The 243,793-nt window shown below is 46.3% G+C and overlaps 2 protein-coding genes, 1 long non-coding RNA gene and 1 other non-coding gene across 7 annotated transcripts; 3 read left to right on the forward strand and 1 right to left on the reverse strand.

The window, feature by feature from the left end:
• The first annotated feature begins 48,410 nt into the window (after positions 1-48,410).
• On the forward strand, positions 48,411-48,472 carry LOC139078399 (U7 small nuclear RNA). The gene has a single exon (XR_011531330.1). It is a non-coding gene; the product is annotated as a U7 small nuclear RNA (small nuclear RNA).
• A 33,066-nt stretch (positions 48,473-81,538) lies between these two features.
• ALDH1A3 (aldehyde dehydrogenase 1 family member A3) lies at positions 81,539-119,113 on the forward strand. 2 transcript variants are annotated; one of them, XM_070620324.1, is made up of 14 exons: positions 81,539-81,835; positions 82,170-82,412; positions 87,442-87,546; positions 89,556-89,696; positions 94,005-94,134; positions 94,448-94,509; positions 97,159-97,287; positions 98,915-99,028; positions 101,403-101,505; positions 103,858-104,042; positions 108,587-108,751; positions 110,158-110,315; positions 111,138-111,212; positions 117,241-119,113. In XM_070620324.1, the coding sequence occupies exons 2-14, from the start codon at positions 82,314-82,316 to the stop codon at positions 117,311-117,313; spliced, it is 1,539 nt and encodes a 512-aa protein (XP_070476425.1). In that variant the 5' UTR covers positions 81,539-81,835; positions 82,170-82,313; the 3' UTR covers positions 117,314-119,113. The 2 variants fall into 2 exon arrangements, with proteins under 2 accessions (XP_070476425.1, XP_070476435.1); XM_070620334.1 differs by lacking the exons at positions 81,539-81,835; positions 82,170-82,412 and adding an exon at positions 82,446-86,079.
• Positions 87,181-121,946, reverse strand: LOC139083482 (uncharacterized). The gene is made up of 3 exons (XR_011540228.1): positions 121,755-121,946; positions 88,722-88,863; positions 87,181-87,311 (listed from the first exon to the last, which is right to left on the reverse strand). It is a non-coding gene; the product is annotated as an uncharacterized lncRNA (long non-coding RNA).
• Positions 121,947-122,006: 60 nt separating this feature from the next.
• On the forward strand, positions 122,007-243,210 carry LRRK1 (leucine rich repeat kinase 1). 3 transcript variants are annotated; one of them, XM_070620299.1, is made up of 34 exons: positions 122,007-122,176; positions 126,756-126,974; positions 162,682-162,845; positions 169,942-170,113; positions 174,075-174,254; positions 174,688-174,836; positions 195,531-195,757; positions 196,829-196,956; positions 197,046-197,209; positions 198,046-198,183; positions 200,710-200,822; positions 202,151-202,227; positions 207,232-207,361; positions 208,014-208,126; positions 208,553-208,767; positions 210,768-210,932; positions 211,521-211,693; positions 212,819-212,939; positions 213,208-213,367; positions 213,783-214,059; positions 217,612-217,783; positions 220,074-220,237; positions 221,265-221,404; positions 223,268-223,517; positions 225,967-226,133; positions 229,064-229,261; positions 230,279-230,556; positions 232,171-232,365; positions 233,092-233,243; positions 234,358-234,475; positions 235,887-236,003; positions 238,622-239,475; positions 239,879-239,980; positions 241,782-243,210. In XM_070620299.1, the coding sequence occupies exons 2-34, from the start codon at positions 126,878-126,880 to the stop codon at positions 241,957-241,959; spliced, it is 6,048 nt and encodes a 2,015-aa protein (XP_070476400.1). In that variant the 5' UTR covers positions 122,007-122,176; positions 126,756-126,877; the 3' UTR covers positions 241,960-243,210. The 3 variants fall into 3 exon arrangements, with proteins under 3 accessions (XP_070476400.1, XP_070476408.1, XP_070476417.1); XM_070620307.1 differs by having other exon boundaries at positions 238,625-239,475; XM_070620316.1 differs by lacking the exons at positions 122,007-122,176; positions 126,756-126,974; positions 162,682-162,845; positions 169,942-170,113 and adding an exon at positions 170,238-170,335.
• The last annotated feature ends 583 nt before the right edge of the window (positions 243,211-243,793 follow it).

Raw genomic sequence — 243,793 nt, forward strand, 5'->3', positions numbered from 1 at the left:
CCTGTTTCCCAGCTTTTGGACTCATTTTCTCCTCCTGGACTTGACTCTGAGAACCACCTCTCAGCTTTCAACATTCACTGTCCTCATAGAGCACAATGCAGCCTGTCCCAGTGGCTACTCAGATGCTGCCCAGCAGCCCAGCTCAGCTCTGGACCCAGTCCTGTAGCAAAGGCGGAGCAGATGACGCTCACAGCTTCACTCAGGCCTGTAAGCGAGCCCCGGTGAGAGGAGTGCCTGGTGGTATAAACTGGACCAGCGCCACAGCACCGAGCTGGCAGCTCAGGACCCAGCTCACCCCAGGCACCTCCTTAGCAGGCAGTGCCTGGGGGTCCCCAGTGGCACCCCCTGCCTTGCTCTGGATTAAGCCTAGAATTGGTAGTGGTGGTTGAGGAGGGTGTGGGACAGAGCCTGTGGGAACTGGCCCCAGTGACCATATGGTTACCTACTGTTTTGTAACAAATGACCCCAAAATTTAGTGGCTTGAGCCACCCGTCCTTTACCTCTCTTATGCCCTTGGGTTCTGGAGGTCTCCTGGCAGTTCTAGCCTGGCTGTGCTCACTCAAGGTGTTTCATGGGGTTGCAGTGAGATGGCAGCTGGGGCTGGGGTCATCTCCAAGGGCTTCTTCATCACACGCCGGGCAGTTGATGCTGGCTGTCAGCTGGGGCCTCTGCTGGGACACGCCAGCTGGCCCCTCAATGTACATGGGCTTCCTCACAGCATGGCGCTTGCTTCCAAGGACAAGTGTCCCAAGAGAGAGTCTGGCTGAAGCCACTTTGCCTTTTATGACCTTGCCTCCCAAGCCATGCTGCATCGTTTCTGCCTCCTTCTCTCGCCAGAAGAGAGTAATCTGCCTGGCCCACCTTCAGGGAGAGGAGAATTAGACTGAGCCTCTCGATAGGAGGAGTGTCAAAGAATTTATGGACAGGTTTCAAAACCTCCTGAGTGACTCCTGCTGAGCTTGACCTGGAAAAATAGGACCTGGAGACTGAGGGTAAATTCTGGGATTTTATCCTGCTTCATTGCCTATGGGAAGCCCTCCAGAATCTTCTGCTCCAAGCTGGCTGTCCTATTGATGATGCCCTTGTCATAACACGATTGCAGGAGCGCAAAAATGTCTGCTCATGGGACTCAGACACCGGGGACTCTTAAATGGCTTTGACTGGCCTTCTCAGTGGGTGCCGGCTCCCCTGGGCTGGGGGTCCCACCCTCAGTACACAGCACAGTGCTCACATGTTGAGGGGAGGGGCCGGTGCCCTCTAAGTTCTTGCCTTTCCAGGAGAGGAAAAACTGTTTCCTCTACCATCTTATGTCTATACCTGGAGACCTGCAAATTAAACTTACAAAGACATATTAACAAGAGAAAAGAACAAATTTAATTACATGCGTATGCACTGGACTTCACAAAGAAATGCCACTGGAGGAAGTGCTTAGCATTTGGAGCTTGTGTGTCAATCTCAAAAAGCTGGAAACAGAAAAGACAAAGGAAAAAGGTTTCGGGCTTCTTGGGACAGTGATTTGTGGAAAGATAAATACATGGGGGGAATTCATAGAAGATAAGGGATATTTCAGTAAGGTTTGTTTGTGCAGATTCAAGCTGGGGCAGTCTCCAGGAATGAGAGTGGTCGCCTCTGCCTGGGATGGGAGAAGGGAGAAGAGCACCCTCCCAAAGGGGAATTCACACCCTGCCTTTAGGCAGTTAGGGAGAGAGGAGAGATTTTTCCATGTCTGCTGTTTCTCAATTGCCTTCAGCTCAAAACAATCCTTATGCCATAGGACACATTTTGGAGTGGCATACTTCTTGTTTGTTTTCCTGAGGAAGATTGGCCCTGAGCAACATCTGTTGCCAATCTTCCTCTGCTTTATATGTGGGTTGCCACCACAGCATGGCTGAAAAGTGGTGTAAGTCCATGCCTGGGATTCGAACCCACAAACCTGGGCAGTTGAAGCAGAGCACGCTGAACTTAACCACATGCCATGGGGCTGGCCCTGAGGGGTGACATATTTTGATCCCCTTCCCCTTCCTGCCACAGTGCCTGTGAATCTCCCGGCCATACTGCCTTCACTCCAGGGGGGCATGCACAATGGTGTTGGGAGACAGCCAGTGGAGGTAAGACCTCTGGCTCTGCCCCTTTCCAGTGGTGCAATCTCAGGCAAGGCTGGCCAGCTTCCAAGCCTGGGTGTCCTCTTTTGTAAAGCAGAGGGACTCACAGGGCCTACCTCCTGGGATGAGAGAGTACTGGGATGTAGCAGGTACTCCGTACACATCAGCTCGATGTATCACAGATGACACGCATTAGAAAGGGGGCAATGATGATAACGGTGGTTTCTGAGCATGCAGCACATCATACAAAATACTGCGAGGGATGTGGTCTCACCGAATCCTTACACTTCTCTCGTTGTGTGGATGAGGACATGACAGCTTAGGCCAGGGCTTGGTCTGGGTCACAGAGCCCGTGGCCGCAGCTAGGAGCTCACGGCCCCTGGTGGGGCGTGTGGGGCCGTGGGCACGTTCTTCTCACGTCTGACCATCCCAAGTGTTGGTGAGGGCTGGACGCAGAGGGATCTCCCTCTGCCCGTGAGAAAAGCGGCACTGTGGCCACTCTGGAAACACGTCTGTGGCAGCTTAAAGTGAAGAAACGCCCCCTGCACCCACAATTCCACTCCCGGGCATATTTCCAACAGACACGGTGCACAAGTGCTCTCAGCGACAGGACGAGGATGTTCATGGGGACAAAGTTCCTCAAAGCCAGACCAGAAACAAGCTCAAGTCCACCAATAACAGAAGAGATGAGGAAACGGTTCACATAGAGAGGGAATTATGTTAAAATGAGGTCGGTAGGGTGGGCCCTATCCAATCTGACTGGTGTCCTTATAAGAGGAGGAAATTAGGACACAGACATGCACAGAGGGAAGACCATGTGAGGACACAGGGAGAAGGCGGCCATGGGCAAGCCAAGGAGCGAGGCCTCAGGAGAAACCAGCCCTGACAACACCTTGATCTCGGACTTCCCGCCTCCAGAACTGTGAGATACAGATTTCTGTTGCCTGTGCCTCATTACGTCCACCTGAGCAGACTGAGATACCAGTGTTCAGTCCTCCAGGCCTGGGGAGCAGGTGGCGCCCCAGCTGCCATGGCAGCCTCACCATCCCACCCTTCAGGAAGGCATCACCTCACTGGGTTTTACCCTGGGGCGGAAACTCACAGCTCATCTGGGCCAGAACTCCCCTCTCTAGACCAGGAGGTGAGTAGCCTGCCTGAGGTCACACAGCTTCTTGCTGGTCTGCTGCCACCACGGAGGCAGATGGTCCCACAGGAAAAGGGGCGGGAGCAGACCCGGGGCAGGTGGCGTGATCCCGTGGGTATGACGCTCAATCTTCAATGCGAATCAGAATCATGAAATTCAAAAACACACCCGGCTGGATCCACCCAGACCAATTAAAGCAAGAGACCAGAAAACGGGGCCTAGATTTGTGTGTGTGTGGGGGGGGGGGGGCCGGGGGGGTTAAATTTCCCCAGAAGGTCCTAATGGGCAGCTAGAGCTGAACAACCCTCCGAAGGGACATCATGGGTACTCGGTGGCAGCCCCTCTGCTCCCCTGTGCCACTTTTTGTGTTACTTGAATGTGCTGTTTGATGCCAGCCCTGTGGGCTTCCCTCCGTCGTGTTGCTAAATCCTTGTTTGGCAATCGATACTGTCAACGTGACTCTTCCATAGAAACACCTCTGTGGTTTGGTTCTTCGTGTAGAAATCGTGTGCCCTTTCCATTGCTGTAACCAATTTCTCCAGGAGGATTGAACACGGGCTTGGGTCCCTCCCAGTGCCACACCTGCTTCGTTCCCCACACACCCAGGTGGCCTGAAGGCAGCTGCTCACTCTGGGTATGCAACAGTGAAGACTGAAAGCAGAGCCCACTAGGCTCAGTTTCCCCCACACAACCTAGCGGAAAGCCAGGCTAGATGGGACCCACACAAAGTCGTGGTGGTGTTGGGGAAACAGGCAGACCAGGGTCTAAATCTTGGCCCTGCCACTTACTAGAGATGTGCTTTGGGTCAAGTGGCCTCACACTGGTGAGCTTCAGTTTACTCCTAAGTAGAGCGAGACCGGAAGCACCAGCTCCAAGGATGAATGAGACGTGGTATGCACCTGGGGCAGCAGCAGGAAGCCCTCACTAAGTGGGAAGACTTAGTTGGTTCTAATTCTTTCTCTCCTGCCTTGCACCCTTTTGGTGTCCAATGATCCCATCCCTGTACTCATCAGAGGAGGTTCCCACATTGCTAAGGAGGATGTCCTCTCAGGGCCCGCCCCTGGCAGTTCCCTGCCAACCTCTGGACTCGCTCTCCCGCTTTCCCTTCTGAGAGCCTGCAGCGTCTGTCTCTGCCAACCCCACAGCACGCTCTGAGGCTGGGATGAAGGGGGCAGGGGGAACTGGGGCAAGTGGGCAGGATGGAGGGCTGTAGCAGCCACCTCTTAGCCACCTGGAGCAGCCCCTGCAGCAGCGCTGGGGTCCCAAGCTGGGGCTGCACACTGTGTGCCTTGCATCTTTACTCCCTCGCAGTCAGGATGTACTGGGGGACAGCAAGCTCATCTGTGCTGGTGAGCTAGACAGCGCCTTTGCGTGGGTCATAGAAGGTGCCCCCTCTGGGCAGCAGCAGTTCACGGCATGGCTTGTCAAGTGTGGTATGGGCTGGATTTCAGGTCCAACTTGCCTTGCAGTTGGACACCTGTGGCACAGTACAACTACACAGCTGAACAGAATGGCCCTGAAGGTAACTGACATTTAATTGTCACATGAGGAAACCATTTCTAGCAAGACCAACCCCAGTTCACTCCAAAGCCTTACTTGAGGTCTGTCTCTTCCCGCTTCCCCAGCCCCATGTCTGGAGTGGGAACACCTTGAGGGAGGTGACGGCCCTACGATTCACTTCTGGGTCCTCTCTCTGCCTCACAGAGAATGGAGGCCTGCAGTATCTATGACTGCTTCTGCTCTGGTACTGTGGATGGTCCTGAGTCGGGATCTCTCAGCAGATGCACAGGATGTGTCCATCCTACAGATAATGACTATAAGCAATGGGGAGAAGAAAACAATGACCTGGAGGCACTGAGTGTGAACAAAATCAAGAAGATTGCAGCGGGGAGATAAACGTGACAGAAGGAGTTTCTCATTTAGTCTAAATCTTCAGTCTTTCTGGTCCAAGTACCAGAGAACAAAATTTGCGGCAACTGCAGCTGTTGGAACTCCAGAAAGGAGAGATCCAGAGACAGGGAGCCCAGATTTGGAGTATAAATTCTACCCAAATCCCAAAGTGACCCCTGAAAGACGCATGCATGTGGCCAGTTCAAAACAGCACAGCTAAAGATGTTTTAAACTGGACTCAAAAATCTAACTTTATGCCTTACGGAACTAGAAAATAAGAACAAACCAGACCCAAAGCTAGCAGAATAAGGAAATAATAATGATCAGAGCAGAGATAAACTAGGCAGGAAATAGAAATATAATAGAGAAAATCAACAAAATCAAATGTTGTTTCTTTGAAATGATCAATGAAATTAGCTAAATTAACTAAGGAAAAAAGAGAGAAGACAGAAATAATTAAAATGAGAAATGAAGGAGGAGACATTAGAACTGATTTTACAGAAATTGAAAAGGATTTTAAGAGAGTACTATGAAAAATTGTACACCAACAAATTAGATAACCTAGATGCAATGGATAATTCCTAAAAATGCACAACCTACCAAGACTAAATCATGAAGAAATGGAAAATCTGAACAGACTTATAACTAGTAAGGTGATTGAATCAGTAATCAGAAGTCTCCCAACAAAGAAAAGCCCAGGACCAAATGGCTTCACTGATGAATTCTACCAAATATTTAAAAAAAAAAAAAAGAATTAACAGCAACCCTCCTCAGAGTTTTACAAAAAATTGAAGAGGAGAGAATACTTCCAAATTCATTCTATGAGGCCAGCATTACCTTGATACCAAAGGCAGAATAAGACACTACAAGAAAAAAAACCTACAGACCAATATCCCTTATGAACATTGATACAAAAATCCTCAACAAAAAGTATTTTTTTTGCAAACAGAATTCAACAGCATATTAAAAATATTATCACCATGACCAAGTGAGCTGTATTCCTAGAATGCAAGAATGGTTCAACATATGAAAATCAATGTTATATACCATAGTAACAGAATAAAGGGGGAAAAAGCCACATGATTATCTCAATTGTTACAAAAAAAATGAATTCACAAAATTCAATACCTTTCATGATTTAAAAAAAAAAACCAACATTCAAAAAACTAGAAATTGAAGGGAACTAACAACATAATAAAGGCCATATATGAAAAGCCCACAGCTGTCATCATACTCAGTGGTCAAAGACTGAAAGCTTTTCTTCTAAGATCAGGAACAAGAGAAGGATGCTCACATTTACCACTTCTATTCAATACAGTACTGGAAGTCTAGCCAGAGCAACTAAACAAGAAAAAGGAACAAAATGCATCCAAATTAGAAAAGTAGAAGTAAAATTATTTCTATTCGTAGATGAGATGAAAACTCTAAAGATTCCACCAAAAAATTGTTAGAATAAACAAATTCAGCAAAGTTTAAGAATATAAAATCAACACATAAAAATCAGTTGTGTCTCTGTATATTAACAATGAACAATTTGAAAAGGGAGTTAAGAAAACACTTCCATTTACATACATCAAAAAGCACCAAATTACAATAGCATCAAAAAGAATAAAATACTCAAGAATAAACTTAACCAACGAGGTGAAAGAATGTACACTGAAAACTACAAAATGCTGAAAGAAATGAAAGAAGACGCAAATCAATAGAAAGACATCCTATGTTCATGGATTGGAAGAAAATATTTTTAATATGTCAATATTATCCAAAGAAATCTACATATTAAATGCAATCTCTATAAAAATCCTAGTGGCATTTTTTTGCAGAAATAGAAAAATTCATATGGAATCTCAAGGGGCCCAGGATAGTCAAAACAATCTTGAAAAAGAAGAATAAAGTTGGAAGTCTCACACTTCCTGATTTCAAAACTTATTACAAAGCTACAGGAACCAAAACAGGGTTCTACTGTCATAAAGACAGACGTATAGACAAATGGAATAGAGAGCCCAGAAATAAACTTTCACATATATGGTTAAATGTTTTTCTATGAGGATGCCAAGACCATTCAATGGGAAAAGGACAGCTTTTTCAACAAATGGTGTTAGGAAAACTGGATAGCCACATGCAAAAGAATAAAAATGGACTCTTACCTTATGCTTTATACAAAAATAACTCAAAATGGATCAAAGACTTAAACATAAGACCTAAAACTATAAAACTCTTAGAAGAAAACATAAGGGAAAAGCTTCATGGCATTGGATTTCGCAATTGTTTCTTGGATATGACACCAAAGGTACAGACAACAAAGGAAAAATAAACAAATCGGACTACATCAATATTTAAAACTTCTGTACATCAAAGGACAGAATCATTAGAATGAAAAGGCAACCTACAGAATGAGAGAAAATATTTGCAAACCATGTATCTGATAAAAGGTTAATATCCAGAATATGTAAAGAACTCCTACGACTCAACAACAGAAACCAAACAACCCAATTAAAAACCGGGCAAAGGACTTGAATAGACATTTCTTCAAAGAAGATATACAAACAGCCAACAAGCACATAAAAAGATGCTCAACATCATTAGTCATTAGGGAAATGTGAATTAAAATCACAATGAGATACCACCTCACATCAATTAGGATGGTTACTGTTAAAAGAAAAAACAAACAGGAAATGATGTGTTGCTGAGGATGTGATAAAATCAGAAACTTCGCACACTGTATTGTGGGAATGTAAAATGATGTCGCTGCTGTGGAAAACATTATGGAGGTTCCTCAAAAAATTAAAAATATAATTACCATGACCCAGCAATTCCACTTCTGGGTATATACACGCATACCTCAGAGATACACTGCCTTCAGTTCCAGACCACCGCAATAAAGAAAATATCACAATACAGTGAATAGCACAATTATTTTGGCTTCCTAGTGCATATAAAAGTCATGTTTACACTATTCTGTAGTCTATTAAGTGTGCAATAGCATTATGTCAAAAAAACCCCACAACATACATACCTTAATTAAAAAATACTTTATTGCTAAAGACTGCTAACCATCATCTGAGCCTTCAGGAAGTCAAAATCTTTTTGCTGGTGAAGGGTCTTGCCACGAAGTTGATGGCTGCTCAGCATGGTGGTTACCAAAGGCTGAGTGGCTGAAGTAATTTCTTTTTATTATTATTATTATTATTTTATCAAGGTCACATTGGTTTATAAGATTGTATGAATTTCAAGTGTACATCATTATATTTTGGCTTCTGTACAGACTGTGTTGTGTTCACCACCAAGTCTAGGTTCCATCTGTCACCATACATATGTGTTCTTTACTCCTCTCACCCTCTCCCCACTCCCTTCCCCTCTGATAACCACCAATCTGTTCTCAGTATCTATTTTGTTTGTTTATCTTCCACATGTGAGTGAAATCACATGGTATTTGTCTTCCCCGTTTGACCTATTTCACTTAGAAAAATAGCCTCAAGATCCATCCATGTTGTCACAAACGACACAATTTCATCTTTTTTATGGCTGAGTAGTATTCCATTGTTTATAAGTACCACATTTTCTTTATCCGTTCATCCATTAATGGGCACTTGAGTTGCTCCCAAGTCTTGGCCATTGTGAATAATGCTGTGGTGAACATAGGGACGCATATATCTTTTCGAATTAGTGTTTTCATGTTCTTTGCATAAATACTCAGAAGTGGAATAGCTGGATCATATGGAATTTCTATTTGTAATTTTTTGAGAAAACTCCATGCCGTTTTCTATAGTGACTGCATTAGTTTATTCACGAAAAGAAGAGTCAATCCATGCAGCAAACTTCATTGTTGTCTTATTTTAGTTTAGACTTAGAAATTGACAGTTTGCCTTGTTAATTCCTTAAAATAACACAACAGTGAAGTTTGCTGCATCAGTTGACTCTTCCTTTCATGAACAATTTCTCTGTAGCAAGTGCTGTTTGCTAGCATTTTACCCAGAGTAGAACTCCTTTAAAAATTGGAGTCAATCCTCTCAAACCCTGCCACTGCTTTACCAACTAAGTTTATGTCATATCCTAAATCCTCTGTTGTCATTTCAACAATCTTCACGGCATCTTTGCCAGGAGCAAATTCCATCTCAAGAAACTTCCTTTGCTCATCCATAAGAAGCAACTCCTCATTTGTTAAAGTTTTATCATGAGATGGCAGCAATTCAGTCACATCTTCAGGCTCCACTTCTAATTCTAGTGTTCTTGTTATTTCCACCACATCTGCAGTTATTTCCTCCACTGAAGTTTTAAACTTCTCAAAGTCATCTATAGGTGTTGGAATCAACTGCTTCCAAACTCCTGTTGATGTTGATATTTTGACCTCTTCCTATGAATCACCGATGTTCTTAATGACATCCAGAAGAGTGAATCCTTTCCAGAAGGTTTTCAATTTACTTTGCCCAGATCCATCAGTGGAATCACTATCTATAGCAGCTATCGACTTAGGAAATGTATTTCCTAAATAATAAGACTTGAAAGTTGAAATGACTCCTTGATCCATGGGCTGTAGTGTGGATGTTGTGTTAGCAGGCACGGAAACAACATTGATCTCATTGTACATCTCCATCAGAGCTCTTGGGTGACCAGGTGCATTGTCAATGAGCAGTAATACTTTGAAAGGAATCTTTTTTTCCGAGAAGTAAGTCTCAACAGTGGGCTTAACATATTCAGTAAAGCATGTTGTCAACAGATGGGCTGTCACCCAAGCTTTGTTGTTCCATTTATAGAGCACAGGCAGAATGGATTTTGCATAATTCTAGGATTTTCAGAATGGTAAATGAGCACTGGCTTCAACTTAAAGGCACTAGCTGCATTAGCCCCTAATAGGAGAGTCAGCCTGTCCTTTGAAGTTTTGAGGCCAGGCATTGACTTCTCTCTAGGCATGAAAGTCTTGGACGGCATCTTCTTCCACTATAAGACTGTTTCGTCTACAATGAAATCTGTTGTTTAGTGTAACCACCTTCATGAATTATCTTCACTAGACCTTCTGGAGAACTTACTGCAGCTTCTACGTCAGCACTTGCCGCTTCACCCGGCACTTTGATGTTCCAGAGATGGCTTCTTTCCTTAAACCTCATGAATCAACCTCTGCTAGCTTCAAAGTTTTCTTCTGCAGCTTCCTCAGCTCTCTCAGCCTTTGTAATTGAAGAAAGTTAGGGCTCTGGATCAGGCTTTAGCTTAAGGGAACATTGTGGCTGATTTGATCTTCTATCCAGACCAGTAAAACTTTCTCCATATCAGCAATAAGGCTGTTTCTCTTTCTTATCATTTGTGTGTTCACTGGAGTAGCACTTTTAATCTCCTTTAAGAACTTCTCCTTTGCATTCACAACGTGGCTAGCTGGCACAAGAGGCCTAGCTTTGGCCTATCTCAGCTTTTGACATGCCTTCCTCACTAAGCCTAATCGTTTCTAGCTTTTGATTTAAAGTGAGAGATGTGCGACCCTTCCTTTCACTTGACACTTAGAGGGCATTGTAGGGTTATTCATTGGCCTAATTTTAATAGTGTTGTGTCTCAGGGAATAGAGATGCCTCAGGAGAGGAAGAGAGATGAGGGAATGGCTGGTCAGTGAAGCAGTTAGACCACACAGAATATTTATCTATTAAGTTCAGTGTCGTATATAGGCATGGCTCGTGGTACCCCAAAACAATGACAATAGTAACATCAAAGATCACTGGGCACAGATCACCACAAAAAATACAATAAAGATCAAAAAGTCTGAAATATTGCGATAATTACCAAAATGTGACACAGAAACGTGAAGTGAGCAAATGCCGTTGGAAAAATGGTGCTGATAGACTTCCTGGATGCAAGGCTGCCACACCTTCTATTTGTTTGAAAAAGCAATATATGCAAAGCACAATAAAGCAAAGTGTAATAAAAAGAGGTATGCCTGTACCCAAAAGAACTGAAAGCAGAGTTTCCAAAAGATATTTGTATACCCATGTTCATTGCAGCATTATTCACAATAGCCATGTGTGGAAACAACCCAAGTGTCCATCAGTGAGTGAATGTATAAACAAGATGCAGTATGTACATACCATGGAATGATACTCAGCCTTCAAAAGGAAGGAGACTCTGACACATGCTACAACATGGATGAAGCTTGAGAACATTAGGCTGAGGGAGATAAGCCAGTCATAAAAAGACAGATCCTGTATGATTCCACTTACACAGATATCTAGAATAGTCAAATTCACAGAAACAAAGTAGAATGGTAGTTTCCAAGGGCTGAGGGGAGGAGGCAATGGGAAGTTATTGTTTAAAGGATATAAAAGAGCTTCAGTTTTGCAAGATGAAAGAGTTCTCTGGACAATAGTGGTGATGGTTACACGACATGACCTTAACACCTAAACTGTACACTTAAAAAGGATTAAGATGGTAAATTTTATGTTCTATATATTTATTCACAATTAAAAATTTTTAATGGTTTCTACAAAAAAAGAAAAGTAGCCCCAAATTCATAAATTTGGTAAAAGACATAAATTTAGAGATTCAAGAAGCTCAGTGGACTCCTAGAAAAACAAGCACAAAGGAAACCAAGCCAAGGTACAACAGAATCAAATTTCTGAAAAACAATTTGTTAAATAGAGAATCTTAAAATAAGCCAGAAAAAAAAAGACACGTACAGGGGAAAAAATATTTGAATTATCACTCATTTCCCATAAGAAACTATGGAGACCAGAGGGTATTTAAAAGTTTTGAAAGAAAAAATGGTTAACTTGGAACTTAATATCTAGTTAAAATATCTTTCAAGAACAAAATAAAAAAAATGACATCTGAAGACAAAGGAAAGTTAGGAGACTGTATTGCCAGCAAAACTGTAGTAGAGGGAATGCTTAAGGAAGCTCTACAGGTTGAAGGGAAATGACACCAGATGGAAACTGAATCTTTAGGAGGCAATGAAGAACATCAGAAATGGTATATTTATGGGTAAATATAAACACTCGGTTTCTCTTAATTTCTTTAAAATACGTAAGACTCTCTAAAGCAAAAATTATAACAATGTTGTGGGGCTGCCCCGGTGGTGTAGCAATTAAGTTTGCATGCTCCGCTTTCGCAACCTGGGGTTTGTGGTTTCGGATCCCAGGCACAGACCTGCACACCACTCATCAAGCCATGCTGTGGCAGCATCCCACATACCAAAAATAGAGGAAGATTTACATGGATGTTAGATCAGGAGCAGTCTTCATCAAGCAAAAAGAGGAAGATTGGCAACAGATGTTAGCTCAAGGGCAATCCTCCTCACCAAAAAAAAAATTATAACAATGTCTTCTGGGATAATGTATGTAGAGGTAACATATCTGACAACCATAAAATAAAAGAGAGAGAAACAAAGAGTGGATCTACATGACTCCAAGCTGTCTACATTTTATGTAAACAGTACAATATTAATAGAAAGTAAACTGTGAAGAGTTAAGAATGTATATTGTAATCCCTAAATAAGCAGGTAAAAATGCAGAGGTATAGCTAAAAGCCAATAGATAAATTGAAAAAAATTGTAAAAAATATTTAAATAACTTTTAAAAACAAGAGAGGAAGAACAGAGGAACAAAAACAGGGGGAACAGGGGTCAGCCTGCCGGGGCAGCGGTTAAGTTCACACACTCTACTTTGGCAGCCTAGGGTACACCAGTTCAGATCCCAGGTGCGGACCTACACACTGCTTGTTGAGCCATGCTGTGGTAGGCGTCCCACATATAAAGTAGAGGAAGATGGGCACAGATGTTAGTTCAGGGCCAGTCTTCCTCAGCAAAAAGAGGAGGATTGGTTGCAGACATTAGCTCAGGGCTAATCTTCTTCAGAAAAAAGAAAAAAAAACAGGAGGAACAAACTCAAAGCAATTAATGGTAGACTCAAATTCAACCATAACAACAAATGTGAATGGAATAATCACTATATTTAAAAGACAGATATTGTCATAATGGATAGAAAAGCAAAACCGTCTATAAGAGATACAATTTAAATAGAAAGACACAGGTATGTTGAAAGTAAATGGATGAAAACAGATATACCATCAAGCAGCAAGCATAGTAAAACTGGAATGGCTGTATTAATAGAACACAAGACAGATAGTATTATCGGCAATAAGGAAGGGCACATCACAACAATTCATTAGGAGAAATAAAATCATATATATGCATAGCCCTAATAATAGAGCTTCAAAATACAGGAAGCAAAAATTGACAGAATTAAAGAGAAAATTAGACAATTTCACAAACAAAGCTTAAAATTTTATCTCTCAGGAGTAGTTAAACAAGACAAAAGAAATCAGTAAAGAGATCAATGACATGAATAACCTATCAGGTACTTTGATCTAAATATTCTTAGAACAATATCCCTAAAACTGCATTCTTGTTAAGTTCAGATAGTTCACTCATTGAGATAGACTATAAGCTGGGTCATAAAACAAATCTAAATAAATTTACAAGGATTTAAATCATATAGAATATATTCTCTGATCACTATGAAACTAAATTAAAAATCAATACAAATAAGATAGCTAGGAAAACTCGAAATATTTGGCAACAAAGAATATACTTCTACATAATCCATGGGTCAAAGAGTAAATCACAATGAAAATTTCAAAATATGTCAAACTGAATGATAAAAAAACCTTACACATTCAAATTTGGGATTCAGCTAAAACAGAATTTAGAGAAAAATTACAGCTTTACAAGCTTATATTAAAAAAGAAAAAAGATCTTAAATCCATGATCTAAGATTTCACCTTAAGAAGCTAGAAAAATAAGAGCAATGTAAGTAAAAAAAGAAATAAACAGCAAAAATGCATGAAATAGAAAATAATAGAGAAAAATTTTAAAGGCAAAAGTTGGTTCTTTGAGAATATCAACAAAATGATAAATGCCGGCTAAATTTGTGGAGGGGAGAGAGAGAGAAAGCAAAAAACAGGTTAACAATATACCAATATCAAGAGTAAAAGAAGAGACATCACTACAAATCCTACAAGCATTCAAGGAATGTAAGAGGAGAATATGACGAGCAGCCAGCATTAGGCCAAAAAATTCAACAACTTAGATGAAATAGACAAATTCGTTGAAAAATGCAACCGAGAAAAACTAACAAGATGAAACAAAAACTCCAAATAACTCTATGTTAAAGAAACTGGATTCTACCCATAAGGAAAACTCTTGGCCCAGATGGTTTCACAGATGAATTCTATCAAAGATTTAAGGAATAAACAATGCTAATCTTATGCTAACTTGTTCAGAAAATAGAGGAGAAAGAAGCACTTCCCATTTTATGAAACCAGCATAACCCTAATACAAATAAGAACCTGACAAAGACATTACAAAAGAAAGAAAGAAGAAGAAAATCACAATCCACTGTTCTTCAAACACCTAACAATATATTACCCAGTAATGCATAAGAAGGATACTGCATAATGACCTAGTAAAGTTTATCCCAGTTATGCAGCGTTAGTGTGGCATTAGAAAATCAATCAGTTTAATTCAACATGTTAACAGATCCACTCTCCCAAAGAAGGAAAAAAATCAATTATCTTAATAGATACAGAATAAACAGTTAACAAAATTTAAAACCTATTCATATCAAAACTCTCAGAATTGAGCAACATAAGAGATCTTCCTTAATCTGATAAAAAGTATCTATGAAAAACCTTCAGCTAACATTAAACTCAATGATGAAAGTCTGAACGCTTTTTCCCTAACATCAGGAAAAGTCAAGGAGGCCTACCATCCCATTTCATTCAGTATTGTGTTGGAGAACCTAGACCTCTAGCAGGAGGCAAGAACAGGAAGTCAAAGACATAAATGCCATGCAGGTGACCCTGTTGTTTACACAGAAAATCCTGAAAGAGCCTAGAAATCAACCACTAAAAATCACAAGCATATTAGCAAATTCACAGAATACAAGGTTAATACACAAAAATCAGTGACAGCAAACAGCTGAAAACTAAAATTTTAAATATAATTTCATTTCAATATCATCAGAAAACATAAACTACTTGGGAATAAATTTAACAAAAGACATGCAAGACCTCCACACTGAAAACTGCAAAACATGGCTGAGAGGAATTAAAAATCTAACCAAATGGAGAAATATTCCAGTTTCACATGTCGGAAGACTCAGCATTGCTAACACATTGATTTTCTCCAAATTGATCTACAGATTCAATGTAATCTCTCTCAAAATTCCAGAAAGCTTTTTTTTTTTTTTTAAAGAAATTGACAAGCTGATTCTAAAATATATTTGGAAATGTCATGTAACTAGAATAGCCAAAGAAATCTTGAGGAAAGAAGAACAAAATTGTATGATTTATAATACCTGATTCCAACACTTCTTTTAAAGGTATGGTAACCAAGACTGTCTCCTACTTGCCTAAGTATCCACAGATAGATTCACGGAACAGAAAAAAGATCAAAATAGACACACTTTTATCCAGTCATTTGATTTCTGACAAAGTTGCCAAAGTAATCCAAAAGGTAAAAAAAATCTTTTCAGAAATGGTGCTGGAATAACTGGATATCTATACACAAAAAAGAAAAATTCTTGATCCTTGTCTTATACCACACATAGAAATTGATTTGAAATGGACTATAAATTTTTCAGAGGAAAAAGTAATAGAATATCTTCATGGCTTGAAGGTAGGCAGAGGTGTCTTAGACAAAACAGAAAGTAATAACAACAAAAGAAGAAACTAATAAATTAGACTTCCTCTTAATTTGTGTCTTCTGCTCATCAAAAGACACCACAAGGAAAATGAATAGGCAAGCCACAAAATGGGAGAAAATATTTACAAAATATATATCTGACAAAAAAACTAGTGCCCAGGACACTTAAAATACTCATAAAACTTAATAATGGAGTAACAAACAAGTTAATTTAAAAATCGGCAAATATGAACAAAAGGAAAGCTAGAATAGAAATATCATCACACAAACTAAAATTTAAAAAGCAAAAGTAAAAGTGTTAAAAGACACAAAGAGTTACAATTAATATTAATAAAATGAACAACACACCTACAGAGAAAAATAAACTCCATAATTATAGTAGATGTTAGCGGAGCCAGCCTGGTGGTGCAGCAGTTAAGTGTGCACGTTCTGCTTCGGCGGCCCGGGGCTCACCAGTTCGGATCCCGGGTGTGGACACGGCACCGCTTGGCACACCACACTGTGGTAGGTGTCCCACATATAAAGTAGAGGAAGATGGGCACGGATCTTAGCTCAGGGCCAGGCTTCCCCAGCAGAAAGAGGAGGATTGGCAGCAATTAGCTCAGGACTAATCTTCGTCAAAAAAATAAAATAAATAAATAAATAAATAAAACAAGATGTTAGCAAACCTCTCAAAAGTTGAAATACCGACTAGACTGAAAAATATGAAAGGCTATAGAATGAATAATATAATTAAAAACTTGATATAACTTTGTATCCAACAAACAAAAAGCACACAGAAAAGTTATGAAAATTGATCACACATTTGACCACAAAATATCTCAACAAATTCCAAATAACCAACATCATGCAGACTACATTCCCTCTTCATGAGGCAATAAAATTAGAAATCAACAGAAAAAGGTTAGCTGAAAATATTCTGCTTGAAAACTAAAAACCATAGTTTTAAATAATTCATGGATTAAAAAAGAATCATAATGGAATTATAATTTTTCAACAGAATGAAAATAAAACTATTACCTATCAAAAAATATGAAATACAGCCAAAATAATACCTAGAGGAAAACTTACAGTTTGAACATATTTAGTAGAAAGTCAGAAAGACTGAAAAAAAAAGAGCTTAGAATAGATAAAGAGGTGGAAATTAATTAAGTAAATGAAAATTGGGGCCAGGGAGCACAGACAATAGAGATGATTCGTAAAACCAAAGGTTCTTTGAAAAGACTAATAAAATTTTTTAAAAATCCTTTATCTGGACTAACCAATTGGAAAAGAAGGTAAAAAAAATCTGGCAATTACAAAAGGAAATAACTACAGATACAGAAGAATTTTTTTCATCAAGAAAGAGATGAACAATGTGTTAAAACTTCTGAAAAGATAAAGAAAATATAGAACATAAATTGCCAAAATTGACAAAAGTAATGGAAAATTTGAATAAATCAATAATAATTAAGAAAAATCAGGTGGCAATCCACAACCTGTCACTGATTTTTTTTAAGGTATTTTTTATCGAATTTTCAGAGAACAGATGATCTCTATTTTTACAAGGTTTCCACATAATAGGAAATAAGTAAATCTGTTAATTCATTTTTGAGGCAAATATAATCTGGATTAAAATAAAAATTAGGTAGTCTCCCTAAGAAAATCTCCACAACCTCACTTAGGAATATAAATGTAAAAATCCCACAGGAAACATTAGCAATTCTAGTCCAGTAGTGTACTAAAATAATAATTTGTTATGACCAAGTCAAGCTTTTATAGTAGGCATGCAAAGATGGTTCTGACATTAGAATAAACGTAGCTATAATTCATCTTATTAATGTGTTAAAGGAGAAAAATCGTAAGGACCTCTGAAAAAACACAGACAAAGCATTTAATGAAATTTAAACCCCAGTCACAAGAAAAACCTATAACACCTAAACATAAAAGGAAAATTCTGGAAAACAACAACTAGTAGTTATCAAAAACTTACTGCAGACAGCAAATCTAATAGTCAAACAACATATTTAATAGTGAAAAAAAAAAGCCTATTATCCACTACTATTTAGTATAGTACTGGAGTTCTTAAATGATGCATTAAGCTGAGAATAGGAATTAGAAAAGTAGACAAAATTACAGATGATATGATCACCTATATAAAAAAATGAGAAAACAATCAATGATAAAATAATAGAATTAGTAAGACAGTGAAGAAAGGCATATAGATACAACATAAAGTTATAAAAATCAATAATGTTGCTTTAAATGTGCAATAAGTAGCTAGAAATGTAACATTTAAAATTTCACAATTGCAAAACATAGGCATATAACTTCCGGAAATAAACCTGACAAAAATGTGCACACTTCATGGAGATTGTTACAAAACACTGAAAGACATAAAAGAGGAAAACAAAGAATTAGATATTCACAGTTTATACATAGGAAGACTCCATATTGTAGAGATCTAGTCAATTTCCCTGCAAATAAACATGTATATTAAGTACAATTTCAGTTAAAATTCTTTGGTTCTTTGATTCATCTTGGAAAACTGATTCTAAAATTCATATGAAACAGTAAAGGAATTTGAACAGCCAAGTTGACTTTGAATACGATCATCAAAGACCTCACCCTATCAGACATTAAGCCATTTGACAAAGCCAGAGTAATTAAAATAGTGGTATTTGTGCAGACACTGGGCAGCAGAGCAATGGGAGACAATGGAGAGCTCAGAAACAGGCGTGGGCATTTGAAGAATGCGGTGTTCGACAGAGGCAGCATCCTGATGCCTGGGGAATAGGTACTCGGACACAAAAAGACAAATTCCAGACGGATGCTGTGAAGGAAAAGAAAGAGGGGCAGTAGCTGGAAGATGTGAGAACAAGGCAGTTTCATTCTGTTGTGTTTTTTTAATGGAGAGAGAGATCTGAGCGCAAAAAAGCCAATGGGAAGGACTCAGGTAAGAAGCAGAATATAAGCCTACTGATGGTCTCTGGAGCAGTAAGTTTCTGGAGAACTTGGGAGGTGATGGGAGATGGTGGGAAGTTTGCATATCTGGCCCAGGAAGAGGAGGGAATCTCTGTCATTTTATTCACCACTGTTTCAAGTAAGTTCCCCCGGTGTACTGTGTCTACCTAGATTTGAGGACAGGGCTGGGTAGAAACTAGGGACTCCATGGGAGCCCTCATGGCTGTGAAGGGCTCTTACCAGGGAACTGGTAAGAAGGGAACTTACCAGATGCTGCTACTCAAGGACAAAGATGTGGGAGGAATCATCGGCTCAAAAATAAGGGAGGAAGTTTGCAAACAGAAATCACTATGGGTCCATCAAATGTCTACCCAGTTAATGGTAAGCCCGCTGTGTGTGCGGTGCAACTCCACTCTCGTGCAGTAAACTGTACATGCATCCAGTGAGGGGTGAGGGGCGTTTGATTTAACATGGGGGAAGACTTGTAAAAGTGTGATTCTGCTGTAAGGTCTTAAGCTAGCCTCACTAGTCTCTTCACTGGTCATTCATTTCATGCACTAAAATCAAAAAATAGAGCAAAAGAGACTGAGGAGAAACTTGGGCTTCATGCCTAAAGGGAGAGCCAACCACATTGGGCGGGGGTCCTGGGGCTGGACTAAACAGATAGGGGATAGGAGAGGGAATTGGGGAGACAGGGAGGAGATACGTGACCCAGTGCAGCCAAGGAGAATGGAGCCAGGGAGTAAGGGAAAGCAAAACCAAGTCCTGGAATAAGCCCTGGGATTCAAAAGTCAGCCTGACCATCGCAGTCATCACATCTAAAGGGTGAGCAGAGAGTGGGGAGGCAGGCGAGCAGGACAGGGACGTGGAGGGAAGCAAGGAGGAGGTTCTGTGCTTCGGTGTGAGCAAGGGGCGTGGGCCTGGGGCTCCCTTCCATCCATCTGGCCAGCGGGCAGCCCTGGGTGGGCCAGGGAGAGAAGCACAACCTAGAGGGGCAGGCAGCGCCAAATGAACTGAGAATTAGAGACACGAATCATTCTGAGGACAAAAATCTGGGGCTTCTGGAGAAAATAAAAAGAAGCCAGTGGCTGTCCGGGGTCCAGGAACAACAGTTATAAAATCCAAGCATCTGTTAGGACTCAGAGTTAATTTGGCAATGTCAACTGTGGCCCCATGGAGGCGGGAGTGGGCATGGCGTTTGAGTGTTGTTGGCATCCTCAGATGACGCCCCCAAACCAGGACTCCTGGGCCTACGGAGGACACAACTGCCACCCACAAGGTTGAGTGTTTTCTGCTTTGTTGGTGCATTTCAGCCATTGTATCTGAGCTCTAATGACTGCTGAAAAGTTCCAGAATAGTCTCACCACACAAAAGATCCCTGGTCTTTGGAGCTGGATTGCTCAGACCTATAGGAGAGGGGTTGGTGCCCCGGAATGAGCTTCATTTTCATTCAAAAGAAACCCAGCTACCCATAGATTGTTTTCATCATTATCTTTGTAATGATCACTATTGGCAGATGTGAAAAGTTTCCTCTAGGCAAGTGGCTTTGTACCTGTGAGGAGCACAGCCTAGACCAGTGTGTGTGTGCATGTCCCCCACCACCCCCTTGTGTGGTGTTGGGTGTCTGTTGGTGCATACCTGTCCACAGCCTGCCTGGGACAAGCAGGGCCCCGTGGCCTGGGGTCTAACAACACGCCTCTCTGCTTTCAGGTGTGTGGGTCTCTCAAGCACCCACTCCAGGGGCACAGGGGATGTAAGCGTTGTTGGGCCATTCAGCCAGAAACCTGGGAGCAGCAATTCTGACAGGGCTCCAGGTGCCCCGGTCACTGCGGACGGAGATTAGACGCTGATCTCCTTCCCCAGGACACACAATCCTGCAGGCTCATTTTCAACCAGACAATCGACCACTGTCCCCACCTGGTGGGCTGCTCGGCTGCCTGCCCGGGCTGAGCGTGAGGACATGGAGCAGGAATCCCAGGAGCCCTTCCCAGCACCGCCATCTCCTGGGCCCCATTAGGGAGGGTCGCCTGGGCCTCCAGAAATGTCGTTGCGTGACTGGCCTGGCTGCCCAGGGCTACCTTCCAACGCACATCAAAGGTGGCCAGGTTAGAACCCACTTCCCCTTAGTCATAAGCACAAGTTAAACAGTCTCAGGTGTCCTTGGATGTCCCCTTCTGCCTGTGTTTGTTTTTGTGTTTATCTTCATAAATAGGTCACAGCGTTTCCCATGAGAAAAGCAGAGCAGGCAATGACATGTATTTAACAATCAAGGCGAAAACAAAACAAAGTAAAGAAAAAAAGAATCTTGTCTTTGAAACCAATGCCATGTATATAGACAGCTCCCAGGGCCACAAGACCACTCCCTGGTCAGTCTGCTTCGAGCTGAAATGAAAGGTATGCTGATAGCCGGTGCAGCCATGCCCACCTCTCCTTTGTGGCATTGTCCTTTAATCATGGCGGGGGCTAGTTGCCGTTGTGACTGAGGTTGTCAACAGCAGATCAAATGCATTTCAGTGGCCCCAGGGGGTTCTCTGACCCTCCCTTGTCTCTGGAAACAGATGACAGGAGCACAGGACAAGATAGTGGAATGGAATTTCAGCTTCAGGGTTAGACACGCCATTCCTAGCATGGCCAGGCTGTGCTAGAGCTGGGCCTGCAGGTGCCATGTAGATGAGGATGGCTCAGGCACCAACGCAAAGCCCCCAGCAGCAAATCCTGGGGGCGGTCTGCTGCGGGGCGCCTGTCAGGTGTGGCTCTCCATCCACAGCAGGGTGGGACGTCCCCTGCCACGCCGGCCAGCACTGAAGCAGGACAGCCCCGAACCTCTCGGGGCCCTGACTGCTCTCTTTTCTCACCACACAAAAGACCTATTGATTTCATTAGGCAGTTCCCATCCTTGGATCTAATTAAGCTCTTTAGGGCCATTTCTCCCAAGCTATTCCTTAAGCAGAGTGTATGGGAATTTGCGGTGGCCTTTGCCTGGCTAGTTACACGTGCACAAAGATCTGTGGGCTTGAAGCTTCCTGTGGGCCTAGAGGCTGGGCCGGGGGACTTGTTTGTCCACCCTGGGTCACAAGTGGCTGAGAGCAGCCAGAGGGAACTAAGAACCCCAGTGCTGAGAGGGCTGCTTCCGCTGCATTGGGTGTTTATTAAGGACGTCGATTCAAGCTCCAGCTATTTGGAGGCAGTGGGTCTTTATGAATCAAGACATTATGCTTATTTATAGGGACGGTGAACCAACCTGGAAAGCATAGTCTGAGTTTCCACCCTCAGGCTCTGGATGAATTTGGGCTATCAGGCCGGAAGGCATTATTTCCTGTCAACGGTTTAAACTCAAATCCAACCAACCAGGAACACTGTGAATAAACACTCGGAGACCTGTTAAACGTGTAGTTGTGGGCGAAAGCGAGTTTATCCCTCCCCAGGCCAGGTATCAGGTATCAGTCCACGCGGGACCTGCTAAGCAGCCACGGGGGAGCCTCCTGCCCTTTTAATTGGAGTGGTTCTTGAGGCAGATGTCCAGTGTGAGGCAGACGTGGATGACAGCTCTGGGGCCTCTGGCCATCGAGGCTGGAAAAACAGAGAAGGCCCAGGAGGTCAGAGCAGGAGAGAATCACTCCAGGGCCAACCTGCTGAGCCTCAAATCTCCCACCCGAAGCAGCACCTTCCTTAGTTTACAACCTTTTGGCAAAATATGAGGAAATTTAAAATGTTATTAAGTGTATTGTTTTCAAGCCAGATTCCAACGATGCTTAGAAAGGCTCTCCTAAAGAAAGATTTGCTCAATCTGTTTTCTAAACTTTCCTTTTCAGAGCCTGACACCAGGGCAGAAAGCTGCTCTTTGCCCGCATTCCCACCTACCCCTGCCGCGGTTGGCACACATTACACTGGCTCACGTTGGGAGACACACATCCCCAAACCTGTTTCAGAATAACTGGCAGTGAGGCTGCAAGTTACAGCAGAGCTTTTGCAGTTTAGTTTGATATTTGATAGTGTTTGGTCTTTCCATGGGAGCTGGAGAAGGGCAGAAATAAGAAATATAAGAGCAGGAATCAGTGCAATATAAATCAGAAAACCAGAAAAGACAAGTACAAGAGAAGAAAACCACAGACCAATAGCCGCACGAATATAGATCCAAAAATCCTCAATAAAATGTTAGCAAATTGAACATGGGAATATTAAAAAGAGTAATATATTATGATCAAGTGAGGTTTATCCTGAGATAAAGATGGCTCAACACTTGAAAAGTAAAGAATGAAATTCACCATATTAACAGACCATATTAGTCAGGATTGTCCAGAGAAACAGAACCAATAGGATACACATACCTGTACACACAAACACATTCATAACAAAATAGGGAGGAAATATTTATGAAAATTACAGTCCTCATTTCTGTAACTGGTCATGTGGCTGCAGCTGGTATTCATAACTATTTCTTCCACTACCCATTCCATATTCCCTTGGCCTTCAGCCTGTTATGACCTCAGGAGGTCATGGTTCTTTACCTGGTAAGGTAACCCAAATCTTAATTTCTGAAGGACCTGGGTCATTAGTTCTCCTGACTGGATTGGGTTGTAATTTTCCATTGACCTTAGTCACAAGGCATTGTAACACTAAGAGGCACTGTAGGAGATCTCCTGTAGCCCAGACATACTATTCCTTGCTTCTGGTATAGAGCAGCAGTCCTATTTCCCCTTAATAATCAGGATCACTCACCCCAGCCAGCCACGTAACTCCCTTCTTTGCCTATTGATTCAGAGACATATGGAGTCCAAAATGGCTGGGTGGCAGTCTTAACTCCAAGTTCAATGGAATCATTATTGTGTCTCCTGGTGAATGCATTCCTTCCTCTGGAACTTAGACCAGCAGAGGATAAGGTCGTGGGGACAGAAAGTAAAAATTTTGCTACTGGATGCTTTAGAATGTAGGGGAGGAAGACATTTCCTCTACCCCCTCTGGGTCCTTCTGGCCGGAGAATGAATTAAATTCACATGAGACAGAATAACAGGAGAAACTTAAACAAAGCTTTATAACATGTATACATGGCAGAGGCTCAGGCAAGCTGAGCAACTTGTCAAAATGGCTGAAACCACCACCTTAAATATCATCTTCAGCTAAAGACAAAGGAGGATGTGGGAGTCGGGGCGGGGAGGGGGGAGTCAGTTACGGGAGATTACCAGACAAGTACAGTAAACAAGAGTAAGATTATTATGCAGACTTAAGTCCTTGCCTTCTGCATTGATAAGAGTTTCTAGAGATAAGGTCATCCTGCCTTATTCCTGGTACAGAGAGGGAGACAACTGTTTTTTTTTTAATTTTTTTTTTTTTGAGGAAGATTAGCCCTGAGCTAACATCTGCTGCCAATCCTCCTCCTTTTGCTGAGGAAGACTGGCCCTGAGCTCACATCTGTGCCCATCTTCCTCTATTTTATATGTGGGATGGCTGCCACAGCATGGCTTGCCAAGCGGTGCCATGTCCATACCCGGGATCCGAACCAGCGAACCCCAGGCCGCCAAAGCGAAATGTTCACACCTAACCGCTACACCACTGGGCTGGCACCGAGACATCTTTATAGATGGAGATTTCCTTTACAAATGTAAATGTCTCTTATCAAAAGGTAAGTAAATTCTACTTTTCAGAGTTTTTTTCCTGTCTGCAGTTTTTTAAAAGTAACCAGCCCAAAATAATCCTCATGTCAAAGAGACATATCTTGGGGTGACCAATTCCAGTCCCCCACAAAAACACATGCAGCCTTCTGAAAAACATTACCCCACCTGGTGCTTGGACATTGTAACTGAGTCTTCAAAAGGCCATTCCACTCTTCTATAAAGCCAGCTGATTTAGTATGGGAGAACATGGAAAGACCAGTGAATTCCGTAAGCATGGGCTTATAGTCACACTTCATTTGCTGTAAAGTGTATCCCTTGATCAGAAGCAAGGCTGTGTGGAATACCATGACAATGAATAAATCATTCTCTAAGTCCACAGATGGCAGTTTTGGCAGAAGCATTGTGTGCAGGAAAGGCAAATCCGTGTCTAAAGTATCTATTCCAGTAAGAACAAAACGCTACCCCTTCCATGATGGAAGCAGTGTGGTGTAATCAACCTGCCACCAAGTAGCTGGCTGACCACCCCAAGGAATGGTGCCATACTGAGGACTCACTGTTGGTTTCTGCTGCTGGCCGACTGGGCACCTGCCATTGTGATGAGAATCAAGGCTGCCCCAGGGAGAGAAGTCCAAGGTGCCCTGCCCTACATAGTGATCTATATCATCTTCCGGAAGCATAGGACATCCTGACCTAATCTGATCTGATTTCTTATCTAAAGTTATAGGACCACCCAATAAACAGACCCCACCCACACTGCTACCATTTTAACAATTTTTTTCATGATCTTTCCTTTGTCTTGTAAAGAAATAACTCACATACCTATGCCTTATAAATTTGGCTCTAACCTCAACACCTTGCAGCTCTTACTGCCCGTGGGTCATGTCCCCATGCCTGCAGCTCTTTACTGCCCATGGGTCCTGTCCCCATGCTATTCTCTGAATAAAGGAGCACTACTGCCAGGCCTTGAGAGTCCAAGAAATCTTTCTTTTGACTCCTTGACTCACCGAGCCCGCATCAAGTGAAAGTCCATGTTGCTGAGCCCACGCATAACCTCCATCCCTACCATCATGGCCACTTTGTTCATGAGCCCATTGGGCAGTGACAAGGGTGGCTGGGGAAAGAGGCTGACTGGTTTCCACAGAACAGGTCATCCAATCCACTTGATTATTAAAACCCTCCCCTGCTGAGGTCACCCTTTGGTGGGCATTGACATGAGACATAAACATCTTCACATTTTTTGTCTGCTCAGAGATGTCTATCCACATAACTCTGACCCAGACTTCCTTATCACCAAATTTACAACTGTGCTCCTTCCGAGTCCCAGACCATCCAGCCAAACCATTAGCCACAGCCCATGAGTCAGTATTAATCTCATGTCTGGTCATCTCTAGTTCCAAGCAAAAGGAACAGCTAGGTGCACTGTTTGAAGTTCTGCCCACTGGGAGGATTTCCCTTCACTATTGTCCTTTAGGATATTCCAGAAAGTGGCTGTAGTGCTGTAGCTGTCCACTTTCAAGTGATGCCTGCATATCATTCAGAACCATCTGTAATCCAGGCCTGTTTCCTCTTCCTCTGTCAACTGGTTGTAGGGAACTCCCCATGAAGCCATAGTGCAGACTGGGAGAGATAAGGTAGTGTAGCAGGGGTGGGGAACATGGACATCTGGGCCACATCTTCATGTAATTTACTTGTGCCTTTAAGGCCTGCTCTGGCTCAATCACATCTATATCATTTCCATTTGATGATAGAGTGCTGCTGTGTACACTGAACTTTGTGGTTTGGTGTGTCATATAACACTGAGTTCATGATGCGCAGCTCAGGTCGTTTGGTAGCATTGAGCCCCATGGTTAAGCATTCATTCTCTTCTAAGGCCCAGTAGCAGGCCAAGAGCTGTCTCTCAAAAGGATAGTAGCTGTCTGCAGAGGATGGCAGGGCTTTGATCCAAGGTTGAGTCTAGTTATAGGTCTAGAAGCAAAGAGGGGTATGTGTGTGTGTGTTGGTATGAGGGAGAGAAATGGGGATCCTGAGGAAAATCAGCATTATCTTGTATGGCCATTGCCTCAGGGAGGCGATTACAGTTTCCTCTGGCAATGCAGGGTTAATCCCTTCAGATGGTGGACAGGCTGTTTCGGCTGACAAAGAAGACTCATCAGAATTTAGGGGCCCAATGTCCCCAGTTTCTTCGGGGTCTTCCCACATACCTCCATTCTAACTTGCACAATTCCGTTCCTTCCCAAAGAAAGGAACAGTAGATACCCTGCAAGACTGGGAATTCAACGCGCCTTGTAAATCAGCCACTCATGGGATGAGATTCTGGGTTTGGCTTTTCAGCAACCTCAGCTCCGGGACTACTGGAGATAAGGGTTTCTTTCAGGGCAGACATAGAAGCTTTCAGGGCATGTATTCAGCCCTTGAGCTGGGAATGTGAATTCCTGAGCTCATCCTTTTGTTTCCCTACTTTGCCCAGTGATGTTAGGAGCAAACGGCCAATCTCATTATACTTATTAGTTTGACAAAAATGCTTCAAAGTATCATATACATGGTCACCCAAATCCTTGCTTCTTATAAATGTTTGATTAGGATTATCCAATGGTGACATTTTGCATATCTCTATCGCCAGATCATGCTATAGACTATTAGTACTCTCTCTGCTACCAGAAATAAAGTCATATAAATATAAGTTTATAAATAGATAAATAGAATATATATAAAGAAATTTATTCTGAGGAATTGGCTCATGATCATGGAGTCTAGGAAGTCCAAAATCTACCATCTGGGCCTGCAGGTGACCCAGGAGAGCAGGTACAGACAAAGGCTGAAGGCAGTCTACTGGAGAATTCCTTCTTGCTCAGGGAAGCCAGGCTTTCAGTTCTGCTCAGGCCTTCAATCAACTGGAGAGGACCACCCACATTGTGGAGGGCAATCTGCTTGACCCAAAGTTCACTGGTTTAAATCTCATCCTAAAACCCTCCAAATTAACACATAAAATTAGCCATCAGACAGAATTAACAAGAAAAGTCACATGATTATATGAATAGATGCAGAAAAAGCATCTTAGCACGATTTTTAAAAAAAATCTAGGCAAACTAAGTATAGAAATGAACTTCTTCAATCTGATAAAGGGCATATACAAAACAACTATAGCTAATATAATTCTTAATAGTTAAAGACTCAATGCTTTCCCTCTAAGACTCAGAACTAGACAAGGATATCTGCTTTTAATACTCCTATTCAACATCATGTTGGAACTCTAGCAAATGTAATAAGGCAAGAAAAAGAAATAAAAGACATTCAGATTTGAAAGAAGAAAGAAAATCATCTTATTCAGAGATGACATTATTATCTATGTAGAAAATTCCAAACAACCTTTTAAAAAAAAGTTCCTGGAACTAACAATTGACTTTATCAAGGTCATACCACACAAGAGAAATATACAAAATCAATTGTATCTCTATATAATAAGGGACAATTGGAAACTGATATTTTTAAAAAATAACAACATTTACAATAGCCTCAAAAAATGAAATACTTAGACATAAATGTAACAAAATATGTGCAGGATTCATATACTAAAAAATACAAAACACCAATGAAAAAGATCAAAGACGACCTAAATAAATAGAGTGACATGCTGTGTTCACAGATTGGAAGACTTACTTAAAATGTTAATCTCCCTAAATTGATTTATTGATTTAATCTTAGCAAGATTCTTTGTACATATAGACAAGTTGATTCTAAAGTATATGGGCAAATGTTAGGGAACTAGAATACCAAAACAATTTTGGAAAAGATGAACAAAATTTGATTTTAAAACATATGATAAAACTCCTGCAATCGATGCAGTGTAGTATTGGCAAAAGAACAGACACACATATCAATGGCACAGAATAGAAAATCCAGGAATAGATCCACACAAACATAGCCAACTGAATTTTGACAAAGTTGCAAAGGCAGTTCAATGGAGAAAGAACAGACTTTTTAGTGAATGGTTTTTGAACAACTGAACATAATGTGCAAAAAAGAAAAAAAAACCTTGATCTACACCTCACACCATAAGAAAAAGTTAACTCAAATAGGATCGTAGACCTAAACACAAAACTATAAAAACTCTTAGGAGAAAAATCTTCAGGACCTAGGTAGTCAAAGCCTTCTTAGATATGACACCAAAACGAAATTTTTTTCCATAAAAGAAAAAAATGATAAATTGGACCTAATCAAACTTAAAACCTTTTGCTCTGTAAAAGATACTTTTAAAATAATAAAAAGACAAGCCGTAGACTGGGAGAAAATATTTGCAAATAATATATCAAAGGACTTGTATCCAAAATATATAAAGAACTCTCAACAATAAGAAAAATAAGAATAATAAAATGAGCAAAACATTTGAACAGACACTTTACCAAAGAAGATACCGGATGGCAAATAAATACATGAACAGATGCTCAATATCATTAACTACTGGGGAAATGCTAATTAAAATCACAATGACAAACCACTGCATACTTATTAGAATGGCAAAAGAATAGAAAACAAAAAAACAAAAACGTGAACATACCAAGTGTTGGAAAGTAACTGGAACTCTCATACATCCATTGTTGCTGAGAATGCAGAATGGTACAGACACTCTGAAAAATTGTTTGACAATTTGTTACAACAAGCTATTGATACACATGACAACTTGGAGGAATCTTGAGGGCCTTACGGTTAGTGGAAGAAGTCACTCTCAAAAAGCACCTATTGGGTGATTCCATTTATGTGACATTCTGGAGAAAGCAAAACTGTAGTGATGGAGAAGAGGTAATTGGTTGCCGTGGCTTAAAGGCAGAAGTTGGAGGCAAAACAAAGAATTATTTTGGGATGTTGAAATCATTCTCTGTCCTGTCTGTGATGGTGGTTATAGAAATCTGTGCATATGTAAAAACTCAGAACTGTTCACGAAGATAAGTTAATTTTATTGTATATAAATTAAAGCATTACAAATATGTATAACTTTCAAGTTATATGTATAACATATATCTATCTAACATATACATGTTTTGAATCTCTAAAGTCATTGTGTAACATGAAACTTACCAATGAGCTAAAACATTTTTTAAATGAGGAAAAAAGAAAAATAATCATTTTAGAATGCTTAATTATACCTAATTTATTGATGAATAGAGTCAGTAAGTTTTATAAAATTTTTTTGTGGGCATCGTATACGTAAAATTACAGTTGTCATATTTCTTGGGTATAATTACATGTGGAATAGGATTTTTATATTGTTTAAAAAGAGGGAGTGGGGTAGAAATGTCAAAGCTTTACTGTCTGGCTTAAATGATAGGTCAAGCTGCACAGAAATCTCTCTGGTTTTGGAAACTAGCATTTCAGCCCAGATTGTCCAATTATCTGGGCCATCAGCCTCAAGTCTGAGCTGTCCACAATGATGCTTTCTAGGCCCAAGGCCAAGGCCGATAGGCCAGGAAAACCTTCACTGACGTCAGGAGGCCGAAACTGGAGAGGAAGAGAGGGAGGGGTCCTCCCGGAATTCGTGGCTGCCTTGAAGGAGATATTTGACCCATGCTGTTCAGGATAAGAATTTTTACCTTTTCAAATTAGTTCACTATGATACAGCACGTGGGAGCTCAGTCAAAAATCCGAGTGCATCCTTTGGAAGGAGCCCAGGATTATGGAGCTGGAATGCTCCTGTCTTGTCCTCTTTCCAACAATATTTCTCTTTCCCAACAGAGCCCACAGTGAACTCCCTCCCAAGCTGTGGAACCCTGAGGCAAAAGGCCCCCATCCACGCCAGCACCTCAGAGGCAAACCCAGTTGTATCCAGAGACAGTGTTCACCTTGGGACTCCAGTTTTTCAAGGAGGCTCCCTTGTTCCTCATGAGTGCATACAAAGCTTATCTTCATAAAGCTTCGCCAACTGGTTGGAGATGACCTGCCAACGTTTTGCTTTGTCACAACTTACTGGGCGTTTTACAACTTGAACACTGTGCCAGCTTCTTGCAGCAGCCCCCATGCACTGATATGAATGGATCTGGAAACCACCTAATCTCTGAAATATCTCCTCCACTGGCCTCCAAAGATGTCCCAAATACCTAAAATACTTACCCTTTGGACCAAAGGATTAAAATGCAAATGTTAACCAGGATGGAGTAATGCACTGAGTCATCACCACTCAAGTGGTTGGCTATTCCATCAAGTAGGAGAGCCCTGGAGAGATGGGACTGAGAAGTTTTGACAACAGGGAAGAAAGCACCTGGGGTCTAGGACTTTGGGGAGGTCCTAGTGAGGAAGCTACATCAACGTTCTGGGGGCCTGAGAGAAGGGGAGCAGCAAGGGGCAAGTAAGGGCATGCCCCACACCTCAATGCTCATCATTCTTTTTGCAAAGATGACCCTCTTCTCCCAAAGCACCTGTCAGGTGTCTGACTGTGTGCCTTCCTTGAGTTGTTTGGACAGAGTGAGTTAAAAAAAACTGGTACAGTTCCCACCTCCTGGCAGCTAACACATCAGCACAGATCACACTGTGCCAGATCAAAATATTAGAAACAGACATCAATTAATAAACTGAGGTTTATGTTTTTACATTAATGAAAAGCAAATGAGTCAGTGTGTTTAGTGGAGCAATGTGTGAGGAAGGAATTGTGGTGGGAAATCAAAACGCCTTATCTAAATATCGGGAGAATTTCTTAGTGGGCACGTATCTCAGGAATGTTTTAAGAACTGGAAAGCAGAGTGCTTCAGTTAGCTGGCGGGGAGGGGGCATTCCAGCACAGACATGGCTTTAGAAAAAGGGTGGAACAGGAACAAAATGTGAAAATGTAAAGGGCTTGAATATATAAGTGCCAGGTGGATGGAGGCAAGATGTGGGGGGGAGGGGAGGAAGGAGAGCAGGGATGGAGGACGAAACTTGGAAAGGATGCAGCTCAGCGTGGAACAGGCTTCTATCTTGTCCGCTTTATTTGGGGTGTGCATCTCAGATCTCCAGTTCCTCAAAGGGGATGGCCTCTTGGGGGGACCCCCTGGCAGACACAGCTTTCCTTGGGCCTGGGGTTCTAGGCATCCTGGACTGAGAAGTAGACAAGCTTAGCAACAAAAGATGGGCAAACTCTGCTGGTTCATGCCCAGAAACACTCAAATCTCATTTATACCTAGTCAGCGTATCAATAGCATCCCTCCCACCTGACCCCACCCAACCCTGTGGAATCTTGGCCTGGCCTCTTTTGCTCCCTTGGGCACATGACTTCTCTTTCCTTTCCAGCGTATCTCTGGGGACCATTAAAAAACATTTTATTATGGAAATTCTCAATATACTGAAAAGTAGAGAGACTAGACAAATGTACCCATATATACCAATCATCAGCTTCAATAAACATTATCATGGATAAGCTTCTTACATCTACACACTGACTTCTCCCACCCCCAACACACACACTGGATTATTTCAAAGCAAAACCCAGATATCATATCATTTTGTCTGTAAACAACAAAGTACACATACCCAAAAAGTTAAAGACTCATTCTGAAAACAATGATAATAAGCACAATGTCATTACCATATGTAAATTTTGTTAAGAGAAAGCCCTTAGTGACATCAAATATCTAAGATTTCTGTTGAATGTGAGCGCTAGAGCAGGGGAGGCAAAAGCTGTGGGTCAGGGCTCAGGCTCTGAGTTCCAGGATGGGGTCATCCTAGAAATCTGACAACCTCGCCAGAACCCACTGTTCTAACCTTCAAGTTCCCTTACTTGGTCCACTCTCCTTGCCTTCCAGCTCTACCTGAAGTTCAGAATCGAAAAAAATCTACTTGTGCTTGGTTAATGCTCCAGTCTCTTACTTATTAGCGATCTAGTCTTGGGTCAAGACTTAAATTGACAGTTTCTTCAATGATTGGGATAATAGCACGACATTGGAGGACAGTGGTGATTGCTGAGGACAATATTTATTAAAAACCTGTTTCAAAGTGGGAGCTCAGAACTGTCCCTCTGACTTTGATTCTGAACTTGATGGCATCTCTGATTTGTTGACTTAGCATCAGACGTTGCTTATCCCCTGTCCACCTAGGAATGCCCAACTTACTGCTTATTATTTTACTTTCAACCTATCCATATCATTAATCCAAAGTAAGTTTCTTATAGACAGCATATAGTTGGCTCATGATGATTAATCTATTCTGCCAATCTCTGGCACATTCAGATCATTTACAATTTAATGTAATTATTGATGTACTGGGGCCTAAGTCTGCCTCTTTCTTGTTTTCTGTTTGTCTCTCTGTTTCTCATTCCTCTGTTTCCTTTTTCTTGCCTTTTTGTGAGTTATTTCAACATTTTCTAGGATTCTATTTTTATTTATCTGAAGTATTTTAAGTATATCTCTTGTGTAGTTTTCTTAACGGTTGCTCTAGGTATTAAAATATGTATACATAACTTATAACAGTATAACATAACTTATAATATTTTACCACTTCAAGTAAAATGTAGAAATCTTACCATTTGAGTCCCTTTAGCACTCCACCCCACTTTATAATTGTCTTAAATATATCCTCTACATACGTTGAGCACCACACTGAATGATGTTAATAATTTTTGCTTCAACCATCAAACTTAAATTTAAAAATTCAAGAGCAGGACAGCCTATTTTATTTAACTCCATTTTTTACCCACTTCATTATTTCTCCCTTTGTGATGTTCCAAGCTTCCTTCTGTTATCATTTTCTTTCTGTTTGAAGAATTTCCTTTAGTCATTCTTCTAGGGTAGGTCTGCTAGTGACAAATTCTCCTGGTTGTCCATTACCTTAGAATGCCTTCATTTTCCCTTCATTACTGAAGGATATTGTTGTTGGATATAGAATTCTGAGTTGACAGTTCTTTTCTTTCAGCACTTGAAAAATGTGCCACATCCTTCTAGATTTGGTGATTTCTGATCACCACTGTCATTCAAATTGTTGTTTCTCTATAGATAATGCACCATTTCTCTCCTGGTGCTTTTCCTACGTCCTTAGTTTTCAAAAGTTTGATTATGATGCGTCTGTGCATAGATTTTTTGGATTTATCCTATTTGGGTTTCACTCAGCTTCTTGAATCTAAGTTTATGCCTCTTTCCAAATTTGGGAAGACTTCAGGTATTCTTTCTTAGGACTATTTTTCCAGCCACATTCTCTCTCCTTTCCTCGTAGGATTCTAATGACATAAATGTTAGATATTTTGCTATTATCCCACAGGTCCTTGAGGCTCTGTTAATTTTTTTTTCAGTTTATTTTTTGTCTTTCTTTCAAATTGAGTAATTTCTATTCATCTATCTTCAAGGTTACAGATTCTTTCCTCTATTTCTCTTTTGCTATCAAGCACATCCAGAATTTTTAAATTTTGGCCATTATATTTTTCAGTTCTACAGTTTCCACTTAGTTCTTTTCATATATTCTAATTTTTTTTTTTTTGCTGAGGTTTTCTATTTTTTACTTTGTTTCAGTAGTGTTCTTAATTGCTTATTAGAGCATCTTTATGATGGCTGCTTTAAAATCCTTGTCAAGAAATTCCAAAATCTGAATTATCTCAGTGTTAGCATCTCTCGATTGTTTTTTCAAGTTATGATTTCCTGGTTCTCGGTATAATGATGATTTTTAAAAATCATATCCTGAACATTTGAGAATTATGTTATGAGACTCTGAGTCCTATTAAAATCTTCCGTTTGAGCAGGCTGTCGTCTGTTTAGACTTAGCATGCAGGTCTAGTCTGCTTCATTTGTGTGCTAATCTGAAAACCTGGGTGGTATTCCCTACTGTAGTTTCAAACCTTTTTTCATGTTAATTCTGGTCAGTTTCATGTGTGGGTCACTTGGGGTCACTTCACATACAGGTTTGAAGGGTCCCTTTCTCCAGCTCACTTTCCTCTGAAATCCTCCCTGATGCTCCAGTTGGGAAAGGAGGCGTACAATCTACCATTTCTGGTGGTGGATGGAAGTCCAGCCTCCCTACTCTGGGCATCAAGGGTCAACTGCAGTGTCCTTGCCGCAGGACTTCTGTCCCCGGAACTCCACAGCTGTGCCACAGAAGTGCCCCACCATTCTGCCTTCAATACCTCGAGACCTCACAAGCCAACAGTGAAGAACACAAATCAGTCCCAGAGCTGCCATTTCCACCCTGTGAGCAGCTGTAACGGAAAACAAATTCCCCAGATCATTAGAGATGCAGGTTCCCCCAGTGTTTCTGTATCTCCACCTCTGTCCCAGAGCAGAAAAGTCACCCCCAGGTAGTTTAGTATACATTTTAAAAAGAAAAGATCATCAGAGACTATAATAATTCTATTTTCTCACAGAGGAAACTATTGCTATAGGTAATCTTTTATTACCTCGCATTTTTTTTAAGTTGTTGGATTTAGAAGTTATTTCCCCAAATGTTCCATATCAGACATCCAAAAATCTGCAGAATTTAAATCCTGTAATTGATAGACCTCAGATGTACTTATCTCTGGGCTGATCTTTCAGGAAACTGCAAGTTTCCACTGAGGAAATGCCTGCAGTTTCCCAGCGGCCCCAGCTTCTGACGACGGGACCCAAGGGGTGGGCTCTCCGGGCTTGCTTCCTCGGCAGCCCACCTCTGGTCTCTGGCCCTGAGGAAAATTCATTTTCTTTTACTCTGTTAATTCCCCAGGGATTCCCAAAAGTAACCATTACCTGAGTGTCAGTAATTACACAGGGGGCCTCTGCTTGTGGCTTAGATTATATGGGACTGCACAGGATCTCGTATCCTCTGTGCCCTTTTTAAGAAAAAGTTAGGTCATTGCAGTAGACAACGGTAGAAAACGTGTCCTTCTTTGATGCAGAATAAAACCAAGATCACAATCCTCTTTAAAACTGCCATTAAAGTCCAAGACAGACCCTAACCAGCCCCCTCAGTTTCTCCTTTGTCTCTGGAATTTTCCTCCTGCATCTGAAAGTAAAGGGGAGGAGACTTTTGAAGGAAAATCCCCTCACTTTGGTGGAAATTTTCCCATTGCTTCTTGATTCTACTCATTAACTTGATCCACTCAGTTGCTTTGCTCCTCTTGAGATAAAGATCAAATTCAAAAGAGGCAAAAAAAAAAAAAAAAGGATTAATAGCAAATCCAATCACTGATGGTGGCGAAGCCATCCCCCTCATCCCTCATTTTGGGGGCATAAGTAGTTCCCAAACTTTTGTTGGTAGGGCAAACCTTTCATAAGCAATCTTGAATTAACGTTATAATTAATGTAAAACTGCAGAGTTTCCATCAACAGAAAAGTGAATTCCAGCACCAGGCTGGTAATATGGATAATTTGCCTTTGTAACGACATAAAGCATGTAATCAGAGGGCCACGGATAAACATGGGCAGCCAGAACCCTGGAAATGTCCAGACTGCCTTTGGGGGTTGTCACCTGGGGCCGTTGAGGCAAGATAGGGAGCCTCCTGACGGCCTGTGACCCGGCACAGTCACAGGGAGGGACCCCCTCATCTGTCTTCGCCAGGACCAGGGCTGAGGAAGCGAGCGCAGGAGGTGGCTGGCAGGGCAATCCCTCCACCAGGCTGATGTCACATGCTGCGGGAAAGCGTGGACACTCCTGTGTGGCCACCAGAGCCCTGGGACCTCAGGCTGAGGCGGCCCCCAGCGCCGAAGGGCCGAGGTTGCGGGGCGGAGCTGATCCTGGATGGTCTTTTCAGCTATCAAGAGGCGCATGCGCGTGCCTGCTCTAAGGGTGACCTCTTGAAAACAGGCGTTTTGCAGAGCCCCGGGAGCTTGCAAGGCGGCGGAAGTGCGAGGCGAGATTCGACAGCCACAATTACATAAAAATAAGAGGTCCACGTTGTGGCTCAAAGTCATTCGAGACCTGTCAGAATCATGCAAATTGCTACATGAACTGTGCAGAGTAAGACCTGTCCCTGGAGACCGGGGGAGGAAGAGCAGGCTTTGCCCCCTGGGGAGGAGGCACTTGCATGTACTGGGAGCACAGCGCAAACAGGTCCCTGCATTTCCTGGGCCCCCTCCTTGGAGTGCACGCAGCGACTCCTCCACCTGGAGCCCTTGGGGAAGGTAAGCTCAAACTTTGGGAACAAGAGCAAGCAGTGCCATGCCCCTGATTATGGGGAGGGGTAAGAGCAAACCCCTCCCCTGGTGCCCTGACCACACGCATTCTTGAGGACAGGTGCCCATTTGTCCACCCCAACGCTTCCCCCGGCACTTGGAAGAGACTGGCCACAGCAGCCATCTCAGTACTCTCACGGCACCTGTGCCACCTTCCCCCTCACCTGTCCTGTTCCTCTGCTAGCCCTGCCCCTGCTCATTGATCCTCACCTTCTGGCCCTGTCCAGTCCTGGCCCCTCTGAAGATCCTCCATCTCCCTGTGGCATGAGTCCTCCTGGGCAGCCCACACCCTCTGGGTCCCATGATTGTCTTCAGCAGTGTCAGCAGAAACAGGGCACGGCCCACAGCTGGGCCCTAACCCTTTGGGAGTGCCTCCAGAGGAGCACAGGAAAGGGAGGGGAAATGTGAGACCTTCTCCTCCTTAGGCAGCACAACCACCCTGGACAAGAGCCCCCAGGCCTTGCCTCCAGAATGACTTGGACACAGCTCCACCCACGGGAATCTGGTCTGAGGCCCAGGGGGGTTTTAGAACAGAGCGTGGAGCAAGGATGATGGATGCAAAGCTAGGAGAGCCCCAGAGGCCAGGAAAAATAGAATCCTGGTGCTGCCGTCCTGGGGTGGATGGAGAAACCCTGAGCATCCACGGGAATGGGACAGCAGGTGGGCTGTCCCACAGCACACACGGAGGATGCTAGATGGTTGATTCGATGGGAAGGGAATAGTGGCAAGTAAAGGATGAGGGCACAGGGAACTGCCAATTTTCAGGTTTCTATAGGCCAGCTCCACCAGCCTCACAGGGTAAGAGCCAAATGCCCTCAAGAATTTCGTCCATCCCTACCTGACTTCTTTTCCAGGAGTGGCACCAACCCCTGGAAGCACAGGAAACCAGTGAGAAGGTCCAATGATGCTGATAATAATCTCCAATGATGCTGATGTTTTAAATGTTTCTTATTGAGCCCTGGTCCTCAGGGTATAACTCAGTAAATGAACAGATCATAGACCCAGATTGGATTGTCTGAAATGTAAAGGATTTTTTTCCACAATTTTTGGAAATCCATAAGAATTCCTTTAGCTTCTTTCAGAACATGTTGGTGTGAGTGGACGTTTTCTTACAGATCTCCATATCAAGCAACGGGTTCTGTTGATGTGTCCTCCACCTTCAGCTCTCTGCTTCTTTTTCCTGTCTCTTGATTTCCCCATCTCTCTCTCTGTATCTCTCTCTTATTTTCACAGATTTCCCAGGATAAAGTTTATTCAAAGATTATTCATAAAAAAAGAATTCTAGAACTTTACAGTGAGAAATCCCTAAACTGTCATTAAGTCACATGCCTTCGTTTTAAGGGAAGAAATCAGGGCATAGATTATAAATACAGGGCAAATAAATAATGCCCTGTCTCAGCCAAACACCTTTTAGAACCGGCACACAAGCCACATGCAAAGTCAAACGTTAGCATTGTCTTTAAAGATGTTATCACACTGACAACAAATTATGGTGTGGTGTGCAGCATTTGAGACAGGGACAGGAAAGGACATGAAGTCCAACAAGCCTCGAATGACTGTTCTTAGGTGATGGAATTTGCAAGGTAAAAATATCAAAGCCAAAGACTTGAAAAGCATAATATTCCAGATGAAAGACTTTAAGCAGCAAAAGAATGTTCATTACTACAACAAAGAGGGTAGAAATAATACAACATAATAGATTCTCAATGTTTGTTGAACAAATGATCAGAAATGCAGGAAAGAGTGAGTGATGGCTTCTAACTAATTATGGTAATGAAGGCTGTACAATGAAATGGTTAACACCTGAGACAAGTGACACTTCATTCAGTATGTGCCCAGATGGTCTGAGAAGAGAAATTCCATTTCCCTTTTCTCAGGGAGCTACTAGAGGACGCGTTCCACAAAGATGAGAGAGTAAGCCAAGAAGGAAGAAGACGTAGGTTCCGGGAAATGAGATCCAACGAAGAAGAAGGGAAAGGGAGTGTGTAGGATAATGATGTAGGGAAATCTGAGGCCAGTGGCTCTGCAGCAGGCCTCAAAGCTGTGGGTGAAAATTGGTGTGGGGTGCGGGACTGTAGGTGGGAGGGCTCTGTCAGTCAGTGGGAGGGCGTGGAAGCCAAGTGTTAAATATTCAGGAATTTTGCATTCCAGTTGTTACCCACAGCCGTTTTGTTAAAAATTAAGTTGTATAAACTAATAATTAAATAAATTATATTAAAAACAAATACTCAAAATTCATCTCTTTCTAGTTATAGTACATTTTACTAATGTTTATGTTCTTGAGGCTGTGTTTTTTGTACTTGGATGGTAGAAGTATGTAATATGTGCTGTTGCACATCTCTTTGCAACCCTATGTGCAGTGAAGTCACGTTGGTAGATTGAAATTGGCCAGAGTAGGAGTATTTACACTGGAAATTGGCAAAAGCCACAAACCAGGCCTTGATTTGTTATTTTGATTGTCTGTACTTAAGAAAATAATGAAGAAATGGTTAATAATGCAGATTAAACTTTGAAGTGTGTCACGTTTGAAGTCATGATATTGTCAATTGCAGGAAAAAAACAAGAAAATATTCATTCTTTGTGCATTTGAAACAAATATGTGATGCAGCAAAGAAGTTGCTCGAGTCATTTATGAACAAAATGAATGAAGTTCCAAAAAAAATTCTTTGTTGTTTCACTTTTGTCTTACTTATTAACATAAATGAAAATATCAACTAACAACCATGTAAGAACTATACTTATCATTATGGACCCAAGAATTTGGCAAAAGCAGTGAAAGCATTTTATGAGGCTAGAATGGCTATGTGGAAGTTACAATAAAGAGTACTGCCTATTTTATTGTTAATTGTAAATAATGTGCTACACATTCTTTATATCACCTCAGATGCACTTTGACCCAGGACAAGCAACCTAACTTCCAGAGCCACCAGGAGAAAGAAACTGGGACAGTAACAAGTTGGACTGCTGGCCCGCCTTCTATGCATTGGTGTTACATGAGTTAGCATGCACATAGACCGTGAGCATGCACATAGGCTGTCAGCGTGCACACAGACTATTAGCGTGCACATAGACCATGAGCATGCACATAGACCGTGAGCGTGCACATAGACCGTGAGCGTGCACACAGACTGTCAGCGTGCACATAGACCGTCAGCGTGCACATAGACTGTCAGCGTGCACACAGACTGTTGACGTGTACGTAGACAGTCAGCGTGCATATAGACCATTAGCGTGCACATAGACCATTAGCATGTACATATACCAGCAGCATGCACATAGACTGTTAACACGCACGTAAACTGTGCCCATGTTTGTAGAATTTTCACAATGGGGCAGGCACTATTGTTAACCCTCATTTACAGACATGGGAATTGAGACTCCCAGTGGTTCGTGTGCCCCACAAAGTCATGCAACACAAGCTTGCCTCACCATGCTGCCCTGCTTTGGGGCCCTGCAGAGCTATTGGCCTCTCTGGTGCAGGGAGGGGAGCTGGAATGGTGGTGAGCACCCCCCTGCCTGCCCAAAAGGCTCTCCGTTCACTTAATGACATTACCTTCTGCTCTGAGTGATTGTGGTAATCTTATCCACCCTGTGCTTTCCCTGACAAAATAAAGCAGGGCCCTCTCCGTTCCCAACCCACTTAATTGTTCTACCTTCACAATCTTTGTCTGAGAAACAGTCCCCACGTCTTAAGACCCTTCAAGCATGTATCTGTCGTTTGGTAAGTTATTTCTGGAATCCAGGCCTTTGAAATTCCACTCAGTTTACAAAACGTGTTTTATATGTTTCATATATCTCACTCATTCAGCCTACACACAGTGGTCTTTCCACTCAGTGAAGAAGCTTCCAGCCAGTCTCACAAGACCGGCCTTTCGCACACACATTGTCAGGGCCCCACGACCTTCATGGCAGATCGGGGAGACTCGCGGTTACAACCAGCAAGGTCAGCTAACAGACAGCAGGGGCCGTGGAGACGGACAGGCTCACAGATATCTGCCCACCCTCAGGATGGGATGGCGCAGGTACACTTCATCTGGCAGAGCTCCAGAGAGTCAGAGCAGAGTCACCTGAAGCCACAAATCAACTCCAGAACCTTCCCTGAACCACATTAAGGCTCTGAATTCGACATCTGACTTTGGCCAGATGAAGCCCACCTCCTGCGCTGTTTGCAGGAAGAATTATAAACTTTGCGCAGAATGCTTTTAATTTTTATCTATGTCAGGGCAATGCTCATCTTACTGAGTCCTAACAGGACACCCTGGCAGTCCTGATCAGAAGCACTCTCCATGAACTAGGGTGGCCCTTTCCCATACTACACGGGTATCAAGAATTGTAGTTTAATACTTTCTGTGTGCCCAGAGGATTGACTACTGGGGATGGCCGTCATCTGCTCAGCCTCTTGGCCCACACCTGAGTCTACCTCGGTGGTATTTGCAGACCTCAGCTAGCCCATAGCTCACGCCTGAACACGGAAACCAGGTCTAATAGTAGGAGACCAAATCCCATGCACCAATTTGTGGAACTGAAGAAGAAACTAAAAAAGCAAGTGGAAAGGTCATTTTAAGAACAATCACCATTTGGGATTTATGCCAGTTTAGCTGAAAAGGCAGGTAGCTGAGGTGCAGTGGAAAGCCAGAGTCAGAGAGACAAAGATTGAAATGAGTGAGTTACATGACCTGGGACCAACCACACTTAGAATAGGGCTTGGCAGGTAGTTAGGGTTCAGTAAATGTTGGCCAATATTTTTGCTTATTTGCTTTTACTATTAATATTTAAATTTACATACAGTAAAATTGACTTTTATTTGGTGTACAATTCTATGAGTTGTCACACGTGTGTAGATTTGTGTAACACCACCACAATTAGGTTACAGAGAGTTCCATCACCCCAAACAACTCTTTCCTGCTGCCCCTTTACAGTCGAACACCCCAAACCCTGGAAACCACTGTGTGTTTTCCATCTCTATAGTTTTGCCTTTTCCAGAATGTCATATAAATGGACTCATACAGTAGATAACCTTTTGAGACTGGCTTCTTTCACTCAGCATAATGCCTCTGAAACTCATCCATGTTGTCATATGTATCAAGAGTTCATTCCTTCTCATTGCTGAGTTGTTCCATTGTATACATTTCCATAGTTTGCAAAGACACTGGGATTATTTCCCTTGGGGGAAATTATGAATATTGTTTCTAGAAGTGTTCATGAACATGTTTTTGTGTGAATATGTTTTCACTTCTCTAGGAGTGAGAGTATTGGGTCATATGGTAAGTTTGTGATTACATTCATAAGATACTGACAAATTGATTCCATTTTGCATTCTCATCAGCCATGTAGTAGAATGCCTGTTGCCACATTCTTGCTGACACTTGGTATTGTCAGCATTTTTTATTTAAACCATTCTAATAGGTGTGGGGTGCTATCTTATGGTGGTTCTAACTTGCATTATCTAGTGGGTAATGATGTTGAACATCTTTTCATGTATCTATTTTCTATCCTTATATCTTCTCTGGTGAAGCGTGTGTTCAAATATCTTGTCCATTTTTTAAATTGGGTTGTTTATTTTCTTATAGTTGAGTTTTGAGAGTTCTTTATATATCCTGGATATAAGTCCTTTATCTAATAAATGATTTGCAAATATTTTCTCTCAGTCTGAGGTTTGTCTTTTCATTTTCTTAATAGTGCCTTTTGCAGAACAAAAGATTTTAATTTTAATAAAATCCAAATTATGAAGTTTTTCTTTTATTGGTCAGTCATGCTGTTGATGTCAGATTTAAGAACATTTTGCCTGACCCAAGGTCATCAAGATGTCCTCCTGTTTTCCCCTCAGAGCTTTATAGTTTTACATGACCTATTTTGAGTTAGTTTTTTATAAGGTATGAATCTTAGGTCAAGGACTTTTTAGTTTTTTAGGGTTTTTTTTTTTTTTGCTTATGGATGTTCAATTGTGCTAACTACTGGCCAATATTGACACGAATTTTTTTACCCCCTCTTTATATCAGTCTTTCTCTCTGTAAACTGAAGATCGTTTTTCTTATCTAAAATGGGAAGATATATGTGAAAGGGCCTAGCCCTGGGCCTGGCATGTGGTTCATGGAAAAATGAATAAATAAATATTGGTTTAAAATACACACACACACACACACACACACACACACTCATAGAAAAAATAACATTGCAAAACAAAGCCAAAGATTAGTATCTATTACCTGAAATTAAATTCTGGAATCACAAGGTAAAGTTTGCAGCCCTAACTCAAAGCCACTTAAGAATGGTGATTACTGGCTCCAAAGTGACCCCTCTGAGAGCCTTCCGGAGAAGAATGTCCCTGCCTTTCTGTAGAACCAAGATAGGTCCCTCCTCTACTCCAGTTAGTGGTCAGACGGGCTCTGTAAAAATGCATTGACCTCCGCTGAAGTTGAAAACTGTCCTCGTAAGTTGTGGAGTGTAGCTTGTGTGCAAGTGTGTGTATGTGTACACATAACGTGGGATGCATACGAAACCCACTCCTTCTGTGCAGACCCACAGGCTTTGCCTGTGCAGTCTCCTCCTGGGAGCCGTACTCAAGCGAATGATTTACCCTGGTGATTTAAGACCACAGAGCCCATCCAACAAAGGAGCTCATTTACTTTCTGACATGGTTAATGTCCTGATTTAATGATCCTCTTATATCACACTCAGCACCCTAAATTATAGGGCAGCCCAGGCAATTACAGTGCAGGATTTCAGAGTGCACCTCTCCGCGAGCGGCAGCACGGTCGTCACACAGCTGCCCTCCAGTGAGCGCGAGAGAGCAGCCAAGGAAGCTTTCATGCCCTCCTGCGAGCTGCAGGCCTTGGCTCTCATCGACGTGATGTTCGCACCTCCTTGTTGGTCCGGATCACTGTCTCCTGAGCTTTGCAGCCATAGGAGATATCATTCTGAACATGGAACTGAACTTGTGAAAGACTAAAAATGTCTTTCTCGTTGTTACTAAAGCAGCAAAGTCTGTTTCTTGATTGCGTGTTAAAGGAAAAAGTCATATCTCCTGGGCATGCTCTGAAATGCGTCTCTTATGAAAGATCATTTTCCGTAATGACCGTTTGGGATGAAAGTAGTCATGGAATGGATTTAACAAACAGGAGTCCCCGAACTTGCCCCAGAACGCTGCCAGCCGCACGCTGCCCGTTGGGTGGCCTTAGCGCCTAACAAACATTCTGTCCGATCGATTTAAGAAATTTTTACGTCCCTGGCATTAATCATAAGGTTAATGTAAGGTAAAAAGGTAAAACCCTGATGCCCAGAGCCCGTATTCCCGGGGCCTACATCCAAGAAAACTGGCGATGATGACTTCCAGGTTGAAGCTTTCTAAGAAGCAGTTCTCAGCTTTGATCTACTATTTATTCAGTGAAGAAAGAATGACCTTCCAGTAAACCAAACATAAATCGTGTGTGAAGTGAGATTTTACTTTGAATAATAACGATGCTCTCTAAAGCTTAGATTCCACTTTATAACTATGGGAAATAAAATAATGTATGGTGTGATGAGACAAAATTAGGAATGACAGGTTATAAAAATTAGCACTCATAACATAACAAGAAAAATAGCCTAAAACCCTATAATTATATCAATTTGATTAGATAAGCAGAGAAATACATAAAGTAAAAAAATAGACCAGGTAGGAAGGTGGGCCCTCTTGCGAGACAGGAATTGAGGTGGGAACTCAGAAGACTGTCCTTTCTGCTCCAAACATTGCTTCCTTCCATTCTGAATCCTCAGACTCTTTACCTGACTCTGGGAAGGAGTATATTGTCACTTCCGGGAGAAAAGACTCTTAGAAACCTAGAGAAAAGCCTTAGTAGCCATGGCTCGGTCTCCTTTACGGTATTCTGACCATCGCGTGTTCTAAGATCTGGGTTTTTATCTCATTCCCAGCTTAAATGAGTTAGTTGCCGAGAGCTCCGTTTACCCGTGTAAAATGGAATAAAAATTCCTATCTTACAGAGTTGTTGTGGGGACTAACCGATGTAAGATATGTCGGGCACTTGATGTGGAGTGAAGACTCCACAAAATTCAGCTGGTGTCCTTATTGTCATGGTTGTTATTTGATGGAGGATACCTTGAAGATGTTCAAATTGGGAAACACTGTATTGTTTCATGAGCTGATGGATGAACTAATCAGTGCTGAACCTAACATAGTTTTGTTTTCTCTCTCTCTCTCTCTCACACACACACAGAACACAAAGAACTGAATTTAATTATAAGCTATTAAGCATTAGAATGCCTGGTTTCTTTTTGGCTCATATTATAAAACAATAGTAGTTAGTATAAAATATCATTACTATACGGCACTGAAGTCAAGCACTGGTGGAATTTACAAGGAACGTGAGCAAGCTCCCCTGAAATCCTCATACAGCTGTGCTTGCTCTAAAGAAAAGAAGCTGTGGAAGGAGAGAAACAAAAGGACATAAAAAGGCAAAATACAAGGGGAGAAATAGGTCATGTACTCTAGGCTCAACTTTGAGCTGACCAACTTGAAGGACCCAGGCCATTCCCTCCAGCTGGCAGTAGGAGGAATGCCTGGCTCACAGGGGCAACTTAGAGGCCAAACACCCCTCAGCCCCATGAAACTACAGCCCACTGTAGTTGATAGCATGTAATACAAAACACATTTGTCATTTTTCCTTATACCTAAATAAATAAATACCCAGGGGGAAGGGGAAGCTCACTACAGTATTTGGATTTGGTGATGTGTCTTGAGAAAGAATGTACACCCCAGGGCTGGCACAGAAGATGTGGACAGCAATCAGCCAAATGAAACAACTAGCAAAGACCCACCACATGGGGACAGGGTGGAAAATGGCAAACGGTGTGGGCAATGGAACCAAATGAATCCTTTGAGAATTATATCATTTTCATCAGATTGAGTCATTGTGAGAAGATTTGGGGGAGCAAGTCAAAATCCATTACTTAAGAAAGTGTTCAGGGCTAAGTCACAGTTTTATAGGTTGTGTGTGAATATTTACAAAGTCCATGTTGAGTTTTATATGCCGTATTTCCTAATGATTTGAAGCAACGCCTTCCCTTAGAGACACGCAGCAGAGGAGGAAGGCATCTCAGATTGAACTATTGAAGAGGCTCTTGACTTCTATGGTGGCACAGGAAGAGATAAGGGATGCAATACGATCACTCTGAAGGCCAAGGGGTGGAGAGAGAACAGTGTCTGTCTGGCGGAGGTGATACTCCACAGCGGGTCAAATTGATCTGTTCTGAGGTTCTTGGCTAGATTCTCAATTTCCCTAGCTGGGAAGTAGGGCTGAAAGTGTTTGCCACACACTTAGTGATATAAGTAATGTCATTCTGCATCGTACCAAAGGGCCTATATTATTTCTGACAGGGACTCCAAGAACATCCTAGCTTAGTGGTGGGGGCTGGAGTCTCTTGGCTTCCTATGATATGAAATTCACAGATTTAAGAGCATATTTCATTGCTCCTTTCTCCCCTTTTTGTCCCATATGTCTCTACCATTGTATTTTTTATTTCTAAATCCTCATTGAACCTAAACTTCTAAACCTATACAATCTCTCAAAATAACATGATCTAACTACGCATTTCCTTTCATTTAACTGAGAGCTCAATCTTACCCCTGGTAAATTGTGAAAGTACAGTTAAATAAGGTGGGAAAAGGAATTTGAACTTCTGAAAGTGTGGGCAGGCATGGCAGAAATGAAGATAAAGAATTTCGTTCTATCTGTTTTTGACATAAATATGCAAGATCAAATAATATTCATAAAGAAAAAATTAACAGTGGTTACTCACTTATAAGGACTTTTTCACAAATAAATATAATCAGTCTAATAAGTATTGTTTTTTAAAGCAACAGATTCCTGAAAACTTAAACACTTTCTCTTATACAAATCTCAGGTACAAAAAGAAATTGAAAATAGTACAGTAGAATATTAGAAAATAAAAATAATAAAAATATATGTACCAGAAACTCTATGATATAGCCAAAGCAGTACTCTGAGGATGTTTCATAGCCTCAAGTACTTAAATTAATAGTATATGCGCTCAAAGAAATGAGGGAGAGAGCCATATAATACATGTGAGGATATCACAGGGAGAGAAATAGTAAAAATAAAAGAAGAAAAGAGAAAAAAATGGTAGAGCCTACAAATAAGTGCAGGAGCTGTTCCCCTTCCAAGGAAAAAGAGTTAAACTAAATAACTATTAAATAATTAAATTGCAATTATTAAATAAAATAAACAATTAGCCAAATTAAGGGAAATCACAAAAAGAAAGAAAAATATGGAAATGGGGAAATTTTAAAATAATAAATGATTGCTCAGTTCTACAAAAATAAATGTGAAAAATTAAATAATTTTCTAAAAAATATAAATTGATAGAAATAGAAACCAGAAAAGATAGAAATAGAAACAAAATGATTTGCATAATAGAAATTTTTAAAGTTATCAAAAAGCGACTCTCCAGAAAACACTGAGTGCAATTGGTGTTAGAGACAAATTCCTTCAAATACCAAAGTGCAGATACCTTCAGTGTTCTTTAAACTGCTATGGATCATAAAGTAAGAAGGAAATCTCACAAATTACTTTTTGTTTCAGAATTTTTACTTTGAAACACTTTTAGATTTATAGAAGAGTTGCAAAGATAGTACGGAGAGTGCCCTTATGGCCTTCTCCCAGCTTCCTCTCATATCAACATCTTATATAAGCAGAGTACATTTGTCAAAACTAAGAAATTAACACTGGCATAAAACTGTTAACTAAACTACACACTTTATCTGGATTTCACCAGTTTTTTCACTAATGGCCTTTTTCTATTCCAGAATCCAATCCAAGATACTGTGTGGCATTTGGCAAATAATTTTTATGAGGCAAGAAATTATATACTGATAACAAAATTTGACAAGGCTTCCCAAAAGCAAGATACAGATAAGTCTCACTCACAAACATAGCTCCAAAAGGTCTAATAATCCAGCCATGCTCTAGAAGAAAAACATCACAGCCAACTGGAGTTCAACCCAAGATGTGAGCCTGTTCCAGCTTAGATCATCTGTTAACATAGCACAGAGTAGGTCAAAGGAGAAAAAGTAAATTAATTTATCCATAGCTTTAGAAAAGGCATTTATCTATTTCAACATAATTTCTAATTTAATATCTTTATACAATAGAAACAGGCACTCACCATGATTTTACACACTCACACACACTCACAGACACACAACAGCGATTTGCTGTGGCAGTGAACCGCGTACAAAATCGAGGAAGATTGGCATGAATGTTAGCTCAGGGCTAATCTTCCTCAGCAAAAAGAAAAAAGAAAAAAATTACATTTCGAATCAGTGGGTAAAATGGTAGATGATTCAAAAGTGGAGTTCGGGCACAAGGGTAGCAATTTGCAAAAAAAAATAATTTGGAGATCTTTATCTCATTCCATTTAACCAAAACTTTCTTGATGGATGAAAAATTTAAACACATACAGAAGATGAAGCTGCCGAGATATTAGAACAAAACTCAGGAACATTTTAAAGAAATACCCTTGGATGAATGGATAAAGAAATATATGTACACCCAATGGAGTATTATCCAGCTTAAAAAAGAAAGAAATTCTCCAATATGTGACAACATGGATGAACCTAGAGGACATTATGCTAAGTGAAAGAAGCCAGACACAGAAAAACAAATATGGTATGATTCCATTTGTATGAGATGTCTAAAACAGTCAAACTCATAGAGACAAAGAGTAGAATGGTGGTTGCCAGGGGCTGGGGAGAAGGGGACGTGAGGAGTTGTTAATGAACGTGTATAAAATTTCAGTTATGCAAGATGAATACGTTCTAGAGATCTGCTCTACCACGTTGTGCCTATGGATAGCAATACTGTGTTGTATACCTAAAAATCTGTTTCGAGGGTAGTCTCATGTTATGTTCTTACACAATAAAAAGAAGAACTCAAGTGTTACAGCTCTTTTAGAATTTGTCTGGCAGTTTTTCCAGTCCTTACCAGAAGATCCTTTCCAAAAATAAAGAAGAACTCAAAAAAAGAAATTGTAGTGTAACATAAAAAGACACAAAGCAATTATTATATACAATAAATAAGCAACAAAAATAAATAAACATAAATATCCTTGAGTGCTTTCTGAAGGCCTTTCTATACAAGACATAATATCCTGACATAGTAAGAGTTTGAATCTGTCCATACAATTCTGTTTAGAAAAAATTATCATGAACAGACGCAAAACATAAATGACAATGGGGGAGAAATATTCGTCACATATAAGAATGAAAAAGGGCTGATTTCCATAATATGCCATAATCTGTTGAGATTCATTAAGAAATGACAACAGAGAGATAAGTAAGGCTGTTTTCACATAAAAAGGAGTACAAATGGCTGCCCAAACTTAATCATAATCAAATAAATTTTATTTAATTTAAAAGTACAAAACTTTTTTTGCTTTTCAAATTGGCAATTATAACAAAGTTTAATTTTGCACACTGTTGTGATGAAGCAGCGTGAGGAAGCACAACTCATTCACCAGCCGGGAAAGGTGCAACTGCGCGGGAGGTAAATTTGGCACTATCTACCCTTTGACTCAGTCTACGTGGGATTTCATCCTTCATGTAATTCACAGAGGTGTGCAAAGATACACGAACAGAGGTTCGTGGCAACAATGTTTTACCCAGCAAACTAAATGACCACTAGTTAGGAGTCTGGCTAAGTAAATTATGGCACATTCAGGCAATGGAATACTACACAGTTGTGTAAATGACTGAGGATATATGACACCATTTTTATAAAGGAAAACAATGAAGGCAAAACTAAATAAGATATTGTTGAGGAATTATTACATACGGAGTAAAACAATTTTTATAAAGCAAGAGAGTATGCGGGAACTTTTACAGATTTAGACAAGATCTGATTCTGAGCTGGGTTGGTGGATTCAAGGGTCTAGGTTTTTTATTACTGTGATTAACATTACATACTTCTTATATAGTCTATTGTATCTATCCAGTATTATCACACAATAGCTGTTTTTAAGGAATGAGTGGCTCTAGCCAACAACATCACGTGTGTAGCGGTCACACACGGGTTCTGGGCTCAGAATCCTGGGTTAGCCCCTTCAGACTGGTGGCCTTGGACAAGTAATGCCTCCGTCCTTGCCTTTGTCTCCACATCTGTAAAATGGGCTTAATAATTGTCCCCACCTCATAAGATTGTTAAAAGGATTAAAAATATATGTACGAGCACTAAGCACGGTGTGCTGTGCATAGTAAGAACACGTAAGAGTTAGCCATCATCACAGTGAAGAAATAACCTACAAAGTACATGGATAAGGGAAAACAGCAGGAGGCAGAAGTGGGTGAGTGGCCAATCTCTTTGGTGTAGAAGGTGGGTGAGGACCACACTTTGTGAACTCCTGGAATGTTTACACCCACATAAATTGGGCAATGACTCCTCTGGAGAGGAAAACTCAATGGGGAATTTAGGACAGAAGGAAACTTGCCTTTCACCATACAGCTTGACTTTTTCCCCCTACGTGTATGAATTCCTTTTTTAATTAAAAAAAATAAATCGAGTATTAAGCCAGTAATAAGCTGAAAGCGTCCCTGCTCTGGCTAGGAGGAATTCCACATTCCCACAGCCTTTCTCTCTGCCCAGTGATGCTTAAGCTATCAATAATCGTAGCGCCTGATGTCATGCCAGTTCTCAGTGGTGTTGACAGACTCCAGCTCAAAAGTCCCTTTATTAGACCTTGTCCCGCAGTAAAGCTTGCAAATTGCTCTGATCTTAGTAGACAAAGCCATCGCTCATTCTCTGAATCTCTGAATCTCTGAGCATCCTACACAATAACGTAAGAATTGGCGAAAATTACCCAAGATAAAGCATCCTTTAGAACATCAAAGTCCCTGATTTCCAGGCTGTAGGCTGCAGGTATGCGACAGGCCTGACAGCCCAGATGGACAGCAGAGATAAAGCAAAAAGTGAAATTCTCCAGCCAGAGCGCCCACGTTGGATGCGATGCTAGGTTTTCTGCGAAGGGGATTAATGTTATCCTTGGAGGCGTGAGCACATTTTTCTTTTACCTTCAAAACCAGGTAATCAGCAGCAGATAACAATCAGAGAAGGAAACCTTTAAAACCTCTGCGAGTCTCAGAGCCTTCCTCATGCCAGGTTGGTTTAATTTTGGACTGAGCCATTTCAAATTGTGTGCACATATTTTCCATGTTTTGGCTAAATTCCTTGTTTCTAACTTTATTTATGATATGAGCATCTTTCCCTCACTACTATCATCATCGTGCTTTCAGAAGCAGCGGCAGCCCTGCCTGCATTTTTGAGGCTGAGCTCAGGCAAATTTACCACTTTGCTCTGTCGACATAAACATCATATATAAATACAGCCAAGATGGAAGCTCGCACACATTCCCCAAAATACATACACACCCTATCTGAAATCAGCAACATGAGTTAAAAGTTTAAACAGCCTCTTAGAGGAAAATGATAGTGTCTTACAACTCATGGAGAAATTGCTTCGCTTGACCACTGAACTCTAGTTGTCTTTCTGGAAAGGAAATATTTTACCACATAACAAAAAGAAATGTGAAACTTTTTATATTTAACAGCTGGACTATTGGCTTTACCCTGACTATTTTAGCATCAAGAGTTCTGTTCATAAAAATAGATTCGAGTCACTGAACCGGAACATGCCTTGTTTCTTTAATGTAGATTATGGGAAATTAACAAGAAAGAGCTTGGTAATATGGACATAGTAACAGAAGGTTCTGGTATAAAGTTAGAAGTAAAAAAATCCTTTTTTTTCGGTTAAATTCAAAGTAATCTTGATGTTAGTATCACTTGTAAATTTCACTGCCCCACCATAGCCCTGGGACAGCATTTTCAAGGAAAGGAGAAAATAATTCAAATAATCCCAGTGCTATGATCTCTGGCTGAGGAAATTCAGTAATTTATAGAACTTACTGTGTAGATAAATGCTTCTTGAACCTGGATGCAAGTAAAATGTGTGTGGGTCAGTCTGTGGGGAAACGCTGTGAAGTCAGATAGACGTCAAGCTGATGGGTGTCTCATTCAGGACACAGCTGTGTTGGAAAAGCAGGAGGCACGGTGAATAAACAGACTAGTTCCCAAAGAGCCAGCCCAAACGTGCAGGTTCAACTGGGCGCTGCCTGTGGAAACCGCCTCTCTGGGAGGCTGGACACCCCCTCCCACGGTAAAGCTTTGGAATATTCTTGGAAGTGCTATCTAACAAATCTCACCAAAAAAGTGGTCTCATTACTTTTCTTAAGATCATAAGATTCTTTAAAATAAAAAATGGTGTTACCTAGTGTGATTGTGTGTGTGTGTGTGTGTTTATTTTTACCAGATCTGAATGATCTTAGAACTGTTCTCAAACATGAAACCCACCCTCAAAGAACAAAGATTTGTCACCCCCTGAGGAAAATCAAAATCATGCCCCACCTGCTCCGGGTCATCTGGTTATGTGTTAGACAGGGCTGGATGGCGAGAATTAAGCGTCGGTGCCTGGAAGGGTCCACTCCCACCAGGACAACATGGGTTGCGTGTGTGAGAGCAGTGTGTTTTCTAAGCATCGGCCTTATGGCCTCAGCTGACACCTGTGCAGCGTGTGGTGCACACCCTGAAGAGCATACTCCCCTGGTGTCAGAGTTCTGGAATCTGATCTAGTGAAGGGCGAAACAGCATTCGAATACGGACAGGATGCTTTGGTAAACCACCTCGCCTCACCTAAGCCACACTTAGCCATTGTCCTGAGGTCATTTAGGGCCATGTTCCAAGGTCGTATGGAGTCACTTAAGAGGATTCCATCTAATGACCAAGATTTGCCCCTGAAGGAGCCCAGGTCACAGGTGCCGCTTCCAGCAGCTCAGGGAGGCCTTTGGCATCACCAAGGGATGCAGAGGAAAGAGGTGTGAGGGGCCAGAAGACAGCTGGGTATGACCTTGTGCTTCACAGCTTTCTCAGGGAGCAGAAGCTCAGACACACTGAAACTCTCCAATTGGGTATTTCAGAAAGAGAGAAGGGAGTCAGGAATCCTAAGACTGCTCTGGTCTTTGGTTCATGGTTACGTTCTGTTCAATAACTTTTCATTTACCTAAGATGTCTCAATCCAATGCATAAACAACAAAACGACATATTTTCAACTTTCTTGAAGTAGTAGCCGCACTCAGAAATAGCTTCTCTCTTTTCATCACTTCCAGAAATTGACATTTCAGAACGCTTTGCAATGTTGTCTGATATGGTTAGGGCATATGCAGATTTGGGATTTTAAACTTGTTTTCAAGATGAGAAGAAAGCAATTCTCCTCAGGCAGGCAGGTGGGATGGGGGAAGCATTGGGCAGAGCAGGTCATGCTTCCTGAGTGGTCCAGCAGGATGCTTCATAGCTAACCGATGTTTCAAACCATCTGGTTGTACATATTAATATATTTTTCCAAAGAAAATAAGGGGGAAAAATAAACATGTTCAGCTGGACCTTGAGGACATTCTGCTAAGTGAAATAAGTCAGATGGAGAAAGACAAATACTGTATGATGTCACTGATATGTGGAATCAAAAAAAAAAGCTTGTCTCATAGATATGGGAAAGAGACTGGTGGTTGCCAGAGGTGGGAGTGACGGGGGTGGGTGAAATGGGTGAAGGGGGTCATAAGATACAAACTTCCATTATAAAATAAACAAGTTCTGGGGACGGAATATACAGCATGGTGACTATAGTTAAAATACTGTACAGTATATTTGAAAGTTGCCTAGAAAGTCAATCTTAAAAGTTCTCATCACAAGAAAAAATTCTGTAACTATGTGTGGTGATGGATGTTACAGAAATCAAAATGAAAAAATAATTTAAAAATAAAAGAGAAACTGCTATTTATTAAGAGTCCACACTCACCAGGCACGTGATCACCAGCCCCACCTCTGCACTGCACAGACAAGTGTCGTCTTCCCATTGCACAGATGTGCAAAATGAGGCTCAGGTCAAACAGACCACCCAGCTGGGAAGGGTCTGAGCTGGGACTCAGGCTCAGCTCTGTCTGACCCAAAGCTGACATGCCAGCCACCCTCTGTATCTGCTTTGAGTGGACCATGTGTTGGAAAAACAGGCTCACTAGTTGACAGTCAGTGACATGGCCCTGACTTTCTTTGTTTTTGTTTTTATCCTCCTTGTTGCTGGGTATTCTACAAAGTAAATAAACTGTCCTCATGCATGCCTTCATTTCACTGCACCTGTAATTTTGATATCTTAGCCTGACTCCCTTCTATTTCTGCATACTCTCCCACATAGACTTACACAATTGTAATCACAATGTGTATATAATTTTATTGTCTTCTCTTTCAAAAAACGTTATATCATGAATATTTTCTCCACTTTGAGCATTTACATAATCTTTAACTGCTGGATATCATACTATAAATTTGGTAGTTTCAGCTTTTCCACTATTTTATATTACGCTATAGTCAACACCATCACATATACAGTATTTTTCTTTGGTTTTCTTAGGATAAATTCCCAGGGAGAATATTAGTCAAATGGTATGGAATATCTTATGCTTCCTGATATATATCACCAAGTTACCTTCTCAAAATTATAGGACCCATTCCTGTGCCACCAGCAGCAACCCCCACAAGCAGCCCTAGGTTTATTACAAACCTTGCCAACCCAAGTGGGCAAACCTTCCGCACAATACCAACAGATTTGCAAGATCATTAGGTATTCAAAATGTCATATTTTTTCTGAAATGCTTACAATGGAAAACAATAAAACATCAAAAGAAATATAAAACAGAATTTAGAGCTGATTCTAGTCATAGAGTTTTAGAGCTCAGAAAGACCTGAGGAGGAGGGGAAAGCAGGAGACACTTTACCCACATCCTTTATTTAGCACAAGAAAAACCTGAGGCTCATTTGCCTGAGTCACAAATCAGGTCAGTAACAGAACAGGATGGACAAACCAGCCGAGACCTGCTGAGGCTTTAATGAGAAATCCAGAGCAAACAGGGACTCCACCTCTTTCTCCTTCTCAGGCAAAAGCCCCAGAATGAGTCTGCCTCTGCCTCTGAAAGGGAAATCCGAACATTTGCCTGTAATTTCTGGTGACTCGAATCAGAGAGCATTTCAAAAGTGGCCACCAATAGTCTCAGTCCCAATGGGAAACGTACCCCAGACCACTACCCACTTAGATCTCACCGTTTCTCCTTCCTCCTCCACTCTCCTGCTTTCTGTTTTTAATTAGGACCTTGGAACTCACTAGGTCAGATCCAAGTCATTCAAAGAATGACTTGCAAGTCATATCTTTTAAGGAAAATGACTCTTGGTCTCCAGTCTCTGTCTGTCATTACACCCTCATGCGTCTCAGGGAAGTTAGCAACCTGACTCTTCCCCCGGCTGTCATTTAAAATAAAAAGCTTTCTTATTTGCCACTCAAGAAAAAGTATAGTAAACCTAGCAGCAGGCGGATAGGGGTAATGCAACATAATTAACCGTATTCAACAGGTTCCCAGTATCATATTCACCTGCATGTTTCTGATGATGTAGCTTGGGGATGAGAGTACCAGCAATGTGGAATTGTGCTGTGCATGCAACATGCATGTGAACATGGAGTTTTATGTGATGGAGAGATCAGTGTGTCCCACAAAGTGACTTCAGCATCCATAGCCTCCCGCAATGTCTTTTTGCTGGGTATACAGAACCGGTGTCTGGTATCCGTTCAACACACAGCCTTCAATGAACCCCACTGTGTGTGTTGGGGTTTCTTCACAGAAGCTGTTTGAAAGGCGCTTACATCTTCTGGTGATTGATGTTCTCTGGCTAAATACATGTTTTTCCAAACCCCACATTAACCCATGCTTACTGTGTGCCGGACCCTGTACTAAGCACTTTCTGGGTATTAATGTAGTGTGTCTCTTAACAAAGCTACAAGAAGATTCTGCTCCTCTCCCCAGATGAGGAAACTGAGGCAAAGAGAGGCGGGTAACCCACCCAAGTCAGGATGGGAGCCACGGTTTGAAGCCAGACAGTCAAGCTCCTGGGGCCACACTCTGCTGGGCCTGTGCCACCTCTCTTTGTGGACAGCAATCTAGCCTCTCAGGCTGCTGTGAGTGCCTTCCAGAGAGGTGCCAGTGCACAGCCTCACTGAGGAGAGATTCCTGCCAATAACACGCGACCCACATCTAAGGCAGCCTTTAGATTGAGCTCTAAGTGCACAAGTGAAAGAACACTCGAGCAAACAGGACATTTACCTAATCTCGAGAAAATACCAATGTCATGGGGGAAGGTGCAAGAGGAGGGATGATGGCTGTTTTAGATGAAAAGAGCCTCAGGAAACACGGTATGTCTCCTAGGGTTCCAGGACAGTATCACAGGGACTGCAGTGATGTGCTATCTGTGTCGTTCATTTTCTTAGCGGTGATGACTGTGTCGTGCCATGCAGAAGAACGTCTTTATTTCTAGGAAATGCACCCTGAGAGCTTTAGGAGTAAAGGCTCATGATGTCCCAACTTAATTTCAAATGGTTTACAAGGACGCACATACACACAGAGATAAAGCAGATATGGCAAATCTTAATAATTGCGGGATCTAGGTGGTGCCACACAGCTATTCAATGTACTGCTCTTTCACCTTTTTGTATGTTTACAATTTTTCATAATTCAAATTATAAAAAAAATAGATCTGGCTATACTTATTTTGGAGTGTGCTGACTAAAAAGAGGCTCACAACCAAAATCTTAGAACAGGAAATTTTAATAATGAGAGGACCCTGTGATAGCCTAGGGCTCAACTCTTCTCATTTTGAAGTTGAAGAAGGTGAGCATACTTAATAGTTAAAAGCTATCTAAAATATAGTGTTCTGAATATTCCCATTACATGCTTATCCTTTTATGGTTTTCCCAATTTCTATATAGCTGGAAAAATTAAAATGTAAAGCACATAAATATTTTACTAATTATTTTTAACTGTTTACCAATTTTAATAAGTTAATAATATTGATAGTCGCATGTATAAATGTAAGTGATTAGTGTATTTGGTCCATGTTACAAATGAAAGTGAAGAATAGAAAGATCTGGAACTTTACTGGAAGGGTAAGTGGGACAGACAGAAGTGAGTTTAGTTCCACACAACTCTAGCGGAGAAAAGGCAAAACATAAAAGCCTAAGGAAAAGGGTGGGGAGAGGGTGGCATGTGATGGTTTTATCGAGTACTTGTACTTAATTTATACCAACCAGGCAACACCTGCTGTAGTAAATAACTCTGGTAAGCTAGGTCCAGCATGAATGGACCAAAGCACCTCTCAGCAGTCATTAGCCGGGTATTTCCAGATGACAACTTGGTGACCCGACGATGTGCTCCGGCCGGACCAGTTGCAGTACATGTCCACATCCAGCATGGAGTATGTCCACCTGGAGGACCAGGGTAGAGGTGTCAGGCCAGAGCATGGATGTGGAAATTATTAATAACTCAAAGCCTCCACATTCACGGTTTCCATCCTCTTCTCAAGCCCCTATGTATTCCACCCCCAATCCCATCCAACCCCCCACCCCTCAAATTGGTGACTGTGGGTCACCAGGAAGGCCCACCACTCATCAGCCCTGGTTCCCCAACAAGTGGACTCAAAAGAGGGATAGACAAACACAGAATCATTAGAACTCAGTTTGCAGCAATACCTGTCACCCAGATATTTTAAAGTTCTCCAGTTGTTGTCCCTGTCCTGCATCTGAGAAACTGGCCATGGGCACCTCCTTGGATGGGGAGAGAGAGTGGATCTGAGGGCTTGTACAGCTGTTCCAAAAAGGGTCTCACTCCTCCAGCATTTCGCTGGCTGGCCCTGGACAGCAAGAACCAACTCTTTAAGAGCACTTAAATAATTGAATCAGCAGATCTGGACACTGAGAAAAGTCTTTACTCACTCTCACATTACACGTGTTTCTTAATGCTCTTGATCTCAGGTAAAATATATTCCAATAAATTAGATTTGAAGTCATTCATACACATCATAAATTGAATATCCAATTATATTAATTTCATTCTTGTTAATTGATGTGAATCTTTATTACTTTCTACCAACTTATAGATTTATTTAATTGATATAGTAGTGCTATAAAGACCAATTCCTGGAAAGATATGAATTAATATTTTATATCCAATGTAATTAATAGGAAAACCTGTAGGTATTGTTTCAAGTCATCTTGGGTACTTTATAAAATTATGTTCTTCAGGTACCAAATAGTAGAGCACCTCCAGCAAACTTGTAGCAATTGACTTTTGACAGACTTAAATGTTGGATTTAGTTCTGGTACATAATGCCATTTGTTCAGGCTTTAGAATTGCACATTAGTAATCTCTAGATAGAGTAAATCAGATGAAATCATGCAGGTCATGGAAACTGTTTGGAGTGTTATACTTAGAATAATGCCAGCAAAACTTCCATGGTGACCTTGATTTCAAAAGGTGGCTGGAGACCTGGCAGCCTATTGTATGAGGTTCTGCTCAGGGGGCTGAACACTGACCCCGCTGAACGCTGCATTAATAAGGTGGGCTCTCCACTCCCCCCAGCTCCCTGCTTTGAGTTTTCCCAGTTACTACATGAATCAAATTACGGGCACCTCTGCTGGGTTCCTGTGAAATAACAGATCTTACTGTAACCAAATATTACCATCTTGGAAAAACTTTATGCAACTAGCGAGGACTCTTCATTCTCAGGCAACAGAGAAAAGCTTCTTTGTTTTGAGATTGAACACCTGGAACACGTTATCCAGGGGGCCATGCCCGGGCCCACAGTGGAGAGGGCGCTCCCAGGACCCAATCACATCCCTGCCTGTGGAGGGCCAGCCCCCGCCCAAAGCTTCCTCCCGGCTCCGTTTGGCCCGGCTTCCTCAGACCTGGCAGTTGGCTATAGCCAAATGGCAGAGGGAGTCCCTCTACATGGAAGGACAACATCGTGAGGACCACCGCACTCTGAGGCAACATCCACCAGAGGAGGAAGCACTGAGGATTCAGAGATGGGAGACTTGGAACCTACTCCCCGGCCCCCAGCCCACTCTCACCCTCCTGAAGCATTCGCCAGATGAGAATGCTGGCAGTGCCTCCGTGAGAGCAGGCAAACTCTTGGCATGGGGTCAATCAGTGTGCCTACTCGTAGATGGCTTCCCTTGGAAACCAACAAAACCCCGTGTTTCCACCTTTGCTTCAAAACGTTTACTTTCCAGAAGAAAATCTTGTGTTGCTTCTTTTAGCTTTATGCCATGGCTGATCCAGCAGTAACAAAGCAACCTAACTGGGGACAATTTGGAGGCCCAAGTCAAGGCTGGTGTTGTAGGGGTCAGGATGTGGAACTGGGACCTCACTCCTTCTTGCTGAGAAGAGAACAGGACCACTCCTCAGTTGGAGAACCAGGGCAATCCCAAGGCAAAGGCCCCTCCAAACACCGGTGTAACTTTTGAAGATAATATCCCATCTTTGCTCACATTTTATAGTCTATCTTAATAAAATATAAGGTCCTTGCTGGAAGGGACCAGCTCTTACTCATCTTTGGGCCCCTCATTTACAATGTCTGGATGGGGTGTTTAGCAGTCATCCAGAATTCTAGGACTAGTCTTCTCAAACCCTCACGCGCACAGCAGTGCTCTGGGACCCAGGGAGGTGCAGATTCAGAGTCAGTAACAGAGTCAGATCTGACATAGCATTTTTCTATCAAGCTCCCAGAAGATGCCAGGGCTGCTGGTTCAGGCCACACTGAGTTAAAAATGGATGCCCTAGTGACAGTTATTTGCCTACAGAACAGGCAATTTCCCACATTGGTGATATTCCCATCTTTGACTCTGAGTATCTAAGGTAGTTGAATGAAGATAGCTTTTCCCCCCCATCAAGTAACAACGAAGTGTAATTCTGTCTGTGTGCTAATTATTGTGTCATTACTTCAATCATTTACACGGGAATATCAAGAAGAAATCTAAGCAACCCATTAGTAATCTAATTCATAGCACTTTAGATGATAATTTGGGAAAACAAAACTGAGAAATGCATACTTTGTTACAGAAAGGTGGGATTCGCACTACCATTGAACTCTTACTATTTTTAATCATTTTAAATAAATTTTAATAGAACGCATTAACTTTTGCTGAACACACAGATGTATTTGAGAGGGACTGAAAACCAGTTAAAGCCACTCTTAAGCCTCTATCCTTTGCACAAAAGTGATTGGGAGTCTACACCTGGTTGACCCTTTAAAAATTATCAGCTGTTGATAAAGGGTTCTAGCAGTTTGCAGAATATTTCCTTAAAATGGTAAGGGTACTATTAATTATTTCCTGCCCAGTGTCCTGTTTCAAGGGACCCGGTGTGTTTTTACTCATCTAAGCTGATCCCTCTAACAAGATGCATTCGGCTGCTTCATTTGGCTTTAAAGGGAGTTTAATTTACTTGATTAAAAGTATGCCTATGTTCAACGCGTCTCCAACAGGCCAGGGAGAGACATTCATGAAGACTTTCCCTTTGAAATAAAATATACAGATTTTGTTTCCCAGAGTTTCCACGTCGATCTTCCTTGCTCTCTTAGTTTTCATGTAGTATCCAATATCACAGAGGTTGGCAGCAGAGCGACATGGAAATGCTTCTGCTGGGGGCCATTCTCTGGGCTTGTAGGCGTAACGTATATTTTACGAGAACAATGAGAAATCAGTTAGAGATCCACTTTGCACCGTCCCCATAAAAGAAATGCTTTCCGCGGTAGAAGTAGGGGTGGTGGGTAGACAGCTGTGTTACAAAGTCCTCGACAGAAGGACAAGCGCCCCCCATTTCTTGGGATTTTTCTGTCACTACACAATCTCTTTCACAAAGTTCCTTTGCTCAGATTGTTCACACAAACCATACAAATTTGTGAAGAAAAAGGAACCCTGTTGACCAGAACTCATTACACAATTTTTTTTAAATTGAGTGTTTTATATTTATTTGTATATTTATATCTTTCAGAGGAAAATATATGACGTATATTGTTTTTACCATGATGTCCAGAAATTCCTTAAGCAAATATGTGATTAGGCATTTTAAAATATAAGATGTATTTATTTATAGCTTACACCCACACATTTATTTTTATTTATCCAAAAGATTGAAACAGCACTTTCTTGGTCCTTCCTTTGGTTTTCTGTTAAAATATATAATTAGGCAGATTTTTAATGTACCTAGCAGCCCTGAGGAGACTAAGCAGTGATCTTTCCGAAACTTTAAAAATGTTGGTAGGAAGCGGTTCTCTTCTTTTCTTTTTTCCCAAGTTCAATAGCTCAGCTATTCGTTTCCTGTTTCCAATAGCCAAGGTAATTAGACCATAATGAGAACTCTTTGCTTGGAAGACGACGTCTGAAAGTTGAAACTATTTGCTGCACAAACCTTGACACAGAGAGGAGGGGGCGGGGCTCACCTCCTCAGAGGGAGAAAGTTCTACAACTAGAATGTCATTTCCCCCAAACTATTTCTTCCTGGAAAGACTCTAAAGTCTAGGAGGTAACGTGACATTTATACTGTTTTTTTATGGAACAATCAACTCTTCATTGTTAAAGAAATATGTCTTAAAGCTCCAGAAAGAGCCAGAACATACAAGAAACCTGTTGACCATTTTCACTATTCTTATTTCTAGGCATAGCACACACACAGTAAAGAGCACACATCTTAAATGTATGTCTTGATGAATTTTTCACCTACGTATAAACCTAGACAAAAAATGAGAACATTTCTGGCCCCTGAAGGCTCTCAACCCTTTCCTGTCAAAACTCCACCCAAGGGAGCCCCCGTCCTGATTTCTATCTCCCAGAATGGTTTTGTCTGTCCCTGGATTTCACATACATGGAGCCGTGAAGTATATACGCTTCCTGTCTGGCCTCTTTCTCGGAAGGTTGTGTGCCAGTTCCATCCACGTTGCCCTGGAGAGCTGGGCTCTTGCATGCTCGTTGCAGCGTGGCTTTCCTTCGCGTGGATGCACTACGCTTTGTCCAGTCTACCTTCACGGACCTTTGGGCGTGTCCCTGACCTTAGGAAGAAAGCTGCTGTGAACATTCTCATCCACGTCTTTGGGTGAACGTAAGTACTTGTTTTCCTCGGGTGGGAATGGGATTCCTGGAGCATCAAGTATGTGCAGCTTTGGGAGATTCTGCCAAACTGCTTTCCAGTGAGGTTGTATCAACCAGCTCTCCCACCAGAAGTCCGTTGAGCTCTTTTCACATGGCAGCACAGGTGCAGTCTCATCAATGAAAGCAAAGCCTGGACTGTTCCCAAAAGGGAGCACACCGAGACCGAGCAATAGGAGAGGAGAGAAGAATATTTTAAAAATGAAAACTACTTCCCAAGGAAAGAGCTGGCCCCAGCTAAGCAGGCTCTGGCCAGGGTCCTAGGGCCTCTCTCGGGGAACTGTTTCCCACCCACGCTGGTTGGGGAGTAAGGGCCAGTGGGGCTGGGGGACAGCTCACACCCTCAGAGTTTTTGGCCACCTGCGCATGGCTAAGGGTCTCCCTGGACAAGCGAGACTTTCTTGGGGTCAAGCTGCCTCTAACACTCACCAGTCGCGTTCACGCCCCAAAGAGCGACACTTGTGTAACTTGCCTACTTGATCCAATAAGTCATCTGAACTCTTCTCACTTGGACCAAATTCCATATGTTCTCTTTTTCCAGGAATTTTTCTAGTTGTTGACCAAAAAGTAAATGGTGGGACTATTTAAGGAAATCTGCCATCCTTGTGGCCAGCAACCCCCCAACCCACAGTGGCCTTGCTGCCCTCTCCATGTCCTTCCCGCCCTCTGGGGAAAACAATAACTATCTACTTACACTCAGACCCTTGGAGGGGCCCAGAAGAAGGCTTTTGGGCTCTGGGCTTTAACTAGGCCAGAATCTCAGGGTGGGTGGGAACCCAAAACACCATCCCCCCACCAGCAATTCTAGAAGTAAAGGAGGTGGAGGCTGGCATGAGACGATCTTCTTTACTTACAACTTTTCTGAACAACCAGCGCAATGTCATTTTTGAAATTTAATATTTTTGCTGCTCCCTCTCCAGATTGAGAGTCTTCCACTGACAGGATCTGTGTGAGCTGTCACAGCTGGGATTTGGAGGCCAGAGCTTTGAGGTCAAGGCCCCTGGCTATCTGTTCACCATCTGCATAACGGGGCATCTCGCTCTGCCTGGGTCACACCTGTCAGTGGCAGAGCAGAGCTGGCTTAAGCTGGAGAAGAGGTTAGGGCGACTCCAAGGGCTTAAGTATTACCCTTCTTTCTCTCCCTCTGTCTCTCTTCACCAGAAGACTGTTTTGAAAGGTGTGTACTCGTCTGTTCACCCTCCTCCCAGTTGGAGAGGGACAGGGACAGATGGGGAGGCCCCAGCTACAACTGAAGAGGCTGGGCTGCCCCAGGGCCAGATGGACTCAGCCCTGCAGATTGGTCCCAGGATCCTGACAGTCAGCTAGGGAGCTCATGGTGAGCTGTTGTGGAGGTGTTAAGGTATGACCCAAGACTCTTTGACACTCCTTCCTTAGAGAGGCAGAGCCTAATTCCCCTCCACTTAAGGATAGGCTAGACTTAATGTCTCTACTCTCACAAATAGGAGAAAGCAGAAGCAGTGGTGTATGGCTTGAAACTAGGTCATAAAAGGCACTGCAGCTTCCTGCTTATTCTCTCTCTCTCTCTCTCTCCGATCACTAGCTTTGGGGAAAAACCATCTGTTGTGTCACAAGTACACTTGGACAGCCCAGTGGAGAGACCCACGTGGTAAGGACCTGAGGCCTCCTGTGAACAGCCATATGAGTGCGCCATCTAGGCAGCAGAACTTTCAGCCCCAGTCAAGCCTTCAGATGAGTGTAACCCCAGCTATCTTGACTGCAACCTCAAGAGAGACCTCCACTCAGAATCACCCAGCTAAGCTGCTCCCACATTGCTAAGAAAATAAGCATTTATCGTTTCAAAACACTAAGTTTTGGAGTAACTTGTTACACAGCAATAGACAAGTAAAACGGGAGATTATTTGTACCATGAACCAAATATTGCTGGCTCTTCCTTCCAGAAACACAGCAGGAGGACATCTCTCCCGTCCTTGGAAGCTAGATGTGTATATGTAACTTTATTTCACTAATAAAATGTGAGCAAGACTGATGTGTGTCACCTTTGTGAATGTGCTTCAAGAGCCACTGCACTGTCACCATCTTTTTCTCCCTCTGCCAAACCAATCACCAGTGTTTCTGATAATGGGACAATGCTTCATCAGCTTAGGGCACAGAGTGGGGTGATGTGGGGCAGAGCTCCTAGCTGACCCACCATGGACAAATAGCAGAGAAGAAATAAACTTTTGCAGGTTTGAATCACCTACATTTTGGGTGTTTGTTACTGCAGTATGACCTGAACTGTACTGACTAATATACACAAGGATCCACAGGATCCTCCATCTCTCCACCTCTGTCTCTTCCTGTTATTTGGGCCAGAGAAAGCCAGCATCTCCATTGAAGTCATGAGGATTGTACCCTTAATGAAGGGTGCCCATCGTCTACACAGGGAACAGCACTCTCTTGCGTCCAAGCCTGGTTCAGGAGTGCTTGGGAGGTTGGGCACTGTCACTGTGGCTCCTGGTGTTTAGAACCCAGCAGATGGGAAACACCTGCGGGGGAGTTAGAGGAGTTTAAGGTGTTAACGGCCCATGCGATCCAGTTCTGAAAGTCACAAAGTCAACACTGATTGATCATTTGCTTTCTTTTCCGGAACCATAGAGAATTTGGGGGAAATTACCGTCTGGCCACCCAGAAAACAAAGACCAGTTAGGATTTGTTTTATTTTCTTTTCTTCCCAGATCACTCCCCAGTTCCCCGAGGATCCGGTGTGGTTTTGAGCTTCCTCTGCGCCTCTTCTGCTCTCCTCCACACACCCCCTGCCCGGCCCCTCCCAGCCCCCTCAACGGTCCTTCTCTCCTTCCCCACAGCCCCCGCCTCTCCCCCAGTCCTCAGGCTCCAGCCTCCTCGTTAGGAAGTGTTAGAAAGTTGCTGGAGTGAGAAATGAGCCTGTGAAAGCTCGTTGTCCTAATTAAACTTCGACAAGGAGAGTGACAAGAGGCGACGGGGAGGAAACGGGTGCCACGGGGTCTCAGCCTTGGCCCAGGCCTGGGAGGCCTTTGTCCTGCAGAACAAAAGCCGCTGTTTGCATGTGTTAAACCTCATCAAACTTCATCAGACCCAGGTGCAAAAACCCACATCCCAAATGCCATCCCGGCTTATGCCACCTTCCCGAGCACTGACGGGGCCCAGCCATCAGCCCTAATCAGGACAGGGCCTCACATCAAAGCTGCACTCCCTCCACAGACAGCTTCTGCTCTAAGATGCATTGTTGCTATGACTTCCTACGCTCAGCCCCTGCTTGACGAATTAGGACACAGAGCCCCCCATGGCATGGCTGGTCCCTGCTGGCGTTGTTAATGAGGTAGGAAGGACGGGTTTTCCTAGCTTGGGACTAACATAATCACATAAAGCTGTTGCTTTGGAACAGACTGGGCTGCCCCAGAGTCAATTTCCCCGAAAGCCACGCAAAGCAGAGCTTCCTGGGAGAAGACACAATGCTGCCTATTGTCTCTGTCACTTCCTCTCCACCCTCCCAGCGTTGAAGCATCTACTCGGGAGCCACAGCCCTCTGCAAAAGCTGTTTGCTGATGCCCAGCCGCGGTTTCCAAAACACCCGTGAGAAGCAGTTTCTCTCCGCAGTCATTGTTTCCAGACTGGCCAAGCCGGCTGGGGAGGAGAAGCCAGGGCCAGGGAGACAGTCTTCCCAGTACTGGGAAGAGGCCCCGCTTGCGACACAGGACCTTGGCGACTCATGGCGGCTCAGGGGGAGTTAGAAGCGCCCCCATATCTGGGCAGAGGCCAAGGCAGTACAAGGCCCAGGAAGAGGCTCCTAGGGGGCCAGGTCCCTGGATGAGGACAGAATGTGGACTATCTGGCAAGTCCTCAGAACATTGCTGGGCCCCTGACGACGAGCTTCCTGCCAAGACTCTGGGCAGCCCTCTGCTTACCCAACCGCTTCTTCCTGATCATTGCCCAGGCCCAAGGGCGCAGGGCCATTTTCCAGAGGTGGCTGAGACTGGCAGGAAGTTCCCTTCACACCCACCAGATGTCCCCGTGTTTATCTTTCCCACCGACTAGACTAGAGGTTCTGAAGAAGAGCCGAGGTGGGGGAAGGTGGGCTTGAGGAGCTCCAAGGTGGGTGGAAGAGGGTTGGGGACAAAAGTGGAGTCAAGACGAAGTGAGAAACGAAGAAAACCTGGATGGGGCATGGGTGCTGCTCTGTCTGAGAGCCACGTGGCCGGCCAGATGTTGTAACAGAAGCTACAGCTCCCCCTCTTCCCAGCTGTGTATTTAGGGGCTTCTGCTGCATACACTGCGTCACCAAAGGACTCTGGAAGGCCATCAAGATTCTAGGATGGTCAAGACACAGCCCCTCTCTTACCAGCTGGGGAGACTGACATGTGAACAACTGAACATAACCCAAGGCAGAATCTCCTGAGGGCTGTTTCAAAGGTTCAAAGGGCTGAATGAGGGGCTAAGGGGGAGGTCTGGCGCAGGAGAAAGGAAGCCTTTCTGAGGGGCCCTCCCCATGTTGGGGCCTCCGGGGGTGAGTAGGATTTTGCAGAGGGGGAAGAGAGCACGCGTGAGATGAAGGCTTTGCTAAAACATGGCTCATAAAAGGGGCAAAAACACTTGGTCTCTTCCACCCCTGGGTCAGCCCGTCTCTCCAGGTCTTTGGCACCCCAGCAGCCAGCCCACCACATCTCCCACCTCCCAGTGTGCAGTCTACTGTGTGTGGTGGGCCCTCAGAGAATACTTGCTGATCCTGACAATGAAGCCATCCTGTGGGGCCCCTGGAAACAAAAAGGGCCCACTTAAGCAGATCACTCTTGGACACTGGCAAGGGTGAAATCACTGGATAGGTATTTTGTCGTGTGTTTCTTTTTAACTATATAAAAAAAGGGTGGATGTGCAAACCCAACCCAAGAATACCTTGGCTGAGGCTCAACTAGATGAAACTTTAAAAAATGATTTAATGTTATGTTAGACTGTTGCATATTAAAGCAATGTAATGCCTTCTAAGAGATGAGAGTCAGATCCTGAGAGCGATGACTTGGGCAAGTTTAAAGAATTATAGCTCACTTTTTAAAGGAGCAACAATAAACGTTTTGACCAATATGCACAGCAGACCAGACCTCTACTGAAAGTAAGTGGATACGTTTCATTCCCACATTACGATGCTACCAGCTTCTACTTCCCTTCCTGAGCCACACGTTTCCAAACAGCACCTATGGGAGGGACAGGAAGTTCATGGGAGAAAGGAAAATTCGAGGCTGCGCTGGCCCATGGAGCAGGATGGTGTGATCACCTAGATACAAAGTCAAGTCGCTTCCCAGTAAACATGAGCGTCCGACGGCTCTCAGGCCAGGGTTGGAGGGGCCAGGCGGTGAGTGAAGGTGTCGGGTCATTACATCTCGAGCTGTGCAGCTGTGTAGGCCTCTCTGTACGGAGGCATCCACGGAAAATTATTGGGCATTCAGCCCACAGCAGATGTGATGGGAACTCCAGCCAGGAGGAGCCAGGATGCAGCAGGACAGCGGACACGGAGGAACGGAGAAGCCTCGCAAGGTAACCACAGGCGGAAACCTGAAAAATGAAGACATTCCCACCAGTTCCAAAAGTGGGGCTAACTTAAAATGCAGTTCCTTTCCTTGAAGTGGGCTTGGCAGGCCCAGTTGTTGAAAGGAAAAAAAAAAACCCACAAAGAAAAGAAAAGAAAAAGAAAAAAATCAACGTGTTTTCCATTTGTCTGGGCTGCATATCTAGCTGAGCTCCCTGCAGACCCCTCACATGCTGAGTTGACGTGCAGAAGCAGAACCAAAGGAATGTAGTGTGGCTATTGCTACAGCGCCCAGAGCTAAGGAGGCTGTAATGTTGAAATGTTGTTTCATGCATTTGTTATACAAAATCAGCAAACAGGTAGCAGCGTGCTGGGTCCTCTTGGAAGTTACTGGAAGTCTCACAGCTGTAGCCTCTCCGGCCACTGCTCAAGAGGGCCACCTGTGACCCTTGCCCTCAGAAGCCACCTCTGCCCAGAGGAGGGAGGCAAGGGTCTGTCTCCCCTAACTGCCAGAGTTCCCCTTCCCTCACCCACGTTCCAGGACATCAGCTCCTTGCCTTCTCTCATCCTACAAGTCTGTTCTTCTGAAACGACTGCAAACTTGCTCCTAGCCAAATGTGAATGGCGACCCCAGCTTTGTCTCAGGATGGATGGGGAGGATCATGTTTTCACAGGTCTTAAGCTAAAATAAGCTCCTGCTAGGCAGTGAGGGATTATATTCAGGGGCAAAAGGTCCATACTGGACTCCTATGAGTTCCTTGAAGGCTCCATGAGATTTCTTACCTCTAGGATTTATGCAACAGTTCTCTGCATCTGTAATGGGTTTTGCCTCATTGACTCATACTTTCTTTCTGCTTACAAATGTCACTTCCCCAGGACAGCCTTCTGTGACTAGCAGGGGTTCCTGTGGTAGAGGCTGCCAGTTGCCTAGCAATACCTATTCCTCTGTCTTCTTGACCTAGAAATCCTTATATCGTTGGGGGCACAATGGGCCCAGCTAAGAAGCTACATTTTCCAGGTTTACAGACATCTGTGGCTAAGAAGATGTAAGTAGAAGACACTGGGGGGCTGGGGAGCTTCAGAGAAAGTTCTCCAAAAGGGGAATAATTAAACATGGAGGCAGGCTTTCTTCTTTGCCTTTCCCCTTAGAATGTAGCCATGATGCTCAGAGCTCCAGCAGCCATCTTGGGACCAACTTGAGGATGGAAGTGACAAGCTAAGACGTCTGAGCAGGAGGAAAGAGAGAAGATGTCAGGCTCTCAAATGAATGACTGTGGAGCTGCCCTGCCAGCCCTTGACTTCCTATCTCTATAATTCTTTTATGTGAAAATAAACCTCTATCTTCTTCAAGTCACCATGGTCTCTAGTCTCTGTCATGAGCAGCTAAACTCAACCTAAGCCCTCCTCCGTCTGCACTTCTCCAGACCACTATTCACACTCGCGATTTCTCATTCCAAGTGTACCTTCTCCCCAGTATGTAAGAGCTATGAGATCAGTGATGTATCTGTTCTTTTTGCCTCTGGAGCCTCAATGCCTGGCTTGGAGGCTGGCACATAATAGAATCCTTATAAATGTTTGTTGAATGAGAGGCCCTGAAATGTGGTTTTGCCTGTAGGTGGGCACACTCGGAGCCACTTTCCAGGGAGTTAATCAAGATTCTAGGATACTAGGAGCCGGGGCCCATGAAAAGTCAGGGTTTAGACAAATTAGGGCTCAGAGGAGGAAAAACCATCTATTTATATTTATTTATAACAATAAAATGGCCTTTTTTGAGCACCTGCTATGTGCCAGGTGCTATATTGGGGCTAAACAGAAAAATATTCCAATTCTCACAGTGGATATTGTATAGGCAGCTGGCACTCCTTATGCTAGGGTATGTCCCAAGTCTTGTGATCTAGTGCTGCACAACAAACTGCCCCCTAACTCAGTGACTTAAGACAATAGGCGTTTTATCATTTCTCATGATTCTAAGTGTTGTCTGGGGCTCAGCTAGAAGGTCCTTCTGCTGGTCTTATTTGGTGTCTCTCATGTAGCTACAGTCAGAGCATGGCTGGGGCTGGATGTCCAAGATGGCTTCACTCATAGGCCTGGAGCCTTAGCACGGGTAGAGGGGAGACCTGGCTCAGTCAGAACATTGGGACAGTTGGGTTTGTCACTCTCTGGGGTCTCAGGATCTCTCCCTAAGTGGCCTCTTCACATGGTCTCTCTGAAGGACATCTGGACTTCTTACATGGTGAGTCAGGCCCCCAAAAGAGCATAGACAGAAGCTTCCAGGCCTTCCAAGGGTCAGGCTCAGAACCAGCCCAGCGTCACTTGGCACATTCTGTAGTTAAGGCAGCGGCAGGGCCAGCCCAGAGTTAGCACAGGAGGGGACTGCACTAGGACATAAACATCAGGAGACACTGTTCATGGGAGCCATCTTTGGGGATCAGCTACTGCTGCCACTCCCCATGAGCAGGTGTGATGACCTGTATTTTATAGATGAGGAGGCCTAGGCTGAAAGAGGGGCTGGCCCTGGTCCCACACCATCAAGAGTCGAATTAGAACCCAGGGCAACCCACTTCCACAGCCTGGCCTCCCCCTTCCCTCCTCTTCCTCACTTGGCCTCTCGCACAAAGGGATGTCCCTGTAGGTGCATTCGAGGTCAGAACTCTTCCCAAAGTGCACGTTGTCGAGGGTGTGCATGAGTGGGGTTGAAGACAGCTCCCTCATTCCTACGTGTAGATCTATCACTTACAGCAGCGATGGGACCCTGGGGAAAATATTGCCAAGATGAAGGGTGACTTGAGGGCGGGGCTGACACACAGAGGGTCAGGGACATCCACACTCCCCTCACCCACAGCCATTGGCTCCTTCTGTCTATTCCATTCCATTCTTTTAAGATTTCTACCTGTGCGTCATTATCACAGATCAAAACATCTTCCCACGTGCACTTTCCTACCTCATCCTCTGTCTCCTTGGCTAGAATCTCCCAATTGAATCTCTGCAGGTGCAGCAGGAACCAGGGGCCTCAGAGGGGTGAGGTGCTCAGGAGGGGAGAGCAGGAAGCATGACTCCAGGGCCCGGAAGGAGCCCCTGAAGTGAGGTCCCTATAGACCTTAAGAGTTTCCTTTGTCCACCCTCCATCTATTTTCCCAAATGTGTTTTTGGACGCACATTTCCCAGGGAAGAGCAAGCCGGGCCCCCTGGCCTCCGAGCTCAGCCCTCAGGGTAGGGCAGAAAGAATGTAATCAGAGTTATGGCTTAATGAAGTGAACCGTGATGACCACAAACAGACAGTTTGGGATTTGGTTTGTTATTTTGTACAAGGCAGTACCTTTCAACAGTGACCGGTGTTAGGGTCAAGCTTAAACATTTTCACGTCACCACAAAGAAACAGTGATGCCATTGTTACACTGTACTTTTCCACCTTAAAAAGGGATTGGTTTTGTGGGTTGGGAACGTTACCAAAAATAAGTTCCTTCAATCACAAAGGTTAGCACAAAGGAAGTTGCTAGATCGTTTGAAAGGTAAGAGAAGACTATAGGTAAGTAAGAACTGTTACAGGCAGGGGGACGCCAGACCACCCACACTCAAGACTTTTTTATATTTAATGCATATAATAGATAATAATTCCAGCACAACTGGAGGAGAAAAAGTGTTTGTCTTTTAATCCCTATATACAGGACAGAGCCAAAATAGCTATTAGTGACAGCTCATAGCTGTGTGCTATGTTTCAAGAAAAGCAATAGCTAAAACACATTCTCCCTCTTGAGAACCAACAACCCGAATACAGTCCACCCAGCGTGGCTGTGCCAAGCAGCCTGATCACACAGCTTCCCGAGCGCCAGTTCAGGATGGAGGTGACAGATCAGGGGTGCAGGCTGCTCTCTCTCCCTCTGCTCTGGAAGAGACTCTGCTATAAGTTGGTGGCCTTTATTTGTGTCCAAAGGCGTAGTCAAGGCACTACCTAGTAACAGCCCAGGTCAAGCCTATTTTTGGCACTTTCAGAGTTTACAGCCATTTGCGGAGGCCCTGAGGAGATGTTCCTTTTTAAAGCACACACTAGAAATGCCTTATGTGGGAGATGCTGGGGGCCAGGCAGCAACGGCAGATCTGAAGGATGACCGAGTGCCTAAGCAATATGTGGGCCAAGGCTTGCCAGCCCCGTGGCCCTGGCGTGATACTTATAGCCTTGCCCAGAGGTGAAGCAGGGCCTCTAGCACCTCTGGTGCAGTTGAACCAATGCTACTGGCTATTATTTTGTCAAAGCAAGGTGACCACAAAGGTCCAAGCGTATGATCTTAAATATTTCTCTCTTCGTAAAATCTTCCCTATACCCAGGATTACCCCCTCTTGCCTCCACCCCTTCCTCTCTAGGATGGCATAATATCTTGAATTGATAATTAATTATTCTCCTGGACATGTTTCCCCAACTAAATGGCAAACTCCTGGAGAACAAAAACCATGTCTCGTTTTTCTGCCATCATCATGCCCAGCTCATAAAATGCTTTAACAAAGCATAAAACTCTTCAGCTCACCAGAAGTCCGCTTTGCTCAGGTTTGACCTTTCTACTTCTTGCAAGATTCAAAACAAGAGGGCACTTTGGCATATGCCTGGGGGTCATGGGTTTCCCTGTGGTGTGGAGGACAACATTCTGCACTGAGAGTCAAGCGGCTGGGCCCTCTGGTCCTGGCTCAGTCACAACTATCTCCACCATCCGAGACAAATGCTGGCCCTCCGAGGCCAGAGTTGACCTGCCTGTGAAATAAAGAAATAGGTTTTGGAGATCTCTATGGTCTCTCCCCGGTCTCCAACACCAGCTAACCATTGATGATGTTATTTCATTACAACATCCCAGGAAAGGGCAGGAAAACAAGCAGAACTTGTTTTTATTACTCCAACCCAAGGCCCCATTTTAATTTGTTCTAGAAAGAGAATTAGCCATGATGCATCCACTGCAGACCTACAATAAACTATCCAACTCACAGTTGATGAACACGCCAAATATATAAACATACAAACGGCTGTTGGCATTTTGAGTATTTTGGAGCACCTTGCAATGCCTGGTACCAAGCTGCCCTGGGTCAATGACGCCGCCTGGTGGCTGGGGTGGGGGGGCCTCTGCAGTTAGGCACTTTGCTTCTAGAAGCAGCATCCAGACAACAAACCGACAACTTGAAAAGGTAGGACAGGTTCTTTAAAGACAATAGAACATCAATGGAACAGGATGCTGTGAGGGAAGGACAGGGACACTCTTTTAGACAGGCTAGTTAGGGGGCCTTTCTGACAAGGCAGCAGTTGAGCTGAGACTCTCACGACAGAAGAGGTCATAAAAGAGCATTCCAGGTAGAGACAAGTGCAGTCACCAAGGCCCTGAGGTGGAGATGAGACGACTGCATTTTCAGAACAGAAAGACGCCCTGTATGGCTGGCGCCTGGCGAGGACACAGTGTGGCATAAATGTGGCACAGGATGGAGGCTGATCATGAGAGGCCTTGCCAGGAAGGAGGAGTTGATTTAGAGTGGGAGGGGGTTAGGAGTCAGAAAGGAGAGTGACATGGTACTGCTATTCCCGCATTTTCTTGTGCAACCTTCAGACTTCAGTCAGCTCCTCTTTAGACAGTATTTCTTCCTATTCCAGCCTTTACTGAGGTATCTCAGAAAAACTTCTCTTCCCTTAATCAACCTTCCATTCCATCCTATTGGGGGCAAAACAGCTCTGACGTTGGCCAATGAATGCACCGTGGCGTTGGAGAACACTTCTTGAGGAGAGGAAGGGTGACCACATACCCGGCCTGACAAGGCACCCTCACCTGGAAAGGCCCATTTCCAGAACAGCCCAGCATCTTAACACCAGGCCATCCCCAGAGCTGTGCCCTGCTAAACTGTCACATTTTATAGACGAGGAAGCTGGAGGTTAGAGACCCATCCCAAGTCACACAGTCAGTCACTGCTGGAGCCAGGATGCCTATAAGCAGTTATTTTACTTCTGTAAGTCCACGACACAATGTGAAAGCAATGCATTGACTCAACATTTAGTGCTTTAAAAAAATTTGTTTTGCATGTCCACTGTATTGCCTACTTGGCTAGGCCCTGTTGGAGAAACTATGTAGTGTTCCTACCCTCCTAGAGTTCAGTCTAGTAAAGAAGACCAACATCAAGCCAGCCCTGACAGCCTAGTGGTTAAAGTTTGGCACGCTCCACTTCAGCAGCCCAGGTTTTGTTCCCGGGCATGGAACCACACCACTTGTCTGTCAGCTGCCATGTGCCATGCTATGGCGGCATCCGACATATATATAGAATATACAACTATGTCCTGGGGCTTTGGGGAGGGGGAGGGAAATAAGACAGGAAGATTGGCAACACTTGTTAGCTCAGGGCGAAACTTTTCCCAGCAAAAAAGAAAAAAAATGAAGTTACCTCTGACCATTTTGGAAAAAAAGAAGACCAATATCAAATCAATGACTACACAAATAGATACACAAGTATAATTTAGTCTATACAAATTCCCATGTGTACGAGGATATAGCTGCCCCATGAGGTGGCAGACGTACGATGCCTAGAGTCAACACTCTTCCAAAGAAGCCTGAGGCTTGGCGCCATCTCCCTGCTCTGACCCCCATTGCCTGCTTTGAATGGAAGCAGGTCTCATGTCCCCAGGTGGGCCTCTTGGCCTAGTAATATCCATCCCAGCTGGTGCAGTGGGCTCAGGGCCTAACCTCCAAAGTGCCCTGAAAGTCCCTCCTGCTTCCCTGAGTCTGTATCCCGCCCCATGAAACCCGCCTTCCTCCAGGCCCAGAATTCAAGATCAGTATAAAGAGTGATTTTTATTCCACGTAATGAAAACATAACCTCCTCTTCATAATATTGCCCTGGCAGTTCTGGGCTTTGATCTTGTAAAACTGTATTGATTAAAATTCCGCAAAGCCACTCCCTTGGGGTTGGCTGTAAGGAGCCTCTGAAGCGTGGGGGCAGTTGGGTCTTGGCTGGGATGGTTGTTGGACTGTTCCTGGGCTCATGGCAAAATGCAAAGTCATCTCCGCTCTGAAGAGAAAAAGAGAGCTAGGAAGAGAAGAAGGACTCCTTTCAGCCATCCTGACAAGGTGGGCTTCAGGATCAGGGTTGGGAGGTGCCTTTCATGAGAGGCCAGGTATTGGCCAAGCAGGGACCAGAGCCTGGCGACCCTTCTCATGGCGTGATGCGCTTATGAAAGTCCTGGGGTTCTGGTTAACATGCAGATTCTGTCTCTGTAGGTCTAGGGCAGGGCCTGAGAGGCTGCATTTCTGAAAAGCTCCCAGGAGCTGCTCATGCTGCCAATCTAGAGAGGACGCTTCTCAGATTCTTGTTAGTAGCGCAGAATCCTCAGACATCAGACCTATGAATCGAATCTGCATAGTAACAAGATTCCAGGTGATTCCTGTGCCCGATACAGTGTGAGAAGGCTGGTTTCCAGGGCTCCCTGCATGCTGTGCCCACAGCAAACACAGCTAATCAATCACCACGCCGGTGCTGAGTCAAGATCCCTCTCTGCACAGTGCTGCAAGTGCCGCACTAATGCCTAAGAGTCAGCCTGGGAAAGAAACCTTGTGGCTGGTCTGGACTAGAAAGATTGAGAAGAATCAGCCCTAACATACAGCTAATGAAACAGGAGAGAGAGAAACAAGTCAGGGTAAAATCAGTTTTTCAGAAGCCCCCAAACCAAAAAGATTTCTAGAAGGATCCCAGGGGGAGCCCAGGAAGTGTCTCCTATGTTGGGATGAAGCAAGTATGTGTTTCAGGGGGAGTAGGCCTAGAGCCAGCCAGAGGAGGGTCTCTGTCCCTTAGGGTTTGGAGCTTCTGAAAGCCACTGGTAGCTTCAATCAGAAAGAAAACCAGGAAGAAGGTTCTAGAAGGGCTGAGAAGTTGCCTGCCCAGCAGGGAGTTTCTTGGCCAGGCCTAAAGGAAGGGACTGGGGTCTGTCTCCCTAGTAAGAGAGTCTCAGGTGGCATCTTTGGAGCATCCACCATACACTAGGTAGAGACTGGCCCTGTCACCTGGGGGATCTCATTTAGGCTTCTCAACCTATGAGGGAGGTCCTGCCATCCCCTTCTGACAAATGAGGAAACTGAGACCCAAGAAGTCTAAATAATGAGGCTAGTAAATGCCTTAGTGGGAATCCTACCCAATCTGTCTGCCTGCAAGGCCGACCTCCTAGGCTCAGAGTTATTTATCCTTCAGCATTAAAAAACCTATTTCCTGCAGTCTCTTGCAAATTTCCATTAGAGGGTCCTCGGCTGTCTTGCCTGTGCAAGGGGCAGGAGGGGATCAGGACTGGGGGGCACCCGAGGGGAGTGATGCCTGGGAGCTGAAGCCAGGCGGGCCAGGGCTCGGGCGTGGTGCCGTCTGCCAGATCAGTTATGAGCTGGGAAGTGGGGATGTCTTCCTGTCTGTTTTACCGCAAGTGTAAAGTTGGTGTGTCACACTCGCTCTCTTGTTTATCCCCACAATCCCCTTGCTGGGCAGGAATCATTACTCCCATTTTCAGAAGAGGAAGTAGAGGCCCATAAAGCTCAGATGCCAGGCCCAAGCACTCCCTGGGCAGAGAGTCACACCCACACGTGTCTGGTCTCAAAGCTAGGATCCCTTTTTAGACTCATTAGGAAGTGAGGGGGCTTTTGTGGGCTAGCCTGGGCACTCAGCTCCAGTTATAGCATTGCGTCTATGATACAGTTGAAGTTTGGGACAGTCTAGTGTCAGGAAGCTTTTGCAACACCATTTATTTGTAAGTTGGGGAATTCCTGCTTCCTATAGTGGGAAAAACTTTAGTGGTAACTTGACTTGGTCCCATGACATCTAGTGGCCAAGCGGAGGAGTGCAATGGAATCCCAGGACAGCGCCAGCAGGTGCAAAGGCTGGTACTTTCTGGGATGAAAGATAGGCTGAAGTTCGTGATAACTGAAGTGTCCATGGAATTCATAAGAAGCACACTTAAGCCATGCAAAGTCTATAATTCTGGTTTTTGTTGCTGGTATTTATGCTTATTTACTATCACTGGTGGAAAATACACCTTATCTCATTCATTTTCTTTTAATTGATAACCTATGATGATAAGACATAATATATTAACATATTAATATTAATTCTTCCTAATTAATCTATTCCCCTGGGAGTGGGGCGAATGTTTTAGGATTTCCATAATGCCCTATCAGAGAAACTAGATCAAAATACACATAAACAGGCTTCCCATGTGTTACGGCTAAACATGACGAGACACGATGTGCTTTATAGAGGCCTTCTGCTCACAGGGCCCCTCAGGAGCACTGCCTGAGTAACTTTCCCACCACAAAGGCACAGCTACAAGAGGAGCCCCAGGCTGTCTCATGAGAACACAGATTTTAACAATCTCTCCACTCCCCACCCCAACTCCACCCCAGAATTCAAATAATGGCAAAAAGCCAGAAGAAGATTTTTTGGTAATTGATGTTCCTTTGCAGGGAGTCCTGGCCGAAGGGCAGGAGGAAAGTCTTGTCACTGTGGGGCTAGGATAGATAAGCCCAAGAGTGATTTGCCAAACGAACGCACTCAAATTAGTTTTCAAACATTTTGGGTTTGGCAAACTCCATCTTGCTAAGCCCCCTTTCCCGACATTTTTATACCCATGTGGATTTCAAGGGAAATTTAATATGTATGTTTCTGATTCACTTAGGCTTAACTCAACACAATTGTTTAGCGAGAGCCACTTTGTGTCCAAGAATCTTCCAGAACTCTTTTATAAGCCCCTTTCACAACTTTCCTTCTAAGCAAGAAGTGTGTTTTGTCCAGAATAAATTGAACTCAAACCCCCAAATAGTTCACATTTGGTTCAAAACTCAGAATCCCTGAATTCTTAAGAGGGTTGGAAAGTTTGCAAACCACTCTTTGTGCCACTGGGAAAATCGATGGCAGTGTCAAGAAGCTGGGGTGTTACCAGTGAGCCACAGCGACTGTGTGTAGTGACATTCTGTATGCTTTAAAACCGAAAGTCAGATACCTTGCTGCCCGGATCAAGCGCTGGCCTGGCCCAGCAGCTTCCAGGTCTGTGTGGTGGGGGCACCTGTGCAGTCACATCAGCTCTCTGAGTGCTGGTACCCTCCTCAGGGGCACCGTAGGATGCCAGGCTATCTGCTCAGTCCCATGAGGGCCTTTGTACAAAAGGATTATCTTCCCCGGGTAGGACCTTACTATACAATCTAGGCAACTAAGGCTGTGGTTGAATCAATGAGCTAGCTTCATTTATTCCAATCTGGGCTTAGTTTTGTCTTTGTTTTTTTAATTTACTATAAACCTTACAGTTTCCCATTCTGTGGAAGCACAGAATGTTCAGAGCATTTGATTAAAGCCAAAAAAGGAGAGATGGTGAGAGGACTTTTTAAAATTGTGCTGCTCTTTCAATACAAAGACGACATAATTATTCCACTTGAGTTTAGAAGTTTGTTTTTCTAGTCATGGTGATGGGGCATGGTTTAACTAGCAAGGTCTATCACTTAGGGTTCGATTCAGCTGCATATAACAGACAGGCCAAATAGCAGGCTTAAATAAGACAGGGATTTACCCTTTGCTCACGTGAAAGAAATCCAAGGAAGGAAGTAGAGTGCAGAAAACTTGGTTCCAGGGTCATTGGGGACCTAGGCTTTTCCTGTGTGCCTGCTCCAACTTCCTTATCGTATAACTTCTATTCTCAGAGTTGCTTTAAGGTCACAAGATGGCTGCTGGAGCCTCAGCCCTCATGTCTATGTTCCTGGCAGCAGGAAGGAACAAGAGCCTCTCAGCTGACTCAGCCCCATGTAAAGAGCTTCTTTGGAAGCCCAAACAAAAGACTTTGGCTTATATCTCATTAACCACTCCTGTCTGCAAGAGAAGCTGGAAAGTATGTTTTATCAGTGTACATTGCTGCCCTCAATAATAGGAAGCTCCACTGGCAGGAAAGAAGAGAAGAAGTGGGTGACCCATCAGCTGTCTTTACCTTACCTGCCATGCTCTCTCCCAGCCTTGTCATAACTCTTAATCCTGGGGACTACTGGTGGCAGGGGGGCCGGGGTAAAGTTCCAGCAGCCATGAACTGTCAGACTGAGCGTGCGTGAGGCCACATCAAGTCCTGACCCCCAAATCTTTTGATGTATCTGCTTTGCTTTAATGTCCTTATTTCTCTGCTTCTGCCTGGTCTAAAACTGACTTGCCTCAGACCAAGACTGTGTGTGCAGGATCTTCCCTCCCGGCAGAAAGGACCAGCAGGGGTCAAGAAAGAAGCTGTGCTGTGGCCCTTTCCCTTTGACACGGTTTGGGTGTCGCCTGGCTCCTCTTCCTCAGGCCTGGGTGCTCCTGCCTTGGATGTAATCACTGATGAAAACTCACAGCAAACAGATTTGGGTGCGTGTTCCCCGAGGACAGGAGGACAGAGTGAGGTAGCAGCACGGAGCGGGCTGGGCGGAGCTTGAGCTCCAGCGAGCGGGGAAGGCAAGTGTTCCCCTCCTCAAGTCAAGTCTGGGCAACGTCGGACAATTCACAGGAAACGTGGAATGTGCTTCACTGACACCAGTGGGGGGCCAGGGGGGAGGTGCTCGCAGTAAAGTCAATCTTTCCTCTCCTCAGGGGCACCTGTCAGCCCATTTTATAGCCAAGAAAACTGAGGTTAAGTCACCTGCTCTGAGTCACTCAAGAGCCACACTGAGTCCCTACTTCGGAGAACCACCTTCCCCTGAGGACACTAGCTCTTCCCCAGATCCCAGAGCCCTGCCCGGACTCCCGGCTGCTGGCTGAGGTGAGTGGCCTGTGGGAGGCAGCTGGCAGTTAGCCACCAGCTCTGGGGATGCTGGGGGTCCTCAGAAGGCATCTGGGCACCCCCAGTGAGGCTTAGGTACCAGACTTGAAATGAAGTCAAACACAGTGGGGGCTCGATCATCATCACCATCATTATCAGTTAGGTTTGCAACATCTCCCGCAATGTTTACACATTTAAAAAGGGAATTAAGTTGAGCTTTCGCGGGGGATAACTAACTTCAATTTTATCGTAGTCTTTTTATTCATGCTTATTTTTATCGGATGTTCATTGAACAAATAAGCCCTCAGCACAAAATGTCTCAGACTCAGATCCTTCGACACGCCAAGAAGCCAAGCAGCAGACCACAGCAGCGTCACAAAGCCGAATACAAAATAAAAATATCATTTTTACAATAAAATTAGCAGAGTGACTGTTGACCAGGGAAGCTTCCAGAAGCCAGAGAGAAGCCAGAGGGACTTGCTAACTTCCTAGAAGAAAAGCTTGCTAAGAGGAATCAGTCTCCAGAAAGAATAGGAGAATTAAGAACTGGCGTGTATTCAGTCCTTTCCAGGTTATAAAGCATCCCTTCACACCATTTGCTGGCTTAAGTCTCCTCAAACACTCTCAAGTGAGTAAGAGATTATTTTATAGAAAAAGAAACTGAAGCTGAGTGATGAAGTGTCCAACACAAGGGCCCACAGCTGGGATCCAGGTCAGGCATGTGGGCAGAAGGGGTTGGGCGTCCGGCACCTTGGATGCTCAGGCAAACCTCATGCCACACAGACACCCAGGGGCTCACTGCGGGAGAAAATGGTCCTTCCTCTTCTCCTAGCACCTATGGTCACAACCTCTGAGGCCAGGACCCCAGGGTTTGATTCCTATGAAAGGCAAAGCTGAGAGGGACACTGCTACCAATCTGAACCTGAACCTTCTTTGTGCTCTGTGCTGCCCCAGTGACAGTGGGCCATAGGACAAAGGTGCCCACCTTGGTGAAAGATGCATGCAAGAGAAAGCCCTCCTCTCCACACCCAGCACCACCCACCCCCACACAGTCTGGCCCTGGTGATGTCTGGGGCAAGTATCCACATGCCTCTGTTTACTCACCTGTAAAATGGGGAGATGAGCATCTTGCCTTCATCCCTCCCACTGGGTAGCAAGACAGGAGAGCAGAGGCTGCCTGCCGGTCTGGACAAGTTTGGAGCCAGGCCCATCCTCCTGAACTGCTCTCTGGAGCTGCCTGCTGTGGCTGAGGGCCCCGCTCCATCCCAGGCTCCCAGGATCATGTGGGTAGGTGTCAACAGGAGGAGCTGCAGGTGAGGCAGTCAGCGTCATTGCAACTGGCCCCCAAGGCCAGACGCTGTGGATCACGAGGGTGTCTTTGGGTGTCAGGTGAGGCAGCCTCCCTTTCTGACTTCATAGCACCCGAGCGAAGTGGCCACCTTCGAGCAAACAGGCTCCGCTCTCTTACCCTAAGGGAGCAGAGTTCTGAGCCCCCACCCCGTTTGCCTCCACCCATCTAGCCAGCAATTTTTTAATCAACAGTTTCCTCTACAAATTTTCAGATTTTTATTTATTTATTTTTTGCCTTGGCATGAGTGACATAAGTTCAACCAGCTAGGATCCCAGAGACTCTTGGAACGGGAGTTCAGTTTGAAAAGCGTCTCTAGTTGCAGCCTCTTGTCACTTGGTGCACCCACAGGTCTTGGTCCCTGGCCCCGGGGCAGGGAGGGTCTGCTGCCAGACCCTGCAGGCCCTCCTGGGCCCAGGCACCCAGATGCTGGGGCTCAGCATCCAGCCAGGGGCCCTGACATGAGACATCTGCCCACATGTTCCCAGGAGACCTGAGTGGGGGCCGTGGGGCCAGCAAGGCAGGACAGGGAGCCCAGGCGCTGGCAGGAGCAGCTGGGGAAAGAGGCCTCGTGGCTCTGGGACTCATCACTGTCAGCGAGCCTGGCACGGAGGACAGACTCACTGATGTGGGGCAGCCCTAACCCATTCAGGCGACCCATTATCCTCGTTCCCTGCCTCACCTGCGCATTCTAACACATAGCAGCATAGGATCCTTTCATCCCCAGAGGACAGGTGGTCTCATAAGGGGTTTGCAAAAGCTTAAAAGCTTATTCTGCTATCCAGAAGGACCCTCAGCAGCACTGCAGTGAGGAAGGAGACAGGGGACAGAGATAGACACTGAGACCCCCAAAACAAACAGAAGGAGCCTCAGGACAATAAGGCATGCCCCCACTGCTGATTGCTAGAGATCATTCACAGAAGGAAGTGGACTGAGGGCCGGAGCCTATCTGGGGATTAAACCACTGCTTTTGTTCTCGATTTTGCTCCCCACATCATTGTTCTGGAAACCTGAGGGGTGATATGCAGGAGTCGCTTCTGCATCACAGATGGGACCTGGGCAAGGCCCTGGGATCGGTGGAGGTGGAGCGTTTCCCAAAAGGCAAAAGAAGAGGAGCTGGCCGAGCCTCTGCTTCTCTGGGAAGTTATGAGCAACCTATGGAACAAAAGCTTCAACTCCTAAAACAGAAAGCTGCAAAATCTCGTGTGCTTTCTTTTTCTCATTTTAAAAAACTGAGGTATAATTTATGTATTTTAAAAATCAAAAGAATTGCATCCCAGGGCCCCGGGCTGGAGGGCTGTGTGCGCCTGTGAAGGTGAGAGGCCCAGGCGCAGCGGGCCGGACGCTTTTCCTTCGCCTTCTGCCCCTCGGCGTGTGAAGCCCCAGGGCCCGGGGAAATTCCGGGTCAGCCGGGCCCAGGGCGCGCCTGCCTACTGTCCCACCTCGGGCCGAGTGGGGCCGCGGTGGGCGTCCGTCCTGCGAGGTTGGGACCCGGCGGCCGGACTCTCGGCCGAGGCGTGCGGGCAGCGACGGGGAAGGCCCCGAACCTGGGCGCGGCGCAGGGTCCCCGGCGGCGGGCGCGCCTTCCCGAGCGCAGCGCGCCGACCCAAGTTGGTGAGTGCGCGGAGCGGCGGCGGGCAGGGGGCGGCAGGTGCCGCGGGCGAACTCGCCCGACCTCGGGACATCGGGGAGAGAGCCGGGCGCCGCGGTCCCCGCGCCCCTGCTCCCTGCCCCCTGCCCCGGCCCGCTGCCCGAGCCCGCGGACTTCCGGGGCCCGGCGGCGCTTCGGGAGCTCCTCCAAGGGCAGCCTCCGGGGCGGGGGAGCGCGCGGCGCGGTGGCCGGGCGGGGGGTGGCCGGGATCCCGCAAGGGCGGCGGGCGGGGTGGGGTGAGGCGGACCGGCCCCCTCCCCTCCCGCCCGCCCTCCCTCCCTTCCTCTCGTCCTGCAGCCAATTAGACGGCCCCCTCGGGCGGGAGGCGTGGGGCGCTCCATAAAGCGGCGCGGAGCTGTCACCCCGCGAGCAGGCTGCGCACCGCCCAGGCCGGAGCCGGCGCGGACTCGGGCGCTTCGGGCCAGGGAGCGCGGAGGAGCCATGGCCACCACGAACGGGGCCGTGGAGAACGGGCAGCCGGACAGGAAGCCGCCTGCCCTGCCGCGCCCCATCCGCAACCTGGAGGTCAAGTTCACCAAGGTGAGGTGGGCGCCCATCCCGCTCGACGGCCTCCTGGCTCTGAGCTAGGCTGCCCGGCTCGGGGTGGCGGGGACTAGGGGCCCGCATGCCGGGAGCCCCGGCGCTCCTCTCCGAGGGTGCCGGGCGCTGCGGGCGACATGCCCGCAGCTGATTTCGCCCGGAGCTCCGGTGACCCAAGCCGGGTCTCCGGGCCGGGATTTCCCGAAGCCGCGTCCAGCACAGGGCATCCTGCGCGCGTCCATCCCGTACCCCGAAGCGGACTCCACGATCCACATCCCAAGACGGCTTGTCGGGCGGCGGAGCTCAGCGCTTTAAGCCTCGAAGCCGAGCCAGGGGGGCTGGGCAGCGCCCGCGCGGTGCCAGGCTGCAGCCGGGCGCGGCCCCGACGTGCCCCGCAAGGCCCGCTTTGAAGGCGAGCGGCGGTGCGCGGCCGCGGTGACTCGGGCGCGGTGGTCTCTCTGCAGACCCTGCGACTTGGCTTCCACGGCTGAACGGGTCGGGCTTTGGGAGGGTCAGAGGGTGCCCGGGAACGCCAAGAGCTGTTCTGAGAGCTCAGGCTACATCGGGGACGCTGCAACAGGGGGATTCCAGAAACATGTCATCAGGAGCAACGGGAGAAACGTCTGGCACCTTCTGTGCTGAGCTTGTACCCGGCTTATCAGTAGAGCGAGGAGAAGTAGGAAGGTGATCGCCGGTGAAACTTTTCCGGAGCCCAGAGGCCCTGGTGTTGACAGACGAAGAACGCGATCCCAGATGGTCTCAGATCTGGGCCTAGGAAGCCGCGGGAGGCAAGGCCCCCTTGCGCCTCGGAGCCACGAGGCTCTCTGCCTTTTCGCGCTGCCGGCCAGGGGACTGGAGGGTCGGTACAGCAGTGAGATCACCTGCCTGGGGCAGAGCCTGAGGCGGCAAGGCCTGAGCCCCGTCGTCGCTCTCTGAGCGCGTCCCCTGGGGGACAGCCTGAGGCTGTTTGGAGGCCGTGGGCTGGAGCTGGGGGCACTTCAGGGGTGCAGGCCGACAGCCGCAGCTGGCTTCACTTTCCCCGACTTTGTCTCACTTTCCCCGACTTTGTCTCCTTTTATTTTTGCGTCTAATCCATAGCCCCCAACTGCAGCTGACACAGCACTTAGAAAATTCCCCCATCAATTTTACTATCAAAAGTAGCAATTATGTCTCTCAAATAATTTTAATCAAGCAGAGAAAGTTGCAGGCCACTATGTGTGGCCTTCAGATTTTGGTCTCTTGGCACTTAATGTCGGCTGGGCCTCTGATCATATGACATTTAAATTAACTGTTTTCAGAGGGCTCTGTAATCAACAGAGACACTTCACCATAATTGCTAGAGATTATTTTTAATGTAGTTTCCTTAGTAGTATCGGCTTCAGAGCGAAAATTCCAACACAAATTCTGGGAACGGTGAGAATAGTACCTAAATTTTTAAAAACCCTAACAACTTGCCTGTTGGTGGTGGTAGTGATGTTTTGTTTTATAGGGTTTTTAAAAACAATATAAAAACCAGAAATTACACATATTATTGTCCTTTTACTTTTTACCTTTTTGAGTTCCATCAGAGCAATACAGCAACATATGGAAAGTTTCCCTCTTTCTCTGCAATTCTTTATGGCCCTTTATAAGTGTAAATACAGCCTATATAGAGGAGGACTCCAGCAGAATCATGGAGCTGCGACTGGTGTCTGTTGTCTTGCTGTGGACCTCCTCTGCCCGGTGGAACAGACCTGGGTGTGTGGTTAAGGCATAGGAAGGGTGATGAGATGGAACGGGCAGGAGAGCCAGGATCCTGAGCAGTTCCCAGGCGATGGTGGCTGCAATGGCCTGACACCGGGCCACACGGTACTCCCTCCCTGAGGAGGGCGAGGCCTCTGCCTGCTCTGTCCTTTCTCTGGGCCCACCTCTCCAGAGGCCTCTTCCAGCAGTTGTGGGGCGCAGGCAGCCTGTGTCGTTGTGGCTGAGGGTGAGCAGCCGGTCAGAGCAATGCTTGGGGAGCCTGTGTCTGCAGAGGCAGCCAACAGGGCCGAGGAAAGAGCCGGAAAAAAAGAACTGCAGAATGGAGGCCTAGGGTGGGCAGTCGGGAGGGTGGAGCATGTGAACCCATTATGATCTGTTACTTTTCAAACCTGACTCATGGCGCTTCCTGCTAAAGGAGGACACGCCAGAGATGGTGGGTCTGAGTCCCAGCCTTGGGGGTGCCATTTCCTGGGGTAAGTCCACTTTCCAGAAGGACAACCTTGTCCAAGCTCCTTCATTTGTTGTCACATTTTAACATTGGTTTCGGCTGTGTGATTCTGGTGGGGAGAGGGTCCCCCAGAACCCCCACACAGATCTCAGAGGGTAGTGGCCCCTTTCACTTTAGGGGGCCCTGTCCTTTCCTTATAAAATTTATTCTAGTAGCAGACATTCTCTTTGACATTTTCTAGTTCATTAAAACACCAGTTTTTAGGATCTCTTTTATGAAAAATAAAATTCCCTCAAATCTCCTTTTCTGAAAACATACTCCTTTTGAGTTTAGCTGGGGTCCATGGCAGTTACGGTAAATGGCATCAGCACCTTCATCTCCGCTGCGGATGCCCGGCTCCTCAGAGCAGCTGTGGTTTTCCAGCTCAATCCAGAGGGCACGCCATTCCATTCCTCCAGTAACATGTGAATTCTGTCTACAGATTAATGTAACTTAATTTTATATCTCTGTAAGGTTTGTTTCATACCAATTCACAAGCCAAGGGGAACAGTTCTTTTCTAGACCCATTTATCCTGATTTGGGGTTCAAGACAGTACAGCCAGCATAACTGGTAGGCCACACCACAGACCCCTTCCTTATTTCTGTTTTTGTTTTGTTTTAGTGGAGAGAAAATCAACAGTAGAAACCGCTCACAGGATTTCTTACTAGAGTAATATAAGGAAAAAAAAATTGCTAAATTAGAAACATTGTGATGGGAAAATATGTTTAGAGTTGAGCAGTCTGAATTTTTTTTTAAGTTGCTGGTTAGAAAGGACTATGGATCAATGTCATGAACGACCAAGCAACATTTTTTTTTGGAGGAACATGCTTGGAGATGAAGTGTAACAGACATCCGATCATTGCAATCTGTTTCCATCCCCTTATTTATATTCTCTTCTACCACCTTCTCATTTTCCCTGCCCCTTGGAATTGATACCAGGAAGGACCTAGAATCAGCAGTTTTCACTGACAGTCTCTATTATCTAACCCACGAAATTTCATCTTCCGACAAATGGGCCTCTCCTCCTGGCTGCACTTTCCTCCCCACGCTAACTCAACTCCTCTTCTCAACTTATTAATTTCTCGCTGTTACCAAGTGATTGCTTGCTGGATGGCAAAAGTGAACTCTTGGATTTGGTTTCAGCTGGAAGAATAAACCTGTAATTGTAGCCTGGCCTTTTCCTCGTGCTTCCCTGGGGGCCTGGCCTCACGTTGAAGGCGCTGAGCTTCCAGAAGTTGGACGGGCACATCCCACGGGCGAGGGATGCTCTCAGCTCTGGATTCCACACAGGGGTTTGGGGAGAGTGCGCCCTGACCTGCCCAGCTGGAGCCCGCCTTCTGTGCTTCGACCCCATCAGATGCAGACTTGCCTGCTTTCTGGGGAACGTTATCAAAATGGTCTCCACCAGCAGCTTCCCAGAGCGAGCTTCCTTCCCGGTGAGCTTCACAGTTTTTGCAGGAGAGCCCAGGACAGAGAATGTAACCCAGCCGTGCACTGGATGAGACGACTCCCCTCTCCTCTACCTCACTGGAGAGTCAAGCGTTCCAAATGAGTACAGTTCACTGCAACTGAAATTAGCCCTTGTAGTTAACTCCTCTTTTAAACAACCTGAAGAGGAGCAAAAGATAGGCATATAGGTATAGAAATGGAATCTGATGAGCTAGTTTGTACTTAGAAATTAGTGATGGCATTTTATGAGATGGAAATGCTTCTATAGCATGTTGCGCATTTCCGAGACTGGAGTCTTTCCGACACTATGATGGGCTGTGAGGATGCGCCATCCCAAGCTGGTGCAGCAGGAGGCTGTCTGTCCTCTTGCCAGGTAGCCAGGACGTATCGGAACGCATTTTTACGTTATGTGTCACCTCTGCTCCTAGTTCTTTCCAAAACCCCTCTCTTTTAATGTGGCACTTTTCAGGCAGTTAGAACTTAGAGTAAACTAAGGGTAAATAGTATGCACATTTCAGCGTGTGGGCTTTGTGAATTCTTTTTAGTTTGCTCATGATGTCGTTTTATTTTCAATGTCTTTATTCTCAGCTGCGTTCTAAATAATTGAAGCTCCCACAACTGGGTGATTTTTGTGGGTTAATTCTTTGGTTCTGGATATAAACAATTATTTGCTATGTCTATTAATATAGCCAGAATATTTCCTAACCCGGATATTTATCTTTGTATTCCAACACTGGCTTTTATTAAGCCCAACGTGAAAATAGACATTTTTAAAGAGAATGGGGGAGGGGGTGGTGAAGTGCATTAATGAATACTGAGGGGTGACAGTAAGATCCTTGTATAGAGCAAGCTCTTCAGTCATCTAGCCGGGGGTTGTAGCAGGAAGGAGGGAGAAGGAAGTGCTCGCTGCTGACGTGCCCTTCAGGGGCAGGCAGATGGGTGGCACTTTGTATATAAACCTATTTAATCTTCCCCCAAACTCTTATGATCATATAGGATTTAACTTATACCCTTTATTAAACTATCTAATCAGCTATTCCTCATGAATCCATGTAACAGTTTAGAAAAAGAATATTTTAGAAAAAATTCCAAATGACTTTAGTTTTATTATGACAAAAAATAATTCTCTGAAAATGTATTGAAAGTCAAGAGACTTGGATTCTAATTCTGAGTGTGCTCCCGGCTGGATGTGTCGCTCTGTCCCCCGTCGGCGTCCCATCTATAAATCCGTGGGCAGGGGGCGGGAGCAGGTAGAGGGAAGGACAAGACGTTACCTAAGGTCCTCAGCATGTTGGAATTATATGATTTTGATTTAAACCTAATGCATTACAACTTCCTTTCTTGGTTAGATATTCATCAACAACGAATGGCATGAATCCAAGAGTGGAAAAAAGTTTGCTACGTATAACCCGTCAACTCTAGAAAAAATATGTGAAGTGGAAGAAGGAGATAAGGTGGGTGCTTTTTTTTTTTTCCTTCCTAAGTAATTCAATTACAGATAACTAAAGGATAAGGAAATGGTTTGGCTTAGCTACAAGACAGAACCGGCCCAGGCTTGGGTGAGGGCGGGGGCTGGCTGTTTCTCAGACGCACGGCCCAGAATGGGATCAATTAGGGATGATCCACTGCTGAGAGTCGCTAGCCTTTGATAGCTATTTCTCCGTCTATGAGGATGACCTCAGCTATCCTCATCACGGGGCTAAAGGAAAGGTTTTCATCAATTATTTGAACTGGAGGCATTAAAGAATCTTTCCAGAAAGTATTTCCGGCTGGTGTGTTTCACCAAATGCAGTGTTCTGGCAGGAGACACTTAAAAAAAAATAGGCTTGAAGGGAAAAAGACTTGCTAACCAAGTCAGGCAGGGGTAATAGTGTCACACAATTGCCACATTTCTTTTCTACCAGACACTTAAATGATCATGTAAAGCTGTGGTCTTTATAACCTTACTTGATAATATAGGGTATAAATTATAATATCAGCTCTACTATATATATATGTATATGTAAAATACTATGAGCTGAGGGACTTCTGGATGTGTCCCTGATTCATGCCAAGGTCACAAAGTCTATTTGGCATATAAGTGCCATTGGGGGGAAGGTTGGAGATAAAGCTTTTCTAAGGAGAGAAGGGAAACAAAACGTAAACCTCTCCTTCGACCACTGGAGCGCTGAGCCGATGTTCTTAGTGAGCGTGTGCGTGACACCGAGCATGAGAGGGTGAACGATGCATGGAGCACAGGCTTGAATCTGACCCCACCGTGAGAGTTTTGTGATGGTGTGCAGTGCACAGTGCTTCCACTTGTACCGGCCCCCGCATGCAGCCCCTCCTGCTAAGCGCTGTTTACGAAGATAGCGGCACCGACGAGCTGCCGTGCCGATGTGAGGGCGTGGGGGGGCACGGTGCTGAGCAGGATTCCCAGTGGGCGATGCCCAGGTGCAGTATACAGGTGTCAGGGAGGAAAATGGACCCCTGCCCCAGGCTCCGGCTTTTCCTTTGTCTGGTGACTGCTCTGAGCACCAGAGACAGAGGCTGCCCTGTCCCGCAGCCAGAGGGGTCCTGGCCTCCACCCCAGAGCCTGGGACAAGGAATTCTGAGTCCCGATATTTCCCCCGTCAAAGCTTCCGCTCACCTCCAAGCACGCCTCGGAGACACGGAATCTCGAGGGACTGTCTCTCTTGACTGAGTCGGGCATCCACTGGGGAGAAAGGCTCAGGGCAGTCTGGGTGATGAGCCGTTGCTGGGCAGCAATCAGAACCTGGAGCACCATTTTCCTGAAAATAGGAATGGGTGATATGACTAAACAGCTCTCACTTTTTTCCTTTTAAGAAGGTTTGATTGTTAATTCTTCTATTAGCGCACAGAGGATCCAGCTCCTTGTCTGTAAAAAGGTGAGACAGTTCTGCCCCTATAGGGTAGGAGAGGCGGAAGGGAGAAAACAGTTCCTGGTCCCCGCCATATGTGGACTTTGCTGATACAGTCGGTTCTGAGATCCAGAGAAGCACTCGTGGCCCCCTCTCACCACCAGACCACAGTTCTCAGCCGGAATAAAGTGCCAAGACAGACGTGTCCCCCTAGTTTGTGAACTGTGGGATTGTGAGCTAGCAAGTGGAAAACCTCTTCCTGCTTTGGTCACCAAGGAAAATACTTAATGGAGGTCGATTTTTTGTAAGCTGTTTTAAACGGCTTTTATAATCAGAAAGGAAGTTCACACTTGGCCATTGTAGAAATCTTGAAAGAGACTTAAGATGTAAAGAAGAAGAAAAAGATCACTTGAAGGCCCCCAGCCATTTCAGCGATTTAACCCCCCACCTCCCCGAGCTGCTTTCAGCGTGCCCGCCACCCCTCCTTCCTCTGCCCCACGGCAGAGGCGGCATCTGCTGTTTTCTGCAACTGACGTCGAGCTGTCCCAAACGGCAGTCGCATCCAAAGGTGACACACTCTCTCTCTTGTTCCGGCTGCTCAGCCCGACGTGGACAAGGCCGTGGAGGCCGCACAAGCTGCCTTCCAGAGGGGCTCGCCCTGGCGCCGGCTGGATGCCCTGAGCCGCGGCCGGCTGCTGCACCAGCTGGCTGACCTCGTGGAGAGGGACCGCGCTGTCCTGGCCGTGAGTACATGCACGCGGGGGCAGGTGTGGGACTCGCCGACCTCACGGAGGGGCCCGTCCCCCGTGGGGTCCAGGAGAGAGATCTGGAGCGCTGGTTTGGTGTGGCGGTGGGTCTGTTCAGTCCTTTGGGGTGTAGCTCTCCGGCGGCAGGCAGGTGTCATGCCCCTGGACTTCGTCCTTTCATTTTGGAGGCAGACTTTTGCCCCGTGCGGTACAGTCTCTTGAGCAAGAAGTTGTCTAGAGGAAGTCATTTCGTCAGTGGTTCCCAGACTTGGGACATTTACAGACTGCTGGGGTGGCTGGGCTGTATCCTGGTCCTACCTGCACATTTATGAACTTAACTTTTTTTTTTTATGTGAACTCCGTTTAAACTTAAATTTAACCTCATCCTAAGCGGCAATATCCATGAAATCACAGGTTTAATGTGCTAGTTGTATTTTTTCTAATACTTATTAAAATAAATGCCATTACTTAACATAGAAAAAAATCGACCCCATATAACTTAAAAATCACTGCTGTTTCACCCCTGAACTGGGCAGTGCAAGTGTGTGTGGAATGATGGTGAGGGAATGGTAAACTGGTTATAGGAAACCTCAGAGGATGAAATCCCAGCTCTGCTACTTACTAGCTGTGTGACTTTGGACCAGTTGCTTAACATCTCTGAGCATGTATTTCTTTAAGAGTTGTGAGAATGATCCAGTTAAAATCCTTAGCAGAGTCCCTGGCATGCAGCAAGCACTAAATAGATGATAGCTATGATTAGTAATAGCAGTCCTCATAATAATGCTATCCGAAGATGCAGGTTGTAACTCCAACTACATGCCCTTCTGGCCAGTAATTTCTAGGCACCTTAGTTCCTCCACTGCAAAATGGGGATATTAATTCAGCTCGCTGCATGAGGTTGGGTTACTGCCAGGAGATGGGGTTGTGACGACATTTATAAGTGGTAAATGCATTATTTAAAGGCATCCTCAGACCGTCCTTTGGTCTAACGGTGGGTGATCAGAAGAAATCTCTGGGCCACCTCATGCCTTGGGGTCTTTTCCAACCTACACACGCAGCCTCATGTGGCTCAGACTCCTGTTTAATACTTGCTCCAAACCTTCCTCCCTCCCTAGTCGGCCCATCCTGCATGTTTGTTCCGCATGCTCGTGAGGGCGGCTCCCTCCCAGGGTCAGCGTTTCACCCCGTGGAGCCTCTGGTTTCTTCCTGCAGTGAAAGCCAGCCTCAACTCTCAAGCTGCCAAACTGGCTTTTTCAAAAACATTTCTGTTTTCACCCAGCATGAGCTCACCAGTCTGCAATGTCCGTGTGGACTAGTTGCAGGCTGGAGAGGATGTGCCCTGGGCACCCTCCCCACCCTGTCCTCAAGTGTCAGCATCATCTTCGGGAGCAGTGGCTGCAAGGCCACCTTCACCGTCAGCTGCTGCATTGTCCCGGCAGGACTGGGCTGTGAGAACGGGCACAGCCAGTGGCCTCTGTCATGAGGACCTCACTGCCCAGGAGAACTAAGATCCAGCTCTTTGCCAATCATGAAAGGACAAAAGAATTACTGGCAAATATGGTTTTTAAAGCTCAGACCCTCCCTCTGCACCCCGATAGTCTTCCTGCGTTTTCACACAGCGAGTGCTTCTCTCTGTCCTCTTCTCCTGCTGGCTCGCTGGTTTGTACAGAGCTTATATTGACTTCTGTGCTCAATATTTGGAAACAGATATGGGGAATCCAGCAGCCCACCTTTCTCCCCCTCACGGAGGCACCTGGGCACAGACTCTCGCTCTTCGGGTGCCCATTGGGGGAGCCCCCAAATAGGGGTTTTCCCTTTTTACTCTCTTTTCAACCTGAGCCCCACTCTGGGCCCCCTTATGTCAAACCTCAGCACCCTGTGAGTCTGGGGGCAGGCTCCCACGCACTGTTCCCTCATTCTTTCGTATCGGAGGGGTCCCATGTGTTAATTTTTCAGAAGGCATATTTTCCTCTTAAGATGTTAAAGAAAATAAACTTAGGAACAGCTGTGGTTTACTCGTGGTCCAGCCAATAACTGTTTGAAACTCCCAATCAGTAGCTAACACTTGACTTGTCAGCTGGATGCCTGTGTACTCATCTGCAAATCTTTTTTAACTTTTCTTTTTTTTAAGAATTTTCTGTCTAAACCTATCGTGACCCCATTTTGCCTGGACAGGTTCCATAAACCCAACTTGGCAAATTCATGTCGTCCCTCCACTAAGCAAACTTGCCCAAGGTAATAAGGAAAGATTGCCGATGCTTGTTGAATGCACACCACGCACCAGGCTTGTTGTGGGCACTTGACCTCTCGTATTATTATCCCAGTTCAGAGATGAGTACACTGAGACCCAGAGAGGTTAGGTAACCTGTCCAGGGTTACCCAGCCAGAGATGCCCCACCTGCCCCATGCCCTGCAATGGCCACAATACTATGGTGCTGTCCCCCTCCTTTCTCTCCCTTTCCCATCCCAGAAAAGGGCCAAGAATAAATTCCTGGTTTCACTGACAGATGTGCAGATGCTGTCTGGAGCAGCCCAGCCCCGGAGACCTTTGGGCATTATTTGCAATTGTTGGATTTCCCCGGGGAAAATAAAATTTCCAAGTTGGAATATGAGTCAATAGGAGCTGCAGGCACAGTGCCCTGATATCACGTTGGCCTGACTCGGTCCCTGAGCAGCATCTCCTGGGGGTGGGACACGTCCCAGAGCCAGACCAACCCTGTTGTCCTCAGCAACTCACAGCCCTGTCTCCTCGGTGTCCCCAGATGAGGATTGCCGAGTGTACCTGTCTGACCCCAAAAGGGAAGATAATCGTAATCCGCACAGCTATTACTTTCATGGTTTTAACAGTGAACGTGGCCCTTGCTACAGGCAGGCAGTGTGGATAGCACTCTATGTATGTTAACTCCTCCAACCCTCACTCCAGCCCTGTGAGGTAGGTGCTGTTACTATTATCATTCTCACTTTACAGCTGAGGAAACTGAGGGAGAGAGAGCTTCAGGGACTTGCCCACACCAGGGGAAGTTAGAGAATGCTTGGTTCATCCCTGAAACAAAAGTCAGACCGAGCAGCTGCAGCATCTTGCGTGGCCGTCCTACAATCTGTCCAGATGCGCATGTCCGGGGGCGGTGGCCTGAAGAGCAGCCACCGTGCTGGCTGGAGTTAGGTGTCCTGAATGCAGTGCCGGCCGTGCTGCTGACCCGCTGGGTGACCTTGGAGGAGTCGCTGGGCTCTGTCAGCCTTGGCATCTGCCCCTTGAACTGGGGACAGAGATGCCAAGCTCAGAGGCGGGGCACACGTGGGTGTGCGCTGAGGGGCCTCTCTTCCTTTGTGAACCATCCTCTCACTCTCTCGACTCTGAAACAGGAATCCAGCCCTGGGCTGTGTCAGGGTGGCCACTTCCTGCAGAGACGGGTGACGGGCAGTTTCAGCGCTGGGCTCCACTGGGGCCGCTTGTCTGAGGGACAAAGGAGTTCTCTTAAACTCAGGCTGGAAATAGAAAAGAATCCCTGCCATTGAGAGCTGCCCACTCGCCCTGGGTAATCACCTCCCTCACCACCGAGGGCGAGTCTGCTCCCTTCCCACTGAGCATCCGGCTCCGCAGCCCGGCTGGGGAGGACTGTGTCTGTGCTGGTGCTGCGACCCTCCTGGGCTCCACAGCCCATGGGGAGGACTGTGTCTGTGCTGGTGCTGCGACCCTCCTGGGCTCCACAGCCCATGGGGAGGACTGTGTCTGTGCTGGTGCTGCGACCCTCCTGGGCTCCACAGCCCATGGGGAGGACTGTGTCTGTGCTGGTGCTGCGACCCTCCTGGGCTCCGTCACTCTTTCCACAGCGGCTCTTGTGCCCTCCCTTCTCCTTTGTTAGAGGAAGCCGGCCCCCTCTTCAGCCACCCCGAAGCCAGCTAACCTTCCCAGGGCCCCCTGGGACAAACCCATCCGGCCAGGTCACATGGCTGAGGCAACTGTGCTCCGGACAGAAGACCAAATGCGAACTCTGTCTCTATACTCCTTCCTACGAGGCTTCACATCAGCCTTGCATCCGCCCTCCCTCATGGGGACGCTGCCCGTGCTCTTGCCGACCCCCCAGCTTTGGATGTTTTGAAATAAAAGCGGTCCTTGACAGTCTAGGACAGGCCTTATTTTAAATTTTGTGCCTTGCTCTCTGAAGAGATACATACGACCGTGAGGTGAGAGAGCCATGTCCTGGGACCGTGCTTTCTCCCCCTGCCCACCCCCTGTCCCTAACAACCTGGCAGTTAAAAAGAAAAGAACCTGCATCTGAGACGCATGTCATCTTGTCATTGCAGACCCTGGAAACGATGGACTCGGGGAAGCCGTTCCTTCATGCCTTTTTCATTGACCTGGAGGGCTGTATTAAAACCCTCAGATACTTCGCAGGGTGGGCAGACAAGATACAGGGCAGGACCATCCCCACCGGTGAGCCACTGCAGGACGCGCAGCCCCGCCTGGGGCCTCTCTGGGGCTCTGTCTTCTCTTCAGGGTACTGCTGGTCTTTGGCCCCAGGGCATCCTTCCCCGTCCCAAAAAAGAAGTGGCACCATGATGATTCCCGTTCTGAGGAATTTTACTTTTGAAATTGAGTTTAAAATCGCTTCTTTGTGGTATAGACAAGACTTGGAGCTGACATTTTTGTGGGTTTCTGGGTTTCTTTCTTGGCGTTTTACTACTTAAAATTCTTAACTTAGATTAATGCGAGTGTCTTCCTCTCCTCCATGGAACCTCTCCTCCAGATGACAACGTTGTGTGTTTCACCAGGCATGAGCCCGTAGGAGTGTGTGGGGCCATCACTCCCGTAAGTACGGCGGCTTTTCCAGATAGATCTATATGGAGCCCCCCAACTCCCCTGTGGCCTTTGGAACCAATTTCTAGGGTGTTTTGATTTGATCACACCAGCATTAATTGAGCATTTGCTATGTGTGTGGCATGGAGCTCAGTACTTGGGGATTATCAAGATGGATTGGACCCCATCCCTGTTCTCAAGGGGCCAGGAGTACAGCAAAAGGCACCACGGTTTCCAAACGGAGGGGTCATGGGTGGCCAGCAACCCTCAGGCAGTGGTCTCTTAGCTGGACCTTGAAGTATAGGAAAGAATCGTCCAACGGGAAGAAGTGTTTTCTAAGCAGTAGGAATGGCCTGAGTCGAGGTGTGGAAGTGCCTGGGTGACTTGGAAGGCAGTAGGCCAGCCGGTGGAGCCAAGCTCAGGCGGCGGGGGAAAGAGTGAGGAAGAGGATGAGCACATGCGTCAGGTGCTGTGGGCCCGGCTTCCAGTGGACCTTGGCCACCAAGGGCCCAGACTTTATGCACTGGGAAGCGGGGAGCCTTGCAGGTGCTAGGATGCTGCCTATCTGCTGGAGGAGACTCCGGGCCCCTGCAACAGCTGGGCAGGGAGCTGGGGAGACAGGTAGGAGCATGGAGAGAGGATTGGAAAAGTGCTCCGTGGAGGCAAGGAAGATGTTGTCCCTTCAGCAAAGAGTTTTGAGAAGCACTACGTGCCAGGCATGGTACTGAGACATGAAGGGAAGGGGCCCGGCCTTTGTCCCTGAGGAACTTGCAGGGCAGGTAGAAGGAGGAATTCATGGCGGGAGAAATGATAAGACAGGACCCCTTTGAGGAACACGCAGAGATGTGGATTTGAAAGCTTCTGAGGAGGTAGAGTTGATAGAGTCTGGTGGCTAATCAGGCACTGGGGTGAGTCCTGACTGGAACTGGGTGGATGGTATTACCGACCGGTGAGATGGGGAGACTGGGGGAGAAGTAGAGGTGGAGGTGGAGGGAAATGAAGAATGATGGTAATTCCAGGCAGGTGAGGTTGAGGGGCCAGTGGAAACAGCCAGGCACAGGGTCCCATTAGACATTTGCATTTTTGGGTCTGGGGCTCAAGAGAGAGGCCGAGGCTGGAGCTACCCATGAGCAATGGTCAGCCCAGAGGGATTTCTGCCCATCAAGCTGGGTGAGGCAGTTGGAGGGGAGTCACCCAAGGAGGGGGTGTAGAGTGAGCAAAGAAGAGGGCCAGGGGCCAAATTCCACAGACCACCAGGGGACCCCACTGAGAAGTCTGAGCAGCTAGGGTCAGGAGCATCCCAGGGATGGAATACATTTCCAGAAAGAGACTGTGGTCAATGGGGTCATATCCTACCCAGAAATTAAAAACAGAAACACAGCTGTTGGGTTTGCTCACCGAGAGCAGTGTCAGGGGGTCTCAGGTGCCATGTAAGCCAAATTGCCGGGACTTCCGGAAGGGGAGCCGGGCACGTGGGTACCACTCTTCCAAGAAGTTGTGCTGAGAGAGAAGGAGCTGCTAGAAGAGGCGGAGGCTGAGGGAAGGTGCGTATTTGTTTGCAGGATAGAGAGATGATGGTATTTGTGTGCTAAGGAGTAGAATCCAGGAAGAGGAGGGGACCCTGGCCGCTGGTGGGGAGCCCAGAAGCAATGCCTACTGTCATTTATCAGAGCACACAGGCCCTTGGGAACGAGCATCTCATGTTTGTTGTCTATGGTAGGAATTCCAGATGGAGTAGGGGTGGGGGAAACTCCAGTGGCTGTCCCAGGAGGTGGCCACCTTCGGTCAGCCCCGCGGGGATGGGCATGCACATGAGCTCCTCTGTCCACATCCTTGGAGCAGAGGGAGCCAAACAGACTCTTCTTTTAGGGGGGAGGTTGTGGGATGGCTAGATTCAAACTAACTGCTCTCTTGGAGATGCTTGGTTTCATCTCATCTCATCAAAGATGACACTTTGAGCATCAGTATAGCAGAAGACACAAGCCTGGCCGTGAATCCTGGTCTTTGCCTGCTGTTTCATGACCTTGGGCAGGTGACCTCTGTGTCTCAGTTCCCTCATCTGTAAATGGGAGCGATAATACCTCGTATGGGTTTGCAGGGATCAAATGAGTTAAGTTTTTGTGAGGTCCTTGGAACAGCGCCCAGCACGTGGTGAATGCTCAGTGGACGTTAGCTCCTGTTAGGCTTGTTGTCACAACGTTTTCGGTATCCTTGCCTCTGTAGATGAAAGACGACAAGAAAAGCATTTCCCAAAATGAATTTCACCGAACACCAAATCGGGGTGGGGGGGATGCATATATGTTCCATAAGAAGAGAAAAAGATCCTGTGGCGTCTGAGTTTAGGAAAGGCAGGCCTTGTTTCTGCAGGACTTTTCAGAGCCTTTAACAAGCTGATGAAATTATAAACCTCCAAGAGGAGAAGGTAGTGCACGTACTGCAGAATCCTCTTTCAAAGACTACCTAGTAGCATCTTCCAGAATGCAGTTTAGGAAGCTCCTAGCAGGAATGCAGCTCTCATTATTGTACATTCCTATGCTACCCTTTATACCCCAAATCTAGACCATGAAAAGCAAGTGTCCTCCGTAGAGGCATCATTGGGCCTCCCGGGCAGGGTAGTGGGGTTGATTTGGGCCCTCCGAACTCCTCTATGTTCTGCTGCAGTGGAACTTCCCTCTGCTGATGCTGGTGTGGAAGCTGGCGCCCGCTCTCTGCTGTGGGAACACTGTGGTTGTGAAGCCGGCCGAACAGACTCCCCTCACTGCCCTTTATCTGGGCTCTCTGATCAAAGAGGTAAGACCTCCGAAAGGAAAATATTGTGTGTTCTTGATAACATTGCTGCTCCTAGGAACCAGGCCACCACCACAAGATACAGCTGCCCGCGGAGCTGTACGTGCGTGACAGGGCCAGCCTGCTCACACCGGTGGGAGGGGATGACTCCTGTGTTTCACTTGGCAGCTGTGCTTTCTTTCTCCTGCTTGTGGTCACTGAGCAAGAAGAAACTCCTTTCCTCCCACTGAGCCTAATGAGAATACTTAACTCTTATTATGGGCTCAAACCTATGGTTTAGGACCAAATGTTTTGTCTAGAGAATTTGCAGGAGATTCACTCTGGAAGGAGCCAGACATCCGGGAGGTTCTTCGGGCCTCACGTTTGTGGTGTGTGAAGCAGTCTGTTTTTCTCTGGGAGGGGGGTCTTGCCAGCTCCCACTGAGGGGCTGCCGTGGAGCCAGGCTCCCTCACCCGGAGCCCCCTCACCAGTGCTCTGCTCTGGAGACCATCCCCTGGGCAGCCACGGCTCAGGGAAACAAGCGGCACAAAGGGACACCTGCTTCAGACACACCTGGCAACATGTTTCAGCCATGTTGTCCCCAGCTTGTGTGTCACAAGGAGTTTTAAAAAGAAACAGAAAGGAAAGGGGGATGGGAGAATGACCCACTCGCTTCTCTTCTCAGCTGGGCTAATGTGACCAGAAGCACGACCTCTGCTGCTTAGATGCAAGGTCGCAGCAGCCAGTAAATGATCCGTCTTCCACTTTCCTTTGACCTGTGATGTAGGACATAATTATGTCATATTAACAAGGCTTACAGATTGCAAAATCATAATTCTTAAAACACAGCATCTAGAAAAACTAAAGACTCGAGCACCAGGCCCTAATATCTTGCCTGCCTAAAATAATGTGTTTTAAGTAAGACACTGGGCATGTGGGGAACAGCATCCCCTCCTCGTTCTTTTGTGGTGTTCTTTCTTGGGTGATAAAGATGCCTCACGCGTGCAAAGGCATGGATGTGAAAGGAACGGCAGCCCCTACCTTTGGGAAGCGCCAGCTCCAGGTGTGGCCCGGGTTCAACACACAACAACTTTGAGGGAGGGATACTGTGTTGTCATTTAGAACATTAATGGGGCAGATTTGAAAAATGAAAGCTGACGTTGGGGAAGGATATTTTGCAGGTGCCTCTGAGCCTTGAAGGTTGTGACCGAGGTGTCCCGCCTCCCCCAACACACAGACAGATAGCACACAGAGACACACACAGGCACACAGAAACACAGACACATGCACAGATGCACACACATCAGACACATACACACACAAACACACACACACATAGAGACACTCACAGAGACACAGATGCACACACGGACAGACACAAACACACACACACGCAGAATGGTGCTCTGCTAGGGAGCTCTACCACCATTTTGCTCAGAGGCCCTTTGGGGATGGGAAGTGCTGCCTGGAAGGAGGGGTGTACACCTCACCCTGGCCCAGCGCGCACACTGGGCCCAGACTTCCCAGGACTTCCCAGAGGATGCTGCTCTGCTCTGGGACGGCACACAGCCATGGCACTCTCAGACACTCGGGTCTGGGGTGGACACTGGCCCATCCTCCTCCTCTGAATGCCATCTCGATTTCCTCCCAGGTTGGATTCCCTCCAGGCGTGGTGAACATCGTGCCAGGATTTGGGCCCACAGCGGGAGCAGCAATTTCTTCTCACCCTCAGATCAGCAAGATAGCCTTCACTGGGTCCACAGAGGTAACTTCCTCACGGGCTCAGTCACTGCATGATTTGAGACCTGGGGGCTTTTCTTCTGAGAGGCTAAACTATGATTTATGATCCTTCTAAATTTGACCACGTTTTAGCACATACCAATCAGCTAAAAAAAAAAAGTCACTGGTCCCATTTCCAAACTAAGTAAATATTTAGTAGAACTCAGAAGCCTTAGAAGAAAAGATTGATAGATAAGGTAAAATAAAAATGTAAAGCATCCATAGGATAAACAACATCATAAACAAGGTTAAAAGGTAAATAATAAGCTGGGGGAAAAAATAGTCATAATTTATGCAGCTCTCCAAAGGTTAAAATTCATATTTGAAGGGCCCCTAAAAATCAATGAGAAAAGGCAAACTGAATGGTGGAAAATGGGAATTCAGAGAAGAGAAAGACGGAATGCCCAGTAGGCCTCGCCTGGTTCACTGGTGATGAGGGAAATGCAAAGTTAGATGAAAATCAGACTCTTCTTTTGTCTGTCAGATCAGTAAAAACCGAAATCCGGTATAATTGGGGCTCCGAGAAAACAGCCTGTGACCCACCCTGGGCCTGAGGGGGAGGGCAGGATTGTGGCACTGGCCATAGATTTGAAAGTGGGAAACTTTTGATTCATAAATTCCATCTCGAAGCAACTACTTAGAGAAATATTCTCACAAGCCTTCCAGGACGCCTTTTCCAGTGGTCGAGCGTATCCGTTCTGTACAGTGTTTGACAGCCGTTACAATAAGGAAAGCTGTCCGCCATCTATTGTTGAAGCACAAAAAACGTCAACAGTGGAAAGGCAGACACAATATGAGCCTGTCAGTAGAAGTGCGTGTGTAGAGAAATAGAAACTGTCTGGAAGGATTCCCAAGAGATTCTTACCGTGGCGACCTCTGAGGCACGTCCTGGGGCACGGGGCGAGGGGAGACCAAAACTGTCCCCCTTCAATTCACACCCGTCTGTATGTGGGATTATTTTTAATGAGAAGGTACTTCCTCTGTCCTTAAAAAAGAAAAGAATAAACACTTCCCATGCAACAAGTGCCCCATCTCCTTCTAGTTTGGTCCAGCAGAAGCCCAAGCCCTGTCCTGCTGGACAATACTGCCGCCGCCCTCCTGTGCTGGCCAGGGTGAGCACTGTTAGAGAGGCATAGCGAGACCCAGTGGGGGCCCTGCATGACGTTAAAACAGCCAGCGGCGCTCAGCACACTGACCGGAGCAGCCCCAGCTCCAAGCCTGGCTTGGCGGCCAGGAGATGGCGGGGGGGGGGGGGGGGGGGGAAGAGGTCCAGCAGGGTGGTGCTCTCGCTCGGCAACCGACCTCACGGATGAGAAAGTGGCCTCTGTGACCGCAGGGGTTGCTCGATGGCAGGCATCTCCGTAACAGGGGTGCTTTTCGCCCTAGGACCCCCGCTGCATCCAGCTGTAGGAGCACACCTCTACCCATCCCAGGAATCGCCAGCTTGTGGCAGACTGGTTTTGCTTCTGTTGATCTCCCTGGGGACAGTCATTGCCGCAGTGGATCTATTCCACACCTCATTCAGTCCATCATTCACGAGCTGGCTGATTTTTAAAATGCACTCACCCCTCAGTTTTGGGGAAACAAGGCTGGAAGAAGCCAGCCCTGCTTGCTAGCTGTCTGTGCACATTGGTCTCTGAAGGTCTTCCAGGCTCTAAGTTGCTGGCGTCTGGCCCAAGGCAAGTCACTGCAGTGTGCTGGGTCCAGCCTGCCCTCCAGCAGTGCACAGGGTGATAGGAGAGACCCTTGAGGTCCATGGGGGCGGCTGAGTAGCAGTTTGGTGAGTGGTCCTTCTGTTACTTCAGAGCACACCAATTCTCTCCCCACACCCGGGGAAGCTTCAGTCATAGAGTGTTTCCAGAGAATTGTCTCCTTCTCATCCTGAGGGTCAGCTTCCCTGTTTCCCACCTTCTCAGAGGTTCCCTCAGGTTACACCAAAGAGACACAGAGAACCACCTGCTCCATTGCTGAGAGGTGGAAGAGCTGCCCCTTCGTCCCCTTGAGCTCTTTACCAGACTAGCTGGACCAGCCTGCTGCTGGGAGGGACAGCCACCAGGACAGGTGACTAGCCGGCTCTGTCACTAGCCAGCTGTGTGACAAGTCACTGGGCCTTCCAAAGGCTCCTGCTCCACCTCTGTAAGTGGAGCTCAGACCAAGGATTCCGGCCATGTCAAGGTCTGAGCTTTGAGAAGATGCTGAGAGAGGCCAGGAAGTGAGGCAGCAGCATCAAGGCCCAGGGCGCCTGGCAGAGAGGTGGGGGTCTGGCCACACAGCACTCACTGCCTCCCGGCATGTCCAGGACGTTTGGGCCGCGTCCAGCCACGTTCGAGGTTTAATCTGGTCTGCTTTTTATCCTGAAGGTTGGAAAGCTGGTTAAAGAAGCCTCCTCCCAGAGCAATCTGAAGAGGGTGACGCTGGAGCTGGGAGGGAAAAACCCCTGTATCGTGTGTGCCGACGCTGACTGTGAGTCTCTCCCCTCTGGGCCTTGCTGGGGCTTTAGGGGGTCCATAAATCTCTCCCCACTTCCTTGCCTGGATTCCGACTCACTCAAGACACACACACACACACACATACACATGGGGACGTTTTCCCACCGTGGTCATCCTGCCAGAACAGGCAGGTGGGGATGGAGCTCTCTTGCTGATAGAAAGCTGCGTCGGAGGAGGACCTGCCCTTCAAGGTTAAGTTCACCTTCCCGGTCCCCACAGAGCTGGGGCCGTGAGGAGCAGGCCGGATTCTTCTCCAGAGTCCCTGTGCAGGGGGAGGGCCAGGAGCAGGGGGACAGGACAGGTGCTCCCTGCTCACAGGCATCGAGCATCCGATCCCCGAGTCAGGGTTCCCTGTCGTGCTCTCAGGCTCTCCAAAGACTTGAGATGTTTCTTCCCATTTTGTCTCAGGCCTGACATATCAGAGGAGGACAGTGGCAGCTGACCCTTAAAAATAACCCCCTGGTCTGAGTACTGTCTCTGCCTCCACCACCTCTTCCCTGGGAAAGCAACTCTGCCCAGCAGCTTGGGGGCAGTTTGTGACACAGTATTAAAATATATGCTATTCTTGGCTGCCGTGTCAAGAAGAGGGAAGAAAGGACCACGCGGGCATTCATTCACCTGCTGACAGGGTCAGCTGTCAAAAGGCGTAACTTCCTAAGTACCCTGAAGCACCTGTGCCTTAAAGAATAACCTCCCCCACCAGCCCACTGGTGCCAGAAATTCCTTTCACAGCAAACAAAGCCTTCCATTCTACACTCAGATAAGGTTGGAATTGCAAATATTCCTGAGAAAAAAATGACCCTGGCACAATTTCTTGCTAAGGTGTAAATGACTGATATCCTTGACACTAGCTTTCCGTGGGAGAGAGGCCTAGGTGAAGAAACAGGCTCCAAGGAAGGAGAGGGAATCTGAGCAGGAAGTTGGACTGCTGGTTTTTTGCCTGGGTTGGTGCTCCCTTGTGGAACATCGTTCGTGTTACTAATGGTTTCTGGAGCCACATGAAGCAGTGGGTGTGGCCCCACTGCAACCCACGTTTGGAGTTCCAAACTCCAATCTCAAAGAGCAAGGACTCCTGTTTTTCATTCTTGTGCCACCATATCTGGGATCCCCATCTGCACCTCAGCTCATGCTCTTTTCTTCCTAGTGACTAGGAAACTGCCACTAACCCCCAGGACTCCTGTTTGAGGGTTGGTTTGACAAGGTCATACACACCCTATGTAGCCATCTCCTACTCCTCATCTGGGCAGTGCCAGTCCAAAAAATTAAATCCTGACATAACTGGCATCCCAGGCATGATACCAACAGTGACACGCCACCGTTCCCACCACTGCAGCCGCCACCCCAGCTCCCATCAGGGTGCAGGAAGTGAATTAGTTCTTTTGGAGGAGGGGCAGTTTTAAGCTGGCACAGAGAGAGTCGGGGGTGCGGGGAGTGGCAAGAACCTTGTGATGCTGTCCTGCTGCCACAGCAACTTACACAGAAGACCCTGCTGGATAGCAACAGCGTGGTTCTCAAAGCCCAGGGCAGTGCTCCTGGGAGCTGCCCAGAGAGCAGTACTGCATGTCAGCGGGTCACCTGCCCCTGGCCAGAGGGCTCTTGCTTTTGCTCTGTGCAGAGGAAAGCTGTGCTTTTTAAGCTAGCGTGGGGGTGCATGGGGGGGTGGTGCAGGGAGGGTGCTGAAAACCCAGCCAGTGGTGGGGCTAGAAGCCCCTCTGTGAATGTAAATGGCATCCCACTAGCACACATCCTTTAAGCATGTCCCCCAAAATCTCACTAAGCACCTTCTGGTTCATTTTAGTAACTGGTTTTAATTCAGTGTCAGCTCTACAATTCAGATTCAGCCTTCATCAGGCAGAATCAGTGCATTTTTTTTAACCCTTATAAGTCATAAATGGTGTTGTGTTACTTAATAAGACCTTTCTTTTGCTCAAGGTGGAAAATTCTGGCGCCCTTAAAAGTTCTCACCAGTGGCTGACATCAATATTTACCAAAGGTTATTCTGTAGAACATTAGTCTGCAGAAAGGCCAGGGAGGGACCCATGGGCAGGTGAAATGGGGAACTCCACAACAATCTGAGCTCACTGTCATAGTAAAGGTCCTGAGAATTCCTGCAGTCAGGGGACCAATTTAACCCTAAACTCAGTGGACTCGAAAATCCTTTTTCCCATCCTCTCTGTTTGGAAAATGCTGAGAACAAAATTAATTTCTGAAACGCAGCCATTCTGGGGCCTGTTTTCTGGTGTGGGCAATTAGAGCTGCAGCTGTCGCCAGTCCGCCCTAACGACTTAATCGCTTCCTCTTGCCCCCGCTGCCTCCCTCCCTCCAGTGGACTTGGCAGTGGAGTGCGCCCATCAGGGAGTGTTCTTCAACCAAGGCCAGTGCTGCACAGCTGCCTCCAGGGTGTTCGTAGAGGAGCAGGTCTACGCCGACTTTGTCAGGCGGAGCGTGGAGTATGCCAAGAAACGGCCTGTCGGAGACCCCTTCGACGTCAGAACGGAACAGGGGCCCCAGGTAACCTACTGAAGTGTCAGAACCTGCGGTTCATGTCAGGGGGCTGCCTGGTTCAGCCCCGTCCAGCCCCGGTGCTCTGCGATTCCAGGGTCCTTCTCCAAGCAGAAGGCAGGCTGCCTTGCCCTGCCACTTAGGCTTTTGTTTGGACACTGCTCAACAGTGCAGTCCCATCAGGTCTCGGGGGAGTTATTAAAACAGGGTGGACACACCGGGGCTTTGCTCTTTGCAGCAGATAATGCTGAGCTCAGGGTCTTGGCAGCAGGAAGGCGTTCCAGTTCATAAGGCCATGTGGCTGCACCTCCAGCCAGAGGACCATCCCTTCTCGGAGCCCCGGGGTCCCAGGAGAGAGCCTCAGGCCGAGGTTGTCTTCCCTTCTGGTCTCCCTGCAGAAGGGGAGCTGTAACCCTGACTGAAAGGCAGCAGAGTGCAGGTGGAGGCAGTACCCGGAGCTGGCCGTCTCAGCCGGGAGGCCCTCGGGCCCACATCAGTTACAGGACAAGACAACTATCAGAAACTAAAGAGTCCCCTCCCTCGGGGGCTGGGGCTGCGTCTCGAGGCAGGAAGAGCATGTCTCGAGGCCTGGTTTTCAAAGCTTAACAACGCCAGTATGAAAATGATCATAACCACGAGGTTTAACAACCTCTTTAAAAGGGCGCATCCTGTATCACTTTCTTACTAATTATGCAGTGCAGCAGATGATAAATATTTAAAAGAGGGCAGGCTGACCCTCCCATGCATTATTGAAATGGAGCTCAACAGAAACCCACTTTGCTTGTAGCCGAAGTCCTGCCCCGGCTGTGGAGTGTCACATCGCATGTCAGGACTCACCCACCTGCGTCTATCCCGGGAGCTTGCTGCTAGCCCACTGCCTCCACACCCCATGTTTACTCCTTCCAAACCTCAGTTTCCTCATCTGGAAGATGGGAGTAATCAATGAAAATTTCAGGGCACCTAATAAGTTTTTATTTTTTAAAGGGGGAGCGTTAAAGGACAAGCTCCCTGATCTAGGTGGCAATGAATGTCTGGGCATGACTTCAAGCCGTGTTGGTCGGGTCTTGCTTGACCATCCTGTGGGGTCTCCCTGAGAAGGGGGGGCGACCACATGGAAAAGGTGCATTTCTGGCCACACTGCCCACCCTGGCCTTGCACCAGCCCACATGCTCTGTGGCTCTGATGCCACGTGACCCTGGTGGAGAGAAGTGTCTCCACTGTGGCCACTCTCCATCCTGCCAGGCCTCAGCTCCAGACCAGCGGCCAGTGACATGAAAGTTGTCTGGTGGCCTTGGTTGGATTTCAGATTTGAATACAAACACAGTCACAAGTCATTATCGAATCTACCATGATTTTAAAACTAATCCAGAATCCATGGAAAATATGTGAGCTGATCCCACACTAAGGAAACCCTTTTACCCCATCATTATTCCTAAGTGTCTTTCCAAGGCTCTGGGCTTAACTTCTGAAGCCAGATGTACAAATCTCTTCCAAGAGGGCAGATCCGAGCAGAACGGGTGTTGATTTCATCAGTGCTTTTGATGCTGCTGCTGCAAGTCCTTTTGAAAGCTCACTTAAGCTGTCCAAGCTCAGCGTATTATTTTAGGATGCTGTTGGATTTTTTTCCCCAAAGTGCTTTTTCATCTACGGTAATAAGGTTTTACTCTGAGAGGACTTACATCTGTCCAAATAGTCCTGTCTGTCTCATGCCTGTAAAACAGCTAGGTGACCTAGATCCGCGTCCACTGCAGGCAGCCGCTCGTCGGAATGCTCCAAAAGCATTCAGGTTTATGTGGCAACTGAGCAACCAGGTACATGACCAACACTGCAGGCCACCTGGTGGAGGCTGGATCGGCGTCCTCCCCGCAGAGCCAAGCACAGCCTCCAGCTGGTCTTTCAAGGGCCATATTTCTCTGTCTCTGGTGCTGTGCCCTGCCACGTCCATCACTTCCGGCAGGTTCTTCTTCCTGCTCTGACCTTTCATGGGTGATTAGATTTAAACAGTGTGTTCACATGGACTTGCCAGGGAGAGCTGAGTTTGGATAGGTAGGGTTTCCACAGCGACCTGGCGCTGCCTGCAGGACAGACGGGCCTGCAGCCTGTCTTCCATGGTCAGTGGCCACTCTGTCATTAGATGGAACCCTGAAAGCCCTTGTGGCCTCCGAGGAGGAGGAGAGCAACACCTTGGACTTTCACCCCAAGACTTGGTTCACTCAGAGGGAAGCTGAGAGAGCCTGGAGATATTACTGGATCCATTGCGGTGATTTGAATTCCTTTTTTAAGTGGGAGAGCATACACATGGGTCAAAACCCCAAACACATGTAAAGGTCATAGTGAACAGGCTCCCTTCCTTCTCCCCTTCCATTCATAGGTCTGGTTCTTACCCTGCTTTCCATGGGTGTCCCATGTTCTTAGTTTCTCGTGTATCTCTCCAGAATTTCTTTATGTGTATATGAGTAAATATGAGTATGTATTCTGATTTCCCCTGTTTTTACCCAAAAGATAACTGTGATTTCTATACTGTTTTGCACCTTGGTTTTTGTCTCCTAACAAGAAACCTGAAGAGCTTTCCATACCAGTCCACAGGAACCTGCCTTATTGTTTTTTCACGCACGCATAGAATTCTGCTGTGTGAATCCACCAGAATTCAAGCATCATGTTCTGATGACCCTATGGGTGTGCAGTCATGTAGGATGCCGCAGAGTAGGTAGTTTCGCACACAGGCAAGGACATCCCTGGGACAGGGACAGATTCCCCAAGTGGCACTGCTGAGTGGGAGCACACTGGTGATTTCCAGAAGTGTTGCCAAATTATCTTCCAAGAGGATGAACCAACTTAGTTCCTACCAACCTTGTATGAGCTTGTCTGTTTTTCCAGCCTCACTAACAGGATACGGATTTTTGCCCATCTGATAGTTAAAAATGTTATCTCATTTGGTTTTAACACGGATGTATCTCTTACAATGAGTGAGGTAGAACCTCTTTTCATGTATTTAAAAGCCACTTGACTTCCTTTTCTATCAGCTGTGCCTGTGCTTTGCATATTTTTCTCTCGTATTGCTGGTCATTTTCCTATCACTTCTAAGAATTGTTTACATACTAAAGGGATTGGCTCTATTTCTATAATATTACTTGTCAACTTTTTCCAGTTTGTTGTTTTGCCCTTTAACTTTGCTTCTGATGTTTCCGCCTTTTTTTTTTTTTAACAATACTCAAATTTTTCAATCTTTTCTTTTTGGCTTCTGGATTTCGAGTCATAGAAAGGCCATCAGCACTCCAAGTTCATGGAGGCGTTCTCCCACATGAGAGAATTTGAAAACTTTTATGCTTTCATTTTTCATGGTTAAGACTTTGATCTGTTTGGAATTTATCCTGGTATAAGGTGTGAGGTCTGGATCCAGCTTGATATTTTGACACTGGATCCACACTTCACGAGATGACTGGTCAAGTGACGTGCATGGATTGTGTCCACCCCTACTGAGAAAGCCAGCCTGCTCCTTAGGGACAGACAGTCATCTAAATGCACCATTGAGTTTGCTTATTGTTTTACTTAAAGTCGTTTAGATGAAACTAGTTTTTCTATCTAAAAATCTCAGCTACAGCAAACCTATCAAACCTCTGTCTCTCTCAGTCGAAGAGCAGGGGACTAGCAACAGGTCACGGTCAAGAACAGGGCTCCCATGGATTCAGGAAGAAGGGCCAGTGGGGATGGAGAGAGCACTTCCCCACTTGAGCGCAGTCTCTGAAAGGGGTACTCTTTGACAGCTGGTTGGGTACCATGGCCACAAACTGAATGTAAGGCTGGTGGTACAGTGTGCACTCTTGGCCTGGGAGACGCCTAGACAAGGCAGCAGAAGGTGGAGCCTTTCTGATGAGTGGGCTCCCCACCAACCTAGGAACAGCCCCTCTACCCAACCCGGTGCCTCAGTCCACTCTGTTTTCGGGGGCGCTGAGGAAGGTGGTCAGCATTCCTTCTCCTTTGTACCATGGACGGAGAATTCCAGTAACAGTTACCCTGATCCATGGTGCTCTGTGAGCATGGGGCTGGGTTGCCAGATAAAATGTGTGGCGCCCAGTTAGATTTGAAGTTCAAATAAACAACAGATACATTTTTAGCATAGGTATACCCCGAATATTCTTTGGGACATACTAAAAAAATCATTTATTGTTTTTCAGAAATTCAAATTTAACTGGGCATCCTGTAGGTTTATTTGCTAACTATGGCAACCCTAGGCAGGATGCAGTGTTGGGAGAGCAAAGAAGGTGACTACTTCAGATCTTGTTTTCACCCACGGATTTGCTTAACAGCATGGAGGAGGTCAAATGTATGAATAAATCCCATATCTGGGATTTCCCAGCTCTCCTCTGCTCCAAAGAGCCTAGATTTGTGCATCCAAGGATCATCTGCATTCAAGGCACATTTGTTGCATGAATTATGACTTGGCAAGAATATCTCGGGGTAGACAGCTGATCACGTTGAAGGCCATTGGACGTATAAGATGGCAGCCTCTGCCCAGAAGGAAAGTGGACTGTACTTCCCGTTGTGTTTTGCAGATTGACCAAAAGCAGTTCAACAAAATCCTCGATCTGATTGACAGTGGGAAGGAAGAGGGAGCCAAGCTGGAATGTGGGGGCTCAGCCATGGAAGACAGGGGCCTCTTCATCAAACCCACTGTCTTCTCAGAAGTTACTGACACCATGAGGATTGCCAGAGAGGAGGTACTGAGGGCTGCAGGAAAAGCTATGTCGCATGGGACCTCAGGCCAAGCTGGGGGTAGAGGGGTAGGCCTTTCAAATAGGAATCTTCTCTAGGGCCCCAGGATCCCAGAAATCTTTGCGAAAGGAATATTTTCCTTTCTCCTGTTGCATTTTCCCTCTCCACTGGGGCCCTTAGGGAAGCCATTTTGCCCTGCTGCCTCTGGTGAACCCTGAGGACTGTATTGCAGGAGCAGAGTTTGTCCTAACCCATGTGTCCACTCCTCACTCATTGTCTCTGGGGAGCAAGAATCCCTCTTCCATCTTCTAATGTGTCCTTGGGTTAGCCCGGGGGTGGGAGGCTATTGCCACCTGTGGGTTTTGCCAGGAATCAAGCCATGGATTCAGAGCTCAAAGCTGCCTTCAGTCTCCCGGACCAAACTTAAACAAGTGTTCATTCAAAGAACACATCATGGCTAGAATTCTCTTTGAAATGTTCCATCGTGGGCATCCTTGGAAGTGGTGGAAATTAAGGAGACCCCATGAAAGTGTAAATCTAATTTTGTCTTTCAATCCCACTGTTAAGCTAGATGGAAAGGGGTTCCTGCCTGGGTCCCGGGTGGCTGGACCCTGGGATGTGGCCTTCTGGGACTCATGAAAGAGTGAATCACTGCTGAGGGCTTCCTGTGTGGGTATTTTATAGACTTTCTCCTTGAGACTTTTATGGGTTATTAACTGTCCCTCCATGGCTGAGACTCAGCTCTTTAAACCTCTCTATGGCAAGAGCTCGGGGAACCTGGGAAGGTATTTCAGCAGCTGGCCTCGTCCTGCTGGGTTATAATCGTGCTAAACCTTGAATCGGTTACAGGCTCCCTTCAAAATTACTTTTAAGTTTTCAGCCTTTAGCTCTTTCCTTTCCTTTTCTTTGTTGTGTCCTAGACTGCAAGGACCATGATCTCCTTCCTTCCCCTGGGCGTTATTAGGGAAACATTCCGGAGCATCTTCATTGGTGGAAAGTGCAGCACCAAGACGTTGGGGCGTGCGTCCCACAGCTATGCCTGTAAACACCCTTCGAGACAACTTTCCAAGAGAATCTTCCAGGGTTTTGTCTTCTGTGCATCCCAGGATGCAGAGGCCATCCAAAGCTCAAGGGCTGGGGCTTCTCAGAAGCCCTGATGAGAGCGAGAGATCTTAAACCTGACCTACACTTTTGGTTATTTTTATTTTTGTTTCGTTTGAATCCTTCCCTTCAGATTTCAGCCATCACACAGCTAAAAAGGGCTTTGGGCGTGCTTTCTTCTCTCATCATTGTTTCTCATGCATGTGAGCACTTTGGGTTTATGAAAAAGGCGTAACATGAAACACCCGCTCAGAGCATACACGTTTCATTCGAACATGCCGCTCACTGCCATTCTTGCAATTAATCATAGATTTTTGGACCGGTGCAGCCAATATTGAAGTTCAAAAGTATTGAAGAAGTGATAAAAAGAGCAAATAGCCTTGAATATGGACTCACAGCAGCTGTGTTCACAAAAAACCTCGACAAAGCACTCAAGCTGGCTTCCGCGTTAGAGGCTGGGACTGTCTGGTGAGTAGAGCGTGTGTGTTTTGGCTCTCGTGCGTTGCTGGCTTCATTACTCTGCTCTTAACAGTGAGCTTCTAGTCCTATACTGGGTGCCAGGCACCATCTAAGCGCTTTGTTCCATTCTCATAACCACCTTCCGAGGTGGGTACCCTTAGTGTCTCCATTTTACAGATGAGGACATTGTGACGCAGAGAGACCTAGTGACTTGCCCACGGTCACACAGCTAGTGCATGGCAGAGTGGAGCTGAGAGCCAGCCGTCCAGCTCTGGTGCCTCATGGTCTTGACCACCAGGCTGGACAGCCCCTCGGACTTCACCCCCTGTGGCACTCTTTTTGATTCTGATTCTAAAATCAGCGCATGCTCTTGTGCCAAGTACGGATGGAAGTTGTTGCTTTACCAGTAATTCTGCAAGTTACACTATCCTCATTTTAAAGATGATATTAGATGATAAAGATAAATTGGGGCTCAGAGAGGTTGAGTAACAAGCATGGAATCCTAGAGCCAAGAAGCAGGAGAACTTTCACGTCAGGTCTGTCTCATTTCAAAGCTAATTCTTACTCTTCTATGCCATAAGTTCCGTCTTCTTTCTTCCCCCCTTGTCGTTCCCTTCCTATCTCAAGGAAAAGCTTTAAATATTCAAAATTTTAGTTTCTAGTGGCAAGAAATAGAAAGCAGAAGTTGAAAGAACAGTTTTCATTATTAAAACTTTGATAAAAGCTCATTCATTAGGCAAAAATCTGCATCAAGCCCCCAATAGCCAGAAGGGCCAAGATCCAGCTAGGTCTTCTCCAGGTAATCGTGACCATTTTTCATTCTTTCTCTAGGATCAACTGCTACAATGCCCTCTACGCGCAGGCTCCATTTGGTGGCTTTAAAATGTCTGGAAATGGCAGAGAACTGTAAGTGTTTCTGTCACTCCACGCTTGCCAGTGAGGTGAATGAAAAATGCACCAGATTTATAAGGTGGTGGCGTGTGCTCCGGTCCACTCACCCTTCCCCTGGGCTCTTGTGTGTCAGTCTGTCAGTCATGTAAGGGAAGCTGGTGGTCCTTTCCCTCTGGGGCTGGCCTGGATCCCTCGCCTCCTCTCTCCTCCTCCTGCCTTCCCACTTCTGCCCTTCCCCACTGTCATCCTCATGCTGTGCTCCTTTGGGCCCCAGGATCACCCTCCAGCCTCAGCTGATGTGTCCTCCCCAGCATCCATCACACGTGAGGGTGTTTTCAGTAGATACTTGACATAGGCTTGCTGGATGAAGATAGGGGCAGAACTGAAAAGTGCACTTTTTTTGCCAGGCGGAGGATGTAATCACTCACACAAACCCTGGCCCTCAGCAAGGAAGATAGGCTTTCTCCCCGGGGGCGCTCCAGCTCTGGCCCCCTGCTTTCTGAGCCCAGCAGAGGCCCTTGGGACAGACCCAAGGCGACTCTGGCTCCTTCTCAATGCCTCTTTGGGAAGCATACTGCAGCATCACCTGCTGGGCCTCCATGGCTCCTTCAAACCCACCACGTACTCCTTCACGGTTCCTTTCTTTTTTGCCTGTTGGGAAGATGAGCTCCACAGGCATAGACTAATGGACAGGCCTTCTTGTGTCTGGCCCAAGATGAAAGGCCCAGGCACAGAGCTGGACAGAGTGTTCTGGGGGTGGACACGCTGTGGTTTCCAGCTGGACGCTGCCTTCTCTCCCGTATCCTTCTTGGTGGTACTTGGGGTTTTATTAGGCTTTGTGGACAAACAGCTTGTAGGATCAATCTTCCCAGAGGGACTATCTGTGACAACATACAAGGCCATTCCTGGGACATCTTGAAGGGCTCCAAGCTCTTCTTTTATTTAAACAGTTTGTATTATTTATATATAACCGCATTACCTCGTACTTGTTTGTTCATCTTCCAGTGGGAACACCCAAATGCTTCTCCTCTGCTTGGGCCTTGGCGCGGCCTTTGGGCAGCTCCCTGTCCAGATTCTTCATAAAGATCTTATGGAAGAACAAGGCTGGCTTCCATCCCTGAGAAAATGCTCTTGCCCAGTCTCTATGGAATTGGGCTTCCTTCCCCGATCTCAGTCCTTCTTTCTAGTCCATTCCTGACTCATGGCAAGTACGCCAGAGCCAGCTGAATATCTGAGTAGAGTGTGTCCATTGGTCTCCCCCTAATTCCTATGGCTTCCCCTGCATGGAACCTCAGTAAATTCTTGGCCATGGAGGCCCTTTGCAGACACCTCACTTCCTCCCCTGAGTGGCTTGTTTGCATTGCAGTCTGTGAGCCTCTGTTCATTAGGTCTGCACGCTCACCTACCCACAAGGGACATGAGGCCTGAGCTAGAGTCACCCAGGTCCCCTCCAGGGCCCCCCAACAGCAATAGCACTGGCAAAAACTGGCATTAGCTGAGCACGGACTCGGCCAGGTTCTGTGTGAGCGCTCTGCATGTGTTAATGCATGCCATCCTCATAACAGTCTATGAGACGGTCTTAGTCCGTTCAGGCTGCTGGAACAGAACACCATAGACTGAGTGGCTTAAACAACAACATCTATTTCTCACGGTTCTGGAGCCTGGAAGTCCGAGAGCAAGGTGCTGGCAGACTGAGTGTCTGGCGAGGACCCCGTTCCTGGTTCGTAGATGGCCATGTTCTCTTTGTGTGCTCACATGTGGAAGGGGCAAGGGAGCACCCTGGGGTCTCCTTTATAGGGGCATTATTCCCATTCATGAGGGTCCCACCCTCCTGACCTAATCACCTCCCAGAGGCCCCACCTCCTAATCCCTTCACATTGGGGTTAGGGCTTCAACGTATGAATTTCAGGGGACGCAAGCATTCAGTCCATTGTAGGTGGGTACTATAGCTACCCCTGTCTTCAGAGGGGGAGACCCAGGGATGCCAGGGAGGTTCCACTGCCCTTCCCAGGTCACACCGCCAGTAAGCGACAGAGTTGGGATTGAGCCCTTCAACCTGCCACACCACAGGGCCTTGTTCAGCAGGGGTCACCTCTGTAAGCCCCCTCGGATGAAGCCAGCCAGGGGACTCATGGTCATTTGTCTCCTCTGACCTGCTGCCTTCAACCAGTCAGCCAGTCAACCCCACAAAGTCCACCCCCAGAGGCTAGGCACAGCCTCCTCCGCCAGCAAGAATTTCAGTCCCCAAAGCAGATGTCCTTGGGTGTCAAAGCTGCGGGAAGAATGTGTGGGGCTCACCTGACATCTAGTGTGTACTGACTCACACCATCTATTTGCTTATTGCTTTCTTCACCGACGTCACCTCCGTCTCCCTTCCCACCCCTGACAGTGCTTCAGCTCCTTAGCAGCCCCCCACCCAGCACAGAACAGGGTGGGTGCGTATTCGCTAAACACGGTCCTTGTGTCATCCTGCCAGCTAGCCACAATTGGGACTTTTTTGAATGTCTGTTTTTTTGACTCTTGGCATATATTTTCCCAAGACTTTTGATAAAGTAACATAATTCACAAGGGGCCTGGAAAATGCCTTGAAAACCAATTTCCGTTTTCAGTTGTCTCTGATGAATGTCTTCATGTTGCACCAAGTTCCCCTTTTTCATGCTGGAGCACTGTGCGGTGGATTCCATGGTTTTCCCCGGCCCCAGCCGCCTGGGCTCCGCTGGCTGTCCGCCGCCCACCCACAGGCGCCTCCAGGATCTCTTCCTGCGCAGGTCTTAGGATGAAGCCTGCAATTTCTCTTCCTCCTGGGTGCTTTTCTTAGTTCTTTGTTTTGCTTTGCAATAAAAGTAATACAATAACAAAAATATCCACACTGTAGAGACATGTGGAGAGTCCAGGCCTCGCTCCCCTGACCCTCAATCCCACCTGTTAGAGGTCACCACCGTGCGGTCCTTCAGTTTGTTTGTTTGCTCATTCATTCACCTGGCAAATATTGTGGGGCACCTTTGATGCACTGGACACATGCTGGGCTCTGAGCCTACAGCAGTGAACAGTGCCGTCGCGGTCCCTCTCCCCTCCCACTTCTGGAGCTCTGCTGGGAGAAAGGCTGGCTCATGGATGGCCTTGCACACCAAGGCAGTTGAGACTGGATGAGAAGCCAGTTCAGAGACACCCCAGTGGGTTGAATAAGGGAGGCAAGAATTTGAACTAGGACAGTGATGCAGGAATAGAAAGAATGAAGTGATTCCTGCACTTAGTCTTACAGGGGTGATTTAATACTGGATTTAGTGGCCATGCGCTAACTCAACATGATTTCATCACTTGGTTTGCTTTTTGTTCCTTTACTAAGTTGATAACTCATTATCTACTTTGAATTTTTACAATGCAATACTATATGCTCACTTTTAAAGGTTATTGTGCGTTTTCTATGCATGTGATGGACATAAATATGTGTGTTCTTTCTGGTTTTCAAGTGAAATGAGAGCAAACTATTTTTTGCTTTTAAGAATGGGCTTTGGCTATCCTGCCTTCCCTCTCGTTGGTCGTTTCCGATTGTTGGACTTCCGTGTTATTTCCGAGGGGTTTTGCTTTTACAAAGGATGCTGATGTTCTCCCTTGTGCATAATCTTTGTGCCCTCGTGGGACATTGTTTTCAGAATAAGTTCCTAAAATTGGCTAATGTGCCACATGAAAAATGAGCTCCCTACTCTTTGGGTTTGCATTTCTTTTAAAGATTTTACTTTTCCTTTTCTCCCCAAAGCCCCCCGGTACATAGTTGTATATTCTTCGTTGTGGGTCCTTCTAGTTGTGGCATGTGGGACGCCGCCTCAGCGTGGTCTGATGAGCAGTGCCATGTCCGCGCCCAGGACTCGAACCAACGAAACACTGGGCCATCTGCAGCGGAGCGCGCGAACTTAACCACTCAGCCACAGGTCCAGCCCCTGCATTTCTTTAATTGTGAGGGGGCTGAGCACCATTTTCACACTTACTGGGAATCTATGTTTCTTTTTCTGCAAGCTGCCTATTCATGTCCTTTGTTGATTTTTCCATTTGGTTGTTTTTGGTTTTTGGGGGGGATTTGTAAGAGCTCTTTGTATATTAAGGAAAACAGCACTCTGTTTCTCACATAGGGTTGTCAGTGTAATTTTTTTTCTAGTTTGTCATTTGTCTTTGGCTTTTTTGGAATGGAGTTTCTCCTCTACAAAAGTTGAATGTAGCATTCTGTGTGTGGCTTTTATATTCTGCGTCATGTTTAGAAAAGATTACAAAATAATTCATTCGTTACGGTGGGTTCTTAAACTATTTGTTTTAAGAAACTACCAAGAAATCTCCATGACATATTAATAATAAAATAATAATATTACTCTTTACCATTCACTTTTTACGTAGCACACAGTAGATGCTCTATCTGAATCATCTCTAATCATAACTACAAGGAGGTAATGGTATTCCCATTTTGCAGATGATGAAATTGAGAGTCAGGGAAGGCAAAGAACTTGCTGAAGCCACCTCGCTCTAATCCAGTGGTTCTCCAACTTAAGCTATATCAGAATCCCCTGGGTTGTTACTTGTTAAAACACAGATTTCTGGGCCCTGCCCCTAGATTCAGTAGGTACATTAGTTTTCTATTGCTGCTACAACAAATTAACACAAAGGTAGTGGCTTAAACAGCCTAAATTTATTATCTTACAGTCCTGTAGGATAAAAATCTGATACGGTCTCACAAGCTAAAAGCAAGGCGTCTGCAGGGCTGCGTTCCTTCCTGGAGACTCTAGGAAAGAACATGTCTCCTAGCCTTTTCCAGTTTCTAGAGGCTTCTCACATTCCTTGGCTGGTGGTCCCTTCCTCTATCTTCCCAGCCAGCAATGTTGCGTGCCTCTGAAACTACTTGTGTGTCTCATTTCCCTGTGACTCTTCTTCTGCCTCCCTCTTCCACTTTTTAGGATCCTTGTGATTACACTGGGCCCACCCAGATTATCCAGAATAACCTCCTTCTTTTAGGGTCAGCTAATTAGCAACTTTAATTCCACCTCAACCTTAATTTCCCTTTGCCACATAACCTAACATATTCACAGGTTTTTGTGTGTGAGAGGAGGCATTATTCTGCCTACCACAGTAGATCTGGGGAGGCCCGAGAATCTGCATTTTGAGCAAATTCTGAGGTGAGGCTGCTGCTGCTGGTCTGGGGCCCACACTTTGAGAAGCACTGGGCTAAGGGATGAGATGGGATTCTGTCTCAAGTCTTTCTAGCTACAGAACCTCCAGTGGCCACCTCTGCTTCCACCTGTTTTCCTAAACAAGTATACATTTTGATTTGCTTGACAGCACAGCACATGCTGTTGAGGCATTTAAATCCATCCAAAGCTGCCTCTCAGTTCTCAGAAGGGGAGCTGCCCTGAGGATGGCCTATGACGCCTGAGACGGGTCCCCTGGGCTCTGCAGGACCTAAAGAAAGGGCATATACCTAAGATGCTAATTCCAAGACTGTGGTCTCCTTGTGACCAGTCTCTGCTAATGTCTGCTCCCCTCCCTGCTCCAGGCCACCTCACGTGCTCCAAGGCCAGCTCCAGGCCCTCTGTGTCCCTGCCCCTTGTAGATCCTCTGGCCACATCCCCAGTCAACAGCTTTGGGCCTCGGCCTCTTCTGTCTCTTCAAGTGGCTCCAAATTGCCAATGTTATAAACCCAGTGTAATGTCTGCTCCTCAGCACCCTCTTTGCTCACCCTCTCTTCTAGCTCTCTACTCCCCCACCCAGAGAAATCACCTCTTCTTTTTAATTCCCTTTATTCTTTAAAGGCAAGCCCTTAGTCCTTCTGAAGATTTCAAAAGCTTCACACACAAAAAACTTGATATTTAAACTTGTTCCATATCCAGTTACTTAAACTTACTAATGGTGCTATAGTCCTGGCCACTATTCTATCGGGGCATTGCACTGTGACCTTTTGTGTAAACTCCAGACTGCCCGACAGAACACTAACCTATCCAGACTGGGATGCGGGTCCCACAGCACCACCCATTTTGAATTCTCCTCTTTTCTGTGATCACAGAGGTGAATATGCTCTGACCGAATACACCGAAGTGAAAACTGTCACCATCAAACTCGATGACAAGAACCCCTGAAGGAGAGGCGGCCCCCTTCCTCCAAAGTTCGACAGCTGAATGTGGCAGATCAAACTTGCCGAAGAAAAAAGCGCATTTCTGACCTTCCCGGGATGCTTTCTTCTGGAGACTTCAAACCTACTGGATTGGAACAATCTGTGTTTCCTCTCACACTCCTGTTTTATTGACCAGGATGTTGTGTGTGGATTTGGGGATGGAGCAATGGGTCTTTTCTGTTCTCCCCTTGCCACCAAGCCCCAGGGACAGCAAAGAGGCTCAGGGCTTTGCAACAGAAAGTGGTATTTGAAGTGTCCAGCACTTGCTTAAAAATGCTTTGCTGACTCTGACTCCAGTAAGAATTTGGAAAAAACTCCCTGCATGTTCTGCAAACAGGGCCCTGCCCCTGTGGTCTCCTCAGGGTCCCTGCCCACAGGGCAAGCCCTCCTACCATTCAGTGGGAAAGGATTAGCACTAAGTTAAAAAAAAAACAAACAAACAGGATTTCGAGGATCTGATGTGGGGAGCTTTGGGGAAGCGTGTGCCATAGAAGGGGACTGGAGGCCTTGGCCATGGACGGGCATGGGTCTTTGAGGACTGCATCTTGACCTTACCATAGGACTCAGTTTCAAATCAATACTGCCTCTGGAATGTGACCGAGTCAACAGCTCAAAGAGCTTATCCAAAACCATGTCACAGTCTACCTTAACCAAGGCACTTTCTTAGGTAGAAAACATCCTAGTGTCACCATCACTGCTAAGGACCCAGTGCTCTGACACTACAGCAGCATAGCAAATCCTAGGATAATTGAGTCTCGAATTTTAGAAATTAGAGCCGTAATTCACTTTTACAAATTATGCATTTTTATCACATGCATTTTGGTTTATGCTAAGCCTATATAGTTTTCTTTTCTCCAGTTTGGTTATCCATTCTAGATTAGTAAAATATTCACAACTGGAAAGATTGCTGTTATAACACAGCCCTGGTTTTTCAAGTCCTATTTTGATATTAATTAGTGATTAATTAACAAATAACACCCGGACTCCATGGAGGAACTGGGTCTCCTACTAAAGTGGCCTTAGTTCTGCACTAACAGGTTGTGAGTTTGTCTTTTCTCCTTTGTGAATCCAAATGATGTGCAATTCCATATTTCAACTTGGAAAACTACAAGCGTTCCCATATAGCTTTAAAAAAGACAAAACCAAACTTAAATTGTGTTATTCGGATACTTTTACTATTACTAACTAGTACTTTTCTAATGGTGCTTATGTTTGAGAATTAAATTGTGGGGAGCAATAATAAAATGAAGGTCTGTGTCGAAAACAGCATATGTATAAAGAAAGTCATATATGAAATGGAGTTATTCTTATCAGAAATATGCAATACACAATTCACCTTCTCTCCATTAATTAACACATCACTTACACTATGAGTAACTTGTTAAATCAGGATTTGACTTCATACACTGAATTTTCAGGATTTTATCTCAAGTAACTATAGACACTAACCTTGATAGTAATGCATTAGAAGGTTCTTATTCTTTCATTGTACAATAATGACTTTAATATGAAATGCTACATTATTTATAATTGGTATAGTTAATGTATCTTTTTATAGTTGTAAGTACACAGAGGTGATATATTTAACCTTCTGTAATATATTGTATTTAGAAATGGAAATCTATATAGTATTAGATTTCACTTCTTTTTATGGTTTACTCCTGTGGTAGAGTTTTAAAATCTATTGGCCTGGGAATTCTGATCCTGACTGCAGATTGTGTTCAACAATGCAGCAATGATAAAATAAAATTGGATATTTGAGAAATGTTTGTTTCTTTTCTTTTCTTTTCTTTTCTTTTTTGAGGAAGATTAGCTCTGAGCTAACATCTGCTGCCAATCTTCCTCTTTTTGCTGAGGAAGACTGGCCTGAGCTAACGTCGGTGCCCATCTTCCTCTACCTTATATGTGGGTGAAGCCCGGGCCACCGAAGCAGAATGTGAAAACCGCTGCGCCACCGGCTGGCCCCTGTTTGTTTCTTTATTTAAAGACCAAACCCATCTTTTAATTCTGTGACTGACTTTCTCTTTCTTAGACCTTCGGTACACTATGGCTTGTAATAGAGCAGTACCAATTACTTAAGAATAAAATTACATTTGCTCAGTCCATCAGGCCAAGCACTTAGCCTGAGTGCAACCCACGTCTGTGGTTTGGGGGTAGACCAGGCAGGGAGGCCATCTCAGAGACTCTCATCTTTGTTGGTGACATTTAAGCTGTCATCTAAGCTGCCTGAATCTCTTTTTATCATAGAACAATGAGGACATGAGTGTGGAAAATGATAGGGAGGATTGCATGGGAAGTTAGGGAAAACCATCCCCCCACCGTGTGCACAAGTATCCATTTTTGTGATTTTTCTCCATGAGGATCTAGGCGTTTGGGTTGAACTTACCTAAAGTTTCTAAGGCTTCAAACCAAGAGGCCTCAGTCACCAAGCTGTGAGCTGACACTGAGGTCAGATCAAGAACATTCCTTGTACTTGGTTAGGTCCACCAGGTTCAACCTGTGCATTTGATGTGGACAGTCCAGATCTCTTCAGCCATGCAGCGACAAAGCACCACCCTTTAAGAGAAGACTTAGGGGAGTCTTGGATCAGATCGCTGTTAATGTATGCTCTTCTCTGTGCATTAATGTACCTAGAAACTGCCCGTTTCTCAGTCTAAATGTGAGCAGAAAATTCTAGGAAAATGACAGTTTCCTTCATTTGATTTGCCAAAGCATGACTCTGTGAAGGGAACCATTCTGGAGACACAGACCGGCTGTGGTGTGTGTGCGTGTGCACGTGTGCACTTGTGTGCCTGTAGGGGTGGGGTGCAGTAGATGGGCACATTCTCTAAGAGTGGACCCTTTGAAATGCCCTTACTTCCTTCTCTCTTTACTCCTAGCACATGCTGACTTGAGCTTGAAGGTGGATAATGAGGGACCTTTAAAAAAAAGTGTCCAAGGAGGAATGTCTAAGGAAACCGAGTACCCAGCTGAAGAAAGATGACTAGAAGACACCGAGGGGGCAGTCAGCCACTATGCCTTCAGAAGGCAGAAATGCTAGGCCAGGGAGTAGCTTCCAGCTGACCCCACCCTAGCAGGGGTCATTCCAACATGCAATGCTGAGAATCTGGTAAGGCGCAGAGCAAAAGTTAGAGGACCACGCGTCAGTGGGAGTCAAGAAACAGCAGTAAAAAACCGTAACTGACCTGTGAAGAACTACCCCATGCAAACCTGTGACTGACGCACGCCTAATAGAGAGAATTCAGTGCTAGGCTATCACCAGCTCGAAACAGGCCACCCTTGTGTCGAGCATCCCGGCTGTTTCCTACGTTGGAGATATTTTCTAGCCGATTCCCAAGCTCATTTAAAAGGGAAGTTGAGTTGCCCACATGGGCCTGGGCCACGTCCCCTCCAGTGTCTGCCCGGGCCCTGGGCCTGCGCTTCCTCACTGTGCCGCTAGATGGCGGGGCCGCGCGCCCTGGAGGCGCAGCCCGCGGCCGCGGCGTTCACTCAGCACCGCGGACACCACGCCCTGCAAATTATTAGGGACTTTTCGGTAGCAATCATACTGCTGCTTTTTGCATACTGGATTAGGACCGCAGAGGGGTGAGGACAGGATTGCAAAACCGCGCTCACCGTTGTAGAAGGGCTTCCCGTGGCGGGAGAGTTGGAAGGGCAGCCTCTTGGGAGCACAGCAAAGCTGCCCGGTGGTCCCCTCGCCAACCAGGGGCCCAAATAGCCGCTCCAAGTGGCCTCTGCGCCCAGAGTGTCCACGAGGTGGTGTGGGGGCCCTGCGGCTGCTCTGTTTTCATGAAATGACAGTGAGAGTGGTAGCGATTTGTACCTGTGCCTCGTGCTAACTCCTGGGAATTTTCCAATCTTGACATCACATGAGAGGAGCCCAGGGTGCGGGTCATGCCAGGGTGCAGAACCGTCTGCTTTTTCTGAGCAGGCTTCTCTTTTCCTGGCGGGCACTTGGAGCCGAATCTGAGGCCTGCCTGCAGCACAGACGTGCATCTTTATGGTCTGCTTTTGGAGAATGGCCTCAATGGTGTGATGAACATCCTTATGTTAGATTGAAATGTTATAAATTGCCAACATTCTACCATGTTTTATCTATCCCCCCAAAAAACCCCAATTTAAAATGACTCACCAAATAGCGGCATCTTTGCATATATCCATAATTAGTACATTCATGTGGTGGAGGGGGTGCGGTTTGCAGAATATTAAAGCTTTAAAAATACCCATTTCTATACTGTCCTATAAAGAATGAATGAATATTCCCCATCTTTTCAGTGTTTACTGACAGAGTACACGGCCAACATACAAGTCAGAGGTTAATCCGCAGATTTTGCTGCTGAGCAGAACAGAGAGACCGTGAAAACTGGGTTGAGCCGAGAACCCGCCAATCTTATCGCTGTGCCTACCTCGCGTGGAGAGAGGGGGTACCCAGACCTGGAGCAGACTTCGCGCTGGAAGGGCCCGAGGGCCCTGTCGTCTCCTGGGCGGGAGCGGTGAATTTGATCGTCCACGGTTTACGGCTAGGGAAACTGAGGCGGGCCCCACCGGGACGCCTCGCGCGGGTTCCGGGAGGACCAGCGGCGGCCGACTCCTGCCCTGCGCGCTCTTCGCGCCGCCCGCTGCCCGCCCTCCGCGCCCGCCCGCCGGCCCAGGATTGAGGAAGTGCGTCTGGGCCCGGCCCGGCCCGGCGCGCGCTGCCCGAGGCGCGGGGGGCGGAGGGCAGTGGCACGGCCAGGCCCCGACCCGCTGGTGTCCCCCAGGCCAGGCCCGCGCGCCCAGACCCGCGTCCTGGAGCGCCCGCGGCCCTGCCCCGCCGCCGCCGCCGCAGGTAAGCGCTGCCCGGGCCGGCGCCCCGTCCGGGGGCCTGGCCGCCTCCTGCAGCGGGTCCGCGTGGCGGCCTTTGCCCAGGGGCCGCCGAGGGCGCGGGGCGACCCCCGTCTCACTGCCCACTGCCCCACGCCGCGCTCGCGGGGCGGGGGGCGTGCGGGGCCCGTGAGAGGAACCCCGAAACCCGGCCCGGGACCGGGTCGGGCTGGGGGAGCAGAGGCAAGAAACAAAAGTAGGAAAATACACCAGGGCGTCTACATGTTTCCTCCGCTTTGGAGAAAACTCCTTCCTTCGTCTTGGGGCGGCCGTATGGGCGCGTGTACGCGGGTTCGATCGAGTGTGAGTGTGAGTGCATGTGTTTTGGGAAGGGACTGCACAGGGGTCTCCCTCTGCCCGGGGGAGGCCTGGGGATTACAGATGGCCGAGCGCGCCTTCACCCTCCTCAGGGTCTCGGGTGTGCTTCTTGCCCAAGGGTCGCGCCTCTGGCGGGGTCGGATGAAAACCGCCATCTCTACCGCGGTCTCAGCGGGCGGCCTTCCCTGACCCGGGCGCGGGAGAGGAGTGCGGGGCGGGGGGGCAGGAGGGGAGCCTGGGGAGGTTGGGGGTCGGAGGGCGGTCGTAATGGAGAACTTGGGGACCTCTGGGAGTCAGAGGGCGATGCTGATGGAGAATATGGGGACCTCGGGGTCAGAGGGCGATAGTGACGGAGAATTTGGGGACCTCTGCAGCCAGCTCAACCTGCCCCTTCAGGGATTGAAGCCGCGAAGTTTTTCTCCCACAAGCACGTCCCCCTGCAGAGGTCGGAGAGGTGGAGAAATGGGATCCTGGAGTTAGTGTTTAGCGTGCCTCTCACCAAATACACCACTGTTAGAGTTTGCCGCTCACTCACCGGACGTTGAAGGCTCAGCCAGATCATGCACAATTTTGGGAAACGTTGACATTCAATGCCTTTTGTGGTTTGACTTTATCTTTGTTTATGTCCTGGAAGAATAAAAATTAAGTTAAAAACAGCCAAACCTCACACCTAATTTGTCCATAAAGGAGGTTTGAGGGTCTGCCAAACCTTTCCCTCCCCAGGCTTCCACATTTCAGCAAGTGGCTTCATAGTCAACTCTGCTGCTCAGATCAAAAGCCTAGGAGTCATCCTCCATCCCATTCCCTCATTCCTTGAGTTCAGTCTGTTAGCAAGTCCTGTTGGGTCTACCTCCAACATGTATCTGGGTCCATTGTCGCCTTCTTTCTCACAGCCCCACCCTAGTCCAAGGTACTAGTGTCTTTTTCTCTTATGTTGGCAGCCAGAGTGACTGTTTTTTTAGAACAGGTAAATCAGAGAGTGTCGCTCCTCTGCTTGGAACCCTTCACTAGCTTTTCCTTGTGCTTGCTTGGCATGAAATCCAGGAGACCTCCTTCCCCTCACACCCCCTAGTTGATCCAGCCTTTGCCATCTCAGACCACCTGGGCATTGCCCCCCAGCTACCCTGGCCCATCTGCCTCTCCAGCACGTGACCTCTGCAGTGCTGCCCCCTGACTCTTCACTTGGCCAGCCACCGTCTCTAAACCCAGCCTCTCTCTCACATCCGTCTCTCTGCATCCTTCTTGCAGTCTCCACTGTCTGTGTGTGTTCCTACTTTATCTGTTTGATTTCTCCTTTAATTACCTGGAGGTCTCCACTGGAGCTCCAGGGGTCAGAGATTGTTCCTACATGCCTACCTTGCTCACTGCTGCATCTTGACTTCCAGAACCATCCAGGAGATGCCTAGTGCATCCTGGTATATAGACCTAATGGTGAATGGACACCCTTAACTTGTTTGTGGTTTCAGACTCATGAAGGGCTTCTGTTCCCAAACCCTTGGAGAATTTGGGGACCTCTGGGGGTCAGAGGAGATGGTGATGGAGAATTTGGGGACATTTGAGGATCAGAAGGCCACGGTGATCAAGAACTTAGGGACTTCTGGGGGTCCGAGGGAGAAGGTGTGGAGAACTTGGGGACTTCTTGGGTGTTCATCCAGGACTGAGAACGGTGTATTTCACCAGTGTGCAGCTCCATGATATTTTGATGTCCACAAATCCACTAAACACATTTTGTAGGCAAGCCAGTACTGGTTAAGAGAGGCTAATAATGCCAAAGGCGTGTTTAGCACCATGGGCCAACCATCTCAACCAGCTTTTGATTCAAAAAAAGAGCTGAACGATATGAGCATTTCTGACATGCTTCACTTGCAAGTAGCTTCCGGCTCTTTGGTACTGGCAATCCTTTCCAAGCCTCCTGAAAAGACAGGTGAGCAGGCTCAGGGTCTCCTATGTTTCTTCCCTGTCGGAAACTTTACAGCAAGTATGTCACCTTGCCCTTCCCACAAGCTGTAAGTTTCATGAGCTCGTAAAGTTCATTCCTCAAGGAAAGGGCCCAATAAAAACATTTGTAGTACGAATCTCATTAAGCATTTAGATTTATTCTTTTCTTTTCTTTTTCATTATATATTTAGATTTAGTTTTATTCAAAGAAAATTGGTGCGGTTTTAAAAATTATTAAACTAATTATTATTGCAGACAACCTCTTGACGCCCTCTTTAGGATGTATGCACCATAGTGAAAAGAAAACATGTAACTTACAGCCATAATTTGTTGCATTGGTCTGGACCCAATGAAGCAGGAAGAAGCAAAGATCCGTTTGAGGGCAAAGATTGAGCAAAACCTGAGTTACCTCATCTTAAAACTTCTACCTTAGAGTGGATGCCAAAATACAAATTATAATTGAAAAAATGCTCCAGTGGCAAAATCCTCCATTAGTTAAGTGATTTTCAAAAGGAAACTGAAAATGAAAAGGGGAACAAAACGTGCTGGGTGAGGGTTGGCCGAAAATATTTTTACAATTTTTTTAAACTTAAAACCATTATATGGTAAGACGCTTCTGTTTTCAGAAGGAACAGCTACTAGCTTTTGGAGTGTTGATGTGTTGTGGGTATATTTGTAGCTGGTTTTGAGAGGCATTTGAAAGCGTTTAGCAACTCTGTTTCTTGGTTTCTGAATGTTACTGTGCGATTTGGAGCCTTTATTTTAAAATGGAGATTCTGCTTTGTGGCTCCTCCTTGTCTGTGTCTCAGGCGGATTTTGCTCAGTGCCCACCCTGCTCAGGGCACCTGCTGGAACCTGCTCGCTGGGGAGCCAGCACAATCATCCTGCTGTTATTGCAGGAAAGAACCGCTTCTGGTCCTCTTGTCGAAAGTGACTGCAGAAGCTTGACCTTAAGTGAAATTTCACAGCAACCTGCGAGGGTGCCTGGGCAGGGGGGTGCATGCCTATTTTTAATAGATGAGAAAACTGAGACACTTGAGTTTCATCTTGAGGTCACACCACTGACATGTGACAGAGATAATCCAAGCCTTTGACATCCAGATGGTGCTTTTTCCTTTCCACATTGTCTTGGGCATCATTTACGTGACTTTGTTTTTTCTTTTTTTGGACTACTGTATTACTCTCCATTTCAGAGTTCTCTTTCAGAGAACGGTTGCTAATTACCCTGTCCTTGACGTGTGATGTATTCTGTACAAACACTACTAGAAACACATGCGTTTCACATGGTGATACCCTTCCCCTTGCAGTTTACCCTGTGCCAAGCCTGAGCTGGGCCTGGGCCTTGCCCTCGAGGCTTCTGGTCATTTAATCACCAGAGCAGCATGGGCACGTGTGTTGGAGGAGCCCCAAGCTCAGGGGAGCCCAGCAGGAGAGAGCAGCTCCCGCCACGGCAGTTCGTCGGAGCCTCGTTAGTTTTAGGAGATGACCCTCCATCTAACTCTGGATCAGCTTCTCTGGATACTGAAACTATTTGGGTCAGATAATTGTCTGTGGGGGCAGCTGCGCTGTGCATTGAGGGATGTTCAGCAATGTCCCTGACATCGACCCAGTAGATGCCTATAGCACCTCCATCCCCAGACGTGGGAACCAAAAATGCCTCCAGACATTGCCAAATGTACCCTGGGGTGGTGGAGAACAGGCAAAATATATAGGGCTCCTTTCTGTTATTCCCCAGGGCTCAAACTGACTTGGCTTCATAACCAGTACCAGTGCATTCCAGACCCGTTCTCTTTGGGGTTTGTTTGCCTCATTGCCTCTTTGGAATTCCATGCTGGCCTCTGGGCTTCCGGAAGAGTCTGTCCTGGGCAAAGGGAGGCCCTTGCTTTGTGACTAAATGTAAGTGTGTCTGTCCCATCCCGACTGGAGTGTGAGCCCCTGAAGGCAGGAGCCTCATTTAGTTTTCTTGGCGTCACTGTGCAAGTGACAATGAATATGTTTCGATGGAACAATGACTGAACCCTTTACCAGTGGATGTCCTGCAGTTGTTTGGGTTTTCTTCCAGACTCTTCTCAGGTAGACATGCTCAGAGCCCAGCTGCGAGGTGGAGTGGGGAGAGCTTTGTCCTCTCACGGCTCCCACTGGCCAGGCGTGGCTGGATAGATGGATTGTCACAAAAGAGAGGGGAAAAACCAATGAACCAATATAAATAGCAAATATAGGCAAGGGTGAAGGAAGGGACTTGACAGTTAAGAAAAGCTTTCTGATTTTGTGATGTTTTTTACCACCAGAACGAGACAGCTTTCTGCTCAGCCATGACTGTGTGTCCATGCTTTAGTCCAACCCTCGGGCAGCGGCGGAGGCAGTGACCACAGCCAGAACTGACTTGGGAGAGCGACCACCCTGGGGGTTGATGGCTGGCATGTCGCAGCGACCACCCAGCATGTACTGGTGTGTGGGGCCGGAGGGGTCAGCCGTGTGTCCAGAACGCGCCATGGAGACGCATCACGGTAAGGGCCGGGTTGGCCAAGCCTGCTGTGCATGTCCTGTGGGGGGTCTTGGGTATGTAAGAGCAAGGGGTTTTCAACCAAAGGATATAAAGTGCCAATTATTTCGTGAATTCTTCATTATAAAATTTATCTTGGGATTCTCACTTAAATTCCAAAAACTGAAGGACCATGGGACAAAATTTGTTGTGGACTGAAAGCTCTTAAGAATCAGTGTGTCGCTTCATGTTGGTTAAAAAGACTTCTTTTAAATGGGGATTTGGTTTTATTTTCTTGTTATAAAAATAATACATATTTTTTAAAGAAAAACTGAAAAAAAGGAAGTAGAAAATATTCACCCAGAGTCCTAATACCCTCAACACAAGCTCGGTTAACATCTTATGTGTTCTCGTCCAGTCAGTTTCTCTGGGCTGCAGAGACTTTGTTTTAATTTTATTTACTTATAATGGTGTACATAATTTCGTATCCTGCTTTTTTCTCCTAACCTTGTATCAGTCATCTAGCTCATGTGGTCAAGTGAAACATCATTTTATGTGGGAGCATAACATCTATTGGACATTTGGGGACATTTGAGTTCCTTCTAGTTGTTCACTCTTACCAAACGAGTGAGCACTTCCATCTTTTTATACATGGTTTTGAGAGTATTTCAGTAAATAAATTTACGGAAGTGGAATTATTGGGTTTGAGTGTTTTTACGCCTCTTTGCATTATTGCCAGATTTTCCCCTAGAATTACACCACTTTTAACACCAATAGAATATCATTGATATTGTTGTTAACAATTAATATTTGTTAAACCCTTAGTAACTTCCAAGCACTGCATTCAGTGCCTTAGGAAATAATCTCGTTTTTCCCTATTTTATAGCTAAGGAACATGAGAGTAAGAAAGGTCTAGGTCAAGGTCAAACTTGGTCAAGGTCAGCAACCTGTAAATGGCAGAACTGTACTTTGAACCCTGTCTTAACCCTAGAACTCTCTGGGCGTCAAAGGCTAGGCCATCCTGCATGGGTGGAGAGGGCCCATATGTTGGCTTTGAGAGGATTTGTGTGTTTATATCCTCAGTTGCGTTCGTTAGTGATTCAACGTCGTACCTGGCTCAGCACACACTTTGCTTAGTTGCTTGAGTGTTTTTTCTCCATCAAAAATGCCCAAAAGCTAAGTAGGGTGATGTTTCTGGAAGATTTCTTTGCACATAAATCAAATTATGAAATGGGAAAAGAATTTGCCTCTTGACATTGCCCAGCACTAAATGTTCCCAGAGTGTTTGACTTGCATCTTTTGAACAGTTATTTTTCCTTTTTTCAGACGTGTGTCTTTTTCAGTTGCTTGTTAGATAGGCCTGGCCTTATTAGCGCGAGATCATGGCAACACGTGTAGTAGAATGCTACTCCCGATTTTTGGGGAGTGACTCTACCTTTCCAGGGTGCTCTCAGCTCCATTAGCCCACCTGCCTCTCCTCTTAGCCGTCCTGAGGGATGAGCGTTGGGGCAGGGAAGTGGGCTCCATTTGGGGCTTGCTTCATGGGTTACTGTGTCATCCGAAAAAGCCCGACTGGGGATTCTGTCCCTTCCCCTCCTGGTCAAGAGCTGGTGGTCTTAAATGAGCGCTTCTCCACCCTGGTCCCCAGAATCACTGGGAAGCTTCAAAAACTGCTAAAGCCCAGGCGCCACCTCAACCCACTGGAGCAGGCTCTCGCGGGGAGGGGCAGGCCGGGGCATTTGTTAAAAGCTCCTCTCCCCTCCATGATTCTAATATGCAGCGGGGGTTGAGAACCAACTGCTCTAAATGGTTTGGGTCCCATGGAGCAGCACTTCTCAGATCGCAATGAATGTGTGAGTTCCCTGCGGATCTTGGTGAAATGCAGATTCTCGTTCTGAGGTCTGGGGGTCCCAAGAGTCTGAATCCCTGACAGACTCCTGGGTCGTGCCACTGTCGTGGTCTGCCAACAGAGTGGCAAGGCTGAGATGATAGCTTTCCAAGGTGTCCAGGGATCCCCACTGATTTTACGGGTCCTGGAGACCTGGGCCAATGGACCCTGCACAGACTCGGAACCAGCCCTGTCTCTAAGCTTGAGGTAGGACCGATAACCAGACAATGATCCTGTGTCCCGAGAGGTCAAAGCACTGACGTTCCCAGCCCCCATTTCCTCCCTTACAGATCTGTGTCTGAACTTCACAGTGCTCCGATGATGGGCTCCCTCTCCCTGACAGCTGTGATCACCAGGTTGGAAGAAGCGGGCTCAGAAAAGTCTTTTCTGCCGAGGGGCCTCTTTCCCCAGTGGAATCTCAGGACTCCCAGCACCCTGTTCTGAGTGACCTCAGGACGCACACAAGGGTCCAGGAGACAATGGGAATCATGCAGCCCCACTGGGTACTGTTCCCAGTGCTTAGAGATTGCAGGTGCTCACAGGGGAGCTGACGTCTTGTGAACCCCTGATGCTGGAGGAGGTGTTCACACAGGGACCAAACACAAGAACCAGAGAGTTAAAGAATGTGAAAGAAAAGTGGCCTGAAATACATCAGAAAATTCTGTCCAATGGCTTAGCATTACAGAAATTATATTCTCTATTAAATCCTCATAACGATCCCTATGAAAAAGGTACAAATTTATGCCCGTATGCTGAGAATTTAAAGGTCCTATAGGTGATAGCAGAGGAACTGAGTGTGGGAGCCCTTCCCTGGACCCCCAGGGCTTAGATCCTACAACACCCTCTCCTGCTGGTGATGGGCTACTTCTTGGTGGCCAGGCATCAAGCCCCTCCTGGCCTCTTGCAACCGCTGTTCAGTCCTGCTGGGTGCAGTGGAGGAACGAGGGCAGAGGAGGACCTGCCTCTGCTTGCCCACCCCTCCAGGGGAGGACAGTGTCACTGTGGAGACCTCCATGGGTGCTGGGAATGCTGAAGCCGTTACCGATGGCTCTGGGTTAAGCAGCCGCTACTAACTGTGCGTGAGCTAAGGAGATGGGCACTGCTCATCACTGTGGTCTTTAGAACCCCACAGGTAGTTTGTGACTGTGTTTCCTTTCACTGAGCAGGAAGGGATGGGGAGAAGCTTCTGGGACTCACACAGTGTGGTGAGAGGTTCAAGACCCTACTGTGGCGTTTATCAGGACTGCATTCAATTCTCAGTCCTGGGCGACCTTGGCCAAGTGGCTTAACCTCTCTAAACCCTGATTCAGACAGACACAAAATCTACTGGGATGCACCAGTCAGTATTTGTTCCTGGCCCTTAGGTCACTGTGTGGCTGGGGCACTCTGCTGCATGCTGCCATCTGCAGCTCTGTTCCACGGGACTCCTATGCTCCTGAGACAAGCAGTCTGGCAGGGGGCATTCCATTGCCAGTGGCAGAGGCACAAGTGGAGAAAGCAGAAACATGTCATATCTCTTAAGGCCTGGGCCACCAGAGTGGCATGCTGTCTCCTCTACCCCTGTGCCTTGGCCAAAGTAAGTCACATGGCCAAGCCCAAGTAAAGAGCTCTGTCTACAGGGAGGTCATGGCCAGGCTGTGGATGCAGGCCACGGTGACGGATTGGTGCCCGTTATTCAGTCTGCCATATAGGACTTGGTGAGCTTCAATCCTTTAAAAAAAAAAGTGTATCTTATTTCTGTATTTTTATTTACTTATTTAAGTAGCCGGCAGAGCCCTTTTCTTGCATGAAGTCTTGCCTGGAGCCCCAGCCTATGAAACATCTAGATGAAAGTGGAGTTGCTTTGAGGGCACTGGTGAGGGGGTAGCGGTGGTGAATCCCACCCACTGCTCTTCACCTTGACCCAGGAGCTCTGCAGGCCCAATTTTAAAACATCCCATGTTAGATTTCATTTTCACAAAGTGTAAATTATATGCACCAAGAGCACAGCCTGGGGCCAGGTGACACTCAAAGGGTAGCCCAGTCACGTGGGGATTACAGCCACTGCTCTTTGCTTATCTGTAGTGTTAACATTTTCTACAAGGAGCACGCATGCTAGTGTTTTGTTTTGCATTACTTAGGCAACCAGAAAAATAATATTGCAGTTTGTTTTAAAAATCGTTGTTTCTTTAAGTGCTGATGTTTTGTGATTAGGATCTAAAAGGCACACCTCGGTACTCACATCCAAGGTCAAATTTGCTTCAACTGCCCTCTTTCCCTGTAATTTCTTTCCGGAACAAATGGGAAATGCTTGACTCAGTGAGGCTACAGCTGCCCCTCCCTCAGGGCCCACCTAACAGATGAGCTGGATCTGTTCTGTCCTACCTTCTGCCCAGACGCCCTGGAGTCGTGGGGAGTCCTGCTCCCCCCGCCCCGTCCACCAGCCTCACCCCAGGGAAGACTGTTCCAGACCTCATTGCCAGCACTGCCTAAGGAAAGTCAGTTGCCAGAAAGAAAACCCGTGAGACTCAAATTATGCTAGATGTAGGAACAGCTTTCTCACCTTTTAAAAATCCTTGGAAGCTAAAATGCTGTGGAAAGGATAAAGTTATGGCTATACTTCCAAGTATAGTTTAGACAAAGATCCAGACTTTGATAAAAATCAGTGAAGACTGGTTTTTTACTTTTAGGTTTTTGGTAATGGCATTTTGTGTGTGTTTTTTCTAGGTGTGTTTGCCCCTGCCTTTTCCAACTTGCATAACCCACCTTGTCCTTGTTTAGAAGATTAGCTCTTTCAAAGCCTGCGAATGTGTGAGTGCTTCGCTAGCTGCCGTGTAGTGCCAGGTGGTCTGTATGTGCCTGTCCTGTGTGTGTACAGCACAGTTGTGTCCCAGGAAGGTGTGTCGCAACCTTACTAGCACCGTCTCCTTAGCACCGTCAGCAGCCCGCTCGCCTGTTGGGCAGGGGGCATGTTTGGAAAGCGTGGATGAGTTTAGAGCGTGTGAGCTGATGGAACAAGGGTCGATGAGATGAGATACGGGGCTGGGGCTGCAGGCAATCTGTTTTGACAGACATGTCATTAGAGTTCCGCTGCCCTTGTCTGACACTAGTCAGAGTGGAAAAACCTGTCTTGCCAGCTGAGGCGAGGCTCCCTGGAAAGTAGAGTAGTGAGGAAACTTCTAGACAATTCAGGCTGAGAACATTTGGCGAGACTCTTCTGGATCATGGAGGGTGAGGGGTGCTTGGACAGACATCACTCGAGGTGGCTCACGTGCCCCACCTCTCTGTGAGTGGTCCTAAGTTCAGCTGCCTGCCTCTCAGAGCACTGTCCTCCACCAGACCAAGCATGGACCAAAGGAGGAGAAGGAACATTCCGGAGGGTCTTCAGTTCCCAGGTTTTTACATAACTACTTTCAATTTCCTTTCCTTTTCCTTTGGCTTTTTCAAATCTGTATTAAAAATAACTTCTTAATATAAGAGTCAAATGGTTTGCTCAGGTGGGGTTCTTCCTGCCTTCCAGAAATAGAAGTAGGAAGTAGACTGAAGTAGGAAGTGCCCTTCAGGTGGTAGTGGGCTTTCTTGGTGGGTTGCTGTAGGAAATCCTGCAAGGGACAGATCCACGTTGATGAGTGCCTTTCAGAGTGTAACCGCCAGCCCACATCCTTAACCTGTTCCTGGAGTTGGTGTCCTACTTAGACCTGCTGGGCTGTGTTCACACCGTGGGAGCGGGGAGGGGTAGACAGAGCTTTGCTGGGAAGCAGACTGTGGTCAGTGGGGCACCCTTCTCCAGCCTGGCCGCAGGAGCAGCCCTGAGCCCTCCAGGGACCATAGCCAGTGTCCAGTAAGGAATCCCCTATTGAGTGAGGAGAAGGGAAGGGAGGCTGAGCGGTGGCCCAGGGTCGTGGGAGAAAACAGCTGTGGTCATGCCCCATGCAGGCATCTGTCATGTGGGCAGCTGTGCTTCATGCGCACACAAAGCCACCCCCAACTACAGAAGCTCTGGGTTTGAGGGGGCTTTTAACGTTAACCTTAATCTAAGATTTAGATCTTCTCCCAATTATTTGTCCAGAATGTGCTTGCTTGCTTTTAGCAACAGGGAGCTGACTACCTCTTCAACAATGCTAGCCTTTCTGTGGCAAGCCCATTAGGAAGTTTATGCTGCAGAAACTGGTCCTGCCCCTGTCGCATCTGGCTTCACCTATCTAGGCTGATTGGAATCCCTGACCCCTTTCTTGCAGCAACTAAAGGAGATGTCTTGCCCTCCCTGTGGATTCCTTTTTAGGCTGAGTAAACCATCCCACTACTTTCAAGAGCGGGCAGCCTGCAACTTCACAGGTTCCACTCGGATATCCTCGAGATTTTGCTCCTTAGTCTGTGGACAGACCACTAGGCCATGGCCACCTGGGCCCAGGGAAAGAGCTGCCTCCCACGTCCTCCCCCGACCCTGCCGTGGGCCGGCTCTCAGGTGGACCACCCCACCCCCACACGTTCTAGGTGCCAGACCCTGAAGCTCACCCAGGGCCTCAGCCGCTGCCTGCCTTTCCTGTCCCCAGCATTTGCCCCTGACTTGGCTCCATTTATGAGAGGTGGAGAGGGCAGGCCCCCTCTTGGCCCTTGCTCGCTGGGGAGCAACCCAGGCCCACCTGGCATGCATTCAGTGACCAAGAGAGATTTTCTTTCCAGCCATGTGCTCCGGCCCCCACTGAAGAGGTTAGTGGCCTGTGAGCAGGGAGGTACCTGTGTGGACGTCACCAGGATCCAGTCCAGAGGGACAGGGATTGTCTCCCACCTGCCTGGTTTCCTGGTCCACGTGAGTCAGACCTTGGAGGAGCCATAATTAGGGATTTATATGAAATTCTGTAGTTCTCTGGGAATGGACCCCTCCCCAACAAGAACATGGAAATCCAAACTCTAGTGGATGAATCTCACACACGTGTTTTTAGGAACCCCGATGAATGACGATAGGGGGCTTCCAATATTCCTGAGAAGTTCACGTTCTGAGTCTGTTCACCATCCTGGCCATCCTTGTGTTTGGTTTGTCCAGATTCCCCTTAACCATCTTGCTACTTACTGAGTGACATTTGTCATAAAAAAGAGAAAAAAACCCAAAACCAGAAACATGCATCTCATGCAATAGAATCCTTCCTGAGCCCATAGCCCTGATGATATAGAAGAGTCACACGCTAGTCAGAAATTTACTGTCAACTGTAAAGAACTTTTCTTGTTACACTTCATTTTGCTAATTCTCTCTAGGGTTAGGCCTAGAGCTTTTATCTGATCTATCCAGCATCCAGGACCCAGTGGCTAGGACATGTCGCCAGGTGTTGGCTAAAATCACCTACCTGGTCATTTCAGGAGAACGAAGAACAAAAATAATTTTGGCACTTTTAATTTATCAGAGACTTAGAGATATTTAAGGGCATTGAAAAATTGTAGGCCATTATTTTGAATATAGAGTATGTGATGATGTAAATTTGAGGTTAGAATTTGAATACAAAAAGACAAGCATGACACTCAGAGTTCTTTTTAGGAGCTCATTTTGGACTTCAGATGGCCTTGTGAGCTTTTAGAGGCAGGTGGGTGGTCACAGGCGGCCCACACCTGTGGGAGCTGGAGATGGAGGGAGGCCAGGGCCGGACCCTCAGGCCGTTCCACCCCTGCCCCAGCTGTCGAGATCAAAAGGCTCCCCTGGGCCATTGCCCTGTCTGCCTGCAAACCTCTGGGTCCAAAAGCAAACAGCAAGCAAAGAGCCCCTCCCTGAGTGGGCAGGGAGCTCCCTGAAGTTCAGAAAAAGTTATTTGTGTATAATCACACACATTCTCCTAGAACGTCCAGATGATACACACAGAGTCACAGTACTCCTCGGCCCCTTCCATCCCGCCCATGGTGATCACTGTTAGCTGAGTGTTTCCTTCCCAACCTCTTCCTACACTTGTGCCCATCTGCGAACACACACAAACACACGATTCTTTTTGTACGTGTTCCTGGTTTTACATACATGATATTCAATTGTATATATGCTGTGCAACATTTTTCCCTTGAGTTTTAAGTCTTGGAGTCTTTTTCATGTGCAATAAATTCAGTAGTGAGAATACAACAATGTTTATTTAATCCATCCCCTATTGAAGTACCCTTAGATTCTTTACACATTTTGCTCATTATCATAAGGGTTGACTATTATGCTTATGCCTCAGCAGAATTGCAGGATCAAAGAATAAGCACATTAAAAATTATTGAAGTAATACACACTCCTTAAAGAGGCAAGTGATAAATGACAGACTATAAGCAAAGCCCCGGTGCCAGCTCCCAAAAGGGCGTCTCTTTCCTGTTTCTGGTTCTAGTTCTTCAGGTTATTACCATTTCTCTTGCTCCATCTGTTGAGACAGTGTCTGTTGCCTGCCTTCACTTTCACACCGCAAAGCCCTGCTGCTCCCTCCACGTTTAATCCTGTCAGTGTTGACTCATCTCTAGGTTGCATTTGTAGTGTTCAATGCTATGTGTTCCCATCACCATGATGTGGCCTGGGGACTCTGTGTCATCCTTGTTCTGTGGGGCCCAGGAGGTGAGCACCTCTTCCCTTTTTACCTGCATCCCCATTCCACCTCTTACTCTGAGCCCGTGTTTATCAGGAGCACACCATCAAGAAAACTCCTAGGATAGGGCTTATGGAGGCACACGTCAGAGGCTCGGCACTCCTGAAAGCACGCTCGCTTGACCCGCCCCGTGATCCCAACTGGAAATCGTCTGCCTCCAGAACTTGGAAGGGTCTGCTCTGCTTGCTCTGATGTGGTTTGGTTCTCATTGCTTTGTGGCTGACCTGTTTTTTCCTCTCTGAAAGCTTTTTTTCTCCTCGCCAAAGACCTGGTGAGGGTCTTTTTTCATCCAAGCTGCTTGGCACTGGGTAGGCCAGCCATTTTTCCCTTTCAGGCCTGGAAAGGTCCGTGTATTTTTTTTATGTTATTTTCCTCATCTGCTTTTTTTCTTTTTTGTTTTGTTTTGGTTGTTTTTCTGGAACTACTATTAGTTAAGATGCATGTTGCTTATCTTTCCTCTCACGTTTTCCAACTCTTCTTCTTTCTCTTAAAGTTTGAGAGATGTCCTTGACTGCATCTTCCAACCCCCTACTGAAAGTTTCATGCTGGCTCTCATTTTTAATTTCCAGAAGCTCTTTCCTATTCTTGACTGTGCCTTTTCATAGCATTCTGTTCCTGTTTTATATATGCAGTGTCTTCTTGAACTCTCCTGAGGATCCTAATTAGCATTTATTTTATTTTCATATCAATCTTATCTTCTCAGTTAATTTTTAAATTTATTTCTTAGTGTCAAATTTGGTGGTTAAAATCAAGATTTTTACAGTGAATTCCAGATAAACCAATAATTCTATGATTCCAACTTTATTAGGGAAATTTGCAATCAGCTGACTTTGGAGGCAGAGCATGTCTGTAAGTTACATGGGAAGCAACTTCCCTCAATGCTAAGAGAAGTCAGCAAAAATGCTGGCAGAAAATATTTTTTCATTGGCACTTATTTTTGAAGTTCTTTTTAATGCCCTGCATTATCTATGTTTCTGCTAAGGCCTGGCTTTTTGTTTGTCTTTATTAATTCAGTACTCTTATTTCAACAATTATTGAGCATCTGTTTGTGGGGGACACTGTTCTAGATTCTGAGGACATGGCAGGAGCATGGCCTAAGCTCTCATGGGGCTTGTAATTCTAGCAGGAAAAATAGACAACGAGGAACAGGGGCAATTCAGAAAGTGATGCTTGGTGAAGAAACCTTACAGCAAGGCGATGTGCTGAAGAGGCACCACATGGCTATGTTTAATTGTTATTGCGTAAGACCTCTCTGAGGAAGTGACATTCAACCTCAGGTCTGCTGGGTTGACCAGAAGGCAGGGGCGACAGGAAGCCTGGGAAGAAGAGTGCTTTTCAAACATACTGAAGACAATAGAGAAAGATGTGCCCAGCCCTCCTTCCTGTGCTCATTCGTTCCCCCCACGTTATATCAGAGCCTGCTACAGTCTGGGCGCTGGGGAACCAGGAAAGGACCTCATAATGCTTATCTTCCAAGAGGGAAAGACGATAAATAGACATGTGCTCTACTGTCGGGAGTGAAAGAGGCCACAGGGAAATCACCAGGCTGCAGGAATGCAGAGTGATGCACAAAGGGCACTATTTCAGATGGGATGTCAGGGAAGACGTCTAGGGGGAGGTGGCGTGTGAGCAGAATCAAGTGAATGGTGTGAGGAAGTGAGTCCCATGAAGAGCCGGGAAATGGTGCACCTGGCAAGGGTACCAGGGAGTGCAAAAGCTGTGAAGTGGGATGAGCTCGGCTTGTCTGAGTGCCAGCAAGGTGGCCTATGTAGCTGGAGCAGAGTTCAAGAAGCACCGAGTGAGGCTGGAGAGGCGGGCATGTTTAGATATTATTATGTAACGACTACCCCTTAACTCACGGGCTTAAAACAACAATTTATAATCTCCCAGGATTCTGTGGGTCAGGAGTCTGCAGGGCTAAGCTGGGTTGCTCCTGTGTCTCTCGCATGTCTGCCGCCTCACTGCTCCTCCACGTGACCTTCTCTCCACGTGCTTTTCGTCATCCAGGCATCTAGCCCGAGCTTCTTTACAGCACGGCAGTTGAATTCCCAGAGTTCAGAAGCAGAAACTCCCAGGCCTCCCTCAGGCTTCGGCCTGGAACCGTCTCTTCCTCACTTTTGCCCCCTCCTGTTAGTCAAAACAGGCCAAAAGGCTAGTCCAGATCAGTGCAGGACCGGAAACAGATTCCACCTCCCAAGGGGAGGAACCACAAAAAGCAGATGGCCATCCTTAGTACACCACAGAACTTGGTAATGGCCTGACGTGAGGAGTAAAAGAAAGAGGACTCGAGGATGTACCCACCACTCAGATGTAACCAGTGCTAATATTTTGCCATTTTTACTTCAAAAAATTATTTTAAGTAGTAAAACATGGCAGGTATATTTAGAGCCCCCTTTGGCGCTCTCCCTGATTGCTGCTCTCCGTCGGCCCCCAAGGGTAGCCATTATTCTGAAGTTAGTGTGAACCCTTTACCGTCTTTATACTATTGCTGAATATATATGTACCCATAAATACATAGTATTGTTTCTGTCCTACCAAGTGGGTCCCCTCTGGGCTGCCGCCTGGTATACAAGTGGTCGGCATAAATTCGACCGTGTCACCCGCCTGGGTTAAGGGAGAGGCTTCGTTGAAAGGAGATCACAAAGCCTGGGTCTGCAAGACGGATTGCACGTGGTCCCCAGTCTCTCGTCCTCTTGCAGGAAGGTGTGCCAGGGCCTGGGGGGGGTGGGGGGGGGGGCGTTGCGGTCCTGGGAAATGTCCGGTGTGGCCATCACAGCATCAGCAATCCTGCTCCTGTCAGAACAGTTTACATGTTTAAAAGTTTTAAGTAACTATTTTCACACTGTGCCAATCTTTTTGTAACTTTCTTTTTCAATCAACATTAGGTTTGTACAATATAAGAGCTATATTTTCCAAGAAGATGGATAAAACCTTTTGCCTATAAAACCATCTGGGCCTGGTGCTTTTTTATGGGTAGATTTTTTTCACTGTTGATTCCATTTCTTTAAAGCCTAAAGCTTTACTTTTAAATTCTCCATTTCTTCTTGAGTTAATTTTGGCCATACATTTTTCCAGATAGTAAGCCATTTATTCTAGATTTTCAAATATATTAGCATAAAGTTCATAGTGCTTCAGGGTTTAAATTATTTTATTCATTTTTCGTAAGTAAATCATGTAGTTGATGTAAAATTCAAAAGTACAAAAGGGAGTTACTATGAAAAGCACTCCCTCCCACCCCAGTCCCCCATCTTCTAGTTCCCCTCTTCTCTGAAGAATCAGAGACAATAGTTAGTTCCCTCTTTTTTTTCTTCCCCTCAAAAACCACAGTTTCTTAGGCCTAGATTTGAAATGGCTTTTTTTCTTTGAACAAATCTTTAGCCTTGGCAGAATTTTGAAATGTTTTATTTTTATCTTAGTTTTTTCAATATTATGGAAAATTTTGAACACATTACAAAAATAGAGAGAATACTATCATGGAGCTCTCTGTATCCATTGCCCCAACTTCAGCAACTTTCACACATAGCTGATCTTGATCCGCTCACGTCCCCTTCCCTTTCTCTCTCGATTATTTAGAACCCTGTTCCAGACTTCATATGTTAAGAAATCTAAAAGAAAAAAACCCAATCACAATACATTTTACATACACTTTTTAAAAATATAAAAATATTTCATTAAAAACATCAGGTATCTAATCAGCTTTCAAATGCCCTTGATTCCCTCATAATTTGTTTTTATCATTTGTTTGTTTGAATCAGCTTTACGAATCAAGGTCCTTGCCTATGGTTCTTGAGTTTCTTAATTTCCACCTCCCTCCCTCACTTTCTTTTTCCTTGCAGTTCAGTCGTGGTAAAACCACATTGCTTGTCCTCTGCAGTTTCCCACAGTCTGGATTTTGGTGATTGCATCTGGTGTGTTGCTTCACAAGCTCTTCCCTCCTCTGTGCTTCCATAGATCCAGAGGCTTGATTAGATTCAGTGATGTTTCCGCAAGAACATTTAGACAACCAGTGGAGTGTACTTCCTGTTACATCACCGCAGGAGTCAAATGCTGTCTAATTGTTTCTCTTTGATGTTTAGACTTTTTGGTGATTTCAGGTGTCCTCAGCCTGATAATTCATTATAAAGATCCCACGGGTTTTTCAGCTTTTCACCTAATGGTTTTATCGGTCATTAATCATTGCTTAGATCGGTTATTTCATTTGGAGTTGTAAACTGGTGATATTTGAAGTCTATTATTCCTTCTACATCTAGCTGAAATCTATCTCTAAGACTTTCTCCTATCAACTCTGTGATACCTTGAGTTACAGTTTGAATGACAAAGTCAGGATAAATGAATCTTTCTCTTAATTTATTTATTCCTTTTTCTTGAAAGTGAATTGATTCCCTAGCATCTTTTAAAGGCAACCAATGAGGGTTTTATTTTTAGTATCATTATTAGTTCATGTATTTAAAGTTGTTTGATTTTTTTTTTTTTTTTTTGAGGAAGATTAGCCCTGAGCTAATGTCTGCTGCCAATCCTCCTCTTTTTGCTGAGGAAGACTGGCCCTGAGCTAACATCTGTGCCCATCTTCCTCTACTTTATATGTGCGACACCTGCCACAGCATGACTTGACAAGTGGTGCATAGGCCCACGCCTGGGATCCAAACTGGCAAACCCTGGACCGCCAAAGCAGAATGTGCGGAGTTAACCACTGCACCACTGGGCTGGCCCCTTAACTTACTTGGTTTTTGATGCTAAAATTATTCAACTTTGGCCAGCAGAAGCCTCTTTGGGTTGGTTCCTTATCTTTTGACATGACCCCAGGATAACTTTGATAATTTTGTTGTTGCTCTTTTTTACTTCTCTGCTTCCTATTTAGTTGATTTCTGCTTTTCTATTTTCTTCTTTTTTCTAAATTCACTCCTCCCGTTTTCAACTTCTTGAGTAGTATCTTCTCACTTCTGAGAACTCATCTTTTTCAACTTGAGAATTTTTCTTATTTATTTGAGCATATAGTTCTGGCGTTCTAACTAGATACATTTTGGAAAGCTTCAAGCATCATCTTCCATGTCTCTTAATTTTTTATCTGTACTTTCAACTTCTTTATGTCCTGGTGCTACACCCTCAGCTTGGTCTTCCAGATTACTGATTTGTCCTCCTGCCCTGTCTATTCTGCTCTGCTGTCCATTTACCATAGTTCAATTCTTCTAGTTTTAATTTCCGAGCCATTTAGTCAATTCTTGTTTACGGATGCTGTGCCCTCCTGTATCTTTCTGAGGTGTCATTCATATTTATTCTGAGGTCTTGTTCTTGCTTTACAAACACTGGTTCTGGGTGGAGGTGGGCCCCTGAGATGCTGGAAAGCCAGAGCCCTAGATTCTGCTTAGGGAAGCTCAGGCACTCACTTGGTCTCTTCCTCCCGGATGAGGGTGGTGGTTGCTGATATCAAGTTTAATCCTGAACCAGGAAAGTCCAAAGTTTGCCCGCTCTCCCTTATCTCAGTGCCTGGGTTATTTGTGTAGGTTTCCTTCCTGAGCAGTAACGTAAGGGTGGAGCAAGAAATGCAGGCTCTCAGATCTGGCAAAACCCTTCCTTGCACAGGGATTGTCACTCTCAGCTTCTCACTTCCCCTTGGGGATTCTGAGGCCCAAGGGGAACTATGGTCAGACATGCCACGTCTTCTCCTGCCCTGGTGGACACTGTGCTTCCAATGGTGCGGGGTCCACGGCTACATAAGCAGGAAACTTAATTTAGCATTACTTTCTGTGTAGGGGGTGGAAGGTGGGGAGGGGTCTCTTCTGCCGATCTGTGGCCTGCCCACCTTGCTGGCTTGGTTGGTGGAGTTGGGTGCTTCTCCTTTATGGTGTTGACCTTCCTCAGATGTTTGTGGGTGTGTGGCTGGGTGTTGATCTTTGTGTTTGGGATTCCCCATAGCTGTCTGTGAATGCAGCTTTAATCACTGCAGCCTGCAGAGAGGAGGACAGGAAGACTGCAGCGGGCTGCCCTGGGTGCACCTGGAGTATGTCTTCTGGGTAGGTGGCTCTGTGTGCCTCCTGGGTGTCACCCACACCTGAGGTTCCACACTTCCTCTTAGCCCCCACTGCGTAGCACGGGCCAGAGATGGATTCACTGTGGTTCCCCCCTCCCCTCAGTCCTCATGCTGGTGACTTGGGGGCCCTCATGCTTCCCATATGCACCCCAGGCAGCCCTGGAGCACTCCTGAGCTTTCCCACCTTCTGTACCATGGTTTCTGGCCCTGTTGGGTCTCCTTATTTTCCTGTGCTAATGTGGCTTGTTGGTATTTTTTTCATATACTTTTAATAATTTCTAAGGATTTGGCGCAGGAGGTGGTGACTCCAGCCGGGGCTCGGTCTATTGTCTTGATTCTGTCTTTTGGCATCTCTGAGGTGTGCAGTTTGCAGAAATAACTGAGTGACAGTGGCAAGAATATAGACTTTACAATTGGAAGGAGCTGGGTTTATATCTTGGTCCCTCTGCACCCTAGTCCTTATCTGTAATACAGGCATGGTTAGAATCTGCTTGCAGAATGCTTAGCACCATGCCAAGTGTGCATGCTGAGTAGTCCCTCAATAAATATTGATCTCATTGTCTTTTCCTGTTGGGCAAGTATATAGCCTCACCTGGACTCTATTTCTATTAGTGAATGATAATAGTATTAAAATGGTAAAGATGGGACGTCCTTAAAAATGGAGGGGACTTTGATTTATTTGGCTCTAAGCCATTGAAAGCATGGAATTCAAAACATGGCCAATTCTCATTTTCAGGTGTGTATATAGCTGAAATGTGATGACCCCAAATCTAATCACTAAAATTGTTTTAGGTAAAACTGTTTAATTAAAGTTTTAAATGAAAATATTTTCATTTAAACCAAAATCTTTCCTTGCCTCATTTTCAGAATGCATTTTTTTGCCAAATTATTAAAATCTGTGTCATGTGAAAGAAAACTCCTAGTAAAGCTTCAAGTTCTAATATTCATGAATATCTTTTAAATGTTCAGCCACAAGCTGTCCATAGGGAGTGCCTTGAGCTCGGGTCATAGAGAAATCATGAAGGGATGTATGTGAGTCAGGTTTCGGTGGGCAAGGTGCCACGGTAGCGGAGCCCAGGCATTCTCGGGATGTTTGCGGTTACTGAGGAATCATGCAGCTCCTCACTTTAATAATCAGACTGTCACGCAGAAAAACAAAGCTGTGTCGTTATCCGCCCGGGGTTTGTACTAAACTGAAGAAGTTTGTACTACGCAAGTGGACAGTTTCCATACAGGAAAAATAGCTGTGAATGTGACAACCACAGAGCAGCATGGGTCCAACTCAGCCACACACTAGAAGCCTGGCGGCAGAGGAGTGCAGCTCCCAGGAATGTTAACTGCGCCTCAGACTGAAGATCTCCGAGTTTTTGTCTTAGCTCAAAGGGGTGGGGGAGGCATTCACTTCTGTTAAGCATTATCTTTTAAGCGGAAGCATTTGTGGCATTTGCTTTTTACCTTTCAGAGGCCACGTTGTAATCACCCTTTGGGTTCCCCTCAAATCCATGCATTAAACACATCAACCTACAACTTTACAAGCTACAGAGGACCCCTGATCCTGGCCTTTTTGCTTCTTTTTGTGTGCCTGGTTTGGGATTTGGAGGGCAGATGGCAGTCGCTGCACTGAGGCGAGTCAGCTGGAGTCAATTTTTGTCATTTGAACTTGAGGGTGTGTGTCTCTGCCTGAAGACATGCAGAGGAAAAGGAAGAGCAAATGACCTCATATTTTTTCCTTGCCAAGATTTTAAAACTGTAATTGTTTGAATACAATCACACGGTTCAAAAGCCACGAGTATCAATCTACAATTCTTAGATTCTTATATCCTTCCAGAATTTCTTTATATGTATACAAGCAAAACAAATATAGATGCTTATTGTTCCCTCTTTTACACCGAATGTAGCTGATCACACAGTGTTCTGTGCCTTGCCTGTTTCTTTCACACATTCGCACATGAAGGCTGTCATCGTCATCATCATCACCATCATCACCACCATTCTTTTTGACAACTGCATAGTATTCTATTGCATAGATGTCCCTCAGTCTATGTAAGCAGTCTCCTCCTAATGGGCATTTGGGCTGTCGCTAGTATTTTACTGTAACAAACAATTCCAAGATGTATTTTCACATGTATAAAGGAAAGCTATACAATAAATTCCCAAAGTGATGGGTGAAGGGCATATGCTTCTAAAAATCTGCTGGGTATTTCCAAATTGCTTCCATTGGAGTTTTTCCTGTTTACCCCCATCTCCCACAATGTATGTGCTTGCCTGTTTCCCCAGAGGCCTGACAACAGTGTTTTTTAATCAAACTTTGGTTTTTCCTAACCTGATATGTGAAAAAGGGTGTCTCAGTATAGTTTTGTGTGCATTCCTCTTGTGAGAAGTGAGGCTTAGCACATTTTGACATATATCAAACCTGGTTATAGTTGCTTCTTTTGAATCCTCTCTTCATACCTTTGCTTATCAATCTCTCGGAGCTCTTTGACCTTTCCTTGTCAATTTCTAGGAGCTTTTCCTGTTGGCATCCTATCTAGTGGGTGTTAACACATAATTAGATGCCCTATCGAGATCTGTTTAAGAACCCAGAAAACTGAAATGAAAACTTTGAATGTCTAAGGAACTATCAGTGGAAATGTTTTGGTTTTTTTCTTGCTTAGTGATTGAATTAATATAAATTGAATATAAAATGTCTAGGGGAAACAATGATAAATATACAGGCCCCTCTGAATAAAACTTTAAACCTTGGACATAAAGAATATTTGAATAAATAGAATGGCATATTGTCCTCTTGTATAGGAAGACAACATTGTAAATACGTCAATTCTCCACAAGTTGATTCTATGATTTAGTGCAACAGCAATTAAAATACAAACAGAGTTTTTTTTGGAACATGAACTTTCTAATAAATTTTACTCTAGAAAAATAAACAAATGTATGAGAATAGCCAGGACAATTCAGATGGGGAGGAAGTGGGTTGAGAGGAAGGGAGATTAGTTCCATCAGATGTTAGAACTCGTTACAACACCACAGTAACAAAGGAGGTTGAAGACTAGAGAGAGAAGGACAGAAAGCAATGGGACAGAGTAGCAGCTAGTACATAGGCCAAAATGCACATCAATTATGCTTTCCTACTTAGGATTTCAAATTAGTCCAGAAAAGAAAGTTTATTTGATAATAGGATAGAAATAACATATCACCTTCTCACTTCCACCCCAAAATCAATTTCAGGTGAATCAAATATTTAAACATAAAAGTTAATACCATTAAAAGTCTAGTAAAATGATAAATTAAAATACTCTTGGGTCAAGGAAGGACTTTTTTCTAAGCAAAGCACAAAACCGAGGTAACATAGAGGAGAAGATTAATCAAAGTGATTAAATAACAATTAGAACCATTCTCCAGCAAAGCCTCTCTCAAGAGACATAAAACAAACAGGTAAAAAGTATTTTCAACATATACCACAAAGAGCTAACTGCCTTCATCTGCAAAGAGCACTTGCAAATCAATGAGAAAAAGAACCTTCCAATTTTCAGATGAACCAAAAAATAGAATTAGAGAGTTTAGTTCATTGAAAAAGATAGAAATTATCGATAAATATATGAAAATAAGCTGAATATCATTCATATGGAAAGAAACACAAACCAAAACCAATAATGAGATATATTATTTTGCTTTTAAGATTGGAAAAAATCAGAAAATTTGGCATTATTTAATATGGCAAAGATATAATTTTTGCTCTGTTTTTCATATTTTAACTAATAATTGAGTTGATAAGTAAGGATATAATTGGTGCAACTTTTGGAAAAGCAAATTGGGAATCTTTACAAAAATTAAGGCTGATATATCCTCTGTTCCTTCCACTGCTAGGAATTTAACCTGGAGGTGTAGTTCACAGGTGAGCAGAGATACATATAGGGGATGTTCATTGCAGTATTGAAGGGAATTACAAAGAACTAGCTAGGAATGCCCTAAATGTCCATCAGTGTGGACAAAGAGCTACCATGAAGAAGGATGGCTGGATCTCCCTGTGCTGATACAGAAGAACTTTTTAAGTGGGAAAAGCAAGTTGTAGAACATAATTATAGTAGAATCCATTTGTGTTTAAAAAAGAGGAGAAATGAATATTTATGTGAGATCCAGGGAAATGCGAGCCACTTCATGGCCTCTATCAGCACAGTGATATATTCAAAGGAAACCCTAGTAGCCTGGAATCTTAAAACAAAATTAAAAAGCAGCTGAAATCTTTACTAAAGTTTCTTGACAAGGCATCCACGAGGAATTCCACTGAGAGCACCAGCCAAGCCGCTGGATTCCTTTGCCGCAGGAGCCCTGTCCTAATTTCTAATCTCATTCTCCTGAGAAAGGCCCCAGGTACTTCTCCCAAAGCCAGTCTTTCTTGGTGTGTGTGTCTGTCTACCTGCCCCCACTTCTGCCCTTTGCAGTGCAGACACCTCAGCCCCTCAGCACTCCTGCCCTTCCCACCCTGCACCAGGAAGGTGCACTGGGACTCTGCCTGGGAAGAGGGCCAGGGGAAGTGGGATACCTCCTTTGCAGGTTCTTTCCCCACCATCAGTACTTAGAGACACACAGAGATGATGGAAGGCATCAGGAGAAGCCTTGGCAGTGTGACCCATGGGCATGGTGGCAGGGTGGAGGGGAGTGGGCTTCTCCCTGTTCTACAAACAAGTGTCAGTTTATGGTCAGAGCCAAGCCAAGCACGCGTGCCATAGTTCCTGCACTGTGCTATGCCAGAGCTGCCACTTGGGGGCATAGTTCAGGCTCCTCATTTGCCCTTAGCTAAGCCTCTGTCTGCCCAGCTGTAGGCACACAGGGCCATGGGGAGCTGGGGTGTTGTGTGCCCCACTCCCAGGAGAAGGTAATGGGAACTGCCCTGAGAATCACAGAACAATAGGAGATGACTCTCAAGTATATAGCACTCTTTCTCTTTCTTCTTACTACTGCCTAGGACTCTGTTGTGGGGATGTCCCATTGTTTATTTAGCCAGTTCTCTGTAGGTGGACATCTGGATTGTTTCCCTTGCAATAATGAGGCAATGAATAGCCTGTATAGACATCATTTTGCATTTTTGCTGGCATATCTTTAGTATAAATGTATAAAAGTCACAGTATTGGCTCAGAGGGAAAATGCAGATGTAATTTTGCTAGGTATTGGTAAATTCCCCTCCAGAGGGGTTGCACCATTTTGCGTTCACTCCAGCAATGTAAAAGCGTGCCTATTTCATCATATTAACCCTTTGTCTGGAATATAAGTTGCAAATATTTTCTTCCAATTTTTCATTTGTCTTTTTACCTTGTTTGTGTGTTTTGGGACACATAGGGATTTGTGGTTTGTTTCATTATGTGTTCAGATTTTATGTTTGGCCAGAAAACAAGCTTCAGTACATTTAAAAGGATTGAAATCATACAAAGTATGTTCTCTGACCACAATGGAGTGAAATTAGAAATCAATAACAGGAGGAAATTTGGGGAACTCACAAATATATGGAAATTAAACAACATACTGATAAATAACCAATGGGTTAAAGAAGAAATTGCAAGGGAATTTGGGGCATACTTTAAGATGAATGAAACAAAAACACAACATATTAAAACTTATGGCATGCAGCTAAAGCAGGGCTTAGAAGGAAATTTATGGCTATAACTGCTTATATTAAAAGAAGAAGAAAGATTTCAAATCAATAACCTACTCTTCCAACTTAAGAAACTAGACTAAACTGAAAGAAAACAGAAGGAAGGAAATAACAAAGATTAGAGCAGAGATCAATGAAATAGAGAATATAAAAATGATAGAGAAAAATCAATGAAACCAAAAGTTGATTCTTTGAAAAAATCAACAGTATTGACAAACTTTTACTTAGAAATGACCAAGAAAAATAAGAGATAAGACTCCAATTACTAAGATCATAAAGGAAAGGGAGACATTACAACCAACCATACAGAAATAAAAAGGATTATAGAAGAATACTATGAACAGTTGTACACCAGCAAATCTGATAACCTAGATGAAATGGAGAAATTTCTAGAAAGACACAAACTACCTAAACAGACTCAAGAAGGAAGAGAAAATTTGAATAGACTTATAATAAGTAGAGAGATTGAGTTAGTAGTCAAAAAACTCCCCACAAAGAAAAGCCAGGCCCAGATGGCTTCACTGGTGAATTTTATCAAACATTTAAAGAGGAATTAACATCAACTTCACAAACTCTTCCAAAAAATAGGGGAGGAGGGAACACTCCTCAATTCAAGCTGTGAAGCCATTGTTACCCTGAAACCAAAATCAGACAAAGATATCACAAGAAAAGAAAACTACGGGCCAATATCGCTTATGCATGAAGACGCTAAAATCTCCAAAAGAAGACCAGCAAACCAATTCAGTAATACATACTGGACCAAGTGGAATTTATTGCAAGTTTGCAAACAGTGTTTAACATCAATCAATATAATACATCATATTCAGAGAATAAAGAAGAAAAAAAATCATGTGATCATCTCAACAGACACAGAAAAAGCATTTGTCAATATTCAACACCCTTTGATGATAAAAACAATCAGTAAACTGGTAATAGAAGGGAACTTCCCCAACCTGATAAAGTGCATCTATTAAAAATCCAAAACTAGCATCATATTTAATTATGAATGATTGAATGCTTTCTTTCTAACATTGAGAACAAAACAAGATGTCAGCTCTCACCACTTCTGTTAACATTATATTGAAGGTTCTAGCAAGAGCAATAAGACAAGAAAAAGCAATAAAAGGCATCCAGATAGGAAGAAATGAAAAGAAAGGAAGAAATGAAACGATCTCTATTTGCAAATGACATAATATTTTATATAGAATATCCTAAGGAATCTACACAAAAAAAGAATTAGAACTGATAAATCAGTTCAGCAAGTTTTCAGAATACAAGATCAAAATGTAAAGGTCAATTGTATTTATATGTCCTCTCAATGAACAATCTGAAAGTGAAATTAAAAAAACAATTACATTTGTAATACTGTGAAAAAGAATAAAACAATTGGGAATGAATGTAACAAAAGGCATGCAGGATTTATATACTGAAAACTACAAAATGTTGTTGAAAGAAATTGAAGAGGACCTAAATAAATGGAAAAACATCCTGTGTTCATGAGTTGGAAGACTCAGCATTGTTAACATGGCAGTACTTCCAAAATTGATCTACAGATGCAGTCCCTATCAGAATTCCTGAAATTTTCACAGAAATTGACAGGCTGATCCTAAAATTCATATGGAAATGCAAGAGACCCAGAATAGCCAAAACGATCTTGAAAAAGAACAAAGTTGAAGGATTTACACTGCCTGATTTCAAAATGTGCCACAAACCTACAGTAGTCAAGACAGTGTGGTATTGGCATAAGGATAGCCATATAGATCAATGTAATAGAATTAAGCGTCCAGAAATAAACACATACATTTACGGTCTGATGATTTTTGACAAGGATGCTAATACAATTCAATGGGAAAAGAATCATCATTTCAACAAATGGTGCTGGGACAATTGGATGTCCACATGCAAAAGAATGAAGTTGGATCTCTACCTACACAGTATGCAAAAAAATCACTCAAAATGATCATAGACCTAAATGTAAGAGATAACATTATAAAACTCTTAAAAGAAAACATAGGATTAAATCTTCACAACTTTGGATATGACACCAAAAACACACGTGACAAAAGGAAAAATAGATAAATTAGACTTCATCAAAATTAAAAATTTTTGTACTTGAAGGACATCATCAAGAAAGTAAAAAGATAACTCACAGAATGGGAGAAAATATTTGCAAATCATATATATTATAAAGGGCTTGTATCCAGATCATATAAAGAACTAAGTTAACAATAAAAAGACAACCCAACTTTAAAATGAGAAAAAGATCTGAATAGGCATTTTTCCAAAGAAGATATAAAAATGGTCAATAAGCACATGAAAAGATGTTCAACGTCATTAGTCATTAGGGAAATGCAAATCAAAACCACAATGAGATGCTACTTCATACCCACTAGAATAAATAGCATAAAAAAGATACACACTAACAAGTGATGGTGAGGATATGGAGAACTGGAACCCTCATACGTTGTCGGTGGGAATGTAAAATGGTTTGGCCATTCCCCCAAATTTTAAACATAGAGTTACCATATGTGGCCTAGCACTTCCATTCCTACATACGTACTCAAGAGAATTGAAAACATGTTCACAAAAAGAACTTGTACACAAATGATCATAGCAGCATTATTCGTAATAGCCAAAAAGTGGAAAAGTCCAAATGTCAATTAACTCATAATGAATAAAGAAATGTAGTATATCCACACAATGGAATATTATTTGGCAATAGCAAAGAATGACGTACTGAAACGTGCTACAACAGGATGAATGTTGAAAACATGCTAAGTGAAAGAACCAGTTACAAAAGCCACTTATTGTATGATTCCATTTGTGTGAAATGTCTTTTTGGGGTGATGAAATCGTTTTAAAGTTAGAAGAGTGGTGGTTGTTATACAAGTCTATGAATATGCTAAAAACCATTGAATTGCCTACTTTAAAATGGTGATTTATGATAAGTGAACTACATCTTAATAAAGCTGTTACTTTTAAATGTGGTCAGATTTATCAATCCTTTATTGCTAGTGGGTTTTGAGTCACACTCTTCCAGATTAACAAGGAACTCACCCCTGTTTTTTTCTAATGCTTACGTAGTGTCATTTTTTACTCTCATGTCTCTGATCCATTTGGAATTACCCTGCTGGATCAGGAGGAATGACTCTAACAGTCTCTCTCCCCTGTGGCTGCCCAATTGTACGTATCCCATTTAGCATGCTCCTCTTTGCAGGGTATCCTTGCTGAACCTACTTCTGTCCTGGGTGAACCTCTCCTCTGAGAGGGACAGCATGCAGTCCTGGCACCTTTCCCTGGAGAAAGTATCAAATTGCTTGTCAGGTTTTGGTTATATTCAGTTTTTATCCCAGTAAATATTCCCATCAAGGATTCTTATAGTGATTAACCAAACAATTAACTCTGAACACTGTCTCCAGGATTTAAAACTACATTAACTATAAGCTTACTTCCTACTTGGGAATATTATTGAGCATTTCTCATGCTTTTAAGCAAGGTCTTTGCCATGGTCTAAAGTGTGTGTCCTGCCAAAATTCCTGTGTTGGATCCTAACCCCCAAGGTGATGGTGTTAGGAGGTGGGGCCTTTGGGAGGTGATTAGGTCATGAGGATGGAGCCCTCAGAAATGGAGTGAGTGTCTTATAGAGGAGATCATACAAAGCTCCCTAGCCCCTTCTGCCATGTGGGGAAACAAGAAGTTGGCCCCCTGGAAGAGGACCCTCACCTGACCATGCTGGCACCCCGATCTCAGACTTCCACCCTCCAGAACTGTGAGAAATAAATTTCTGGTGTTTATAAGCTACCTAGTCTGTGGTATTTTGTTGTGGCATCCTGAATGGACTAAGACAATTGTTTAAGAAGATCTGTTAACCAGAATGAACTCTAAGGCCGCTCTTTGAACCTTGGCTGATCTCCTTCAGCAGCATTTTTAGAAAAGGGCACCATCAGAGTAAACAGTTAGGGCTCTTCATTTTGGCCAGCAGCATTTATACTGAATGTTTATGGAGCTTTGGCTCTGTGCTGGGCAGCAGGCAAGGGCCTGGCTGTGTCCACTGGCATATACCATCCTGCCTGGAGTTGATGCCCTGGCATGTTGGGTACCCTGCTTCCTCTGTCCCTCTGGTCGCCTGCAAGCCCAGTGAGGGTGCTAGAGGCAAGCCCTTTGCTTTCCACTATTTGGCCTCCACTCACATCTGACCCAGAGCTCAGTAAATAAGATTCAGAAAACCACCTGCTTATCCATTTGAATTGATGTGATTTATCTCAGATGCCAGAGGAGTAAGATGAGAACCCCAGACTTCACAGTTTTTAGACACGGGCCAAACTTCTAACTTAATTTTAAGTAACAATGATAAGAGCTAGCACGAGTCCAGAGCCCACTAAGGGTCAGATAGTGTTCTAAGCACTTCCCATGCTTCCTTTCATTTGAACCTCACAACCACCCCTCTAAGGTAGGAGCTGCCATCACCTCCAGGAGGCACAAGGCGGGAATGTGAAGATGCATGGCCTGCTGGTTGCAAAAGAAGGGTGACATGGTTGTCACACTTCTCTGCTTCTCTCCATGGCTGGCTGTGCTCTGGGGCTTCCTTCCCTGGCAGTGCATATGAGTCCTGGGATACTTTTATGAATTGGAAAGCCCCAGAGTATTGTCTTGAAACAGTCTAAACTTTGACCTAGCGTGAACCCTACCGCTGTGCAGATGCAGCCAGATTCTAGAGCAGGCGGGTGGAGGCAGGTCGAGTGGCCAAACTGACGCCGTTCATGGAAAGAAAAATCCAGAAGGGCCTGAACAGGGCCTCTTTCTCCTCTTTTACCATGAGAATTCTCTGCCGCTGTAGCCATTCTGAACAATACTGCATATGGGCAAGATTCTAGGTGAACCTCTTAGTGACGGAGAGCTCTGGAGGTTCAGCAAATTGAATTCAGGAAGCTTTTAATGAGCACCTGCTGTGTGCATGGCACAGTGCTAGGCATACACGATGCTGAGTGAGCGGGGCCCAGCCTGCAGGCACCATCAGGAGAAAAGAGGCAGACAGACACCACACATGGTGGACGGTCCCAGTCAGGCCGGGTGCAGGCAGAGGAAGAAGGGAGCCCATGGGAAGGCTCAGGCCTCCCTGGAAAGTTGCATCAGTGCTGGGTCTGGGGGGAGGAGGAGAGTTTCCATAAGCAGGAAATGGGTAGGGGTTCCTTCCAGATGGGAGAGACACTGGAGTGAAGGCTGAGGGAGCCTGGGGTCCGTAGAGGAAATGAGAGTGCATTGTAGCTACCTCAGAGGTGCCTGGAGTGGAGAGGAAAGGGACAGGCCCCCAGGAAATAACCCCCATTTGTTTGTTGGTCCTTTTTTTGGTCATGCATTTAGCAATTTTTTTAATATGTGCCGTTTTGGCTTTGTTTTGTTTTTACAAAAGATTCAGACATCTTAAATACTTGTGAAGACCAGGCAGCGGTTAAGCAGTAGAGCTAGGACTTGAACCCAAGACTTAGCATCTAAATACGGTTCTATTTCTATAACCATGTGTTTTAGCACAGTTCACATTCTCAGTAAAAGACACTGCTGGAAAAATCTTGGTGTCTCATGCTAAATTTCCCTCGGGACTGAGATATTTTCTTCCTTTCTTTCTCCCCATTTTTGCCAAGAGGAAGTTAGATTCAGTTAGAAATTTTACTTTGTTAACCTGAAAAGAATATTTAAAAAAACTATTTTTCCATCATAGCAGTAATGGAGAAATAACTGGAAAACAGAAAAAAGGAGGAAGAGCACTTCAAGCTCTAGTGCATAAGAAAAACCAGTGTTATCATTTTGGGGTCTTTCCTTGTTGTCAGTTTTCCGTGCTGCAGTGTCCTCCACGCGCTCCACGTGATAAGCGTTTCAAGGCATTTGATAATCCGTGAACACTGTTCTCCGCTGTAGTAGACAATACTGCAGGCAGCATCTTTATGCATATTGCTTTTTTTTTTTTGCATAGTGCTTTTTAAACGTGTAGAATTATCTCCTTGGAGTCAGTTCCCCAGAAGCAGGATTGCTGTGACAGAGCGTGGCCTCCTCCTCAGGGTTTGCAACCACAGTCACCTCCCCAAAGATCAGAGTATCTTCAGATCGTGCCATTTTATATTGTGTGAGGATTAAATAAAGGAAATGTCCTACTTCTGTGATTTTTAGTTCCTCAGAAGGATGGTTCTTCTTTCTTTACCAGGTCAGGGTTTCTCTGTTGACCATCGCATCTCTCTGCGTGGTGTCTATTCTAGATGTTGAAAAGTAAAATCTGCGAAGACTACAGCATCACCATCTGGCTCTTCCTGCCTAGCTTATCAAGCTGTGTCCCCAGGGTCTAGCTCAGCACATAGTAGGTATTAAATATTTGTAGAATGAATGAGCAATAAATAAATGAATTTTTGGAAGATGAACTAAGTCTAGGAAAGAATTCATGTTTGCAGCTCTGTATGTCTGTGTTTCTCTTCTTCTGCTGCAGGAAATTCATGGAGGCATTGGTTTCCATTTCCTCTCTGGTTTTTCCATCTAATGAGACAAGATCATCCCTCCTTTTAGTTCCCACGTGTTTGCCGACCACAGTACGTGCCGAATAAGTGTCCCAAGTTTGCTTGGGAGTGCACAGCCTGGGCAGTGGGGGTCAGGCTTTGATGGCAGGTGCTGGGGTTCCAAGTCCCAGCTCACTGTTGGGAGCTGGGTGGGGGCAGCTTCTCTAACCGCCCAGAGCACTGCGCACCTTGTGGAAAGTGGTGCTGAGAACCGCTGCCTTGCATGGGTATTAGGAGCAAGGTGGATGCATACAGGACATTTCTTATAGCATCTGGCAATACTCAATAAATAGCGCCAATTACTGATATGCTAAATATCATCATAGACCGTTTTATTTTATCTTTTAAAGTCTGGGACACCTTTGCCAGTTATTGTCCCAGGAGATTTTCTTGCTGTCTTTTTTTCTAGAACTACTGAGTCAAGACTTGGTACATCCAAGAGCAAAGAGTTGCTTCAGTTTAGATAATACCGTCAAAGAACTAGTTCACTAAGTCAGGTTGAAAGTAGTCAAATTTGTGCTGGATACACTTCATCTTTTAATTTTTACTTTAATTTCAAAATCAATACAAGCTTGATGAGAAAAAAAAGATATTGGAAAACACAGAAAAACACAAAAAGAAAAACTCTCCAGTCATTTCACCTGCTGAAGGCAGCTGCTACTATTATTTATGTGTGTCCTTCAGGTCTTCTTTCCAAACAGAGAGACAGACAGACTAAATTTCTTTCCTTTTTTTTTCCACAGCATTTTAATCACACATAATCTACCAACCTGGAATAAATTCTTTCACTTTGCATATTTTCAAATAATGTCAAGCAGTGTCTGTGTTACGTGTTCTTTCCATGTTTCAGTCTGTGCCCCACATTCTGCTCTCTTAGGTTAATTTTATACAAGTGTTTTTCATACTTCTCTTTAGTCTTCATTGTTGTCGGTTTTAATGGCTGTGTCCCAGTTCCTCATTCTCACGTACCTTGAGGCACTATTTAAGTCAGCTCCGGCTGCTGTGACAAATTGCCACAGGCTGGGAGGTTTAAACAACAGACATTGCTCACAGTTCTGGAGACTGGGAGTCCAAGAGCAAGCTGGCAGATTCTGTTGTTGGGGAGGGCCCAAATCCTGATTTTCAGACAGCCATCTTCTCATCCCCTAACTGGAGATTAGGGTTAAAACATGAATTGGGGGCGGGGGAGGGGGGTACCCAAACATGCAGTCCATAACAAATATTAAGTTGGAAAGCAGAGTAGGGGAAATTCTACGGCCTCTGCTTCCACTCTTTCCTCTGCTGCTTGCCAGCTGTATCACTGTGCATAGTGTCTTCATCTTGGCCTCCCACATCTGTAAAATGGCAACCATGACACCTGCTCATAGCACTGAGGTGAGTGTTCATTTAAATGACATAAATCAAGCACCAGTCAGTGCCGCCCACCTAGGATTCCCTTTACTGTAAGCTGCCTCCTAATTCCCTGACAGTGGCCATTTACCTGGTTGGCGGGTTCTTCCCTCCGCTGTTGTGGGTGACTCTGCAGAGCACAGGGTCATAGCTCAGGAATGTTATCTTTTACTTTGTGCCACATTACTTCTTCAGGAAAATTCCTAGGAGAAAAAAAATCTGCGTGAACTGGCAGAACCTTGCCCTGGGTCTTAATGTGTAGTATTGTCCTATTGCTTTCTGAAACAGGCATACCATTTGCAAAGCCTTCCACAATGACACACCTACCGATTTCACCACACTCTGGCCAGCAGTGAATGTTAGAATCCATTAATTTTTTCACTATGCTGGGTGGATATAACGTGGCATCTTATTATTAACTGTATTTGTTGTTTCTAAAGAAAATAGCACTTCTACTGTCTCTCCCAGGGTGACCTGTTTGTATTTATAAATGGCCATCCCCCTTTTATTAACAAAAACCCATTTCCGGTGATTTGGTGACAATATCCACAGAGAAGTTGGACATCTGTGCTGTGAGGCTTTGCTGGTATGAGAAACGCTCAGCCTCTGTTGCTGGAAGCTGTTCTCCGTGAGCCATGAGCCAGGCCCCTGGTGAATGCCACTGCTATCTTTGCTTTCTTTTCTGATGCTGGCTGGTCCAAGTGGCCCAGTGTGATGGAGCTGATCGGGGGCCATCTGGAGCTGGTGAAGAATTACCGCCGAGGGTCACCCTGGGGGTCACGTTGCCCTCCACACCCCCAACCTCTGCATCTTCCCCGAAGAAATAACGGGTTGGATTTCACTGTAATGTGACTCAGAGATGAGAACTGCTGCTGAAGCTAAAACTCTAAAGTGATAGCTGGCAAAGAAAGAAGCATCCTTCCCACTGGAGCCTGGTACACCCGGGGCTACAGTGGGCAAGCCCCCGCAGCGCCAGGAGGGCTCACCTCTGGGGAGGGACAGCCCCCTTCTCCTGGACTTTGGCCACACGAGGACTGGGTGGAGGATGGTACCGGAAGGTTGTTAAACAATTATGACCAGGTCAGTAGCATCCTAAAGTTTGCTTTTGTTTATTCTGCAATTAACCATGTGATGATAGATCTATTTTTACTTTTTTGCTACTCTATTGTTGGAGGTGAATGTAATAAAAAAAAATTCAAGAAGGTACAAGTAAAATCGTGTCTTTTGTAGGATGTGCAGAGGATGCCACAGGTTTTGAATTGACAGCATTCTTTCCATCGTACATATTTTCTTAGATGGGCATGAGAGAATTAAATATACAATATATATACATAAGAGGCCAACACTTAGAACTTAGAGAATTAAAGTCACTTTTGGATTACCTCTCCATTGTCCTAGATTTGAAGGGAAAAAACAGTAGAGAGAGAATTTTATCCCAATTGTTGGATCAGGAGGGATGATCTAACAACTATTCTTCTCGAAGAAAGAGTAAGAATGTCGTCTTTGGATATAAGGACAGAGCACACTCAGAATCGACAGACAAAGGAGGCCTCTCTTTAAATGGGGAAGGCCACAAGGAACTGTTGGTATAAGTGACGTGGCTTTTATGGTCAGACTGTATAATATTCATAAAATTCTGTTTTATTACTTCCCCAAAATAAAAGAGAAGAATAATTTCTGTTAGTTTTCCCATAGTCAGAATAATCTGTTTTTCTGAAACCTGAATTACAGAAATGACATTTAGAGATTGAGGTATTGGCAACTAAAAACATTTCTCCCAGAAATGGCTGAACATGTGACTTCAGTGTCACTGAAAGTATTTGTTTATAAATAGAATACTAAATTGAAAGTGATTATCAAGGATTAAATGATGTTCTCGTTCCACAGGTTCTTCAATACTTTTTTAACCAAATTCTTCTTCGCATAATGAACTTTAATTTACCGTCTGTGTCTAGCATATTTAAATACTAGGCTACGTAGATATTAACGTTTATCACCAACCAGGAATATGTTCATTTATCATCTCACAGCTTATTGTAAATGCTTGTTGTATTCTTGAATAAATTTCCATGTGCTGAATCCGTAACCCTAGCCATCTACTACATTACAGATTCCTCTCACTTGTTCCCACTTCTAAAAAAAAAACTGCTATTGGTTTCCCTTCTTCTGCTTTACTTACCTACTGCATTATGCGTGTTAACTTTGCATTAAAAGCAAGTGAAATGCCTGTTTGTCATTTATATATACATGTATATAGGGAATTCTCTTTGCTACATAGGAAAATAATGACGCAGATTAGACAACAAATAGAGAACGAAAAGGAATTTTTTTCCTCAATTTAAAACAGAAACATTCTAACATTTACTATTATTTTCTTACTAGTTCTAGTTACTTATTTGGTAAATTAATATTTTATTGAAACAGAATAACTTTTGGGGGTTATATTTCTAACATAAATTTTAAATCGGAGCTAAATATTCAGAATTGTGATGTTTTACAGTATAAGAGAATATAATTATAGACAATGGTGGATGAGTAGGCACAAATAACTGAATAATCTCAAATAGTATAAATACATTCCTCTGCTGTAAATTTAAGTCAAGGGTGACCAATTCTCAAATACCAAACTGTAGTATTTGGGGGAAAAAGTTACTGTAAAAGTAAATGTTTGCCTCAGAAAAGGTGTCTGATGGTGGGAGGAGGGGCTTCTGCCCTTTACGTGATGTACTTCTGTATTATTGCTCAGTGAGAATGTGGTTTTTAAAATTAATTGTGTAATTTCTTTAAAGTTTTAAATAAAAGAGTCATATAATTCCATTATGAGGAACTTGGGAAATAAAGAAGAAAAATCTTTTCTAATCCTATCACTAATGCCCCTCCAGCCCATCGTTTGTAATCATCATTAGCATTTTGGTCTTTTTTTCCTTCAATTTAAAAATATGTTAACGATTCTCTTTACAATTTCAGGAAATGAAATGAAGTTGGCAGATTAAATTAAGTGCATGTGCATTAACTGACGTTTCCCCATAACGTTCTTCCAACAGTTTGATTGGACCAGACCCCCAGCTCTTGGGGTCAGTGAAGATGGACAAGCATTATCCATGCAACTTAAGAAAGTCAGATTCAAAACTGAAAATGCTACATTAAAAAATGTAAATAGAACTGAGCAGAGTCTTGGTTCTTAATACATCATTTACTTCACATATGTTGCTTTATTTAAAAACCAAGTTAAACTAAAATTTCCCCTGTAATTTCATATGCACCCTATGTCCTGGTTCTACCTTCTCAGTGTCCCTTAACTTGGGCTTAAAGGTTAACTGTTTTTATTTACGTTCGTAAAGTGAACAAAAGAGGTTACTTTACATTTGCTTGTGCACACAAACACAGACACACACACACACACACACACACACACACGCTTGTCTTTTATGGAGATAAGAGAGAGATTCTGTTTAATTCTGTTTAAGTCTGGAAGCTGAGCAATGACATAATTAAGTGCCCCTTCTGATGGGCGACACTGCTCTTGATTCCTGATTCCACCTCTCGTTCGCCCCTGCCAGTGGCCTTTCTCCTGCCAGCCAGCTCTCTGATGTTTCAGGGTCTCTGATTGTAAATAATTAACGGGGACTGTTAGTGTGTGATGGGAGGCAAAACCGCCTCATTCACATGTATAACCACTTGCACAGTAAGCCCTTTTCTGATTCCTCTTTCCAAAAATACACAGCCAAGAAAACAAGAATCTCTGCTGAGACACAGCCATCTTACACTGAATTGATGTTTGGGGAATGATGGAGATTGTGTGTGATGCTCATCCACTTACGTGGGTTTTCAGAATGGTTGCCTTTGAAATGGTGAAAATCATGGCTTAGAGTGAGCTGTAAAGACCCTGGATGGCGTCAAGGGCCTGTAAGCAGCTGTCTTTGCCTTTCTGCAGAGCAGGATTTTTCTGCGCTGGTGGCGGAGCTCATTCAGTATGCCATATAGCAGGCCCTGCGTTCGGGGGATGATATTTTGATTCATTTCTTCCAACACTTTGTTATGGAAAATTTCAAACACACAGTAAAGTTGAAAGAATTGAACCATATAGATCTATGTACCCACCATTTAGATTCTACCATTAATGTTTTCTACAATTGCCCTCTCACATTTCTATCCAACTATCTATTTTTGTATCCATCCATTATTTTTTTTTAAAGATTTTATTTTTTTCCTTTTTCTCCCCAAAGCCCCCCGATACATAGTTGTATATTCTTCATTGTGGGTCCTTCTAGTTGTGGCATGTGGGACACTGCCTCGGCGTGGTTTGATGAGCAGTGCCATGTCCGCGCCCAGGATTCGAACCAACGAAACACTGGGCCGCCTGCAGCAGAGCACGCGAACTTAACCACTCGGCCACGGGGCCAGCCCCTCCATCCATTATTTTTAATCCATTATTTTTAACACATTTCAAAGTGAGTTAGAAACTTCTGTACGCTTCACCCTCAAATAATTTAGCATTCATCTTATTAACTACAGTTCAATATTGTTTATAGTTTTTTTAGGTGAAATTTATATAAAGTAAAATGCACATGTCTTCCTTGGACTGTTCGATAAGTCTTGATGAATAACACCAATGTAATGAAATCGCCACCAAGATGTAGAACCATCACCCAGACAATTTCTTCGTGCCCCTTCCCTGGTAAATTTCATGCCTGTTACTACCCCAGGAACCACTGTTCTGATTTTTTTTTCCACTCATAGGTTAGAACAGCATATAAATGGAATCATTTTGTGCAATCATTCTTTCACTTTCTCATTCTTTGAGATTCCTCGCCAGTCATTTCATGGATCTGTAGTTCATTCCTTTTATTGCTGAGTAGTTACTAAACCATAGTAGTTGTTTATCCATTCTGTTGATGGACACCTGTGCTATTTACAGTTTGGAAATACTGTGAATATTTACAGTTTGGAAATACTGTGAATAAAGTTGCTATGAACATTCTTGGATGAGTTTTTAGACACATTTCCCCTGGGTAAATATCTAAGAATGGAATTGCTGGACCATAGGGTAGGTGTATGTTTAGTTTCTTAAGACACCACTAGATTTATTTCCAAAATTGTTATACCATTTTATACTCCAACCAATAAAGTATGAGTGTTCTGGTTGCTCCATACCTTCACCAAGTATTGTGTCTGTTTACATTTTAGTGATTCTGCTAGGAGTGTAGTGGTGTTTCCTTGTGGTTTTAATTTGCATTTCCTTGATGGCTAAGGACATCAAGTTCTTTGAATATCTTCTGCTATTTAAATCTTTGCCCATTTTTAATTGGGTTGTTTGTCCTTTATTACTGAGTTATAGGAATTCTTTTTATATTCTATATACCATTCCTTTTTTGGATATATTTTTGGCAAATATTTTCTTCTAGTGTGTAACTTGCCTATTCATTTTTAAACGGTAGATCAATCTTTTGATGAGCAAAAGTTTAAAATTTTGTTGAAGTCTAATTTAGCAATTTTTCCTTTTGTACTTCTTGCTCTCTGTGTCCATCTAAGAAACCTTTGCTTACTCTAACATCATGAAGATATTCTCCTATTTTTTTTTTCCAGGAAGCTCTAAAGTTTTAACCTTTATGTTTCAGTCCATGATCCATCTCAAACTAATTTTTGTGTGTAGTGAGAAGTGTATGGGTCAGTGTGGATGTCCAGTTGTTCCAGCACCATTTATTGGAAAGACTTTGCTTCTCTCACTGTATTGCTTTGGTGCCCTTGTCAAAAATCAATTGGATGTACAAGTGTGGGCCTATTTCTCAACTCTGTTCTGTTCCATGGATCTATTTCTCTGTACCAGTAGCACACTGTCTTGATTACTGTAGCTTTATAAGACTTGAAACCAGGTGGTGTACATCCTCCAACTCTCTTCTTTTGTAAGATTACTTTGGATATTCTAAGTCCTTTGACTTTCCATACAAGTTTGAGAATCAGATTGTCAATTTCTACCCCCCCAAAAAAAGCCTATTGGAATTATAGTTGAGATTACATTGAACCTCTAGATAAAATTGGGGAGAACTGACATCCTAACAATATTGATTCTTCTAATCCGTGAACATGGATGTCTTTCTATTTCTATAGGCGTTGGTTGATTTCTCTCATCAGAGTTTTATAGTTTTCAGGGTGCAGATCTTGTCCATCTTTCATTCAATTTATTTCTAAGCACGTAATTTTTATGCTCTTGTAAATAAATTAAATTTTTTTATTTTCCAAATGTTAGCTGCTATGTCTTTTGCTTTTGTGATGCGAATGTTTGGAAGCCAACCTTGCTCAGCATTTATATTTTTACATGAAAAAAGTCTGTTTTATTCATCTCTTCAAAGAGGCACAGAGACATGGGGTGGGCTTTGCCCCAGCCTGAGAGCTGGGGGACCAAACTTCAGTTCTGGTTTGCCTTTTACTGACTGTGTGAACTTGACCAAGAATGCTAGGATTCTCTCCCTATTTCTGTCACTGAACACAATCAGAATTTAACTCCTTATTCATTGCAGTCTTTTCTGCAATATCTATAGAGATAAAACTTTTAACTCTGGTTCACTTACACATTTGGAAATCAGATAGAAGCCTTGAATTTTATCCCCAGAAAAATATACATACACATGCACACATAGTTTTGTGTGCAATTTTAAAATGTTCAGGGAACCTCTGAAGCTTGTTCATCAGCCCTTGGGGTCTACAAAACCCCTGTTCTAGAGTGGGAACTCCATGAGGTTAGGGCTGACTTCCTTTACTTCTGCATCTTCAGCACCCAGCACCGTGCTTGGCCTACCACGGCTGCTCAGTGAATGCCCTGGTATTGCCTCATCATGGCCTCCTGCAAGGCTGGTCTCTCCTCCCAGGTGGCACCAGGTGCTCAGTTATCCTGGAGCAGCCCTGCATCATCCCCCACCCAGTACAGCCAGTGTCCACTATTAGGGAATAGCAAGGTGCTCATGGCAACACCACAGTTCAGATAACCAGAATGGCAGAGCCAGGAGGTAACTTAGGGATGCCCTGGGCCAATCACACCAGTGGTTCAAGGGTGTCCCAAGGCCCACAGTTTCAGGGTATTGCCAAGATCATAATATGGCACATTTGTACAGGGGAAGGTATGGATGAGGGCTGCCAATTCTAAATCCCACACCCTTTGTGGTGTTTTCTAGGCAGAGAAGGTATAGATTTTCACAGCCCTAGGATTTGATTTGTCTTTCTTCCTCCACTAAATACTATATCCCCCTTACGGATACAGCAGTGAGACAGTTTGGCTGGACCACCAGTTCTCCCACCAAAGCCTCTGCTTCTCCATTGCTGTCAGTCAGGTCAACCTGGCAGTTCCCCACGAGGCAGCTGCCCTTGGGTGCCCTGAACCGGCTCCAGGGGATAGTCTTATTGTAGAATCCCCATGAGCTCTACTTGCTGCCTAGTGCCTTCACAGACAGCCTGGCTTCAGCACCAGCCCCACACAGGAAGTCCCTCCAGTAGGGTGCAGGTCTCAGGGTCTGCTGTGCTTGGTGACATTGGCAGCATTTCTGGGCAGCCCCTTTCTGTTCCTAAAGCCCCTAGACTTATGTCATGGACAGCACGTCCTGCTTACCTCTCCAGTGATTCCCTGAGCAGCACCGGCAGTGATGTTGACACTATGTGTGTGCTTCCATTCACCCAGGTGCTGGGGACATGGGCAGCAAACCATCCACGCCAGGCGGTGATCCAACAGTGCAATGCCCTGGAACAGAAGGCATTCACGCCGCTTACAAGCAAGGAGACCCCAGCAGAGCCCGGCACCTGCTCAGAGAGGCTTGTGATGAGAGCATATCCCAGCTGGAAAAGGTAGGTTCATGCCGGCCCCTCTGGCCAAAACTGGGGACCTGGGTGGGACAAAGGTTACCACTCAGATTATTTTCTTGTTATCATCATAATCATAGTGGAGATTTTTTATTGTGTTCTGGAAATACCTCATTTTACATGTAAATGTACAGGTGCCAGTCCTTTAGAGGTGACTTCTTAGCCTGTCATCCCCTAGGCACATCACTCCTGCCTTCCCAGGAGACAGGGGAGGGGTAACTGAAATGTGAGGAACAAAATGCCACTCTGAAGGTTTCACCTAGTATATTCTTGTACACTCTCTTTCCATTATAAAAATAGCACATGCTCAGAAAATTTAGAAATATATAAAAGTAGCAAAAAAAGAAAAGAAAGTAACCATATTCCTAATACATCCAAACAATCTCACTTAGCAGTTTTGGTATATTTTCTTCCAGCCTGCTGATCCACGCGTGCGTGTTGTTGTTGTTGTTTCTAATATAGATACAGTCACGTTGTATGCATAGTTTTGCATACTGCTTTTTCTCACATAATATTAATCAAGAATTTTCCATATGATAATAAATTCCTTGTATGCTGTAAAGGAGGAAAGGTTTTTATACTTCACTCTGACAAAATGTTGAAACCAGTAGACTTCGTTAAGTTATGTATGTAATACCTAGAGCAACCACTTGAAAAACTGTACAAAGAGATATTCTCAAAAACACTGGATCAATCAAAATGGAATTTTAAAAATGTTTAAGGAAACACAGAAAGGCTGGAAAAGAAAACAGAGAGATGAAAGACGGAGTAAACAGAAAACAAACAAACGAAAATAGCAGGCAGACTTAAGCTTTAACATAGAAAGGACTATGTTAACATAAATGGTCCAAATACATGAGCTTACAGACAGAGATTGCAGAGTAGATTTTTAAAAATGAGCAGCTGTATGCTGTCTACAAGAAACTGACTTCAAATACAACAATATGTGTAGGTTAAAAGTAAATGGGTGGAAAAGGATATGCCGTGCAAACAGTAATCAATAAAAAGCAGGAGTGGCCATATTAATAGCAGATAAAGTAGACTTCAGAGTAAAGAAAATTAGCGTGGACAGGGAGGGATATTACATAATGGTAAAGGGATCCATCCACCAAGAAGACATAGCAATCCTAAATATGCATGCACCAAACAAGACAGCTGTAAAATACGTGAAACAAAAACTGATATAACTGAAAGGAGGACTAGATAAATCCACAATTATAGTTGGAGACTTTGACACTGTTTCTCAACAATTGATAGAACAACTAGACAAAAAATCAGCAAGGCTGCAGAACTTAACACCACCATCAACCAACAGGACCTGACTGACGTTTACAAAACATTCTACCCAACAACCACAGAATGCACGTTCTTTTCAAGTGTCCACAGAACATATCTCAAGATGGATCACATATTCCAGGCTATAAGACAAGCCTCAACACATTTAAAAGAATTGAAATCATATAGAATATGTTCTCTAACTTCAGTGAAATCAAACTGGAAATCAACAACAAAAAGATAATAGGAAAATCTCCAAGCACTTGGAAACTAACCACAAACTTCTAAATAATCCATGGGTCAAAGAGAAAGTCTCAAGGGAAATCTAAAAGATACATGGAACTGATGAAAATGAAAATACAACATATCAAAATTTGTGGGATGCAGCTAAAGCAGTACTGAGAGGGAAATTTATAGCACTAAATGCTTACATTGGAAAAGAGGAAAAGTCTCAAATTAATCATCTAAACTGCCACCTAAAGAAACTACAAGAGCAAAATAAACCTAAAGCAAGCAGAGGAAAGGAAACACTAAAAATAAAAATAGAAAATTAAACAGAAAGACAATAGAGAAAATCAATGAAACAAAAGCTGATTTTTTGAAAAGATCAATAAAATTGACAAACCTCTAGCAAAACTAACAAAGAGAAAAGAGAAAAATCACTAATAGCGGGAATGAAACGGGGAATATCACTACAGACCCTGCAGACATCAAAAGGATAATAAAGGAACACTATGAATGACTCTACGCACATGAATTTGACAACTTAGATGAAATGGACCAATCCTGGAAAAATAGAAACTACAACTCATTCAATATGAAATACATACTTTTAATAGAGTTTTAACTATTAAGGAAATACAATTCATAGTTTAAAACCTCTTAAAAAAGAAATCCACAGGCCCTGATGGTTTCAGTGGAGAATTCTACCGAAGGTTTAAAGAAGAATTAATCTCAATTCTACACAGTCTCTTCCAGGAAAAGAAGAGGAAACACTTTGCAACACTGTTACTCTGACACTAAAACCAGACAAAGACAGTAAAAAAAAGAAAAGTACAGACCAATGTCCATCATGAATATAGATGCAAAAATTTACAAAGGGATTTCAGCAATATGTAAAAAGAGTTGTACACCATGACCAAGTGAGATTTATTCCAAGGATGCAAGACTGGTTCAGTATGCAATAATCAATCAATATTGATTATATTAATCAATATGTAGTATAGACTTTATATCAATAGACTGCTACAAACTGATTGTTGTGCCCCCCCAAAATTCATACATTGAATAATGTGATGGTGTTTGGAGCTGGAGCGTTTGGAAGGTGATTAGATCGTGTGAGTGGAGCTCTCATGAATGAGGTCAGTGCTCTTATAAAAGAGATCCCACAGAGCTCCCTAACCCCTTCTGCCACGTGAGGACACAGCGAGAAGTTGGCCACCAGGAAGAGGGCCTCCACCTGACCATGCTGGCATCCTGATCTCAGACTTCCAGCCTCCAGGTCTGTGAGAAATAAATTTTTGTTGTTTATAAGCCACCCAGTCTATGGTATTTTGTTATGGCAGTCCAAATGGAGTAAGACATAGACTGGAGAAGAAAAATCACATTATTGTATCAATTGATGAAGAAAACCATTTGAAAAAAATGTAATACCCATTCGTGATAAAAACTCATAAAATTAGAAATGGAAGGGAACTTTCTCAATCTGATGAATATCAACAAAAACCTACGGTTAACATCACACTTGATGGTGAAAGGCTGCTTTTCCCCTAAGATCAGGAATAAGGCAAGGATGTCCATTCTCAATATAATTCTGGAAGTTTTATTCAAAAGTAATTATAGCATAATTATATTCAGTATATTACTAGAAGTTCTGGCCAATGCAGTAAAACAAGGAAAGGAAATGAAAGGCATACAGATCTGAAATAAAGAAGAAATAAAGAAAATAATGAAGAAATAAAACTATCTTTATTTGCAGATGACATGATAGTCTACATGGAAATACAAAAAAGAAATGATCCATAAAAGAAAAAATTGATAAATTGGACCTCATCAAAGTTAAAAACTTTTGCTCTGAGAAAGACCCTATTAACAGAGTGAAAAGACAACCTACAGACTTGGAGCAAATATTTGCAAACCACTCGTCTGACAAAGAACTCATATCTAGTTCATATATAAAAACCTCTCAACACTCAACATTAAAAAGTAAACAATCCACTTAGAAAATGTATGAAATAGATAAAGAATCATTTTGCTAAAGAGTATATACAGATAGCAAATAAGCCTGAGAAAAGATGTTCGACGTCATTAGCCATTAGGGGAATGCAAATTAAGACCACAATGAGCTATCACTGCACACCTGTTAGGACAGCTGAAATAAAAAATAGTCACAATACTAAATTTTGATGAGGATGCAGAGAAACTCTCTCTCATACATCACTGGTGAGAATATAGAATGGTACAGCCATTCTGGAAAATAGTGTGGCAGTTTCTTAAATAACTAGAAATACACTTAGAGTGTGACCCAGCAATTGCACTACTGAACATTTATCCTGGAGAACTGAAAACTCATGTGCACACAAAAATCAGCGCATGATTGTTCACAGCAGCTTTATTTGCAACAATCAGAAACTGGATACAACCAAAAACTCTCAGCAAGTGAATGGTTGACCATGCCATGGAATACTGCCAAGCAACGTAAAGGCCCTCACTGAAATATGCAGTGACTCAGGTGGATCTCAAGGGCATTATGCTGAGTAGGGGGGAAAAAGCCAATCTCAGAAGATCACATTCTCTATGATTCCATTTATATAACATTCTCAAAATAACAAAATGATAGAGATGGAAGAGAGATTAGTGGTTGCCAGGGGTTAGAGATGGCAGAGGAGAGAAGGGTGGGTGCAGCATAAGGTTGGCTAGAGGGAAATCTTCATTATAATGAGATGGTTCTGTATCTTGACTGTGGTGATGGTTACACAAATCTACACATGTGACAAAGTGACAGAACTATATACACACATTGTACTAATGTCAAATTACTAGGGTTTTTGGTTTTTTTTTTTTTTTGGTAAGGAAGATTGGCCCTGAGCTAACATCTGTTGCCAATCTTCCTCCTCTTTTTTTTTTTCCCCTCTCCCTCTAGCCCTTATACATAGTTGTATATCCTAGTTGTAAGTCGTTCTAGTTCTGTTATGTAGGATGCCACCACAGCATAGCTTGGTGAGCAATGTATAGGTCCATGCCCAGGATCCGAACCAGTGAACCCCGGGCCACCGAAGCAGAGGGCACCAACTTAACCACTATGCCACAGGGCTGGCTCCAAATTACTGGTTTTGATCTTGAACTACAAGTATGTAAGGTGTTACCTTTGGGGGAAACTGAGTGAAGGAAACACGAGTGCTATCAGTACTGTCTTTGCAACTTCCTGTGAATCTCCAATTAATTCAAAGTATAAAGTTAAAAAAGAAATGAAGTATAATTCCACGTTTATAACATTTAAAAACTAGCAAAAACAAATCTATGGTGTTAGAAGTAAGGATAGTGGTTACTCTGGGCAGGACAGCGACTAGAAGGGGCAGGAGGGGGACTGGGCACAGGTCATCTTTTGTTCCCTAGTCTGGGTGCCGTGACATGGATGTGTTCACTTTGTGGCAATTTGTCAAACTGAACACATCGTCTTTGTACTTTTCTATAGGCATGTTATATGCCAATAAAAAGTTACAATGAATGAAGTGAAGAAAGCATTTGGTTTCATATGGGATTGTCCGTGTGTATATATGGATAAGCATGTTCTGGAAGGCTGTGTAAGAGCGGAGAGGGGTTGGGAGGTAGAGGCGCCGAGGGAGGCCTCCTTTTTGTCTTACACTTGTGTATGCTGTTTGAATTAAAATGAGTGCCGACTATAGAGCCTCTGGGCTGTCTCTGGCCGGAGAACCAGCCCTGTCCCCTCGGCCCTCTGGTTGCCCCCTGGCCTTGGGCTGGCTCCTGTGACATCACGTGCCACCTCGGCAGGAGGGGGGTTTTAAGCCTCTAACCGGCTGGAGTCTAGACAGCTGCCGGTGATGTGCAGCGAATCATTTGATCAATCTCTGTGGCTTTTCTCCCTCGTGCGAGTGCTTTCCTGGAATGGCAGGGCTACTGGGCCCCGCCCTGGGCAGAGTGCAGGCCGGTGGGGTTTTCTTTTCTGGTCGTATTGAATATGTGACTCTCTAATTCCAGTCCCCTAGACTGTGCCTCGCCTTACCTGGCAGACATACCTCACATGGCCAGCCCATTCTCTCCACTTACAGCACCCAAGCCTCCCTCCCAGTCCCACGTTTCCCCGGAAGCCTTGGGTAGAAGGGAGGGAACGTGGGCTTCGGAGCTAGAGCCACCTGTTCAAATCCTGGCTAGTTCTGCCGACTGTGAACTCCCTACCCCTAGGCAAGCCTTCATTTCCTCACCCATAGGATGGAAATACAGATACGGCCTGTTATCAGGATTAAATGTGGCCAAGTAAAGTACTCAGTGCAGAATCTGGCTCCTGGAAGAGCCTGACAGATATCCGTTCCCGTCCCTGGGGGTCCATAGACCCATCCTGTCCCTTCTCACCCTAAGTTGATCTCCAAAGACACTTGTTTTCTAACCTATTCAGCAAGGAAAATATGCTCCCTTGTGGCTGTTTTACACAAATTCCTCACTCAAACATAACTGTAAACTCATGGAAGCCAGAAATTGCCCCTGGCATCGTCAGTGTTCAGCCCAGCTTCTTCCACATAGCAGGTCCTCAGTACATGTCGACCATGGCAAAGGCTGCCTCACTCCAGCGTGGGTTCTGCATCTGCTTCCTTGAACAATGCTGATGCCCAAGGGCATGGGAAGCAGCCAAGTTCCAGGAGGACTTAAAGTTTCAGTAGTGCAATCTAACACTGCATCCAGCATTGATCTGAGCATCTTTTTTGCAGACCCAGGGAGCCCAGGAAAAGTCAGGGCCATTTTCACAGTCAGTCTACGGCAGCCACTTACTAGCTGTGTGATCTTGGACAAGTTATGAAACCTCTCTGAACTTCCATGTCCTTGTCCATGTATTAATATACTGCCCGCCTCATAATGCCTTTAAATACCAGAGTGGCTGGAACACGTAGAACTCAGGTTTAGGTCCAATTTCCACCCCATCCTTTTCCTTTGGGCCACCAAGTCAGGAATCCCACTGCTTGTTGCTGGAGGGTCTTTGTCCCTAGTTTCAGGTCTGTGGAGTCCCCTCGTCTGTCACGTCCACTTATGAATAACCTGTAGGGTGGTCCTTCAGAGAGCCTGGCTGCCTTCTCCTCCTGAGGTCCACACAACTTGTATCAGATGGTTACTGAGCTCTGACTCGGTGCCAGGTGGGGACACTCCCACTGTCCCTGTCCTCTTGCAGCTTATGGCAGAGAGCAGCACTGTCCCAATGAACTAGAATGTGAGCCACATTTATAATATCAAATTTTCCGGTAGCCACGTTTAAAAAGTAAACAGAAACAGGTGGAATTTTAATAATCTACTTTGTTTAACCTAAATATATTCAAGATCATCATTTCGACACGTAATCAAAGTTTACCATTTTTGTACTAAGTCTTTGAAATCACATGTGAGTTTACGCTTTCAGCACCTCTCACTTTGCACAAACCATATTTCAAGTCCTCAGCAGCCACATGTGGCTGGTGCTGTGATCCTGGACAGCCCAGCTCCGGTCTTGCCCATGGACTTGGTGAAGCATTTAGAGTCACTTCTCTTGGCAGTGCCCAGTGCTCATCTCACGGAAGTCCTGTTCCTCTTCCGTTCTGACCAGGGCCAGCTTCTGAGCATCTCAGCAGCCTATGGGGATCTGGAGACCGTCCGGTATCTTCTCACCGAGAGGCGGGTACAGCTGCCAACAGAGCCCACCGATGACAACCCAGCCGTGGTAGCAGCGCATTTTGGGCACACTGACGTCGTGCAGGAATTACTCGAGTCTTTGCCAGGTAAATCCCAGGGCGTGAGCCCCTCATACCTCTCAGGAGACCCTCTTCCTAGGAATCAGACAGGCATTTGGGGGACTTCACCCCCAAATGCTTGTTTCTTCACACTTCCACCAATCAGGAGATCCAGAAATCTGGGGCATCCAGCTGACAATCCAAACAAAGGGAAAACTGCCCGCCAACGGCGGCACCGCGTCCCACACCTCACTCTCTTTAACTCATGAGGTAAATTCTCTCATGCCGTGTTTGATAAAGAATATGGATCTGTGTTCCTTTTTAAAAATTTAGTAGACTTTATTCTTTACAGCAGTTTTAGGTTTACAGAAAAGTTGATGGGAAAGTACAGAGAATTCCCATATACCACCCCCAACAGTTTCCTCTATTTATTCACATTTTGTATCAGTGTGGCACATTTGTTACAATTGATGAACCAATACTGATACATTACTGCTAACTAAAGTCCATAGTCTACATTATGGTTTCATAGTCTGTGGGTTTTGACAAATGCATAATGACGTATATCTACCATTACCGCATCATACAGAACTGCTTCACTGCCCTAAACATCCTCTGTGCCCCACCTCTTCACCTCCGCCTCCCCCACCTCCTGGCAACCACTGTCTGCACAGCTTTGCCTTTTCCAGAATGTCGTATAGTTGGGTTAATACAGTACCTAGCCTTTTCAGATTGACTTCTTTCACCTAGAAATATGCATTTAAGTTTCCTCCATGTCTTTTCATGGCTTGAGAGCGCATTACTTTTTATCACTGAATATTACACTGTCTGGATGTTCCATGCTTTGTTGCTTTTTTAGTAACAAGTAATTTAGACTCAAGGTGTCCTGGTCTCCTTTAATTTCTCATGGTGGCCTTGGATCCATGACACTGTGCAAGTCCAGGCATCGCTACAGCTATAGACTGAGGCATTACCTTAGCAGTGGTCTTTGGGAGACAGGCGTTTGCTTGGGAGCAGGGCCGGCTTTGTGAGTGTGTGACTGTGCAATCACACAGGGCCTTGCATTTACAGAAGTCCCACACATGGTTTAACACTCTGCACTCGCCATCTTGAATTTTTTTTTTTTTTTTTTTGAGGAAGATTAGCCCTGAGCTAACTGCTACCAATCCTCCTCTTTTTGCTGAGGAAGACTGACCCTGAGCTAACATCCGTGCCCACCTTCCAATACTTTATATGTGGGATGCCTACCACAGCATGGTGTGCCAAGCGGTGCCATGTCCGCACCCAGAATCCGAACCGGCGAACCCCGGGTCGCCGAGAAGTGGAATGTGCGAACTTAACCACTGTGCCACTGGGCCAGCCCCAGCCATCTTGAAATTTTTAATAATTTTAAAACAAGGGATCCAATTTTTCTCATTTTGCATGGAGCCCCACAAATTATGTAGTCACACTGTTAGAGGGTGTCCTGCTGTGTGCTTTGAGATAGATATTGTGCTCAGAGTTGGTTCCAAGCTGGTGCCCCTCTCACATATCTGGAGGGAGAATGAAGTTATAGATAGAAATCAGGGCAGTGTTAAGGCCCAGAGATGCAGATTGGGTCAAGTGAGAAATAGGAGAGCAAGGAGGAGCCTGGGTGCCCTTGAGAAGCCAGTGTCTGACACCTCTCTTCAGTGATCCCCAAGAGTAGCTGTGTTCTAGCCCCAAAGAGTACATGCTAGCTGACTCACTCACTGAATTGTACAGTTTACATTTATTGAACATTTTCCAAGTACTGGACATTCTGCAGAACTTGAGAGACACAAAGAGATTTTAAAAGGTGGTCCCAGCCCTTTTGTAGCTCCTGGTCAAGCAGAGGAAGTCGAGGCAGAAAAGAGTAACTCTGTGCAGCGTAACTCTGCTGAGGTGGAAGTATTTCCACAGCGATTTGTGAGCACACAGTCTCGTCTGGGTGAAGGGTGGGGTCTTCAGAGGGAGCTGACATCTGCGCTGGGCTTTGCAGGGTGAATAGGAGCTTACTTGTCAGACAGGTGAGCAAAGGGCTTGGGTTGCCTGCTTTTGCAGAGCAGGGAGCTTGGCTGGACTTGAGCACGATTTTCAGCTGCTCCCAGGGGCATCCTATCTTCAACTGGGGACAGAGTTGCTGAGGGCTAAAGGAGTCCAGAGCATTGTGCTGGGCCCTGCCGAAAGTGTGGAGATGGGCAAAACAGTGTGCTCCCTCTGGGAATCCCCAAACTGTAGAGGAAGGCAGCCATTGTCAGAAGTAATGTAAGACCAGAAGACACACACGAGGCAGCTAGAGACGAGGGAGGGTTCCAGAAGAGGAGAGATGAGAAGCTTACGAGGGGTGGGTACCTCACCATGTGATTGTGAGCATCATCTGAAGTACATCATTATGTAATTCCTGGTCTCTGTACCTGAGCAGGGATGGAGAGGATGAGGAAGAGGAAGCATGGAGACCAAAATGGGGCTCTGTCTCAGTGTTGTTGGATTGGGCCTCAGAGAATACACATGGGGTTTCCTATGGTTAAGAGAGCACCCTCTGGCTTTAGATAAAGCAGGGCTTAAATCTTGACATTGCCATTTACCAACTGTGGGACCTTTGGCGAGTTCCCAAATCTCTCTGAGCTTTGGTTCCTCATATTAAAATCATGGCTATGAAATACAGCGCCTGCTCCTAACACGGACACATATCCATCCTTAACAGAAGTTAGAGCATAGACTGGATTTCTCTTACCTAGCCATCCTTGTAGTAAGTGAGTTAGGGATCACTCCTTAATCTCTGTTCATGTACCACCTCCTTTGAATTGTTCAAGTTATCAGTGGAGGGAAAAGAAGGGACATTTATTTAGCACCTGCTGTAGCCCAGGCTCTTTGCCAGGTGCCTGATGTGCTGGATTTTAATTCCTGCCATCCTGACCTCACCCCTAATTCCTGGTCAATTTCCTATCGTGGCTGAGAGGGCCACTCTCTCCTTGCTTGGGAGCACTTGGGTTCCTAAGGACTCTCCACCTCTGGAAATGAGACAATGTTATGATGCAATTGGGAAGTTCAGTGTGGAGGGTGAGGTCGTTTTTCCATGGCAGCTAGATCCAAAAGACATTGTGCTGCTTTGAACTTGAAGATATTGTGACATTTCAGCCCACGCTGTCCCTCTTCACTCAATGTGTTAAGCGTTATTTCATCCTGGAATTAAGTAGGCGGTTCTTTCAAGGAGTAATTCTCAAAGTTTTACACTGGAGAATCAGATCTATTTCTTCCATTAAAGCTATTTTTTTTACCTATGAAAGCAATATATGTGTATTACAGATAATTTAGAAATGTAGAGAAGTGTTATTACTCTCAGAACATAATGACATAACATGAGTTATGTCAGGCACCTGACACATATTATGACAATTTATTGAGCCAGGCACTTGACATACATTAATCCTTACATTAAATTAATGTAATCCTTACATTAAACTGGGGAGGATGGATGTTCTTATTCCCATTATACTGATGGGTAAACTGAAGCAGAGAGAGGTTACGAAATTGGCCCAAGATTACACAGCTAAAATATTTTAACCCTCACCTCCCTGTCTCCACAGCCCTGACCCCTGTGTGTCATGCTACTCTAGGGGTGAGGTCAGCACTGGCGATGGGGAAGGGAATTAGGGGAGTGTTCACAGTCCCACTACCCAGAGATAATACTGCAACACTGAGGTACTTCTTTCTAGTCTTGTTGCCATGCATACATTTTTTTATTGTTACAGTCACACTGTATATGCTGTTTTGAATGATGCATTTCCTCACTTGGTGTCATTGGACAAGCAGGTGGGTTTATAATGATGTGGGGACTGTCACATGCGATTCAGAGGGACTATTCCAGGAAACACGGTCAACTGAACAGAAGCGACTTTCAGCTGGGAACAGGACAGTTGGGTTTTATTAAGGGTCAAAGAGGAGATCAGAGTGGGAGCAACCAGTACCGTTCAGTGGGACTTTCCCTTGCCCTGTTGTCTCCCGCCAGGTCACTGCAGCCCCCAGCGGCTGCTGAACTGGATGCTGGCCTTGGCTTGCCAGCGAGGCCACCTGGGAGTGGTGAAGCTCCTTGTCCTGACGCACGGGGCTGACCCGGAGAGCTACGCGGTCAGGAAGAACGAGTTCCCGGTCATCGTGCGCTTACCCCTCTATGCGGCCATCAAGTCAGGTGGGTCCCCTGGTCAGTCTCGCCCACGAGAACCATCGCAGTTTCGAGATGTGGGACGGTTCTTCCCACTCACCCCTGGCTCTCAAATTGCCTGTGTGGAGGCTTTTGCAACTCGTGTTCTTTGCTTCTTTATCAAAATGTCTGTACACCTTCCCCATGCCCTGCTACTCGCATCTGCAGGGGCATTTCAGGGACAGGGACCAACTATGGCAAATGGGACCAAAGGGCAAAATGGGACCTACTCTAAAGAGCAAAATCCCACAAAGATTCTCTCACTAACAGGAACTCGATGCGTCAAGGGAAGCAATAGGGAAGCTCAACCAGCATAAGGGCGCTTTTTGTTTCCATTTCACACATCAGTATCTCCCGTTTTGGACAATGTGACACGCTCTGCATCTGAAATGCCCTTAGCTTTCCATTTTCCGTCTTTTAGGGAATGAAGACATTGCCATATTCCTGCTTCGGCATGGGGCTTTTTTCTGCTCCTACATCTTATTGGACAGTCCTGACCCCAGCAAACATCTCCTCAGGAAGTATTTCATCGAAGCTAGTGCCTTGCCCAGCAGTTGTCCGGGAAAGATGGTGAGTAGTCACTGCCTGTGGATGAAGAGATAAAGAAGAGGTGGTATATTTCTACAATGGGATACTTTTCAGCCATGAGAAAGGACGTCCTGCCATTTGTGACAGCACGCATAGACTTTGAGGGCATTAGGCTAAGTGAAGTAAGTCGGACAGAGAAAGACAAATACCATATGATCTCACTTATATGTGGAGTGTAAAAAGCCGAACTCATAGGAACAGAGTGGATACTTTGCTAGGGGCTGTGGGGTGGGGCAAATGGGGAGATGTTGATCATAGGGTACAAACTTCAGTTATAAGATAATAAGTACTGGAGATCTGATGTACAGCATTATGATTATAGTTAATAATACTGTACTATATACTTGAAAGTTGCTAAGAGAGTAGATCTTAAATGTTCTCACCACAAAAAAGAAATGGTAATTAGGTGACGTGGTGTAGGCGTTGGCTAATACTACAGCAGTCATCATTTTGATAAGTGTATCAAATAAACACATTGTACACCGTAAACTTACACAATGTCGTATGTCAAATATATCTCAATAAAACTGGAAAAATACACAGGATTTAGTTTTAGTTAGTTTTCCATTTTAATAACAAAAACTTGGCTTTTTAAATTTAGCAACCTGTCATGGACTCCCTCTGGATCAGTCAGTGTGGCTACAACTCATTCTTTTAAATACGTATCTTAAATCTACAGAGTGAATATAGCTGAGTTGACTCAGCGCTTCTCCTATTGGCGGACATTTGGATTATTTTGAGTTTTTGCCTCTTGTAACATGGCCCGGTTTTCTCAAATATATGCTTACGTAGATCAAAGTCCTAAAAGCAGACTGCTTTGGAGTCACGCCCCCCAAAAAGCTGTGCTCATTCCCACTTTCCCCAGCATTATGTGGGAATTTCTGTCCCCACACTTTGGCCAGCCCTGGATATCCAGGAGCCTTTTAATTTTCATCAGTCCGATGAGTGAGATGACATCTCCTTGTTTTAGTGTCCACATTTTTATTATTAAGAATATCGAGCATCTTCTCTTATCTTCATGAGCTATTTGCATTTCCCCTTAAGTGAGTGGCCTGTTACTGTTTGTTGATTATTTTTCTAAAAGCCTGTTTGTCTTTTCCTTCTCACTTGGAGGGTCTTTTTGTGTCAGAGATTTTAAACCTTTATCATGCATGTTGCCAATATTTTCCCCAATCCATTCTTTTTTCTGTCTGTTTGTGATACCAAAGATAAAAAATATATATAATCAAATATGTCTATCTTTTCCTTTGTGCCATCTGAGTTATATAATCAGGTCATTTCCACCTCCATTTTATGTAAATATTCCCATGGAATCTCTTGCAATACTTACATTCTTTTATTTTTTTACATTGTAAGCTTTAACTTTTCTGGTATTTATTTGTGTATGTGGTATGAGGGAGGGAGTCTGGCTTTCACCTCTTCTAGATAGATGGTCAGTTATTCCAGCACAATTTTTAAAATAGAGCTTCCTTTTTCCTCTGGATTGAAATGTCACCATTGTCATTTTCCCCACTATCCACCTGTATACATTTTGGGATTCTCTGTACTGGCGCACTGGACTATTCATCTGTTTCTGGGTAAATGCCATACTGTTTTGATAATAGGCATTTCATGTATTAATTAATGCAAGTTTCCTACTCGTTATTTGTTTTTTTCAAATGTATCTTGACTGGTATCAGACATTTGTCCTTCCATTTTGTGCATTTCCTACGGCGACTCTATTTGTGCAGCTTTTACGTTCTTTAATGAGATTTGGTCATTTTCTTCACAAAGGTTCTGGACCCGTCTTGTTAGTTTGTGACTTCTTTATTGTTTTTGCCACTATTTGAATGGAATATGTATAATTCTTTTCCATTTCCATTCCCAACCTGATGTTACTGGTACAGAGAAAAGCTCCTTTCTTTATGTTTTATCCAGTCCCCTTACCAACTTCTCCCTTTTTTCTTTTTTTAAATATTGGTACCTAAGCTAACATCTGTTGCCAATCTTCCTCTTTTGTTTTTCTCCCCAAAGCCCCAGTACGTAGTTGTGTATCCTAGTTGTAAGTCCTTCTAGTTCTTCTATGTGGGACACCACCACAGCATGGCTTGACAGGCGATGTATAGGTCCGCACCCAGGATCCAAACTGGTGAACCACAGGCTGCCCAAGTGGAGCATGCGAACTTAACCACCAGGCCACTGGGCTGGCCCCCATCTGCAAATTTAAAACAGATTTGTCTCTTCTTTTCTAATACAGTCATGTGTCACATAATGACATTTTGGTCAACAATGGACCACATATATGATGGTGGTCCCATAAGATTAGTACCATGTGGCCTAGGTGGGTAGTAGGCTATACCATCTAGATTTGTGTAAGTACACTCTATGATGTTTGCACAATGACAAAATCGTGTAATCATGAATTTCTCAGAATGTATCCCTGTCATTAATCGATGTATGACTGTATTTATGTAACTTATTTTATTTCATATCTTATTTTGTCACTAGAAATTTCAAAAGTTGAATCATCATACTGATAGCAGATATATCTCTCTTCTTCCTGATTTTAAAGGTCTTGGCATCAGCAATTTATGGGCATTTGCTGTAGATTTTTAGTAAATAGACTCGTTATGTTTAAGTACTTTCCCTGTATTCCCTTTTGCTTAGAATTTTTATTATGAAAGACTGCTGAATTTGTCAGCTCCCTTTTTGGCAGCTGTTGATATATTCATGTAGCTTTTCTGCTTTAATTTGTTGGTGTAATAAATGATGATGATTGATGTTGACCCAACCTTGAATTTCTGTAATAAATTCTAATTGACATTTTTACTGCTGGATTTGATCAGTATTTTATTTGTAATTTTTGGATCTATATTTATAGGTAGCAATGTATAATTTCTAATTTTTATTGTTTTTATGAGATTCTGTCATCAGACTATGCTAGCTTTATAAATAGATTTGGGGAACGTTCCACCTTATTACGATTTAGAGAAGTTTTACAGTAATTATTTATTGTTAAAGGTTAATTAGATAAAACAGGTCTTTATTTTTTTACTGCTTTTGAGGTCATTGGTCAATTCAGGTTATCTTCTTTCCCTTATTTGCAGTTCAGGAGGTTATATTTTGGTAGAAAATCATCCATTTCCTTCAGACTTTTTAAGTTGCCATCATGGTGTATTGCGTTTACGTTTTTTTGGTACTTCTTTTCTTCTATAATATAGTTATATTTCCCTTTTCATTTATGACGTTGGACAATTATACTTTTTCCCTTCAAACTTAATCAGACCAGCCAGGAATTTATATATGCTAGTGGTCCTGCCAAGAAACTTGCTAGATTTTACTTCTTGTGTGTGTGTGAGATTTGTTCTGTTTGTTATTTCATTAATTTTAGCTTTTATCTGTGCTGAAACCTTCTTCACATTTTCTTCTTGAACATGTCTGTTGTGTTTTGTGGTGTGGTGGTTTAGGCAAGGCTCTGGCACGCGACCTCCTGTTCTAATCAGGGCTCCAGGCCTTGCTGCTTGAAGCCCTTCCTCTGATTACTTTGCCTCTCTGTGTCTTGCTTTCCTCATCTGTAAAACAGAAAGATAAAATACCTGTCTCAGAGAGATGCTTGCAAATTAAATGTGATAGTATTTGTAACATTCTAATAACAATGCCAGGCACATGGTAAGTTCATAAGAGATGTTTGCTATTATTATTGGAATTCTTTTTCAGACTTATTGAGTTAAATATTTATTTCAGTCTTTTTTTCCTTCTAACTTTAGCTTGTCAGTTGCATTGTTCGAGTCCTTCATGTGCTGTCTATTTGTGCTGGCTTTCCTTATCAGAACGTGAAATACACACACATATATGTACATACATATGTATGAGTGTATATAAATATATACATTTCCTACTTCTACTGATTTTTATCTAGTTCTTCATATAATTCTACAAGTTGTTGCTTCATATAGCCAGTTTATGGTTTTATGACCCGTTTTGACCTGTTTCATTATATCTAATAACTACTTTATTCCTACTGATGCTTCTGTCCTTAAAAGTGGGATTATATCCTTGTCACATGGCCACACTGCCCTCTTTTTCTTTGCATTGACCATGTATAAGTTTCCCCAGACCTTTATTTTCAGTTTTTCTTTGTCTTAGGTATATTTCTTATAAACAGCAATCAGTTTTTCATCCCATCCAAGAGTGTGTCTTTGAGGAATCCACTCAATTCACCTGCCATATGGGTTTATTCCTACCATCTTTTTGTATTATATCTATTGCTATTTTCTTTTTACCCTTCCTTATTTTAGCAGGTTTCCTGGTTTCTAAAGAATACTGATATTCTACTTTCTGTCCCTTGTTACCTCTCCGTGCCTTGTTATAGTTTTCTCAGTTATAAAACAGGGATAATTAGAGTGTCCCCCATGAAGGGCAGCTGTACAGTTGGCCTGCCACACAGGAAGTGCTCCATAAATGTTAGTTGAATATTAGCCTTGCATTGCAAAAGGAAATACTGACCACCTGACCCTTACACTGAGGTAGTGCTTGGTGTTTTTTCCAGCACTTTCTTATCACATTTGATCCTTAGAACGCCTTGGTAAGAACTACAAGGAATATAAGCTGTTTTACAGATGAAAATCTTGAGCTGTAGAGACATTTTGTTACTTGTCCAAAGACAGCAGATACTAAACAGTGATGCTCAGACTAGAACCTGAGCCTCCTGAACTTGGGGCTTTTCCCATGTCATGATTCCTGAGCTGACCCTCCAGGTGTTTCATGTAGAACAGTGGTTCTCACACTTTTCTGTGCGTGGAATCCCTGGGAGCTTTTAAAAATCCCCATGCTCAGGCCACACCCTACACTAATTAAATCTGAATCTCTAGGGTAGGACCCACGTCAGTAGTTTTTAAAATTCCCCCAGGTGATTCCAGTGTGCACCCAAGATTGAGAGCTGGGGCCTTTGATTTTCTTGGATAAAGGTTGAAAGCAGATGGTTGACGTCTATGTCTGCGATCTTTTCTACGGATAACTCCTGCTACATTTGCCAAAAGAGGCACAGAGCATGCATTCCAAGAACAAGAAGACAAAGAAAAGACAATGTTGCTTTTCTTCTCCTTGGCCGTTTTTGGTAGAATCAGAAGGGAAAATGAAATTACAGTGCGGCCTGAGTCATAAGGGCTCCTTGGGCTTCCCCAAAGCAAGTGGTATTTTTATTATTCAAGTGAATTTCAAAGGCAAGTGCCTTGCAGTGGGCAGTTGTGGCTGCCGTGATCTCTACCCTGTGACAGCACATTCCTTCTGTGCTGCTGGCATAAGAGAGGGGCAGCCCAGAGGGGTCCAGCAGTCGGGACGATGACTCAGGAACCAGAGGTAAGTGCTGCTGTCTCTCCAGGTGTGCAGTGGGACTGAACTGGCATTTTCAGTTCAGAAAATTAGACAAGGGCAGGCATAAAAAGGGTGCTTTGCTGCCATGTCTACACAGCCTGAAAACTCCCTTGACTTTGCTGGCATCCGTGGCAGTGACCTTGCTGAAGTAGTCATCTTGTTTTGTGTGTATTTGTGCTCTGCCTGCCCCTGCAGAAGGTCGGTACTTCTAATGGAATTGCAGCCTCCGTGGGAGTTGAGGCTCCGAGCCCTCCTGCACGCCTGTGTCAGGCATCGCCTAGTTCTCAGGCTGCCAGGACCTGCCTCTGCTGGCAAATGGGCTGCAGAGAAGCCCACGTTGGTTTTCTACCGGCAGCGGCTGGGGGGAGCTTAGGTTTTGCTGGTGTCTGGTGAAGAAGGTCCGAGAGCCCACACCATGAGGTCTGGACACACTTTTAAAAGAGCAAAAGCAGAGCCAAGTCAGACCTAACCAAAGTGGTTTCCTGGCTCTGGCTCATCGGTGCCTCTCTGAAAGCCAAGCTCGCCTGAACCTTTAACGAGACAGCCTGTTGGTGGTGAACGTCCTGTCAATGTTTGCTCTGTTGCCCTGAGAAATAACAACACTTTGATGCTGACACACCCAGAAAGGAGCAGGAAGACTCAGCAATGCCAGGAGAGGCCTCAGCGGGTCCTGGAACAACCACAGTGTTCGCCTCCACTCAGCAGTTAGGGGGTCAAGCCCAAGGGCTCGCTGGGGCAGTTGTGAGTGTTTGAAGTAGACAGGAGCTGAAATTAATTTTGAAACAAGCCAATGGGGAAATTATTAATTTCCTTTTAAAAGTCCTTAATGATTTCAAATCTGGCAGCTAACCTAGAGAGGAACATTTATTATTATATTGTCAATTTTTGGATTAGCTCTGGCTTATGTACCTTAAAAATTCCTGGTCACCCACCATTCAGATGCCTGTGTCTGTGCCCAAGCACCAGCATCCCGGCTGCACATTTTTGGAGCTGAAGCAGCCTTTCTCCATCTGCATGATCTGGTGGACTAGTATCTGCAGGATGCCCGGAAGGGGTAGGACACAGCAAACACGGCCTCTCGGCCCTTGCTGGGGCCTTCGTGAGCAGCTGATGGAGGCAGCTGAGGGAGGGGCTGCCTGCTCCCGAGAGCTCCTCACGTGCCATGGGCAGGCAGCCCTTTCTGAGGGACACTAAGGCATCTGGGGAACATCCTTGTCCTAATGTTCAGTGCAAGGTTTTATGCTTTCTAGAGTTTTATGCTTTCTAGAGCGTTTCCACATGCACACATTGCCACCTTCTTGGTTCCTAACACCCTCCTCACAGCTGGCAGTGCTGTGTCATGTAGGAGATGTGGGAATGGGCCTTCTCTGGAGCAGCAGGTCCCCGGTGGGTAAGAGACAGCACTAGGAGCAGACTCTGCCTGCCTGTGGCCCAGACTTTTCGCCACTCACGTGTGTGAGAGGAAGAAAAAGTCCTCTGAAAGTCATGAAATCAAACTCCAGACTGTTCCAGATCTCTTTCCATCAAGTCCACTTTTCTTGTGCCCTGGCGAAGAATTTACCTGAGTGTTCTACATGTATCTGTTTTCTCTAGTTTCCAAATACCGAACCTTTCTTTGCCCTCATGGTCTGTTTGTGTGCTTTCCCCATGAATAGAATCCCCACTGTGACACTACCCACGTGGTTAGTGCTTCCTAGAACTTGAGAACAGACAGCAAAGGTCACATAGTAGAATAAGTGAGCAAGTACTCTGTATGATCTTTCAAGTAGGTATGCATGGTGGATCTTAAGACATAATATAAAGCAGCAGTTGTATAAACCACTTGTATTCAGTTAGAAATGGAGAAAATTATTAATAAAATAGAAATGCAGAAATAGTAAAAGTATTATTTGAACTTAGGTAGCAAACTAGAAAACACAACAGGAAAACATTAAGAGAGAAGAAGAAACATTATTAAGTGTCATTGGAACTATTAGATATCGGCCTAGAGAATTACATTCATAATGATGCAAATAAATTCCAGAGAGATAAGAGTTAAGCATTGGAAACTCATCAGAATATATTTTTTAAAGCACGTTTATCCAAGTTATAAAAGGGAGATGATTATGTTTCAAGATTTTTAAGATATATACAGATGTACAAAGATATATAATCAGAAATAAGATGAATGTATTTATATGTTAAAGCAAAATTATTTATAGTAAAATATAATTTCAAAAAGAAATGTAAAGAAGAAAATCAATTGAATATATTTGAAAAAAAGAACTGACAGAAACTTAAATCCAAAATAAGTCATTGATACAATTATATGTCAGTTGATAATTGCATTTAATTCAGCCACTGTTTATAGATCACCTACCAGATCCTTAGGACTCAGCAGTGACCAAGCCAGAACCACAGCCCTTGCCATCACATGGCTCACAAGTGCCATTGGGTAAGAAGTTAAGAGAAATGAACAGTTAATTTACAAATAAGAAAACACAGATAGTAAATCATGGCATGGAAACATACAGCCTTATTGGCAATTACAGAAATTCAAATTAAAACAGCTTGAAAGTACTGTCACATACCTATTAAACTGGCAAAAATAAATATAAATGCTGAGTAAGACACTTGGCAGGGTCGTACAGAAGTGGGCACACCAATGCCTTGCTCCTGGCACTGTTGTAAATTGGTTCCATATGGGTGGAAAGTAATTGGTATCATGTGACAAAAGCTATAAAACTCTTTTCTCCCAGTGAATTGTTCCAAATTTGGTATTTCCTTTCTGAAAGATACCTCTAGGACTTAATTCAAAAAAAAAAAAACACAATAGCCACAGACATTGCCAAAGCACTGCTCTTTATAAGAAGAAACTAGGGGAAAGAAAGCCAAATGTCCAGTAGCAGGGGAAACTTATACCTTCCATGCTGTACTTGCAGGTGGACACCAGAGAGCAAGGAAAAAGAGTGCCTGTCTCCTCAGCACTCAGCACACCACCGCTCCTTGATCCCAGGACGCTCTCCCAATCTTAGCCCCACACGACATCCTCAGGAAGGCCTTTCTTAACCCACAGGCCTGGTCAGATCTCCCCTTATGTCTCTCAGAGCTTCCTGTCCATTTTATTCATAGCACTTAACAAAGTTCGGGGTTGTCTGTTTGGGTAATATTCTTGTTTAATGTCAATTCCCCATTTGACTGGAAGCTTCCCCAAAGCAGGGAACTTGGCCAATTTTGCTCACTCTGTGTTTGCCCCTTAGAGTAGGGCCTAGAATAGGATGAATGGGGGGTTCCATGGATGGATGGATGGATGGGTAATTGCATGGATGGGTGGATAGGTGGATGCATGGATGGGTGGGTAGATGGATGGATAGGTGGATGGATGCATGGATGGTTGAAATTTTATATATGCAGTAACCTCCGTTCTGTTTACATAGGACTTTAATAGCTAACAAATTACTTTGCCAAACATTCTGCTGTAATTTCCTATACAGTCCTGCAAGGTAGAAATTTTTGTCTTTATTTAAAAGTTGAGGAAACTGAGTTTCTCTCAACAGTATGTTAGATAGCTTAGTTAACTGCAGACACTTTTATTTCTTACTTTTTTCTCTCTCTCTCAAATAGCTATTGGCAACATTCTTAAGTTGGAACTAGTGATGGGAGATTTCTTGTAAGCTTCCTATTTTTAAAAGGAATGACTAAAATACTACTGGAAAAAAAAAAGCACAATGTTTTCTTTTTTTAAAAAAAAAAAAAAAAACCCTCTATACCTATTTTAAAGAATTTTAGTGAAGAAAAAGTGATAAATGTAATTAAACACTTTTTGGCATTCAGATGATTAAAAGAGGTCCACTTTCCTTTGACATAGTGTGCTGATGACTTTCCTAAGTTCGCATGAGGCTATTTTCTTTGGGTAGGTCTTTCTTGGCCTCAGAACTTAAATCTTTGAGTTCAGTTGTTGATTTCTATTAGAGAAGATTTTGTTCAGTTTTTGCATCCATGTGCATACGTAATTGGCCTAAAATTTTAATGGCTCTTGCAAAGTAACTCGTTTTGACTGATAAAATGAAGTGAGTCCTCTGTGAAGGAAACATTTATGTAACATAGGGACTGTTTGTTCTTTGAAAGATTTGATTGAAAAAATTGTATTGAATGAGGAGCCTTTAGGGAGTGATTCTCTATTTTCTGTGTTTGTTTCTCTCATGCACATTATTTTATTTTCTCTCTTATTGTGTCACTTTGAGAATTTTTATTTTTGTAAGGAAATCTCTCATCTCAGCATCGTTATTTGGTAATGTTAGGTCTGGCTAAGGACAACATTTCCCGTCATTTAAACATTGTTTCTGCATTGCTTGTTAGATTGTCATTTCCCTTCCCAGATTATTAAGGTACATTTTCTTTCATTTTTAATTTAGTCACTTGAGTATCAACTTTATTATTTTTTCAGAGATGCTTGAATTGGTTTTATTTATCCTCTTCCTTGTTTTTACTTCATCTTGGTTTTTCTATTCTTGGTTGGTCTAATTGTTCTCATTTTCCTGCTTCCTTTAGCTTTCCATTCTAAGTGGGGCACGGCCTTTTAATGTGTTTCACTTTTTATTTTTCGTGACTGCAATCAGAGCTGTGTGTTTTCTTTTCCATTACTTGTGATGCTTTTATTGTTCTAAAAATACATTCTGCTGTTGTGAATTGGTTTTTCTCTCCCACCCAAGCTTTACTTAAAAGGGAATTTTTACTGTCTAAATAATGGGACACTCTTCAATTCTGCTTTCATCATTGGTTTCTACCTTGACTTTGCCTCTCTCTAGGAATGAGATACATAGAGACTTGCCTTTTTTCCCCTCCATTTTCTCCTTTTACTTTTTCCTATTTACTTTTCCTTCATACTCAGAATGTAATCAATTTATGTGCAAGTTCATATCTATTTGAAGACAGAATTCATTCTCCTACTCCTACCATTTGGTGAACTCCCACTGTTACTGTGTCGTGTAGCTTTATGATTCCTCTATTAATTTTTTGCATATTTGATCTAGCATATTCTGTTCATATTCTTCCTGAATTTTTATTAGTTTTTCATTTATGTATTTGATCCTGCGTTGCAACATAAAGATTTAGCATGGTTGTATTTGGGGTTGTGGTTGGTTAAGTGTCTTTATCACTATAGTTCTCTCTCCTAATGCCTTTGAAACTGTATCAGCTTTTCCAAGACCATGTGAACATGGTGATACGGTAGAAAGGAACCAGACAGAGCATCAGGCACCTGAATTGTGATCCTGGTTTTCCTACTTTTGAGCAGGTCACCTCTCTGAGGCTCCTTCTGTGCAAACTGTGCCCGACATTACAGGGTTCCTGTGAGAGTCCATTGAAAAAGTGGGCATGAAAGTGCTGTGTGTGCATTGCAAAGAGTCACCAAGAAGGTATTGGCATGCAGTCACAGCCCAGCTTCCAGAAGGTTCCCCTACAGCATCTGGTCTTGAGTGTGCCCTTGGAGGCAACGGTTGTTCCAGGCTGCTCTTTAAAAGGCCATTATACATTTGTCTTGTAAGTTACTTTTGTACTTGTATTTCTCATTGATCTAATTTCTATGGTAATATCTCCTTTTTTTGTTTGTTTAAGTTATATTAGTAGCTAACCACTGCTAATTCTGATATTTGCGGTATTTTTAGCAGACACGCTTTTGTCTTCTCTCTCCCTTCCCTTGCTTCTGTTAGTATTCTCAGGTCCTTTTTGAAATTCTCCTTCTATACCGTAGAGTCCTCACAGGCTTTCCCTAATTTAATGACTGGCTTTTCTGTCCTTTTCCTCATCTTTTTGTTATATTTCTAATCTAATTATCTCAACAGGCATCCTTTTGGCTTTCAAGAATCTGTTTCTCTCTTTTCTTTTTGTAATCTGTGGGCCTCTGTCAATGGAATGTTCCAGGTTCCCAGGTCTTGACTTCTCCTATCTTGACTTGACTCATTGCCATCTGTCTCAGTGCTGCCATAACAAAGTACCAAAAATTGGTTGGCTTAGAATAACACAAGTTTATTGTCTCAATTTCCGGGGCTGGAAGTGCAACATCAAGGTGTTGGCGGGCTGTGCTCCTCTCACACCTTCAGGCAAGGACCCTCCCTTGCTTCTTGCTGGCTTCTGGTGCTGGCTGGTAACCCTTGGCATTCTTTGGCTTGTAGACCCCTCACTCCAGCTACATGCCATCTTCTCCCTGTGTCTTCACATTGTTTTCCCTCTGCATGTGTCTGTCTCTGTCCAAATCTCCCCTTTTCATAAGGACGTCAGTCATATTGGATGAGGGCCCACCCTGATGACCTCATTTTTAACTTGATTACACTCTGCAAAGACCCTATTTCCAATTTAAGCTCATATTCTGAGGTACTGGGGGTTAGGACTTCAACATATCTTTTGAGGGGGACACAGTTCCACCCATAACACCATTTCTGAGCCCCTTACTCCATTGCCCTTGGCCTGGTTCCACCCGCCATGGCCACCTTGCTTACACGTGCAGTTGGCCAGTCAAGGTCATCCTTCCATTTTAAATGTCCCCTCTCTCCTTGAGAGCCTGTCCCCACCAGAGTGCAGGGACTTGAGCAGTAGGTGTTGGAATCCCCGCGTGGAGGGGGCAAGGACAGCGGGCATATTCCGTTTCGTTTGTCGTAGCCCGTGCATGCACAAGGAGGCTGGGGCAGAGCTGCTGTCACCAGTGTGCGGATCCTCTGTCCGGCTGAATCCCTGTCATGTAGGGCATCCTCTGATGGTCTGGATTCCTGGAGAACATTTGCAGGCTTGGAATTTACCCCCAACTTATTGGCATCCATCCACAGACCCCCTTCTGCCGCCATATTTCTTCCCTGCTACAATCATCGACATCACTCAGGTAACCTGAGATGCATCTTCAGATTCTGCAACTGGCTCTGCCACTCTGAGCATCTTTGTTTTTAGAGTTTCTTTTGGCTCCTTCTTCAGGCCTTTTAGTGACTCTGCTCTGTTTAGATTAGACCCGCTGCTTTTTCATCTTAACTGTCTGGTTGCTCTGACTGCTCCTACACATACTAGAAGGTGGCTCTTGTCTTCCTGGCTGGTTCAACAAGGAGGAGGCACCCTCTGCCATCATCCCAGGAATCTTTGTTCAACAACCAAAAGAAAGGCTTGGGTTTTTTATGGGCCAAGGATTCATGAATACGTTTTATAATGTTCTATGTATTTCCCCTCACTTTTACATGTGTGTCTTGATTGAGTAGACTAATTCTATTGACTGCTTTCATGCATCATGCCCTGCTGTCATTGAGCTCTCGTCTGTCCCCTCAAGGGACTTACAGTCTCCAGGCGGGAAGATTCTTACCCCGTTAACCATAGGTCACAGGAGCAATGAGTTGGGAGCACGGAGAGCAGAGGGATGAATTCTGCTTTGTGTACTCAGTAGAGACCTAGCGAGGAGGTACCATTGGAACTCCACTCTGGTGAGGCTGTTCTCCACCTAACAAGATCGCAGAGGTATGCACCCTGCCATCACAGCAGAGAATCCTTCTCTGTGTCTGTTCCAATCCTGATTGCCAGCCCACAGCTCTCAAGGTTAAAAGCCATGCTAAAAGCAATAGACTCCAGTCCTTCACTTAACAATTATTTTTCTTCAACCATTAAGGGTTGCACTAACATAAAAGCATAAGAGATGTCATTGGAGCCCGTGGCTCATTCACCGTGATATTTTATGTCCAGTGATTTCAAGAAGCATTGTGTAAAGGTGGATGATTGTCCTCCTGGACCACAAGCTGCATCACAAGACAGGGAGACCTTTCTTACACAGAAGCACCCCCAAACATCACTCTGCATTAAGAGCCAAATGCCCTTAAGTACATCCAATCCTGCTTGAACTGGCCCTAGTCACTGCCACTGCCTCGGAAAACAAATTTCCTAAGTCAGCACACCGTGCCTTCTAGGAGAGCACTACTTTCTCCTCTTTGGCCTGAAATCTAAAGGGTGCATGCTTGAGGTCAAACACAAGCACATTCTCCATCTGTTTGCTCCAGAGTGGGTATGCCTCAACCACGGCACTGTTGAATTGGTGGGGTCTCCGCGTGCAGCTGTCTTTGATTTTGCAGTCCAGTGTGCATGGAGTTAATTATACAATTGCTGGCCTCTCTCCCTCGAAACCTTGTTTATTGTGATCCCGCCTGGACTAAACACAAATTAGTAATGAGGGCCTCAGGGCTTGCCTGGCTAGGTTTTGCTGTCCAGTGTCCTGCCACCTTCTTCACTGTGCATTCTTGCTCCTTCCTCTCTGCTGCTTTGTAAACATCTGAGTACCCTGTAATGTTTGTGCACTAAAAGGAAAAGAAGTTTTGTAAATGAAAGTTTTCAAACTAACCCAAGTCCAGGTAGAAATCTTACACTTTTTTTCAACCTCCATCCAGCCCAGAAGTCTTCACAAGTGTGTCCACATTCTGAGTGTGTCATCATGTTTGCAGACTTCTGCTTTTACAACTTCTTCTGGGGCTTGCGTTGAACAAATGTCAACCCTACAGAAACTCTGGTGGGCATGAGACCTAGAAAGAGCTCCATTTTAGGAACTGGCAGTGTCTGCTTCCTCTTCTTCCTCATGTCTGGGGAATTCAGAGGCACACACAGCTGCTCACTTCTTATTGATGATTTCTTCTGATAAAACAATGCCCCAAAAGGAAGCACACGAGGTTTCCCAACAGGTGTTCTTTCTTGGCTTTGTGGTCAACATCATATGCTCATAGTCCATGAAGATCAAGAAACCCATGAGTCAGGGTGACCAGATCCACGTTCAGTACACTCACTCACACACACACACACATACTGCTCTTCTCTCTGAACCATAAACTCTCTGAGCGTTGCTTCTATCTGTAGCATCCACATCTCTAATCTGCCCCAGTGCCTGACAGAATGGCTTTGCCAGCAGTATTCAAGTAAATGCTGATGAATGTATGAACACAAGTTAAGCAAGATGGCGTCCCTGTTATATAAGTGGGGGTGGTAACACATGGACTCCAATTTAGGGTGAAGAAGGTGGTCCTTGCACCAGGGCTTGCAGGATTAGTAGGACTTAGACGGGAGCGAGGAGGGCCATGAGTTCCAGAAGAGAGAAGACAGAGCAGGGTTCAGAGGCAGGAGAGGGTTTCTTTCCCCTTCATCACAGTGGCAGGACAGAGTGTGAAGATAGAGGCCAGTCCAGCCTACAGAATCTTGGATCCTTGAGTGACCTCATGACACCCACCATCTGAAGGAGGCAAACTCTCAGAAGTAAGCTTTTGCACAAGCTCTCTTAGCTCCAGGCCCACAAGCTTGTGTTTCCTACCAAATACTCCCATCACCATAACAACCCATATACCAGGGAGAGCATCTGCAGCTGCAGAGCAACCGGCAGCCGTTTGGCACATTGGCCAGCCAATTACTGACAGCGAGGCCATACCCCCTCAGGCCCCAGAGCCTTCCTATGAATTTCAGCGTTGGGTCCACTTTCTGAGCCCTGTGATTCATTTATGAACAGGCAGCTTCTGGTTAATGGCAGTTTCCCCTTGGCCTTGAATCCTCTGCTTAAGGAGTGTGCCCAGCCCCCAATTTCTTCTACCTAGAACAAATTGTTAACCTCACAAGCCATCTATCTGCCTGCAGGAATGCAGAGGGCAGGCAGAGGTCTTAGAGGAAACAGTGAGACATAAAGTTGGAAAGTGGTTGGGGCAGATTTTGGAGGCGTGGGGCTGCCCAGGGAAGGGGTTAAGATGTTCTGCTAAAGGCAGGGTGGGGGTGGGGGAAGGTGGAAGCGTTTTGAGCTGACCTGGATATTTTAGGATGCTCAGTCTGGTTAGAGGTGTGATGAATGGATCACAGGTCTCGGTGACTTGATTCTCTTCAGCGCACAAACATTCATTTAGTGTCTGCTGCATGCTAGGCATGCAGCCGAACTTCAGAGAAAGACAAGGCCGTGCACTGGAGGCGCACACAGTCTAGGTTGTGGACAGCCACATCGCCTGCTGGGCAAAGGAGACGACCCTTGGGCTGAGTTAGTGCAGCACAAAATCAGTGGGCAGGTTCATATAAGGGGAGTTGAGCCGGACAGAGCCTGAGAAAGTACCCCTGTCCACCGAGACTTGCCAACGTCCTCCACAGAGTTAGTTAAGCAGCCACAGGGCTTGGGTCTCCTAAGGTCAAACCCTCGCTCCTTATGCAGTTCTAGGCTGCAGCTCCAGGCTCAGAGGACATAGAGGAGATTCAGGAGGGAAATGCCATTGTCAGGACAGCATCACTAAGCTGATCCCCCAAGGAGGTCAGATTCGTTTGTACCGTATTTGATTCATGTCACAATAACAATCTGATTCATTTCTGTTGGTTTTTTTTTTATAGTCCTACAGAATTTTATTTATAAAACTTTCAATAGACACCTAAGATTTGTTGTTTAAAATCAAAGCCCAAACTAGCCTCCTTTTCGTCTTGCATTTAGCTGCAGTTTCAGTTCTGGCCCAATCCATTTGATATTGAATGACCAGAATGGCCACACAGGGCGAGTGGAAAGGGTCAGACCGCAATCTAGACCCTTTGGCTTTGTGTCTAGCTGTCCGGCCTTGGGCCCGGGGCCTGGGTGCGCCTCCAAGAACCCAGGAAGAGGAGGCAGCCAGGCTTTTGGAGGGCCTTTTTTGACTTGGCATTGCAAAGACTGGCAGGGCCACCTTCCTCTCAGCCCACTCCTAGGTTGGCTGTCATACTTACCCCAAGGTCCCCCATGGGAGGCCACTGTCCTCACCACCACAAGCCAGAAAGAATCCTGAGTCCAGAAGTGATCTGGGCATCATCTGGTCCAAAATGCTTATTTAACAGATTAAAACCAACAGTAACAAGGTGAAGAATGATATGATTATGAATTATGGAAAGATTAGGAAGACGCCTATGTGACTGGCTTTGGATTGGAGGCATCAGAAGGCACTCATGTTAAATACAGAGCGGTGTGGGATCAATGGGCCAAGAAGCAGTGACTCCCCAGGACCAGTGAGCATACCTAACCCCCAGATCTTGGTTTCTAAATGCCGTTTTCTGCTAAGGGGAGTCAGGGCTGATTCCAGGGCTGGGGCTTGGAAAGTACCAGAGGAGACTGGAACATCTTGTTTTGCCAGGAAGTAAGGAAGTGCCCCAGAGTGATAGGGATATGTCAGAGGAGCCCAGGAGCCCCCTTGATGAGACTCCCACTGGCCAAATTGGGGACTAGTTGAGCATCAAAAGAAATAATGATAATAATGAATTATAATGCTTAGAATAAAACGGAATCCATGAGTCCATAGTGATACTTAAAAGGAGCAGATAGTGGGGGGCACCCTTCTGTATGGAAGAATGCCAGGGAACAAATGTAGAAGGAATGGTGGTTTTAGAAAAGTCACCACTTTGCAACCACGAATGTACTAATTGAGTCAGGCCAAGATGCTAAAACTATTGGGTGAAATGATGTAGGAACACAAGATATTCGCTAGGCTCAGGATATCACCCCACAGACTGCTTGTTAATCACAAAGCGTAAAATGTACCTTAACAAAGGAGGGCTCTATCTGACAGACGCCACCTTAACCAAGGGGTCAGACTTGGCATCACCATTCAAGGAGTAACCTGACGTCAGATGCCCTCTGGTGGGGTTCCATGGGTAAGACTCAACATTGTCTGAGATTTTTGCCAAAAATGCTTAACTTGAATCTAAACAATAGGAAACAATTGAGTAAATTCAGATTATGGGATATTCCACAAGACAACTGGAATGACGTGAAAAATTGCAATGCCAAAGTTGAAAAAGACATAAAAAAGCATGAGGACTCTTCTAGATTCAAAACAAGTAAAGAGACATGACAACTAAACACAATGTGTGATTCTTGATGGGATCCTGGATCAGGACACAGAATAGTTATAAAAGACATTTCTGGGATAATTGGGAATATTTGAACATGGACTGGATTTGATGATACTGTATTGATTTCATTTCTTGGAAATGATAAGTATATGGTTGTCATGTAGGAAAAAATTCTTGTTCTTCAGAGATACATGCTGAAGTATTTAGGGGTGCGGTGCCAAGATTGCTTGCAAAAGATTCAGCAAAAAATGAAAAGTGTGGGGCCAGCCCCATGGCCTAGTGGTTAAGTTCACCATGTTCTGCTTTGGCAGCCTGGGTTCAGCTCCTGGGCACAGACCTACACCACTTGATGTTGGCCATGGTGTGGCAGCAACCCACATACAAAATAGAGGAAGACTAACATAGATGTTAGCTCAGGGCAAATCTTCCTTAGCCAAAAAAAAAAAGTATGTGTGGAGAGAGAAAGGAGAGAAAGCAAATGTGGCAACATATTAGCAAGTGGTAAATCTAGGTGAGGGATAGATGAATGGGTATTCTAGTCCACCTTTTCTGCGGTTCTGAAACTTTTCAAAGCAAAAAATCGTGAGAGGAAACATTAAGGATAATAAAAACAGACCCAAAGCAGTAGAGTGACTTGTCTAAAAAAAAGATCAACTGAGTCTAAAACTTCATTCTCTTGTCCCCAAATCCAGTATGCTATCTCCCATCCCTCTTCATCCAGGTGAATGGAGAGAGAGACAGACAGACAGAGACAGAGTCCCTCATCCCCTTGGTTCAAGGATGAGAGCTCTAAGAGAGTGTTGTAGACCCAGCCTTTCCAATCCTGGCTACTTAGCCAAGGAAGACAAAGACAAGACACACATCGCCATCTATTGGCCAGATAAGGAGGTCTGTCTGCTGCTGCCAATTTTGAAAGCAAACATCCCATGTTATTGGTGTCTTTCCCACCGTCCGCCTGGTTGTAGCATTTTCCCATTTGCGAAGCACTCAGTTTTGTTTCTCTAATTTTCTGATACGGATTTCCAACTGCTTTGGAGAAACAGGCCAAAAAGCCAATTTCTTCCTCCCAGAAACCTAATTGAGCCCCAAATTCTTTGATACTCAAGAAGAAAGAGAAAAGCCTGTTCATGTATATTTAACTAGGTCTCTTTACCACGCGACACCAGCGAACCAAACCACCAGGCTTTCTGACTCTCACCTGTGGAAATAAACAAAGGCCAATCAAATGAGAAAAGCATAGGCGATTTATTCAGAGCTTGAGGTAGCAAGAGAGTCGGCCATCGGCACTTGCGTTTTGGCAGAGACTCAAAGGCAGACAGAGCAGTGGGAGAGCTTCACAGGGGAAAAAAGGGAAGGCTTCAGGTGTGCCCTGATGGAGGCTGCTGATGGAGAAGCTGCAGGCAGCCAACTAGAGGTGCGGTGTCCCACGTGATTGGTCGGGGTGCATATTTGGCTTCCTCTGGGTTGGTCTAAGTTGGAAGTGGGGACAAAGCCTAGGGAAGCTGTCAGTTATTAATCAAGTCCTGGCCATTCGGGGCCCATGGTTACAGAAGTTATTCTTGAGCTTCCTGGATTGTTACTAGAGATAGCCATCTGCCCTCCTATAAGTTTGCCTTCCTGGGCTATTTTTTTTTTTTTTGGTTTTTATTGAGATTATGATAGTTTACAACCTTGTGAAATTTCAGTTGTACATTACTATTTGTCAGTCATATTGTAGGTGCATCTCTTCACCCTTTCACCCTTTGTGCCCACTTCCCAGCCCCCTTTCCCCTGGTAGCCACTAATCTGTTCTCTTTGTCCATATGTTTAATTTACATGTGTGGGTGGAGCCATACAGAGGTTGTCTTTCTCTATCTGGCTTATTTCATGTAACATAATACCCTCAAGGTCTACCCATGTTGTTGTGAATGGGATGATTTTATCCTTTTTTAGGCCTGAGTAGTATTCCATTGTATATACATACCATGTCTTCTTTATCCAGTCATCAGTTGATGGGCACTTAGGTGGTTTCCATATCTTGGCTATTGTGAATAATGCTGCAATGAACATAGGGGTGCATGGGGCTTTTTGAATTGCTGATCTCAAGTTCTTTGCATAGATACCTAGTAGTGGGATGGCTGGGTCATATGGTATTTCTATTTTTAATTTTTTGAGAAATCTCCGTACTGTTTTCCATAGTGGCTGCACCAGTTTGCATTCCCACCAGCAGTGCATGAGGGTTCCTTTTTCTCCACATCCTCTCCATTTGTTATTTTTTGTTTTGATTATTTTAGCCATTCTAACAGGTGTAAGGTGATATCTTAGTGTAGTTTTGATTTGCATTTCCCTGATGATTAGTGATGATGAGCATCTTTTCATGTGCCTATTGGCCATCTGTATATCTTCTTTGGAGAAATGTCTGTTCATGTCTCTTGCCCGTTTTTTGATCTGGTTGTTTTATTTTTTTGTCATTGAGCTGTGTGAGTTCCTTATATATTATGGAGATTAACTCTTTGTTGGATATATGATTTGCAAATATTTTTTCCCAGTTGGTGGATTGTTTTTTTGTTTCAATCTTGTTTTCCCTTGCCTTGAAGAAGCTCTTTAGTCTGATGAAGTCCCATTTGTTTATTCTTTCTACTGTTTCCCTTTTTGGAGAAGACATGGTGTCCAAAAAGATCCTTTTAAGACTGATCTCAAAGAGTGTACTGCCTATATTTTCTTCTAGAAGTCTTATGGTTTCAGGTCTTACCTTTAAGTCTCTGATCCATTTTGAGTTTATTTTTGTGACTGGTGTAAAAGAATGGTCGATTTTCATTCTTCTTCATGTGGCTGTCCAGTTTTAGCAGCACCATGTGTTAAAGAGACTTTCTTCTCTTCATCGTATGCCCTCAGCTCTTCCTGGGCTGTTATTACAGATAAGGGGCTTGGTTTCCTGGGAAGGTTGCTGCAGGTTTTGGGTCATAGTTCTCTTTTCACATACGGCCTGGCCATGGTCTGTTTGCATACTCATCTCTCACTTTGGAGGCAGCCTGTCCACAAGCACCCAGTGTAGAGCCTGGCGTGGTGCAGGCAGCTGCAGGCGGCAGCAGCTCCATCACAGGGAAGAGAGCCCTGAAGGGAGGGCAGAAGACCCAGGTTTGGGTCTCAGCCTTCTCCAGTCTGGGGAGGCGCCTCCAAGTTTGCATGGCCTCCTCTGTACAGAGCAGGGGCCGTTCCTGCTGCACTTCCTGCCTGGCTGTGATCTGCCCTGTAAAAGGTGACACTGAACCCACGTGCTCCCTCTAGAGGCTGGAGAGTGAGTAGCTGGAGCCGTGTAGAGATGACCTGAGAGATGCAGGTCCAGATGGGAATAGGTCCCTCCTCAGTGCCGGCCACGGGAGGGACGTGGTCCCAGCATCTTGGGACCCCAGCTAAGATGAGCAGACACACTCCCGCTTGAATGAGTCACTGTTTTATTCCAAGTCGACACTGGCCCTGTGCTCACCGCCACATGTGCTCTTCCCTTTCTCCAACACCCAGCCTCTTCGTGTGAAATGGTCCCACCTCAAGTTGCCCTGGGTGGATCTAGACTGGCTCATAGACATCTCCTGCCAGATCACGGAGCTGGACCTTTCTGCCAACTGCCTGGCTTCCCTCCCCTCGGTCATCCCCTGGGGACTCATCAACCTCCGGAAGCTGAACCTCTCAGACAACCACCTGGGGGAACTGCCCAGTGTGCAGTCATCAGATGAGATCATCTGTTCCAGGTGGGCTCCCACCCCGCGCAGGCCCCCCGAGGGAGAACAGGCTCTGTGCCCTGGCTGCCACCACGGTCCTCCTCCTGCATGTGTTCCCTAATTGTAGTTAGTCATTTTCACAACAAATTTGCAGCTAAAATGGGAGAAGGAAGTTCTTCCTGCCCCTGTGCAAGCACTTGGGAACAAGGTCTCCGCTTCCTTTCCAGGTGAACACAGAGAGGTCCAGAGGGGTGGTTTGTCTGGCCCATATTTACACTGCTCACTGGCAGCCACGTGCACCCGCTTGCCTGAGATGCCCAGTCTTGTGGACGCAGACAGGAAAAAGAGGAGGGGGCCTGAAAACTTATGGGCTGGCGGAGGCCGTGGGGCCCAGAGGCAGCAGCTCTTATCCCGCCTCCCAGGAAAGTGGGAAGGTCCTCAGAGAAAGAGTTAACCCTGCAGGGCTCTGGCAGCAGGTGGGCGTGTAGGCAGCTCCTGTCTCCTGCTTTGGGAGCCTGGAAGAGGTCTGAGCCTTCCCCCTGAGGCCTCGCGGCAAGGGGAAGGACCTTACCCTCCCTGATGTGTTGATGATACATACTTGCAAAGCTTGTTCCCTAAAGGATTTGAGCTGATTTCAAAAGCTAAACCTCTAAGTGAAGAAAGAAAGAACATTAGAAAGAGCTTAAGGTCAGCAGGAACCATGGGGAAGCCCACAGACAAAAAATTAAAGACCAGGTGCCGTCCAAGTGGAGGTCCTTAACCGGGGCCATCGAGGGTCTGAAAAGTTAAAAGCCCCGCTCTGTGGTCTTCCAGCAGCTCTCAGGGCACCTGCTCATTTCGCTGTCACATACATGAGAAAGGTTCACATCCCTACCAGTCAGTGAGACCAGGGTCAGCCCGAGAGAGATTTGACTTACTTTGTCTACACAGGACATGGTAACAGTTAATGCAATGATTAAAAATCGTATTACTGCATTTTCAATGTACCCTCTTTAGCCTTGTGCAAGGAGGAAGAGAGAAATACGTTTACAGAGAGCTATGTTACAATGGTGCTTCACCTCTTTCTTCTGATGCCTTGACTGACTTCTCCCCCAACCACAGGCTGCTAGAAGTTGACATTTCCAGCAACAAGCTGTCCCATCTCCCGCCAGGATTCTTGCACCTCTCAAAACTTCAAAAACTGACAGCGTCAAAAAATTATTTAGAAAAATTGTTTGAAGAAGAAAGTGGTATGTTTTATCATCAGTGACCTGACTTCATTTGTCATTTTTTTCTTAATAGGATATTTTTACCAATTCATACCTTTCTTTTTCCCCAGCCACTAACTGGATTGGTTTGCGGAAGCTACAGGAACTTGATATTTCTGACAATAAATTGACAGAACTCCCTGCGCTTTTCCTTCATTCTTTCAAATCACTCAATTGTCTGAATGTCTCTAGAAACAACCTGAAGGTGTTTCCAGAAGCCTGGGCCTGCCCTTTGGTTAGTATGGGAATCATGAAAGGTGCAGTCACTCTGCTTCCCCCTTCTGCTCCCCGAACTCTTCGGGTGCTGTCTCGCTTCCTCCCCTAGGCGGCCACACTGGGCAGCAGGATTGTTGTTCCCATGTATAGGCGAGCAGTGTCACTCACCAACCAGCAGCCGACTGTCTCGGGCGGGTCACTCACCTGAAAGCCAGCCCACTGGCTCTGGGCTTGAGATTCATACCCTTAATACCCACAGAACTGTCCACAGTTAACGCACAGGATGAGTTCTGCCCAAAAGTGGGGGTTCAGTTCCCTTAGGACAGCTATAAAATAAGAATAAAGAAAAGAAGAAGAAATGCCCTGCATCCATAGCACTGCTAATTAAACGCTGGTTTTGCTTCTTGGGAAGTTTGCTTGTGAAAACTAAGGGAACAGCATGAAGAATATTTGTGTTTTAGTGCTGTTTGTTTTAAACCAGAAAATTCTCCATCACTAGCATTAACATTTCCAGCTTAAACATATGTTTGTGGGAAACTAGCTCCTCTCGAGAGCACAGTCCTGAACTGTCCCATTATTTCCAAGAACAATGGGCCAGACACTCTGGAAGGAAGGGAAAGGACTATGAGCCGCCTGTCTCCCCCAGGAAACCATTCCTGTCCCTTCCTGGGAGCAGGGACAGGAAAATGGGCCAATGACAGTTTGTAACCTCTCAACTAACTGAATCATATTTATTCGAGGTTTATTGTAATGGTCTGATTTTTAACATCAAATTCAGAAGCAGTCTTTTTCATAGGCACCACTGCATTTAAAAAACTAATTCATATCTCATTCTCTTTCTTGTCAAACTCCTAGAAATGTTGTAAAGCATCCAAAAACGCCCTGGAATCTCTGCCAGACAAAATGGCCATCTTTTGGAAAAATCATCTTAAGGATGTCGATTTCTCAGAAAACGAACTCAAAGAAGTTCCCCTGGGGCTTTTTCAGCTCGACGTGAGTCTAATGGCCCTTTATTTGTCGTTTTCAGCTTTTGTGAGAAAATCACTCCATATTGCAGTGAAGTCTGTGTGCTTCTCCTGAGCTTCTGAGACAAAAGGAAAAAAAAAGGTTGAAAGAAAAGTTTAACTGTCAAAAATATACCTGGTTATGAGCAGAGGTTGAGAGAAAACGTGCAAAATGAGAACACCTATGCAAGGGCAGTGGGATTATGGGTTTTTATCCTCCAGGACTTTCTTTAATGTTGACGATTGTAAGCCCAGCCCCCAGCCCCTCTACCTGACCTTGCCTGGCTCTGCCCCTTCTCGGCTCCTGGGTGGGCCCCCCAGGTGGCCGGCGCATGAGGAAGAGGGAGCACTGACGTGCGGGCCCTTCGTGTGCCTGCCTCCCTCCCCAGAGGTGGCAGAACTGGAATTCCTGGGGGTTAGAAGCTTCTTTGGACGTGAATTCAGGAAAGTGCCTTTTTCCAGAGCCTTGTGTCCCCGCCCACCCTCCCTACCCCACAGCATGGGGCTGCTTTCTCACTGCAGGTTATGTCTGTTTTCCCCCACTCAAATGCAACCCTCTCAAGGCAGAGCATGGCTCATTCCTCACTTGGCGCCCAGGCCAGCCCCAGAGCCAGGCCTGATGTGTGTTTGCTGAAGCCACAGGGCGGCCCCTGGTTGAGCATACAGACCTCCGCCCCCAGTGCTGCCCTGCCGGCCACCTGGCCCCATGGGCTCTGCTCCAAGGCCCAGTGCACGGCCCCCCACGTCCAGGGATCCCTAAAAGGCAGCGAAGGCCCTTCAACATGCATGTGCTCAGGAAGGAGGGCCATCAAGTCACAGGTACTGGGGCAAACAGAGGCAAAGAAAGGACCTCTGGGTGTGTCCATTGCAGGGGGATGCTAGTGCGTAAGAAGACCAGTCACTATTATCCACAGGGGCACCCCTGGCCAAAAGTTCACATCCACCGCCCAACCTCTGTTCTTGAGGAAGAGCCCCTGCACAGGTCCCCTGTTCTGAGTCTGTTTCCTCTTATTTCACACCAACAGCTAGCTGACTCGGTTTCCAGTTCCCACCGCAGCCAGAAGCAGCAAATCAAGAGGGAAAGAGCCCTGTACAGGACCTGACCACTCAGCCCTGTGGGAATTCATGTTCCTCTTCCAGATGGGGGTCAGGGAGGGCCTCCACTACCCCACTGCTGGTCCTGGGCCTGGCATGGGCAGGGCTCTAATAAGACATTCAGTGGATGGGCTGGCCGCAGGAGCTGCCCCTGATTCTGATGGTGGGAGCTGGCCTGGACCCCTTCCACAAAGGGGAAGACAAAAGTGTGCAGAGTAAGGAGTGTAGGGGAGGAAGACATTTCCTCTACCCGCTGTGGGTTCTTCTGGCCAGAGAATGAATTAAATTCACATGAGACAGAATAACAGGAGAAAATTAAACAAAGCTTTATAACATGTATACATGGGAGAGGCTCAGGCAACCTGAGCAACTTGCCAAAATGGCTGAAGCCCCCACCTTAAATATCATCCTCAGCTAAAGACAAAGGAGGAGGTTGGTGGCGGTTGGGGGTGGGGAAGTCAGTTACAGGAGATTACCACACAAGTACAGTAAACAAGATGCAGATTTAAGTCCTTGCCTTTGGCATTGATTAAGAGTGTCTAGAGATAAAGTCATTCCCCTTCACAAAGGGTAAGTAAACTCTGCTTTTCAGAGTTTCTTTCCTGTCTGCAGTTTATTAAAAGTAACCAGACCCAAAAAATCCTCATGCCAAAGAGACATCTCTTGGAGTGGCCAATTCCCCTCCCCCACAGGGGATTAAAGTGGGGTGACCTGCTGGCCCCCCTGAGCCACCCCCATTGTGGATGGAATAGTTGGTGTCCCTGGGGATGACGTCAGGAAAGAGTTATAATCTGCCCCCTATGCTCTCATTAAAGTAAAACGCGTAACAAGTCCAAGGGCAGAGCCTTTCCCCTCGGTGATGGGTTTGCCTGCAGAGCCTGCATGAGGTTGGTGGACATAGAGGGCAGGGGCCAGGCGGTCAACGAGAGCACCGCAGGCACAACAGTGGCCCGGGGCACCAGGCCAGCAGAGGGAGCAGGACTGGGGAGGTCACCCTCGGTGTCACTGCTGCCACCCTGCCCTGTCTGGGGCATCACCTGGGCCAGCCCAAGGCAGCATCATGCTGTGCCCCCACCCGTGGTGACATCAAGGCCTCCAGGACCTTCAGAGTCAGTTGCTGTTCCCAAGACAGACCCACAGATAGTCATCATTCTTAAGAAGCCTCCACACTGAGAAGTACTGGGACTCCTTTCCTTCTGGAATAATTGCCTCCCACTGATCTGGAGGCAGGGCCCTCCTGTAAATTGTCCCGTCTGCTCTGTTTGGTATAACTTCCTGAGTTCTCAGACACTCCTGGACTCACCGTGAAGGTGACTGGGCTGTACTCATTGGGCTGCCCTGTCACGGACCTGACCTTGCTCTTCAGTTCTCCTCACCTTTGGGATTTGACAGCATCTTTTCCTCTCTCTGTCTGTCCCAGACCCTCATGTTCTTGAGGTTACAGGGAAACCAGCTGGTGGCACTGCCACCTCAAGAGAAGTGGACCTGCAGACAACTCAAAACACTGGATCTCTCCAGAAACCTGTTCGGCAAGTAAGTAGGGGTCTCCATCCCTGGCAGCTTCTGAAATGTGTGTGGCTACAGTCGGGTAGATGCTTGGGGTGGCATCTCTGTTAGCTAGTTAGGGCTGCTGTGACAAAATGCCACGCGTTGTTTGAGGGGCTGAAACAACAGACATTTATTTCCTCACAGTTCTGGAGACTGGAAATCCGAGGTCAAGGTACCGGCAGGGTTGGCTTCTCCTGAGGCCTCTCTCCTTGGCACATAGATGGCTTAGATGGCCGCCTTCTCCCTGGGTCCTCACGTGGTCATCCCTCTGTGTGTGTCTGTGTCCTAATCTCCTCTTCCTATAGGGACATCAGTCAGATTGGATTACAGTCCATTCACATGACCTCATTTTACCTTAATCACCTCTGTAAAGACCCATCTCCAAATGCAGTCACATTCTGAGGTCCTGGGGGTCAGGACTTCAACATATGAGTTTCAAGGAGGAGAGGCAGAATTCAGCCCATAACAGTATCCTCCCATTTCTAATTTTTTTTCTAAAGATTTTATTTTTCCTTTTTCTCCCAAAGCCCCCCGGCACATAGTTATGTATTTTTAGTTGTGGGTCCTTCTAGTTGTGGTACATGGGATGCCACCTCAGCATGGCCTGATGAGTGGTGCCATGTCCACACAGGATTCGAGCTAGTGAAACCCAGGGCCATTGAAGCGGAGGTGCGAGCCCAACCACTCGCCATGGGGCCGGCCCCATCATTTCTAATTTTTAAAGGCTCCTAGAGAATCTCCTCACTTCAGCCTAACCTCTCATTCTGTTCAAAAGTTTTTGCCGATCACTAACCGATACCTAGATAGAATAAAAAGTGTGCCCCCAAGGTCTTCTAATAAGAGGTGAAAATCTCGGGACAAGCCCAGCTGACCCTCGGGGCCCAGGAGACCAGCCTTCCTGGTTCACTTGCTGAAGGCCACTTCCGCAGTGTCTCAGCAGAACTCACACCCCAAAGAGAAGTCCCCCGTGTGCAGCATAAACTGGAGCAGCCACTGGAATGGGCCTTCCTGCCAGGCACAGAAAAGCTCACACCTGCCTGAAATGGAAAAGCTCCAGAATGGAAACCACCAGTCATGCCAGCGTTAGATCACCCTCTGTGGATGTTTTTCCCCCAAAAGACTCCTGAGCACAGCTGGTGCAATTAGCGGGCAGTAGCTATTGAGGCTTACACATCAGCTGCGGGGAGCCCAAACACCCTGCTGATGGAATTTTCTCCCGAGTCTCTGCATGCTTTGGCATTGTATAGTCATAGCCAAAATAATAATGTTTTTGTCGTGCTTTCCTCAAATTTTGACGTTTTTTGCCCCTACAGAAATGAAGACGGACTTAAAACAAAGCGGATTTCCTTTTTCACCACCAGAGGCCGCCAGCGTTCAGGGACTGAGCCAGGTGTGTGTCAGAGCTGGGAGGCGAGACAGCTGGGCAGGCTGCTCCCTGCTCCACCAGGAGGGGGTCGCCCTTCTATGGGGCTTTCCCCTGCAATGCCCTGTGGGAGTGCCAGACATGGTCACGTTTGACTGAAAAGGCTGGAAGTGAACTGTGCCCATTGCTCGTGTCACACGTGTGGCCTGCAAGTATCCTGAAACCCCCTTTCCTGTCTGCAGTCCAGAGACTAGTAGCTGCTGTGTGGGGATGGCCTGCTGCGTGTGAGCACTGCCCTAGACACGTTAAATATGTTCGAGTCTTTCTTTAAGCCTTACAACATGAGCTATAGATTGTGGTTTCCCATTTTGCGGATGAGGAAACCAAGGCTCCCGGAGTATCTTACTCGGCTTGAGCTTCCATAACAAAGTGCCACAGCCTGTGTGGCTTAAACAGCAGAAACATTACCTCACAGTTCTGGATGCTGGAAGCCTAGATCAGGGTGCCAGCATGGTTAGGTCCTGGTGAGAGCTCTCCTGCTGGCTTGCAGATGGCTGCCTTCTTGCTGTGTCTCACATAGCAGAGAGAGAGAGCAAGCTCTCTGGTGTCTCTTCTTATAAGGGCACTAATATCATGGGAGTTCCATCTCGTGACCTCATCCAACCCTAATCACCTCCCAAAAACCCTTTCTCCTAATGCCATCACATTGGGGGTTAGGGCTTCAATGTATGGAATTGGGGAGACACAATTCAGTCTGTAGCAGAGGGGTTGACTCATGTCACATGGCGGCTTGGTGGCAGAGCCAGGTTTCGTGCTAGCCCTGTGGGACTCCAGCACTGGAGCCAGGGGGACAGCACTATGAAGTCTTTACTGCCACGCTGCAGCATCTCGTGAAGTCCACACGGGAGCACAGCCACCCCCAGTCCCACAGGCCGTCCTGGCTAGGCTGAGATCCCAGAGGGGCTTGGGGTCTGTCCCCAAATTCATCAGAAACAGAACTTTCCCTAGAATATTTGTACTGGTCACACAACAAGGACACTTCAGCAGAGACTGTTTCTAGGAAAACAAGTTCTTCTCGTTGGTTGTCTTCTGTGAGGTACCAGGAGGAGGTGTGGACCTGTCCTTCACAAACAACCAGCCCTACTTTTTAACCTGAAAGCTAAGCCTTCTAAAGCCAGCCACGCTCACAGAAATACCCCTCAGGATGCTGCCCCATAGAACAGGAACCAATATTTAGGTCATTTTAAACGTAATACAACTTTCTTCCTCAGCCTAATAGATCTAAGTTGGCAAGTGCCCTTTAAGTACAGATCATGTGAGGTGGGCTTAAGAAATGCCACAGGGGCCAAGACACCTTTGCAAGAGGTGAACCAAATGGTCTGTCCACCTGTTGCCCTTTTTGATGATCTGATGTGCGTGTGTATACATATGATATGCACATGTCAGTCATGTATGACTGTATGTACATATGACTGAAAAAGGAACACAACATCAGTGGAACAGGTAAGCATCCAGACACAGACCTAAGTAAATACGAGAACTTAATATGTGACCAAGGAGGCGTTTCAGTGTAGTGGGAAAGATTGTTTTACTGTTTCAGTAAATGGTGCTGGTGTAGTGCTCGGCCGGCTGGAAGGGAAAATCATGATGCTGGATGCTACCTTACAGCAATCACAAAAATGTCCACAGGGGTGGCAGCTTTCAGTGTAAAAGAAAAATAAAACATTTAAAAGAATATATGTATAATTTGGGGATGGGGAACGCCTTTAAAAACTAGGTGGGAAATCCAGAACTCATTTAAAAAAGGCCAAAATCTTGGACTTTGTAAAAATTGAAAAGCTTTTGTTCAGTGAAAGGCCTCATAAACAAAGTCATAATGCAAACAGACTGAGAAGAAATATTGGCAACACAAATGGTTGCAACATACATTGGCTTAAGTCCTTAATATACAAAGACTGCTTACAAATTGATTTGAAAAAGACAACCCAATAGGCAAAAAATGGACAATGAATATAAACAGTTCACAGAAAAGGAAGTGCAGATGGCCCAGCAACAAATGAAAAGGCCCTGCACCACACTAATAGGGAAATATGATTAGGAATTTCATCACTGATCCTTTTTAAAACTTTGGACTTAGGACTTTGGAAATTGAATCTGGACATAGGGATTTCACTTAGGAGGAAGGAGAAACAAACACCTTCTTCTCATTAATGCCAAAATGGGGTGATGGGCATGAGAAGCCTTGCGGGTATGGATCTCAGTCCTGCTTCCATCGCTGTGGGTTGAGCCTCATATGTTTGGGTTGACCAGAAACATGTCCCCAGTTTAGAAATGCAGACCATGCAGAAGTGCACGAGGAGGTGGGCCCAACCCCCACTGGGGCCAGCTACTCCCCCAGGAAGCCACCAGAGTACAAGGACAAAGGCACATAACGAAAAGCGCATAGGAACATGTACTGATGTTCTGGAAAACGATTTTGCTGGTGGCCTGCAGGAGCGTGTCTGGGGAGCTAGGTGAGGAAGCCACACCTCTTGGGAGTTTCCCTGGCAGAAATGGATCATGGCCTTGGCATATGACAAAGGCCTCTTGATTTTTTAAATTTTGTCTAGAAAGTTGAGGCTCACACCCTGGTGAAAAGAAGGAGGCCCATTGCAAACCCTTTTCCTCAGTAGGATTATTCTCTCGGGGGGCCGTTGACCCTTGGGTAAGGAATTGTCTATAAAAGATAACTTGTTTGCAGATGAATAGTAAAATTCCAAGTAGATTTATGTACGTTCAAGTAGTCTTATTTGTGCAGTGGCCTCATCCAAAAATAATTTGGATGGCCATTTTTACGGTAAAATTTAGACCAGCAGAGTCATAAATAACTTATGAATAAATAACTGCAGTTCATAAATACCTCGAGCTGTGCTCTCCCCACTCCGGTTTCCATAGTTTCCACCTGGGCCAGGGGGCCTCTGACAGGTGTTGCCTCCGTCTGCAGTACAAGCTCCTATTCCATCTGTCTGCTGCTTAAAGAGGCTTCATAAACACCAAGGTGAAACTTTAAAATTGGAAAGCACGGAGGCCGGGTGCTCAGAATGTGGCCTCTGGGAAGAAAGTGAGCCTTTCTAATGACTGACGTTCTTTTAATGTGAATTAGGGCAAGCTAAAGTTGATCCTTCTTTTTCATTGAAAAACAAAAGCAGCCTTTTTGGACATTTCCTTATGGAACAGGGTCTAGGACAAAGCCATCTTTAGAGTCTGCTGTTCCTCTATTTCCCTGGGGGCACTGCCTTGAGTCCCGTTCACATTGCGGCTGGCTGGGCAGATTTTCCAGGTGCCCATTTCGGCATTCTGTTATCGTCTCTCCCAGAACATTCTCTGAGGCCAGGTTACCCCATCACCATTGATGCCGCAGCGACATGTATGGAGAAAAGCCAGCGCTAAGGGGGAAGTTGTGATCAAGGACAGAGGAACACCGATTGAGCCCAACAAAAGAGTCCGCGTCTCTATCTCGCGTGCCTGGCAGAGAACCGAGGGAGAGGGCTGTCAGCCAGTTGTTTTATCTGAATGCTCCGGGCTGCAAGGGACCGTTGGGGCTGCGCTGTCCTGCCCCCTCTCCCCGCCTTAGGAGGGAGGATAAAGCCCTCAGAGGTTCTGCTGAAACCCAAACCTCTGATTCCCATCAGGGTGTGTTTCCAAGCTCTCCGCCGCATTCTTTCTCAACACACACTCCGGTGCCCGTGGAAACAGCAGATTTGACGTGATTTTCATGGTAATCTCGTAATTAGCCTAATTAATGAAGCCACTTAAATACTAGACAGTTGGCTTGTTTTTCAGAGAGTGCCATCTTAGGAAGTATGAAAACTGAGCCCATATAATTATGTTTTAGTTAACGAGCCTCTTTTAATTGAAGAAGTAACACATGTACATGGTAAACAACACTTTTGAACAGTACCAGAAAGCACGGAATGAGTCTCCCATCTCCTAGTAATTCCCCTCCCCAGAGACAACTGTGGAATTTCATGTGTCTCTGGTAACAATTATGTTTGTGTCTAACATACATGTGTGCCATATACATATATATGTGCACACATGCCTATAACCGCATGTAACATATATACATGCATATGGGCATGTGTGAAATGTGTGCACATGTCTATAACATCATATAACATGCACACGCATTTGTGCATATATGTGCACACTCACCTATAACATCATATAACATGCACACGTTTGTGCATGTGATATGTGTACACACACCTGTAACATTGTATAACATGTACATGCGTTTGTGTGTGTAACATGTGTACACACACCTGTAACACCATATAACATACACGTGCATTTGTGCATGTGATATGTGTATGCCTATAACACCATATAACATGTACATGCATTTGCACATATGTGGTGTGTGTACACATACGTATAACATCATACAACATATTTACAAGCATTTATGTGTTGCAATGTGTGTAAAAATGCCTGTAACATCATATGCCACATTACATGCATTGTGTATGTGTGCACATGCATACGACATCATGTGACATATTTGCATATACCTGTGGTGTGTGTACACACCTGTATATAACATACATAAATGGAGTGTGTGTTTGCTCACGTCTGCACACGTTTTGTGGTATACAAATTAAGCCTCTAGATACCTGATTCCACACCTTGCTTTTTCGATTCACCAGTATCTCTTGAGTATCACTTCATACCCGTACATGTAGACCTGCCCCGTGCTTTATAATAGTCGTATATTATCCCGTTACACATTGAACCAACCACCTGTGGGTGGCTGTCTTCTATCTTTGCCATTACAGTGTGCCACTGAGTGTCCTTGTTCTCACGTCTGCCACACATGCAATGATGTATGTAGGACATCCTAGAACTAGAGTCCCTAGGTCGATAAGATGAGCATCTCGTTCTGACAGACTTGCCAGAGGTGGCACCATTTTATACACCCATCTGGCCTCCACGCCATGCTAGTCCAGAAATATTTTCAAATGTACCGCCTGTTTTGCCATTTCTTTGCAGCATGCGTGCTAGAATTTCCAGCCTTCCTAAGTGAGTCTTTGGAAGTCCTTTGTCTGAACGACAATCACCTGGACATAGTCCCGCCCTCAGTTTGCCTACTGAAGAGCTTATCAGAACTCTACTTGGGGAAGTAAGTATACAGCCGCACTGGCCCTCTAGCCCTTCTTGCCCAGGGAGGCAGAATGTCCTCCTGTAAACCGTCTGAGGATGCAGAAGCCAGGGAGAAAGAAGCCATCTATTTACCAAGAAGCAGCAGTGGGATTTTTAGAACCAGGCTTAGTCAAGGAGATGGGGTGGGGTGGGGGCGTGGAGGATGGGTAATGAGGCAGTGATGTGCACTTTGCCACTATACTCAGTCACAGTGAGAACTGCTCCATCATTCATCCTTTCATTTATTGAGTACCTACAGCCAGGCACTGCCGGGGGCGGAGGGGTTCAGACAGTGTGAAAAACTTGGTGAAGATATAAGGTAATTCAGGTCACATTGGCTTTTCAAGAAGAGGTAGTAATAATCTTTATGGTAGTGTAATGAATAGAAGAGACAGGAAAGTTGGGGGAGGGGACCCAGTTCTAAGCCATGGGGATGTGCAAAGACAGAGCTGCCATTTGTACCACTGACTTTCCAGGGAGAAAGGCTTTGGAATTAGTATTTAAATGGAACACTCGAAACCAGGGCCCAAGACATCGGGCATGGGGTGCAGGTTGTTGGTGGCCCCTGCAGGCCCCAGAGGCTGACCTGTGTGTGTGGTGTGTGTTCTCCTGTGGTGTGTTTGTGCCCTCAGCAATCCTGGCCTCCGGGAGCTCCCTCCCGAGCTGGGGCAGCTGGGCAACCTGTGGCAGTTGGACGTTGAAGACCTGAACATCAGCAACGTGCCTGCAGAGATCAGAAAAGAAGGTAGGTTTCCTCGGCATCACTCTCTTGGAAAGACAGCTCAAGCCCAGTTGTTAAGGACCTGGGTTGGAAATACCTGGGGGACCCGTGGAGCCCAGCTCTGGTCTCCGTGTTTGTGAAGATGCTGTATAATGATCCAGAAAGCAGTAGTGGCTGAGGGCCATTGTATTGCGATTGACCATGTGATAAAACTATGACCCTACAGACGGCAAGGGTGTTGTCTTTAGGTCCTTGACTTTTAGACTTCAGTTTTGGGGTGATTGGTATATCACTTTCCCTTTATCAGACCCAATAGTCCTCTCAACTCACCCCATTAAAACACATAGAAATGTTCCTTCAAGACACTATTTTGTTTCCAAGAGATGTGAGCATATTCCTACCTATAGGTCAGCGGCAGCATCTACTTTTCCCTTCTGTGATTCTGCATAGGCCCCAAAGCAATGTTGTCTTACCTGCGTGCCCAGCTGCGGAGAGCGGAGAAGTGCAAGCTGATGAAGATGATCATTGTGGGTCCTCCGCGCCAGGGCAAGTCCACCCTCCTGGAGATCTTGCAGACGGGGAGGGCCCCCCAGGTGGTGCACGGCGAGGCCACCATCAGGACCACCAAGTGGGAGCTCCAGAGGCCAGCTGGCTCGAGAGCCAAGGTCAAGGATGGTCGGCGTGCTCAGTCGCCATGGGTGGGAGGGAACTTCCCTGGGCCCCTTCTCCCTTCTCTCCACAGTCCAAGATTTTCTCAGCCCGGTGTCTGAGACCCAGGATATTTGCAGGGGCCACTGCGTGCTGTTTCAAACCAGCTCCTGCCAAGGGCAGTGAATAATTTCTTAACATGACCTTATAGTTTTTCTGTTATAGCTAAGTTGAGGCTCTGAGACAGTGGTTCTTAACTCTGGCTGTCTGTTAGATTTCTTTGATGAGCTTTTAAAGACAGCAGTGGCTCCAAAGATTGCGATTCAAGTCGTCTGGTGTAGGGCCGCTCCCCAGGCCTACAAACGAACTACTACCATCGGCAGTGAGACACACCATCACCTGCTCCAAATGGGGAGGCTGAGAAAGCACCCCTGGAGTGAGGACACTGTGCTCCCTGACACCTGCTTTCACCCCAAGCTCTGAAAAGTCTAGTTTTTAAGCCCAATTTAAAATGAATCTTTCAATGAACCTGTTAATCATCCTGTTTTCCATTCAGTATGCGACAAATGAAAATGAAAATGGCCTTGCACTTGAGTCAGAGAAAGGAGTCTGTGGGATACTGTTGGGACAGAACACAGCACAGGGCCGTTAGCTGTTTCTCCCAGAGCGGGGAACGAACACACGCTGATAATGCTTCCCTTACGTGTGGCCGTATTCATGGTTACACAGAGCCACGCAGGGATCCAGCTGCAAGGAGGCTGTGGAAAACCAAGGGGCCTTGAGGCCAGAGGCTGCGTGATTGTCCTCACAGCCCCCGGCCCCGTGCCAGCTACAGACAGGTTTTGCTGCGGAGTCTTTCACACAAAATCACTTTCCAAGTCAGAGAGATGTAAGTCAAGTCCTTAGGCATTTAAACCGAGTCTATATTTTAACAGGGACTCAGAAACTGGTCCTCTGAAAAACAAAGTCCGCCTGTTAGGGCCAGAACAGTCAAATAATCAATACTAGCCACCCCCCCAACACCCCAGGAGTGAACCCAGCTAACTCACGTCTGAAGGTTTTCTCAAGTAACCACAGTCCCTGGATTCCCTCCTGCTTTTTTAAGCAATTATTCATTGTCACTTTCTTCCTTCTGTTCTTTAGCAAATGGTTGTCAGAAGCCTGAGGGGTGAATTATTATTTCCATTTTTGCTGTCCTTCAGCACCCCCCCCCCTTCTGCCATCATTAAAGTTTCCCCCTCCTTTCGTGGGAGGACAACCACCTGAGCTTTCCAACGCCGAGCCCGTAACTCTCTCTGTGGCTGGGCCCTCAGCCAGTTTAGAACAGCTGTCTGTTTTCATCTCTGTACAAAAGCAGGCCAGACTGCAGCATCGTGGAAACGAGTCTTTGCTACAGAGAACTGCAGGCTTAGCTGCTCGGGCCAGACTCTGACCTCATAGAACGATAGAGAAACCACCGTTTAGACAGCCTTTCCCGGCAGCCCAACAGCTAATCTTTTGTTTGATTTCCCCGTCAGGGCAGTTTCCCATCATCCTTGGTGGGCGCCGCCCTCTGACCTACACGAGTTCGGAGGCCCGTCTCCTTGGCCTTGCCCTCGCACAGATGGAGGTTAAGCCTTGGTGCGAGCGCTGACGTCAGCACCAGGGCTTCCTCCAGCAGGATGGCTCCTGACCATCTGAAGCCGAGGTGGAGGCAGGACAATGCCCTCCAATGTTCCACAGACACAGAGAGACACAAACGACCCCACCCTCGGGAACCGGCGTCTAGGGCCTGGTCCCCTGCTCTGTTAGCAGGAGAGGGAAGCCTCCAGAAGCCCACCTCTGTGTCTCTGGGCCCCTTCCCTCGCTTAGATTACTGATTCCTGACACCAACGGCAGGGCAGGCAAAGCTTTCCCACTGTCGTGTCTTTCTCAGGCCCCCAAGTGCAGTGTTCAAAGCGATCAGTTACCTGAATTTGATTGACTAAAATCTTGGTTTCTAAAACACCTCCTTGTCCCTGCCTTGTCGCTCAAGTAGGTTGAGTCCGTGGAGTTCAACGTCTGGGACATCGGCGGGCCCGCCAGCATGGCCACGGTCAACCAGTGCTTCTTCACAGATAAGGCCCTGTATGTGGTAGTCTGGAACCTGGCGCTGGGGGAGGAGGCTGTGGCCAACCTCCAGTTCTGGCTGCTCAACATCGAGGTAAGGAGGCGCCAGCCCTCCATCCTCAGTCCCCAGAGTGTCACAGGGGTCCAGCCACTTCTCTGAAGCATCCCCCTTTATTGAGGAAAAAAATAAATCGTTAGGGAGAAATGCTTTGCATTTTGGTGGGCTCTCACAGAGGGCCCCCAAATCATAGGTCACAAGGAAGCCCTGAAAACCCTTCTCGGCCAGATGGTGGGTGGTGTGCTTAGAATTTTCTTCTACCTTAAATTTAAGAGCCCCCCCCCCCCCGCCCCACCTTGGGCTCAAAAGGGAGAAGCGTCCACTCTCAAGTGTAAAGGTGATGGGCGCCTGGATGCAGGCCACTGCCTCAGGTAGCTGACGCACTGTCTGAAGGGATCAGAAATCCAGCCTCATGGGAGGAGTCATGGGTGCCTCACACACCCCTCAGTGTCATTACAGGCCCTCAAGGCTTACAGAGAGGAATGCAGGGCACTGGCTGGGTGATGACAGGCTGAGGGAGGGCCACGGTGTCCAGGGTCGCACACCCGTGCTCCAGGGGAGCTGTTCCTGTCCCTTGTTTGAGTCAAGGGAGCTGGTGCTCAGCCGCAGGGCTCTCTCTCACAGGCCAAGGCCCCAAACGCCGTGGTGCTGGTCGTCGGAACACACCTGGACTTGATCGAAACCAAGTTCCGTGTGGAGAGAATCGCGACACTGCGGGCCTACGTGCTGGCGCTCTGCCGCTCGCCCTCCGGGTCCAGGGCCACCGGCTTCCCAGACATCACCTTCAAACACTTACAGTGAGTGTCCCCCAGCCTCCTGCTCACTCCGACCTCACACCTGGCATGGCTGCCAGTCCCTCACTTCTTCATCTTCCTGGGGATGCCTGGGACCTGCCCGCGGAGGGCTCCTGAGCCAGGGGCTGGGCTCCTCTGGGGCCCCTTCCAGGGTTAAGGGTCGCAGCTTGACCCCTAGAGCTGACCCAGCCCTGGGGAGGGTGAGAACCTACTAGAGGCCTGGCAGGGCAGGGTCTGGAAACGTCCTCTCTGTGCTTCCTTTCTGGCTCCACCCACCACCCCACAGTGGCCAGTGCCGAGCATGCGCAGCCCCCATGGGACCAGGAGATGTAAACTTGTTCACCACCCGTTACATCTATTGATCACTGATCAAGAACAGATCCCAGGTGTGGTCCTGGTCCTGGCCCCATATTCGGTCTGAGTGGTCCAGAAGGGGCTGGGATGGGGGAGGTCAGAGTCAGGGTCAGGATGGGTCACTGCCTATGGGACCAGCGTCCTGGGCTTGTTGCTTCTCCTACCTCCAGTCCTTGGACTTTCACGACAGCCCTGTAGATTATGGGGATTGTTGTGCCCACTTTGCAGATGATGAAACTGAGGCTCAGTGAGTTACATAAGCATTCTCTAATGGAAAGAAAGTGTGTGTTGCTGCAGCTGCAGTGGTGGCTCTCGGTTTCCTCACTCTGCATGGAATGCCACTGATGATGCGCAGGCCAGCCTGGGGACACATCAGCCTGGCTCAGAATGCAGGGTGGGGCTTTCAGGAATTCTTCCTGTGCCCTTCAGGATGCCCCCCAAGTCTGTGATAGTAGGAATGCTGGCTCTGGGTCCTGGATCCACCCTGAGTCTACTCCTTTCCAGCATATGTCCTTGGGGGTCACCTTATAGCTGCGTGCCGCACTTGCTTCCTTTGTAAAATGGGCACACTGGGAAGACAGCCTAATGTGACATATCATGGAGCTCCAAGCACAGTGCTTTGCACCAAGCAAGGCCTCAATAAATTTCTGTCTTTCATGAGTTCCCCCACTTGCCTGTGTTTGGGAAGAAACCCTTGGGAAAACAGAGATGCTGCAACGCTTATCAGAGAGGGGAGGTGTGATGGATAAGCACGGTTCTTCTTTGCACTCACAGCGAGCTTTCCTGTAAGAGCCTGGAAGGTCAGGAAGGGCTGCGACAGCTGATCTTCCACGTCACGTGCAGCATGAAGGACGTGGGCAGCACCATCGGCTGCCAGCGACTTGCCGGGAGGCTGGTGGGTTCCTCCCTCATCCACTTGAAACCAGAGGGGCCTGCTTCCCATTTGTGAGGGAACTCATACTCCCCCCCTCTCTACTGTAAAATACTGATGCTGTGTCACCGGGCTCGGTGGTCCCAGTGTCAGCAGTTTCTTGGGGAAGGAGATGGGGCAGTGAGAGGAAACAACGTTCCACCTTCTCCAGCCCCAGGAGGGTGGCAGGCGGGGCTGGGCTGGCCAGGGCCTTGGGACCTGAGGGGCCCAGCCTTGCCCACCTGTCCCCCAGATCCCCAGGAGCTACCTGAGCCTCCAGGAGGCTGTGCTGGCGGAGCAGCAGCGACGCAGCCTGAGCGACGACGTGCAGTACCTGACTGACAGGCAGTTGGAGCAGCTGGTGGAGCAGACGCCCTGCAACGACATCAAGGACTACGAGGACCTGCAGTCCGGTGGGTGGGCCAGGAGGGTGGGCGGGCACAGGCATGGGGCCCCCAGAAACAGGACTCAAATTTTTCACCACTCTGTGCATGTCTGCAAGTGACCACAGAAGCACTGTGGGTATGGATTTTGGGATCAGAAATAAATTTTAACTAGTAGGCAGATTTGCAAAGATGGAATCTATGAATAATGGGGGTGGATCCACTGTAGCTCCCCAGCTGGCCGTCAGATCAGCTCTTTGGCAAGAGTTACGCGGTGCTGTTAGAGAACCTGTGAGGGGCTGCTTGCAGGTCTGAAGGGCCTTGCATGTTGGGAGTATTGGTTGCTTCCTACAAGAATTCATGACCCGGCCACCTTGGGAATAGGTCACCCAGAGTCCCTTTTGGCCTTGGTCTGACACTGCCCCTCCTCCCCTTCTCTGGACAGCCATCAGCTTCCTCATAGAAACTGGCACCCTACTCCACTTCCCGGACACCAGCCACGGCCTGAGGAACCTCTACTTCCTCGACCCCATTTGGTTGTCCGAATGTCTGCAGAGGATCTTCAACATCAAGGGCTCCCGGTCGGTGGCCAAGAATGGGGTCATCCGGGCGGAGGACCTCAGGATGCTCCTGGTCGGGACTGGCTTCACGCAGCAGACAGAAGAGCAGTACTTCCAGTTCCTGGCCAAGTTTGAGATCGCCCTGCCCGTCGCCAATGACAGGTGAGGCCACAGACCGAGCTGTGCGGGCTACTCCCTGGAGGAGAGAGTCAGGACTGGGGCCGCTGGTGGCTTAAACAAGATTTCCAGGGACAGGCCATGGCGATAACCTGCCTGCCTGGGCTGGGGCCACAGTGGGGTGGGAATTCAAAGAAATTCTGGGCCAGGGAATTCAAAGAAATCCATTTAGTGAAAAGGTGTAGGGAAATATGCAAGCATTAAAAATAACTGGTTCACCTTTTAGGGGGTTGACTGATTGGTTATTTGCTGAATAAAAGTGGAGTAAGTGATGAGGATGTACGTGCTCATTACACATCCTGGCTTCAAATGTAGGGAGGGCAGTGGCTGCGGGGCATGGGTCCCGTCCAGTGATGCTCCGCCCTAAACAGCTTGAGTACAGCTGAGTACAGTGTCTCCTTGCTCTAATTTCAGTTTCAGCCACTTCCTGGGTCTGATGCTGATGTTGGCCATGAGGCAGCGGCCAGGATCCCAAATCCACAGACCTTTCCCATGCGCCTACCATACAACATGTACCACCCTGCCCCCCAACCCCAGATCTTGAGGGGGATGCCCGCTGGAGACTCCTGGGGAGCTGGCCTGGACACTGTGCAGCCAGCCCAGAGATCCCGTCGGCACAGACGGGGCCTCCTGGGAGCCAGCCCTGGGTCCCCTTCACCTGAGGCACCCTCAGATTTCCACTTAGCCTTATAGCTATTGCGAGGAAGGGCTCAGTCCTTCTTGATGCTCCAGCCCCGTGGGGGCCGTGAGTGAGTCCTAAAAGGAGAAACCCCAAAGGGGAATTCAGTATCCTCATGATCCTTCATCCTGTGGCCCAGAGGTGTCCTTGACTTTGGTCCATTAAAAAGTGCAAGATGAGGCAGCCTGTGCGTTGACAACATGGCTGAGATCTGACAGTTTGCTGGTGACTTTATCAACAGATTGGAGGAGTGAGGAGACAATTAGCACTCAGTAACAGCAAGTCAGTTACACATACATGTATGTCCAGTTGACCAATAAAATCAGCCAGACCATTGCCAAGTCCTTGTGGAAGCTTATACTGCAGGGGGTTAGAACATGGAGCTAGAATGCCTGAGTGTGAGTCCCAACTACCTTTCTTTTCTCATCTGTAAAATGGGAATAATACTATAACCTGCTGGCATTATAGTTGTGAGGATTCAATTCATGTAAAGCATTGCACCTGAGAGTTCCAACGACATCAGCTGTTAGCAGTACTGTTGTTGTTACTCCTCCTTTGTGCGAAGCAGTCACAGCCTAGTGTCCGGTTCCATATGAAGTCATGAACACCCAAGCAGTTTCCGACTTAGCACAAGTGTAATGGTTCCCTTGTGCCCTCGGCGAGTGCCGGCTCCTTGCACCATAAGTTCTTATATGGTCAGCAGTGCTGCTGACCGTCTCTGAACAGTGCAGGCTATCACATTTGCACTCCTTTGAGAGCAGAGACTTCAACCTGCGATCCACAAATGCCTCCAGGCCCTTGGAAACCTTCAGGGAGTGTTTGAAGCTCCTGGAAGCCCACGTGCTCTTTTGAGCATGTGTGCATCTTTCGGGCGGAGACTCGTTCACTCTCAGCACTTTGGGAAGGGCTCCTGCCCTGCTGTCTGAGGCTATCTCGATGGTGCCACATGAGCCAGCTCCTCCATGCATGTACCACCCAGGTCTTCCCAGCTTTATGTTCAACAGACACGTGAAGAATTGGCCTCTTCATTCCCATCTTGCTGACTCTCTGGTCATCCCCTGGGTCGGGATTTTCCAGTTAGTAGTTGCTCTCAAGCAGGTGCCAGTGGTCTCACCAGGGTCCCCACTCCGCTTTAGAAGGGCTTTCTTCATTTGCCATGCTGGCTTATAAGTCATCTCTGCCTTCAAAAATACTGAGCACCTGAGGCTGGCCCGATGGTGCAGCACATTCGCAAATTCCACTCCGGTGGCCTGGGGTTCACCGGTTCAGATCCCGGGTGCAGACCTACGCACCACTTATCAAGCCATGCTGTGGCAGGCATCCCACATTTAAAGTAGAGGAAGATGTGCACAGATGTTAGCTCAGGGCTTGTCTTCCTCAGCAAAAAGAGGTGGATTGACAGCAGATGTTAGCTCAGGGCTAATCTTCCTCAAAAAAAAAAAATATACTAAGCACCTGCTCCATGTGCACCATGCTGGGGCCCCTGGGTGCAAAGCATGCTCCCTCCCCTCAGGCAATGCACACCTACAAGGAGGGAAAGAAGCAGGAAGCTGCAGGGCACGGCCAGTGTAAGGGGGTGCCGAGAGATCCACACTGGGTGTGATGTGGGTGGAAGCAGCAGAGTAAATCATACTAGGCACTGACAAGGGCCTCTGGTTTTGAGGAGGGACACTGAACAGATAGACAAGCAAGGACTTTTCAAAACATGAAGGGATAAATCAGGGTGCTCTGCTGGAGAGGGCCTGGGGCTGGAGAGAGGCAGTCTAGCTGGGGTGGCTGAGAAGGTCCTTCACCCATGATCTGAAATGGCTGGAGGACCTAAAACTTCACCGCCTGCCCGCTGTGGGCCCTCACCACACAGCCCCGTCCGTCCTTCAGCCCTGCTGCAAGGTGAGTATCCTTTCTCTTCCCACGTCGGGGCAGGGGACTCTCAGTGAGGTGAAGCCATGTGCTGAGGACACAGAGCCGGGACTGACGCCTGTACACTCGGCCCACCAGACTGTCATTGAGTTTTCCTTCTACAGTATTTTCAGTGTTCTCATCCAGAATGTTCTAAAGGCATTTTACTAAACCTAAACTGATGTATTTTAAGAGGATTAGGAGAGCTGAAGCAAAGCCTTTGTTAAGAAAAGGGCACAGCCAAGGCTTCGCCGGTGGCCGCCTGTGCCTGCCCCGCGGCTCCACGGCACACAGAAGATGCTGGTTTTCAGGCACACTCTTGGAGGGACCTCCCCGGTTTCAGCTGTTCTCAAATGACCACAGTCATGAACGGCTCACTGACACGGCGATTCAGCACTTTTATAATGAGCAAGAGTGCTCTAATAAAACATCCCTCTTTTGCACAAACAGCCTCATTCCAATTTTTAAGGCAATTGTATTGTCTCAACTGGCCAAGAACAATAAATAGCTTTGAAGGCCAAAAACGTTACTCTGACCCCAATATCTCCATTGTCCTTGGAACTATGCAGCTGTATTTGTTTTCCCTTCACGGTCCAAAGTTAATTTTAAGTGATTCCCCAATCACAACCCAGTTTACAGAGTGCGATTTGCTATGTCTGACGCGTCTATGACCACAGATGTTTTCATGTCTTCCGTTAGCATCATCCTGGTCTACCTTAGAGACTTCAATAAGTAAATTCATTGTGCTCATCTTCATTTTCTCTTGGAGCATTTATTCTCAGCATATAAACTACCCTCTCTTTCTAAAACCACAGTTACAAAGGCACCGGGAGGAAGGCGCCCAGGCAGTCGGGGCTGACTCAGCAGACCCTGCCCTGGGCCAGGCTGTCTGCCAGGGTCAGGGTCCTGCTGCAGAGCTCGGGCCACACGGTTCACTGGTCCCCTTTGATGTGTTTCAGCTATCTCCTGCCACATCTCCTTCCATCCAAACCTGGCCTGGACACCCATGGCATGCGGCACCCCACAGCCAACACCATTCAGAGGGTGTTTAAGATGAGCTTCGTTCCCGTTGGCTTCTGGCAAAGGTTTATAGCACGGATGCTGATCAGCTTGGCAGAGATGGACCTCCAGGTAGCTGCAGTTTCTGCACAGGGGGATGTATGTGAGGCACCTGCAGCTGTGCCCTAGAGGAAGGGACGTGCCTTTTGCCTGAGGGACCCGATTAAAGACCCATCTCCTGCAACAAAGCTACTGACCAGGCCAGGAGGCAAGCGCAGCCTGGCTGCCTTCTCTTCTCTAGGCCAGTGGATACATTTGAACCATTCTGTGAATACCAAATCAGCGCCCAGCTGGCTTATCTAGAATATTCCCTTTCAAAGCAGTGGTTCTAAGCTAACTCACATCAAAATTCCCAGGAGGGCTTGTTAGAACACAGGTGGCTGGGCCCCACTCAGAGGTTCGGATTCAGTGGGTGTAGAGTGGGACCCAAGAATCTGCATATCTAACCATTGCCCCAGGGCATGCTGCTGGTCCAGGGACCACACTTAGAGAACCATAGCTTTGGAACCATAGTTTGGCTACTCAGGCTGTGCACTAGACTCATGCAGAGAGCTTCTAAAAGACACAGACCAGACCCCAGACCACTTAAATCAGAATTTTTGGATGTGATCAGTTAAGGCATCAGTTTTTTTAAAGCTCCCAGGTGATTCCACTGTCCAGTCAAGCTTGGGAACTCCTGGCATAGAACTTTAACTTGGTCTGGAAGCAATGAAGACCTAACCCAAGGAGTTATTTTCTGTGGGTTCACCTGGGGTTGTTGAAAGGAGTCCCAGCTGTCCATCAACATTAATTTCAATGCAAGACAATAATATGGAAGTCCTAGTTGTCTGGAGTGGTGGTTCTCAAAGAGGGGTTCCTGGACCAGCGGAATCAGCATCACCTGGGAACTTATTAGAAATGCACATTCTCACCCCACCCCAGACCTGCCCCATCAGGAACTCCAGGAAGGAGCCCAGAACTCCGTTTTCCACATCTTCCAGGGGATTCTGACCCTCCCTGTGATGTGAGAACCCTTGGCATAAACCTGGTCTTTTGAATAATTGACATTAAACTCAGTGTGAGTTTACTTTTGCCACATTCTAATTAAAAGGCCCTTATGGAATTACAGCTTCTGGGCTAAATAAAGATATTCTTTGATCTTCCCATTTTACTGAAATGTTAAAAAATTAATGCAAGAGCCTGAAAATCCTAACTGTCTCGACACATCTTAGCGGGCAGGGAGACTTGTCTGTAGCGCCAGGAGGGTGCAGTGAGGGAAGGAGTGGGTGCAGGAGCTGGCTGTCCTCCGTTCCCGCTCGGTCACTCTGCCCTCCCTTTGAACTCTTCCTCCCACCACGTTCTAAGTGGGAGGTCACCAAGCACCAGCATCGTGTGAGGGCTGAGCTCCCAAGTGGGCTTAGCGGTTGGGGGAGTGGGGGGGAAGCTGGGCACAGAGGCAGGGCCCCTTCCTGGCAGCATCCCTCACTCAAATTGGGAAAGAAGTCCTATTGAAATTCAGATGAGGAAAAGGCTTGAGTCTCAGGAGTAATCAAAGGCATGCAAATTCAAGGATCAATGAGATGCCACTGTTCACGTCTCAAATGAGCGCAGAGCTAAGCCCTAACAGCCAGCCGCAGAATCTCCAAATGGTCACACACCTCAGTCAGCGTTTATGTTGTCTAATTGTTTTGAACGCGACTCCTCAATACACATCTAGAGCCTGAAAACGTTCAGACCCTTTGACCCAGGAATCCTACTACTAAAATCTGAACTAAGGAAATCATTTGAAATCGGAGAAAGCTTCTTGCTTTTCATGTTCATCTGGCTTGAGGAGCAAAAGATGGGAACCAACCTTAACGTCCAAAGAAAAATGATTCAGAAGTTACTATACTTAATAAAATATTGAGCTTTAGAAGAATGAATTTTATGAGCTTTTAATGGCATCGGAAAAGTGAGGTTTGTAAAAAGTATACAAAATTAGAACATATGGCCTCAGCTGCTTTATAAACATATATGTAGATAGAAAACATCCTAAAATAAAATAGACCAAAATTTCATGATCTCTCTGCTTGGTGTTAAGTTGGTGTTTTATTTTCTCTCTTACATTTTTCTGTATTTTCCACATTTTCTAAACTAAATTTTTGCTTGTAAAATCAAAGAAAGAAAAGATTTGAAGAAGAAAAGCCTATTTCAGTCCTTTGGGGAAAATGTGTTCCCAGAGCCTCCTGGAGACCCTGCAGATAATGCGCCGTTTAAATGGGCAGCAGGATGAGCCGGGTGGGACAAACGGTGCTCATTTATCACGATGTGGCCTCTTCAGGGCTCTGCCCAGGGCCAGCGAGGAGCCCAGAATACTTAGCAGGGTCTTTTCTCTGTCTTTCAGCTTTTTGAAAACAAGAAGAATACTAAAAGCAGACACAGGAGAGTCACCATTTACAGTTTTACAGGAAACCAGAGAAATCGCTGCAGCACATTCAGAGTGAAAAGAAATCAGACCATCTATTGGCAGGAAGGGCTCCTGGTCACTTTTGACGGGGGCTACCTCAGGTAGGAACATGTGGGAGCCCACCTGACTGGGTCAATGTGGTGCCGTGGAGACAGCCCCAGGGGCAGCCTCTGCCAAGAGACTGTCCACTTGGTGTCAGGGTTCTGCTCCCGAGAGCAGCTCATCGTGGCATCTTGCTCCAAATAGGAGACCCCCCCCCCCACCGCAAACGTCCCAGAGGTTCCCCATATCCTCGCCCGGCCTTCTCTCCCCTTATAGGACAGGAAAGGTGAGGGACAGTGTGGTGACCACAGCCCAGGACTTGAGGGAGGTGGGCGGCCACTGAGCTCAGGGTTGAGGCTCCGGCACCCCCATGGTCATTAGGTGGAACCTGCAGGGGCCTTGCAGCCATCCAACCACACCCCCTTATCCTAAGAGATGATGCCCCAGCTGATACCACTGGTTTCCCCAGCCCTGATGCCATGTGCGACATTACAGAATACCTAACTTAGTTCCCTTCTCCTGTTTTCTTTATTTTTTTTGAGAGAGATAGACATAAAGTCAGCTCTGCAGGTTTAACAGGTGATTTTTAATCAGGCTTAATAAATACACAAGATTATTTCATATTTAAGACGAATTTTTCAAAATATTTTTCAGTTCTGTGAGAAGAGAGGGAAAAAGGGGAAAGTAACTTTCCGTGAGGGCCTGATTTGGGCCGCTCTTGGTGTCTGGTGCTTTCATATAGATGTTCCCGCTTCGAGCTCCCAGTTGTCGCTTGGTGGATGAGAACACCGTGGTTCAGAGAGGGAAAGAACTTCGCCAGGGCCTCACCTAAGGGCCGGATCCCAGCCTGAGCATCCCTTATTGCAAAGTCCTTGTTGTGACCACTTGGCCATGTTGGGGGGTGGTGGGGGGACGGGGCAGGGCCACGCACGCTGGTACACAAATGCGAGAGACCCCCGACAGTCCTGCTGGGCCCAGGCCCTGTGGGCCCCTGGGGGTCAGGTCTTTGCCTTGGAGGCCAGGAGCTCACACCAGGGCCTTCCACAGCCAGATCACAACGGATTCCTTTTTGTTTCTGGGTTGCAGTGTGGAATCCTCGGATGTGAACTGGAAAAAGAAAAAAAGCGGAGGAATAAAAATCATTTGCCAATCAGAAATGAGGGACTTCTCAGCGATGGCTTTTATCACAGACCATGTCAATTCCTTGATCGATCAGTGGTTTCCCGGTGAGAGAATGTTCTTGAACCAAGTGTTTGCTCATGTTAATATTTCATTATATATTAGGGCAGGGTTCCTTATTTGGGGAACAGAATCCCACTGGGATTCAGCCCAAGGAAACCAGAGGGGTCCTAACAGCCCTTTGGCAGAGTCCTGACCCCTGGAGGAGTCCAGCTTTGGGCGTGGTTGGGGCGCCATGGGAAGGACAGACCTGGGCCCAGTCCCTGTCAGGCGTGTGAGGGCCTGGCCTCCTGGCTGCCCACAGTGTATGGGAAGAAAGACAACCCTGGGTACCATGCGTGGTCCAAGAAGACCCTCAGTGTAAGCCTCGCGCAGTGAGGACAGTGCTGCTGAAATCTCGGAGTACCCCACAGCTGGAGATGCACCCCTTGTGCAGGGGTGGGGAGAGAAGGGAGCTACACCTGCCAGGGCCCCCTTCTGCTTCCCTGCCTGGCCGCCACCCTCAAATCCCAGAGGTGATCAACCACCCACCCGGCCTTTTTCAGACCCTTTGATCAGTGTCTTCATTGACAGTCCACCCAAAGAAAATACTTTTTGAAGTGAAGCTGTTGAGGTCCTCTGTTTGTTTTGCTATTGGAGTGGAGACAAACCCACAGGGCGTCCTGCAGGGAGGAGGCCTCCTGGGGCCAAGTGGGACAGCCTCTACCCAGTGAGCCCTCAGCCTCTGAAGGCTGGTGGCCGAGAGAACGGAGAGCGGGTTTGGACCCTGAGCACCACCACTGGCCTGCTGGGCCAGTCTCCCAGCCTCCCCGAGCTGGCTCCCTCACCTGCACGCTGGCCCTGCATCCCAGGAGAGGGTCAAAGGAAATGCTTAAGGAACAGCGGCAGGACGTGCTCCAGATGTGTGCTCCAGACACCAGGGCCTGGGGTCCTTTGGGTGTCGACGGGAAGGGTGACCTACAAGGAAAAAAGCTTAGAAAGGGGCCTGAGAGAAGGCAGTTTGGCGTGTGAGTCATGGCGGTTGGGGATGCTTGGCCATCCAAGGGAGGCTGCTAGGCCCATGTGAACCCTCCTGGGCCCTTTGTGGCTCCCCGCTGACCGTTGGTCTCCCACAGCAGGCACTGCTGGGATTTGACTGGGCATCCATTAGACAGTCGCCTGAGACAGGAAGGACTGGGCTGAGGGCCTGAGACAGGGCTGCCTGGGGACAGCTGGCAGGGTGTGTTACACACAGGCCTGTGGACAGCAGATGTGCCTGGAAGGTTCTAGGAGTCCACCTCCTACCCTGCAAGAAGAAGGCCATCAGCTCGCCCAAGGTGCCTCCCAGGGCACCTTGGAGAGTCATCTTTGCACCTCCTTCCAGAGGTGTGCAGAAAAGCTGTGTGTCTCTTGCCCAAGGGAACCTGTGTAGAATGACTAGGTTTTGTCTGTTATAATTTGTACACATTTCTCCCCCTGCACTGCTCTGCTAGAAAGGATCATAGTAATTGCAAGCCTTATGTTTCTAATTTTAAGAATGGCTCCTTACTGGTTGTGGTTCGGTCGTTGGAGCGTGGCATAGCTCAGACCCAGCCCACAGCATCCTGTCAGGGCCCAGCTGTGCAGGAGGGATCCCAAGCCCTCGGCCCCTCCTCAGCCAGCCTGCTCGGGGTCAGGACCACCCAGCAGCTGTCCCGTGCATCCCTGCATCCCTGACCCCTCCCTGCATGCATCTTTCAGGATCAAGGCTCGTGCTCTCCAAAAATGAACTGGAGTGTGGCAGTCACATTTCAGCCACTCTTGGGGTCCAGGTGAGGGCAGACAGACCCCTCCTGTGAAGGGCCCACCCAGCCTGGGGTTGCAGGGTACTGTTAAGGGACCCACCTACAGCTGCCTTTGTGTGAGCTGTCTCTCGCTCTGTCCTCACTTAGCCCTGACGGCCACGGAGAGTGATGGGACGCCACTCATGGAGCAGTACGTGCCCTGCCCGGTCTGCGAGAGCTCCTGGGCCCAGCACACTGACCCAAGTGAGAAATCGGACAGTGTGCAGTACTTCGACATGGAGGACTGTGTGCTGACGGCCATCGAGCGGGACTTCATCTCCTGCCCCAGACACCCCGACCTCCCTGTGCCTCTCCAGGAGCTGGTCCCTGAGCTGTTCATGACCGACTTCCCAGCCAGGTATGCCACAATGCCACACCGCACAGCAATCCACCCTCAGTGGGGAGCCTCTGCAGCCACTGCTTCCTGCCCAATCATGGGGTCTTCAGGCTCCCATCCTAGGCTACCTGAAGGGAACCAGGTTTGGGCTTTCTGGTTTTGAGGCCACAACAGGCCCAGGTGGCCAGGGCGCTTGGAAGGTGAAGCCGTTCTGGGACCCCACCCGGTCTTTCCCTCACATTAACTGGAGCTCCCTTCCTCTGAGTTGCTCCTCCCCTCTGAGGCCTATTTTGCTGCTGACTCAAGGAATAGAAAGTGTTCAAGAGGGGGCACTCCCAGACCTACAGCCTCATTTCCTTTCTTGGCAAACGAGGGCTCCTGACTCCTGCCTTGAGGCTGAGCATTTCAGATCCCCTAAACCTGTTGGTAGAGTTGAGTCTACCTGTGCTGATCGAAGATAATAACTGGGGAAAGAATGCTGGAGAAAATAGAAAACGTTTAAACTGCGGTCCCATCCAACAGGAAATGGTCACAAAATCCAAGTGCTTGATAAAAGACGGAATCTTCTGTAGTCATGGAAACTGGAAGCTATAATTTGGTCTCCCTGGAGACAATTTGACATTGGTAGTTACCAACTTTTTTGGAGTTGTGAAGTCCTGTTGTTTTATTATTCAAAGAATCGCTATATCTGGTTTCTTTAAAGAAAATGAAAATTTTGGGGGTAAGAATATTTATATTCTCATTTTTCCAAGTTGCTCCTCCATCCCAAGAAAATAGATGTGGAGTACTCTGAGATATTGCAGAATTGGGGTTCCAAAGCATGCTTCTGGATGAGTCTATTAAATTAGGAAATCGCTCCCTGCCCTGGATCATCTCCCGGCTTCGTACTTTTCAATACTCCCAGTTACCTCATCGGTGGAAATGACAATTAAACACCGCTCTTGTGCAAGATGACTTCCTTTTATTCGCAAATCTTTAACATGAGGATTCTCACTCCTCAGAGACCATGTGCAGAGTTTTGTATTCGTATAAATCAGATTTCTTGGGATGGTGCCCGATTAGGCAGCCCCACATTTTAGAATTTTCATTTATTTGCTGAACCTTCTTATGTTTTATGCCCCAGCTGGATCTGGGCTGTGGAACTGCTGCGTGGAATCTGGAGAGCCAGATTGGTGTCCCTGTTGGTTTGGATCTAATTACAGGCTGTAGCATGGTTCTTAAACTAAGGTACTTGGCCAGGAGTTGAAAAACCTGACAATCTGAACAGGATTCACAATCCAGCAGAGGTTCTCTGGAAACTTTGGCACTGGTCCAACCATGGCCCGGAAGCATCACACTCCTCCCAGTGGGAGTTTGGGCATGTGGGGGCGGGAGCACCTGGCATCCTTGGAGCCCTGTCCTGTGGCCTTGAGTTTACAGGAGTCCTAACAGAGAGCCCCAAGGGATCCCCAACCTTCCTTCTGCTCCCCATGCCCATCCTAGGAGGCCCCCAAGAGCCCACACACACATCCCAAGCCGGTCATTTTGGGGTGGGCACTTGGAGAACAGCCCAGCTCATCTTCTGCTGCATCCCCAAGGGCTGCAACGGGTACAGTTGCATCTGCCTGGAGTTTGATGTGGTTGAGCTGTGCAAAGTCTGAGCAGCTGCAGAATCTGTTCCTGGAAGGCATGGGAAACAACTGCATCCCCAGGGAAGAGGGTGTCGGCCTGTGGGGCCCAGAGGGCTCCCGTGGAGACACCTGGCAAAGGTAGCTCATGAGGAACCCGGTGGACCTCAGCAGAGCAGGAGGCAGCCCTGAAGTGGCAGGACATCGAGGCTGCCTTGCCCTCTCTCTCTCCTTCCCTCCCTCCCTCCCTCTCCCTTCCAGGAGTGGCGTGCAGTATTTCCAAAAGCCCCACAGAAATCTCCCTTTTACCTGGGATTAGTCACACAGACCAGTGAGAAGGTCTAAACTCCCTGCCCTTGGGTGAACTCCTAGCCATCCATTGTGGGGACACTGGTCATGCCTATCAGAAGCTCTACATGGCCGTTTAGATAATTCTTTGCTTAATAAACAGAAATGGGGAAACAACTAACCCAGCAGTAGGAAAACGTGGTTTGTCTGATGGATTCTAGATCTCAAAGCACAGAGTCTTTTGGAGGAAAACAGACCAGAGGAATCTTTTTCTATGTCCACCACCTTCAAAGGCTTCACCCCATGCCAGTCACCATCCGCACCTGTGAGCCGGGTCCTGTTAGGAGCCCACCTGACAGAGGAGGACACCAAGGCTTGACGAGGCTGCTTAGCCCGCCCAGACCCAGGGTTCATCCCAGATCCGTCTGGCCCCACAGATGGCTTTGCTCTGTGCCTCTGCAATGGGAATAAATAACCAAGCTCATCCTCGCGTCTGTCCCACCCGGAACCCTCCTCTCAGCTCAACAGGCCTCTCTGGGGAGGTCCCTTCTGACCCCACGCTGTGTTTCTGGCAGGCTTTTCCTGGAGAACAGCAAGCTGGAACACAGCGAGGACCAGAGCAGCGTCCTGGGCCAGGGTGGGAGCGGCACCGTCATCTATCAGGCCCGGTACCAGGGCCAGCCTGTGGCTGTGAAGCGATTCCAGATCAAGAAATTCAAAAACTTCGCTAATGTCCCGGCAGGTAAACATGGTGCTGAGGCCTTGCTTTTCAAACATGTGCTCCCTTGGTCCAAACTTCGCACCCCTTAGGGCAGCATGAGGCCACATGGGCAGGAGGAGGGTGTGGGAGGCCAGCGTGGGTCCCGCGGGCCGCCCTGCCTTGTGCCTAACAGGATGTGGGACAGGCCCGAGGGCAGGCTGAGCAAGGCCTGGAAATTGCTTTTGAAGATGACTTTCTTGTCTAGACGTGAGCCCTGAAGAGCAGGGGCCATCCTTACAGTTTCCACAGCACAGGCCTGGCACGTGGGGGCACACAGTCAGACCTCAGGGGGAACCCTCACCCTGCAGGACCCTCTCAGCCATCTCCACTAACGAAAGAAAGGTGGGTGCTCCAGATGAATGGCCTGGGAAGCCAGTGTAGCGTGACTTCACCCCCATCCCTCCTAACCCCCATGGGGGAGGCAACACTTTCTTGCCTTGACACACTCAGGCCCACACATCACGTGTGGCTGCACCTAGAGGCACCTGTCACCACCTAACGCCCCACCAGTGCAGTGCTAGGAGGCCTCCTCACTTTCAGCTGGCTGAATATCACATTTCTCACTGCCCCGGGCTTAGCATGGTCATCTCTATGATCATAATGGTAATTTATACTCTTGGTAGAAAAATTAGAATCATAGAATACTGTGAAGAAAACATCAGAAAGGAAGAGACAAAATTTTAATTAGGTGACGAGAATGTGACTTTCTTCACGGAAAATCTAAGAAATTCTATTGACAACCATCAGAGCCCATAAGAGTTTCATAAAGTTGCTAGACATGAGAGGCCAGCCCAGTGGCATAGTGACTGAGTTTACAGGCTCCACTTCAGCAGACCAGGGTTCATGGGTTCAGATCTCAAGCACGAACCTACACACCACTCATCAAACCATGCTGTGGCAGCAGCCCACTTACAAAGTAGAGGAAGATTGGCACAGATGTTAGCTCAGGGCCAATCTTCCTCACCAAAAAAAAAAAAAAAAGTTGCTAGACATGAGCTCAGACCAGAATTCAGCAGCGATCCCATGTGCAGCACTGACCCATTGGTAAGTATCCTCCACGGCAGCAATTAAACCATAAGGTATTGAGGCATAATTAACATCTATCATTCTTTTTAGTTCTCATCTAAATCCCAGCAGAGGGGACGTGTGTATGTGTGTGTGAGAGAGAGAGGGAAATTTTACTAATTCTAAAATGGCTATGAAATGACAAAAACCCAAGAATAGCTGAGAAATTTCTACAATGGAAGACGAAGGAAAGAGGCCTGCCCAGCCAACATCATGACTTACAAGTCTACAAGCATTAAGGCCATTTTCTCTGGGGGCAAAGACAGGCCAGTCAAGGGAGCAGATTCAGCCTGCATGTGTGTGGGAAGCTGGCACTTAACAGAGGTAACATCATGAGTCAGAGGGGAAAGGCTGACTATTGGGGTGGAGACTCAGGTCAGACTTCACACCATAGTTGAAAAAAATTCTTTTCTTTCTTTTTTTGCTGAAGAAGATTAGCCCTCGGCTAACATCTGTGCCCATCTTCCTCCATTTTATATGTGAGACGCTGCCACAGCATGGCTTGATGAGTGATGTATAGGTCCGCACCCAGGATCCAAACCTGCAGACCCCAGGCCACTGAAGCAGAGCCCATGAACCTAACCACTATGCCACTGGGCTAGTCCCCAAAAATAAATTCTTAATGGGTTAAAGACCCAATGTGAAAACAAAACCTTTACACTTAAGAAACAAATTTGGTGGGCCAGCCCTGTGGCATATTGGTTAAGTTCAGGCTTTGGCAGCCCAGGGTTCATGGGTTCATTTCCCAGGCGTGGACCTCCACCACTCGTCAGCCATGCTGTGGCAGCAACCCACATATAAAGTAGAGGAAGATTGGCACAGATATTAGCTCAGGACGAATCTTCCTCAGAAAACAAAACAAAATTTAAAAAACCCAAATTTGGCCAGCACAGATCTGGCACAATCAATGCATCTTAATTGCCAAGGTTTTTTTCATACTGTTTCAACCTCCATGTCCAATGATCCCCAATTTTAAAATCTGAACATAGGGGAGGGACAGATCAGGACACAAGAGGATCAGCAGGGCCTGGTGGACCCTGCTCCATGGCCTCAGGGCCGGACACGTCACGGTGGGTGGCGTCCTGCCCCTCCACTTGGCAGGAGAGGCCCCTCAGGGAGACTCAGGCAGACATTTCGAGGGCATTGGGAGAAGGATACAGTGCAGACTAGAAATGGCCCCCCTCTGCCCATAGCCTCTCTCCTCTGGCCTGAAATGATGCATCACAGGCCCAAGGCTGCCCCACTGTGTTCTCTCTGGCTGACGAGAGGCTGGTGGGCCTTTCTGCCTTCGGTGGTCCCTGCTCCTTGGCGGGGAGGAAGGTGAGCAGCAGCAACCAGCCTTCAGCATCCTTGCAAGTGAGTGGTCGGGGCCTGGTCACATTCCCGACATGTCGTCTGAACCAGGCTCTGGGCGACACTCTGGGGATGCAGGATTGGAATAAGATGCCACTGTGAGCCTCACAGGGCCGGCAGTGGGCTGGGGCGAGGCTATGAGAGCAGGGTCTGGGTGACGAGGGTGGGGACATGCGCAGTCCTCCATGGAGGGAGCAGGAACTGCTGAGTGTGACAAGTTTGCACCCAAGGAAGAGCAATCAGCCTAGAATGTCTGAAGAATGCCACCATTTGGGGCCAAAATCTGGGTGACAATACTGGAGCCTTAGACTGTAAATCCCGGCCCCATCCAGCCCCTCGAGTGCCTGTGAGGCAGCTCCGAGCGTGGCAGGGGCTCCCACCCTGAGTGGCCCAGAGGGCTCCCTGGGCGGGTAGTGCAGGGCTCAGCGGGGCAGCCGGTGCTCCACGTCCCCCGCCCTCCCAGGCAGCGCTGACAGCCGTGCTCTCCCCTGCAGACACCATGCTGAGGCACCTGCGGGCCACGGACGCCATGAAGAACTTCTCGGAGTTCCGGCAGGAGGCCAGCATGCTGCACGCCCTGCAGCACCCCTGCATCGTGTCGCTCATCGGCATCAGCATCCACCCGCTCTGCTTTGCCCTGGAGCTCGCCCCGCTGGGCAGCCTCAACACCGTGCTGTCGGAGAATGCCAAAGGTACCAGCCATGCTAAGAACGCTCCGCAGGGCGTTGCCTGGGGCCCAGCTTGGCCCGATCGAGCCCCTGGAAGACCCAAGAGCCTGAAGCGGGTAGCACAGGTCCCAGGGAAGCCATGGGTGGGCGTGGGGGCTCCCTCTGGCCTGGCCCAGCTGTCTGGGCTCACGTGGCCAACTCTGTGTGGGTGAAGAAAGGCTCTTCACCAGGTGTCAACCCTGTGTGGTAGCGTTGGCAAGGCTGGAGGAGCTCACGGTATGGAGGCAGATAGAGCCGTGTCCCCAGATCTGGTTCTCTCCCATAATGCAGGAAGTTGTTTAATTTACTGGCCTGTGAAAGGAGGAGAGTCATACCCCCCAGGAGGGCAGGCGAGAGCATCAGATGAGGCCCCCAAGAGGTCCCACGCAGCCCGGCCTGGCGCCCGAGAGCCCACCAGCCGCGTAAATCCCTCCTTTAACTGTGTATAATGCGCCACACAGGGCCACCGCTGTTAAAACTCTGAGACCGTGGGGTCAGTTTCATCCTATCTTAGTTTTTAATGAACTTTTGAAATAGTTTACCTTGAGAAATGGGTAACTAAATTCCAAAGAGCCGACAGAGGGAGAGAGCTCACTGTCTTTTGACTCAGGAATAAGAAATACAGTTAAAATCAATCATTTCTCCCTCAATGGAAGAGAATTTTTTTTTAATGAAGCTCTTATACCTACAGCTCACCCCTTGACAATAGAGCAACTTGCTCTGAGATGAACTCCAGATTTTATATCAATTGGTTGATTTTGAACAATCAAAATCAATCATACCAACAATTCCAGGCATGAGATACCGTGCATGAAGCGGTAACAACAAGCACATCTATCCTAAATAATATTCTACTTAAGAAGCTCATTCTCTGTCTCTTCTGACATCTAGCGTGGAGAATGACGAGAACACGTCAATAGAATATAAAGTATTTGGGGAGACAGAAGGTAAGAAAAGAAGACAGCTATTACAATGATAGTTTGATATTTTTTCTTTGCAAAGATTCTTCCTTTATGCCCCTGGGACACATGCTCACCCAAAAAATAGCCTACCAGATTGCCTCCGGCCTGGCCTACCTGCACAAGAAAAACATCATCTTCTGTGACCTGAAGTCTGACAACATTCTGGTCTGGTCTCTCGACGTCAAGGAGCACATCAACATCAAGCTGTCGGACTACGGGATCTCACGGCAGTCATTTCACGAGGGTGCCCTCGGCGTGGAGGGCACTCCCGGCTACCAGGCCCCAGAGATCAGGCCTCGCATAGTGTATGATGAGAAGGTACCCACCCAGCCCACTGCCATCCCCTGGTCCGCCCAGCCCCGCAGTGCAGGAGCACAGGCCCCATGTGAGGCCAGCCAGGCAGTCCTGGTGGTGCCTGCAGCTTCTGAGCTCCCAGTCCCCCCAGGCACACTTCTCTCCCTCTCCCGTGCTCAACCAGGGGACTCTGGCTTGAACCACAAGGGCACAGGGGCCTTTGTCCACCTAGTAAAGTCAAGGTTGTTGTCTCCTTAGCTTCAGGAACAGTGCCTTAGCCTCAGAATTCTCAAACCTCGATTCAGAGACATGGTAAAGGCTGTACACAGTGGACAAAGAGCCCAAGACAGAAGTGGGTCCGGATTTGAGTCCCAACTCTGCCATTTAGAGGTGCAAAATGGGAACAAAGGACCAGCCTCACAGGGGCTCATGAGGAGCAGACAGAATCAGGATGGTAAAGGCTCCTGGTCCATAGGTACTGATCACAAGGCATTAGCTGAATTGAATGCCAGAGACCACATCACCAAAGCTCAGAGAAGAGAGTGAATCCTGGCAGGACGAGATGGCCTCCCAGGCAGCCACATGGCCGGCTTTGGCTGAGATGATGGCAAAATGTTTACCTTCCTGTCTGGTAGCTGCTTGGTAGATGCAGGCACACGGACAACTTAAAACTCTCTTACAATGCTCATGTTCCATCCAGTACCAGCCCTGGTTAATTAGTCACCCAGCACTGAAACTCCCTGGTCTATAATTTCTCATTATTTGGTGATTTGCAGATGGGTCATTGACTAATTGCTTCAAGAATGACGTAAGCATGTGTGGGTTAACTTGGCACCTGTGACTATTAACCAAGATAGAAAAGGCAAAGCAGAGTGACAAAAATAAGAACTTCTTAGTAGCAGATGATGGAGACAAGGCACTTTGGAACTAAGATTATAACAGGAACCTTCACATTGAAAATTCTCTGTCCATCTCAGCCATTCTCCTCCTAAAATGTTACTTCTTGACCCTTATGGAGGCCTGTGTAACTTTCTCCTTGCCGGGCCTTTTATGACATTAAAATTGGAGGAGTCAACATGTTCTGATCTAGGAGACATTCCCCCCCTTAGGATTTGCTTACACTGCTTTTCTAGTACCAAGCCATTAGGCTGGGGTCTGTGTTTTTCTGCCTTGTCTTGATACTCAAGAGTAAGCACCAGCACATCCTTGGAGCACTTAACCAGTGCCTGACAGTTAGCAAGTTCTCAGTGTGTGTCGACGGGAGGATGGGAGGATGGGTGGGTAAATGGACAGAAGGACAGGCGGTGAGATGGATGGATGGGTGGACAGGAGGATAGATAGATAAACGTGCAGAAGGATGAGTGATCAGGTAGATGGATGGATAGAAAGAAGGAAGGAGAGGATTGGAAGAGGGATGGATAAAGGGGCAGAATGATGGATGGTGAGATGGCTAGTCAGATGTTTGGACAGGTGGAGAAACACAGATGGATCAGTGGATGATTGATGATTGTCTCCCTTTGGGCAGGGCCATGTGTTCCTTATCTCATCGTGTCTCCCTGCTCCCTCCATCTCAGGGCCAGCTTGTGAAAGCTGTTGGGACCAGGCAGGGGAGCTGACTTCGCTTGCCTCTCTGCCCAGGTAGACATGTTCTCCTATGGAATGGTGCTCTATGAGTTGCTGTCGGGACAGCGGCCCGCGCTGGGCCACCACCAGCTGCAGATTGCCAAGAAGCTGTCCAAGGGCATCCGCCCAATCCTGGGGCAGCCGGAGGAGGTGCAGTTCCATCGGCTCCAAGCTCTCATGATGGAGTGCTGGGACACGAAGCCTGAGAAGGTAGCTGGGGGCACAGAGCAGGGGCCTGGCACCTCCCGCCCCTGTGGCTGAGGCTGTGGGTCTCCAGAGTGCACATATATGGCTGCCTGCCCACCCTTCCCTCAGGATCTAGAACAAATGGGGCAGGCCTTCGCTGCTCACCTCCCCTGGAAAGAGATATTTACTGCTCCTAATACATCCAGTTCCTTTTCTTTATGTGTGTGTCACTCTCGGGAGAAATGAACTTTCTTTTCTTCCCCAACTTTTGTGTTACGTCATGCAAACAAAGCCTACCAACCCCTTGAGAGCAATTCACTCCCCATGTAGGAGCAGAGAGAGTGTGAGGATCTCTTTTTAATGTAATGCTGTCGTTTTAAAGCTAATTGTTTTCAGAAGAGGCTATTGGCTCCGAGGTTAAAACTCATTTGTCAAATTGGAAGTGCTAGTTTAAATTATTGAGAGTAAATGAGGTCTGAGGAGAATTCTTGACAAGACTGTGTGTCCCTGGGCAGGGGTCTGGAATATCGGAGTTTAGGCTAACCTGACCACCTGACTTTGAGTTGCCATCGATGACGATGACAGTCCGCAGACACCTGAATTTGTTTTTGCCCCTGTTTTCATTGGATCCTGAATGAGCAGATTCCACTCCTTCCTCCTGGTTCAAGACCATTGGTTTTATGGGCAGAATGGGCATCAATCTGGCTGTAGTGACCTTTGCTCATGGCCCTGGTGGCCTCTCTTCCTCAGCGACCACTGGCCTTGTCGGTAGTGAGCCAGATGAAGGACCCGACCTTTGCAACCTTCATGTACCAGCTGCCCTGCGGGAAGCAGACAGCCTTCTTCTCGTCCCAGAGCCAGGAGTATACAGTGGTGTTCTGGGATGGGAAGGAGGAGTCCAGGTAACATCCTGAGGCTTGCCACACCCTGCTGGGACCGGCGTGGGGGGCGACTGTGGAATTGAGGAGCAGTCAGGGATGACCATGGTGAGAGACCGTTAGTGGAGGGCAAGTTGAAAGCCTGATGGAGTCCGCACAAGAGCGAGCGCTGAGTCTGCACATAGACACATGCGGGCATGGGTTTGTGGTTAAGAGAAGCAAGGAAAAACTGGGGTCTACCGGGGACATGGTAGGTGGGGGTGAAGGGGGGGGTCTTGGTTTAAGGTGGGAGCTGTTCACAGCTTAATGGTAGAGTGGTCAGTGGTGCTGGGGGTCGGGGAGAGAAGGCAGTTCGTGGAGTGGAGTTGCTGAGTAGTGTGAGGGGCAGGGGACCCAGGGCCAAGCAGGAGGGCTGCCCTGAGTAAGATATTTGTGGGCCTTTCCTTCTGGTTGCATCTCTTTTTCTCAGTGAAGTGGCAGAAAGGTTGAGAACATGGGGAGAGGTTTTGGATGCTCAAGGAGAAAAGAGAAGGTGCGCCATGGGCATTGAGGCAGGAGTCAAGGGCGACTGCAGTGTAGCACTGAGGCCCACTTGAGGCTGGCGTGAGCTGCCGCTCTCATCAAACAGCAGCTTGTTAGTTCTCAGAGCACTTGTGTTGGGGGCCTGTTTTGAGGCCCCCAGTCTTCTCTGAAATTCACCCATCTTGTCTTTAGTCTTGACTTGGTCTACCGTGCTATGGAGGGCTCCTATGTTACTGGGGTGGGGCAGATATAGCCGGTAGGAGGGTAAAGAGTGGCCTTGTTGAAGCTGCAGACTCCTGGTGTCCCTTCTTCACGCTGCGGGCAACTCTTCGAGCCCTCAAAGGTCGCAGAAAGAGGAGAATCTTCCTTCCCATTGGGAATGGCCTTTCTCTGCCCAAATGTTCAAGCATTACTGGGCAGGCAGAACCCGGCTCTGCCTCAGACTATGAACAGTCCGTGGGCCTCTCAGAACATGACAAAAGTTCACCCTGGACTCAAGGGCGTGGACGTAGCCCGCAGCTGAAGTCCTCCTCCAAGGTGGATGCAGGCCAGGCCCGAGTGAGGGAGGCGGCCCCTGGCCACCGTGAGCTGACCGAACAATTGTCACCGGTTGTAGGAACTACACAGTGGTGAACACAGAGAAGGGCCTCCTGGAAGTGCAGCGGATGAACTGTCCAGGAATGAAGCTGAGCTGCCAGCTCAAGGTCCAGAGCTCTCTGTGGACAGCCACTGAGGTAACCACCCACTGTGCAGGGCTCTCATCGAGGCGGGCAACCTGGGTGCAGGATGGCCCTAGGGGGCCAGATTTAGCAAATGAAAATACAGGACACGCAGGTACATTTGAATTTCAAGTAACCCCAGCTCACACCTGTGAGACCCCCAGAGCAATGCCAGCAGCATCTCACCAGGGGTGACAGAACCTGCCTTGTCCCTGGCTGGCAACTGGGATGCGGCCAAGATAAGTATCAAGCACAGAATCCCAGCAGTAAGAGAACCCCAGTGGGGTGGTAAAGAGACTGGGTTTCTTATAATACTGCCAGGTCTACACAGCAAATCCTCTCAGCTCAGAGACCCTTTGCCTTCATGTCAAGAAAGTCGGCAAAGTGGGGCTGGCCCTGTGGCTGAGTGGTTAGGGTCACGCGCTCCACTTCGGCAGCCCAGGGTTTCACCGGTTCAGAGCCTGGGCGTGGACATGGCACCACTCATCAGGCCGTGTTGAGGCGGCATCCCACATCCCACAGCTGGAAGGACCCACAACTAAAAAATATGTAACTATGTACTGGGGGGATTTGGGGAGAAAAAGGAAAAAAAAAAGAAGATTGGCAACAGTTGTTAGCTCGGGTGCCAATCTTTAAAAAGAAAAAAGTCAGCAGAAAGCACAGGAGCCGTCTCCTGAGAAACAGAGAGGAATGCTCGAAAACAAATGCTCTGAAACTACTGGGGGCAGGAGGGGAGGTTGTCATAAATTGATGCAAACTTTCCAGATGGCAGTTGGGAAATATGGTTCAAATATGCATCAGAAACTCAAAAATATGCATACCGCGTAAGCTCTCAGTAATTTCAGGTTTAAGAATTTGTTCTAAGGAAATAATCAAGACACACAGACAGACAGACAGACAGACATGTCTGTAAGAATGCTCATCCCAGTGTAATCATAGTCATGAAAACTTGGAAGCAGACTGAACGTCTGACCGCAGATGAGCTGAGTTCTGGTGCACCTGAGGGGCAGATGGCGGAGCGGTGCTCCTCCATCCTTCCCTCGTGGCCACGGGAGGACGGGGCCTGTGCCTGCAGTGCGTCATCACGCAAAAAGGAAAGGTGGAAACAGCATGGCAGTGTGGCCCCCCTCTTGTCAAGAATGTGCACACACACAGGTACCCACAGGACGCTGAGTCTGGGCCCCAAATCACAGTCATGGTTTTCTCTGGGTAATGGACTGGGGGCGATTTTATTTTTATTCTTTAGACTATTCTATAGTTTTCAAAATTTCTGCAAAGAACAGATATATGAAAACAACCAACCAGAAAGTCTCAATACGTGTTACTTTCTGAGACACAGAGGGATTCCCAAGACCAAGTGCCCCGCCGTAGGAAATGGCAGGCGCGTTGCAACCTGGGTCTCACGTTGGCTCGTCTGCCTCTGCAGGACCAGAAGATCTACATCTACAGCCTCAAGGGCATGTGTCCCTTAAACACGCCCCAGCGGGCTTTGGACACTCCGGCTATCGTCACCTGCTTCTTGGCAGTGCCTGTTATAAAAAAGGTGAGGTAAGGGGGAAGGCGCACGCACAGGCATTGGGTTATCCCTCCCTTCCCTTCCCTTCCTTGGGATGGGTCTCCTCCCCCGGCTGGGGGCAGGGGGCATAAGAGGAGGGGGGGAACAAAGCCATGCCCTCTTGGGACCACCAAGCCCAGGTCACAGTCAGCCTTAGAGAGACAGGAGACCTGGGCCATCCTTAGTGCCCTTTGGGTTTGTGAGAACTTCTGTGACCAGTAAAACCTCAGGCTAAGTGGAAAGCTTGCATTCCACATGCAAATACCACCTCCCCAGATTCTGGTGAAATGTTTTTCTGATACAAATGGTATAAAGGAGCAGTTGCCTGTGTGTGCCCTTCCCCTTCTGATGGCAGTGGCTTGGGAAGCGCGTGGGCCAGTGCCTCCCCATGGCCACTCAGTCACCAGGCTCTGGCAGGCCCTGCCCCGTCCCTGCAGGGCAGCCAGCTCTCCTCCCCGCCTCTGCCTCTGGAGTGTCGCCGTCAGTCCCAGACCTCTGTCCCTCTTTGTCTACTATGGCTCCAGAGACTCATCTTGTCAACCTTCCAGGCCCTGCCTTTCTCAGATGAATCCCAAGTGTGCTCACCCCGCCCCGGCCCTGGGTGGCTCTGCCACCCCTCGGAGTCAGACCCAGGCCCATGCAGCACCGCACTCTGAGGGGCCCTTGCCTCCAGGAGCAGCACCCCCACATACGCCTCTTCTAGACTGCCTCCTATTCAGTTCTCCAGGTCCGATGACCCCTGCTCTGAGAAGCTGCCCCCACCCTTGCCCAGCCCCCCAGTGGCATTCCCTGGCTTCAGTGGCCTCTGGACTCCGGGCCCTGCCCTTGGTCCGCCCCGGGGCACCTGTTGGTGCAGCAAGCATGCACCCCACTCACAGTCAACACTCAGGGGTCGGTTTTGGTGTTGCTTGGTTAAAACATGTTAGCTGCCATCATCCAATTCCCGTTTTCCCATCTGCAAAATGGGCATAAGATTGGGAGAAAAATCTCTGGGCATAACCTCCCCGAAGCTCTGCCGGGACACTTGGGTACATGTGAGCATTATTACTACTTACTGACAGTCCCAAAATATATGCACTCTTCTCTGCAACCTCTCCACTTCCATTTCTTTAAAAAAAAAAATGAGATCAACCTTAGAGTCATTTATGACTGTGGCCCCATGGACAAGGCTGGGCAGCTGGGGACCCGGTCTGCACCAGAGCACAGGAGAACACAACACAAAGCGTTATTTAAGCCCACCGCTGGCCAGAGCCCCTGAGCCAGGGCACCATCGCCTGCACGACCAGAGGGAATAAAGCTGGCTCTGTGCGGAGCCGCCCTGCCAGGGTGCCTGCCCCTCGGAGGCCGTGCTGCCCCGCAGCCACGGATGGCAGGTCCCTGCATTCTTGCACGTGCACGTCCACACACAGCAGGTATGTGGGGCTCCCCACCGCCCCAGCTGGGGCATGGGGCCTGGACTCCAGATAGAGATGTTGCTCCTGTTTGCTTTGGCTGCTTTCTTTCCTAAAATCCTGAAGACAGATTTCGATAAACATTCTTAGGGCTGATTGACCTTGCTGTGGAGCTAGACGCTGGGTTGCTTGTTAGCCTGGCCAGCCCAACCTCCCGAGACCCTCTGACTCCCAACAGGGGGGCTTACTGGCACGAGGCCTGGACCCCCGCTCTGTCCTGGCTCTGGCTTTGTTCTCCTGAACCCGTGCTGCCCCCACCCTAGGCCCACCTGGCATCTAGGCTGCAAGCTGCACTCTGTTCCCAGCTCTGCGCACCTGCTCAGATGGGGCCCAGCATTCAGCCCGGTCCCTGCAACTTTGGTCTCGGCCCCGTGACCTCTGGTGGCTGCAGAAGAGCTCAGACTTCATTGCAGGGTTACAGGGCACCCCAAGGACCCTGTCAACGTCAGCTGGACCACAGGCATTTCAGAGTAGACATGATAAGCTGGGAGTGTAGGCACAGCAGCCAAGAAGTGCCTCCACCAGAGGGTGGAGTTGGAAGCAAAATTTCTTCAAGAATTAGTTCAGCAGGAGTGAGGACACAGAGATGAATGAGACTCAGCCCTTCCCTGAGCCAGGCCAGACCCACACTTGCTCTCATGGAGCACCCACCTTGTCAGGGCAGCAGGCAGAAAGCAGGGAGTAGACCCACAGGGTGCCCCCAACTGCTGTTGCCTTAACAGACAGAGTTCACGGAGGGGAGGGAACCACACCTGACCTCCAGAAGAAGGCAGCTCACTGCTGTTTGCATTGCAAGTAGCCAGCCTGAGTAAACCCAGCCTGAGCAGAGGCAGGGCCATGCAGTGTAGGTGACACACACCTCTCGCTGGGTGCTGGTGCTGTGGCCATGCTCTTTGAAGGCACGATCCTCTCCTGCTCCCAGCAGGGAGGGTGGGTGTGGTTCCTCTGGGCCTGAGTTGCACCTCCTCTGGGAGCATGCCCAGAAGCTCCCACTGGCAGCCCCTGCCTTTTTAGGAGCCTTACTCCTCCGAGGTATACTGGTAGACAGCATATGCCCACCTGGGATATGTGCAGAAGATGAGTCTTGCACCCCCTCTGTTTTTCTCCTATAATGCATGAGACGAAAGAGCATCACCTGTGCCTGTCTTCTCCCAGCAGAATTCCTACCTGGTGCTGGCGGGTCTGGCTGACGGGCTTGTGGCAGTGTTTCCAGTGGTGCGGGGTATCCCAGATGACAGCTGTTCCTACCTGTGCTCACACACAGCCAACAGGTCCAAGTTCAGCATCCCAGACGAAGATGCACGGCAGAACCCCTACCCCGTGAAGGCCATGGAGGTGGTCAACAGTGGGTCCGAGGTCTGGTACAGCAATGGGCCAGGCCTGCTGATCATCAACTGTGCGGCCCTGGAGATCAGCAGGCGGCTGGAACCCTACTCGGCCCCTTCAGTGGTCACGTCAGTCGTGTGCAGCTCTGAGTGCACGGGGGAGGAGGTGGTCTGGTGCCTGGACGACAAGGCCAACTCCTTGGTGATGTACCATTCAGCCACCTACCAGCTGTGTGCCCGGTACTTCTGCGGGGACCCTAGTCCCCTCAGGGACATGTTTCCTGTGCGCCCATTGGGCCCAGAGTCCCCAGACAGCCACGTGGCCAGCCTGAAGGAGCCAGAGGGGGACTTCATCGCGGACGTGAGCATCATGTACAGCGAGGAGCTGGGCACACAGATCCTGACCCACCAGGACTCGCTGACTGACTACTGCTCCATGTCCTCCTACTCCTCGTCCCCACCCCACCGGGTCCCCATGTCCTCCTCAAGCCTGCCCTGCTCCCCAGCAAGCTCCTCCAGCGTGCCTTTCTCCACCGACTACGAGGACTCTGAGCGGCTGCACGGGCCCACCGGGGGTTCCGACAGGTCTGAGCACGACCTGACCCCTGTGGATGGGGAGGCCTTCAGCCAGCACCTGCAGGCTGTGAAGGTCCTTGCCGTGAAAGATGTCATCTGGGTCCCCAGGTAGGTTTCCCGGCAGGGGGTGCACTCCTGTGCTGCCACTGGTCCTACCTTGAGGGCAGGGCGAACGGAGTTTTCAGCCACTGTCGAGATCCATCCATCGGGAGCTGTTTCCTCTACTCTGGGATCTGGAGGGCTCTCTTTAGCAAATCTAGAAGGGCTGCACTAAAGCTCATCTTCCCACCAGAGAGCTAGGGCAGCACAGAGGAGAGCCGAGGTCAACCTTGATCGGTCAAGTTTCCTCCTTGGAGAGGGCCTCTCCGCCCGGCTTCGGGGCCCTCTGGAAACTCAATCCATTCACAGAAACTGCACGTTTGTGCTGAGCCTTTCTGCACACTGGTTCCATTTCCCCAGGGGAGCACAGCCCTGGACAAGACGCTTCCCCTTCTTGGTTTTGGTTTCTTAGGCGCGGTGGAGATGTTATCGTCATTGGCCTGGAGAAGGATTCAGGCAGCCAGAGGGGACGAGTCATTGCCGTCTTAAAAGCCCGCGAGCTGACTCCGCATGGGTAAGACAGAGGGCAACTCCCTTAGGACCTGGGGCATGGCTGGTGGGGAATCTAGGTCCCATTGCCACATCCCTGCACAATGGCCTCCCACCCGTCTGTCCTCCACAAATAAACGTTGCATCCACCAAAGTGGCCATAAGGCAGAGAAGGAGCAAGATGGGATCCTCCAGGCAGCTCCCAGGGGCTCAGCAAATACCAGCTGAACCACGCTTCAGCCCCTGGTTACGGCTGCCTGTTTCTGGCGTACCCAGCATGCCTATGTACCAAGCGCCCTGCCTGGAGTATGTCTCCACAACCAGAGTTCAGGTGCAATTGAAATAGGGAGCGAGGTAATTCACTGTCCTTCTTGCAGAGCAGGAGAGCCCTTCCTGAGGTGCCCCACCTGCCCAGACAGCACTGAGTGGGGCCACATGGGCTAGCATATCTACCCCTCGCCGTGCCCCAGCCTTGGCTCAGCCATGCCTTCGTACCCATCTGCTGGGGTCTCCTACCGGGAGGCAGGCCAGATTCCACTGTGAGAGTCATTCTGGGCAGGACAGCCTTCCTGGACATGGTCTGAATGGCTGTGGAGATGGGAGGCTGGTGTTGGGTGGTGTTCCCAGAATCCTCTGGCAGCTGGCAATGTCTGCACCCCTCACTTTGTCTGCCCAGCCCCATATGGTAAGTCTCCCTTATGGAGAAATCCCATTCAGCCTGTTTCCCCTAGAGCAGGAAAATGACAGAGGAAACATCTACAGCAGTTCCCCTTGCCCGAGTCGCTGGGGCCCCTGACCCTTGCCCTGCCACTGATTCTAGAAACAAGCTCTGAGTTTGCTGCTGAGCCCTGGCTGAGTTTGTGGGTGGCAGCCTTGGGCTGAAATAGTTCCCAGAGTGAAGGTCATGCTTCTGGGAGAGCAGATGGGTCTATAAGCCCCAGGCCCGTTGACTTCAGAGCGCCCACCATTAGTGTCCCTGAATTTTTTCCTGGTATTGTTTTTCCTATTCAGCCCCCAAAGGCAGGTTTACCAAGAGCCAGGCATACTCGCTGTAGGGAGAGAGCAGGCCAGGTGGCCAGAAAAGAGGGTCATAGCCTGAGCCCACCAGCTTTTTGAGACATGTCTCCAATGTTGATTCCTGAGTGCCCGCCATGCGCAAGGCCCTGCAAGGCCCCAGGGAGGCAGAGGCCCCAGACATCCTGGTTTACATGCTGGCCTTGGTGCCAGGTACCAGGGGAGGAGGTGAAGGCAGGGAGTAGGCTGCACAACCTGGTGGAGGCCCTGAGAAGCTTGTGGACATGCACAAATCATGCAAAACAACCTAGAGCCTCAAGAAAAGCACTTATAGTTAGGACTTGTTGGCACAGGTTTCCTGCCTGATCTGTTACCCTGTTTTTCCTAAGCGTGTGGAAACTTAGAATGAGGGAAGAATTGCGCCCGAGCTGATGATGGGGGCAGTGAGCTAAGGCTCACCATCCATCAGGGCCATTGACGAGCAGGAATCAGAGTCGATTTTATTTTCTGGACACTTAGGGGTCTGCGTCCAGTTACAGAGGTGACCTGTTCAGATTGCATCAGTGGCCTTCCGAGGAGTCAGTCCCTTACACACAATCCCCGTGAATGCCTTGGCCCTTCAGACCTTAGAAAGCCTCTGCCCACAGGCTGGACCAGCAGGGAGACGCAGGGCATCAGAGCACGTTGGTGGTGCCAGCCTGGGCTGCACGACGCCTCCCTTAGCGAGGCTCCTGAGAAGGTGCGGGGCAAGGGTCCCGGCCCCGACAGAGTAGGGACCCCTGTGAGTTTTCTCAGACCCCTCCTCTCTGCAGGGTGCTCATGGATGCGGCCGTGGTGGCAAAGGACACAGTTGTGTGCGGCTTTGAGAACGAAAACATGGAGTGGTGCCTGGCTGTCTGGCGGGGCTGGGGCACCAGGGAGTTTGATGTTTTCTACCAGTCCTACGAGGAGCTGGGCCGGCTGGAGGCTTGCATGCGGAAGAGAAGGTAATTCCTGTGGAATGACAGTGGCTCGGAGTTGGCCCAGCCGGGCCAGTGGCCTGACCCCTCCACCTGCAGCGCAGCCCTCTGAGGACCCAGAAGATGGACCAGATTCTCCCATCAACCACGTGCTGCTAAGAAATGCTGAGAAGTGACCACCCTGGTGGTGGTTCGGGGGTTCTCTGCTTCTCCAGGACAGTTACCTGGAGACCCCCATTCCCCCACTGCTGGTTTTACACCCCAAGGGAAGACGATGGGGTCTGGTTGGCAGAAACTCCCTCTGCCTCCTCCATCCACTTCCAAGAGTAGGGGGGGGACCCCATTCGGGACTGGGTCACACAAAGGGGAGGCTGGCCTTCCCAGTATAAAGGGTCTGCCCATTTTCCTCCCCAGGTCTGGGATGGAATTACACTCAAGGCTCTCAGTTGGGGAACAGTTCGGGGCAGGGTGAGAGGAGGGCCGTGACCCCTGCCCCTTCTCCCCTCGGCCCCCAAGCTCTCAGCACATTTCACAAGATCCTGAGTCCCCGGGGCCCAGGGCTCCGCTTGGGCAAGCTGAGATCAGATGTCTCCCGCTTAGGAAAGTCTGTGTGAGAAACTCTCAGAAGGACCCTCGGCAAGGAGCACTGCCCAATCTGGGGATGAATGGGTTCCTTTAAGTGACACAGCCGAAAGCCAAGGCTAGCTCAGTGCCGAGAACACCGGCTCAGCCTTCATGTCCTCCTGCCGACAAAAGGAAGGAGAATTTGAGTCGGCAGGGCCGGAGAAGGGGCCTTGTGTTTATAGCTTTGTAAAATAAACTCGGACGCAGCTGGAGCACAAGCCCCGTTTGTTTGCACATAATAATCTTGTTTATCATTTTAACAAATTAAGAGTATCTCAGTGGTCAGGCCTCTGGTTGTGAAATCACATCGTATGGGGCTTATACCAAATTATGTATTTGCTAGACATTTACTACACACATGTAGAGCAGAGATAAAAAGGAAACTGTTAAGGGGGGTTTATAGGTCCCACGACACAAATTTTTATAAGTTACACGCACACACTCATACACACACACACACACACACACACACACACGTATCCACCTCGTTACAAGAGTCACCATTTGACCCAGAACAGGGGTTTGAATGTGAGATCATACTCCAGTTCAAGTTGTTGACCTTTTTCTAAAATTAAATTATAAAAATCCAACTTAAGATTTGCTGGGGTATGCGGGCAAATATGATTCCTTTTATCTGAAAATAAACAGAGTCTCTCAAGAATGGAGTCATGGCCTCCGTCTGTAAAGTGCTTGTAATTACCACACAGGCTCCATCCCGCCCAGGCCCACCATGGCCCAGCGTGATGGCTGCCCCTCCCTGGCCCACAGCTGCTCCCGTGCAGGCTGCCCACAGCAGTTCCCGTGGGCAGAGATGGCCGCTTTGTCAGGCCCCCCGCTTCCTTTTACTAGCCTGGGCACCGACTTCCGGGGGGCCGAGGGTCTATGCCTCCTGCCCACTTCACCACCGTCCCCACCCTGCTCCTTCAGCAGTGCTCTGCGCCTCTTCTCATCCCAGCACCCCTCAGCTGCCCAGTTAACCCCCCAAATGCCAACTGGATCCTGTCCCTCCCATACCCCACACCTGCGCTCTCCATCACCTGCAGCCAGGCTGCTCTGCCCACACTCAAGGCTGCCACGATCCGGTCCCCACCCGCCTTTCTGACCTCACCTCCTCCTGTCCCTGAGCAAAGCCCGGCCCCAGGCCCAAGCTGCTGGGGGAGAGGCCCACATTCAGCCCATGGCCTCCCAGAGCCAGCTTGGGGAACGTCTTCCCAAAAGTTAGAAACCAGACAGGAAATGGT

Source organism: Equus przewalskii, chromosome 1, assembly GCF_037783145.1.
Source record: "Equus przewalskii isolate Varuska chromosome 1, EquPr2, whole genome shotgun sequence".
Lineage (NCBI taxonomy): Eukaryota > Metazoa > Chordata > Mammalia > Perissodactyla > Equidae > Equus > Equus przewalskii.

Bases quoted from the DNA above. Each gene is read 5' to 3' on its own strand.
- LRRK1 (XM_070620299.1), top strand. From the start codon at position 126,878: ATGGCTGGCATGTCGCAGCGACCACCCAGCATGTACTGGTGTGTGGGG. The intron at 198,184-200,709 runs GTGAGTCTAATG...TGTCTGTCCCAG, and splicing joins TGGGGCTTTTTCAGCTCGAC to ACCCTCATGTTCTTGAGGTT. The intron at 239,476-239,878 runs GTAGGTTTCCCG...TTGGTTTCTTAG, and splicing joins GATGTCATCTGGGTCCCCAG to GCGCGGTGGAGATGTTATCG.
- ALDH1A3 (XM_070620324.1), top strand. From the start codon at position 82,314: ATGGCCACCACGAACGGGGCCGTGGAGAACGGGCAGCCGGACAGGAAG. The intron at 99,029-101,402 runs GTAACTTCCTCA...TTTATCCTGAAG, and splicing joins CCTTCACTGGGTCCACAGAG to GTTGGAAAGCTGGTTAAAGA. The intron at 101,506-103,857 runs GTGAGTCTCTCC...CCCTCCCTCCAG, and splicing joins CGTGTGTGCCGACGCTGACT to TGGACTTGGCAGTGGAGTGC.